General features: G+C 39.8%; 11 protein-coding genes and 3 long non-coding RNA genes across 20 annotated transcripts; 7 read left to right on the forward strand and 7 right to left on the reverse strand.

Moving 5' to 3' along the window:
- The first annotated feature begins 705 nt into the window (after positions 1–705).
- Positions 706–7627, forward strand: spry4 (sprouty homolog 4 (Drosophila)). Its single transcript, XM_031725944.2, has 2 exons — positions 706–939; positions 3105–7627. The coding sequence occupies exon 2, from the start codon at positions 3152–3154 to the stop codon at positions 4298–4300; it is 1149 nt and encodes a 382-aa protein (XP_031581804.2). The 5' UTR covers positions 706–939; positions 3105–3151; the 3' UTR covers positions 4301–7627.
- A 39419-nt stretch (positions 7628–47046) lies between these two features.
- Positions 47047–49830, forward strand: LOC120442389. The gene is made up of 3 exons (XR_005614704.1): positions 47047–47269; positions 48770–49169; positions 49311–49830. It is a non-coding gene; the product is annotated as an uncharacterized LOC120442389 (long non-coding RNA).
- A 6944-nt stretch (positions 49831–56774) lies between these two features.
- Positions 56775–65384, reverse strand: LOC116309357 (NEDD4 family-interacting protein 1-like). The gene is made up of 7 exons (XM_039618564.1): positions 65201–65384; positions 63206–63293; positions 62624–62754; positions 60038–60125; positions 59795–59919; positions 59450–59516; positions 56775–57924 (listed from the first exon to the last, which is right to left on the reverse strand). Exons 1-7 carry the CDS (start codon positions 65228–65230, stop codon positions 57821–57823), a joined length of 633 nt encoding a protein of 210 aa, XP_039474498.1. The 5' UTR covers positions 65231–65384; the 3' UTR covers positions 56775–57820.
- Positions 65385–66979: 1595 nt separating this feature from the next.
- endou2 (endonuclease, polyU-specific 2) lies at positions 66980–70142 on the reverse strand. The gene is made up of 6 exons (XM_031725922.2): positions 70019–70142; positions 69483–69588; positions 68722–68843; positions 68273–68385; positions 67516–67669; positions 66980–67279 (listed from the first exon to the last, which is right to left on the reverse strand). Exons 1-6 carry the CDS (start codon positions 70118–70120, stop codon positions 67025–67027), a joined length of 852 nt encoding a protein of 283 aa, XP_031581782.1. The 5' UTR covers positions 70121–70142; the 3' UTR covers positions 66980–67024.
- Positions 70143–74520: 4378 nt separating this feature from the next.
- On the reverse strand, positions 74521–80544 carry rnf14 (ring finger protein 14). 3 transcript variants are annotated; one of them, XM_031725936.2, is made up of 9 exons: positions 80330–80544; positions 79547–79705; positions 78684–78745; positions 78403–78556; positions 77484–77869; positions 77170–77398; positions 76780–76952; positions 76099–76229; positions 74521–75988 (listed from the first exon to the last, which is right to left on the reverse strand). In XM_031725936.2, the coding sequence occupies exons 2-9, from the start codon at positions 79695–79697 to the stop codon at positions 75925–75927; spliced, it is 1350 nt and encodes a 449-aa protein (XP_031581796.2). In that variant the 5' UTR covers positions 79698–79705; positions 80330–80544; the 3' UTR covers positions 74521–75924. The 3 variants fall into 3 exon arrangements, with proteins under 3 accessions (XP_031581796.2, XP_031581794.2, XP_031581795.2); XM_031725934.2 differs by having other exon boundaries at positions 78684–78814; positions 80330–80541; XM_031725935.2 differs by lacking the exon at positions 80330–80544 and adding an exon at positions 79821–79952 and having other exon boundaries at positions 78684–78814.
- On the forward strand, positions 80280–93049 carry LOC120442336. The gene is made up of 3 exons (XR_005614672.1): positions 80280–80411; positions 81252–81327; positions 92402–93049. It is a non-coding gene; the product is annotated as an uncharacterized LOC120442336 (long non-coding RNA).
- On the reverse strand, positions 81579–94574 carry hspa4a (heat shock protein 4a). Its single transcript, XM_039618744.1, has 20 exons — positions 94352–94574; positions 94086–94241; positions 92066–92123; positions 91809–91949; positions 90845–90967; positions 89484–89583; positions 89012–89145; positions 88473–88717; positions 88234–88310; positions 87842–87993; positions 87427–87533; positions 86714–86847; positions 86429–86610; positions 85901–85984; positions 84548–84706; positions 83951–84076; positions 83692–83799; positions 83450–83569; positions 83162–83323; positions 81579–82650 (listed from the first exon to the last, which is right to left on the reverse strand). The coding sequence occupies exons 2-20, from the start codon at positions 94190–94192 to the stop codon at positions 82438–82440; spliced, it is 2532 nt and encodes an 843-aa protein (XP_039474678.1). The 5' UTR covers positions 94193–94241; positions 94352–94574; the 3' UTR covers positions 81579–82437.
- zcchc10 (zinc finger, CCHC domain containing 10) lies at positions 93883–102460 on the forward strand. Of its 2 annotated transcripts, none has more exons than XM_039618745.1 (4): positions 93883–94004; positions 99453–99614; positions 99759–99800; positions 102191–102460. In XM_039618745.1, exons 2-4 carry the CDS (start codon positions 99496–99498, stop codon positions 102438–102440), a joined length of 411 nt encoding a protein of 136 aa, XP_039474679.1. In that variant the 5' UTR covers positions 93883–94004; positions 99453–99495; the 3' UTR covers positions 102441–102460. The 2 variants fall into 2 exon arrangements, with proteins under 2 accessions (XP_039474679.1, XP_031581778.1); XM_031725918.2 differs by lacking the exon at positions 93883–94004 and adding an exon at positions 96328–96475.
- A 2859-nt stretch (positions 102461–105319) lies between these two features.
- On the forward strand, positions 105320–135036 carry aff4 (AF4/FMR2 family, member 4). 2 transcript variants are annotated; one of them, XM_031725928.2, is made up of 21 exons: positions 105320–105618; positions 117935–118064; positions 121091–121876; positions 122383–122421; positions 122574–122660; positions 122915–122942; positions 123042–123105; positions 123267–123359; positions 123960–124104; positions 124305–125061; positions 125176–125327; positions 125810–125895; positions 126240–126474; positions 126836–126933; positions 127351–127414; positions 128048–128184; positions 128569–128640; positions 128801–128894; positions 129041–129084; positions 129231–129448; positions 131256–135036. In XM_031725928.2, exons 2-21 carry the CDS (start codon positions 117939–117941, stop codon positions 131381–131383), a joined length of 3453 nt encoding a protein of 1150 aa, XP_031581788.1. In that variant the 5' UTR covers positions 105320–105618; positions 117935–117938; the 3' UTR covers positions 131384–135036. The 2 variants fall into 2 exon arrangements, with proteins under 2 accessions (XP_031581788.1, XP_031581787.1); XM_031725927.2 differs by lacking the exon at positions 105320–105618 and adding an exon at positions 112712–112982.
- Positions 135037–137724: 2688 nt separating this feature from the next.
- shroom1 (shroom family member 1) lies at positions 137725–169698 on the forward strand. 3 transcript variants are annotated; one of them, XM_039618368.1, is made up of 10 exons: positions 137725–137930; positions 155833–155873; positions 158554–161455; positions 161545–161731; positions 161993–162045; positions 162750–163394; positions 163582–164172; positions 164731–164833; positions 165464–165736; positions 167144–169698. In XM_039618368.1, exons 3-10 carry the CDS (start codon positions 158766–158768, stop codon positions 167396–167398), a joined length of 4797 nt encoding a protein of 1598 aa, XP_039474302.1. In that variant the 5' UTR covers positions 137725–137930; positions 155833–155873; positions 158554–158765; the 3' UTR covers positions 167399–169698. The 3 variants fall into 3 exon arrangements, with proteins under 3 accessions (XP_039474302.1, XP_039474304.1, XP_039474303.1); XM_039618370.1 differs by having other exon boundaries at positions 163585–164172; XM_039618369.1 differs by lacking the exon at positions 155833–155873.
- A 4733-nt stretch (positions 169699–174431) lies between these two features.
- LOC116309376 (ankyrin repeat domain-containing protein SOWAHB-like) lies at positions 174432–177405 on the reverse strand. The gene has a single exon (XM_031725964.2). The coding sequence runs from the start codon at positions 177249–177251 to the stop codon at positions 175632–175634; it is 1620 nt and encodes a 539-aa protein (XP_031581824.2). The 5' UTR covers positions 177252–177405; the 3' UTR covers positions 174432–175631.
- Positions 177406–179884: 2479 nt separating this feature from the next.
- On the forward strand, positions 179885–209609 carry sept8a (septin 8a). The gene is made up of 10 exons (XM_031725924.2): positions 179885–180172; positions 188584–188698; positions 188977–189172; positions 191398–191584; positions 196742–196903; positions 198765–198861; positions 205037–205205; positions 205369–205501; positions 206516–206685; positions 208453–209609. The coding sequence occupies exons 1-10, from the start codon at positions 180143–180145 to the stop codon at positions 208454–208456; spliced, it is 1263 nt and encodes a 420-aa protein (XP_031581784.1). The 5' UTR covers positions 179885–180142; the 3' UTR covers positions 208457–209609.
- Positions 209610–212227: 2618 nt separating this feature from the next.
- On the reverse strand, positions 212228–221706 carry ccni2 (cyclin I family, member 2). The gene is made up of 7 exons (XM_039618291.1): positions 221200–221706; positions 219914–220070; positions 219302–219436; positions 218904–218978; positions 217957–218097; positions 214817–215116; positions 212228–213858 (listed from the first exon to the last, which is right to left on the reverse strand). The coding sequence occupies exons 2-7, from the start codon at positions 220025–220027 to the stop codon at positions 213529–213531; spliced, it is 1095 nt and encodes a 364-aa protein (XP_039474225.1). The 5' UTR covers positions 220028–220070; positions 221200–221706; the 3' UTR covers positions 212228–213528.
- Positions 221707–235351: 13645 nt separating this feature from the next.
- On the reverse strand, positions 235352–238832 carry LOC120442214. The gene is made up of 3 exons (XR_005614576.1): positions 238747–238832; positions 235597–235678; positions 235352–235479 (listed from the first exon to the last, which is right to left on the reverse strand). It is a non-coding gene; the product is annotated as an uncharacterized LOC120442214 (long non-coding RNA).
- Between the last annotated feature and the right edge of the window lie 49526 nt (positions 238833–288358).

A 288358-nucleotide genomic window follows, 5' to 3' on the forward strand; every position in this document is an offset into this window, starting at 1 on the left:
CGGTATCTTGATATCCTCGTTGAGAATCCGCTGAATGAGGCAAAAAATAAACCTCAGACGTCCACAATATTTATTAAACGTTTTATATTCTCGCAGATTCTGGTATGTATTATTTTTCTGCATCTGCATGTTTTCCATTAGACACAGGTCGCCATCCATTCGTCAGAATCAATACCAGAGATCATATCTGCCAGCAATGAAAAAATAAATTAATTCATTGCAGATTTGGCCCACTCACATTCCGCTCTATCGCCTTTCTGTTACCATATTATAATCATAATAATATGTAGCATCGCTGGCTTCGTATATAAATAAATTAGGGGGATAAAAGGGCGGGAGGGGGGGGGGGGGATCAGAGCCCACTCTTTATGTAAATCAGGCCTGACATTGCCCTTGTGACCAAAAAAAAAACAAAAAAAAAACACCTCCTTCTCATTTCCTCGCCCCCTCCTTTTTCTTACACACACGCCTCATTCGCTATTTCTTCCCATTCATAAAAACGTAGGTATGGCGCCTGCGCAATGCTATTCGGAGTCCTCCCCATTCATAAAAATGTAACATCCGCATTTCAGCCCTCCCCAGTCGCTCGGCCCTGCCATTCACAAAAAAACGGAGAAAAAAAGACGAGGCATCTGCGCAGTGCCGTCCCTTTCCTTTCCTCTACCCTCCCATTCATAAAAACTCACTTCCCTCCCCCTCGATGGTTGCAACATCATATCCAAAGCTCTGAGTCCACAACCGCAGTCGTCTTTTATGCACCAGCGAGTGGAGAATAGTGCGGGGTACCAGTTCGCCGTCCGCATACCTTGTTCTTATTACCCTGTAAAGTTTGGACTTATCTTTATCCATTATTCCTGGAGCTACTCGCTGCCTTGGACTAAAGCCTGTGCGTAAACGTCGCGCGCAACGGAGAGATGAAAATTGTATCCTGAAACAACAGTAAGTGATCACATCTCGTGTTTTTCCCTTCTTTCCTCTCTAGATGTTTGTAACTAGTAAGTGTGTCACTGTAAAGATAAACTGTTCGGTACTGTTCAGTGTTGCCTTCACTTGACTGGTCCTCTCAGTCTACTCAATCGCGTGCACTAAAACGTTCCTGCAAACTCTATTTTGCAACAAGCTGTTTCCGAGGATTTGCAGTTTAGGTCAATATTTAACCACCGACTTCGGACCAAAAGCAAGGTGAAGGTATCAGAGATGGAGAACGACGCGTAGTCCGAACCGCGGCTTTTTTTTTTCTTTCTTTTTTTCTTTTCTTTCTTTTTTTTTTTATAGCAAATACGCATTTCAGCAGCTGTCGCATCGCTATGTACATTTCCCCCTTTTTTCTTGTCTTTTTTTTTTTTTTTCAAAGACACAATAAAAAGCAGCGGGGCAGACCCACACTTCAATCTCTGCGTGATTCGCCCTTCTCTCCAAAGCCTGTAGGTACGTTTAGCTCTCGGGCGGTTCGGTTGCGTGTGTCCTTCTCACTCTGCAGCGACTGCCTGGCTGGCACGCCATCGATGGTGTCAGGTGTTTATGCTATTAGTTTTTTCGTTTTAGCCCACTGGCTGCCGACAAATCTTGTATTAATTTTCTACAATGCATTTTTTTGTTGTTGCTTTTTGCTTTTTGTTTTTTTGAGTGCCGTGGATGTATAATGTCCAGCTTTACACATACAGCTACGCACCGAATAGCCGCCTATCAAAACGACTCTACATTCCCGTGTCTGGTGGCACGCAATGTACCATTTCCTTTATTAAGCTTGTGTGTTTTTTGACATTTTACAAAAACTGTTTGAATACCTGCTTATAACGCCTATATAAACATGCTATTTGTGTAAGTCGAGCTGCCGCCTCCGGTTTTTATGACTCAGTCATTGACATGTAGGGAGGGACGCGCACACACATAGACACACACACGCACACATTCGCGCTTGCACACGCATAGTTCCGGCTTGGAGCTTATAATAGTCTAGATTTGACGATCACAAGCGCTTGTGTCGGTGCCAGCTATGTCGCAACAGGTTTCTCAACCGGGCTTCTGAAAATATGAGGAATGGGAGAATAACACTGACAGCTGACGGTCAAGCAAAGCTGTGTCTACCACTGATACATTTGCGAAAAAATAATACAGATGTATATATTTGCAGGGTGATGTGCGCAAGCCCAATAAATCACAAGACGAGCATAATCAAACGAAAATGATCTTATGGTCTGAACAACCTGATTTTTTTCGTCGGTATATTTTGTTATAAGGTAACCCAAATGAATACTGTAGACAGTAGGTCGGTGAGCTGCTTTTCACCAATATATATGTAAATAAAATGGATAAAATAAATCTGCCGAGCGCTCATTGATGAAACGGATGAAACCGATTTCTTTCAGCCTCACCATGACTGGAGCGTCTTGATTCATGCTTGCAACACCGAGTGCAGCCAGCAGCCCATTCACAAAAAAACTGCAGTTCATAAAATCAGCCCCATTCACAAATCCCAGGGTCTGATCTCTGATTCAGATTCGTGTTTATGCAGTTTGCACACTGACGGATCAAATATAAAAATACAACATTAGGTCAACTTGTATTACATGAAATAGCTGTGATTCTATACAAAGACCTAATTTCCTTTGCCTCTTGCATTCATTTAGTTACCGTTGAAGTCTCTTTTCTGGCAACCTTCTTGTTACTTTGCCTTGTTTTGCATCGTTGAGTCTTTTGCATGCAAACCCTGCTCTCTGGTGCTCCCTGCTCTTTGGAGGGGAGGCAGTGAGAGCCCAACTTCTATTGTTCTAATGTCAAAGTTAGAATGGAGGAGGCTTAGACTGAATACCCTGTCGGTATTCAGTCTAAAAATCACCATGGTTTGGAAACTCTACATTCAAATAATTGCAAAGATCCGGTCTGGAGAAGAAAAAAAAAAAGATTTCTGTGGAGAGACTTGTTTTAAAGATTCAGTAATTGTTTTCAGTGAAGTGAACTACTTATATCAAATGTCATGTTCGCATGCTGTTAGAGGTGTTGATCTGACATCAAACCATCTTTAATTCTCTAGTTTATTACCATTTTTTAATATTTTAAGATGAGATTAGTCTTAAATGTCTCTTTTGTATCTGTTTCTGCAGTATTGCTAAATGCTGCTTTAGAGTGAAGTCGAGGCACCAGCCTACATATGGAGTCCAGGGTTCCCCACCACATCCCCGGAGTGTCCTCCTCCCTCATATCCCAACCCCTGCTGGACAGTCGTGTGCCCTACGGTCGTCTTCAGCACCCTGTCACTATTTACCCCATCGACCAGATAAAGTCATCACACGTGGAGAACGACTACATTGACAGCCCCGCTGTTGTTTCTCAGCAGCCTCCCAGCCAGAAATCTTTGAACCCAAGAATCACCTGGCTAGGTCAGAATCAAGAAGCCTTTCTTGGTGCAAACCACAACCATCATCACAATCACCAACACCAACCTCCCCAGCATAGCAGGTGTGAGCCCCACCTTCATCAGGACACCACCACCCACCCTTGGATTTCCTTCAGTGGAAGGCCCAGCTCTATCAGCAGCAGCAGCAGTACCTCATCTGACCAGAGGCTGCTGGAACACGCTGCGCCCACTCCAACAGTGGACCACCACCCTAAATTGCACCCTCACCCCGGCCCCATCAATACAATCACTACCCGAGCTCCAGGCTGCTTCAGTTCCTCAGAATCTAAGGTCCTCACTTCTTCCTCCTCTGCTTCGTCCTGCTCCTCCTCCTCTAAATCCCTTGACCTCAAGTCCGCAAAGATGCCTGTGGGAGGTGTATGCTCCGTTGGAGGTCAGCAAGGGTTGGCGGCTATTCCTTCCTCTCCGACCGAGAAGAAGCACCTCCTTCTTTGCGAGCACTGCGGCAAGTGCAGGTGCACAGAATGCACACTTCCCCGAACCCTTCCTTCTTGCTGGGTCTGCAACCAGGAGTGCCTGTGCTCTGCTCAGAGCATGGTAGATACCGCCACCTGCATGTGCCTGGTCAAAGGGATCTTCTACCACTGCACCGAAGACGAGGATGATGAGGGCTCCTGTGCCGACAAGCCCTGCTCGTGCTCGCAGGCCAACTGTTGCGCACGCTGGTCCTTCATGGCTGCCCTTTCTTTCGTCCTGCCTTGCCTGGTCTGCTATCTACCAGCGATGGGCCTAGCCAAACTGGGACAGAAATGTTATGACAATATTAGCAGGCCTGGCTGCCGCTGCAAAAACTCACAGAGCGGCGTGAGTGTCCCCGTGTGTAAAAGTGGAGCCACAGAAGCAAAATCTGGCACTGTAGAGAAGCAGCAGCAGGGATCATGATAGTGGACCAAACTGTGTGGTGGTGACCTTGCAAAAAAAAAAAAAGTGGACTGGACTATACCATACTTGTTTGCTCTCTATGGATAGGACAATCCAACACCAACCCATTAAACTATCCCGTTAAACTGCTGGAAGATGACTTATGTAAAACAAAGGTACAAAGATGTTTAATAGGGTGTATGATCAAAAATGGGCCTTATATGAGGGAGATGGCAAGTAGGAATAGCTAACAGGCCCTCTGAGATGTTTTTGTTCTTCTTTGTAAGAGTGACAAAAGAACAAGAGACAAGCTTGTGGGACTGGTGTTTGTGTTTTGCGAAGATGGCCGTAGGCACAAAGTCATTGTACCTCTCTGCTGCTCAATATTTCTCAGCTAATTTTGTAATGCTTACTAAACAGAAGCTGGTTGCTGATCCACAGAATACATAGAAATTATTGATGGATGGTTAATATCTATATTTAGCCCCCACCCCCGACTCCCCACCCCAACCCAAAAGCACAGCCCAGCGTTAAACATGAAAACAAGTGATTATCTATAGCGTGGTTTAAATGACAGGCCATTGCAGGAGTGAAACTAACACTTTTAACTACTCACTCGCTCCAAGGTTACCGTGGCCACCAATCTTTTAGCGTTTCCCCTTGTTCTCTTACACCTGAAAGATGCTACCTTGGTATTGCTGACATTTGATCTCCATTGAGTTTTTATGTCCAGAGTGGAGCTGTAAAAACAAACCTTTCTAGACTTTAAAATAATAGCAATTCCCCTTAACTCTCACCATGTATTGTGCATAAGCAGTTGAGATGATCACCTTACAGTGTGTTTTCCACTACGAGGTGGTGAAGCCTAGACATTCTCAAATATTTTGAATGCTGTTCACCAGTCACCTTTGACATAATGCATGTCATGACTTGCATGCTTTAGTCTAATGGTTACCCACTGTACTAGAAGTCGATTTGTAGTAGAGAAATGTGTTTAAAGAAAAAAAAAGTAAAGTACACTCAACCTTCTCAGGGACAGTTACAGTAATCCTCTCTAGAACTTGGCCTACACCGCATGTTGATTACTAAACTGCCTAAGAGCCTGGTCTACTTCCTCTTTGCACAAAAAAAACAAAAAGGCAAAGAAATATTTAGGGGCAAAAAGGCAAGAGTGAATAATTTAAAACGAGTAAGCTAAGCTAGAGACAAACTGGCCAGGAAAAAAGTGTTTCCAGACGAGAGGGGGTGCAAGTGATAGAGAGCAAAGAGGGGGGAAGAGAAGGCATAGCAAAGTCGCTGTTGTGTATGTCTGCAGTCAGCCTTTGTAGAGTAAACCTGCCACTTGCACAACCTTTTTAGGAAGACGCAAACCCCTTAAAGGATGTACTAAAGCACAGTATTAACCACCTCAGCTATCTCACATTACTTTGGTGTGCACTACATTTAGTCCCCTCCCCTCTGCCCCCACACACAGAGCGTCTTCATCACATTCAAATCATTATGCCGCGTAGCTGCATACGTTGAATAGCCTCTTTTTTTAATTCTTAAAGTCTATTTTTGTGGCTTGCATGACATTTTTAGGACTTTGCCAAAGGAAGCTGTTATACAGTAGCATGCTTTTCCCGTCAGAATGATCACAGTCACGCCAGTCTCGCCACGTGGTGTTGACGGCAGCTGGTCATTATTAAAGGTGGGCTGCCCTTTAATACAGATGGCCGTTTCCGTTTGGCATAAAGGCGTACTGTCTTTGCGACTCCATAACACACACCTCTGCTTCACGTCGGACCTGTGACTTTCATTAGGGTGCCTAACTTTGCTTTTACTTGTACTTGTCTCGTTGCACAAAGCTATCAGACGGGGGGAAAGGGAGGGAAAAAACACACATGGTCCTTAGTCTTGAATGTATGAGGCAATATTTTCAAAACCTAGCAATTCAGCCTGAGAGAAAAGGTGCCAAAATGGGATTGGTCGCGGGACCGGGCAAAGGCCTGGTCATCTCTAGGTGGGCAGCAAAAATCACAAATGTTTTGACAATATATTTAGTACTAGAGCTATGCAGGTGAAATGTTATTTGCTGTAAATAGTTTCACAACATTTGTGTTCTTTAGAAGACACTTTTAAATGTCCTTGAAAGATTGCATGGTACATTATAACTACGATTCAGTACAAAATATATAGAGAATATATTAGATATATATTTTGAGGGTAAGAATACGATGTTTTTGTGGTTGTGAGGAAAAGGAAAAAGGAGAGTTTCAAGAAGAAGGTTGGGGAAAGGGGTAACAGAAATAGCAGACGTTTCTATTACTAGCACTTGATTTAGAAAAGTGTGCCCGGCAATAAATTAAAGAAGAAGAAAAAAAGGAGAAGAAGCAGAAAAAAAACTCCTGCTGTTTATGCTATCCATGGCTCATTAGCAGTCGAGAGGCTAAGCTAATTCCCTGGTTCCTCTCCGAGTCCTAAAGACTGTGGACTCATTGAATCCACACAGGGAGCACAATCTACCCCCATCAGCCCATTTCCTGCCGTTACTCCTCGGTGTTTCAGCTCCCTCTTTTTCTCTTCTTGCTTTTCTTCCTTCCTCGCGTCCCTCTTTCCTGCCCCGAGAAATCGCCCAACAAACATCCCTGACCTTCCATGATTGACAAACACAGCTGCTGTGCATAAACTTGTCATACCACAGAGACATGGAAAGACATGTCTGTCTCTCTTTCCCTCTCAACTTTGTTTTTCCTCTCCAGTTGTGTTCTGCGCCATCTCTTCTCACCAGAGGACATCTATTTTCAACAGTTGCTGCCTTTTTTTCTTTTTCTTTTTTTTTTGCTGTTACTCAGCTCCGTCACTGCAAAAGCAATGCTCCTAACTTCATGTTAGCTTTATACAATCATGCGCTCCCTATCCTGTTTAAGGTGTGGAATAATCATCCAGCAGCTCAAACATTAAAACCTTTTCTTTACGCTGTGACTTTTACACACCAATCCCCCTGTGTGTCATTCATTTGTGAACACGGTTTTATTTTTTTTATTATTATTTTTTTTTATTATTTTTTTTTATTTAAACCCAAACAAGAGGAAAGGTCTCAAACAGTTGGGTGATGCTACTCCATTCCTTTATACCTTTGCAATGTCATTGTTGGGTATTGAGAAACAAGATCTGTGCTTTTGTTTTGTGTAGATATAACAAAAAGACAAAAATCTCATATAAAAGGTTCCCTTTATAGATATATTTATTTTGAAGTTCTATTTTATATAGTATTTATTTAGATGCCAACTTTTTGTTTGTGAAGAAAGCTTATGTCGAAATGGAATGTACATTGACAATGGAAATATATATTGTTAAATATACCGAGCTGTTTGTGTCGTTACTGTTTCAACTACATAACACAGACAAACACTTATACACCGTGCCATCATAACGATCATAAACCCAGAGGATTTATACTAATATGAATTATTACCACTAAAAAAGTTGACTTATAATGACATAAAGATAGCAGCACCAGCAAACTATTATTTCATCACCCCCTTGCAGTGGCTCTATGCACCTCTAGTGGGGTCTGCCCCACAGTTTGAGCCACTACTTCAATGTAAAAAATATATACTGCTTCATTTCTGACCCAAAGTTTCTGCTACTCAAAGTTAATCATCTTCTTCTTTTTGGCTGCTCCCTTTAGGGGTCGCCACAGCGGATCATCCGCCTCATTCTGACCCTATCCCTAGCATCCTCCTCTTGGACACCAACTCCATTACTCACAGTAGCGCTGCATATGTACATCCCAAAAGGTTGATATGCTTCTGTAGGTCAAGATTTCCATCCACTAGTCACTGTTTACAAATCTAAGGTGAATTTTAAAAGTTAATGAAAACCTCAATCTGGAGATCGATGATTTTCAACAAATATAGTTTGTTTTTTGGGTTTCTTTTGCTCTTTACATACATACATGAGTTCAATAGAACTCAAGCTACAAGTGGACTACAAACGAAACCAGAAAGCATCTGCTACCAAACAGTTTGTGCTTGAATACAGACACCTGCATAATCACATGCAAATATCTAAACAGGAGATATGTTTGTATGTGGGGGGGTTTAACTCCTTACAATAGCGACCGCTCACTTATAAGCTGAATTTTAAGATTTTTTTTAACCTTATGCAGTCTGTAACAGACCAGCTAGGCACTTTAGTCTCTTTATTTCAACAGTTCAAATTCCCAAGGTCTCCCTTCCTGTGTCTGACTAGGTCGCTCTCTATAAAACACTGGTAGAGCAGCAAAGGCCAAATAAATCTGTATGACCTTAAGCAGAAAGAAAACATTACATAAGGAACAGGAAATAATCCGCAGACCCCTCAGGACGACGTAACATGAGACAGGAACTAGTCAGGATGCTTAATTCATATCAGAGCTTGATGACTGCAGTGTGTGTGTGTCTGTGTGTGTAGGTTTAAGTGTGTGTTTGACTTGTAGGTTAAACTCACTTCCTTTTAGTTTGAAGGGGTGGTCTGTTATAATCTGGATGTGTAACATTCCTTTCTCTCAAAAGCGCCACGTTATAAAGCCAGAGCACATACAGCTTCTTCCTGTCACACACACCTACACACACATTGTTGTCATCCCCCAACCCCCTCCCCCAGCACACCTGTGCTGCTCTTACCTTTGGTGTTCTTCCTCCCTTTATGCAACCCCCCAGCTCCACCTCCCGCGCGTGTACTCATGTACTGGGTGTTCACCTGGATGCACCTGGGAGAGGAAAGTGAATGAATTACAACAGAGTTTGTTAGGAAGAGAAGAGAAGAGAAGAGAAGAGAAGAGAAGAGAAGAGAAGAGAAGAGAAGAGAAGAGAAGAGAAGAGAAGAGAAGAGAAGAGAAGAGGAGGGCCTGGCCTTCCAGCATCACATAAAGAAGATGTTTCCGCTGTGAAAGCCCTGCAGGCGCTGCTGTGTCTGCTCCAACAGGTGAGATCAGAGACCAACCTGCCTGTTTACCTGCCGGTCTGTCAGCACCCACCTGGGACAGCACACACACACACACACACACACACACACACACACACACACGCACGCACGCACATGCAAACACCTGCATTTGACTTCCTCCACACCTACATTGTCATCTCCACCCTATCAGGCCACATACATATCATCAACACAGGAAGCTTCAGCACAGGCAAGTGGAAAAGAAAGCATTTATTATCAGCTAGTACTATGACACAGCCTAGATTCAGTGAAGAACCCGTCCCGGGTCGGAAACTGTGCATGCAAATAATTATTTGTGCTGTGGTTTGGCTTGCTGTGCTACAAAAAGGTTGGGTTTACCGCAGAAGACAATGCAAGGACAGCAGCCAGAAACTGGTTGAAACTAATATTTCAAAGTTTTTGAATGTTTACAGTGCTTTTTTTTTTTTTTTTTAAAGTTGCTAAGCTGTGCAAGTCAGAGAAACTAGTACAAGATTCAGGTCCTCTTGTTCTGCTTCATTCGCAATGTAATTGTTCAGTCGCAAGAATAAGGTCGTCACACCCAGCACACACAAACACATCATCATGTTGTAGTAGTTCTGTTGTGTGGGTCGTTTCTCACACAAGTAGGCTAATCAAAATAATGTAATAACACATAGAAAAGATTTCATAACCAAGTGCAATCCTTGTTATTATATAAAAGGAGAATACAGGGAAACAGAGGGATTTTTATCTATGTATACTATAAAAATGTGCTAGCGGCCCTCAGGCTGCCAGGGACTTTGTTCCAGCTAGTCACGTGATCAAGTGTGTGCGCTGGTTTACAGCGTCACTGAAAGCAGAAGTTGCGCTGCAATAACACAGGACAAAGGGATCATCAGGTGTGACATCCAGGCGGTATAATCTGACTTGAACCATCCCACATTTGTCTTCTTATCTGCTGCATTTCACAACCGGCAGAACTTGCTAAGTCATTGTATCAGCATACACTGATGTGACCTGAGATACCACTTAAAGGGATAAACCAACTTTTTTTTTTGTTTTCTTTCTAGTGTGAATCTGCATTTAGGTAACATATGTTAGACTAATTATTTAAGGCCGTGGGGAAAACCACATGCCAGTTTCCTGCTATGAATGATGGTTCCCCTCAGCTGGTCTCCGAATCTGTTTGAGATTTTCAAGAAGCTAGCTGTAATTTCGACTCTCCCGCACTTATGTGCTTCAAGTTACCTCAAGTAAATCCCCTGCAGTTTGCTGTTTAGATGACATATTGCAAAAGCCATTTTCACATCTGGTGTAGCGCTCAAGCAGACCCCCGCGCACCACTGACAACCCCTAGATACACACACACAGTTACACACTTCCCTCTCTTCCTCCTCTGTGCAGCCCATTTCTTCACTCCTCTCATTCTCTGTTTTATACATACAAAAATACAAAAAAGGGAAAACGTGAAAAATGTGTGTGACATGTATGTATATTTAATTAATTAGGATTAAATTAAGGTAGACTCTCTTTACCCGTGCACACAGAGGCCATAGTCTTCTCCTTACCTCAATCATTTATTTACCAGGTTTATTTACATTATAAATCAACATTATCTTAATGCTATGGATGAATTAAGACAGTGGCTACATATGCATGTTCATGTGTAACTTGCATACATGGCAAGTGCATTTTTATTCCCTATCAAACATGCACAGTATCTCTTCCTCTGTCCCCTCCGGTCCTTCTCTCTTCTTTCCTTTGTGGAATTTGACAGTAAAATTAGCTTAAGTGCGGCTTGAGAAAAACACACATTTCAGCACTTGGTAAGTAGCAGGGATAGCATAGAAGAGAGGACTGGGAGCTGGTGGGAGAGACGGAGGAGAACAGGGACAAAAGGTTGTTTAGGATTCTGGGAAGCTTGACCAAAACAGTCAATAAAAGCCGTGATAAATATATTATACACATTGCAATAAATAAAAGCTATATTTTTGTTGAGAGCTTCCAACTTGACAAGTATTGTCAAAACTCTAAATAGTTTTCACTTTCACTAGCATGCCAAAAAAATAAAATAAAATAATCTAAAATTTCCAAATTTGTGACTTAAGTGTTCTTATGGGCCTAAAATAGGCCAATGACAGAAAAGAAAGGCGGAAAGAAGAAGAGAAAAGAGAGATTAGCCACAATTTTTAATGCCACAGTTGCCTGCCTACCAGCAAGTCAACCAGGCAGTCAGCCTGTCCACCATGAAGCCAGTTACCCAGCCAGCAAACAAGCCAACCGGTCCGTTTCATTCAGTGGGACCACTGGCACGGGACCAAGTAATGTCACTAAACAAAGAGCTACTGTCTTGCATCACTTCCCCTCAGAGAGGCCAACCAGGCTGCAGCCTCTTATCACCAGGCACTGCCACTCTAAAGCACACCAAGGCCTCCGCCACACCGACCTCTTTACTGCTTTCTGGTACAGCCTTCTCCCATTATACTAACCCTGAACCCAAGGGGAGGGTTTTATTTCGGCTTTCACGAGCGTCAACGAAAGGGGCAGCACATAAAAAGAAAAACAAATTAAACCCACCGAGCAAACGGTTTTAACCGAATTTCACGTGGCCTGCGCTTCACTTGGTCACATGCATTTTTTTTTTTTTTTGCACTTGTGAGGCTATACCACGTGATGTTGCATGGCGTTTGAGAAGTTTAGTCCCATCACTGGACTCTGACTTTAACACAGTGTACTGATTATATGATTTACTACAGAGAAGGACAAGTTAATGTTTTCTGTTCGACCCTATCTTTATTTTTCTATTCGATTCCTTTCTATTCTATTCTAGACTGTGATCCTATTATTTTCTTATTGCAGAAGTTAAGGAGTGAAAGTCTGGAATCTTAATGGGCAGCTTTGCTCCTCTGTCTTGATAAGTATTCTGCCGGTGTAGTTTGATACTTCCTTCCACTCCTCAACCTCCGTGTGTGTGTGTGTGTCTGTGTGTGTTTGTCATGGGTGCGTGCCTGTTTTCAACAGGCCCTGTGGCTGCCTGAGGGGGGTGGACATGTGTAAAGGAACAGTTGCATTCCTTTCAGATCCTCCTCTCAAAGGGAAAACACATACACACACATTCAGATTTATACAAACTAAGCTTACAGGAACACACAAACCCTCTCCTTCTCTCCCCTCTTTCGCTCTCTTTTCCCTCTTTCTGAACAACAGCAGAGCGAGACGGTCCCCCGAGGTGTCGGAGGGGCCAAAACTGAACCGACCAAACTTGGCTTCCAACCCCGGAGCAGCGACACGCCCACTTGGCGGACGCCTGCAGTGCATTCCTGGTGAGAGCATTGTCAAAGACAAGCACTTCCTCTGGAGAAGGGCCAGCCCCACCACAATAACATTTTATACATTTATTTGCTGGCTTGAGTCACAAACAAACAACATGCGCGCGCACACAAACCCACATGCGCACACACACGTGCACAAGAAAGGATGTGTGCGTACTTGCATGCATGATGTACAACAGTGTTGCAAAACACTGTTTTGATTCTTATCTTTGCTCCCATATCACTCCCTCTCCTCCTCTCAGTCCAAGTGTTCCTATCGATGTTCCTTTTCTAATCTTGTTTTTGTTTTTTCTCTCCTCTTAAGTGAAGCTGTTGCACTGACTTTTCTCCTGTATGATATTCAACAGATTACAAACAAAACCGTCCTCATCCTGACCTCTGCTTGTTCTGAGATAGAGCTGACATTCTATCCTCTATAGACTCATGGGTCTCAAAACTTTTGCAACAGTAAAAAAAAAAAAAAAAAGAGGATTGTTGCCTCTTTCGATTTTTTTTTTTAAGTTTAAAAGAAACAGATTCAGTGACTATTTCCAGGGAAATGTTTGACATTTGGCTTATTGCAAAACCAGAAGGAGTCATTTAGCTTCCTCAGCTATTTTGCTCATTAATTTCCTTGTCAGTGAATAAATCAAATCAAAAATCAAAAACGTGATTCACCTGCGTATACGTCCGTGCATCTGTGGCTTTTCGTTACCTATTGTGCTACACACGGTTCAGTCTGCTTTATTCATGTGTCTGCTTGTCCTTTTGTGTTTGCAGTATCTGCTATGTCAGGACAAACACAAAAGGAGCCAAACACACTCTTATGTAACAAGCATGACTTCACAGGAAGTCAATCACAATGTCTGTGTGTGCGTACCTCTGTGTGCATTTTTTTTCTGTGGTGTTTATACCATTTGACCATGTTTTTCAGTGCATGTTGTGCACATATGGGCATTAATTAGTTATGAATTATGTATATAAGTGTGTGCGAGTGCTTGCTTGCTTCATGGTGAAGTTAGTCGACGCAGGAGAAGAGGACACAGGAAGACACCTCAGTGTCCGCACTGGCCCTTGGATGTCAGGGCCCTGAACTGTACTGGTACTCTGATCAGAAGTGGTATGTTTGATTGTTTGATTTTTAGGTTTGCACTAACATATATTAAATATGTGTACTAGTGTGCTTCTTTATTTCTTTAGTCTGTAATAATTTTTGTTAGTTAAGAAAATCTGTTTTGATTTGTATATGAAAACAAAGGAATATATTTCTAAAGTGTCCATGCTCAGCTTTTAAATTTCTGTATCCAGGTCCAGTTTGCACATCAGACAGAGCCACAAGCATACACCGATTCCTCCAGCTATTAGAGAAATGTCTGCACTTACACACAGGCCAGCAGACTTGTCGAGTTAAGTTGTGAATGCTGGATATCTGATGGGAAACTTACAGCAGCTTTATATTACAAAACTAATGGCGGTTATGCCAGTTACTGGAGTAACACATCTGTGTTCTCTGGCAGAAGAAAGGAGAGGACCCTGATTTGTGAAACTATCCCACTGTAAATCTAACACAGTCAAGTCTTCTCCTGCAGTCAACCGTGAACACTGTTTTTACCTGACATGCACTCCCACCTTCCTGTTACCATACATCTGTTTCACTAATTTCATTAACAACAAGGAAAATCACCAGGGCAACCCCTCAGACACAAGCAGACTCACTACCGCTCACACTGGCACGCTTGTAGATAAAGAGGTCAAGTCATGTCTTCTCAGATATGTGAGAGTTTTGTGCATTCGTGCAAGGCAGAGTGCATGTGCATGTTTATGTGCGTGTGTGTGTGTTTGCGTGTGCATGTTTTCGACCTCAGGGTGGAGTATCTTGGCATGTCTCACCACAGTTTAATGTTTCCTTTTAGCTCAGCTGGCACTCTTGAGCTCCTGTTGGCTGACCTTTTCGCTTCCTGTGAAGTTCCTGTCATGCATTCTCAGTCGAAGGTCACAGATCTTTAAAGCCAGGCCAATTGTTCCATACGAAATACTTTAGAAGAAAGATATACTAGCTAGATTAGCCCAAGAACGGAGACTGCTTTTGAATATTTAGCACGCATGGTGGGTATACACTGCTGCATTTAGTTAACTAATAGCAAGCTAAAAAAAACCCCAAATAATTCATTGTAATGAAAACTTGAAAGGCAAAGTGTGCATTTTACAACATGCAATTTTGCAGATTTATTTTTGTAGGAAACACAAATGTAAGAATACAAGCCTCCTCTGCCGCACGCTTATCTGTCTTTTGACCAAAATCAGCTACCTGGATCGACTCTTGTAGTGAGATCTGCACAGAGTACCTTGCCAACTATAAATACCAGCTGTGAAAGAAAAAAACTACTACATACAGTGGATTTACATAGGTTTTAGCACACATTGCTATCTTTTGTATTTGATTAAAGATTATAATAGGTTTAATGACTTTATAAAAGAAGTAACCAGTAACCAGCCACCTCACGTGAGGAGGGGTTTTCATCAAAATCTCCTTTGATCAGTCTTCAGCCCGAGACAGGAACAACGTACCAGAAGCTCATTTAAGTGTACATTTTTCCTAAAGTTCATTCAAGAAATGGGTTTTGAAAATCTAATAATAAGCCAAAGGCACAGAGGTATGAGCTAAATGAGACACATAATCAATTAAGTTAAGAAACAGCTTCTCAAATTAGCAATGTTGGGTCTGGGATACACACTATAGACACACACACTATGCATTAAAACTCTAGAATTCTCACAGCAAAATAGCAACAAGGCCCACAGACTTCCCTACAAATTTCCAGTGCAGTTCCACCACAGACAGCAGAGGAGAGCGCCCCTAGTTAAATGCAACTAGTGTACATATAATGCCTATACTTAGTCAAGCCTGTTTAAAGTCCACCTCACATGGTTCCTCTAACAGTAAATACGTTCACATGAGCTCATTGTTGCAACTTATTGCATATGTTTGAAAAATCAGTAACAAAAAAACCCCCAAAAATATAAAATATGAGCCTACTTATGAGTAGTGCACAGTCCTGTCACACAGCAATGTAGGAAGGAAAGGGAGAATCCCAGCGGTACCACAATGTTTCCACATCTCTATAGACACGGCAGCTGGTTCTCACTTGTAAACTGCAACATGCAGAGAAAGCCTCCTCTGCTAACATTTCAGATATCACACAGGCTTAAGCCAAATATGATATTAACATAGCACAAACATGTGACCACTGTATACAAACAGCAGTCAATGAGAATGCACAAACAGAAGGCTAAAGCTGGATACAGTTATTCAGCTTAACCTGCTGTTAGTCCTGCCATCAGTTTTTCTTAACAGCTGGTTTTCACAGTGAATGGGAGGGAGTGTCCATCACGGGGTGCCGGGAACAAGGTCGACAGTTTCACTACTGAAACTGGAGAGAAAAAAAATGGGCATTTCTTGATAATTTAACTGTTTCAAAAGTTTTCTTTGTGCTTGAGCCATTTAGGAAGTGTATGAGTAGATTTGTTTTAAAAGAAATGGGTACAAATTAATATGCAGTGGGCCACAGTGCTGAAAAATGCAGTCTTGAAAGAAAAACAAAGTACACTCGTGTGGTTCAGTAGCATCTGGGGCCATCTTTAGCAGAAATTATTTGAATTCATCTATTTCTGTATGATCAGTCTCATTGTTGTTGTTTACAGTGTTCTTTGGGCTCATTGAGGGTTTTTTTGGCATTGTGTGCACAGCTCTGTTAAGAGTTGAGGTCTGGACATTTGGCTCTAGAATGGTATACAGAGGTCGACTCAATGATTACAAAGTGCCCATTTCCTTAGGCTGCAAAACAAATCCAAATCCTGAGCCCTTCACCACCTTGCTAGAGAGTTGGTAGGAGGTTTTTGTGCTGTCCTCAAACACGGTGCTGTCCATTGTGAGTAAACATCTCCTTTTTGCTCTTTCCAAAGATCCTCCTTCCTGATGTTTTATGGTTTGTTCAGATGCAACTTTGTAAACCGAAACCGTGCTGCCATATTCTTTTTCAAGAGAACAGGCTTTCTCCTAGCAAGCCTTCCAAACAAGCCAAACTTGGTCAATCTTTCTTCTAATCATACTGTTATGAACTTTAATGTTTAACATGCTAATGGAGGCCTGTGGAGTCAGAGATGTAGTCCTTGGGTTTTCTTTGGTTTTCAAAGCATTGCACAGTTTGATCTTGTGGCCAGTTTGCTGGGATGTCATTGTGGCATTGTTAACACAAATGTGAATGCTCCAGACCAAAAAACTGCATTAAGCGCCTAAAGTAAAGAAGTAGTTTGGTATGAATTTCTTTTTCAACCTACTCTATACAACATCGAATACAGCAGCCAATTGATGGGTCGCAGAGGACAGAACCTCTGAAAGCATGATGATGGGGAAATTAATTAAAAATCCTTTGGATACGCTTCCTGCCAGCCATTGTGAAAAGTGATGTGAGTAATGGTTTCCAAGAAAGGGAATCTCTAAGAACTACAGGAACAAGCTTAGCTGAGCCATACACTCACACACGTGCACATGTTCATGCGCAGTCATAGAAATGAATATCAGAAGCAAACCCTGTAAATTTTGTGTGTCTGAGAGGTGGTCTGGCCTGTGAAGGCCTCTGGCCATGAATACTATTCTTGTGGCTGTGTATTTGAGTCCGTGGCTTAGCCAAGGATGTGGTTGAGCTCAGTGAAAAGCTTACAAGACGAATCATTTAAATCCCCATCTATAGTATGCTGCATGTGTGTCTTGTTGCACGCGTGAGTGTGCGCTTGTCAAAAAAGAGGAAAAGGGGCATCATTCAACAGCTGCTCCTCCTTCCAGGAGCATAGGATATTGGATTTGTGTGTTAATCTCGCTCTCTTGTTCTTTTCTCAGTGTTCCTCTTTCCTACATTTGGGTTTTTCTATGGTTGCATACATCTTCTGTCCTACTTGTTCTCAGTTCTGCTCCATTTTTTCTTTTACTGCTGATGGCCTGTACACAACAGGTCCATATACCCATATATCTCCTAACTGATGTAAGACATAATGCTGTTCAGTAAGCACATGACTATAAAAAAAAGGATCAGAAAATAGAAGCATGTTTTAAGTGAGGTTACACGTTTTTAGTAATAGATTAGCCATTGTTGCTCTGATATAAAGCTTTTATCAAAAGATAAGGACTAGACAATATTAGTGATGTTATTCAAATGTATGCCCTAAAAGCTACCATTAGTGACACTTCTTGTTTGGAAAAGTGACGGGATAAAAGGTCTGTTTTTCCCCAAAAACAGAAGCCAGTGCATGTATTTCTGTGAGTGCATCTTTTGGTCTTATAAATGCTTTTTTTTGTAAGCTAGCCACTACACTATCTGCTCGTTCAATGTAATTTATTTATTCAAGAGAGTATTAGAGACAAATCGCCCTAGCAACTAGACTGGACAAGACTGGATATGGACCACCACCCACAAAATCAAAGATGAGCTATCAATCTTTCTGTCTGGACCAAGGGATGGTTCTCATGGATTGAGTGTTGAGTCAATATAAGCTGCAGACATGACTAAGCAGCAAGGAGGTCCTGGGCAAGAGGGTCCTGGGTTTGAATCTACTGGTTAGCTGGGTCTCTTTCTGTGGGGAGTTTCCATGATTTCATTTTTTCCCAGTACTCTGGCTTCCTCCCACAACTCAAAGACATACATGTGAAGTTAGCTGGCAAGTCTAAGTTGGGTGTAGGTGTGAATGAGAGTGAGAATGGTTGTCTCTCTCTCTGTGTGTTAGCCCTGCTATAGTCTACCTTGCCTCTCACTCCATTAAAAGTTTTAATAGGCTCCGGCCTACAATTCAGGACATCCTAAATTGGACAGTGTATAAAAAATAGCGATATTTAACATCCAATACAAAAATCCTTTATTAAAATATGTTTTAATTTATAGATTAAAAATGTCACTAGATTATCAGAACTGGTATATGGGGTAAAAGCCAGAATTAGGCATTCAGATTTTCTTCAGTTTAAGTTTATAATAACTTGATAAAATACCTTGTATAAAAACTGTGGGTAAACTGGAACTTTTAGCTTTGGCTCTGGGGTGTAAAATAATATATTAATAATAACATCACTAAAACTGTAACCAGAAGCCAATCAGTCCAAATATTCACACAAGAAAAAACTTCTAATGTTATAATGTTATTTGCACATTATGCATCTGAATTATCAACATTGGCCTGCATGGATGGAACAGTCCAATCTGTTAGTATTATTCTCCCTTTATACTGGGCTCTTTTGACGAAGGAGTACTCTCAGAAGTAGGAATGTTGTATGGATGTCAGTTGTCCGAAAAATGTAAAAACTTGTCCGTTTAGTTAGGCCTGGATCAGTTGACTCTGAATTCTCCCTTAGTTGTGCCATAATAGGCTTCTTCACTCACCTTGCATTTAATCATTAGTTCTGGCTCTCTACCACAGTGTGTCTTTTGTCCTGTCTCCCTCTCATCACCCCCAACCGGTCGCGGCAGATTGCTGCCCCTCCCTGAACCTGATTGTGCTGAAGGTTTCTTCCTGTTAAAACGGTGTTTTTTTTCATCCCACTGTCACCAAGTGCTTGCCCGTAGGGGGTCATCTGATCGGGTCTTTACCTATCATTCACGAGTGCAAGATGAAACAAACTCAAAGCATAACAGGTCCACTTTAAATATATTTTTATTACATATCTAATCCAAAGATTGAACCTAACATGACATTAAAGCAAATACTTCAATTTAAGTTCTTTACAACAACTTAAATTTGCACTTTATGATCTTCATATGTGCATAACCTCCAAAGGGGATACAGCTAGAGATTTTTGGAAAGTGAGAGGAAGCCAGATACAAAAACAAAGAACAGACAGAGTGACCGAGAGACACTGAGGGAACAGAGAGGGAGCACCTGCTCTGCGACCTCGGCCCAGACAAAGACACCTCTGTCCCACAATACAATGACGTCCAGGACACTGCAACTTCCTGTGTCTGGTGGGACGACCAAACAGCACAGCAAGATAGCTGTTAGTACAGAGTGAGTCTATTCACACATGCACACACACACACACAAACACTTGTAGGCAGTAATCACACACAAAAGTTATATTCAGTGGAAAAAAATGGTTCTCCACAGATTTTACTCTGTAGTGAATTTAAACAGGAACTTAGATTAAATGATAATGTCAGTCCAACTTCATCTAAGTAATGTCAGAGCAAGGAAAAAGGCTTAATACAGAAAAATCACTGGCATCTGCTTGCAAAAGAAACAGTGTTTCCTGGCTGATAGCGATGAAAAAGGTGATTAGTTTACTGGTTCTGTTTTCATTTCTAGTAGACTGAACTTATAAAAGATTTTTTTTTGGGGGGGGGAGGGGGTCACTGCAAAAAAATGAAACACATTAGATATATTATGTGCCAGAAAAGCTGCCCTGTCCTCCCCCCTGTTTCAGGGTGGGCTGAACTTTGGATGCTAAACTTGAAACTGCCATCCCCATGGAAACAGCTCAACAGTCAGTGAAAAAATCTAAGTAGTATATCTGAAATTCAGCTCGTCACCAGTAGGAGGTCAAAACAAGAGAGAAGGAAAAGCTGCAAAATTGGGGCATTGCATTAGAGTTTAGATCGCTGGATTTATTTTCCTTTCATTTCATTCTTTTTTTTTGGCCACAGATTTCAGCTCAGCAACAGGTCCATGATATGCAGTGTTACATAATTGTCCTCTACCTCCATTTATCACAAAGCCAGTAGCAATTCTGATTTTTTTTAAAAAGAAGACGACTCACATTCCTGAATTGTTGCACAGTTCAAGGAAATCAAGCCATAAACCTGTTCTTTAGACACTAAAATATAAATATAACAGTCTTTGTAACACCTTCAGATTTAGATTCACTCAGTTTTCTGTGAGTAAACTAGTGGGTTTATTCCTACAGACAGTAATCTTTGTTTAAATACATGTAACTGATACACTATACTGTGAAAAGTGTTCAGTCACCCATCCAAATCATTAAATTCAGGTGCTCTAATCACTTCCATGGGCACAAACATCTAGACAAGGGATGGGGGAACTCCAGGCCTAGAGGGCCGGTGTCCTGCAGGTTTCAGATGTGTCCTTGATCCAACGCAGATGATTTAAAATAGCTAAACCTCCTCAACATGCCTTGAAGTTTTCCAGAGGCCTGGTAAGGAACTAATCATTTGATTTAGATGTGCTGACCCAGGGTGATATCTAAAACCTGCAGGACACCGGCCCTCAAGGCCTGGAGACAAGTCTAAGTTTGGCGGTTGCCAGGAGAACAGCACTTGTCTGACTGCACTGTGCCAAGTGTAAATTTTGGTGGTTAATGCTTCATCCCCAAACTGTTCCCAACTTTGTGGGAACAGCTTGGGGATGGCCCCTTCTTACTCCAACATGACTGTACACCAGTGCACTAAGCAAGGTCCATAAAGACATTGATGAGCGAGTTTGGTATGGAAAAACTCGACTGGCCTGCGCAGAGTCCTGACCTCAACCCAACACAACACTTTTGGGATGAATTACAGCGGAGACTGTGAGCCAGGCCTTCTCATCCAACATGAGTGTCTGACCTCACAAACGCACTTCTGGAACAACGGTCAAAAATTCCCATAAACTCTCTTAAACATTGTGGAAAGTCTTCGAAAGGATGGGCCCACATCATATGAATCTATGGATTAAGAATGGGATGTCACTCATGGGATGATCATATGCATGTCAAAGCAGACGAGCAAATACTTTTGTCAAGGGTAATGTAGTTGCCATGCACAAATGATGCCCCAGTTTATTTGTGCTCTTCATATCAACCCTAATCCAACCCTCACCCCTCGTTACAAGATAAATAGTAAAACTTTTGTAAGCAAAAGAAAGATACAGTAGAATAGGTGCATCAAATATTTTGCAGAAAGCAAGACAATTTCTCTAAACTTAAAATCCTTCTGTATGCTGTAACTACAACTAAGCTCATTTCAGGCTTGGCATTACGTGCTCCATCAGCCCCTTAAAGTGAGAGCATCATGTCATACAGACAAGTTTTAAGTGGCTTCATAATTTTGTGTCTTTACCCCATCCTGTTCTATCCCTTGATGCATTTGAATATATTTTGAAGTTTTAAACTATTAAAAGTAAGATTGCATCACGATTTTTCCATAAAAGTGACAATGGCATTCATTCAGCCAACTCTTCAGATGTTGCCAGATCAGTGGAGTGTGTGTGATTTAGTGAACAGTGAATGCAAATGATGCCAAAACAAATATGCCACCTTAAATGGCAGGTAAAAAACATTTTTCAAAGCATGTGTGCAATTCCATTTACTACCCTGCAGATGTTTTTAATGCAGTTGTTGTAAACCGATTACATACATTCCAACCAAACCAAACCCTGTAGTAGCAGAGCTGTGTCACTGTCATTATGGCTCAAGATATATGGGAAAAGAACAGGGTACAAAACCTCACCGATGGGACATTGTGATTGAAGTTTGATACTGGCCAACAATTATGTGGTTGCTATGTTTCCTCTGTTGCTACCCTGGTATCTTCCTTTCACACGCTCAAGAGGAGAAGAACGAGGATATCATGAAACACGTGTCATACGTGCACATCGAGTCAAAAATACATGTGTGACGGGACTAAAAATTAGTCGTCCTTTATGAGTTTGCAAAGCAGGAGGAAATATTTTGTTTCGTGGAATTATGAAGGAAGTATGAAGATTTGTTATTTGATCACAGCTGAGAGAAAGGTAATAGAAAAATAAAGCATTAAGAAAGAGCTAACAGAACATATAAAATATGATAGTTCTTAGTTGGGTTAATATTTAATAAATTTGTTTATGTTTTGTAGATCAGTTTAAAAGCCAAGAAAAACTTTTGTTGGTTCCCAGGTGGAAAAAGTATTCACTCTATTTAATAAAGATTATAAATGCTGTCATTAAATTAGGATTTTTTAATTTTATCAAGTTAAATGTGCACAAATGACATTAAAATAAACACACGGGCACACGCATACACACACAGATTGTATTATTTTGTTGTTGTTTTTCTTTGTTTAGTGTTGGGACGTTATCAGTCATACAAAGTCTTTTTCCATCCTTGACAAATCCTGATTTGGTTGACATTAAAAAACCTCACATTTGCACAACGAATAGTTGACATTTTCTCGGCTTGCAGGCTGGGTCGGTCAGGGGCCTGCACGCGTGATGGTTAGCCCGAAAACCACTTCTGACTATCTAAACTCTGAAATAATCGCATCTATCTGTGCAATTTCACTTTAAAGCCAACACAGACCCATTAAATCTTAGCCTTAGTATGGTGGTGAATTAGGCAGAATTGCTTTTAAGCCCTTAATAGATACAGCCCAACCAATAAGTAGTTAGACAGTGACATGTATTTTGTTTTACCCTGGGCTTCTATGCATGAATTGTATTAAACTACAGCAGTGATGATTTTTTTTATTCATGCAAAAAGAACTGCACAGTAATTTTGATTATTTTTAAAATAATGTTTCATTTTATTGCAGCAAAACAGAAGAATTTTACAAGTTAAAAAAGTTGTTTGGAATAACTGTAAATTCACTTTTGTAAGATCCAAGTGGTGCCGCTGCCGGAGCTGGTGAAAAACAACTAGCTTAGCTTAGCATAAAGATAATGAAAAAAGAGAAAAGATGGGTTTTAAACAAAAATAAAATAAAATAAGTGCATATTTAATAGGTTTTATTTCAGGTGTTTAATGAGGTGAAAAAGTGTATTAATTTACCAAAATATCTAGTTTAATTAATTAATCCTCCTTAAAATTACAGTTTGCAATCACTGTCTTAAAATTGTGATGTTTTCGTTCGGGGTTTTTTGCTGGTCTTTCCCACCTTACTGCAGCTCACTGAAATTTTTAGCTTCACTGCCACTACTGACTCACCCAAGCTTGAATATTCCAGCTGCTTTTATGTCACTAAACAATAAATAATATGAACTGTAATTAAATGTCCAGCTACGAGTCTATGACTCTTGTAATGTCCATATAGGTGGACGGGGAGAGAAATACAAACTTATAAATAAACGTCAGCTTATTTAAATGAGAAATGCTGTCTTGGTAAGTTCATTATGATAGAAAATGTTTCTACTTTTAACCGAAACACAGGAAAACTTGCAGAGGATGGAAACTTTGTCCAAAGAGGAAGTCGTCGACTTCTCCGAGACCCTAATTGTTGAGTGGACAATTTCCTTGACTTAACCTCTAAAATATGGGCATTAAATCTTTGTGGAATTGCTGGTTATCGCCTCCGATTCCTCTCTTCCCTCATCCTGTAACGGAAGGAGACGTTCACCCCTCAACAGTGGAAACCTCGGGACACTGAGTCCAAGCCCACAGGCCTCTCAGAGTGTCAGCTCGTAATATTGCTGCTTAATGAGGGAAGAAATAGCAGTGGTTACCCATTCGGTCTAAGTCCTCTTTCGGGCTTTCGGTTTGTGTGTCTGCACATGCCTGAATGCTTATGTGGGTCCTCGGGTATTTTTGCAGCACGGTTGTGCACGAATGAATGCCTTTGTGTGGTTGTGTGTGTGTGCGTGTTTGTGTATAGGGGTAAATGAATGTGATTGTGTTTACTTGCTGGCTGCGTGTAGGATACAGGAAGCCTTGGGGGCCCAGGCTCTTGCTGTTTGTTATGGAGCGAGGAGGAGGTAGAGAGTGTGTACGTGTGACAGGGAGAAAAAGAGAGAGAGACGCAGTGGAAGTTATAGCCGTCTCTGCTGTCTGTAACTGCTGGGCACGGAGTCTCAGTGGAGCCAGAGCACGGTGCAAGTGCACACACACACAGACTCGCACAGTCACAAATGGTAACACTTTATTTGAAACATATACCAGTGATTTATAGCAGCCTAATGATCCACTCAGGCCTTGAGCTGATTCATCCCTTATGTCAACTCTTGCAGCGTTTTCATGTTGCATCTTCCTCATAAATGACATGAAAGTGGAATCCTGCATCAGTTTAACAGGCAGTAATGTCAAAATAAAAGCCTTCTTTTTGTCAGCAACTGTGTAAAAAGGTAAATATGCCGAGTGCTCCACCTCAGGTTATACAAATGAGATCTTAAGACCTTTTTCTTTTTTTCTATTTTTTTAGTACAGTTTCCAGAAGTGAACATTAAAAACAAACAAGCTGCAGCACTATGAGAGTAAGAAGAGTATGTTGTGAAGGGACCTAACAAGCAGCAGGAAGCCGGAGGAAGATGATGCCACTGACAGCTGTAAGTGAAAGAAACACCACTTCACATTTTACCTAACATTAGGAGATGTTGTACTGCAGTGTGGAGCAGTAAGGGGAATTGATTTTTGTGAGCCTGTGAACAAATGATCAGTGATCGGTATTGTGAAATTATTAAGAATCCACAGTTTCACAACCCTGTTTTTTAAATGAAATGTTTTAGGATGATTTCATAGGAACCGAGGTTTAGGTAAACGCTGACCTGGATAAACACTAAGAAGTCTAGAGCACATGGCATAAAAGTTATTTTTAATGAGTAGTGGAAACCCTCATCGTCGCTAACTTTAACCAAAGTACATCTGAAAGGTCTTTGTACGCTCTCCATCTAGGCTAGGCAACTCCCTGCGACTACTATGCGGTGTAAAAACATAGCATTAGAGTGCATTCAGAGAAATGCTGCCAATAAACAGACTCATTAATTATGTTTCTTTCAAAATCAAATCTGCATTATATAATTATAATCTGAAAACCGGGACTGCAAATGGATGTGGTCTTGTGTTTCCTCCTCAAAAGATTTACAAGGTTTACTCTTTCAATAAGACAGTTTTCATTGGTTTCACAGTAAAATCTAGACAACTTTATTGTTTTCGTCCCACTAATGTGGACGAATGGTTGTAGAAGTCACGTATTCCGTTTTTACATTACTTAAGAGCTCACGGTGGCTGGATTTGGATCTTAGAATAGAATTCAAGGAAAATGCACAGAAAGCCCCTTCGATTCAAATCTCTCATCTTCAGGAAGCATCTTTTTTGCTTTGTTTTGTTTTCTGTGGTCAAAAATGCTGTGGTCAATTATTTTTAAAGTATTTTGGGGAATTGTATTTAGGAGCTTACAGGAAATGAGGCAACAGAGATATAAGGAATGCATCCAACAAAGAACCCCTGCTGGCTTTGACTTAAACGTTGTGGTTCATGGTCATCAGCAAAGGCCTGTAGGCAAAAAAAAAATTACATGTAACTATCGAGTAGCAGTATCGTGAAGAAGATAATTATTTTTTGGATCAGTTCGCACTCATTAAAAAGACTTAAAAACTAAATCATGTAACAGAACTCTGCAAGATACTGGAAAACAATGCAAACCCTACCTGCATCTCTGCTGTCAGACCAACCAGTGGCAGGGCGCTTGAAAAGCAGCTGTGCAACAACCAGGTATCCTCTTTGACAGCTTTTAACTAATAACTTAAAATTATTTTCGAAATAAAATTTGCTTTGCTTGTTTCACAACACACTGAAGAACTCCTCTCCCTCTCTGTTTTTTGCCTCTTGAGGTTTTGCTGCAGTTTCCTTAAGTAATTTGACAGTTTCACCACATCCAGTTTGGTTTCTGGCCGGTGTCTTGGCCAGGAGCACTGGCATAGCTTTTTCTGGAGCCGCCTTCTTCTTCTTTTTCTACCCCCTGCTACAGCTTCACTGTGTGGTTTCGTCCGTGAGGGCCTCCAAAGCACATGGCTGTCATCCCAGTGGGAAAGAAGGAACAAGAGAGCGAGGGGTGAAGGGGTGAAGGGCTGGGGGTAAAAAGAAAGTAAAACAAAAGTACAAGGATAAAGAAAGGGACTAAAGGAGAATACTGAAAACGTAAAATGACCACATTGACACAGAACATTAGTTTCTCCAAGCAGACACGCTGGAGAAAGAAAAGGCTGTCACCCTTTAACTGTCTTTTCTTAAGCCCAGGACATAAACATCAGACAGGCAAAGAGTCAGACCTAAAGACGAAGAAACATTTCATTTAGCAATTTGTCCTTGTGTTCCCTGACCTCCGCTAACCTAACCTAACCCTGTGCTTTACAATTCACGGCTGGAACAGAGACAGAAAAAAACTCCCTGCAGCTCCCAAATGGAGGGTTTCGCTGTGAAGTGTGCTGTTTCATTGTTTAAAGGCAAAAACAAAACAGGCTTCTGATGACTGCGACTTGGTCTTGATATGGTTTTGTAAACCCAACTGGTCTGAAAGCAAAAGGCCAGCTGGCTAATATGGGCACATTCGCAGAAACATTGGATAAAATGCAATGTCCTTGTAAAAAAAAAAAGGTTTAAGAATCAAAAAACACTTAAAGAAATACTTTAAGTCTTCAGTTTTTCCTGGTTCAAAGTTGTGTCTCTCAATAAATCTCATATTCATGAGGATTTATTATTGAAGGATTAACGCTGTAAGTTGCATTACACAAAATAAACTTTGTTGTATCTTACTAACTACAATCATTCCTATATTTATCTGCTGTCAAACAAGAAAAATACAACTGTATCAACTACTACTGAATTAGTAATCTGTTTACCGAGTGCATATTTTTTCCTTTAAAACGTCTCGTGTTGCAGCATCTTTAGTTACAGCAGTATAACCGCAACTTTTTGAGGGGTTTGTGTTCAGACACTCACAGCATGTGCTCTGGTTTAATAAGGGAAAAGTCCACCGTTGCTGCAGATACACTGTATTTATTTACGTAAATATTAATTACATCATTGTGGCTCTTTAACTAAATTAAGAACTTTTAGCTGGGTCAAATGTTAATAAAGTAACCACTTCAATTACTACGCTTCAAGACACTGTGAACTATTTGATAACTTAACATAGACCACAGTGTTTTCCTGCACTTATAGAGGACCTACTGCAGAAGCTTTCCAGGATTTAACATTTAAAATCACCCTTATTTAATGGGCCTTGGTACAGATCCTCAGTTCTGGACCACCCGAGTGAGGGTGGGCATCTTTTGCCTGGTCTGATTGGGTCTCAGTTTCTACTTTGATATTCATATAGTACCATCAGAATTTGGTATAAACAACACAAAAGCCTGAATCTATCCTCCCTTCTATCAAACGGCTGCTGGTGGTGTGTAAGGATGTGAAAAGGTATTTTCTTGCCACGCTTTGAGCCCCTTAATAGCACCTGAGCATCATTTAAATGCCCCAACCTGCCTGTATTTTTACTAACCAAAGCTTAAATCACTTGAGACTGGTGGTGTGGTGGAACTTCAGTTCTGAAGCCAAAAGAAGCCCAATCCTGTACTAGTAAGGTTCACCTAATGAAGTCATTGGCTAGTGTATAATACAATGATGTCAACAACTTGATCTCTATCAGACTGATGTGGACAGTTAAGAATTTTACTGGACTAATAATGATGGCATGAAGTTATAGAAAGTCTATTTTTTTCTTATAATCGGTTGTTTGTTTGTCTGTCTGTTTATTAGCAGTAACTTTTTCAGTTTTCAATACATCATTTTTAAATTTGGTGTAACGGCAGATACCATTAACAACTTAATCTGACATATTTTGGTGAAAATCGTCATATTACCCCCACATTTTTAAGGCTCATCTTCAAACTTCACAACGATCTACGAGGCCTTGGGAGACAAAAACACGGAGGTTGGCTAAGCGTTTCACCTTGACCTTCATCATTCGTCTTAGTTGATCCTGAGAGAAAAAAGGGGATGGAGAGAGCTGCACAACACACCTTTTATTTTTTTAATACCAAGCCCCACGACATCACAATGACGCCATAACAGGCTGACATCATCATATTGTAATAAAAACATCATAAAACACAAGTTTTAGTGTAGCCCTTCCTCTTTGGGGGTGTTGCGCCCTCTGTTATCGTAACAACGTCAAGTTACTTTAAATCAGTTGTGAAAGGTTTCTTTCCTGTTGCTAATCCACTGTTACAATTAGCCATAACCCAGGGAGCGAGAAGCCATTTTCACAAGGCAGCCCAGGACGACTCGTCTTTATGATGCCCTTACTTACTCGTTTAAAACCTGAACCTTGAATAGGCTGTGTGAATGGGGCTTGGGAGAAGAACAGAGGCAAAGCGAGAGAGGAAGCGGGTACGCAATTTGCACCAGGAAGTAATTATGTAAATTTTGAGCCGGGGCCTTCTAGTTTACAGTCCAGCCATAAACCCACTGTGATGTCTGGCTCGCAATAAACATTATTTATTTCTTTGTTTATTAATGCTCGCACTGCTGGTCCTCCCCCACATTCTTATGTTATGCTTTTAAAAGAAAGAAAGTACAATATAGAGGAAAAAAAACAAAACCCACTGACGAGGACTTGAGTTTAATGTTGAAATACTGGGTTCAAGCTTAAAAGCAAAAAAAAAAAAAGAGAGAGAGAGCGAGAGAGAGAGAAAGGGGCTATGTTAATGTAATTATTTTTTATGGAACAAACATGAGCCATTGATGTGGCTGCGTCACATGTGGTTCGAGATAGTTTGTGAAATGAAAGGCTGTAGTTTCAGTCTTAGTCTTTTAATGGATTTAAAGGCCTCGGGACAAAGAAAGTGAAAAGTTAAGCTCGGATGAGGTCATCCTCAGCCGACGAACATTTTGTAATCAGTGAGGATGTCCAAGAATTTTTATATGAAAAAGTGGGGAGAGAAAAAAAGAGCAATAAGATGTTTATTAATGTTAACCCAATTGCTGTGGATGCATGTTTTATTTAATGCATTTTCCATGCTTCGGAACGGCGTTTGGTGAATCAGAAAAAAATCTTGCATAGCTTGAAAACACAATAACTTAGACCTTTTTTTTGTCTTTTCCTTATTAACCAGTTATAGCCATGTTTACTCGGGGATATAACAAAATATTAAAACTCTTCATTAAAGAGTTATTTTTATTTCAGCAAAATCAGATCAATAAACAAGAATTATGACTAGAACAAGTCTACATGGCTGTCACATTTTTGACCTGGGGAAGTTCTTCATGTCTTTTTTTTTTTTTTTTTTGGTAACATATTGGTTGCCTTGTCACAACATCCGCAAACCTCTGTTGGGTGCCAATAAAGCCCCTGCTGAAAAACACCAAGCAGAGGTTAAAGTCTGAAAAGACCCAGCAGCTTGTTTTCAACTGTCAGGGAGGCAGGATTCCTCAATGACATGTTGTATCCCATCCTAACAGTAACATCCTCCCCACAGGGTAAATAAAAGCTCAAAGTTAGTCCGTGTGTGTGTGTCCGTGTGTCTGTGATCAGTAAGAGAAATATGATCTGCCATCCTCAAAGACAAGAGCCTCCAGTGATGTACATGCGTAGATTATGTGCTCATAAGAAAGAAAGACCATATGCACAAATGCAAGTGTGAGCATGGATATTTATGTCTGTGTTTGTGTGTGTGTGTGTGTGTGTGTGTGTCTGTGCATGTGTGTGTGTGCATGCACAGCAGATAGCCTCTGTTTATTTAGTTTGAGGTGACAGCAGGAAGGAAGGCAGGTTAACGAGCTGCCGGCTCCAGGCACCCAGGCACATGGTGATTACGCAACCTCAGTCAACTCCTCTTTCACAAACACACACACACACAAACACATATACACATAAATACACACTTAAACACGCAGATAATGGGCTCACCTGGGTGAGGAAACAGATGCACTTACAAGTATGCAGGCACATTCAATGGCTCTTACACTAGCTCACTGGGATTTGGTCTTTGCACAATACTTGCATAACAAAGCAGAATAGGTGATGGTTCATTTGGTGTGTATTTCTCTTGTTGTCTGCAACCAGGACACATTAACTGCAAACGGAGACAACTATGGTGCACAAAGAGCACTAAAGTGTGCCCATCCTATGACCCATCATACAACTAAATATAGTTGTATGATGCGTGTAAAAGACTCCCGGTTAAAGCATTGTGGCCAAAACCATCTAGATTTTTTAACACCAGATGTGGCTATATTTGTTCCTTCCAGATAGTATATCTGAGAAGTTTCAGCTGATGCAATGCGCATCAATATTTCTATGCGATATCAAATGATGGGATAACTTTTGCAAACAGAACACAGACAACAACAAAACGAGCTGTATCCACACACAAACAAAAGCTCGACATGGAGCTAATCCTGTGTTTCTTAGACTGTACGGTAGATCCCAATGTTGGGGTTTAAAGGCCACTGCAGGTGGGCTGCAGACAAACGGGTGTTCCTCGCCTCTCAACCTATAGCAGTTGGGATCCAATTCCTCCTGATCCAGCACCCTGTGAGTCCCATGAGGCCTGGACTCCAAGAAACAATTTATAAATACATAACTTCCAGCAGTCTTGAAGTGTATGACCACCAGACAGCTGAAACCAGACCCTTCCGAATACATCGCTTGAAACAGAAATGTAAATTTTTTCAGATTCTTTTGATCGTGCTTTATGGGACCTGAGTCCAAGTATTGCTGACGTAGCACAAATGCAGCATCGGCTCCTGCTGGGAGCTCAGTCATACATTCTCACATGTACGCTCGCAGCATTGCACACGTGCACAAGCTCGGTAACACGTCTACCAGGTGCAGCGTCTGCAATTGTATTCTGTGCTGTGCTGAAACATCCAACCTGTGATTTACAGAGCCCAAGGCGCAACACAGAGAAGGGACAGGGAAAAGACAGAGGTGACAGTGGAAAGGAAAGACAGACGAAGTCATTTTTTAATAAACATAGATGGTTGATTTTTGTTTTTTTTTCTCTGTGTGTGTGTGCCTGTGTGTGTGTGTGTGGTAGTGATGGTCATTCAAGCAGAAAAGACCCCCCATGTCACCCATTAACACATTCTCGCCTTTGACCCCAAACTCCACTGAATGGCTCACAAATGGAAGCCAGACTTTTGGGAGTGTGTCCATGTTTGTGTGCATTTTCATGTGGTCACAATCAGTTGCGTCCTTCTGCATGAGATGGTGAAGGGCAGAGTGACGGAGTGAGTTTGTGAGCACAAAGAAAAAGCGAGTGCAGAAAGTGGAGGAAGTTTACACAGCCGACTCCGCAGAGCTCCAGGAGCCGCTCTATTTATAAAGGCGGCAAATCCCCACTTACATATGTGTGCATACTCTGTGTTTTAATTTAAGTACTTTTCAGCAACTCTGCATGTGTGTGTGTGTGTGTCTATGTCAGTGCGTGCTTTAAAATTAATAAATACACACAATTGAAGGCTTCCTGTTATTTAGCGGTGAGGCCAGAGGAAGTTATTTTGTGGTACACTGATAATTTTGGTCAGAACACTGGGCTATAAATACTGTCAGCGCTACGCACTCTATCCTGCCTTCCTCTCCTCGCTCCATCTCTCCATCACTTCCCAAAATGAAAAACTGGTGTGCTGCAGGAAAACAAGAGCAAAATAAGCATGCAGGGAGTTTGTTTTTAGATCTTTTACAGCATCTCTCCTTCCAGTCTGTTCTGATGTTAGGTTCATTGTAAGGAGAAGGCTTTGTGTGGCAACAAGCATGCCCTAAAGAAGTCCTGCTTTGATGTAAAATGTAAACCTATATTAGCTGGGATAAGCTGAGTGATGCGAAATTTGCCTTTAAATTTTGAGTTTAAGACATAGTACTAATAATGCACACAAGCACAGCTTCTGGGGAAAATAATTACATTAAATCAAAAAGGTTTTACATTAAGGACAAGGCTTTATTTTTGTCTTATTCTCAACAAACCCAAGAAAATATCAATACCTGCAATTAATTGATCCTCTTGAGTTTTTATCAGCCAAAAGCCAGCTTTTCCCTGTATGCCCCAGACCTCCATTGTTGTCCAGAAAACTATAAAAAAAACACATCAATGAGCCACACAGTTGCACCAGGTCTTTGGTTTTATTCATTGTGAGCACTGTAAATTGTTGTGACTCAAACCCACATGCATCATTTTGGTGGCGTAAATGCTCACGAGTGCAGAAAATGTTTATTGATCAGCACCTATAAATAGTTCCCCACAAATGATGTGACGTTTATAGCAATCTAGTGTGCGGAGCTGTTTGCTAAACATTTTTTTTAAATCAGAATTGTGTATGTGTTACCTTTCCTCCTCTTTTTTCCTCTTTTTTGAGATTTTGTTTGTTGCTATAGTAGAGATGTAGTAGAAATGCCCTTCAGGTCATAGACATGGCAGAGAAATGAAGGACAGAACAGTGCAACGTTGGCTGGTTTTAGTCAGTTCTGACAAAAAGAAAGATGTTAACTTTGTCCTTGAAGGGAAAACTTGAAACAAATGTACAACTCAAAAGAACAAGTAGTGGCAAAAATACAAATTTAAATAGGTAGTAATCAAGTATACATACTCGCATTGACATGGCACTAAAATGTGCATGTGGTCACTGCATGAAGCGTGTCAGGAAATTCCTTCAAGGTCATGTTAATATTCCAGATGCTTTTGGACATAAACAAGAGTCCAAACCGTGGAGCGGAAATTCAATTTGAACGCAGCTCTGCATGGCGATGCAGAGATGTTTATCTCTCTGTGCCTATCTCCGTAGCTGGACGGCTGAGTGGCCGCTTAGTGTTTACCTATGATAAGGCTTCTCTGTTTGACTACCAGTTAAGCTGTAGTCAACAAGGGGGCCACAATGGGTAACATAGTTTCTAGAACAACCTAATTGTTAGTGAGCTGTGTTGGGCTGCTATACCTAACTAGGAAAGACTCCAGTCTTCACCTTCTCCTTTAAACCTGATTCGAATAATTGGGAAAAAATGGATGGATGAGTAGAATGACAGTCAAATGCCCCGTCCTATTTATGAGTGAACGCTAGAGGTGGGCTCGATTCAACCGTCGATACTATTGATATCAAAATTGGTATTGGTATCAGATCGATACTAGCATACAGAATACTTTGTTTTAATCCTCTATTTTCAGTATTTTACCCACTGAACTGTGTTTTTTTTGGAAATGAGAAAATATGCTTCAAACATGCACTTTGAAAAAGTCTGAAGTTTTTTGGGTCTATTTTTTTTAATATATTCTATATTTTTATATATCCCAACCTTTTTTACGACACGGACCGGTTTAATGTCAGACAATATTTTCACGAACCGGCCATTAAGGTGTCGCGGATAAATACAACAAAATAAAATCATACAACCAAGACAAAAACTGTGTTATTTTGTAAATATAATAATAAAAGTGAATTCACTCTGTAATTGTGTAACTTTATTAGCAGCGTCTTCCTGAAATACGCCAACAACATTGAGAGTAACGTCCTCCTCTCTGCCTCTTAATGCTCTCTGGTTGCTATGGTAACGCATAAATATTTCTTTCAAAATAAGACACACAACTACAACACGGGAAAAGACCCAGGGAAACCCAGTTTACGATTAAAAAACCCTGAAAACCATAAATTTCAGACTCGAGCCTCAACTTTCGCGGCCCGGCACCAAACGACTTACCGACCGGTACCGGTCCATGGCCCAGAGGTTGGGGACCCCTGTTCTAAAGTACATTTATACAACAGAAGTTTACCCAAAAAGCTTTAGAGATTTACCAAAATAAATGAAAGGCTAAAAGGTGTGTTTTGTTGCGTTAGCTAATTATTGTGGAAAGTAAAAATCGCAATGACTTGTTGGTCATTAAAATGTGTTCAGAAATAGCAAATTGATAACGATTTATCTCACAAATCATGTCACACTGCTCTCCACTGCAGAAGCTGCTTTCATAAGTTCTGGTATTGATATTGGCACTACTGTTGCTGTAGTTTGCTTTACCGAAATACCGAAATTTGCAGTGAACAAGCAGAAAATGTAAAAAAAAAAAAGAAAATTGAATTGTCTTTACTGTTTGGTTAGCCATACAATCATGGTTTATGGTCACCATATTGTATCACATGGCCTCTGTGACATCACCACAGCCACATCACTGTTGATAGTGGTGCTTGAGGGCGTGCAGTCTTCTCCTAAAAGATAGGTGTCGCCACTAGGGAAAAACCTCTGCATCAGCGCTAGTGTAGAAATTGGATCAATCAAAAAATTTGAAACAGGCTGCAAAGAAATCATTTTGAGGGTTTTCTTATCCTGAAAATCTTATCCTTTAATTTGTGTCCATGAACAAGAATGTATAGATAAATTGTTTTGACTGTCTCACTAATACCCTTTAATGAAATACTCACTGAAAAGGTCAAACACACTTAAGAACATTTAAGACAACGTAGGAAAACGCAGCAAAAATACATGAAACCCAACGGAAATTGAATGAAGCTGACAAACAGACAAACAAAGCTCACAAAACACAACGGAAGTGATTTTGGGGAGACGATAATGTGACAGCACAGCTGCAGAAGTGACAGAAACTAAAACACGACGACTGCACTCAGACTTTGGTATTGTTTCGTATTAGTTTACCGCAGCTGTTCTGTCGTGTTTCTGTCTACCGTAAACCACTTCCATTGGGTTTTATGTGCTTTTTTCTACTTGCTGGTGTTTTCTTAAGTTGCAGTGCATTTGACCTCTCAGGGCCACCGTACTTTAGTATTGACACAATCTGTTTTCCATTTTAGTTAACAGGTAAAACTCTTGGAAAAGTTCTATTACTAGTATCTGAAGCAGTAATTACAACACAGCAGACACTATATGAGGTCATGTCATGTTACCGTTGGGGAAAACTGCTTTGCTGACAACAGCCTGACTCACAGCCTGAACCTTTACTTGTTTTCTGACATAGGCCATTTTGTCTGCAGAAGACATTTTGGAAATCGACTCCTGTAGATGCTGAGAATTTGACATATGCAACCAGGAATCCAGTCCGCGGTTCACACTCAGCAGGGTCGACAGGCAGCTTTTTACTGCCAACCTTTATGTACAGGTTAGTCTGAATGGCCTCCCGTCATTAAAGACAAAACAAGCACAGTCTAGAGTTTATAGCAGGGCCACTCAAATCAGCAATCAACAGGAAGCTGTAGCCCTCCACAAACTGCTCTAGAAATCCCAAGGATAATTCAAGAGAATAACAACACACTCCCAGAGCTGTGTTTGAAGCCATATAATGCAATGATTTGACCACATCCAGCTGAAGATGAAACCATCAAAACCACTTATTATCACATGAATACATTGATGCTTCTGAAGTCCTGAAAAGGTCTTCTTCTCCTCCTTAAACATCAACAGACGTTAGTTGCAACTGACAAGTGTTCACTGTGCGTTGTCAGTATCATTGCTCTCAATCAACTCTGGTTTATCCGGGGACTTTATCCCCCAGCAGCATCGGATCTCTCTGTTTACCCATCCCATAATAAGGCTCATTCAGCTGAGGACATCTTGATTAGGTCTGCTGAACGTCTGGTTCTCATTTAGCATGGAGGATGGGACGGAGAAAGAGAAGGAGGGTTAGCGAGCGAGAGGACACACAAAGTGAGGTGAATAAAAAAGGAGAGGGCACTGTCTGGTTTAACAAACAGAAAGGAGACTGTCTTGTGTTAAGATTGTTAAAGTTTGATTTAAGCTTGATTTTATGCAACTGACATGTGGCCAGAAATACACAGTGAATTCTTGTCTTCCAAATTACTGGTGAGTCTGGGAGATACGGTACAGAATATGTAGGCTATCGATTGCATTTATTAGATTACAAAAAAACGAAGCCTGACCCAGTTTGTTATCCTATAATCTAGCAAACCCTTGCTGATAATCTGTCCTAGGAAAGGTTGACACAGTACTTTCAGCAAACATCTGATAAATTCTGGTGTATTTGGGTTCACTTTGGGATATCCTTGAAAGACCTGCATGTCATCACTTCCTGGTATATCACTAAGCAAACTGCGCAGCTAGTGCACAGTACATGGCTACGTATCAGATATTAGACTTACGGTTATTTTGCAGGATACCAGGGTGTGATTTTTTGGAAAATAACAGGAAGTATACTTCACCTACACTGAAATCTGTCAGGTAGTTTTAAAGGAAATTTAAAGCTTGTTTCATGATTTTATCACAACACGTGTCTAGTAAATTCGACACTACAGCCAAGACACGACTTACCTCAGCATTACAACAGCATTACATTACTGTTTTTTCTTCATATTTAAATGTGAAAAGTGATGTCGCTGATGTTGAGAGTTAATTTTCTTTCAGTTCACAATATTTTTCATTTTGTCAGCCACTATAACAAAAAAGGGAATGCGCTATTTTTAAAGGTGAAATTATGACTGAAACTAAATTTAAAAAATAAAGGAAGAGCAAAATTTTTGTTAGCAAAAACTAAATCATACAGGTAGATGGGTAAACAAATGAACAAATTACTGTTTTATACAGGACCTGTTATTGTACTACCCCTAGTTAGCATCTACGTCCGAATAACCCCAGGTCGCTAGCTAAAAAAGTGTAATCTCTGACTGGTTGGTATGTGGTTCCTGACGTTGTTAGCTGAAATTGGTTGCAAAGATGTGCTAGCTTTAGCCACTAGCAGATTGTCTGTGGTTTTGCGGTGAGGACAGAATTGTCTGCAAACACTTGCCAACTACTCACCAAGCAGTAGTGAAACTGTAAAAAGTGCAAAGCAAAACAGAAAAGGATACTATTCATCTTCAAATTAAAATCTATTATTTGCAGTGGTAAGGCCTAACTTTTACTTTAAAAGTAGGCATTCTTTGTTTCTGGTTTGCATCTCAATTTCACATTCAGGAGGTATTTGGCGTATATCGCCATCCTAGTATTATTAAACAAGGGCAGGTTTGCTCTGGGTGAGAAGCTAAGAACATTGCATGCAACATGTCTGTGAATCCTAAGGTACCTGTTGACTCAAGAATACCCAGGTTTGTAGCCGAAGTGTGACCATAAATCACCCCCAAAAATTTTTTATTAGAAGGACTAGAAACCAACATTTGTACCGCATAAACCATAGACATGTAAGCAGTGTTGGGGAGTAACGGAATACATGTACCGGCGTTACGTATTTAAAATACAAAATATGAGTAACTGTATACAGTTACCGTTTAAAAAGGTGGTATTCAGAATACAGTTACTGTGTTGAAATAAAGGGATCACGCGGCGGTCTTTTCCTGTTTCACATGTTAGGCTGTCCCCTCTCTATTTTTGGTAATTCCACGCTAGTGGAAACCCAAACAAAACACGCATTAAGAGACTCTAATGCCTGTGTCCTAATCTTGCGGCCGATGTCACCCCTACTTGCGCCGCATAATGACGTGAAGAAATATTTTTTAAAAGTATTATTCAAAAAATGATTTAATATGAAGGCAATAGGCAGAGTGTTACAGGCATAGCATTTATGAAGCATGTAAATATAATAATAACCACTGCAGCCAAAAAGAGCGCCTGACGAGGCACTCGACTGTACACTGTGTTCGTGTTTTCCTCCCAAACAATAAGTTCTGTTGAAGCAGCCTTTCAAGCTAGTTTTCAGCTACCAGCCCGACACGGAGCCCGACGTATTAGCCAGAGGTCCCTTTACGGTTCGGAGCCGTGGACCTGTTTTATATACACGCGGAATAGTTTTCTATATGAGATCGCTGCAAAAAGTGCCGCCTTACCACCCTACTGTTACTCATTTTACATTAAGATTTAAAAATCTAGTCGGTATTGGTATGGCGAGTAGCCTTCAGTAATAGTAATAAATGACACAGCAATAGCACATTCATGTAGTTGTAAAAAGCATGATAATATATTAAGTAATCCAAAGTATTCAGAATACGTTACTCTCATTGAGTAACGTAATGGAATACGTTACAAAATACATTTTGGGGCATGTATTCTGTAATCTGTAGTGGAATACATTTTAAAAGTAATCTTCCCAACACTGCATGTAAGAAAGTATTTACTGAGGTAATAAATTAAGTGAGAAGTAATTTTCTCATACACATCACATGAGGTTTCTCATGACGTTATGCGCACATCGGTCAAGAGTTGTCCGCTATATTGGAAGTGATACTAGCATCTGTGGTAATGACTTCAGCAATCATTTTCCCTAAATCTGCCATCAACCTCCAGCAACCCCTTGCAACCAGTTGGATAATACTCATTATAATAATACTCACCAGTGGTTAATAGACCGTGACTGGTAGGGGCGACTCATTTGATACATTGTCACCACGATTGTCACACATCCAAACAGATAGGGTAAGCTCATGTGGTTAGTAACCACTTGTCTGCATAATCTCAGTGCAATCTTAGTTGGACTTCTTTTTGCAACCAGAGGAGTCGCCCCCCGCAGGTCATTAAAAATAACGCAAGTTTCGGGTAGTGCTTTCTTTTTAAACTCACTAGTTATATCCAGCTTTTATATGATCCAACTAGGATGGGTTGCTTGTCTTTATGGGAAAGAATAGCTGTCTGTGCAAACACTAATCCTGTCTGAACAGGACTGAGAGAGAGTGAAAGGTTCTGTATCACTCCAGAGCATATCAACATTAATCAAGAAAATACTTTAAATATATCTAGTGCTTAACCATATAAGTGCAATTCAGCTTCATAGGCAAAGTAATAGATATGAAAATGTGTTACACAAACACAGCGAATCCAGCCATGGTGTTGCATCAGAAAATGCTGGTGTCACATTCACTTGTCCTGCTGTTTCCTCTCGACCTCAGCAAAACACACACGCTCACAAACCCTCCCACTCTGAAAACCATACACATACAAATACATACTGTCGCGCACATATTCAACTGTTAAACCAGATGGAAACACACGGGGTAACATATATACACTCTTATAGCATGTGAGTGTTTATCCAAATGTGGAACGCACACATACCTGGAGCATGCTTATGTGAAAGTATAGAGTTCATGTAATAGATAAGGGATAGTAGAGTCAACAGTACTGTAGATAACCTGCTGATAGAGTGTTCCCTAGCTTCCGCTGCCCTTTGTTTACCTAATGATCAAGTGGCTCTATATGTGTGTGTGTGTGTGTGTGTGTGTGTGTGTGTGTGTGTGTGTGTGTGTGCGTGTCTGCATGAATACTTGTTATGTGGGTGGATTCCAGCTTTCATTGTACCACAAACAGACCATATTTTTTTTAAGTTAATGTTTTTCCATTAATATACTATAGGAGAAAACACTCTCTTTTGTAAATTACATTAACATATGACTGATTTATTTTGCCAAATGCATTCTGAGATTAATATCTTAGCTGACTATTAAGCAGCAGTAAGAAGTGCAGCAAAGTTTTCCATTGCATGTTAGTGTTACGGACGTGGTGGACGAGCAGGAGCTCATGCCTCACCTAATCTGACTGTGTGAAAACAGGAACAGCTTCAGCAGAGAGAGACCGAGAGTTGGAAAGACAGGCAGTTGTCATTCCTTCCCCTTTACAGTCTCCCATTGAACAAACAGCAGAGGAGGCATGCATCAGCAGAGGAAATTGGGAATGTGAAACATGCCAGATTAGAGAAGAAATCTGAGGGCCTGCAGACAAGCTCAATGGTTTCAACCATGGGAAAAAAACACGCACTCAGGCACAAACCCATACACACAAAACTCACACATGTGCACACGCACACACACACACATAACCGCAAAACCCATTCAGATTTTGAGCCACCTGCTGCATTCCTGAGCCAATAAGTCAGCTACTTAAGGAGCCAGCTTATAACCATCCCAGTCAGTCAAAGAGCCAGGCATTAAACCAACTATCCATTCCCTCAGTTAACCAGCAAGACAACAGCTGATATTTACTCATTTAATAATCTGCAAACAACTACAGAGCAACACAAACAACTTGGTTGCTGCCTGATTGTTTTGTAATATTAATAGAGGCTGATTTTTTAACAAACTGATTTATACACATTGATATACAGGATACACAGAACTTCATTAGGTTTGATCAGACCCTCTCTCTGTTCGGTTAGTGTAGTTAAGTTATAATACTGCAGATGTGAACTGAGCATTGGTCAGTTTGTCAGGTGGCCAGCCAGCCACCCACACATCCAGCAAGTCAGCCAGCGAGCCAGCCTGCCAGGCCAAGAGCAGAGGAAGCAGTCATTATCGAGGAAGCTAGGACGTCTTAAAGCCATTATATGCCCCTCAGAGAGAGCCAGTCAGAGGCAACACGGCTGACTGGAGTGCTTCAAAGCAGGAAGGAGCCCAGCCACCATCACTACCACCACCTCCAGCTGCCTGCATGTTCAATGGGAAATGAGGAATTTATAGGGTGAGATGGGGTTATAGGGCAGGGAGGATGACAAAAGATACAAAAAACTTAGTAGCAACTAAATCTGCTTAAAAACAGAGTTTTGGGAATAAGCATTTCAGATGTGCAGGTGGTGTGAACTGAGTTAAACATTCAATGGTGTGGTAAAGAAAAAGGAAAACTGCAAAACAAGAACTCAGGCGGATATAAAATGAGGTGAGGTTCAATTTTCAGTCTCAACAGATTGCTTCCTTTTAATTTTGTTCATGTTAGTTAAGTTTCAGTGGTTTTGGTTTGTGCATGCTTAGCTGCTGTTGCTTTTGCTGCAGTGAGTCCCCCTGAGAAACACTTAGCATTTCGAACAGCAAGTAAAATATTGGGGTCAGGTTTACACCGATGATTGTAACAAAGTGGTTTCAGACCAAATTATTCTACAGAAACTGTGTTGTTTGTTTGCTTTGTGGAAACAGTGTTCTTTGATCGGAAACAGACACTGTCAGCCATGACATACTTATACCTAAATAATCTAAAAGTACTCTCCACTTAAAAACATTTAATTCCTGAAGAATCAGTTCTTATCCCTCTATTTTTTAATCAGTTTATACCCAGAGGATAGCTACCAGCTTTATGCACTCATATATGTACAGCTAAGCCCTCAGGCACACAAGCCTAGAAACCAGTTGGCAACCCATTGGCAACTGCCACTCGCAAGGGGAAAATGCGTGTTCTCCAACCAGCTGGTGAAAGGTTGCTGCCTGTTGCTGGTTGAAATCAGTCGCACATACAGTTCTGAATCAAAAACCTCCTTGTGATCACCCATAGTTTGTATAAAAGATGCCAAGCTTTTCTGAAAACACGCTAACTACCAACAAGAAATAGTCAAACTTGAAAAAAATACATACTGGAAATGGAGACCTTCTGCCTCCAAAGCTGTACCTTACCGCTGACACCAACTGATTTAAAAAATGCAACTTTTAATTTGAAAGCACGTGATCTCCGTTTCTGGTTTCCACTGCGCTCTTCACAGTTTCTCTAACGCTTAACAAATACTTAGCGAGTGTGCAGAGGATTCAGTGTTATCCATACAAACTACAGGCAACTACAGCAATAGCAAGGAGTTTTTCCAGTGCACCACCACATACTACTCTGCAACCATTTCAACCAGCAACAGCAAGCAGCTTCCCATGAGTACTTGCCAACTGGTTGTAGAATACCTATTTTTCCCTAGTGACTGGTGGTTACCAGGGGCTTGCTGACTTTGTCTCTAGCCTTGCTCTCTAGCCAGTTGACTTCACAGCCACTGCCAGTAGCCACTCATAACATTCCATCCACTCGTTTTTCTCTGGCCTATTGCTTTTTTGTTTGTTCGTTTGTTTGGTAATGGGATCCTGTAAACCCTTATCTGTGCACTGTAGAAGTAAAAGCTCAACTAGGGGCAAGCCATAGCTAATTAAATAGCTAATCGCTAAATTAGCAAAAGCTGATACTAACAGCACATCAGTTTCCTGCTCTGCACGGGAACTATGTTAAAATGCATCATCTCTATTAAATAAAAAGGGTTGATGTTGTGGGATAAGCAGAAGGAGAAGATGTGAGGGGGATGAGTTAGAATTTTAGAAAGTTGGCAGTTACAGATGGAGAAACTTAGTAATTGTTTTCTGTCTTCACCACAATACCTTCTACAAGATTTGAAAGGTACTTCAGTCGTGTTATAAAATATATGAAAATTTCAAAATACCTTTGGGTATTTTTTTTAAAGAAATGAAAGAGAGGCTTACATTAAACCTCTTAAGTGCCCTTAACTTTCCTGTTGTCTTTTTTTCCTTCCAAATAATCTAATAAGAATCTATTTCCTCTGTCTTTGTTTTGTTGCTTGTCTGATTAATCCATCTGTCCTTCTCACCCTCCTCCCTTCTCCCCCTTACGTTTCCTGCATCACCCCTTCCTTTCCACTTTACCAGCCGCCTCTCACCACCTCCTCTTCTCTCCAGCACCTGTACCCCTGCGGAGGGGAAGTTCCGGAGAAGAGGAAACCCCCAGGGCAACCAGGCACCTCACAGATGGTTAGCAAATTACACCTTCATTACCTCTATTCTCCTCTTCCTCGCTTCCTCTGGTCATTGCTTCACAATGACTTGCTGTTCCTGTGACCCCTCACATCTGTCAGCAGCTGACCTGTCAGCTCATAAAAGTAGCACCTACTTAGGAAAAGTAAGAAAATAAACGTTACTATTTTTCATATAAACTAAAGCAAAATGAGAGGTAGGTGAAGCATGCTCTTCTCTACTGTTATTACTACAAAATGTCAATGGAGTACACCTTTTTTCCCCACGGGACAACATATTTTTTTGGTTTTAGTAGCTAAATTGTGGTACAATTACGTACACAGGTGCAAAGCTGTAATACCACCAGCATAAGTTGCTGCTTGGGGTCAGTCACAATGAGATCTCGGCAGTTTAGGTTATTAAAAACAGAAATGCATCTTTAAAACCATATCAGACACGTGCAATTCAATTTTTTGGACCATCTTTGATGTAGTTTCCTTTTAATCATTAAATGCAAAACATTTAATGAAAGCAGAATAATCTTTCCATCCATCTAATACAAAGGATTAAAGCTGAAATTGCTTTCATGTTGAAACTTATTTAGTTTTGTTTTTTAGTCAGTAATAAATACCACACTCAGGTTTTGGCCTGATGGGAAGAAAGCTAATTCTGCTGAGTATTCTTACAGAAGTTTTAAGTAATAAATCACAGTCGTTAATAAGTCAGGTTTGGTGACTATTTCAACAACAGTCTACAAATACAGAGATGAGCTCATAAAAAACAAAGATTATCTTTAAGTGCTTTGTTTTGGTTCACTCTTAGTCACACCAGCTCCATTCCCAGCAAGATCTTCACACGTTGTGTCTCTTGGACTGGAAAGTGAATTTGTCAAAACTTCTCGGGAGGTAAAATAATAAAAACAGTGATAGAAAGCTGCTCAAGGGAACTATAAAGTGGAGCACTAATCATGAATGAATTACTTCCTCGTGATTTATCACACGAGATCATCCTGAGACGTGTGTTTTTTATTTAGATGTTGCATTTCAAATGAGTTTCTAAATCGTTGCACAAGTTATGAAGACAGACCCGGTGTGATGTAATTTTCTGCATAGCTGGGGGATTTTTAAAATGACAGCAAACGTATTGGTAAATCGCTGTGTTGAGGTTTGCTTCCTGGATTTGTGTACTTTAGCAGCTGACTAAAATATCAGGTTAGCAAAACGTGTGTATGTATGTGTGTTCACTGATCAGATTTACGTAGTTTGCGTCATCTTTGCCATGAGCACACTTGAAATAAATACAGGTCTGAGCTGTTCCTAACAGGTGTCTTAAAAAGAGTTAAATCAAACTGGGGCTGCATGTTGTTGTTACCCAGTATTGTGCAGGCAATATGATCACTTTTGAGGAACCTTTCATAATTTAAACCACTTTCCAGGTGTTTTATTTTGAAAAATGTATGTCCTGTTCTTTTTCACGGAGCTCTTCCTCTGACAGTAAATTAAGCTTTCGGCTGCAAAATCATCTCAAAGGGGTTATTTGACTTTTATCTGTCTGCTTCTTTATCCATACTTATCATTATGAGGTCATGTCACTGTTTCTCACTGTAGTCCAGCATTTGGGTTTCTCATCTCTTTGTGTTCTGCTGATTTTAAGGAAGAAGGTTTAAATTTTTCACTTTTCTATTTTATTCCATTACTCTATGACTGAATGGCTACACTACATGCTGTTTATGTTCTGCAAACAAACTAATGAGATCCGCATTTCTCAGAGATTTTGGTCCATATTGACACAATAGCGTCATGCAGTTCTTGCAGATTTGTCAGCTGCACACTCATGAGCATGTCGGTTTTGACCAATCTGGTTAAACCGAGACCACTGCACAGCTCAATAGCTGAGCTTGATGGCACAAAATGACAATGAGTAACCCACCAAACGTCATTATGAAGGCGATGTTGTGTCCCTGTTCTGACAGCAAAAACCATTTCACGATTAAGAGGTGGATGACTTTTTCCACCCCAACAGCAGTCCAGGGAAACTCTTTCTTTCAAGCTGGATGTTATTGGACGAGAGGCATACAACATCTATAGAATTATCGGATACGTGTGTTTTTGTGGTGGTGGTGGTGGCGATGATGTTTTTTTAGATATAAAAATCAAGGTTATCTGTTAGATTCATAGGATAAGACGTAGGGTTAAAAAGAATAAGGTGAGTTTTCGTGAAGGACATTCATCATATGGCAGATTATCTTTAACAGCCGTACCACATCAAACTGCAGAGATTGCTGGAAAGTATGTGGTATTCCGTAAAGTCTTGTGTATATTTTATGTAGTGAGTAAACAAGGGGGGGATTTGGGGCACAGCCAAAGCCAGTTAAACAGCAAACTGCGCCAGCAGTGGTTGCTACTAGCAACAAATCATTGAACTGAAACTAACTGCTGGTGGTAAAACGGTGGCTGAAAACTAACCACGCCTACCACCTGAACAAAAAAACTGCAGCATCTCCTGGACAGTTTGCTGCTGCAGCGACATTTTCAGGTATGGGAAACTTATGTGATTAACACAGTTTGAGCATGCTGTGTTTTCCACATCAGCTCATTCCCATTCTTTATTAAAGCTGAATGTGGTTCACACTGAGAAAAATATTTATATATCACTGCAGACGTGGTTTTATGTTTGCACAGGTGAGCAAATGTATTCATTCTAGAAGCCTTATGCACCACAAATGTATTTAAGCATGAATTAATACAAAATTAATGTTTAGTTTCCTGACTGGAAAAAGTTCAGTGGGTTGTGACAAGTTTTGGCTGCACAGTATGCAATTGTGAAACACTGACCCACCATCAGAGCCAATGCATTTGTGAGGTACGGATCGCCTTCGTTACCTGCGTCAAAGCAGGAAGAGATGTGCAGTTCTTATAAAAATGTGGAAATTGACAAAAGTGAAAATGCAGTAGTGAAGAAGCTGTGGATCCAGCTGAGAGGCAGAGGGAGAGCCCACAGCAGGCCAGAAGTTCTCCAATCCTACTGCAGCGGAGTGACAATGAGAAAAGTGAGAGTATGAGTCATACACAAACCCCTCCCTCTCTCCTTCACCCCCCCTCCCGGCCCATCCTACCCCCACCCCTGCCCATGTAGCCGGGTTACGTCGATCCTGACTCATTCATTCACAGCCGAGTCTCAAGCCTGCCTTTGTTATACAGATGAAATTGTGCTACTTAAGAGACCATCCCAGCTCTCATTATAGTGCTGTGACATACTTTATCGCACTGGCTGCTGGAGCCCCATTCATAAAAATGCTCCAGTCTGAGTATGTGCCGAGGAAGACTCATGCACACACACGCGCGCGCCCATGCACACATCTTCAGTCCCACATTTGGATGCCTTGTACATCTGAATGAGTTGAGAATGATTGTTAGGGTTTGGCGTTTAATCCCTGCTGGGGCCACCCACACTCAGAGTGTGCAGCCATAGTTCTGTAACAGATTTGGGATGATGTCCTTTGAGGGTGCTCCATCTATCTGCTATCATAGGTGGCTCTCACTTTATGAAGTTTCACCTCTGACTGGTTACATTCCCTTTTTTATTTTTTATTTTTTGTCTATCCTCTTCCTCCTCACCCAGTGAAACAGCATCTACCTACATGTGGTTAGCTCATCTCCTTTTCTTCCTCTCCTTCTCTCTCTGGTTAGCTCATCTCATCTCTAGGCAGTCAGCGTTGCAGGCAGCTAATTATAGGCCACACTGTGGAGCGCAGGGCCGGATGTGACAGCATGCTGTGTATGTGTCTATATGTGTGCGCACTGTATGTCTCCTTATCTGTGTTAAATGCAGACATATATGTCGCTGCTGCTCTCTGTATGTCTTTCTGCATACGTGTGGAAGTTTTTCATGTGTTGTGTTGTTCTTGAACGTCTGTCTTTATGAGGAACTGCTGGCGTTTTTGACACTCAAAGTGGATATTTTGCTGGTCCTCACTTCTGAAGGTTTGGGAATGTATTGTTGGCGGTACTCACATGAATAATAATACAAAAGTGTGTGTCTGTGTGTGTGCAAGTGTGTGGACGAGCCACCAGCAGGATATCCAATCCCCGCCTCTCCCACACTGTACTGCAGCTCTGACTCATACAAGGTGGAGGCTGAGACAGCCAGGGTCTGATGGCTGGCAATGAGCATGTGCACACACACAGGCACACATACATGCGTACAAACCCCTACATATGTAGCCTATATGGCAGAGTAAGCAGGTATGGACTTAGAATCCCTACTTTTGGGGTAAGGCTTTGGTCATGTGCAGGGGAACAGTCTGTCCTTTACTGAAATGTAGTCTCAAAATTTTTAGCATTCGTGTGTAGCTGATTTACCTTATTAAAAGATTTTTCTGTTTGTCTGCATTTGTAGGAAATGAGAGAAGACAAAGACCTGCTGTTTACGATGTTGCCCCCAGAGGCTACAGCTGGTTTTACACTTTACACGTACACGTCCACGACAAACATGCATGGACCCGGGCAGTCGGGTCTCCAGCTGTCTGCAACCAAGTAATCCAAATTTAAGTGAGCAGACCTAGCTGCTGAGTTTTGCTGAGATACAATAAGGTGCAGCCCAGTTTGAGCTTCAAGTCCATTAAAAGTAAGTATTTTTTCAGATAAACTGTTTCATCTGGGAAAATTGGTGCAGCTACTTTTATCCAACATTAAACTGATTTTTTGGGATCTGTTTATGGTAGCAGTGTAAGTGGATTTCAAAATAAGGGTAATGCTGAAGACAGTAAGCAACATTAGCCTTTTAGTACTATTTTTCATGTTTTGAGCATGTTGAGTTAGAAAACTGAAATTCCGAGACACAAAATTTCAACTGAAAATTTGTAAAAAAATAAAAAAAAAATAAAAAAAATTAGACACATATATATATATATATATATATATATATATATATATATATAAAAATAACATTTCAGTGGCAGGTTTTCTATACCCGCCACAAATATGGGACAAATATATTTGCACCTGAAAAAAATCTGACCATGACAAAGAGTTGAGGACCCAGGAGCGGAAAAAGTCCCAGCATTTTTTTTTCTGTCGCCTGGCACTGTCTGTAAAACCCCGGGACACAGCAACTCGGTAATTAACTTGTGATGCACCAGCATAAATACCGTCTACGTTACATTGTAGGCACTGTAAAGATTTGGCGATTATTATATATCTACTGCAAAGATTTCCCACTGAAGCTTAAATTCCCAGTAAGAGAAAAACCTGCTTTACCTGTTAGAGCTATTTGTAAGATATTGTATTATTTAATACTGTTACCGTAGTACTTGTTCACTACTGTCCTTTATGTCTTGGAGCAACTGTGACTACATAATTTCCTCTGGGATTATTGAAGTAATCTGATTCTGGTGATTTAGCTCACTGTGTTCCTCACCTCTGAGCTGTCAGCAGATAACCATGTAGTAAGTCACTTTTTTTTTTTTTTTAACCTTTTCCTCTCGATAGGGCTAGGTGACATGTGGAAGTTGTCACAGTGTAAAGTTTGATAACAAATACAGGTTTTTAGCCTTCAGCTGTGAAAGGGTGATGGGGTACTGTGGACACCCAAGTTTGTGAATACGATAACTCGAGAATGAGGCATTGTAGGATTTTCAAAATAATACCCTATGCGCATGTACAAAAAACCTTGGACGACGATCTCAGTGGCCTCGGCCTCAAGGTCAAGGTCAGAGGTCAAGTTTTCGATAATCTTGTGAATGCATAACTCAAGAATGAGGTGACATAGGATTTTGAAACTGATACCATAGGTGCATCTACTTAAAATCTTGGACAAGCTCTAATTCCAGCGACCTCAAAGGTCAAGGTTATAGGTCAAGCTTTCTGAAAATCTTATGAATGCGATAACTCAAGAAGGAAGTCACCTAAGAGTTTCACATTTACAGGGGTAGCAGTGTTTTTAATCTTTATCTAGAACTGCTACATACACTTTAAATTGTGTGATGCATTGCTGTGTGTACAAATTGTGATAGTTTCTATAAAAGCCGGCAGATATAAGAAGTTTTCAAGTCAGACAGAGTTACAGAAAATATACATGTATTTCTCAGTGAATTGAACTGCATCCATTTGTGTCTTACGCACATAGGGTACGGCTAGACAGACAGACAATAGTGACGCCTTCACACGTAAAGGATGAGATCAGCAGTCGATATGTATCCATTCAGATGCCATGGGAACTCTCTCTCCTCCCTCTCTTCCTTATCACTCTTTCTTTCCTCTTCTCCTGCTCTGGTCTGCCTCACAGCTTCCTGTGTCACCCCTCCCCCCACCTCGTTAAAAGGAGAGCGAGAGAGAGAGAGACCTGTTCATTCATGCATTCAGTCAGTCAGCTGAGCAAAGAGTGAGGGAGGAGAGGAAGAGAGAGAGAGAAAATGAGAGCGGGATAGAGGAGGAGAGGCGAGGAAGGCTTCCTCCCTGCGATGAATAGGTCACCTGTATTACATCACTGATGGGGGATGGAGCAGTGGAAAAGAAAAAAGCTAAAGGTAGGACAAAAAAAGACCAGACCCCTCCTTTCCCGCTCTCTTTTCCTCATCCTCTTCATCTCTGTCTCCTCCTCCCTCTGCCCTTCTCTCTCTCTCTCTCCCTCGCCATCCCCAACCCCCTTCCCCCCCCCATCCTGACAGTATGAGTCACAGACAGACTAGTTCCCTTGATGCACTGCGGAAACGTAATGTGACGTAGCCTCCACCTCTCCCTATCTCGCCACACACATCCCTCCATCGCTCTCATTCATTCGTCCGCCGCTCCCTCCCATTCATCCATCCTACTGTCTGAGCACAGCAAGCCTCCATTCACAAAAAGCCCTGCAAGCCGAGGAAGAGACGGCAGGTGGACTTACGACGCCAGGACACACAAACCGTCACGCAGTACGATGACATACATTTCATTAAAACACTGTAACAGTAACAGATTAAAAAAGATTTGTTGAATAGTATAGATTCATATCACGTGATTCAGGGCATCTGTTTGAAATTCATCGCCACAAAGAGCAGGCGAGAAAAAAAAAAGTCTTGCCAGATGTAATGACTGTTTTTACCTCAGATGTGAGCTCGTTTCACAATTACTTTTTAGTGCATGTTGTGGAAGATTTACTGTTGCCATGGTTACAGCATGTGCTGTCAAATATGAGTGAGACTGCCAAGAGCAGTGATTTGTTACAGCAATTAGGCTGTTGTCAGAAAGTGTGTTAGAGGTGTCCCATTGTGAAGGAAAAAAATTGACTTGCAGCGTAAAACTGTGGCTGAGGAGAGAAATTAGATGCAGTGTTAAGCACATTCTCCAGTTCAGCAACTACAATTTTAAAAAATGGGAATAAAATATAACAGAAACTATATGGCACCTCACATCTTAAGGATAGATGTAGTAATCTACCGCCTTGTCGAGCATCCATATGTAGTTTGAGACGACAGGCGGAGCAGATACATACAGTAGTTTGAAGACAAAGAAGTCAGGTGACTTCACGCTCTCGTCCCTGACGTCACTGAATCGCTTCGTCTCTGCGGGTCTGATTTGGCCGCGTGTTATTAACCCACGGCATTCACAGGCACGACACAACGCAGACAACACGGCGAGTTCGCCCTTTGTGACGGAAAATTCAGAAACATCTGGAGAACGTAAGCTGTCAGCAGTCTGTGGAAGAAACCAGGGTCGGTTATTCCACCAGAGGAGGAGATGTGATGACAATACATTACTGTTAACGACTGAAAGAAATCTGAATATGATATTTTTATGGTAAATGGCTGAGATCGGGTGGGCTAGACACATAGACAGCACTTTTTTAGTGTACTGGCCTTTTTTATATACAGCACATTGTATTCATTATTGATTGAGTGACAGAAGAACAATGGTGCATTTCCTGTAAAACGTATAACCAATCAATATATAAGAGTCACAGTCACAGCAGCCATGAAAAATGCCTAGGTAGTGTTGAAACATGAACTTCATTTTACCACTGCACTCATATCAACATGGAAAAGAGGCAACATATTCTGGCTCCCACCTAAGATACCTTAAATGATATAGAATTCTCAGTTAAGAGACTACTCTTAATCTTAATGTGTACTTTTAACCCAGAGAGACATTTCTCCAAAACTGAACAAGCTTTCAAACAAGCCGATGATTATTTGAGGGGGAAAAAAAAGTGGCATTTCGAGCACATTCGCATGGGCGTCCGAAGCAGAGCATATTTCCCCGAACATAATCAGAGGGTCATTTTATTCCATTACAGTATAAATGTTAAAATGGATGATGTCACTCAAGCAACAAACATGAGAAGAAGCCATCAAAAGACGAGCGCTTCAGCGACTTTAGGAGGATTTCATGAATGAACGGGTAACATTTGGGTCTATCCTGCTGGCTGGCTGAGGAGCCGAGCGGAGAAAATCTCAACGTACAGTATGATTCACCACAACAAAGTGTTTGGGAGGGGGTGATGATGTCATCGGTGGCGGTGGTGGGGAGTCATCTGTGAGTCAGAGAGGAAAAAGAAGAGGAGGAGATGGAGGAGGAAGAGGATAAGGAAGAGAGGTGAGTAAAAAAAAAAAAAAGCACATGGAGAGGTGGGGTACCTGCTGTGCATGACCCATGGTAACAAGCGATGCTGGCCTGTGGATGACTCACCTCAGCTTTATCAACCTTGCACGCTCACATCACGCGGGGATGCTCACGCCATCCGCCATGATACACATGGACGGAATAATACATCATACACACTCTCATAGCCTCCTTTGATGCATTCAAAGCATCCCCGTTTAACATAAATGCACCTCCCTCCCTCACACACACACACGCAACATAATGTGCAGGGAGAGGAGGGGAGGGTCAGGATGACTCACACTTCAATGATAACACTCCTCCCCCCATGGCCTAGTCGCTCTCTCTCTCTCACACACACACACACACACACACACATGAGGAAGAGGAAGAAGAAGGACATATCATTTGGATGCAACCCACATCCTCCCCACATCCTGGGAACCTCCCATCTGAAACTCAGACTGACAGCAGGAGGCTCCGGCTGACTGCAGTTTGTCTAAGGTGATGGGGAATCTCTGGCAGGATATTGTGGCTTTAAATAAATGAAGATGTTAAAAGTTTGTAGCAGCGTGTCAGTTTGTTGTGATCAAATCAATGCAAGAGCCAACAACTTATCTTAATCATGTTTTCTCCTGGTGTCTCGTCTGCTAAAGATAACATATCAAATTTACCCGTTCCAGTTAACAGAGGAGAGCATATTTGTCCAGGTAGTGTAAAGCTGTTGGGCCTCTAAGTGAGCTTTTCGTTGGGCTTCCAACCTGTAAGTGCACATCAGTGTTTGTATTTTTGTCTGCACTAAGTTAAATCTGCCTACTGTTTACCTGCATTATATCATGCCGTTTTGCTGTGGACTGTTTGTGTGATTTATTGGTTTTGGTTTTATTTGTTTGCAGTTTTTTTTTTTTTCATTCTGTGCCCACACTGCAAATGAATTAGCATTTGCGACAATGAAATGAATCAGTCGGTTAATTAATTTATCCAATTTGTGTGGAAAAGCAATTCCATATGACCCAGGGGTACAATTTCCTCCCATGTTTTTGACAGTAACACAAATGTTCTCATTATTCATTGATTTTATCATTTAAACTAGTGCTTCCGATTTTAGTGGGGGAATTTATTATTTTATCTTTATGTGGTAGTAATAGATTCGCACTTTGGCAACAGCTATTGCAGTTTTAGTAGAGTGGTTGAAAGTGCCCTGCTCTAGGGCCCAAAGGTAGGATGAGAGTACAGAAAAAGCCTAAAACTTTAATGTCTGTAACTTTACTTTTGTATAAGGAAGGAAAACTGTAGGAAACATTGGGCTGGCTTTGTCCAAAAATTTTAAAAAGCCTCTTTTCTCTTTTTTTGCTTAAACCACACAAATGTCAACATATCGCCATTTTACAAGGTGCTATACACTCACTAGCCACTTTTTTAAGTACGCCTGTTCAACTTCTTTTTTAATGCAAACGCCTAATCGGCCAATCACATGACTAGAACTCAGTGCATTTGTAGATCATGTCGACCTGGTCAAGACAACTGAAGGCTTCACAGAGAATGGTCCAAAAAAAAGAGAAAGTATCCAGTGAGCACCAGGTCCATAAATAAAAATGGCTTGTTGATGCCACAGGTTAGGGTAAAATGACCAATCTTTGCAACCAGTGTGGACCAAAATCTCTGAGGAATGCTTCCGGCACTTTGTTGAATCTATAGGACGAAGAATTAAGGCCATTTAGAAAGAAAAACACGGTTCTACCTACTATTAGTAAAGTGTCCAGTTAGTGTAAATTGATCTGTTTCTGCTGAAGTACTTGGTTCACTGTTTCTAGTCTTGCTGAGATCATCGAAACAGCTGTGTAGAGGTAATCAAAATTCAGCTGGTAGACAAAGCTTCTGAAAACTCCCTGTTTCAGGCTCCTCATCATGTAAATGAAAACTTTTTTTAAAAAAGAAGAAAAAAAAATCAACCTTACAGAAACCAGAAAAGTAAAGCATGTCCTTTTGGAAAGATGGCTCACTCCCACACACTCTCTGTAAATCATAAAGACTCCTCTTATCTTTTGATAGCTAAAACATGCAAGCTGCACAGCCGCTTGGCTAGCACACATAATTCCCATCCATTACTCCAAGAAATACTTCCGTCTCTGTAAATCGACGGCAGCTGACAAGACACGGACAGGTCTTGGCACAATAGAGTTATTTTATGAATGACATCTGGATAACAAGAACACCTGCACTGGGTGACCCTGCTGGAGCACAGGAAGAATGACATTACAGGGTGTTTCGAGTGGACTGAGGCACAAAGTGGACGACAGGGAAGTTTTGCTGTTTGTGTGCTTTGTGGGGATTTGCAGCTAAAACACTGTCAACAGTTAAACTATCTGCACCTGGCAAAGGGAAGTTTGTTTATCCAAGGTCATTTGGTGACGTGGGGATTCAGCGGACCAGTGCTGAAGGTCTGGTTTATGACCTTTGCCCTTTTGTCCACCCCCCCTCCCTTCCTTTTTTCCTCCTTCTTAGAAAGAAACACAATATCTTGAATTACTTAAGTACTATGTTTTGTAAAGCTGATACAGTTTAAAGTCCTCATTTTCAGCACAGAGCCACAGAACGTCTGTATTTTCGGAGCGCCAGCTGTTTTTATTTAACAATGTGTACACTGCAAAAGAAAAAAAAATTACTTCAGGAAATAAGATTTCCAAAAAGAACCAGTGGTGCGTCAAGACAGAGGTAAACAGCAGGGTAAATCAGTTTTCAGAGGGAAGATAAACTTTTGCTGAAAAATGTCGACAACATTTAGCAGTAGGTGGTACACTTGTGTCAAATTCAAAACTTGGTGTCATTAAATCTGAAATTGTTTAACAATTACTCCTCAAAAATGGCATGGGCTACCTGCCATGAGGCAAAGCACACCCCGAAGGCTGTTAACTAAACTTCCGTGTTCTACTCCTGGTGGCATAGATTATTTGCATGCTGTAAAAAAAATAATAATAAAAGATTAAGTGATATTTTCCTTTTGAGAGCTGTGAAAAGGATCTGAATGGAGCCAGTGTCGAGTCAGCTGAGACCCACTGGAGGCCAGTCAATATCCAGCCGTTGGGTGGGGTCGGGTTGGGGGGCGGCCTGAGAGATAATGTGACACTGTGCGACATTTACGGTTTCCAGTAAAAGCCAACGTCTGTTTCAGTTGATGTGACATGTCTTCCAGGTGGGGTGACCTTCACTTCCTGTTCAGCTGCAAGGGAAAACACTGCTGACATGTATAATTAGCCACCGCCAGTAAATCATCTTGTTTCTTGTGCACACATGTCTCGTATGCTAAATTTAGCACAGCTAAATGTACACCTCGTGTCAGTAACTAAACTTTGTGGCAAGCACGGTTTCCTCTCTATGTGGCTGGATAAAAAGGTGTGAACTCCACAATAATGACTGGATAAAAAAAAAGGATCCAATGTAATTTAGTTTCAATATTTGTATCCACTAACAGCGCATCGACTGTAAAAAAGACTCTGTACAGTCCTGTGAAAACTAATTCCACCCATGACTCAGCAACTTGTAGAAACACTTTTAGCAGCAACAACTTGAAATAACTGTTCTGTCTGACTTTATCAGTTTCTCACATTGTCTGTCAGTGTTATTAGCAGTGTTGGTTCAGTTCATTGAGGTTCTCTCTTAAGGTTAAGGTCTGGACTTTGACTGGGCTATTGCAATGCCTTGATTTTTTTTCTTTTTCAGTCCTTCTGTTGTAGATTTGCTACTGTGCTTGGGACATTTGTCCTGTTGCATGATCCAGTTTAGCTGACAGACGGATGGCGTCACATTTGACTAGAATACTTTGGTATACAAAGGAGCTCATGGTGGACTCTGTGACTGCAAGATGACCAGGCCATGTAGCTCCAAAACAAGCCAAAATCATCACCGCTCCTCCACCGTGCTGACATGCTGTGTTTGGCTTTCACAAAATGCGGCACTCATGACCAAACGTCCACACGTTGGTCTTATCAGTCCAAAGCACATTGTTCCAGAGGTTTTGTGGTTCACTCGGATACAACTTTGCACCTAAGCTGTGCTGCCATGTTATTTTTTGAGAGAAGAGGTTTTCATTGCCAGCCGTTCCAAACAGACCATGCTTGTTCGGATGTTTTTTAATTGTACTGTAATGAACTTTTTCATCTCTAACTAAATTACCAGTGTGCACCCAGTGTCACAGCACTAGTAAAACAATGTATTTCTGTCATCCACACACAGGTAAAGTTTCCAATAAGGAGTGTGATCACATGTGCAGCACATATAGGTAAAACTATTAGAAAATTGAACATAAAAGTGCGATTCGCCAGCTTGATAGCGACTATCCAGTAGCAGCCCACTTTAATTATATGAAATATGATATAGCATCTTTATGACTTTGTGGTATTAAAGACGTTTCAGCACCACCTAGAGGAGACCATGATTTATTATTGAAGAGAAGAGAGGCTTTCTAGATGTTTACTTTGCAGACTTTGTCACCCACAGGATCAAACGATGAACTTCTGCTTAGTTTGTTGCAGTTTCTCATATGATCCTATTTTGTAGGGATTATTGTACTAGACTAATAGATTTTGATGTCGTTTGCATTCTCATAGTATTGCACATCATTGACTGGAAGAAAGAAAGCATTTCGCAATAGAAATAACTAATTTTTAAATGATGTTTTAGAATGTTTAATGGATCTGGATGTTACTGATAAATGTTACAAATAGGTGTTTGCTTTTCTTTCCTTTTGGCTTTTAGAGAATCAATCACAAAAACTACTGTTGTTTTTGAGTCCAGTTTGTGTCTGATAGTCAGTATTTCCTAAGTGGTGGATTACATTCTGCCTTGGTGAATGGTAATATATATTACTGTGTGATTGTGTTTTACTGTACCTAACAAAGGTAGCTTGGACTGAAACATATTTCATTAAAAATAATGGCGAGAGTGTGAGGTCATAATCTATATACATGTACATTTTTTTTGTAATATTTCTTTCCTCCTAGCCACATGTCATTGATTCAGGTGTGCAGAGCTTTCTAAATGGATTAACTGGAGTTTTTCCTTCCCACTGTCGCCAAGTGCTTGCTTAAAGGGGGTTGTTTGATCAAGCCCTCTCTGTATTACTGTAGGGACTTTAACTTACAGTATAAAGCACCTTGAAGTGACTGTTGTTGTGATTTGTTTTTATATTAAAAAAAAAATTAATTATATAAGCATTGCATAGTTTGACCCTAATGTGCATTTGCTGGATGTGCACACTGAATGCACCAGACAAGCAAACAGTTCAAACTTCTGCTTTCTACATTGGTGCTCAGACTTGCTGATGATCACGTAATCAAGTGCATTTTATTACCAACACCTGGCTGCTACTTTCCCTCTTAATTCCTACAGAAGCTTTAAGTGTGAGTGAGGTTTTTCACAGAACTGTACTGTCTTGTAAAAAATGTATCTAATTCCACACTGAAAACACAAAATTATGTCCTAAAATTTTTAAGTAGCTGTCTCAATACAGTGAAAACAAAGTGCAGCAGTGAACCAAAAAAAAAATCACTTCCACATTAATGAAAAAAAAAATTTATTTCATTGTTACATCAAAGAAAAACTCTTTTTAATGAATATATTTCTCATTCCTAAGAGTAGAATTTGAAAATCACATCTGGCAATACATTTTCTCTCTCTCTCTCTCTTACTGGACACCAACTGGGTGCCAGTGACTAAGACAGGGCGTTGGCGTCATTTATTTGAACCGAAGTGTCCAATTGCACATCTAAATCCAGTGACAGACTAGCAACATGTCCTTAAGCGAGGCAGTGATCCCTCAAGCTTGGTCATCCCTGCACATAGGGGTGATCGGGCCGATATACATATAAAGCAAATGGGGAAACAACATTCCTAATTACAGTGAGGACATGGAGTGTTTATAAATACATGAGGAAAAATGCTCTGGAGTAAACCTGGCACCTGATCTTCTATGGATATACACAAATGTTCTTCCATATTTTCAGCCTCGAACCCACAGAAAGCTAATAATTGTCCCTTTACAGCCCTATATTACCTGAACTCTGTACCATTTGACAAAGAGCAAAACACATTGGTCAAAAAGGTTAAAAGCATTAAATTGGTACTTGAAATATATTATTTTACATTACACAAATCAACCCATAACCCCAGAATTATCCACTGACCCCTGGGATAAGAAACACCTTTATCTATACAAATGACTTCATTAGAAGTCAATTGTGCCCCACTCCCCCACCAAAAAGAGAAGAAAAAAAACAAGACTGCCCCCTGGTGGTTAAAGAGGGACCCATGCATGCCGCTGATACCAATAGATGGTAAAATTGTAAATAAGGCATCATTTATACATTTACTACACACCTTATATTTGTAAAATAGCACTTGACAGTTCACCACTAACAGCTGAAGGGTTTTACAGATTTCTCAGCAGTCAAAGATTTACACCAAGAGGGAACAACAGACGTGGTATTGTCCAAATCATGTCAGGCCGAGGGAGGAAAAACATATATATTTTCTCCCTATCTGATTGAATAACGCGAAACAGTGTGTCTCACTGTAGAAACAAGAAAAAAAAGAATGAAGGGGTTTAGTAGATGAAGAGGACCCGGGTGCGGGGCAGGGTGGCGAAAGTGTCCGCCATCTTGCGGATTCTGGCATAGTTGATGAATCCTCGGAGAAAGAGCAAGAGGCCTGAAGAGGGGAAGAAAGAGGCATGAGACTAGTCCAATAAACAATGCTACATCTCCATGTGACGACTTTCACTGCCCCTAGGTGCAGCTGCTCTTACAGGCAAAACAAAGACAAAGGGGTTTTCTTTGTATTACTGTAGGATCTTTATCTTACAACATAAAGCGCCTTTAGTGACTGTTGTTGTGGTTTGGCGCTATATAAATAAAAGCGAATTGAAGTAAAGTGATAGCAAACCAATTCCAATGAAGCTGGTGATGATTTGCAAATCTCACAAACCTACATTTTATTCCCAAGAGAATAAAGAAAACTTATCAAACACAACAAAAGGCTGGAAAAGTAAGTGGTACAAAAAAAGAAACAACAGGTGGAAGATTTTACAGCTAATTAGGTTAGCTGTTGACAGATCAGTAAAATACTGGCAACCGCCATTGACACCCCTCAGCCTCCTAGCGCATGCACACACACACACACACACACACACACACCCCCCCTATGGTATCAATTTCAAAATCCTAGATCGCCTTATTCTCAACTTTTCACATTGACAAACAATATACCATCAGCCTTTTATAAAAAAAAAAATTAATTAATTAAAAATGATTGCATATTTAAAGAGCATTTGAGCGAGGCAGAGTTCCTCACATGTGAAGATGGGCAGAACAGTACATAATATCATCAAACGACTTGCAGAGAAATCTGTGTGTGTAAGGGATGAGGTTGAAAATCACTACTGGATGTATGAGATCATTCTGCTCTGCATTAAAAACAGGAATGACGGAAATCACTACATGTACTCATAAACAATCACCGAGAAATCGCCGTCTGTGAAAACAGTTCACAGAGCCGTCCATAAATGCAGGATAAGGATCTATCATGCAAAGAAGGAACCACATGTGAATGTGATCCACAAACATCTTCATCGAGCCAAAGCTCATTTATAATGGACTGAGGAAAAGTGGAAAACTGCTCTGCGGTCAGAGGAAATGAAATTTGAAATTCCTTTAGGAAATGTCTTCTGGACTAAAGAGGACAAAGATGATCCAGCTGCCATCAAATTCAAAATTTCCATTTATTTATTTATTTATTTTTTTTAAATGGCCCACTTATTTAAATTCTATGTTCAGAATCCCAACTTTTTGGGGGAAAGTGATGTATAGATATCAGAGTAATAAATAAAACAGAATAATAAAAATTAAGGAAAAATAAAACACTTTTAAACTTTTGTGCCAACCTGCTTCTATATTTGCTTTACACATGAAAGATATCACATCATTCATATTCATAGTTTCCCTCTCTCTCATCTTGTGAACAACTTGTGAAGTGAAAGAGACTTTTAAATGTAAATTGTTTGACTCTAACATGTTAATAAAATTGAACTATTTCCTAACTAAATATAAGCTGATAAAGATAGATAAAGTATTATTTTTTTAATTTGATATCTAAATTTCTACCATTTATAGTTAATGGTAGCTATCCTGTTGAAGACAGCGTGTAATTCATTTAAATTCAGAGGTTCACTACTTACCCAACACCAGGAACACCCACCACAGCCAGTACTGTCCATCGAAATAATTTGAGAAGTATGCGGAGAACTAAAAACCCAATGAAACAACACAAATGACGGGTTAGAATAAATTTGGCCCGGCACTGCTTTCACTCAAATGAGTCCTTCATTTTAAAAGCAAATTAATGAAGCAGTACAGTTCTCAAACGGATCTTTGAGGAAACAGTTTGGTGCCAACAAGCCAGCCACTACAGAGACGGCATTAAAATACCACAGTGGTGTTTGGGGCTTTTGATTCGCTTGTGCGTACATCAAACCGCAGTTTATGTGTTTGTATGTGTGCTGCGTAATGTCTGCGTCTCGTACTCTGACTATGAGGATCCATTTGACGAGGGACAGGCCAAAGCCTGAGATGGCCCCGTAGCGTCCGGCAGCAGAGGTGGTCAGACAGAAAGACAAGAAGAACCCAATCCAGTTGAACAGGAATGCCACTGAAAAGAAAGGGCGAGAGAGAAGGTGGAGAAAGTCAGTGCGCATGTCATCTCTGCACAAATCCAAGGAAGAGAGGAGCTGATGAACACAGAACAAATGTAAGATTGGGAAACTAACTGAAAAAAGTGAGCATGAAGATGCCGTCGTTTCCTATTCTCAGCTGATCCGCATCTTCAAAGTCATCTCTGGTAACAAAGTCTTCATCCTGTGATGGAGTGAGTAACAGAGGAGCACAAAAACAGTGAGGCGTTTAATCAGCGAGAAAATTTCATCACAGCAACACACGACAGTAGCAGAGCTTCCCAGGCTTTCATTTAATCATTTCAAATTTTGACAATTTAAATTCAAACACATCACACTGCTATGTTTTAATTTCTACAGTTAGAATGTAGACAAAGCCAATTGTGATTGAGCCTGGGTGAGCATCTCTTGGTAGAAACCAAGTCGTCCTAACAAACAGAATGAACAAAACATGAACAACCAACACACAAATGGAAACTTTCACAAGACAGCAAGCCGACTCAATTACTATCAGCGTGACTTTACCTAAAAGTCTGGCATGTGTCCGATTCAATGCAGGCCACCAGCAGAACTAGGTCTTGCATAACTTTCAGCTAACACTCTACAGTCTACATACACAAACACACAGGAAGGTCTGGGGTTTGGGGTCTGAATACAAACACACTAACTACACAACCAGGACCAAACGCACTCCTCATCGTACACTCTTCTTCGAGTTACCTCCAGTGAACTGCGAATTACATCGTCAAAAGTCTCCAGGCGGTCCCTGTGCTGAGGCTGCTGCTGAGCGCAAGGCAATGTGTGGCAGAGAAACACAACAGCAGCAATCAAACAGGGCAGCCCCACATGCAGTAAGATGCAATGCATCACGGTGACCACTAGAGGTCATACATGAGCCACCATTTCACAGTTAAAAACATGCTCTTAGTTTCCACATGTCTGTGTGCGTGTGTGACACAGAGAGGTGTGATATGAATTCCTTGTAATAAACCAGCACCTGACTGTTTAAACTACTGAATCTTTTTAAAACTGTGGAGGATGATGAGTGATCTCCCCTTTTTTAAAACTATATAAGACATCCCATAAATAATGTTAACGATAAAATCCTCTGAGCAACCTGTTGCAATTACACTAACATTCATTCTCTGGCCACTTTATTAGGTGCATCTGTTCAACTCCTTATTCATTTAAATATTAGCCGATAACATCAACTTTATGCACTGAGGCATGTAGACATGGTCACGACCTGCTGCCGTGCAAACATCAGCACCAGAATGATAAAGAAAGGTGATTTAAGTGACTCTGCATGACTGTTGGTGTCAGGGCTAATTTAAGTACTTCAGAAAATGCTAATCTGAGAATGACCAGACTGCTTCGAGTTCATAGTAAGGCAAGAGTGACTCCACTGTTACTGTCACATAGTGTGTCACTGCTGTCAGATAAGAACAGGAAACCAAGGCTAGAGTTAACACAGGCTCACCAAAATTACACAACAGAAGACTGCTTGCCTGGTCTGATGAGTCTTGATCTCTGCTGCAGTATTCAGATGGTAGGGTCAGAATTTGGTGTAAAAGGCATGAAAGCACTAATCCATCCTGCCTTGTATCAACATTTTGTTTAAATGCCACAAAGTACTGTTGCTGACCGTTTCAATCCCTGTATATACTGCATTTCCATCCCTTTAAAACCTGACAGCTGCTTCTAGCTGAAGAATGTGCTGTGTCATAAACCCCAAATCATCTTAAGCAAGTTTATTGAACATCATGATGAGTTCACTGTACTCAAAGGACATCCACAGTCACCAGATCACAATCCAATAGAGAACCTTTTGAATGTGGTGAAACAAGCAAGAGATTCGTCTTGTGGATGTAGAGCTGACAAATCTATATGGACTAAATAAGGACCGAAGACTCTGATGAATGATTCCATGAGCTTGTTAAATCTATGACACGAATTACTAAGACAGTTCTGGAGGCCAGCGGGGGCCCAAGCCAGTAGTAAAAAAAGTGCACCTAATAAAGTGGCCAGTGAGTATATTATCACATCTTTTAGTCTGTCTTCCTATCATTTTTAAAGTTTACACTGCTAATACACATCTCCATCACTAAGTAAAAAGTGATGTAAGGCACTGGGACTGATATAACAGCAGTACAAACACAAACCAGAAACATCGATTTATGTGGCTAGCTTTAGCTATGTCACATGTTAGTTACTGCTCCGAAAATATAATCCAAACTTTGCATCATTACAGACTGTCCTAAGCTTGTCACACAGTAGAAAGGCTGCACCTATATTTACTCTGATTTTGAGTAAACAATCCAAGCCACCAAGTGCACAAAGAGTAGATCAGAAAAGGCTGTGAGCACTACACTGCGGCTAGCTGTGGGCACTGAGTGCAAAAATGTCAGCAAATGTCCCTTGATATGAACAATAAGAAATGTTTTTCTTCATTTTTGAATCTTCATTTGTTCAAGCCGGTAACAAAGACGAGCAGAAAAGATACAGTCGCATATATGAAGAAGATTTTTTTTAAAATTCCACAGCAGAGCGATAAGACTTCGTGCCTTGCAGACGACACAGGAAGTGTTCGAGCACAAGCATCGGTGTACAAGTGTATGTGTGCGAGAGGGTGTATGTAGTGAATGTGACCGCAGGCAGAAAAAAAAAAAGTGAGACACTCACTCTTCCAGGTACCAGGGGAACATTAGTCTCTGCCTTGGTTCTTTCTGCTTCATCATAGGAAGGCAGCGTAGTCGCTACATTGTATGATGGAGGCTTGGGGAAAACCCCATCTTCCTTGTAGTCAAAGAACGCTAGCAAAGAAATAAAGCACAGTTTCAAACACACGCACACACAGAACTGAAAAAAATGTATTGTTTAATTCTAAACAGGTCCAATCCTTTTGTTGACAAAGACAAAACTAAAGCTAACACTGAACACGTGTTCTCAAACATTCACATAAACCTTTAAGGGGGTCAGTCTGCAAGTGGTGACTAAATGGAAACAGTGAAAGAGAAAATTTCCTGTATTTTCTCCCATGTGTCTTCTGGAGGATTCTAATATATCCACAGTTTGCCCAATAACACATCAATTCTTTCTCAGCTACATTTTGCATTTACCTCACTACTTTTCCAACAAAATGTACACTGCAGTTATTAATACATGACTTTTACTCAGACACTTCTGTGCGGACCAAAATGAATGTGATTCCCTAACATGTCACCACTACAGACGATCTCAGCTCCAAGGAAACATCATTTTTACCAGAATTGTCGGCTGTGACGCTGCTGTACGGTGGAGGAGCATCAGCCGCTACCTGTGGACTCTCTTCTGAGTCCTCCTCATTGGACAGCTGTGAGAGGGAGATAAAGAAAGTTCACAGTTAAAGCTGTGAGGCATATATGCGTAAACCCTCCATATGCATATTTCCCTATCAAGTGGCCAAAAATAACTCCACGCTCACCAAAGGCAGATTATGAGCCAGGAAAAAGCCTGCTTGTTTTAATGTTGAAACCTTTCTAAAGAAGTGAAACAAGACAGTTTAAGACAACTAAAGGTGTGAAGTCTGCTGTCAAGCTGCACAGACATGCACAGACAGACTGATCAGTTCTGCTCTTCAAGTCAAATAGCTTTTTAACAGCAGATTAAATATTGCATATTAAAAAAAAATCCCACAACTAGTCAACTAAATTAAATAAAATCTAAACATGTCATAAGAAACTATACAGATGTCACTTCTTCGTTGGTTAGGATTTTACAATATCAATTATTAAGCAGACTTTTGATATTATTGAGAAATTCAGCCCAAATTAACTTTTAAACGCTCTGAAAATACAGATTTTTTTTTTAACTTCCATATTTGTCAAAGTTACAAGAAAAGACAGATTTCTGTTAAGTCCCATAACACAGATGTTTGGATATAAAATTGAAGACCAATCAAGTGCACAGGCATTCCCCAATGGCCTATTCTGAGCCAGGGAAGAAGCCTGCATGTTTGAAAGTTGTGGCGCAACACTGGACATCCTGATCTACTTAAAAGGAACTTAAAACTCAGCATTGATGTAATCATCAGAAAAAACAGAACTGGGAAAAAGAAAGAAAAAAAAGATGTTCAGTGATGTGTTTCTTATTTCTCCTTTTTTGTTATTAGCAAGGAAACTGTTAGCAGGTAAGTCTGTGAAACCAGGCCAACACAGTTATGACTTAGAAACAGTGAGACTTTATTTGCTCCTACTTCCCCAAAATAAGAGTTTAAAACTAAGATTGATTGTTCAATTGTCATAACTCAGTTTCCAGGGAACACTAGGACTGCAGGAGTATTAATCATACATTATGTAGCTTAGACATTAAAGTGTACCTGTTAATTTATTAATGTCATGTGTACATTTGCTAAAATTCTCTTTGGCACAATCCCAGTCTTATTTTTGTTTTCTTTAACTTCACTACAGGCCTGTGGTACTTTTAACAGTTTTATTTTTACTGTAGATTACAATATTTATATTTTTATTCTTTACACTGGCTGCTGTAACGCAGTAATTTCCTTTTTTGAGATGCTTAAAGTATCTATCTATATAAATATGAATATTACTATAAATATAGTTCCCTTCACTGTCAATAGATCTTGAGTATTTTTTCCCACATAGTGAGAAATTCATAGACTCAAATTAGCCTCTATGCACCTGATCATTAGTTATTATATCAAACACTAACATGAACATACATCTAATATGGCCTGTGTGCTCTAATAACAACAGTAAACACACCCATTGGTGCAGCTCAGGTGATAGCCACGGTTTAAATGCTCTGACGTTTTTCAAAAGGTGATCGAGATATTGCTCAACCTTTTATTATTTATTTACCTAACAATACTCAGTACCTGGCAAGCTTTCGCGGTAGACTGTAATTCAATATGAAAAAGACGCCCACATATTATCACAGACCAAAAGAAAAACCCGGTTCAAAATTCACGTAACGCGTAATTAAAACCCTTAGCGTCTCGTTAGCGCGCTAGCTTCCCGTTAACACACCTAACCCTTCAAACGATTAAAATAAGAACCCCCACAATTTAATCGGCTTAAATCCATCGACGACATCCATCTTTATTCGACAGGGAATTGTCGTCTTTTTTTCAAACACGAAGCGACACGCCTGGGCGACTTTATCTTCGAAGTTAACAGTTCGATGCTAATAGCATTTAGACGACGGTACCTACGACTGAAGCTTTAACGTCTTTTAGCTTGACTTTATGCCTTCTCTTACCTGCTGATATCTGGGGCTCGATTCGGCCATTCCCGCTTGAACGGCTATCAATCAACGACAGAAAGGTATGCCAGCAAGACACCCAACGAGTAAGAAATTATATAACAGTACAAACGGTAAACTCTCTCCTCGCCACAATGGAAAGACTCCTCGTTCGGCTGTGCCTGTATGCTGTCAAGTTACACTAGCGACCGACAAAATACAAAGAGCTTTCTGTTAGTATTTCAAAATAAAATCCATTGTGACGCCTAATTCACAATACTTTGGATTTTTCATGGTAATTAAAAATATGTTGTCACTGCAGTTTTACAATTTTGTATTTGTTCGCGTATTTCCAATTAAGAAACATGCTCCATTTTAATGCTAGATTGCAATTATTTTATTATGTAATTAATCAGTTTCCGCTACGTTCTCGCTTACTTGACGAAGTTCTTGTACGTCAACTGATTGACGTCATTGGCCACAACAAACCCTGTACTGCCACCTTTCGGTAGTGAAAGTGAAACAAGATCATTTAAGATCATTTAAAGTATAAAGTCCTCTGTCAAGGTGTACTGACGTGTCCTGGGACTAGTTCTGTTCTTCAAGTCAAATAACCTAACCATTTTTTAAAGCAGAAAAATCCCACGATTATGTCTCATAAACTACATATTTCTATAGTATGTCACACTTACATGTTTCAGATCACCAAACAAATTTTAATATTAGGCAAAGATAACACAATTAAATAAAAATGCATTTTTTAAAAGATGATTTAATTTATGAAATCATGATTTAGCAGTGATTAACCATATTTTCTGGAAAGTTGAGATCAATTTCACTAGCCACACCCAGGCCTGATTACTGCCAGACCTGTTGAATCAAGAAAACACTTCATTTGAACCTGTTTGACAAAGTAAAGTCTAAAAGATCTCTAAAAGCAAACATCATGCCACCATCAAAATAAACTCAAGAACAGATGAGAAACAAAGTCACTGATATCTATCAGTCTGGAAAGGACTCAGAACAACATCTAAAGAACTGCAGACCTCACTTTCCTCATTTAAGGTCAGAGTTCATAATTCAACAATAAGAACTGGACAAAAATGGCCTCCATGGGAGAGTTCCAAGAAACAAACTTGTGACCACAAAGAACAAAAAGTCTTATCTCCCTTTTGCAAAAAAAAAAAAAAAAAAAAAAATGACGATCTTCAAGACTTATGACTGATGTGATCTGAAACACATCAGCCAGTCCACCTCTGAATGACTCAAAATAATCCCCCACACACATAAAAATCAATAAAAGAAAAAACAAAAGAACATTTTGCAGAGTCCTACTCAAAGTCCAGCCTTAAATCAGACTGAGATGCTTTGGCATGACCTCAAACAGGCCGTTCGTGCTGAAAAACGGCCTGTTTGAGGTGGCACCACCAGTTATTAGGTCTAGGGAGCAATTCAGTTTTTACATAGGGTCAAGTATGTTTATGTTTTTTTCACTTAATAAATTAAATCATCACTTAAAAATTACATGTCTTTATTTACTCTGGTTATCTTTGTCTTGTATTAAAATTTATTTAATGACCTAAAACGTTAAGAAAGATTAAGAAAAAATGTAAAATAGAGATAGATCAGTATCAGCTTCAGACTTCAGAGACTCATCAGTTATTTCCCATCACGTAATCCGCAACACACTCTCAAAACAGAAACAAAGGCAATGCAGTTAGCTTTTGGAAGGTTTTATTGTATCTTTATGTAAAATAAAAAGACAACAACATTACCTATGACACTTTGTACCCAAGCTTAAGTGATGGGGAAGTTGTATGTCAAATGTATTCTCTAGTCAAGTTACCGAGGGTTCAGGTACCTGAGGAGCACAGGATAGGTGGTACCTATATGCTTCTGGTTGTAGTGGTGGCAAACAATCTCCACGTCGTAGAAACTGAACTGGACTTTGACGCGTTCATTAGGCGAGGTGAGGAAACAGAGAGTGTAGAGGGCGAACTCGAACTCGGGACTGACTCCGATGAAGATGCTGCCCTTGGGCTTTATACCATTCTTCCAGCTAAACTGTAGCGCCAGGATGTGTTTGTTCTCATCAGGCTGCGATAGGGGCAAAATGAAAAAGCTGGTTAGGCAGGGAGAAATGAGTCAGATTGTTTGACAGATATTTGCTGACAGTGGAGAAAAGGCAGGAAAGAAACTACTGATAAATATATGGGGAAAAAGTAACCTGAATACATTTTTGAATATCTATCTAAATAGTTAAAAGTAAAGTACCAGAGAAAATAACTTCTTTGCCTGAGTTTTAATTAAAGAAAGTCTTAAGAATAGTACACCTGGGGTGAATTTGCATTGACACTGTAGCCTTTGTAATCAATATGGCCCAGCTTCTCTTGTAAGTATAGCTGGATCCAGTTGTGAAAACCAATAACAGTCCTCCCCCCTCTCGTCTCTCCAACAAACACGTGTTCAAAGCCCGAAGAGTCTGGCCTGAAGAGAGACAAAAAGGGCAACGTCAGAAGTTTACACCCACTCATCATGGGCATGAATGCCACAGTAGTTTTCCTTGACAACTGCAGATTCCAAGATTGCGAGTTTAAACGATCATACGTATGTACAAGTTACTTGGATGTGTCTTTGCTTTGCTTTGCCAGGATCTGGAAGAAGACCCATTCAGATGAGATGAAATTGGTTATAATGTTCAGGAACAACCCAGGAACCACCAAGGCTCCAGACTGCCATGAACTGGAAACTGCTGGACCAGCAGTGTCACTGTCCACAGTGAAGCCAGTTTTACATCAACATGGACTGAGAGGGTACCGACCAAAAAAGAAGTTGCTCCAAAATCGATGCCTTAAATTTGCAGCTGCCCACATGGACAAGCCAAATGCCTCCTAGAGATAAGTTTTATTCCAGTCATCCATTTTGCTCAGCTTATCCAATTTAGTTTCTGTTTTAATCCTGAACATTTGCACACCGTTTTTTTTTCCATTTGACAGCTGTGACGCTGAATGTATCTGCCACACAGAGCCAGTTTGTCAGCCTGTATTTACCATCGCAGTGCTGAATTCCACTGACGCAGATTCCACCCACCTGCTGGATCCTCTCCTCGCATAAAGTTCAAACCAGATCCTGTACAGCTGCTTCTTGAATTCTGTCTCATCCTCAGGCGAAAGGTGCTTCTTGACCAGGTATTTATGGGCTATCTAAAAAAATAGAAGAACTTATTACAAAATGCTTATAGCTCAGCTACCAGGGTGGCTCAACATGAAAGCGCTAGTTGGTCCGATCAGGACTTAAATATCTCAAATACCTTTAACCCACAGAGGATAAATCCTAATTATTTAGTGATCCCATGAGTTTATCTCTTCCACCATTAGTAGGTGAAACTGGAACAAACCTCCACAGACAAATAAGAGCTACTAACATCCTTTTTTTTGTTCCTGTCATAGAAAGCCATTGATAATATTTCTTCATCCTCTGTATTTAATAATGACACTAACCTACGACGGCGAACATAGTCAAATGCCCCTCATAGGTACCTTCATGGTGGGAGTCTGAACGATGGAGTCCAGGAACTTGTGGTTCTCTGCCACTTCCTCAGGAGTTACAATTTCTGGCTCACCGGTGTCACTCTCATAGTTGTCCAGCAGGGAGATAAAGGCTGCAAAGATCAACAGAGGCACATTTCAGTGGCACATTACATTATTAAACAATGTTTAGGGCTGCTCAGTCCCATAAACATGGATGATAACAATACAGTGAAAACAGTGGTATGCTATTTATAGCTCCTACATAGAAAGGATCATGACTCTTTTTTTTTTTAATGGGAACGCAGCCTGAGAGTGAACTCTGAGTGGATACCATCTGTTACATAACTCAGTTCCCTCTAAAGGTAAATAGTGCGAGGGCACTGCTCTCTTATGTGCGACAGAACATAAATCTGTGTGGGGGGGGGAAAGCGTGCTTTCAGAGTTATCATGCAGAGAATCGAAGTTGAACTGAAGAAGAAGCAAGCGGCTGGCACATCCAGTACACAGACTTCAGCATGCTCTGAGATTATGCAACATGCCACTGTTCGTCATAAGGAGATTATGAGTCGATGGAAAAGCTTTACTTTAAAGGACTGAGACAAGAAAGGTGATATAAAACTGGCAAACTGCCGTGGAGCATGGCAATCACAGCATTTCATACATTATTTACGATGCAGCTATACAGACTAGTGCAACATGCAGTCAGTAAATTGGCTTTAAAGGTGAAGTTAAGTGACTTTAAAACTCTACCCCTCGCCTGGTGCACTTACCTAAAAAAGTCTCCTTTTTGAAAATGTTCTCATCGACAAAGGTAAACAGTGGATATCCCGCCCCGTCATTGTTGTCATTGATGTTCATGCTGTCTCCAGCTTTTCCCTGAAACAGGAAGAACAGTGCTTTTCATACAATGCCCCTCATGTATGCTTCCAGTGATATCTTTTCCTTTACTCTTACTTATGCCTGCAAAATGTATGTATTACTACTACTTGGTAAAAAATACAAACAAGTAGAAAATATTTTGTCCAAATTAGGAAGATAGTCTACAATAAAATCCCTTTTCCATAAATATCAATGGTTTCTATCACAAAGATCTAACCTTTATCTTTACTGTAGGTCTCTAAGTTTCCGGGTTTTGACTTTTTTACTGAGTAAAGCTCATTCAGAGCTAAAAACTTAAGCTCTATTTGCAGGAGAAGAACACTGCCTGTTTTGAGGTGTAATGCAGACTGTCAGATATCGTCATAAGTTTGCAATATATACTATTATCTACAACAGGTGTCTGTGTGTGTCTGAGTGCGTGATGCACCTGAAGGGAGATCCTGTAGTCTTTTCCAGGCTTAAGTCTGTTGATATCATTGTCCCATAGCTCCTGCACCATGGCTGACAGCTCTCTATCACTCTCAATCATGATATGACCGCTTGCAGATGTGCTGTGGATGCTGTCTCTTTGCAGTATGTGCTTCTGACAGGAGAGGAAAGGTTACTGAAGCCTCTGCTTAACTCAAGATTTAAGCTTCAGAGGTGGACAACACCATAAAACTATTGTTCATATATAAAAATGTAAAGCACAGGTACGCTAATGCATGTAGACATACAATAATGTATTTCTGCTCTTTTTGAATTTGTTTAGGTGAAGCATGAGATTAAATATAATACTCACTTATGTGTAAAAAGCTTTTCAGAAATATTTAACTTTGAGGTGATCTGTGTGCAAACAGAGGTTATAAGTCAGTTTATGCAAATGGTTTTGGCTATTTGAGTACAGCATTTTAGCCCAACCATTTACATGTTTTTTTTTTTAAAATAAAGAATGTATTTATTATATAAATAATTAGATATAATAAATACCCATTTCCCACTGAGGAAAATTTCGGTTTCATCATAAATAACTGGATATTTCAAGCTACTTAAATAAGCATTGTTAATCATTTCTGTGTCACTATAAGGTCCTTTTTTTGGTAAGTGGTTTGTCATCTTTTGTAACTGATATGACGTTCTTAACTTTAGTATTTTATTTTATTTATTTGTATATTTCAACGTTTTAGTTAGATACATGAAAGCGATTCACAAGGCTGTCCTAAGTGAGTCAGCACTGTAAAAACATAATAGCTTCAACTGCTTAATCTAGCTTAAACACTACTGCATTCAACAAACGTGGCTGACATAGATTAACGCATTGTATCCCATCAGCCACCACATCAAAATCCACTGACCTTCTCCTCTGTCTGTCCTCCTGCTTTAATAAATCAAATCAATGATTTGAGGGTTAGTGAAGTATCTCAGTGCTGGTCAGGTGCTGCTCGTGCTGGTTTCCTGTGTTAAATGCAGGTGTGTTTAGAGGCATAGTAATAGTCCAGCCATGTAGTCAATCAGTGTGTATGGAGAAAGGCAGGCATGGGCTGGGGGAGCGAACAGAGACCACGAGGCAGGGGATGGGACAGGACAGGAGAGAGGGGCCATTTTAAAGGGTTATCCCCTGTCAGCAACTCTGACCAAAGGGATCACACTATGTTGTCGTCTCTTTTCAATCTCACACTAAAACGTGGGGTCTTTGTTTCTTTAGAATTTCATTGTTTCTCTGTCTGTCACAGCATAACCTCTGAATTACAGGGTAAATATGGGTCATATTTCAGGTAATAAGATTTTGTTAATGGTTAAAGTTCACTTAAACATCTACATAGAACCAAGATCTTGTACGAAACACGATTGAGGTTTATTTGTTGGGTTTTTTTACAAGTCAGTGACCTCACCATTTCAGATTAAAAGCTTGATTAAAGCATTTTAAAACAAGATTTTAAAGTCTTGAACAAATTAAATTTAAGGAGGATTTAATACAACTTTTTACATTTATAATAATTTTATTTACTGAAAACAAATCCTGAAAATATTTATATATAAGCATATAATGTGGCCTTCATGGAATTAGAATAGAAGAGTTTTATTTTGTGTTATCTTTTTGTAATATACAATTTCTTGTAGCTGTCCGAGTGTTTTAATTTTCAGAAAAAACAATCCCAGGCTTCTTTCTTTTTTTTAACCTTATTTTTACTACTGAAAAAATGTCTGGCAGAATTAAGTCTGAGAGATGAGCAAAATTAGCTTATGTCTAAATTTCAAAATTGCCATTTTGAAATTTTAAGTTGCTTCTAAAGAAGCTAAAATTTTAAGATCCCTAATTCAAATTTTTAAGTCATTAAGTTTAAACTATCTAACCAGATTCTTACTCTGGATGGCATTACCTTGGCCCCCAGTAACACTGTGAGGAACCTCGGAGTGATTTTTGACCAGGATATTTCCTTCAATGCACATATATAGGTATCATCTATCTTAATTGCCCCTTGAGGATAAATAAAGAGTGTCAGAGTGACACTGAAAAACTGGTTCATGCATTTATTACTTCTAGGCTGGACTATTGTAGTTCATTATTATCATGATGTCCTAAAAACTCCCTGAAAATCCTTCAGTTAATCCAAAATGCTGCAGCAAGAGTACTGACAGGGACTAGAAAGAGAGAGCATATTTCTCCTGTTTTGGCTTCCCTTCATTGGCTTCCTGTTAAATCCAGAATTGAATTCAAAATCCTGCTCCTCACATAGAAGGTCTTAAACAATCAGTCTCCATCTTATCTTAATGATCTTATAGTACCATATCACCCCATTAGTGCACTTCACTCTCACAATGCAGGCTTACTTGTTGTTCCCAGAGTATTTAACAGTAGAATGGGAGGCAGAGCCTTCAGTTTTCAGGCTCCTCTTCTATGGAACCAGCTTCCAGTTTGGATTCAGGAGACAGACACTATCTCTACTTTTAAGATTAAGCTTAAAACTTTCTTTTTTGCTAAAGCATATAGTTAGGGCTGGATCAGGTGACCCTGAATCCTCCCTTAGTTACACTGCAATAGGTGTAAGCTGTAAGAGTATTTCTTCTTCAGTCACCTTTCTTACTCACTATGTGTTAGTACACCTCTCTACATTGAATTATACTTGTTATTAATCTCTGGCTTTCTTCCACAGCATGTCTTTTATCCTGTCTTCCTTCTCTCACCCCAACCGGTCACAGCAGATGGCCGCCCCTCCCTGAGCCTGGTTCTGCCAGAGGTTTCTTCCTGTTAAAAGGGAGTTTTTCCTTCCCACTGTTGCCAAAGTGCTTGCTCATAGGGGGTCATATGATTGTTGGGTTTTTCTCTGTACGTACAGGTCTACCTTACAATTTTGAGGGGACTGTTTGTTGTGATTTGGCGCTGTATAAATAAAATTGAATTGAAAGTTTAGTTTTAACCATTACTGAGCATTATTAGCAGCATAACCAACATTATTTTGTGTCTCCCATTTTTAGGTGTCTTTTATATGATAAGAGCATAGATGTGTTTTCATAGCATCTGTTTTGTAGAAACTACAAATAGAAGATTTAGTTTAGCCAAATTTGATTTCACTTTGCTAATCATCTCCTAACCAAGCTAGCTTAACCCTTTTACAAGCCTAGCAACCAACCAAAGCTTATGTTTAAATTGCTTATGTAACATTAGTAGCGAGATTTTTATTAATTTCATTCATATCCATGAATATGACAATTTATTAACTACTATCAGTGAATATTTATACTGTAACATTTTATGTCCTCTGACATTAAACATGACATCATCTGATCATTTTAAAACACCTATATAAAATGATTATTTATTGTTAGTTTCTTTGGAGCCTTGACACAAGTGTAAGAAAGTAAACTTTTTTTCTTTCAAGGAAAGTTACTTAATCAGTTCTTCACTTTTTTTTTTTTTTTAACACAGTTCAGTACCAGTGTGACATGTTTCCATTCAGGTGTTCAATCTGTGGGCCTTTGCCTACGTGACCTAAGTCAGTCTAGAGCAAGTGTGGGCAATATTTTCTTTCCAAAGAGCTGCTTTAACCTAACCACTTTATGGTAAGAGTGTAGACTGTCATCACTCATCTGTACCAGAAACCTGAATTGTGTAATGCACGTGCAAAAAAAGTTTTTTCGGACCTCTCTGCAGAAACAAGAAAAATATATACCCCACATTTAAATATGACACTGCTGTTCATGTGAAATCTCACAATCATTTTGTTCTAACACTGTAAGAGAAAAAGATTCAGTTGAAATAATTAAAAAAAAAAAAACTGAAGCCAACGCAGTCACAAGAGGGGTCACACCAAGACTTTCGATAAAACTTACCACTGTGGAAACAACCCTCAGCCCTGACCTCAGTAAGCAGTGGACGGATGAGCTTGTGCGCTCAGTATCTTATTTCAGGTCATACTGAATAAAACATCAAGTTCATTTTGTAAATTGTGTTCAGGAACCTACAAAAGTCCAGTGGCTTTCAAGCACAAGGCTGTCAGAAAGGAGGACTAAGTCATTAGCCAACAAACATGCAGTTTCATGGTTACATCAGGTTTCAAAAGACAGAGACCGTGTCAAACACTTATCCTGAGGCTTCAGTATAGGACCTCACAAACCTGAGTAATGTCACAGTACTTTCGTCCATCTGTTATACTGTATATGCACTTTGCCCACAATAATGATGGCTCATAACATGTGGGCAAAGTGATACGCCGCAAGACAGTCATGACATTTGCATTATGAATGTTTAGTGCATCGGGAAGTTTTCACTAAATTACTGACAACAGAGGCAAGCATTTCAAATATTAATAACCCGTTAAACTGTTTACACTGTGCTGTTTTCAGTATTACTCGTAAGGTCAGCGTTCAGACCTCAACCTACAGTTGTGTCTATTCATGTGCAGTGAGGCAAGAATTATGCTGGCACCAAGACATGAAATGAAACAGACAAAATGTTAAATAAGAATTTTTACTTTGAGGAACAGTTAATTGCAATGCAAATCCACATGCTTTTGCAGGTAGGACACATGCTTTGCAGGACAGACCAAATCATTCAGTGCTGAAAAGGAACAGATTTGCTGCAGGGTTCAATTCAGAACAGAACTGCTTGCATTAGAAATTTGCCCTTTCACTCTAATGTAAATGAAGTAATACAATACAAAATTTAGTTTGTATCTGTGGATATAATTAAACTATTTGGCCTCACTTTGACACTAATTAGTGGCAACATTAAGGAGTAGATCTATTCGATTATATTATATTCTCACACCATAATCCCTGAATGAAATTAAAGCAACACATACCCTAATGAGCAATCATTAAACCATTGATTCTCAAAAGCATCTAAGCCACTTTCTTCCATTATTTAGTTCTGTACAGAAATATAATAAAACCAATACCAACCAATCCAGTGAAATAAATTTTAACCTGCTTTGACTTTATGCAATGACTCAGCTAAACTTGTGTTTATGAAAGACTACGGAGAAGGCTCTGTAAATAGCACCCTGCATCTTTGGGAGGCAAGGGGGTTTCCCCATAATGCCTAGAACTAGAACTAGAACTAAAACAAAGCACAACTTCCAGTTTTGAAATTATGTGTGAGTAACACATCTCTGGGTTTGTCGCCATTTCTTTAAAGCTTGATCTTTATTGTATTTGTTATCTCACGAAATTCGAAAAAAGGTTTTCATGCCATACCTTTGATAAATGAAAAATCAGATTAGATCGTTAATATGACGTGAATAATGACAAAGTGGGACAAAGACGGTCCCAGTTTTCCTCTTAACACTGGAAAGGCAGAAAAAGCACCTGAAATTTAGCAAACTGAGCTTAACTAGTGGTTCCATGATCAATTCCTAACCTGTAAAAACCTGCAGGACAGGAGGTGCATGTCTACTTGAAAAGAGACAATCTAGACATGTACAACCAATATAATGTTGACCTGTATAAATCTGAAATTCAACCAGCATTTCCAATGATTTAGCCCAGTGACCCAGTCATGTGCAGAAAACTGTGCTGCCAATCTAAGTACCCATCATTGATGTACAAACCAAAACAGCAATTTTAATGTTACCATTAGCCAAAGTTATGACAGCTGTTTCTTTCCCTAATTCTTTATATCGCAATACATGACATGTCAGGTTTACTGAAAAAATGTTGTCATCCAAGATCCCTGACCCGCTTGGAAAAACAAAACCAAAAAACAGACATAATAGTGACATGGTAGGGTTATGGTGGCTGTAGTTGCACTGTTTGGCCAATGCAGGCATAGTGAGAGTCACAGATGAAGTGATGGCTAGGTGAGAGATAAAGTGCGTTCAAATTGAGCATACAGCAGTGAAGCACTGCACAGTGTCAGTCCTCCTCATCACTCCAGAAGGCATCATCATCTTCATCAGGATCCACACCGAGAAAAAGCCTGCAACAAGAAAGAAAAGATGCATTCACAAACAATACGTAATGTAAATATAATATCAATGAGTCTAACGTGGGGGAGGGGTTAAAAAAAGAAGAAAAACAATCTCTTACTGGTTGTAACAAGGTGAATGTGGGTTGTTAAAGTGACTGTATGGGTTGACTTTGCTGAGGACGCCCAGGCATAGCCAACAGAAGTACTGCTTACAAGAGGTGCAGGTCATCTTGTTACAGCCATCAACTTTCTAAAGAGGCACAGAAACGATACATTAGCTACAACTGGGATAATCTGGAACCAAACGAAAGATTTTTCACAGACAGAACAGAAAAAAATAATGACATATGACGTCTCAGTCACTGGCCTAAAGATCACTAGGCAACCCCTTGGCAACCTGGTTAGACAGTGGTTTCCAGGTAATAAAAAAAGTTGCTCTGCGATTGCCTTGGCTGCCAAGATTGCCAGTCTCTCATCAAGGATTTCATAGAAGACTTCGATGAAAGCTCTTAACAACTACTCACCGAGCATTAACATAAATAAACACGTGACACAAACGCAGACAATGATTCCAGGAGTAAACATTTCCCCCTAGGAAACATGAGTTGCTAGGATATCTCTGGGCCAGTGTGAGCGAGGATTAGGAAAGTACGTTTTAAGGAGCAATTTTTGACTGGTGGCTGCAGTTCATTTTGGAGACCATCTGATGACAATAAACATTCAATTTTACAAAAATCTGAACCACGATGCTCAAGTCAAAGCCAGTTCTACTTCACTGTTAACAACAGGGAAAGCCCAACCTGTATATTGGTTCCACAGCGCGGGCAGCATTTGCAGTTCTCACTGAGCCAGTCTCTGCTAAAGGACTCCTCAACTGCTTTCTGGATCACCCTTTTCCCATAGCGTTGCTCCATGAACTTTTGCCCCGAAGCAGTAGCCGACAGGTACTCGTCTCTCAGGTTACGCAGTTCCTCTGTAGGAAAAAAAAAAAAAAAAAAAAAAAAACACTGGTTTGAACATGAAGATGTGTTGATGGCATGTCTTTAAATAAATCTTCACACCAATGTACAGAATGGACAAGGACAACATTTTGATATAGGAGACTTTCTAGTTTCTACTACAAAATTTGTAGGCCGAGTTAACTGACCAGATTTGCTTCTAAAGAAAACTTAAAGTTTCAGTGGCATTACCTGCACGAATTTTACAGTGGGAGACACCGTGATACCCGAGCTTGCACAGTGTGCAAAAAGCATACTGGCATGCTGAGCAAATGCCCATGGTTGTGTCTGGCTCCATCATTACAGCGGTGCCACAGGACTGACGGGGACAGTAAACCACATCAGCCATAAGGTCCAAACTGGACTGAAGGAGCAAACGGTCATATCTGGCAAACAGCTCCGCATCCACGAGCTGTTTCACCTGAAACATAAAGGCAGACAGGAAAGGAAAGCAGGGTAGGTGCTAACGGTAGGATAAGTTGGACTTTAATTGAACTGACTCATACCTGTGACGGTGTGGCTAAAGAGGTACATTTGGGCTCCGGGCAGTTAAGGCACTGAACATTGCCATCCCGTATTTGGATCTGGAAGTATTCAGTCATGCAGGCCTTGCAGTATACATGTTGGCACTCCTTAAAGCAGAGACAGTTTGAGCCCAGCTTCTCTACAAAGCAGATTCCACAGCAGAACACTCTGCTGTCGAACACCCTCTGCCGCTGCGCCTCGTCAAAGTCTAGGAGCTGAGGTAGAAGGTCGGCACGCGGGTCCATCAAAAGGACAGTCCTCGGGTCCAGCTGAGAAGACGATGAAAACTTCTGTTCAGACTTGGAATTCATCAATTCTTTTTTCTTTTCTTCTGCTTTTTCAGGATGGCCCCCAAACTGCACCATAGCTAAGACAAAAAAGCAAAATTTACACCATTTATAAACATAAAATGCAATCTGTATATATGAATTTACACACACAAAAAAAATGCCTGAGATGTGAACAATGTGTACAAGTGTGTGTACCAATGCACATGACAGGGAAACAATTAATAGCTTTCAACCTTCCATCTTTCCAGTTCAACTTTCAGGGGAAAAAAGTGGATACCACCAATCAGATGTTAGGGAGCCATCAGCAAAACAACGAGAAAACTGAGATCCTCACACCCAGGATGACTATGTGTGCACCAAGTATTCTGCTACTGAGAAGCACCCAAAATGTTCATTTTAGGCTTAGTGCAGCTAAAGCACTGACAGTGTGCATGTTATGCTATAGTGGAATGTGGATCATTTCAGCTAACGACTAAGAAGACATGGCGAGGTTAAATAACATTAACAAATCTAATGTTTTGAGTCAGTTTTTCCCAATGTGCATAGTGTGTGGTGTGCGGTATCTATGCTCTAACTTTCACTGCACGGTCGGGTTTTCTTCACTCATTACCTGCTTTACTTCCTCCCCTTATGATTTCAAGAGGCGACTGGATACCCAGAAAGCCCAGAGCCTCTTCTTTGAGGAACTGGATCCATGTGAAAAGAATCACACAGCCCTGATTCTCCTCCCACAGCTCATCCAGTCGTCGGCATAGAGAGCTCATCTGAGGTGACATTGAGAAAGGTTTTGATATTTACGATGTACTGTTGACTCACAACATGAATATCCCAACATGTCCAGTATTTCTTGTGGCATAATAAAGGATTATCTGAGTTGTTATGAGTCCGTACCTGTGCTCTGGTCATCCATTTACAGCTGAGAGTGAAGAGTGGTGGGGATGTAGAGGGATAGTCTGCAGGAATCTCAAAGTTGACCACCAAAGGAGGTAGGAAGGAGACATTATATTCAGTTTTATTCTCTCCTGTGATAGACAGAAGAGACTTCATTACATTTTTTATTACTGCATGATTAGGAGAGAATAACTGAATTAACCCTCTGCACCCCATATTAGCTGTGGATGGCCAAACTCGCATACGATATGAAAAGGTTATCAAATATTTATATAGGGAAAATTGGATTTTTAGGACACTTGAGTCCAACATGTTGTTGTTTAGCGAGCTTGTTGTCAGCTGCATGGAGACCGGGGAGGATTGCATGTCTAACTTGCTGACGCTAACTGTGATAATATCAGTAATAAATAAGTATGTTTATGCAAGTTTTCTTATGTTAAAGTCCAGACTTCAGTACAGATGAGGCTTGAGGTGAGGAGGGGGGGGATGAGATGGATGGAGGGAGGAGAGAGTAATGCTGTGGGACGCAAATGAAAAGATGAAAATATCAATGTAGAAATCTTAAATGGCCACATGCAGTTTGAAAAAGCCATCTCTCATCTTTGAATAAAACAAACTAATAATTTAAACTTTTAAGTAACTTTTTTAAACCTAACTTAAGCTTTCATCATGTTTATCACCATTGCCATTTCTTTCAGGAATCTGGACCATCTTAATAAAATTATATTAAGGTACAGAGGGTTAGGGTTAGCCCATCTCCACCAACGCATCCTGAAAAGTGCTTTATTATTATGAAACCTGTCAGATTTTTTCCCCCCACAGCTTACTTTTCTTTCTGTGCAAAGCCTACCGGACAGCTGTACCTTTGACTACCACTTTGAAATCTGGTGGGAGCTCCAGACAGAGCTGGATCTCTCCCCCCTGTGCAGACTCTGCCCGGTGAAACTCCTCTTCATCGTAGATACTTGCTAAAGCAAGCAGCTCATCCTCCTGGGCTTCCTTGTCCTCAGACATTTACATTCCTGCATTAACAGTGTGTGACAAACATTTATTATTAGAAATATCATGACAAAGCCTAACAAACCGCTAGCCCACGTTCATACTGACAGAAAGCTAAAAACGAAAGTAGCAACTTGCATTTTGTCCTTAGAAACATGACGTTTTCCTGCATTCACAGTTTGCAGCTTGGTTAACCGTGGTTTTCCCGGGACTCTTTTTATATAACAATGACTAATCACCTGAGAGCAAAGTACACAGTTTCCTGTGACATAACGTCAGCTTACCGTAGCTAACGTCATGCTACAATGTGGCCCAAAAGTTAGCAAGCTAGCTAGAAAAAGTTTACTTATCTATGTCAGACGTATTCCTAACTCCATTCTAATTTAACAGCAGCTAAATCTGAACCGTGAGTCAGCTTCAAAGCAGAAGACAGCTCCGTAACTATCAAAGTAACTAGGGGAAACCCATCCAGGCTAGCTTGCTGTGCTAGCTCAAACGGTGGTTTCTTGGGGATCTCGGCCGTCCTCTAACTTTTCTTCTGTAGCAGCAACACAGCGCTTTAGCTCGTCTACGCAACTAAGAATCCCTGCATAAGATCCCTAAGCCTCTAAGTACTAATTAACTATGGAAAAGGCAATGTTTCTTACCTTATGCGGCCAAAGCACTAATGACTCCTGCCCTGACTTCTTTCTGTCATGGCTACGGTGAAGGCGCGTCACCTCCAGGCTTGTGAGTGTATGACATCTTTACTTGCAATTTTGTTATGCTAACAAGCAGCGACCTCATGGTATTTAAATAAATATTGCACTTCTGTAAGACTGTACAAATCTTAGTAAACATACACCACTTCATTAGGTACACCTGTTCATTTACTTGCGTATACTAATATCTAATCAACCAATCACATGGAAATGCAGTGCTTTTAGTGACCTGCTGAAATTCAAACTGGGCATCAAAATGGGGAAGACAGGTGATTTAAAATATTCCGAGTGCGAGTATTTCTGAAACTGTTGATCTGCTGGGATTTTCCTACAAAGTCATGTCTTGGGTTTACAGAGAAAGGTCTGAACAAATAAAAAATATCCTATGAACAGCAGTTCTCTGTAAGAAAATACCTTGTTAAAAATGCCTTTAAAAAAAAAAGGCTTTACAACAAAGAAATGCAGAAGAGCATGTCAGAAAGCACAATGCATTGAATCTTGAAGTAGATGCACTACAGCAGCAGGAGACCACACCAGGTGCCACTCCATTTCTGAGTCACATTTCAATTTTTGCTGTGCATGGCAGCATCCAAATTTGGTGTAAAAAAATATGAAAGCATGGATCCATCCTGCCTCGTATTAATGTTTTAGGCTGCTGGTGGTGTAATGGTGTAGTAAGCGCATGGCCCACTAGAGGACGCCAGGCCCTCCTCACAAAGCATGTTTTTGATTGTTTGGTCACATATTCATATCAGTGGCCTGCTGGAGGTCACTTTGTAGGGCTCTGGCAGTGCTCATCCTGTTCTTCCTTGCTCAACGGAGCGGATACCGGTCCTATTGATGGGTTAAGAATGGCCTTCTGTTCTAGGATATACAGCAGACCTGGCAGTGACAACTGATGTGCCATCCTGGTGGAGTTGGACTACTTCCGCCACTTCTACAGGGTAGGTCAAATGTAAAACTAGCAGCCCTGTCCTACTTAACTGACCACATCAATATTCAAGAAGTTTAAATGGCTTGAGGTTATATTCTGCTTAAAAAGTGTTTAATTTTTTGGAGCAGTGTATTGTGCAAGGTTGCAGGATGTTTGTAGAGTGTTTGCAAACCACATTAAAATAAGCCTTATTTTCTTTCTGAAAACTGGATGTAGGATATGCAATAACTACTGTGTTCAAGAAAAAAAAAAATCACTTTAGTCAGCTATAAGTCATTTTATTTCTTTAAATTTTTGCTTCTTTTTGGTGACGTGGCAACAACAGCAGCACCCAAAAAGGTGATTTGTTGCACCAGCATTCACACTTTTAAGTACAAAAAAACAAAACAACAAAACCCCTCCCAAAACAAAAAATTCAAGGCTACCAGAGAACAATAAACATACCAGTGCTTTTGAATGAGAAAAGCTCAACAAAGAAATACTGCATGACAGTAACTTGTATATAGTTCAAACATACAGTACAAGTAAACTCAACAGAAACTCCGTGCTTCCTCTTAAACGAAATAACGTTATAATCCAAAGTTACAATTGTTTGTGGTGGGGGGAAAAAAAAAGCACTATTTTTTCATGTACAACTCTGAACAATCCGTGTTAACTACCAGTGCCTCCGTATGTATACTTCCACTCAGACATACTGCAATAGTTTACATTTTCAATAATCTTGTATGTATAATTAGTTTTCTCCTGAACAGCTATTTTGCTTACAAATTTTTCATATCTGACATTCATAGTTTACATTTGCTCTGGAAATGCTGAATTAAGTCGTCTTTAACAATACAGCCCACCAAAGCAGCACAGAGAGAAAGCAGTTTCCATCCTACACTCACAACCTTTATGTCATTAAGTAGTCTGTTCAGTATTACTATTATGCAATATTTTTTGTATTCAAACAAAATGAGAAATGGTATGCCGAGGAGGCTGGTTGATGCGTAGTGTTGATTAGAGATGCTGCCGTCTGTGTCTTGGAGAGAGGCTACTCGGTCATTAAGAACAATCTCAGAGGAAGGACAGAACTCGGTTTCAGGAGGAAGGTAAAACTCAGGGGCTGCAGTGAAAACAGTTAGTCAATGTCCATTTCAGGGAGATTTTTCTCTGGTGTTTTTGTCTGCTGTTCCGTGCCCGCGGGCGTCGTTTTGTCCGGGTTGCACGGTTGGCTCTCTGTTCCCTCCTGTCCGTTAACCGGCCCATTCTCCGTCTTCTCCTCATTAGGAGGCTCCACCTTGGGTTTGGGCTTGGGTTTAGACAACACTGGGTTGCAGGATGCATAAAGCTCCTGAAGAGTAGAAAGAGACACATGCTTAGAACATGACATCACAGTTTTTAAACTGAATTACTTCAGCTCATGATGACAAATTACTTCAAACTGCTTGGCAGCTACTACAAGACTGTTGAGTGTTGTTCTTGGCGTTGGGTTTTTGTAAAATCTTCAGATGCTCTTAGGCCGTCAGTATAAGGAAAACAAAAGATGATGAATAATGATCTTAATGACTATTAAGGTAAAAATAATAACAATAACAATAACAATAATAATAATAATAATAATAATAATAATAATAATGATTCATGTTTATTCTGTTAAGATTTTTTTAAGTTGATGTTACTTTCCTTTCCAAATAAAGAGGTTGTGATTTGCAGAAGCATACTGGATAATCTTTGCTAATATGTTCATATTTATATTACTGTCTACTAATTGTAGACAATGAGCCCTTAAAACCTTAAGGAAGCCCATAATGAAGCTCTCTTAAAGAGCATGCAAGTGGTGTGTGTGTGCTTTTAATGTCTACCTTAGTCTTGGCCTTGATTTCTGTAACTTTGACCACTGGGTCCATGGTGAGGTCCTGATTGTTCTGCTGGTTCATCTTGCTGTTCATCCAGACCATGGCATCATTTACCTGCTTGTCCACCCTGGTCACCTCCAGCTCATCCAGATGATCATAGAGCTCATCCTGTTGGGGCACACAAAAGTAAATTTGACAACCGTCTGGGGATTCTTCAGCTTAGTCTGTGATACGTCTGAACTACAGCTGTTCTTAAAACTTTGTATAAAGAGTTCAACAACAAACCCTGGTTACCTTTGCCTTGTAAGCTTCAATTATCTTCATGTACATCTGGATTTGTCTCCCAAGCTCCTCAAACGCTTTCGGCCTCTCCTCAGCTTCCACGTATCTCTCGTGGATAGGCTGGCCAATTTTCTGTTAAAGCAACATCGTCAGTAAAGCCGCAAAGTTATTCCAAATATCTGTATAGTGAACCATTTAATGTCTTTTTTTTCCTCCGATAAAACTGTCCAATCATACAATGAGTGCGTGGTTACCTTCAGTTCAGCCAGTTTGTCGATATAAACTTGCTTCTGTTGGTCTTCTCCATCTTCATACAGCCAGTTCTCTGTGTCCTCCAGTTTTAATGAGAACAAATCGCGATCCTGCATGTGAAGCAGTGAGGAAGATTCATGTTTTAAACATTAAACGCATGCATTACATCTGAACTGAAGGTTTACACTTAATTTAAATTGAACAGAATCCAAATGTTACAGAGACGATCAGTGTATGATGACGTGTCCGGTGTGTACTCACTGCTTCATTCACAAACTTCTCCAGGATGCCGTGGAGTTTGTCCCTCATGTCGTACACGTACTCCTCCACGTTGTTCTTTGCATCATTCCTCTCCTTCTCCAGCTTATCCTGCATGATCATCTTACCCTGGAGGAGTCACAGTAAAGTCTACATTAGTTTAACTACTTAGTTAAGTGTGCACAAAAAACAAACAAACAAACAAACACCTGAGGATGAAGCAAGACAAAATTTACAATTTCAGGTATATTCCTGATGTTACACATGTCAAAAGAAAAAGAAAAAAAGGTGATACTATGGTTTGATTAATTATCAAATGATCAAGAGTTGTCAATTTTTAGGGGCTGTTAATATAAAAGCTAAATCAGCTCCTCCCTTTTTCACAAGGGGTCTCCACTGTTGGCTGCTTAATATGTCCGCTTCTATCTTTTGCTGCTTAGACAAATACATGTAAACAGCTACACTATGGAGCCACTTCTTTAAATGTTAATGATAACAAGGACAGCTTAACCCAGGGCCAGTGGGCATCACTAGGCATTACTGCTTGAAACAACACTGTGCATGCACACCACACATTCCCTGTGTTTTTTACAGCATTACCTCATTTTCCACAAATAAATTTAGTTCTTCTCTGGAAAGCTGCCAGTCCAAGCTGCTCTCTATGGGCAGCTCCAGTGTCTTTGTTTTTACTTTGGGCTTCTTGGCCTGAGGAGGCTGGTCGTTCTTCTTCTCCTGCTGCTTGGCATCCTCTGTCGTTGTCTGTAATAGCAGAGATGAAACACCAGACAAAAGCAGCAGTATTTGACTTCAGCCTTTTTGAGTACTTGAACAGCTCCTCCTTCAAATGTGCTTTTGTATTTCCCCAGTTTCACAATTTTACCATCTGTATAATTTTATTGTGCTTTTTTTGATAGGTAAATTCTGCCCTGAATTGACTGAAAGTTTCTATATTGTTAGTTTATAATTTCTTCATGAGCCTGTGGCTTTTATTTGTTATGTCAAAAGCTTAATTCCACATGATAAAGTATGGGTGTATTTCTCTTGTATGTGTATTCTTGAGAGGAACAATTATAGTTTTAGGCTCTGGGAATGACGACACTTTTGGAAAGTGATGACACCTTCTCAGACCTTCAGAGGGCCATTTGAGGTTTGCTTAAGACATGGTTTTAGGAGTTAGTCTTTACAAATAGAGAAATTTATGTGTGTTTTTATGTTAAACAGCATGCTTAAAAAAAATAAAAAATAAACGAATGTTTTAAATTTAAAAAAAAAGGTCAGGGGCAAATCATGTTTCTTAAAATACTAAAGAAAATAAAATGTATTGGATGTATTGGTTACCTGGTGCTGGGCGATATGGTTAAAAATTACAATAATGGCCATATCTTTTTTTTTTTTCTTCTTTTTCCGCCTGTCCCGTTTGGTTCTTTTGCCATCAGAATTATTGTCTAAAGGCAAAGAAAGATGGCCAACGGATTTACTTTACCAAATGGACCATCCCGGCCTTGCCGTATTGGTCTATTTGATTCACCTTTGCTTTTATTGTTTATTTTATTTTATTTTCACTTGCTACACACGGTTAGATCTTGCCAGACATATATTTCACAATAGACATTGCTGGAGTAATACACATCAAATTTTACATTAGCTCTGCCAAATACTTTTTTCCCCAGTGGCAGAAATAAGCTTCCATAAGTTTGCATGTACATATGTGTCAGTTTATTTTGTGTTATTTTTGTGTTAAACACTGTAAATTGTGTCTTTAGGAGAACAAGGTTTGTTGAAGAAAGTGAACTTCTTTTACATTTTCAAGTCTTCGGGTTGCTGTATGCGTTGTACTTATACAGAGCAATTTAATTTTGTTCTATATGAACGCATGTACCCATGTATGTACACATGTATGTATATATGCATGTATAGGCATTAGGGTTGCCTTATCGCCCAGCACAAGGTTACCTCCATTTCTTCAGCCTCTGTTTTCTTGTCTCCGTTGTCTCCAGCCTGGAGTTTCTGATCCTCCTGGTCCACTTGCATTTTGTTCTGACACACGGCAACGAAAGAAGGAATATACATACAATTAAATTAAAACAATATGTGCTGCTCTGTTGCTGGTGTCATCTATTAAATCTGGGTTCAGGCCATTTTAAAATGGCAGTCCCCAGCAATTGTTCAGATGTTCACGTCAAGGTTTTGGAAATGTTTGTGTCATGTGCACTCCTGTTCAAGAGTTGCAATCAGTCTGTATGCAATAGTGTAGTCAGAAACCTTCATTGCTAAAGCTCTTAAAGCCATCTAAAGCTTGTCAAGACAAGATGCCTAAATAATACAGTAATTGGGTGGGGCTGGAACTGGATTACTGATTGAAAGGCTTTCTCAGGCACAACACAAAGCAAACATTTCTCCCGTCTCTTCCTTACTCATATACACATACCCTCTCTATGTCATTAGTGTCTAACAATCAGTGCAAAAGCACATAATACACACCTCCTCTTCCTTCACGATCTGGTCTGTCTCCATTGGCTCCTCTCCTTCAGCTGTTTTTACGACTTCAACCAACGAGGCGCTTGATACACTGAACACACCGTGAACGTTCACCCGAACTTTTACCTTGACCTTTGCGCTCTCCCCTGATGCCTGAGGAACCACATTCTGGATCAGAAACTGGCCTGCAGAGTTAAAAGTTAGCACTGATGAGAATACCTGCGCATATATGAACGAATAAATAGAAACTCACAGAACTGCATCTAAATCTGAATGAAGTTGCTGTACCTATAGTGGCTTTAGGGTAAGGCAGCTCCTTGGGATTGTTGTAGTAGGCTTCAAGGCTGAATGGCTCTTTCCGATAGAAGGTCAGTACTTTAGAGAAAGGAGCTGCGTGGTTCTTTGGGAAAACCTCACAATCACTGCAAAAAACACAGAAAGAGCAGGTGATTGAGACAAATATACAGGGACAGGACTTCAGAATGTAAACTCAGTTTTCTGTTCATATAATCGATGGTTTGAAACAAGCTGTTCTAGCTTACAGTTTTTATTCCAACAACGCAAGTGGTGAGAGAACTGACACGAAGCCTACCATTTGTCCTCTGAAGGTTTCCACCTACTCAACCACCCACCCACCTACCCACCAGCACGCACCAATCTGTTATTTGGCAACAGTTTATAAAACACATCTGAAGTCTTTATCAAACTCAAAGATCATTTATGAGAGGGTTTTAGGGCTTGAAACAGGATTTGGATGTTATTTAGCAAAACATGAATGAATCCAGAAAAGATTTTTGATACTGGATCTGCGTGGTACATGGGTGTGGGCAAGGTGTGGCAGAAAATCGTGAAGGGAGTCAACAGTACGAGTTGTGGCTAAGCTTCACACTTCAAAATAATAAGAGCAATGTAAACAGGAGGACTATACATTCAAGTATTAAACCAGCTGCATTAAAGGGATCTTTGTGCTACTTTCTGTTAGATTCAAGCGTAAAGAGTACCTGAGTCCTTCCTCTGCAGCTGAATTCCACTTTAGGGAGATAGAGTAAGGGACAACATCTGTAATTGAGAACTCTCTCACTTTGAAAGCTGGTGACAAGATGGCACACTGAGGGGAAAAAAAACAACAACAAAAAAAAACAAACAGAATTTTAAGGTTAAACTTTTGTGTTCTTCATTTTCAGGCCCAAAATAAAACTGTTTCCACCCAGAATTCCACACATTTCATTTGTATTTGTGAAACTGTTTTTTTTGTTTGTTTTGTTTTAAACTGTCACCAAATGTTTCGCAGATCACAGCCTTCAGCGATCCTCTCATACGTCTCCCTCCTGGTATAACACAGCTGTCACTGTATGAGTCTGCTGCCTGAGTCACTGTGGGGATCAAAGTGTTTGTCATGTGACAGGCAAGCTGTACCTGCAGAGCACAGCCCCTGGCCACGGCCTCGTCTGCATTTAGGGTGGTGCTCAGCTCTTTGCCGAAGAATTTGCTGATCCGCTCTTTGATGGCAGGGATTCTGGTGGCGCCACCCACAATCTCGACTGCATATATATCCTCCTTTTTCAGCTCTGGATACAAAAAACAAGAGACAAGCGCGAAACAAAGCAGGTTATTTAGGTTTACAAAGTAATAAGTTTCATATTTGTTTCATTTTATTTTTAAAGTTGAAAAGTAATGATTAAAGGAAGGCTGACATGCTGCTATTGTCCAGGTGGAAGGGCTACCACAGCAAAGCACATGACTGAATGTGTGAGCGTGCACGTGCCTACAGGGATAGTCCAGCTGCTATTACAGTCTCATGTACTCACTGGCTTGTTCCATGACGCTGCGCAGGGGACCCTCGACTTTGGCCAGCAGCCCCGAACACATCTCCTCAAACTGGCCTCTGGGGACACATGATCATAAATTATTAATAGGTGCAGCCAACATGTACACTATGTAAAACTCCATTAATTTAAAAAACAACACTATTCCCTTTTTAAAATACTTGTGGTTACACGCTACATGCTGATCTTATTCTCTTATTTAATTTAACTTTACTTCTTACCTGTTTAGTTTACTGGAAACATCAATATCATTCATGAAGCACTCAATGTTGAGAGGGAGGTCAGAGGAGTTGGCACTCATCAACTTCTTGAGCTTTTCACACTCCTGGTACAGCCGCACAAGTGCACGGGGCTTGGACCTCACATCTAGCTTGTACTTTGTTCCAAACTCCTCGCAGAAGTGGTTGACAAGGATATCGTCAAAGTCCTTGCCACCAAGGTCTGAGTCAAACGCAGTGGCCAGGATCTAACAGTAGAGAAGGTAAATATATTAGTAGTAGGTAGAAGCAAGTTTAGGTTTTCCCTCTGACGATTTTAGATCCCTCCTTATTTCTCAACAGCATAACCCAGAACACCAACATCACTGATAGTCAGCAGTGTTCACCACTGACCATAAATGCTGTATTTTTTTTTTACATTTATTTAATAGTCAGGCCTGTTTATTGACATCAGAATATCATAAATATAAGATTTAAACAGAATCCACTTTAGTAAACTTGCTAACCCACATGAGCACTTTCAGTATTTATCCATCACTCACCTTGAGCTTTCCCTTATTGAAGGCACAAACTGACACCTGGTAACCAGAGTGGCCCAGGTCCACAAACACCACTATTCTGGGCTTCTCTTCTGGAGCTGGCAGGTCTTGCTTGTAGATTCCATATGCCAGAGTCACTGCAGCAATCAGAGAGAAGCTTCAGGTTATTTTCTGCTCACCGCTGCATCCAGGAACTAATTAGTACTCCAAATTCCAGCTGCACTAAGCTAAACCAAATCTGCTCGAACTAATAAAATTGTTACTGCAATGCTGCAAATGTATATAAATAAAATGTAGGGCAGGCTTAATGCTGTGCATCTATTTCACTGTATCTCATGATTAAGTTATAAACTAATGCAATAACCATTTTCAACATGTTTCTGAGTAGTATGAGATTACAGGCTCAACAACAACACAGCAGACTTAATGATTATCTAGATGTTACTTTACAACAATTTACTGTGTTTCCATGTACCTGCAGTAGTCTCATTCATCAGTCGTAAACAGTTGAGGCCAGCGATCTGAGCTGCGTCCATGACTGACCGTCTCTCTGCATCAGTAAAATAGCTTGGTACCTAAGAGGAAAACAAAACAAAACATTACATTACACTATTCCATGTTTAGGATCAATCTGGGCCCCTCAAAGGAATAAATCACCTATCTCACAAGATTCATAACCTCCCTGGATAAAATTACCAAGTTAGTTACTCAGGGTGCCAAAACAAAACAGCTCCTTGTGGAAAAGATCACAGGCTAAATTTAGCTATTGGCAACAGTACTAATAACATGTCATCCATCTCCAGAGCTGATGTAAACCTTAAGTTTAGGCCCAGTCAAAGTAAGGGCCTCGAAGTGTGAGCTCTGTAACATTACGTAACAGATCCTTATTCTGTGCTAAAGAAACACACGCTTCCCACTCTTCAGCTTCGAGGTACAAGAGACGAAATAAAGCTTTCAGACAAGACATGTGCTGAAGTGCTCAGGGCTCAAAATGTGACAAGAACAGGTGGCAAAGCATTTCTACACCTTGCAGGCAGCTGTCAGCCTGCATATTTTTACCTGAACTGGTAGAAAATTCAACAGGATGACATTAATCGCTGGCTGTCAAATGACAGGATGTAAATCTAATGCAGTGTTCTATTGAGGTACAGTACACAAAGTCACTTTATGGTAACTTAAAGCTTCATCATGCAACGTCACTTTCACCAAATAAACAAACAACTCCTAAGACATTTAAAGCTACCTCCATAAGATCTGTTGTTACAAACTTAAACTTGAAAAACCATCTATTGAGACCAGGATAACCAGGTGGATTAATAAAAGACCTATCCAAACCTATTTAACACGTCTCATAGAGCTTAAGTAGGGCTGTGCCACATTATATCATCCGAAGTCTGGAAGTTTTAACATGATACAAAACTATTATATGGGAAATCATTGCTTTAGCAACGCCATGTGTTTAGGTCCTCTAGTGCAGACAACAATGAGACAAGCCCAGGAAAGTCTGACAGTAAAAGCCCTGTGTCAGCCTCTAATGATGATTTAGTACCTAAAAAGGAGGCGACTTCAACATCCTCTGACACACCACAATACTTTGCAAAATATGCAAGAAACTGCTCCTGCAAAAGGTACTTGAGGGAGAAATCATCATCATCACCAAAGCTACGAAGGAGCTGGTAATGTGCGACCCAAATGTAAACACGTGAATCAACCAGGCGCGCTGGCTGCACTCAGTGTGACAGGACGAGCAATCAGTGAATACAGTTTACATGATGGAAAAGGAGGGCTATAAGCAGCTGGTTAAAAACCCTGAGCCAGGATGCAACTAATGCTTACCGAGATGACACAATCTACAACTGGTTTCTTGAGTGCACTTTCAGCAGTCTCCTTCAGTTTGGTCAGCAGCATGCCAGTTACTTGCTCAGTGCTGAATATCCTCTCTTCTTCCATGTACAGCACCTAGAAATTGGTAATGAGGTAAAAGATTACTGTCAGGACAAATCATACAGCTATCCAGTAGAGTGAGATGTTTGCTGCAGTGTACACAAGACATTTTATGTTAATATTTCCATTAATAAGAAAGCTCATTAATTATTTAAATGGCTATCTCAGTTTCATTTAGGGTTTTTAAGCTGAGAAAAATATGCATATGTGATAAAATATGGAAAAGATGCAGATTGCAAAGCCTTGTGGTTTAACAGGCAAAACCAGGTTTATGTATTTTGATTTGATTTGATATTTCTTCTGCTCTTATTTATCCTGAGGACTGACATTAATCATCTCCACGGGGACTCTACAACATGCCGCTCTGTGCCTTTGCAGTGTGCCAAGCGAGGCATTGTCATTTATGCACTTGCAATAACTTTGGTTATTTCTGGAGTCTCACAGTCATCATCTGTTAGTGCCAGAAATGTGTACGTTTTTCACATTTAGGCAGTCAGCAAAGCGTACAGTTCATATCACCAACACAATTATCATTTTGCCCATAGGATAATATTCCAAGAGACAAAATCCCTGCAGAAATAAATACAACATACTGAAAGTGAAGTGGACTGTTTTTAGGATTAAATGGGAAGATGAAGTAGGAACGCTATGAATCAGAGCAAAAAGTATTACATGACGCACTTCTTAGAGCACAGCATGTAGTGAGTGGAGGATGCAACATAGTCAGAAATAAGCTGTTGTATCTTCTGTGCTGTCTCTCAGTTAATTGTCTTTTAATGGTCTTTTTTTCTTTTGATTAATTATTTCCCATCAGCTAAGCTGAGGGCAGAAACCTGGTTAGAAAATACAGTCTTACTTTTATACCGGTGGCCCCAGAGGGCATCGGGGCCAGCTCGTACACCAAGTTAGAATTGGCCGACTGGATGTAGGGATCTGTGAACGCTCTGCCATGTAATCGCTTGAAGCTCTGCACTGTGTTCTTATAGTTGGTCACCACCTGCATAAAAAATGAGAGACAAAACGGGAGGAATCAAAGCCAAGTATTAACCACTTTTTACATTTAATTGTCAATAATTTTCCCAAATATGACAGTATTGGTGACTAAATTTTTACCTGGCTCTTTGCAGCAGCTCCTATCGAACGATTTCGGGGTCCAAACGATACAAAAGACCTGGACACACACAAGTCAAAATGTTAAGCTACATTAATGACACAACTAGCAGAGCTTCACATGATAGTTCAGTGGCCAATCTACACTGGTCACAATTTTTAACTAGTTGATCTCAGCACTTTTCTAAATAATCCTTGTTGAAACCTGGACTGAGGCTCCAGACTGGCTTGTTTAAGTTTTGCGTTGTCTGTACTATGTAAACACAGGCTGAAGTGGTGTGGTAAGTCCACTTAAATCACACAGGGCTTGCCTCTCATCACCATCTCTATCAAACACAGATGCTGATGACACACAGCAAGCGTTGCTATGAACACACAAGTGGAGTGTGGTGATGTCTAAGATTTGTCAACAATACACGTCTCTGAGGAGAGTCACTCAGCGGATGCTGATCTTCAATCAAGAGCAGGACAGGAAGTTGTATGGTAAATGGACTGGTTGTTATAAAGTGCTTTTCTATTCTATTTGAGCACTCAAAGGACTTTATACAGTGATGCTTGTGATGTTTATGATGTAGTAGAGAGCAAGTTCACAAAAACAGTTCAATATTTGTCAAAAAATGTCCAATATTCATAATTTTTCAAAATTTAATGCAACATATTTATGTGGGCAACAGACAAAACATTGTGCAAGTTACCAGGAAAGTATTTGTTTTCTTTTTACTCAGTAAGTATAAGCCTTTACAGACCAAGTGTGTTACGAATATTCAACATGAGATTCTGTGTTTAAATTCTGAATGTGAATTTGTCGTGTAATATATAAACACACACCAAGAAACTGATGTATAATCTTTCTATTCACCAAATTATCTTATACATGATCTACTTCTCTGACACACGTTTGCCTTGTAAAATTGAATAAAACTAAATAATTTTTAAAAAGTCCAGGTTGATTCACAATAAAGACAGCAACTTAATGATGTATACATATTTCATATAACCATGACGTAAAACCCATTTTATATATATGAAATTTTTCTGACTTAGTAGTAGGTGCACAACTAAGCATAAACTGGGCATTAATGTTATCTTTTTCTTTCCCTGTTTAATACAAACGTTATAAATAAATTACAATATAATAACTGGTCTTATTTCATTTGATTATTACTCTTTGGGAGGAAATTCTAAATTTTAATGATACATCTATAAATATACCAGTTAATCATTCAAAACCAGTGACTGTACTTATGCAGTGTATAACATTCAGTAACTGTTGTCTGCTTTATATTAACGTTAAACTCTTACAAAAGAGGAAATACTGTAAAGACTAAAAATCAGTCAGGATGACTGAAATCTAACTGATGGAATTACAAAATGCGCCATGAACCCAAATAAGCAGAACTCAAACAATATTAAACAACCTCTCTGATAACAATATGTTTTTCATATAATAAGTAGTATATAACCTTACACCGTTTAAAAAGGCAAAAAGACATAAAAATTTGCTAGAATATTCCAACAAGAGATTGGCCGCTGTCGTCATCGTACAGAGCATAACGCAAGGCGTACAATTTGCCACACGGGGCACACCGGTTGGTCGGAGCTTACGCCTTGAAGACAAGTACCACTACTTAAAAACGACAGGTGGCAAACACCGCCCGGTCGTGTTTTAACCGGCGAAGCCACACCAATTCTCGAGACTGTCATTACCGTTAATAAAACTATGAGCTCAGCTAACTTGCTTAGCTCGCCGGAGCTTCATAATCGGTCTTTGAAGGTGGTGTGCGCCTTATGAGTTAATTTCTAGATGGTTCCATGTTCACCATAGACAGGCTGAGAAATGTGTCACTAACTTACACGGAAAAGCAGTTCAATTTCCCAGCAATGAGCACAAATGATCGCTGAAAGCAGAGAAGCTGCGTTCACGTGTATTACAGCGATGCCGGTGAGACAACACTTATAAATGAAAACCTGTCCTCTGTAGCTATCCTTCACAAACTATAATAAGATTTTACTTGGTACTTACGGTGTACATCTGTCGCTGTACTCATTGGCGATTGTCTCGATTCCTCCAGCTCGGGCTACAGCTACATAGCAGCTTTGGAAGCCCAAGTCAAATCCCACCACTGACATCTTCAGCGATATGTGTCTCCTAGGTTTAGCTTTGTATACAGTATGATTTCTGTAAAGAAAATAAACCTGTAACTAGATTTTAAAACATAAAAAAGATGCTCCAGTCAAGTGAAGTTGTTAAGCTGCTCTGTCTTAAATACTTCTACTCATAATCCACACCGCTGATTGTTGCCGGTGTCTCTGATGTGTGCTGGCAGGCTGCAGCGGCAAGGTCTGCTTTACTAACGTCTCGCCCGCAGACATCGCGAGATTTACATGGTTCTAGAGCTCTCTGGACTTTTCCATATCCACGTGAAAGACTGTTCTCCAACAGTCGAGGTGTAGGGAGAAAACTCCATAAATTTCTTCTTATTTAATAAAAAAAATAACCTCTAAGTTTAAGGTTTACCGTGACAGTAACTGAAATCAACAAATGACTAGCTTGATGATTTCTGGGATCGAATCAGGGTGGGGAAACAAAAATAGACTGTGATGCAAAAAGTGATGAAGTCATTTTTTGTCCCCTTTTGTTTTTTTGTTTTTATTTCATTAGAAATAAAAAATGTAAATGGCCCAGCTCAGAACGAAGTCGTCGGGAAAATAAGAAAATATAATAACATTAAACAAATTAATTATAAATAACTAAAGCATAGCCATTTTAAAAGTTGTTGTTACTGAAAAAGATTCGTTTTTAAATACGTTCTCCTTTAATACTTAGTAAATTTCATGATATAAAATTACCAATCATTATAAATAATTAGTATAAAATAGTAGCTGACATAACACTTTTTTTGGTTTGGTTTGCAAAAACAAAATGTCATTTATTTAAGAATCTATGAAACAGAAAAGAGAGCTGATGACATGTAAACGCAGCTCTGACAAATCGTAAATGTGGGTGGGTGTGATGACACTTGACTGCTGAAAGTGTGCACTGTGTTGGTGACAGATAACTGAATGCTTAACCTCAGTAACTGTTTCCACAGAAAGTGGAAATAAGAAGCTGGGGAGAACTATGATAAACAGAATGTTTATATCCCATTATATGCTGATTGTAAACGTAACATTATTATGTGAGGCACATTTTTTCCTTTAATGTAGTATAAATGAATCACATGTATCACAGTACTGCACTAAAGTCTCATTTATTTATATTTTGTTTGAAACATAGGAAATCGATGCACCAAGATATTGAAAGATGTTCAAACCAAATGAAAATACAAGAAAAAACTGAGTTTGTGAGTTTGTACACATATTTGGATAATGCTTTTGCTGTATTGGCAGTGCGTTTGGTATCACTGTCATGCTTTCCAGACTATATTGCGTGGAGGATCAAACTCTGACTGTGCTTTTCTGCAGTCATAATTTATCAGTTTTAACAAGATCTCCAACACCATGAGATTTACATGATGGTGGAGATTCATGTCTGCGTTTTGTTTTACAGATTCTGCAGACACTCACAGTTGTACCTCTCTCCTGACCTCTTCTGCACAAACTGATGACGATTCAACTCATAAATTTCAAATTACTCTGATTTTCAGACCACTTTTTTTTTTCTAATTTAGCATACCTCAGGCTGTTTCCCATTCTTAAGAATGGCTTCTTGACACTCACTGAGACCATTTCGTCAAACAGTAGATGGATTACGAGAAGGGCCAGTGTCAGGTCTTTACTGGATTTTGTCCTGTTTCTTAAGGATGACTTTGAGATACTTCTCATCTGCAGAAGAGAGCTTTTTTTGTAATTGTCGATTACAATTTAACAATATACAATTTGAAATTGTGTGTTTAATTGTCTGATCTGTGTGGGCACCATACTCATTTATCCCTTAGATGGCTTTTTTATGCTTGAATAGGTCAGAGTTAAGTGTATTAAACAAAAACAAAACATTCCTCAGGAAATGGTTACATACAAAGACTGGACTGAAACAGGGAAAATAACAGTGAATGTCCAAAGGAAAACTTTGACAGAATTCAGGAAGCATGCAGAACTATTGCTCAAGACCACTTACAATAATGTCCTGTTTCTTAGAAGCAAAATATCAAGAATGATGAGGAGTTGCTCAAGAGTTTTGCACAGTATTATTAAAAAAAAAAAAAAAAAAAAAACCACTAGCCAAAACGTCAGGGCTGCTGTTAATTAAATTTTAATGATTATAAATACATGCAGTAGACCATCCTTACCCATAGGAGGCGATAACGGAGTTGATTGGACCGGAAATACGCGCTGATTTAACGCCAACAAAGAAGAAAAAGTAACCTGCAACATGGCGACTCCCATGCATAGATTAATAGCCAGGAGGCAAGCGTGAGTATGATACTATTAATCGACTGTATCGCTGTGGGTTTTGTATATTCGTGAGTACTACAGGCTGTTGAACAGCAGTGAGGTTCAGCTGCTCGAGCTCTGTGTCAGACTCAGGGGCCGGTGAACAGTGAGCGCAGCTCCAGTGCGCCAGTCTGTGCTCTACATCATTATTAGCTTGTTTATTCTTGTAGAGGGTGCCTGTTCAAGGCTGGTTGAGGCCGTGAATGCCACTGTTGTCACACTATCTGTTTCAGGAACGACAAATGAAATGTCGGGTGTCTGTCACGTTTCTGCGCTCACTTGTTTATAAAAGTCAGGCGGATTTTTGAGTCTGCCGCATTTTAGTGTCTGTGAGGAAATATTGAAAATATTTTTGCATTGAATTGCAACACAGGAATCTCCCGCTGATGCTCGTTTTTTCTCCTTTTCCCAGCCATTTATCACTGGTCTCGAGTTTGCACCTGAACTTATTCTGATACGTGAAAATGATTTCATCTCTTCTTGAGCAAGTAGAACTGCAGGGTGGTGCTTCTTTTCATTACCGTTTTTCTTTAATGAGCATTTAAATTCATAAGAATAGGAGGTCAGCCCATCTTCATATACTCTGCATATTTACTCACTGTAGAACAAGCACCTTTAAAGCACTGCTGAAGTTAAAACTTCCAACTTCTTCAGCAACTACAAAGCTGTACTTTTGTAAAGTTCATGAACATTTACAGTTGTGGTCATGGAAATTTGGGGCTTTTAATGATTTCTTTGATCTGTTCTTTCTCTAGGGTGGGATTACTGTACAGCGTACATCTTTAATGACGTTAAAAGAAAGCAAGAACAGGTTTAAATTTATTTTGGATTTTCTCTAATCCACATGGCATCAAAAGTGTATATATACAGGCTTAAATATCGCATACACCTCCACTAATATTTGGTTAAATGTTCTTTAGCAAGTTGCACCTCAACCAGATTCATTTGGTAGCCATCAACAAGCTACTGTCAGATTTTTGGCTGGATATTTGAGGACTCTACTTTGCAGAATTGTAAGAGTATATTTAAATTGGTTGGTTTCCTAGCACTGACCTGGTTTTTAATTTTCAATAGGGTTGTGGTCAGGGCCTTGGGAAGGCCATTCCAGAAGCTTGGACCCCCCCATTTAAAAAAACAAAGTTTTAATGTTTGCTCAGGATCATTATCCATTTGGAACATCTAATTGTGTCCAACTTCCAAATGTTTAGCTGTTGATTTGAGGGGAAGTTGAAGAATTTGGAAGTAGTCCTCCACTTTCATTATTCCATCAACTTTGTGCAATGTACAGGTAGCGCTTGCACGAAAACAGCCAGAGAGCAGGATGCTACCACCACCATGCTTGTTCTTAGGTTTAACAACCTCACCTTTACTCCTCCAAACATACATCTTGTGGTTGTGGCCAAATAGCACCAATTTTTTGTCTCGTTAGACCATAAAACCTTTCTCCAGAAGCCATTTGACTTGTCCATGTGGGAAGCAGCATATTTCAGTTGAGCTTGAAAGTGTTGATTTTGGAGCAGAGGCTTGATCAGCACCCTCTCAGTCTATGGCAATGTAAAACTAGCTTCACTGTGGACCGTGATGCTGATGTTCCAGCAGTTTCCAGTTCATCATCGGGATCGAGCGTTGGTGGTTCCTCAGTTGTTCCTGGGTGACACATTTGAATAAAATTTCTCCAATACAACTTCCCAGTTTGTGTAAAACTGGAATTCTCCTTCTTACTGTGGATCTTCAGTAAGTTCCTTGGGCTTTCCCAGTTCAATCCAGTAGGGCTGCACGATTTTGCATAAAATGAGAATCACGATTTTTTTTTGCCTAGAATTGAGATCACGATTCTCTCACGATTTTCTTTTCCAATATAAATATTTATTGCACTTATTAACTGCACATCAACTTCGTAACAGTTGAAACTGAACATAAAAACAATAAATAAAAATAAAAACAATAAATGCCTCACATTTTGTGGTTGCCGCAAAATGTTGTACTGCTTGAAATTCTGTCTCCACCGTTGCTCGACACCGCGTGTATAGAGCAGGTAGTGCAACAATAGAAAAATAGTTGTGGGACGGCACTGTGTAGCGTTTGTCTAGGGTGTTGATCATTTTCCTAAATCCCTCGTTTTGCACAGTGTTGATATATCTTTGGTCAGGTGATAAGTAATAGCCTCCGTAATTTCTTTGAGCCTGCGGGAGTTCGACGATGTATAGGGAAGCGCTGTATAAGGTTCCGTTATTGATGTTTGGGTGGTTGACCGGCACAAATTTTCTCCTGTTACTTTCTCGTCATCCCTGACGTGTTCTCCGTTGTTTTTTCCCTGCCAATTTGAGCATCACTGCACAGCTTCTGTATCACGTGGTATAAGGCTCCGCCCATGTCATTTGTTGAGCAGGAAGGGTGAGCGCTTGTTTTCATGCAGATTACGTCCTGGATCAAAATGCGGTACAATCGTCGTTTTTTTTTTTTTTTTTTTTTTTTTTTTTTTTTAAATCGTTGTCATTTGGAAATGAGATCGCACATAAGTATGAATCGAGATCGCGATTTTCTAACGATTAATCGTGCAGCCCTACAATCCAGTGAGTGCTGTAAGCCAAATCCTTTTTATGCTGGCAAAGAGAAACTACCACTTGCAGTCAGTCATGATCACTAATGATAAGTTAATAGGCTTTGACCTTTCATGTTAAAAGACATTGTGAAACCTTCAATGCCACTTATTAAAATATTTAAGGGAGTGTATGTATATTATTTAAGCATGTATGCATACATTTGACACTTTGTGGGGATAGAGGGGAGAAAAAAAAGGAATCCAAGAAAGTCATTAAAAGTCCAAACTTACCATGACATTAACACCCATGATGAGTGGATGTAAACTTCTTACCACAACTGTATGTGACAGCAACGAGATGAACCTGCAGCCATGTTTATTTACATTCATATTAGCCTTTGTTGTTACTTACAGGGAAGCAAACAAACAACATGTGCGCTGCCAGAAGTGTTTGGAGATGGGACACTGGACCTACGAATGCACCGGGAAGAGGAAATATGTGCACAGGCCATCAAGAACGACTGAGATGAAAAAGAAACTCAAGGAAAATGAAAACAAACCCCTCAGCATAGCTGGGTAAGGAATCTTGATCAGATTAAGCAATTTTATGTACAACAATAAAGATATTTGTGCATGAGATTTATTTTTTCTTAATCACAAATTTCACTAAAAATCTTTTTTTTTTTTTTTTTTTTTTTTTTAAAATATTGGTCTCTACAGACCAGGCACAGAAGGCTCCAGTGAGAAGAAAGTGAAAAAGAAGTAAGTAAGGTGGACCTACTGTCACAGCTGATATGATGTAGTTACCAGGCCTGCTATAAAGTAGGGTTGCACAGTTATTATTTGTTTATTTTTATTTTGTTATCAGTACTGAGATCACAATTGATCACACTGTTATTTTAATGAGGAAATTGGCTTTTATTGCACTCTCACATAGACAGACCACTGGCTTTTACATCCATGTATTGTGACTCCTGCTAATATACACAAACTTTGGAAATCAGTGCATCTCTTAGAAGATAAATAAGCATCAAAACTTATTACAAAAAATAAGAAGGGCATTGCTTTCACCTTTACATTATGCAGTATTCCGGTTAATAAGCAGAGAAATAGTGTTTGTTCATCTGTCGTAGGTGCATCGTTTAGAAGAAAACTTGAAGTTTTCCCCTCCGTTTTTTGTACCTCCATGATGGCTGTGAATAAATTTTGTAGCAAAGTAGTGGAACATAATTGGTTGGTGATTTCAGTGTGTCTTTGCCAGCTTTACGAATATGCCGATGGGCCTTGCAGGCTCTCATTCATGGACATCGGAGTTGAGGTTGGACTTAAGTTACAAGAATCAGTCCTGCTTTCCAATACTGGCCTGTGGAGTTACACAGTTCATGTATTACATTCCTAAAAAAATTAACTTATTATACAAAATGATACTGGGTAACATTTACAGCAGACAAGAATGGTTAGATCACTGTTTTGCAATTCCACAATTTTTAGATTGATTAATTTCTGGGGGAAAAAATCCTATAAACCAAGCGATACGACTAAGTTTGTTTTCGGTGCTCACACTTGGTCCCCTGGGAGTTGATGAGGTCACATGGGAGCCATAGTTGTGTAACTTGGTGTTAAATTTGCTCAGCGAGGGACTCCAGGAAGGTGCTGGCAACCCTGAGTATCTGTGTCGGAGCTGCTTCCCTGTTTTGAAGCTTTAATTAAAACCAGTCTGTCTTAAGTGAGTGAAACGTCCCTAAACAGCTCCCTCTTGTGGAAGCTCTTGATGACTGCACATCACTATATTTGCAACCTTTTCAAATCTCTTAAAGATTGCAGTGTATTGTCTCATAGCCATAGTGTCTAATCCATCAACCTGACTGTTCTAAATGTCATCTGTGGTAATCTTAAACACTTTGATTATCCATTGAAAATGCATTAACACTTTTATTTTGTTTATGTTTTTAAGGGTAGATTCTGGTCGCATCACAGTGATGTGTTAGAAACACCACTGTTGCGGTCCGAGCTGTCTTGTGATCACAGCAAAAGCACAGTTGTTACTAATAACAAGGCACAATGTCTCTGTTTTGTTCTTCCAGCATGTGCAAAAACAGGACTGTGAAACTGTAGCAGCTATACCAAACCTGTTATTTTTGGGGGGTTTTGTTTGTTTTTATCTTTTCCTCCTTGACACCTTTGCTTTTCTTACAGTGACAGCCATAAAACAGCCACAGCACTCCTTTCAGATGATCACTCTTTATCTTTCCCAAATGAATTAACCTTTCTTCGTCTTTTGAAAGCAGGAAGAACACCCGTTTGGGTCTATTTAACTGAAGATTGACTCAGAAGTTTGCCCCCTGCTGGTAACGAGTGCCTGACACAGCAATTATTCAGTGGGTGTAAAAGCATTATAAGAATGTGTGTGGTTTAGAAAAAAATCTGTCACTTGAATGCATTTTAAGCCAGAGTCGACTTGAAAAATCTCTCAAAGTTCTGCTGTTCCAAGCGTTGTGGCTTTCTTAGTTTTGCTTGTTTGTTTGAGGGTCGGGGGGGAGAATGCCATCAAATCCCATTGGTTAAGTGATCCCAAGTGGTGATACCAGACATAACAGGGGTATATGAAAGTAGCTGTTGAGAATTATAACACTGTCACTCCCTGCTCGTAAAAGAGGCAGATAAAGGCCTGATTATCAGAGAGCTCATCGTGCAGCTTTCCCTGCGGTGCAACTGTTCTGGTCTGTTCAGCATCCAAAAGGAAAACCGTAAAATCGTTGTCACGTGTGCATCCACGAAGTCTGCGTGACACCCAGCTGCACCAATTTGCAAAAACAGGATTTTTATTTCCTCATCGTGAAAAAATGCAGCTAACACGTATTACCTCATGCCGTGTGTTACACGTGTGAAAGGGCAACTCTGGATAATGTCCCAACCCACATTTTCCTAGAATTCGTGTGAGAAAACAAATTGGTGTGCAGGTAATGTTCCAGGTATGCAAAATCAGCACTTGTAGTTGACCTTGTGTTCTCTGAGTTCCAGTGTTTGTAAACAGAGTATTACAGTAAGTGAGATGCACCTTAGGGACTGTAACAGGTACAGCCTGAGACTTTAATAACCAAACCTCTGGTGTTCAGCGTTGTATATTCAGATTTTCCTCCACTTGTTCTCAGGGCTAAAGACTCGAGCGACAGCAGCAGCGGCTCAGGTGGCTCCTCCAGTGACTCATCGTCAGACAGCAGCGATTCCTCCAGCTCCTCCTCAGATGACAGCGACAGCAGCAGTGACAGCGACGATGACAGCTCTTCCTCCTCCTCATCCTCTTCTTCGTCCTCCTCATCTTCGTCCTCGGACAGCTCAGACTCAGGAAGTAGCAGCGATTCGGATCAAGGACCTCCTAAGAAGAAGAAAAAGAAGAAATAAACATTGTGGAATCAGCAGGATTTCTTGTTGTTATTTTTATTTTCCTGAATTGTTTGGGTTTTTTTCCTTATAAAAAAAAAAAAAAAACTGAGTGGATGTGGACTAAGGAGAGGAGACACGAAATAGAGAAATAAGGCAATTCCAGTGTTACTTCTACTAGTGGGATATTTTCTTCAATTTTTAGTTCTACTAAGGATACAAACTTTAAATATCCAAAGCAACGAATGTGATTAATCATGTGAAATCTTGTGATTTTGTACTTTAGTATATTTTTAGTGAAACAGCTCTGTACAGCTCAAAATCTTTATAAAACAGCAGCATATCTAGAACTGAAAAGACATGATACAACCTCAGTATAAAAGATTATATAACAGTTGTGTTTTAGTCTGAATAAAATTAGTTACGCACACAAAAAAAGTCTTGTTGCTCGGAAATTGGATTTGCTTGTTTCACTGTAAAACTTGTTTTTTTTAAACCTTTTTGAATTTGCTATTGTAAAATGTTTTATTTTGCTAAAAAAAGGGAACGCATTATATGATTGTAGATATATGGATTTAGGAAAAAAATGTCAAATAAACTGTCTTTTTGTTTATTAGTTTACAAATAAAATATTTTTAAAACCAGCATAGAGTCATGTGAAATACACGTTCTTGTAGTTTTGCATTTTCTAATTCATTTCATTTTCACTTTGTTTTTAAGTCGGCTTAGTTGCTGTTAGTTTCCAGTGAGGATTTTCTTTCTTCAGTTTAGTTTTTATCAGTTTCGGAGTTCATTTTAGTCTTTTTATTATCAATATAGGGAGGGTATATGTCAGATTTAGGAAAACCAAGTATTGCAATTAAAAACAAAACTTTTTCAAAGCAGCTGACTCAGTCTTGACGACATCCAGTCTTAACAAACACATCCAATAATGCCTCATCAGGCAAGTTGTAACAATTGTTTTTAAACTAAGGATATTTCCTAAATATGTTTTATTTTAGTTTTTAATAAAAGTGTTTAGTTTTAATTTTTAGTTAGCTATAATAACCTTAATCAGGACAACAAAGAAAAAAACATCTTGTGTCAGCAGGTCTTAAAATTATTCAACACAACCGCATATGAACGACACATGACATATTAAATCATTTCGTTATATATTTAACACAACCTTAGCAAACTACAGAAGCGGTGTGTGGGAAAACCAAGTATACCCCATGATTCAGTAGCTTGTAAAACCACCTTTAACAGGAATAAGCTGAAGTAATCATTTTCTGTATGACTGACAGTTGCTTACGTTGTGGAGGAATTATGGCCCACTCTTTTTCTTTTCTTTTTCTTTTTTTTTTTTACAGTGTTGTTTAATTTCATTGAGGTTTGCCGTTGGGTTTATTTATGCTCAACTCTCCCGCCACAGCATTTCATCATGATGAGGTCTGCACTTCGACTCGGCCATTGCAACACCTCGATTCTTTTTTTTTTTTCAGTCACTGTAGATTTGATGCTTTGCTGTCAATGTCCTTTTGCACAACTCATTTCAGCCAAGCTTTAGCTGACAGTCACATGGCTTCACCTTTCACTCAATGACTGCAAAGTTTCCAAGTCTGTTGGTTGCAAAAATACCTCAAATCATCAAACCTCCACCACCGTGCTTCACAGTTGGTGTGAGGTGTTTGTGCTGATATGCTAGGTTCAGTTTTTACCTAAGTTTACAGTGCGTGTTATGGCCAAACATCTTCACCTGATATGTCCAAAGGAGTTTGGTCTTGTGGTTTGTTTAGATGCAACTTTGCAAACCTAAGCTGTGCTGCCATGTTCTTTGTAAGAGAGAAGAAGCTTTCTCCGGCAACCCTTCCAAACAAGACATACTTGTTCAATCTTTTTGTAACTGTACTCTCATGAGCTTTAACATTTAACATGCTAACTGAGGCCTTTAGAGTCTGAGATGAAGCAGGAAGGGTGTATTTAGTTTCTCACACGTTTTCGTTTTTTGACGCAATTTTTGATAAATAAATAATAACAGTGTAATATGTCATGTTTTCAAGTTTAACTGAGGTTGCATTTACCTTATTTTAAGACCTACTAAGGACCAGATGATGTTTTACATTATGTCCTGATGCCTAAAACCTTAGAACTGAAAGCGGATCCACTTCTTTTCATTCTATGTCAGTTTCAGGCAGTATCAGGCTGTTGTCCTCAAAAATAATATAAAATCTTGTAAAACTGTAGTAATTAAAATATAAACATGTAGTTTAGCATCCAACACAGACGGTCAATAAGCTTACAGGACATTTAAAAGCTGGTTTGAGCCTTTTAACCAATGTATTGTCAGTTTTTGCTGAGTATAGGCACGTGTAAAGTCAGACATGTTATTGCACACCCACTAAAGGTGTGAAGTTGGTGGCAAAGTAAGCCATCACAAAGTAAGTCATTGTTTGAAAGATTAAAAATGAATCATATTATTATTTAAAACGTATTTACTTATTAATCATAGACACGCGGGTAGCTAAATCTAGATAACTAGGGTGTGTGTTGAAGATTAGATGAGCTATGAATTAAAAGCTGGGTACGGTTTGTCATAACCTGCTGTCCATGGTACAATCAGGGAACAATGAAACGTGATTTCCTAAACGTCAAAGTCTGGTCAACCTTGCGCGTCACTGAAATGCTGCATTCACCCCGAATGGGAATTACTTATAGCTATCCGAGGCGTACGGTAAAAAAAAAAAAAAAAATTAAACTCGCAACTGCTAAGAAGGCTCAATGGTGTTTTCAAACACATCGTCAGCGGTGCTGACGTGTTAATTAATATTTACTTTATGACAGTGTTTACTGTGTCGGATTGTGGGATTGACAGATTTCCGATAGCGCGAATGCACCACCGCTTTGCTGCCATCCATGCATTCAGTCCTGTCTGTGGTGGTACCTGCTGGCTGCTTAACTTAGCTAGCAGTCTTACCTATCAGTTCAGGAGTAACAAAAAATGAACGCGAGAGAAAATGATTTTTATTTTGTTTCCCTCTCGATGTATCGTCGCGTTTTAAGGAAAAGATGAAGACCATCCACTTGGTTTTAGTGTTTTAGCCGTTAGAGCATTTTTTTTTTCTGAATCCGTTTTGCGTGTAACTGGAAGTGGAAAAGACAAAGAGAAAAAGAGCTTTCCAATAGCTAGAATGGTTTGGGCCTAAAAAGAAGACAAGAGGTAAGGATGCCAACTTTGATGGAAGACGTTAATTGGTGTTTGACTGCAGTAGAGGGTATCTGATATTTGAAGTGAACGCTAATTAGAATTTCGCCAAAAAAAAATCAGTAGCTTCAGGGCTAGCTAGCCTAGCCTTAATACGCTACTAGCAGGGTCCGGCTAGCTAACGTTATGCTAAAGCAAATATGCAGGTAGTCGTGTAGGTAGCGTGCTAGCCAGTTGCTAATAATTTGATTAGACATTGTACTTGCTTTGGAGTTCTGGTGGAATGAGAGTTTAATTTTTCGATGGATGGGAAGGGTAGATATTACTTACGTTTCTATGCAAGGAAGTAGGGGCAAATATCGCGGTGATAGGAGTAATGTTTTTGTTCCTGTCATGGCAGCTAACAGGTCATGACGACTGATGTTTGTGTTTAGCCGTGGCTGACATAACTTGTACACCTAAGTCTGCTCTTACAGACGGTGGCATAACTATATGATACTACACGTGCAAAGGATAAACCTACTATGTTTCCATTTCATTTGAAATAGACTATTCGCTCTCCATAAAAAAGCATCTGGGGAATCAAACAATGGGAGATAAGTGCTACTTGTTTGTAGTTTCTGTGCTAGTTTGTGGTCTTTTTAGGTAATCATTGGCCCTTGATACTCGTTAGTTTTCGCACAATGACGAGCATAAAGTTTTGGTTCGTATCCTCCTCCTTTATTGTATTACTAACTCCTAGTGCCACTCCTTGCTGTGTCCAGTCACAGTCTTTATTTGCATGGAAAATCAACACTGCGCAGAAGGGCAGCACAGTTAATCTGAATGTATGCTTTGGTTGAGCGAAGGATCAGCTGATGTGCTTTTCTAGGAAGCCATTTTACGTGCCATAGTTAGGGGGGAAGGGCCAGAAAATGCGTGATAAGTCCAGAGTTCCTCTTAACACTTGTCACGGGTAGTTCATGCACGCATGTGGAGGGATAGACTTGACGCATGGAGACAAGGAAAGTGCAACCAACTGACTTGTTATGGTTGGCTGCACTTAGTCGGGAGGGGGGACGAGTTCATGCCCTAAGGTCATGAACTCGTTCACGGCAGGTAGCTGTGAACCGGCTAAGCAACTTTAGTCAGATGGTGGATGGAGCAAAAGCTGTACTTGAACTGTGGTTGCAGTTGTTGTTGTTTTGTTGTTATGTAGACGTAACAGGAGTGTTAATATTGCCATCGGATTCAATTAGGTCAGACAAAAAACTTCCCTCATCATGCAGTGGACTGAGCTGCAGTACTTGGCTGGTTTAAGACAACTGCTGTTTTATATTAAATAATTTTCTGAAAATGCCAGGCAGTAGTGCTGTCTGAAACTCCAGCTTCCACTCTAGAAGATAAACAAATAGTAAATGAAGTTTGGATTTTTTTTTTTTTTTTGAGAGGTGATTATACACTATGACTAGACTACATTACAGACAGCTTTTAACAAATAATGAGTTTATTGCATTAGTAAATTACAGCCCATGTCTCACTGGCGTGGTGATTGTCCTCTGGTACAAGGCCAAAACCTCTTTTGTGTGCGCTGTAAAGTAGTTTAACTACAGTGTAGCCCTTGGTTGGAGCTCTTACTGTATTTTAATGCACAGAAGGTCACCCACTTGTTTGACTATACAATTGAAATACTCTTAGTAGCAGCTTGAAACATAATGCCATCACCATACTTGCTTGAAGAGCTGTGTTGATGGCAGTAAGTTAGAAAGCTGAACTGAAGTGTTGGAGCTACTTCAAAGGTTGTAAACGGAAAATTAATTCGGGTACAACATGCTATTTTAAACTGTTAAAAATAGCTCATATATGTGTCATGCCTTTGTTTTTAAATGAAAATGTTGAGCAGAGAGATAAGGTTGATGCATGTGACTGTACAATGTCTGTATGTGATAGTCTTTGTTTTGGGTTTCCACACACTGAAGCACCAAAGAAAACCTTAAGCATACTTGACATTCAACTGAGGCTAGATGACTTCTAGATACCAGCTTTGTTAGTTTAAAAGAATCTTTAAAAAGGGGGGGGAAAGGGTTCCTGGAGCAGCGATGTAAACACCTTGTTTGCAGTAATGTGTAAATGTGCTACCTGTGACGCGGCTTACTGTGAAATCCTCTTCACTTCCTGTTTGGGTTTTGCTGTGAGGCTTCAGTTTAACAGTTTCCCCTGTGGCCAAGGCGAAGGGCACACATTCAGTCGAGATGTTATGTGACTTGTTTGTCCGTTCCAGACAGAGCAGTGCATGCATGTTTTCTTTGGCTTTGGCACACCTATTGTACATTCCTGATGTACTCCACTGTTGTTTTGCTGGCTGGATATTTGGGAAGTGAGCAATGTCTAGTTTCAGACTGTTCAACTGCAGCCCATTGTACACAATTTCAAATCTGAGCACCTACATTTGGGGACAATAAATCCAAAGCTCAAAATTGCCTCTTTAGCCACAATTTTAAAGACAAAAGCTATTCTTATGTTGATGATAGAAATGGTTTTAAGGTGTTGCATTTGTCTGGTTTATGCATTGTGCAGATGTTACTGCTTTTTAGCATTTACCTTTTCCTCTTTAACCTGACCCTAAGTACAAGTTAATTGTGTGTTCAGCTAAGGTTTGTAAGTTTCATAATCAAATCTTATTTCCTGTACAAAGAGAAGCTTGTTGAGAGTAACTTGTTTGAAGGCTCTTTCTGAGTCTGCCAGCTTAATTAGCCCGAATCTAATCAGACATCAGCAGCTCTCTTTTTATCCCCCAGTACTGTTGCTCACGCAGCAGAGAAATATGCTGCTCACTGTGTCCTGACCTCATGCATCTGTTCTTCAGCTTTTGTTCTCAGCGATGCGAGTTAAACTCTCATGTGGCTTTACAGTCCTGTGAAGGTGAAGCTCATTAAGGCCATTTCATTTCACAGATCTGGCATAGATTGGTGCTGTGAGATACTGCTTTATAATACTATTTTTAAAGTGGAACGATAATAGCCTCAGTCTTTTTCAGAGGCAGCAGTAATATGTCTCAAATAGTAGTGAAATTCTTCTTCTTGTTTTGTTTTGTTTTGTTTTGTTTTAAGCAGGATAAGTGCTTTGCAGGAAATAACAAATGGATTAGGAACGTAAACAGGAAAAAAATCCCAGAGTCAGAGGAATGAATTTATGCAATACGCAGATAAAATGTGGATTTTGTGGATTTTTATTGTTAACTTAAGCATGTTATGCATGAATTTTGCATAAATAATTGTCTACATTTTAGGGCTCAGCTGCCAGTTATTTTCATTATTGATTAATCTCATGGATTTATGTTCTTTTTTTTATAAAATGTTGAAAAGTGCTTTGTATATATTTACACCCATTTCCTTGGTGATGCTTCAAATGTTCACATCAACAAGTGTGAAACCCAAAAAAGCTGAAAACAGCAAGTTTTTGATTAGAAATGACGAAAATTTCCGCTCAGTGCCCTTATCAGAATATTCGCTGATTCATTTTTCAACAGCACTTCAGTTAATTGGCTTATCATTGCAGGTTTTCATTCCTCCATTTAACCACAACTGAACCTTTATTCCAGCTACAGCAGAGAGTTTATTTGGATGTTTGGAGGTTAGTGACAGACATTTCAGCTTTAGATGTAGTGCAGACTTTTCTCTGAGTAATACAGCTGAGATTGATGGATGGGAAATTATTACACAGTAGAGAAAACTGCAGCGTTTCAGTCTTGTTTGACCTTTTATTAATTCAGGAAACCTTTGCATGTTGTTAGGGTTTTAGTTTGCAAAGTGCTTGCTGTTTTGAAGGTTAAGATTTAGTTTGACTTGATAATTGTACTTTAAGGTAAAAAAATGACTGACTAAGGAACGGTTTATTCTTCAGTAGATTGTTTCATCACACTAAAGGAAGGACTGATAGACTCAAGATTAGTAGCTAAAAGCTTATGAAATGCATATTTATGAAATGGCTTCTTTTTTTCTCTCTCTCTCTCTGCGGTATAATCCATGTTACTTAAATATCATTCGTATACTGCTGCTCAGTCTGCTGAGTTAAAAATCATACAATAGATCAGAAGCAGGTTAAAAATGAAAAACCTCTTGACAGGCTTGTTGTGCCTTCTGAAGAGCTTGAATGACGCAGATCCTTTGGAAACGTTGCCAAGATAACTGAGGCTTGGGTGTCATGTTCCACTAACAATGTGGCCTAAAAAGTACACTGAACATTATGTTATCTGTGTCAAACCTGAAAGTGAGAGCATTTCTTTTGTTTCTGAGTTTATGTGACAATGTTTACCTAGGTAAAATCCAAATGAGCTTTCGAGCCTGGTACTTTTTAGCTCTGTTTGTAAGAGTTACTCTAGATTTTAGAGTGTATATTTTACCCACTACTTTACTTTGCCTACTAGATACCTAAGTTCCCTAGAGCTTGAGAAAATGACTACTTTAAGTGTTTTTATCTGTTTCACAGTGCTATGAAGAGACTGATTTACCGTTTTGCTCTTGGTAAACAGCTTTACTGAATGTTAAACATAAAAAGCTCCTAAATTAATATGAGTTAATTAGCTGTGTAAATGCACAACAGTCTCAGCACTGAGCCTGTGATTGGTAAATGCTGCCAGTTCCCTCTTATTCAGATAATGCACGCCTGCTGAGTGGAGGCTTTCCAGGCAGCGAGTCAGTTCAAATGCTTCAATCCTGCTTTAATGAAAGGACATAAGCAGTTGTTTAGAGAACATGCCAATCAAGACCCGAGACTTGTTTTGATATGCTAATTGGAGCTAATGTGCAGCCACATAGAAATATTGAATTCTTTTAATTGAAGCGGGAATTTAAGACACTGCCCTCTTCAAAAAGTCTTCATCTGCACTTTGATATAAAAGTCTCAAGGAAAATCAAGCCTGTTTCTTTCCTCTTGAAATGCTGATACAGAAATATGGCTTGCAGGGTTTTCTTAATGAAAAGTACTGCATGTTTTAGTGATTGAAAGTCACTCCAGTTTTTCCCAACAGTTCTTCTTAGTCTTCTTGCCCCAGCTGCATGTGATTTTTGCCTGTAGTCCTCACCAAACAGCTGGTATAGAGGGCAGGTTTGCTGCATTTGAATGGACGCTCCCTCTGGAATTCCTGCAGTCAGCAGGTTTGCTTCAAAAGCACTGGGGGTGGTAGTGGTGGTGGCACTGGCTGTCCATCTGCACCTGCTACAGAATACTTTCTGTAGAGCAATCTAAGGTGCTGTTAAGTCCTGGAAACCAGTTATGATCGATGACACTTGTAGTTTTACTTAACCATGACTCACTGAACATGCAGTATTTATTTTTTAATATCCAAAATGAATTGATGTGCACACAGCTCATAGCTTTTAATACAAAATTAGAGCCATTTGTAATGTGCATAGTAAACCTTTTGTTAACTGTGCACCAACCTATCACATAGGTTGATGCACATTTTCTACTTCATGAGCCTGGTCATTGATTAAATCCTCCCAGGGTAGTACTTTGCTTCTATTTATAAAAGTAGAGGGCATATGTAATTGCCGGAAGTGCTGAGAAATGACAGACTAACACACTGTGCTTTCAGATTCAGCATGAATGGGAAATAATTCCAGTTGTAAAGTATTTCTAAGAACGTAAGCCTGATGATACGGACATGCAGCTGTTGGCAGTACTGTACAGCCTTCGTGTCCATTGATGACTATTTATATCAGTTGTGTCTATTATAAAGTCCATCAAATGGAGTTTCCCAAAGTTTGGAGGCCGGCCTTCGTTTTAATACTTTAAATAACGCCACAAGCAAACAGCACAGCCAACATTGTATATGGGGAAGATTTGGCACAGTCAGCATAGAATTCATGTAAAACTGTCATAATTTATGAGATTATTGAAGTTGAACTTCTTTGCAATTAAATCAAAGCACCCTCAGATAATGAGGGCAAAACCTTGTAAAGATGTGGTCAAATTCAGATATATTTTTCTTGAAAGCAATAAATTTGAATGTTTAACACTTGTACCTAAAAGCCAGCCCTTTAATGTTCTTGATTAATGATAAACATCTGCTGAAAGTCAAAAACAGAAGTGGCATCATTTTGTCAGCTTGTGTACCAGATAAAAATCCTCACAGCTTGCGGTGATGCCACACTTGTCAGCATGTTTCGTCATCATTTGAAAAAGCCTGTTTGTTACACCCAGCATGCTGGAAGCCTGAGCGCTGTGACTTTAACAGGCTGCATGGGTGCTTTGCCCTGTGCTCCAGGGCATAGTGGGGGGTGGGGGGAGGTTGTTGATGGAAAGAGCAGCTCTGATTGGCTGGGTTGTGCTGAGGGCCGTGACATCACTTGGAGGAGAGGCTTTGTGGTGTAAAATAACATCTCCTTTTATGGGAGGCGGTGGACTGTGCCATTCTCGGAGAGAGGTGAGATTTATTCCCTTTCTCGCTGTTTCTTCAGTGCCGTTTTCCTGTAGATGCTCTAATTGGCCAGCATGGCGGTTGTGGAAATCATTTCCTTAAGGCCAAGCTCATTCATTTCCTTAGCAATAATCCCCTTTTTATTTTTTCACTCCATCTTAATTTTGTGTGTAAGAATAAGGTGTAAAAAGGTTCAGTAAGACTAGGGGATCTTTTTAGATTCCTTTAAGGTTTAATTAGTCACCCCCCCCACCCCAACCCCCGTTTTAAAAAAAACAAACAAAACTGTATTTCTATTACAGTGTTTCAGCAGGCTTTCAAATTCATGGATTGTGCTCCTTGCTTTATCTCAGATTAAATTATTCCTCTGCTACTTTCTGAGGGGTTTAACGATTAAAATCAGCCTAAAGTGCTCTCAGTCAAACATCAGGCACTCTTCTATAAAAATAGACATGAGAAATTAGGTCTCTTATCCCTAATTTATCTATTGCATTCACACCAAACATTTAAATAGCACATATACTCTCACATTTTTTCAATATTAACCTCTTTCTTTCACCTCACTTTTCTCATTTTTCATGCATGCTTTATCTTGAAAACAGAAACAAAAGCTGCTGCTGCTTTCTGTAGCCTTCACCTCGCATGTGTCCAACCCCCGCTGCTTGCCGACATGGTATTTCCCGAGAACAAGCAGTCGCCTCCCCTCCCTAAGTCAGAATTGTCTCCACTCCAAGGAAATACACAGTACCTTCCAGTCGAGTAAAGAAACTTTAGTCACATTCTTTCAGCTGGACGCCCACAGATATATCTAGATTTGAAAAAAAGGGGTCAGGTTTTCTTGACTGGAGGAGGTTTGTGTGGAAATTCAGGCTGACAAGTCATGACGAGAATACTTCTGAATTCCTGGGAGATCCTGTGAAACCTCCTCCCCTCCTTTTTCCAATGTTTCAGTGGTTGGGGCCATGGCCTCTCAGTCAGGGTAAGAAATGCAGAGCTATTTGACTGCTTCACTCATTTCTCTTGGTGTCTGGTAGGACTAAAGCACATAACTTTATCCTATTGTGAATACTTGTATATGACAGATGAGACATGTTTGGTTTGCCTTACATAATGGCTGTGTCCCAGAAGCCAGATCTTGTACTCAGTGATAATCAGAAAACCATGGGGGGTTTTTTCCCCTGTTTTTTGTTTGTTTTTAAAGATGAGATCTGACTGTTATGTGGTACGTTAGAAAGAGACATACGAGCTGATTAATTTAGGTACAGAGTGATCTGCCTTCAGACTTTGACCTTTTCAGTTTGGCACAGTGTTGAATGGCTACAGTAAACCTAGCTGGCCATCACACCTTGATATTAATAAATGTTCTTTAAACTTAAACCTTTTTCTTTTTCTTATTGTTAATCCATCTTATTTTATTGGAATAGGGAGGGGAGTGGCTCAAGCTTTGGATTTAGGCTTGGTAGATCAGAAAATGCCAATCAAAGCTCACCTATATGTGCATCTTGACTTTAAAGAAAGGTTTGCTTGTTTTGAGCACAACACGAGTAAATGGTGGCTGAATTTATTCTCCATTAGTCACATTTTATTTGTATAGCTTGCACTTTCAGCTACTGTTATCTGAGAAGAATATACAGTACGCTCTTTTTGGCCTAGGTCAAATTGGAAAGGAAAACCCTTTATTTTGTAAGTCATAAAATTAATCATTAAGTTTGAAAGTGAATAACAATACCTTTGTGATGTGAGGGATGGGTTGATTTAGGGGAATTATGATTAACACCATCCACAGTGTTGGTTTAGTTGCTTGGACATGTTGAACACAAAACTGTTTGTGGAAAACCAGCTGTGTGTGCGGTAACAGTTTAACTTCTACAGAAATAAATCCATGCCTTTATTTTTGTGGATTTACTCTTCATTCACAATTAAAAATCTTGATGTGTACAGAAAGGCATGCGGTCTTGCTGGAACTTTTTATTAATCATATTTCTTAATTAAGGATCAGGGTCTTGGTTTGGTACTCCCTGAGGCCTAGTTTGCGTTTAGAGGCAGGTCTAAGACTAAACTATAAACAGATTGAGTGCAGAGGCTTACCACATACGTGCCACATGGTCATATCATGTCACCAACACTTGTTTTTCATTCTTTTTTTTTTCTGTTTGGGTACAGTGAGTACTTTCTCAGTTATTCTGAAGCCAAACTTAAAAGTTTTCGTGATTAGGACCATGGTAATTTCTCTGAAAGTGTCTTTTTTTTTTTTTAAGTCAATGAGATTTTTTTGGGGGGAAGAGTCTAAAATTAAAGCGGACTGCAATTATTACTAACAATTATTTTAAATGTTAGAAGATCATCAACTAGGAGGCACAAACAAGACAGTTGAGCCTCCTTGGCTGTTGAGTTTCTCTCGAGTAATACTAAAGCGTCACACCCTTTTCAAATAATAACAACTAACAGCTCAGGTAAGTTAGTTGGCAGAATGGAAATGAGCTGTGTTTACAAAGGATCCTGCCTGGAGCCTTTGATCATTTAGCACTGTGTCTTAATCACACATGCAGGCCCGCACCCACATTACATCAACAAACTCATTTACATATATATATGTGTAGCACTAATACTGCTGGAGCAGATTAAAATCACCCTTTATCTAAGCAATCAAATGTACATGGGTGTAAATAAAGTTATGGACAGCATTTATAGCAGGAGGCCATGTTATCTGTAGATGATAATCATAGCTACTTCAGTTTTAGAAAGTTTGTTATGCAATGTGTGTTGTTAGGATTTGGGTTTTGTACTTCCAGCCTTGGTTCTTGGCTGTGCTTTAAGTCAAGAGGTGATCATGATGTTAATGGTATGTTTCATGAAATAAAGATGGACTTAGTCGCTTCTTTGTAAGTGTGGCTTAATGAACCCTAGCCGTAGTGGGTTAATCCCTATACCTCCTATGAGTAATGCGTCAGAGTTGTCATTACTCATAGATGTCAGGGTTGATGATATAAAACGGTTAAAGGTTGTGTTAAGAAAAAAAAAAAGATTGGTTGGGAAATTACTGTTTAGACTAACTGATGAGCTTTTCTAATAGTTCATTCAAAGTTTGGGCAGCAAATGGTGACAAGGTTTAGTCTGTAACACAGTTTATTTATCTATTTATTTTTTATGATTAATCAGTTCCTCGTAACTGTCAGGTTCCACTGTACTCTCTCGCCATTTGACTTCCCTGTGTGTAAAGAATTTCCTCATCGTTGAGTCAGTTTCTCATCCACTTATGTTTTTTAGTCATGCTTGGGAAAGATTAGAAAGACCCTGTGTGTAGTTTTGAGAATCTACAAGGAGGCCGGATGGTTGCTGCATAATCGCACTGTGTCAACAGCCTTACAATCATTGTTGTCACTGGCAGAGCTTGAAGCTGTCGACTTAAACCGGGAGGCGACACGCCTGGATGACAGCGTGCTTGTTTCTATTTTCAAACCTCTGTAGTTGCTTTCTGTTAAACAAAGTGCACAGGAGAGGGAAGTCACATTTGGTTTTTTGGCTTGCTGCACCTATGAGGTGCCTGATTTCTCCTCTACCAGAGCATTTTTGTTAATGTTTTCAAATGGCTCTGAGTTGTTATTGTAATAATGTGTACATGGATATATTACATGTCGCAATGATGTTTGTCTCACTTGTGTGAATCCATACATCCAATCAGAGGGGTATTGCCCTTATATGACTTTCTCCTCATCTGTTTAAATAACACACATTATGTTCAGAAGGAAAACACAGACTACGGGGTGTGTTTATTTATCTGTAGGGGACCCAGTGAGTTCCAGCTAATTTCATAGCAGATAATTACAGTCTATTTTAACTTTGTCATTCATTGCAAGCAAACATCCAGCACACAGTCCACCCGAAATTACCAATATTTTAAAAGCAATCAGGTTATTGCAGGTTATAAGAAAAAATTTGTGATTTGATTGCTCTTAAATGTGGCCCGATCTTTCATTTTAGTCACACAGTCTGCAATAAACACATTTACTTTCCGTGACTTTATCTAGCACATTTAGTCATAACACTGGAAAAGCCTGACAGTTTTTTTTGTTTGTTTGTTTTATTTTTTCAAATTAAGTTAGCTTTTGAGTTTGGTAAGTTTAGTAAGATTAGTAGAAACTCATTTTGTAGCTGGAAAAAAGTGTTCTGAGACTGTTATAGGTGTTATGAGACACAACAATGAGGAAGAATATTGGACCACTCCTCCCAACAAAGCTGTTTTAGTTGAATAATAATTTTGGGATGGCATCTCGTTTGGGTTAAGGTCAGGACAACATGTTCATCTTTGTTTTCTTGTGCTTTTGGGTTGTCGCCTTTTTGCATTCATTATCCTTTCCTAAGCTTTAGGTCATGGACACAGTGTACTTTCTAAACCATCCATCAGCAGTTGCAAAGCATCTAGGCTCTGAGGTAGCAACTCGGCCAAAACCATGATGCTCTGTCCACCGTGCCTCACTGTAGTTGTGCATTTTCCCCAGAAAATTACATTTTTGTCTCATTTACCAGGGTGTATTATCCCATAAGGATTATTTTATTGAAGAGATTATTTTTATCAATGGTATACCTTTCTTATTCAGTGGTGCTTTTTTAATCTTAATATATATTTATCATCAAGGCATTGCTCACAACACCAAGTCTTTTAAGAGGGAAACCTGCAAATTAGTTTTGGGTGATTTCCCTCCCCCTTGATTAGCAAGAACCGATAGCAGGTGGAGGAAGGGGTTAAACTGTACTACTTGATCTACTATACTGTGCACCCCAACCAAAAGAAACGCAGCTTTCGTTCAGAGAGAAATGCTTTCAAGTTTATTTTCAGCTTCCAGCATGAAGAGAAAGCAAACTAGTGCTAACTGAAACCCTTGATCGCATACAACAATGAATGGTTTAACGTATTGTAATTAGTGACTGCAAGTAGGCACTGAACCACTAACCTTTTGTGTTTGTTTTGTATATGTTGGGGTGGTTTTTTTTGTTGTTGGTTATTTTAAATTAACAGGGATGTGTACTTAAAACAGTAATGAGGCAGGTTGAGTTGAATTTGAAGGTAATACCGGTAGTATTTTTATTGAATACAGTAATGGGAAAATAAGCTAAACCGTTGACGTAATTGTCAAATGCTTGGTGATCAAGCTGACCATCTTCGACACCTGAGATCCATCAGTGCAACATTTGCTTTTTGAGATGCTGTTAGAACATAAGTTAAATTGTTTTTGATAACCTTCTCAAAGTTTTTTTTGTGTGTGTTTGTTTTGTTTTTTTTAAACATGTTAGTGGTTCAGTCAGATTGATTTGTAACCTTTGGATTTACCCAGATCTCAATTATAAATAACAAAGTGCTCACAAACGTTTCCTGCAACTGTTGATGTTTTGAGATAAAAAGTATGTAAACTGCAGACTTCTCACTGTGTGAAAACATCGAATTGGTAGTTTCAGCTGGGGGCAAATTGTGCTGACCATCTGTACAAGGAGATTATTTGCAGATGAAGTAGGGTACTGCACAGTGTCTAGACTAGGCTAAGCTTATTAGAACCTACTTTCTCCACAGGTTACAACTTCCCCTGTTTATGATACGTGTGGGATTTCACTAATGACAGTTATGTTTGTGCTAACAATGAGTCAAAGCAGAGCACAGCAGTAGTGTGATCTTTCACCATACTTGTTGTGACTTTATTTTTATTTTTTTTTAAAGGTAAAGGGTAAAAACAGAAGGGAAGAAAACTGACCATTTCTATTTTTCCAAGCTGACTTTTTAACAAGAGTATATGTTTGCTTAATTCTTCCGCACTTGTCTCCGAGATCTCATTTTCATAATATACTGCCCCTGCAGGCATCCGTGTTCAGCAAAGACATAAGCTGTTTGTTTATTGTTTCTTCTCATTATGTTACCTTGTTATTCTTCTGTGTTGATAGCAACATGAACCGTGAGGACCGGAATGTGCTCCGAATGAAAGAACGAGAAAGGCGAAATCAAGAAATCCAACAGGGAGGAGGAGAGGCCTTCCCAGCAAATTCCCCTCTCTTCCCCGAACCCTACAAAGTGGTAAGTTCGTTCAACTCACGTTCACTTTACCTGGCACCTAAGTGGTTAGTAATATTAAGGGAGTCTGTAACAGTGACTGGAAATGCAAGGTGTCAGACTGTGGATAATAATAATCAGTTCCTGCAAATTTAGCAATTACAATGTGGGAAATTCCTGCACACAATTACAGCAATCTAGTATTCAGCACAACACTGCTGTTTCGGAAAGTCTTGCTAGCTTAAACAAGCACGTTCCAAGAGCTAAACTTGAAGGTGCTCTGACATGAAAAGCTATTTAAAATGTAGATTTACATCAGCTGAAAAAAAACCCACTCAGAGAAAGACAACCATTCCATTAAAGCACCAGTGCAAATGGCTTTCCCTTTTAAAGTGACTGTCAACAATTAATGTTAATTAATTAATGTTAATCGTCTGGATCGTCAGGCAGGTAACACTGTTACTAAGGTGAACTATAGCCCAAAAGCAAGTTTAAGGCTCTTCTTCTCAGTATGTATCGGTGAAACTGAGCTGAAATTACAAGTTGGAGGAGAAACACATTGAGGTCTGAAGTCTATAGTTTTTCTCAGAAGTGTTGTTGTCCCCCCCCAAAACGGTATAAATCCCCCCTGTGGCAAGCATTTAAAGGGAATGAATTCTGACATGTGAATGTCAAGCTTTGTGGTGAGAATAGAACATAATATCAGAAGCTTTTGTGGCAATGCAAATTAGTCATGACTTTTTTTCTTTCTTTTTTTTTAAACCTGTGTCTTTGGTTATGTGGAGATGAGTGTTTAGCTTCAGGCTCCTTTCTTATGGTAGTTCCCGCCAAGTGTATTTATACTGAAGAAAATAACAATAATAATAACAATAATAATAATAATAATTAATTTTGTTTACTTCACGTGTGATTAAAAAAAACAAGATATACTCAGAAAGTAAAGAGCCAGCTTCACTGAAAGTAGATGCCAGCGACATCGATTTCAAGAGGAAATTGGTAGCTTTGTGTGCAGTGTTTGTTCTAATCATAATTATGGCTTAAAAGCACAAATGTTTCTACAAAGATTTGAGGTATGAGTTACATACTTGTCAGATAGCTGTGAGCAGTTCACCAACTCTGCACTAAATACAGCACAGCCTGAAAACACCTGGCCTTGGGTAGCTTTTTCGCATTACAGCTGTTGAAAGCAAACTAAAGACCAGAAAACATGCCTCCTCTTTGCAGCGCTTCCTCTTGTGCTTGCAGACACACATAGATGTAGGCCAGCCAGCTCCAGGCTCCTGCCCGGCCAATATAATTGTAAAGAGGATTTGAGTTCTCTGTACTGGTCTAATCTTTGCCACTAACCAGATTTGAGCAGATGTAAGTGGCTCCTCTCTTTAGCTCGAGCTGGCCATCAAAGAGGCAGTGAGGAATGTGTCCTGACAGGTTGGGAATTGAAAAGCCACCAGAGGTAAGTGAGGAGTGTTTTGGGCCACAACAAAGATATAAAAGCTGACATTAAAGATGGAAAACTCCTTGACCTTTACAAAGGAAGAAGCTTTTCACCCGTGCACATTGTGATCTGCTGTTTTTACACACTTGATACTATGTTTAAGAACAAGATGGTGTTCAGTCTTTGCAGTATCGGAGCAGAATTTTGGAACAGGCAAACTGCTTAAGTCTGTCCAATAGAGTTTTCTCTACTTGTGCGAGTCTTATGTAAGCTTTAGTTTGACTTTTCTCTCCTCTGTCATGCTCCACTAAGTGGAAGTTTAGTGTTCTGTATTAAAGGCCATGTGTGCGTGCAGCTGCAGCTGTGCCCTCCCAGATGTAGACCAGCACAGCAGTAACATTTTTATGGCGTAGAGTTCACGCACTCTCTCAGCGGCACAGAATAAAAGCTTATCTATGAAGCCGCATATTGTTTTTCATTTTCTTTTCACTTAGAAGGGTTCCTTAAAAAAAATTTAAAAAATCAGGGATCCCTCAAATTATATGACGGGGTAGGTGCTTTCAGCCTAACTGTGCCAGGATCTGACTAGACCCAAAAAAGCCAAAGTGACTCCGCAAATTAAAAATCTATTAAGAACTTTCATGTTTGCATTGAACCACAAAAAATAGGCAAATTAAATGTGTCAGATTAAAAAAACAAACTTGTGGCTGTTATTATCGGATATCATAAAATGGCAGAAGAAATGTTGAAGAGATGGCAATCAGTGGCTTGTTCTTTGTAGCTTGTTATTGTTGAAGTGTGAATGATTGAAGTTATTTTTTTCAGCTTTAAAGACCGTACTGCTGCAGGACTAAGCGTTTTTGTCACACAGGAACCAAAAGGTGAAAAGTGTTCCTGTGGTCATCTTGGAGGTTTCCTCTGAAGGTTTCAGCAGTTGAACAACCTCTATACACCATTGTTTATCAAGAAAAAAAGCTTTGACAGAGTTATAATCTGAAGGTTTTCCTCACAGAAGTTTCCTAAGAAAAACATAATGCAACAACAGTGTGTTATGTGAAAGCTACAGTGCAGTTGCTCAAAACAAAACAGCCTAAAACAAAACTGAAACCAACAGCCATTAAGAAAAATAGGTGATACTTAGCTGCGCATATGTGAGCCAGGCAGCACAGACAGGAGGTAGTGGAGTGTGCGTTATGACCAAGCTAAGTTACATTTCCTGCTGCAGATAACGGCTAGTATTTCTTCACCCTCGGTGTGAATCTGTCAAACAAAACTGAAGCGTGAGGCTGCGTGTGAAACTGGATACTCTACACAGACTTTTGTCACGGGCTGATTGCAAACAGGTCGGCTGGAACTCGTGGCCTCAGAGTGATTGATTATCTTCTGTGGTGGGAGTGTGGGCAGAGCGTAACTGTGTTCGCAGATGGGTTTGGACTGATCTGGGCTCAGTCTGAACTTTGAGTTTACGCCTCTCACTGTGCCTCTTTTTTTTGGTTGAGCGCCTTTACCTCAAATGTTGAACAACTTCTCTTTTCTCTGCTTTCCCTCTTTTCACTCATGTTCTCCACAATAATTATTCTTTTTTGTTTGTTTGTCTCTCTGCTTCACTCTGCAGGTGAGCAAGGAAGATAAACTGTCCAGCCGTATTCAGAGCATGCTGGGCAACTACGACGAAATGAAAGAGCCAATTGGTGACACCCTTCCGAAACTTAATAGTAAACCATCCAACAGCTCGTCTTCCTCTGAGGAGAAGTCGGGTCCACCTTTGTTTGGTGGGGACCAGCGGTGTGGCGGCAGCAGCCAGAGCAGTAAGTGGACCCCTGTTGGCCCCGCAGCGGGCGGATCTTCATCCCAGTCTCAGAAACGCTCAGGACTCCAGGGCGGGCACAGCACCCAGAGGAGCAACGGAGGCGGTAGCGGCAGCAGCAACAGTAGCCAGAGAGGAGAGGTGCGGGAAAAGAAGTCAAGTAAACACAGCGGAGGGTCCGATCACTCGAAGTCACACACGTCAAGTCCGGCAAAGGGCTCTCTAAGTTCCTCCAGCAGTCACTCGCGGAGCTCTTTGTCTGCCGAGCAGCATCACAACAAGGACCGCTACCGCTCAAAGTCACCGCGAGACAGAGAGGCCAACTGGGACTCACCTTCACGGGTTCACACGTCCTTCCCCAGTGGACAGCACTCAAGTCAGGCCTTTCCCCCATCTCTCATGTCCAAGCCCAGCACAATGCTGCAAAAACCAACAGCCTACGTGCGGCCTATGGATGGCCAGGAAACAGCAGAACCTAAGAGTTCGCAAGCGGAAAGCTACACTGGACAGTCGCACAGCAGCACCGTGGGAGAGATGAAGTCCAACGGCAAAGCCTCACTTACCAAACTTAAGATCCCTTCCCAACCTGTAGAGGTAAGACCCGAGTCTCAATCTCATGCTGTGTTGAACCTGGTATGTTGACTATTCAAAGAATGCGCTCTTTGTTTGTATATCACCTCAAGAGCAGCTTTTTGAAGTCTCCCTTAAGGCAGATCCCTTTTTGAACATTGCATGCTGTAATCACTCCTTCGTTTTCTCTTAGACCCACAGAAATACATTGTAAGAATATTTCTGCCTTGACTCAAAACAAGAGGTGTCCCTCTGGCGTAACCCTGATTGGACATTAGAAACGACCTACCAACGGCTTGTGTAGAATTTATAGCTTACTATGTCAGAGCAGTGGCATGTGTTTGATTTAATGATGTAATGATTACATTAAATGACCTCTCAGCTTGTTACACATGGTCTGAATGAACTCCTAGTTCTCACAAAATGCCTATAGGATGACTAATAGCGCTCAAAATGGAAGCCACCTCACACATGCTGTACTGAGATCATGTTGTTTATACGTCTCATAAGCATGCTGTTTCTGTCTTTAGGGATCCGGTGATGCCAACTGTGTCGACGAAATTCTTAAGGTACAGACACAACTCTCATTTTCATAGAAAAGCCATCTGCTTTAAATAATTGAATGAACCATCAAGATTACTCACACCTTAAAGCTAATTTTAATGTTTTTTTTCTTCTTCTGTGTTTTCTCTCTTTTCTCTCTCTCTTTTTTTAAATTCAGGAAATGACTCAGTCGTGGCCCCCTCCTTTGACAGCCATCCACACTCCCTGTAAAACAGAGCCCTCCAAGTTTCCATTCCCCACCAAGGTCAGCAGCAGTGACTGTTTGATTAATGTGATTGCGTTGTGATGAACTATTTCCATTTGTATGAATCAAACCTTGCATAAGACATGCAAAGGAGGGTTTTTTGGAAAGTTACTTAATGTGATAAGTCAACTTATTACTTACTGCTTGCATTGTATGTATCATGGCATCTCTCTCATGAATGCAAAGTCATATCATAACACAGAGATTCATGAAAATAAGTTAACACCTCCTTTAATTTTTTTTTTTAATTTCAGGATACTCACCCTTTTCCAAGTGGGCACAGTGAGTATCACACACACATAAAATAATGAAGTAAAGTTAAATGCATATGTTTTAGGCTTTCAGTCAATACATATAAATCTTTTTGTGTGTGTGCTTTAGAGCGAGGCAGTTCATCAAAGAGCTCCAGTAGCCACCAAGCCAAAGCTTGTGATGACCAGCCCACGTAAGTGCTTCATCTTTGAACCTTCTTTTTCTCTTTTCTTGTCAGTAGTGAGTGGAATAGTTGAACAGTAAATATTTGAGTTAAGAAGCTAAAAGTAATCACAGTAACTCCAAATGACTGTGGTGACATATGAAGAATAACAAATGATTCCCGTATCTCAGTAGGTTGGAGGAAGACCTAAGGCTAAGCAGCAGTGAGGACAGTGATGGAGAACAGGACTCTGCCAAGAATGCCTCAAGGAACACATCAGCAAGGTAAACTGTAGAAAACAAATTTTTTAATCTGAGTGCTATGTTGAGACTGTTTTAACCTTGAATTTTTCCCGATCTTGAAAGAGAAACTTTACAGCTCGAGTAGCTTTCTTTTTCTGCCATTTTGTGTCTTGTCTTTATGTGTTAACTACACCTTGATGGCATACTCATGCCTGAAATTTAAAACCATATTTTTGCTGTACTGCTGGATGCAAAGTATATATACATTTTTAAAACTGGATATAAAACAAAGCTGCTTTCTTTAGTGTGTGGGGAAAGACAGAGAATGCAAATCTTGGGGTTTTTATGCACACCTTGTGGCTTGACAGTTAAAGCATTGAAACCCATGAACAACCCAAGGACTCTTGAGCAGCTACTACACAGGTTGCATTAATCTCCTTATGCTGACTGTTTCTAAACCCTGAAAAATACATACATAAGTATTCAGATTTTTGCTGCGGTAACGAACAATCTCAACATACACAGGTTTTTAGTGACTCGACCGTAAAATACCATTATTGATCACTTACAATCTTTATGTGGAGGTTTAGATGTTTGCTCATATACCACAATGACAATGTTTAATGCTCTCCTCTTGAACAGCAATAACAGCGAAGCAGCTGACCAATCAAGGGACGACTCCAGCAGCCACAGCGGCTCAGAGAGCAGCTCGGGCTCTGACAGCGAGAGCGAAAGCAGCACGACAGACAGCGAAGCCAACGAGCAACCACGGCCCGCCTCCCCTGAAGTAATAATTTTTCAGTAACTTTATACAGAGCTGTAATACCGCTTGGTTGAGCAGATTGTCTGAACTAGTTTTCACACTGTCCACTTCTATTTTTGGATTAAATATTTATATGGTACTTTCTTCTAGACTCTTAGATTTTGTTAGGAGTTCATTCAATGTGCCTGTTTCCTAATTCTGTGCTCCCCTCTGTGCCCCTTCAGCCTGAAAAACCCATGGCAAACAAGTGGCAGTTGGACAACTGGTTCAAGAAAGCCAAGCAGTTCTCACCCTCATCTCCAGTGGACAACAATAGCGTCCCACCCAAATTCAAGAAAGATGGCCGAGATAACAGCTCAGGGCGCAGCTATAGTAGCCAAGGAGGGGGGTCAAAAGATTCAGCAGCACCCACCCCAAGCAGGGACCTGCGGGCAGCCCAGAAAGGTGCAGAAGGTGGTCGTGGCCGGCAAAAGTCACCCGCACAGAGCGAGGGTGGCACAAATCCACGTATTCGAGTGGGTAAAAAGCAGCCTAAAAAATCAGAGAAGCCTCCTGTGGTAGAGGAACCGAAGGGAGGTCTGAGAGTGGAGAGTGAGCCGGCTCCAGAGATACCTCCTCATCAGCCCAAAGCTGCTACGAAGGGTTCACGCAAACCAAGCATTAAAAAAGAACCCAAATCCTCGCCGAGGCCCACTCTAACTACTCCCTCCAGCACTGCAGCCCAGCGCAAGCCCAAGGCAGCAACCAAGACTTCTCAGAAATCTCGTGAATTTGTTGACACAGACTTTTCATCATCAGACTCTGAAGGAAACGACAGCATCCCGTCCTCATCCCAGACACCCAAGTACACAGAGAGTATCAGGACACCCGTGTGCGTTTTTTCGCCTGGGGAAGAGAGGGGGCTGTTGTCTCCTCTCAGTGACCCCGAGGACCGCTACCCTGCGAGACAGCCTCAGCAGCAAGTTTTATTAGTCAAGATAGGTTAGTCGAAACTGCTTGCAAGTCTTGTAAAAAGTCCAGAGAATATGTCAAGGTGTAGTGGGCACTGAACCAAATTAAGCCATACCCTACCCTTTTCCTTCCTGTTTCCCATAGATCTCAGCTTGCTGTCCAGAATCCCAGGGCGGCCCTACAAGGAACCTGCAGAGATAAAAGTGGAGAGGGAAGACTCTCTCGACAGGGACAGCAAAGACTTCAGCAAACAGAGCTCTGAGAAAAGCTCGAGCAAGGCCAAGAGGAAACACAAGGTAGAGCAAATTTCAGTGCTTTTTGTAAGAAATACATTCCATTTCTACTTGAAAGCAGAGTAAAATAGAAAAGCTTGTTATTGAGTATCCCTTTCACTTATTAAGGTCCCCCCCCCAGTATAGCATCTCTTGGAATAGCACACAGCCAGATTTCCATTAAAGCAAGAAAGTGCATTTGAGCCAAAGAACAATTGACTACATTCTGGTTGAGATCCAGACCTGGATTTAGCGCTGTTAGATGACTGTGCATTTTACTTTAATCATAGCCACAAAACTACCAAAGATGGAGAATTAAAATCTGTGCGACTGGATATTTTGGGATGTAACAGTCATTTAGGATAACAGTGAGCTGGCATAGTTGAGCTATACCTGCAATGAGTTGGCGTCTTCCGATAATAATTGGAGGTGTGTAACCGATTATTAAATCTGACTTTTTCTTTAATGCACCCTGCTTTTTATTTTTCTCTCTCATCTTTCTTTAGAATGATGAGGAAGGCACAAAGCCAGAGACCAAGCGGATCAAGCTAGAGGATAAATCTACATCCCATCATAAAAGCAGCAGTAAAGAGTGAGTAATCTTAGCTTTTGTCCTGAATAGCATTACCAGTAAACCCTCTGTAAGCCAGGAGCCTAATGTGACAGTAGTAGTTAATTTTGCCTTTTCTGATAATCACACAAAAAACAAAATAAACCCAGTGAATTCTAATGAGCATCATAAAAGCTTAATTACATCTGAGTCCCTTCAAGCTGTATCTGTTAACCATTATGCTCAATATCTGTATTGTTCTTTGTTCATAATTACATGAAGTGTTAATATTTAACTTTTTAGTGTTAATGTTTTATGTTGAGTAGACAGCCTCATTTGATACAAGCATGCGTGCATAATGAAATACTGATTTGAATCCCACTTAGTTCTAAAAGGTCTTCGGAAAAGAAAGAGGAGCCAGTCCCCTCTCCTTCCATGTCCGGTCTTCAGCGGACAATTAAGGCAGAGCATCCCAGTCGAAAGAGGACGGTCAGCCAGTCCTCCACGTCATTGTCCAGCGGGACAGGAAGTGGAAAAGAAGGGAGTCACAGCACCAAGGGCAGCTCCACCTCCAAACATAGAAAAGGAGAGGAAAAAGGGCGCAGCACACGTGACGGCAAGGTAGGAAATGAGTAGCCTTTGTTATCTCTGATACCTATCAAATGTTGCAGATAGTGCAAAGTTTCAGGGCAGACTTTCATCTTGCCAGTTGTGCAGTGTTTTTCCCTGAGCAATTTAAATACCAGAGCATGCATGGAGTGGGGAGGAAGTTGTTGTTGAGGGTAGAAAGGGAGTAGCCAAGGTCATAGCTTGTAGTGTGTATCTACAACTATCACATAATCACAGATTTTTGGTGGGATTGTTTTACATTTGTATAAAACCAACCTCTAACTTGTTGTGAGTCTCTCCTGTTCTGCAAGTCTGTTTAAAAAAACCAGCTTCTTTTCCCCTAAAATGTTATTTTCCCCATACTTCTCTGCAGGAGAAATCCTCAAAGGGTTGCGATAACCAGCTGGCTGTGCCCCCGCTCTCCACAGACGGCTCCAAGTCTCAGAGATCCAAGCTGGTGTTTGAGGACAGGTAAGAGGAGCTCTTTCCACTGTGGATAACCCCTCAGCGGGGCACAGAGAAAGAACTGCTGTGGGGATCTAGAGTTGCCTTTGATGCATAAAGCTGCAGGAGGTTGGGGAGGTCATGAATAGATGTGCCTGCATGCCAGAAAAGTTATGTTAATTTCCATTTTAAAAGGCTCTCTGCTGGGAATCGCTGCCTTTTTAATGCCGTGGTAACGCAACAACATAGTCTTGCTTCTTATTTTCATACCTTTTCACTTCACATTTTGATTTAATGAGATAAGAGCTGTTTCAGGAGTTAAGAGAATGTTTTTATGACATTCCTTCAAAGTTTCTATGTTTAGTGGATATAAAAAAGCACGCCACAGTGTCAAGAACACTTAAATGATTAGATTTGCTAAACCTGCTCATTATTCTTTTTCAGGGTCCATTCAGCAGATCACTACTTACAGGAGGCCAAGAAACTTAAACACAATGCAGATGCCCTGGTAAGAGCAAGACCCCAATGACTGGTGTAATTGAGAGGACTTTGAAACATCAAATGACATTTTCTATGGAGCTTTATGTTACATATAATAACACAGTTTACACTTTTAAGATGTTTCCTTTTATGCTGAAAGTGATTTCACAGTGACTGTGAAATTTTACTCAGTTTTCAAAGCTGCTTTTAGTTTGAGCTCTGCGTGATTTCCTTAAAAATAATAATAAAAATGCTTTTATTACGCAGTTACTGTAGATGAGCAGGTGGATCTGTTTAGCTTCACGTTTGGTATCTGTTATGTACACTTGCGTTATAAAATAGCCATCTCTGTTGGATTATCTTATTCTTACTCAAAATTTAATTATTTAGTTGCTGTTTTCTTCTTTTCTCTCTAAACACAAAATCAGGATCATAAGCTACATCAGCATAATATTACTTCAGTGATATGATCAGTTTGTGCAATCCCAACCAGGTCACATTCTAACCGTGTCACTTATCTAATGTTACTGGCTAAAACCATGTCAAATTATCATCATGTGAATGTAGTTTGTCCTCCCAGTCTCAAAAGAGCGTGTAGTATTTGATCACTATGTGTCCTCTTTATTTATTTATTTATTTATTTATTTAACTTCCTTTACAGTTTGACCGTTTTGACAAGGCGGTTTTCTATCTGGATGCCGTGGTGTCTTTCATTGAATGTGGTAACGCGCTGGAGAAGAGCGCTCAAGAGGCCAAGTCTCCTTTCCCCATGTATGCTGAAACGGTGGAGCTTATCAAGTAAGGGCAGCCATAGCTGTGTTTATCACTGTCAGCAGAATTACACTTTAAAGGAGACCTCCACTGGTGAGAACCACTACATATGAGGACGTAGTTGTTTAAAAAAACAAAACAAAAAAAACAACTCGTTGTGGCAAAAACCTGTAGCTCTGTTTCAAAGGCCAAGCACCTCAGGGCTGCAGAAGGCACACGTTGCATAACACACCACACTAATGGTTGATTTGCATTGTGGGTAATGTGAGCACCAGGCTTTTGACAAACAAGTGGATTTTGATACTTGTGGATGGAGTGCTCCTTTAAAAAGTACAATATTTAAGGAAGTGCTTAATTTGCTTCAATCCTTTTCTCCTAAAAACTTGAGCTCTTGATTATCTCTGCATCCAGATACACTATGAAGTTAAAAAGCTACATGGCCCCAGATGCTACTCCAGCAGATAAGAGGCTAGCCGTGCTGTGGTGAGTACACTGAACAACATCAGGTGGTGGACTCTTGTCTTCAGCTGTCAACTCCAAGTACTCGTTACCTGGCCGTGTAACTTAAACTTTCCACAAATTTCAAATGATTGTTGCTTCTTTCTTTAGTATAGATCAATATTTATCCTTTTTTTGCTTCCAGCCTGCGATGCCAGTCTCTTCTCTACCTGCGGTTGTTCAAGTTGAGGAAAGACAGCGCTCTAAAATACTCTAAAACACTCACCGAACACCTAAAGGTACTTTTTATTATTAACTTTATTTCCTTGGCAGACCTTCAAAACCAAAGACGTGCAGTAAAATTCCATGAAAGAAGTTTTTCTCTGTGAATATGTAACATGCTTTCTCTGTGTGTACATAATGTTCTTCTTATTTCATTTGCCAGAACTCTTTGAGCAACACCCAAGCTCCCTCTCCTGGAATGGGAAAGTAAGTCACATCCTCGGTTACATCCTTTGATGCATAAAGTAAAGGAGAGGTTCTTGTTTGCTGTTCTGTCAACTGACTCCCAGGTTCTCCCTCACAGTGCCAGGAAACTCATTGCCATATCTGCTTATTTCTGTTTCCTGATGCAGTAAGACGGCAGGTATGCCCTCTCCAGTATCTCCCAAACTTTCACCGGGCACAGCGGGTGGCTACTCAGCAGTCAGCAGTGCCAGCAGCACTAGCTCGTCTGTGACCATACCTCAGCGGATCCACCAGATGGCTGCCAGTTATGTCCAGGTCACCTCCAACTTCCTGTACGCCACCGAGGTCTGGGACCAGGCTGAGCAACTATCTAAAGAGCAAAAAGGTATACGACACAAGGATTTACTTATTAATTAAAAGGAAGAGACATATGATCTTTGTTCTGGACTTGCTTGTCATTGGTTATTGAAAATGTATGTTTAAAAGCAAACACAGATGGGATTTAGAGCTATATATCCTGAGCTGCTATTTTCTACATCTTTAATAGTTCAGCAGCAGCGTAAGGTTTTTCATAGATGTTTGCCAGCAGTATTTGAACATACTATGTAAAGAGATTTGAGTATGGATCTTTACAAATCGGCAGCAGGTTGGCTGATCGAGTATGCAGACCATTTTTTGTTGACCTTTTTTTTTTTCCCCAGCTGCATTTTATGACTCATTTGAAGGTTTTATTTGCCTTGGTTGCAGAAATGTTTTGGTAATGAAATGTTTTTCCCGTCACAGAGTAGGCCTTGAGATCTGTTTACCATAAAGGCAATGAGTTTGTTCTGTCTGTTTTCCTGTTATTTATTTATTTAAAGTAAAAAAGCAGATAGTTTTGTGTTTTTTAAATGGTTAATGTACTGTTAGTTTGTTTTTTGTTTTTGTTTTTTTGGCTCTTTCCAAGTTTAAAAACAGCTTCAAATAGGACTAATTTGCTATCAGACGATCTTAGCATGCCTCTTTTTCAACGTTTCTTTCCTCTCATCTCTATTTTAGAGCTTTTATATATTTTATAAATATACAGGAGTCTGGGCAACGAGCTACCAGAACTCTTATGTTGTGCCAACAGATGTGTCATTTACTAGAGCAACATTTCTTCAGATTGCACTTCTTTTTCTTATATTACTTTATAGTACATATTTTAATATAATATGGGTGATTGTTGTGAATTGGTGCTATCTAAGCAACTTAGAAATGAATGAACTAAATATTAAGATAACAGAGTAAATGTGTAGTTAAAGTTCTTTACAATGATGGAAAGGGGAGTTTCCCTGTTCTGACCCACTTAAGATCAAAGTGGGCTGTATCTGGCCCAAATCTAACATCTGTGTTCTAGATTAATGTGCAAAAACGGATTTTATTTATCTACCTATAAATAAAATCTGTTATTTTCATTTTTTTACTTACAGATGTCAAACTGTTTTTTGAATTTGAATCATTGCAATTTAGTAATAATGCAAATTTCATAGCTCGAAGCATGTTTGTGATTGACTGAACTTCTGATTGAAAACTCTACTGCGTTTACAAGAAACCCTCGATCGACCGCAGCCCACACAGCATTATCGCCACAATCTAAAGATGGAAAAGTCAGCAGCATCACAAAGTGCACAATTTTCCCTGGCTGTCTGGCCAGTTTTCACCCCCAGGCATGTGTGTGTCTTTGTGTATTTGCGCTGAGTTTGGGGTTTTCCCCTCATAGTTGAGAAGTTTGCTGGACGAGGATTTGAGGTCAAATAGTGTTTTGTCTTTTTTCTTGCAGTTTATGCCTGAGATTAAATCTTCAATAAATGAGTTTTTTTTTTCTTTTTTCTTTTTTTTTTTTGGACTTAGCATTGAGACATTTGCGGAGAGTGAAGATAACAAACACTGGAAACATTGAAACGTCGGGCTGTTCTCATTGCCTCATTGCTTGGCTGTTTTTGTGTGCAGCTGGGACTCTGTCTGTGTCCTTTGGCTGGTTTTTCCTGTCACACATGTTGAGAAATGTGACAAATTGTGAAAATGTTTTTTGTCTCTACAACCAGTGTACATTGAAACCCTTGAATGCACTTAACTCTGTGTGGGCTGGTTGGTAATAGGACCTAATTTAACCGTCTTCTGTCATTTTATTAACCAGTCTTTCACTTGCTTTCTTTCTCCTTCTTTTCCAGACTTCTTCACAGAGTTGGACAAAGTTATGGGACCTCTGATTTTCAACACCAGCAGCATGACAGAACTGGTGCGTTACACTCGGCAGGGCCTCCACTGGCTGCGCTTGGACGCAAAAGTTAGTCCCTAGCGAGGACTCACTCCCTGCAAGCTGCTTTTCCACACACCCACACCTCAGCCTTTTTGTGTTCAGTAACATCTGCTCAGAGACAGACACACACACACACACACACACACACACACACACAAACGCAGGCACGCATGCCCTCAAAGAAGACAGACACACAAACACAACCCTCCTCTGGTCCTCCATTTACACACGTGTGATGAACTTCTCAGACATATCTCCAACACTGTGTCCATTTCCTACACCAGCTTGCCAAAAAAAAAAGACAAAAAAAAAAAAGACAAAAAACCAACACTGAGCAATTTAGAGCATCTCTCACCTTCGACGGCACCACACAGGGAGAAGCATCCAAACTGCAGCAGGAGTCAGAAGAGCTTATCGCCTGGCTTCACACATATATCGGCATTCTTAGGAAATCTTCGAAGGCCATGTTTTTAATCTCTCCAGCATGGAAGCACTGGGTGAATTATTTATTATGAATACACTAAAACTCTGCTTTGGTTTTTAGGCTACTTTGGCTTTGAACTTTTTATTTGTCTTTGTTTCACCAAAGTACCTCCCATGAACACCAAAGGTGCTTTAAAAATGAAGGTTTCTCTTTATCATTTCTGTGCCTTGTATGTCAGCTACAGGAAAATAGTCACCGGTCATATCTGATTCAATTATTTTTCTTTTCTTTTCACAGTTTTTACTTCTTTTTTTTTTTTAACACTTAACAGTTGTTTCAGCAGTTATTCTTGCAGCATTTACTGTTTTTGCTTTTGGGTTTGTTTGTTTTTATATTTGCAAAGATGGTGTTGGCCACCACAAATTAAACCTTGAAGAATCCCACTGAAGATTTAAGGACTGAAGGAAGGGCTACTGTGCACAGCAGATTTCATGGGGCACACACATATTTATTAATGATCCCTTAGGACATCTGTTGATCGGTGTACTTGGCTCAAAAAAGTGCCATTTCATTTTTCAGAATCATGAAATGTGATTGCCCTTTCTAACAAATTAAATGCTTCACATGGCCTCCAGGGGTCGCTAGCGGGAGACCTCAACAAGATTGATGATGGCAAACGTTAAGATTTTCCGCCTCTTTGAAGCTTCACAATTTCCCACTCGTAGCAGCATTGTTCATTCAAAAATTTCCTAGAGGAAGAGCCGTTTCCAATCAGTGTTATTCTTTTTTTCTTCCCCGTGTTTGAGTGTATTTTTCTAGGGAACAGCAGGGAGTGTTTAGAGTATTGAAGATCATGTCCACATCCAATGCAGTCACAGTACATTTTATAAAAACTGGGCCTGAGTTGCCGCTAATTTGGCTGAACAGAAGCTAATTTATTTGAAGGGAAATATGTCGTCTGGGGAATGGAACTCATTAGCGATGCAGATGATCAGTGTTGTATTTATACAGCAGAGTTTTAAATCTATGATTATATATTTCAAGAAAAAGTATAACAACCAATATAGATTTTATTTATATACCAACCAGTTTCTTTTACTTCCTTCTAGCCAAGCAAAAGTATAACATGTCAGACGCATAAAGCAGGGTTACAACAGAGGTTATAAGAACAAGTATTTGTATATGTTCCTATTTAAAGTTGTCAAACTGTAATCGCACTTGTATTACAAGATAGTAGCTGGCTCAGTATGTTAACATTGCGTTGATTTTTAAGTTGGCATTTGGATTTTACAGTAATTCACTTACATGAACTGTCCATTTTGGTTGTTTCAAGCTCACCTTCTACCAAAATATGCTGGAAATACTAAAGCCTGGACCAGATGGCATTCGTTTTGTTTTGGCTGGACAAGAATGTGCCAGAAAGATCTATAATGCCTTGTTTAATTTATTTTTCCCCCTGCATGTCAAGACTAAACAAAATGCTGTTTGGCCCAGGTTTGACCCTTTCTTTTTTTTCTTGTCATTTTCTTTCTTTTACTGGCTCCCTGGCCTTTATTGTAGGAAGGGATACTGTTATTTTCTCTTACACTTGAAAAAAAAAAAAAAAAAAGCAAGTCATAGGAGGTATTATTTTAATCTATGCAGGATTTTTACAAAAAAAGAAAAAACTGTTTCTGTGGAAAAAAATAATTATATTTTTAGGTTTGGGATTCCTCTGTCCCCCACTTTCTTTTTCCCACCTCAGTGAGAAACCTGTTGAACTCAAATCCAATGCCTTTAGCTATTGCAATTTTGTGTACTGGTTTAGTATGCGAGCTTGGCTGTGTGTGTGTGTGTGTGTGTGTGTGTGTGTGTGTGTGTGTGTGTGTGTGCGTGTGCGCGTGTGCGCGCGGATGTGTGTATAGATCTGATTTTATAACCAAACACAGATGGCTTTAGCCATTTTCTACTTAAAGCTGGAGGCCACTTTTCTCATAGGAATTCCTCTGTGGGTTTTGCCAGCCCAGTCAATGTCTTCATACACTGGTACACTTTGTAAGTAGAGGTCAGCGCCTTGTGTTCCCTACACTATCTTGTAGTCAAATGTAAAAAAGAAATGAATTAAAAAATAAATAAATCCTAAAATGAAAAAAAAATAAAAAATTTAGCATTAGAGAAAATTTTTAACGATTTGCTACTCATACTTATTTATTTTTCTGCCCCTTTTGCTTAATGTTTCTTTCCTATTTTGCCTTTTTAATGAGCACCGTTTTATGAAATAGGAAGGTGTAAATGTAACGGGGTTGTTCATGATGAGATTTCATTGTAATTAGTAATTAATATTAATTCTAACTTGAAAGAATCCAGGGTAAGATGAGTTTTTTTTTGGTTTTTTGCATTCAGTAGGAAAATGTTAACACTTGCATGTTTCTATTTAAATACAAATGTATAAATTGTAAATATAACATTTCTTTAAGGGTGAATTTCTACTACAGGTTGACATTTTTATTAAATTTAAAAATGCTGTAAATATACTTGTGAGATACTTTATGCACATTTTTTTTTCCCTTTTGGGATTTTTTTTTTTTTTTTTTTCCTTCTTCCAAGTGGTTACAGATTACACCCCTAGTCTGATAACTCTGTATATCAAATGCTTTCTCAGTCCTTTTTCTAACTGTGCTGGTATTCTTTGTCTTCTGCTTCACTGTCTCAGTATCACGGTCGCCACATAATCATTAACGTCTCTAGATCCAAGTGCGAATATTTTGTCTTCTCTGTATTTGATATGGAGCTGTGTACTTTTTCATGAAGTGTATATTGTTGATCTCATGGGATGGATGAATGGCATGTACAGTCTGTTCTGTAAAACCATGTCTGTTTCTTCCTCAGAGAGAGGTATATTTACTATGTGTCCCTTTTGAACAATTGGTCCAACATGTCTTTTGAAACAGAGGTATTTCTCTACACATCAAAACCAGTTGTAGCAGTTTATACAGTAAGTTGTATAACACCTTTTTTTTTCTAGAAGTTGTCTCAGAGCCGAGACCAGCAGCATACACTATGTACAATAATCTAAATTGGATTAGTTTTAAGAGAACTGATGATAGAGATACTATATATGATGGATGCAATATGATTAAAGGTACTCATTGAAGTTTGATCTTCAAACTTAGGTAATGTAATTTAAAAGCATTCTTGTGAAGTGAGTATTAATTGTGACTAATAAAAGTCTGTCCTGAATATTCTTTGTATTTTGCCGTATTGAGAATAAAATATATATGGATATGTTTAATAGAGTGCTGTTTCTTTTCTTTCTTTTTCCATCAGCTTTAGATTTTCTACTTGATGTAGTTTGTAGCAACTGACGTGTTTTGTGTCTTAACAATTTATAAATTCTTCTTTAATTTTTGCCTTCGGAACTCTTAATTCATCTGGCATCAACAACCATGCTCTGTTCAAAGTCCCTAAAATAAATCAACTTTCTTTCCTTTTCTGATGCTCCATTTGAACCTTGGCAGGTCCTCCTGGACCACACGCTGTTGCCAGGTCAGCAAGCAGTTGAACAGGTGTACTTAATGAAGTGAGCATATCGGTTAAAACAGTCACAAAACAGAACTGCCTTCTCTAAAGGGTCCATTTTTGCAGGGAATGAGGGCTTATTTTAGTGGACTTTTTGACGTTTTCACCAGGAACCCATCATGTTGCAAAAAATCAAGCACATCATAAAGGTGGTGATCAGAGCTGTCAATTTAGTCGAAGCCAAATGTCTGAGTTACTGTCAATTTAACAGCCTTCTTGCTGATGTCCATGATACCCATGGCCTTGCTATCCCGCACTGAAGTAATATTTATAAGCCGAGGGGCCCTGCAGACGCATTTCTCTGTGATGACACGCTGACTGAATGTGGAAAAACTGAGACCATTGTTGAAATTGCTTCTATTTTTTCCAGACATCTCAGTCTGTTTGTGAAAAGTCTGGATGATTCACTAAATGCAATGTTTTTAGAATATCCGTGTGCTTCTTTACACAGGAAAGGAACATTTTGGAAACGTAATTATGCAGTGGTTTTTAGTGGCATGAGCTACATGAGATCAAATGATACTGTATGTGGCCCTTCAAACTAAAATGGGACTGACACCCATCTAGACTGAAGTATTTTCCCCCTTAAAACACTTCATTTTGCATATTTAGAAATGAAGTAATCTTCCTCGTGCAATCTCAAGAAACACAGTCTACAAAATTTGTGTGTGGTAATAAAGGATAATGAACTCTTGCAATTATTGTTTGTTGTTGTTTCCAAACTCAATGTCAGAATGGCAAATCTTTTGCTAGAATGAAAAAGATAAAACACCCTAAATAAATACAAATACACAAGTTAGGTCCTGGAGTCAAAATATACATTAAAAAGTAAAAGTACTCATCTCTCTTGATAGGAGGAAACCTTTCTGCAAACACTTGCAGTTTGAAGTAACTCCTGTGTAATTTACAAATGCAGGCAGATTGGCAACATGTTGCCATCAGTCTGGATAAGTCTTTGTCAATTAGCACAACTCAAGGAGATTCGACTCAGTGCTGGTATGCTTGACAATCTCACTCTGCCGGAAAACAAACATACCCGACCTGAGATAACTTGAGCTTATTGGATAAAACAGATATAGTTTAACTTTGAGGACATAACTTGCAGTTGAAAAAAGTTATAAATAGCAGTATATGTTATTGCAACACTCAGCATATTGGAAAATGTAAAAAAATCACAGTAATATCATATTGTGAGTGAAGTATTCTGGTCATATTTTGTGGGGTGTCTGGTGACTCCCACATCTAGTGAAAATACTTTGCATTAAGCAGTGATAATGAACCGTCGTGGTGTGTAATCAGAGTGTGGTGAACCACATATGAAGCTGTATTTGAATTATCCAGCTCAAGTCTCTTTTTGCACAGTGTGACATTATTTTATCAACCCCATGTAGTGATGTGTACACCATAGATGGCTGCTGACCCAGGACAAAGCCTAGGCTTCATTCCACAGTGAATGAATTGCCACCAAGTGGCCATTAGTTGCTATTGTCATTGCTGTTATCCTGTCCTTTCCCCCCCATGTTATCAGTGGATTGCCACTTCAGTTGATTGTTAGTCAGACCATGTGACATGCACAGAGGTGATGGATAACTAAAAAGAGACACCCTAAGTGCTTCATTTAATCTTGGATCAGAGAGTTTAAAGGTACAGACAGAACAAAGTAGAGTTTAAGGAAGAAATATTGACTATTGAGTGAGCTTGAAGATAGTTTATAGAATGAAATTATACTGCATGTGGTCCATGAACTAAATATACGTTTACATGTCCATGAATATGCCTTTATGGAGCTTATAGTAACTTATGCGATCTGAGATCACACAGTGTTTGTGAGTTAGTAACAAACGACATCAGAGTAACCTGACTTTCCCTGAATATTTTCACAGTGAGCTCATGACATCCCAAACCACCCAAATTGTTTGGCCTCAGTTATTCATGTCTTTCAGTAAGATTAAAAAAAGATGTCTAGTTAATCTTTCTGTGCATGAAACAAAAGTAGTTTATATAGCTTTGCATGGCAGAGCCTCTTAGAAATGATTAGCTCCTTTCAATCCACATTGCTCTGGCCTGAGAACATTAACTCTTTGTAAAGGCTACTTGCCACATTTTATTATTATTATGTAGGCAACTTTTTAAACATTTGCCGCTTTTTACAGATAATTTTATTGAGTTTTTATTGCGTTTTAGCTTCAGTTTGCTTCCAGCTTGTGCCTCTTTTTCTTTCTTTCTTTTTTTTAAAAATGAAAACAATACAGGGAAATTCACTTTTCCACTGTTCCGCCATTAATGTGTTCTGACCAATAAGATATCGTGCATTCCCACCTCGCCCGCCTCCCACCACGTCTAATTGGCCACCTTGGTCCTCCGTTACCTTTCATCCGCTTCTCTCTCCAGGGAACAAGGTAAGCTGAGTGCGGACGGAGGAAAAGGAAAGCTCATTACCAGAGGTTGCGAGACATGCCAGCTAACCGTGTGCAAGTGAGCCGTCCTTGTTAGTTAGTTAGTTTGTGTAGCTATCACTGATAAACGAAGAGGAAACTCACTGAAGACAACAAACCAGGAGTAAAGCTACAGTTTGAGAACCGCGAAGGAAGCGGGAATCGGCAGGTACGTTGAGGGTAGTTTAGGGTGGCAGCAGGTGCATCCAGTATCGCCGTGCCTGCTCAGTTTCGTTTGTCAGCTGTCAACCTGTTGGTTTATTAGTGGAAATGTTCGCAGAATACCTGTATGACAGTGACACCTTTCAGTCAGACCTCTTGTTTATGTTGTATAAGTTGTTTTTCGTGTCTGTGGGAAGTTAAAGTGTCCACGAATAAGCAACTGGTCTCAGTTCAGTTTTATTACTGGGAGGTGAGGTTAATAGTAGGATCTGGTGGTATTTAGCAAAGCCCATCTAGGCTGCTTATATCGCTACTTATTTATTTTGTAATACTTAATAAATGTATTATATATGTATGTGTGTGTGTAAATTAGATGTAATCCTTAATCTATACCCTTAACCTTTAAAATGCCATAGTTTTCCTTAGTTTGTAATATGACGAGGTTTTATATGCGTTAATGTTAGCAGCTTCTTATTAATAGACATTATTATTACTGTTCATGAATGTTAGGTAACAGTGGGAGATAATAAGCAATATCTGAGTTGACAGCTGACTGATAAGCGTGTAATAGATACTGAGGACTGGAAAGAAACAAACCCAAACCCTAACTACTGTTATCACCACATTTAATTGCTGTGTTGTACCTTACTTACTCATGCTTTGGTTGTTGTTTGAAACAAATCAAAACAACAAAAAAAAAAACATAATACTGTCCTGCTCTAACCTCACCTCATTGCCTTAAATTGATACCTAGCGCTCAATTATGCACAAGGAGGGAGGGGTGGGGGTGGGGGTGGGGGTTTTAGCTAATGAGTGGACTATGTTTTATTTAAAGGGAAACTAGACACTGGTGTTTTGTGTTGGAGCTGAAACTGAAGCACTTAGGCTGTGAGGTTGGTCAGATGGTGGGAGCACACTGGCCTCTCTGTGTGCTGCTGTTGCCACTGCTGGAGGATGCCATGCTCGGGGCTGCTGACCTGGCTCAACCCCAGCTACATCTACAGAGCCTGACCTGACAGCAGCACGCACTCAGATATTTGGGTATAATTATGTAGGCGTAATGCATGCAGAGAGATGAGGGACTTAGCCCAGAGGTGCTTGGATAAACACCTGTTGATCCCAATCTGCAGCCACGGCATGCTAGCATGTGGCAATACAAATATTTGGTAATGGTTGCGTACAGGTGGCGGCTTGGACTGTAGCCTGAGTAAGTGTTGTTTGCAGGAAGTATAAAGAAGAAAGAAAGCCGGAAACCAAAGATGGAAGCAAATAGCAGAAGGGCAGCTTTATAAATGAGAGTAGGGTCACAAAGCCATGGGGTGTAAATGTAAACTTAGATTGGGTGTTGAAACCTGATCTCAGTCTCCCCCCCCCCCTCTCTCTCCCTCTCTCTCTCTGTCTTTTTCTTTAGGGGAAACAAAAAGACAAGAAAAAAAACAAACCTGTAGTAAAGTATGTAATGTTGTAGGAATTCAATCCTGCATGTGGTGTGTTTTTGTTCGACCTGTAGGGGATGGTCGTTTTTATGTTTCTTTTTTTTCCTCGAGCGGTGGAAAATTACTCACACTGCAGCTGAACGTATGTAGTTTTGGATGTTTAAATTCTTTTTGTGACCTTTTATACAACCAACCACTGCGAGGTTGAAGCGACTGGCCTGGCTGTGGGCGTGAAGCTATAGTTCACATAGGTTTCAGATTATTTCTGTAGAAACGGAGGTTTTTGTGGTTGATCCAGATGAAATGGGATTACACAGAAAATCTCATTAAATTTCAGAGACAAAGCAGCTGAAAGCAACAGAAATCTTTAACACATTACTTAACAGTGTGGTAATTAAACCATTATCAGCCTCACTTTGAACTTTGCACGAGGCATCATAGTGAAATAATGGCATAAGATGTAACAGGAAGGTGTCTAAGTTGTAAATCAGTGAGAAGCCTGTTAGTTTCTGTTAGCCTTAAGTCGATTGTTTACATATATTACATCAAGTGCAGGCTTGATGTAATATACCTTTTGCTTTGAACCTGAACGCTGTGAGACTGATGTGTGAATGGCATTGTTGGTTCCGGGAAGATAAATGTATACCGTTGTGAAAGAAAAAAGTGATATCATGAATGAGTCATAGAATTAGGTGTTAGGTTCACTGGTGTCTTTTGATGCAAGGATTGACGCAGGCATGCTGTAATCAGCTATAAGAAAGAAGTTTGAGAGCATAGTAAGCAGTGATTTTTTTGGTCAGGAGGAACTTAAATATCACCATATTTTTTGCGAGAAATAAAGTAACCTGAGATTTTATTGGAAGTATGTCACAGGTAATACTGCAGATAAAATGTGTGTTTGATTTGTCAAAATAGATAAATGTGCCATATCGAACGAATTCACGTTTTCTCTCAGGGAGAATTTGATCCTTAACAAGTGTGTTTCATGACATGTTTTGGTAAGCTGAGGTGGCCCGGTGGTTTCTTTAGTTTCCATTTCAACATCCATGTCTTTGTGATCACAATAACGCAAACTGGTACCAATTATTTGACAATTCCAGGGTGGCTGCTTTCACCCCGTATAGAAGGATTTGTTTATCACAGAAGGAAAGATTTGGGAAAAGTGTAATCTGTGCAGTATCTCAAATTGTAGCCGTCCACGTCTGGCACGTAGTGACCAAGTATAAAAGTAGTGCGTCATTCATTTTAGAAATAAAATGAATGAGAATGTGTTTGTTTGAGGTAAAAGCAAAAATATGTTTTGTGACCAAAGTCCTCAGACACAATGTTATCAAGATTTTAGGGGTAATAAAGTCAGACTTTATAACCGTACAAACTGGACCACTAAAGTCTGACTTTATTACCCAGACTTTATATCTGACCTTATATCATCCAGAAAGAGGTTAGTCTTTCTTAAAGCGTGGGCACATTGTCGTGTTGATACTGTAACATATTAATTAAACCCTAGTTAGAGCTGATGTTAGGCGTTATAATGTTTAGTGGTCCAGTTTGTAAGGCTGTTGAAAGTCGTGCCCTTGGGAAGGTCGGTGTGATGATTGAGGAGAATTTTAGCGTGCCTCCGTGTTTTGTATACGTATTCAGATATGCTCACTTGCACTGCAGTGACTTTCAGTGAGGTCCTGATGAGGAAATCATGGCAGATCATTTGATTTTTCTTTTATAGTTACCTAAAGTAAGAGCACACGGGAGGAAGAGAAAAACCTGCTTGAGGGCGTACTCAAGCCCAAATTGCCCTACATGAGTAATGAGTAATAAACTAAACAAGGGAAGTCTGAAGGTGTTGTTATTAAGTTGCACCAGACGAGCTGAAAATGGAACATTCAGATACCAAGGTTAATGCATAACTGATGTTGACTTTTTTTTTTTTAAAGCATGTAATTATATGATAGACGCTTAGGTGAAAGTGTCCTTTTGCCTTCAGATGGTTTCTGTGATGTTGGGCAATATGAGGAAACTTAAGGACTCTTCATCATCATATACGTCATAGTTTTGGATACCCTTTCTCCTTGTTTTGTATTGAATAATTTTTTTTGTATAAAGGATATAACAATGGCAAAAATGATGGCTGATCACATGTAAGTCTTTATTTTAAATCATCACTGTCTATATGCATTCATACATAAAGATGAAGATCCTCTGAGCGCCCTTCACTTTGAACGTCATCTTCTCTCTCCTCATGCATGAATGGCGTTCCAGACATTTGAGGGGGTCCTTCATGCTCTGTGTTTGAGAAACAGGCAACGCTGTCCCGAACACCATCCACCAGACTTAAACAGATGGAACCTTTTCAGCTCTTTTTGCTTGCTTTTTTCCCCCTCCTTGTTTCCTGTCTGTTACTACAGGGCTCTATTCTGCAGGCAGTGACGGGCTTATTTACAATGGCTTTGACAACTCACTTGTCTGTAGTTGTGAGCTATGGTCAGATCCTCCTTCTTTTGTCAGAGGAGCAGAAAACCCCTTAAAGTCCTACATAATGGACAGACATGAAGAAGAAAAATGGCTGCCAGGGGTTATTACTGGCTAGGGCGAGACCCCCCTTTGGGGAAGCTGAAAAGTGTGTACGGTTATGTGTGTGCCTTCCTACTCTGGTGCTCTTACAGGACCACTCCTGCTCTATTGTTTGGACTTATAAGCCCCTCATTGTTATGTGGTAGTGTCATATGTCATGAGTGCATTGTGCATGTGTGTGGTAAAACATGTGAGTAACCTACTTGTATGGGCAGCCTTTAAAAATACATCCTGAATCTTTTTTTTCTGCTTTTTTTAGGAGCTGTGTAGATAGAATTGCAGCAGCACATTAGATAAAGGTCTTTTACACTCACAAAGTATTTACAGGTGCCCTGTGGGGTTGTCTTTTACAAAAACAAAATAAAGGGGCATTTTTTGTTGTTTCAAAGTTGTGTTGCAGATTTCTTCCTCTCTGTCTCTGGATCATTGCTGCATTTTTTTTAAAATGAAAACAATGAACCTGGTGATATATTGGACACTGGATGAATGTGCATCATTGTTAGTATACATGAGACAAATAAACACTAAAAAAGTGCTGACATGATGACACACAAGGGCAAAAACATCACTGGGTACTTTTAATTATAAGACATCGTGTTATTGCCTTTTCGAAAGTATATCCCCGGAGAACCTGGACTGTAAAAATATATCTTTTCTATACCATATCTTTTTCTTATCTTATTGATTTCTTGTTGCTTATCAAACAACAAATTCAGTGCCCTACACATTCCACTCTTTTTGAAATAACTTAAGATTTACATGTGATTAAATATGCAATTTTTGTTTCTTTCTGCATCATATGAAAGCAGATTGTTCTGTAAATATTTGAGCTCACCAGTTTAAATTCTGCAGAAATAGAGAAAATAATGCATTGCGTTATTTGTCAAGAACAACACATGCAGGAAATCCATCAGGACAAATCCAAATCCAGCACAGCGCTGGACTTAAATGCTGCACACTGATCACGGATTATTACTTTAAAGTTGTAAAATCTCTAATGAATCACACTGGGGATTATGCTATTGCTTTTTTCACTGTGGTTTTCACAGCGGTGAATTCAGTAAAAGGCAGGAAGGCGCACAGTCTGTGGGGTGTGTGCTTGGGTCTGTGCCGTGCCTGCAGGTCTGCTTTAGGGTCCTCTCAGGTTTCATAGCCCCTGATGAAAAGGTGTGGGTGAGGGGTTGTCAGTGAGACCTGAGCTGGCCAGGGACACATTAATGTGGCTGTGATATTGACTAATAAAAGAGGCCTTTACAGCTGTCCAACATGGCTGGAACTAACCGCTTGATGTCTTTTTTTTGTGTGTGGTTGTCCAGTCAGTGCTGACATAGCTTCAGCACGTTGCACACATCAAAATGATAAATTAGTGTGGGCTAAAGTGATTGTACAGTGGATTGTTTAGTTGACATTCTGCAATAGAATTATGATTTCAGTCATTTGTCATGCAAAAATAAGCCTCTCTGATGACAAAATTTATTGCTGTTCTCTGTTTCATACCAGTGTGAAATGAATATCTTTTTTTTTATGTTTAAAATACTCACGATTAAAGGAAAAATGAATATAATCGTGAGCTGCCCTTCTGAGGTAATTTAAGACAGATTTCTTTTTGATTTTTCTCTGCCAGAAATGGTCCTGTTTAACATTACATGCAATCTGTCTTATTCCTTTGGACCTTTCAGATTATTAATCTGCCATCCGACTAGAACAGGCCAAGCCACAAGACAAATATTAAAAAAACGCAACCAAGACATATAGTCAGTATGTAATAGTATATATAACAGCATTGTGAAAAAATACTGTTTTAAGTATTTTTCCATCTTGAATAGCTTTTTTTTTTTAGAGAAGACATTAATGTTCACCCCTGTAGTCACTTCAGTGTTTCTACATCACTCTATTTTTCTGTACCAGGTTACAAAGTCCAAATTGAGTCGCACTGTTTTCTAGTGAAGTTTAATCTCTGTGTGATTTGTTTTAAAGTCTTAAAACACCGTCCTCCTCCTTCTCTTTACCCCCTTTTTCATCCCCCACTTTGAGGTAGGAAACCTGCACTGCCACTAGCAACATGAGCCCATTGTAATCAGTACCCCTAAAATTAACCACGGTGGTAAACTTGGTGCTGAGAAACACTATAGAGATTAGGAATCGCTTGACTCCTGAGCATGATAATCAGCACTATTAGGTTACTGTATGTGTTTCAAAAGCAGGATAATTAGAAGTTAATACCAAGTATTTCACCTTGGCAGAGGCGTTGGTATAATGGGAGGCGTATGCAGAGGTGTGGGTGGCACTCTGTAATTATCAGGACATTAGACACACATTTGTTCTTTTGATACACCTTTGTCATGTGCTCTGTCAGTGAAACTACTTAGGCAAAGGTGGGACGAATGCAGAAAACTCAGTTCATGTCGCAACAAAGAACTACTGTACTCCAGATAAAATAATAACTCTGCTTTTAGTTGTTTCTTTTTCATTATATAGTTCTCTGCAGCATAAAGAAAACTTCTCAGAGCAAAAGCGCTTAGCCAAGATTACTTAGTTTGAGAGACTTATCAGCCTGTTGAGGGAAAAAATTCTTTGCTTGTGATTGCATTATGATGGGAAAGTGGGCTTTATACCAGCTGTCTATCTGGGGCTAGTAAGCAAAGTGCTGTGACTATAACTTCAGATGGATACTGTGGTACCATGTGGTTTTAAATTTTAGCCGAGACGCTTGGATTATTGTATAGACTTATCAGCTACATTTGTATTGATATAATTTGCTAACTGTAGATGTGTTTCTCTATATTTTTATTTGTTATTTGAAATGCCCAGGGACTGCAGATGGAAATTAGCTAGCAGCTAAATCTAGCACAATGCACCTCCTCTCTTAGGAGATTAATGTTTTGTTTGTTTGGACATGGTCTCTGACAAGTAAAGTGGAAAATGAAATGGTTCCTGGAAGGAGAGGAACAAGGTTCACAGATGTTTTATCGAACATGCGGTCAACCCAGCTAGTTGCGGGAACATCAAGCAGGCACTCCTTGCCTTTTGACTCACACAAAACTGGTAGACTCGGAGGTCAGGCTATGCGGCAGCCATCTTTCTCCACAAACATCACCTGTCTTTCAGGTTTCAGAGTTGAGTGCCATAGTTGGCGACAAAACACACAGGCTTCAGGGTCAGTCAACGTTCTCCTGGTGTGGAGAGTCCCCAGGCAGAAGGAGGAAATGCCTCGTGCTGGGCCTTGTTACACAAAGAGAACTCACAGCCTCCTGAGGACAGGGGTCTACAGGAGATTTCGTCTTCTTCTTCTTCAGCCTACACACCAACTGAGTGGTGGCGTGATATTCTATACTGTATGTGTTGTACTGAGGGAAACTGTCACTGCAGTCATTTCAAAAAGATAAATGATCTACTTCAGTTATGCATCAAAACTGAGGAAGTAGGTATCACTGGAAGTGTTTGGTACTGGTTTGTTCACTATGTGGTCATGAAAAAATATGTGGAGCATGCTTAAAGCTGGGAATTAAGAATTAAAACAAAAATCTGTCATTAAGCTGCCCACTAGATTAGATGTACTTTGTGTGCGTGTAGAGTGGAAAGAGTGATTAGCAGGGGTGAGGAGGTCAACTTACGGCTTGCTAGATCTGTTGCAATAAAGTGTAGTACCATCTGATCATGGGTCAGCTTGAGCATTTTAGTTTCTGTTCTTTCTGTTACAGATTGAGTAAATCTTTAGTTAGTCCACGTTATTTCTCCAGTGAGGATGTTTTATGAGTTTTGGGAATCAGCTTATAAGTTCAGCAATGACTGGTTTTGCAAAATCAACTACCTTGAGAGATGTGATCAAACCACTTGTTTGTTTTGTGTGCTTTTAGGCATTTTCAGTTAGCAAGTTAGTATTTTAGGAAGCAGAAAGTTTATTTAGTGTGGTGGCTAAATTGCTCTAATCTTGGTTTCTCTATACCTGCAATGTTTATGCACAAAAGTACTTCTTTAGATAAACAGGAATTTAAAGTCAGACACCAGATGGTTTCTGACAAGTAACTGTCAAACAGTGAGGTGGTTTCCAGTCATGTTTATGTTCCAGGCACTTTATTCACTCAATTACTAGAGCAGATGAAATGCATCCTTCTCAAAAGGAAATCTGCTGGAAACCCTCACTTGTTTTACATTTTAAGAGGAATGAGTAGGAGACATGAGTGTAAATAAAGAAGAAAGAGACTGAGTGACATTAGAGCCTGGGATGCCAAGGCTAACAAATTATAGAAATTAAAGGAATAGTAGATTAAAGGGATTAAAACAAGTGATTATGAAAAGAATAAGTTATCAATTTTTCTGTTTAACTACCTGATTAATTGACTGAGTTACTGCTTGCAGCTCTACCCGTTAGTCAGGCTCTGGTAAGGGGCCTTCACCTCTCCTTGGCTTAATCCGGTTGGTCTATCAGGGTGGGTAATCCTGATAATTTGCACTCATTGAGCGAAAACAAAAATGCGGAGAATGCTGGCCAATTTAATTTGCTCGATTTCATCTGCCATTTGGAGGGTGTTAAACTGAGCGGGGAGGTCACAGTGGCCAAGTGGACTCTAGATTAAACATCCGAATCTCCTTACTCAAAAATATGCTTTGGATCAGATCTGTTGTTGATTTCAGTGTCAAGTTGGAGGCAGAGGGAGAAGTGCATATTTACTGTTTGCCCTCACAGACTGCCTCTATCTGCCTTCCCGGTTGTTTTGCAATTCAAATCTCCTAATGCAACACTGAGCAAATTTTCCCTTGTTGTCCTTGATGAAGCTGCTGCTCTGTATCTGGACTGTCCTTTTCATGCTTCTAAAAGCATAGTGCCAGGTAAAAAGAGGGAGATTAGAGGCATGTCTGCTACTTTCATCATGCCACTTTAGATAGTGATCAAACAGTTTCTTATACATTTTCCTTTTTTATCCTCATGTTTGTTTTCTGCTTTGTCTCCTTCCTTTCCAGACTTAATGTCACTGACATGCCCAGCAGCAAAAGCTCCATGCGTGAATGACTCCTGTTGTCAGTAAGCTTTTGCCACTGACTGCAGTGACTCTGCATTTATGTGCTCTTTGTTTAAAGGAATTCAACAAAAGCAGGACAAAAACATGTTATTCTACTGGCAGAGTTTATTGGTTAAATATTATTATTTTTTGTGCCTGTGACTGGATGCAGGTCTAATGGACCGACAGGTTGGGTGGAGCCTGTTAGGTAACCACACTAGGGCTGTAGCTGAATATTTGAATATTGAGGTTCGTTCTTTGCATCAGTGCATGGATGGAAGTTTCGGGATTTGCGGGTATCTTCTTCTTTTTTTCCTTGTTTTTTTATACATGTGGAGATACATGCAGTCTTAACTCTTATGCCTTGCTCTCATCACTGTGGCATGAAGCCACGATCGTTCTTCTTTACTTCATATCATAGTTACCAACTTAGTGACTTTTCATAGCGCTTTAGAAAAAAAAGCTATCAAAGGCCTTTCTCACCCCAGGCACGCCTCTCTCTTTTCCTTTGTACAATTTTGAAAGCTGCAACACCCAAAATAAGTGTGTGAAAGAAGAAAATTACAAGCATCCTGTTTTTTTTTTTACTTTCTCCCTGAGCGATCATTTCACTTGTCCATTTAGCCAAAATCACAGCACAGCCATTATCTTTATATAACATGTGTACAGCGATTTTTTTCTTTCCTTTTTTTTTGTGAGATCGCGGCGTAGTAAAAAAAATGTGACCCGAGCAGGAAACCCACATTTATATTTGTCAGCTGGACAAGCTTCAATAGAAGTGAATGGGGAAACGTGGTAAATATTTATTACTTGAGAAACTGCTGTTACAACAACTCGTGGGAACAGTTCTTGTTTTGGTGTGTTTGATTGACAATTGACAATCTTCCAAACTCGAGTTAGTGAGTGAGCAAAAACCTTTGTAGGTGTGCAGTAGTGTGCAGTGCCCTTCCTTGATGCCTGGATCTGAGCAATGAGGGAGTGTATTTACTGTTAGAGTCTGGAATGCAGGTTTTCCCTCAAAACCGGTCTCTGAAATGCTTCTGTTACTTTCTGTGTTCTACGACTGTCCATTCACTGCTGACAATTGCCTCACATTATATGGGTACAAGGGAGCACTAAGGCCAGACCAGGAATGCTGTTGTCTTGGAGTGGTCATTTAGTACTGTAACCTGACTTTAGCCACTCCAGGAGGTTGAACAATTATGAGAGGGGAAAACGCCCATTTCTACTTATGTCCTTGGAGTGTCTCAAAGGTAATAGGATAGTGTGTTGATGTGAAAATTTACGATCTGTGTGGCAGAAGATGGATGGGGATGAGATTTGGGATTTTCCATGACTGCAGTAACAAACCTTATAAACCTGAGGCTAGACCCATAGTACGTCCCTGTGTTGCTACTAAATGGCTGACGTGGTTCTTAGAAGAAGGGTTGGTAAATTCTGATTAATCAAATAACTAAATCTAAAGTGTGCTTGGTCTCAGCGCTAACACTCATAATTGGTGCTTAGGCATCTTTGCAAATATTCGCCATTGGCACATTGTTAACCTGGCACTTCTGCCCATGCATATTCCCTCAGTAGAGGATTAAATATTTAACGTCATTATGTAATCGGTATTGAAACTAAAACTTTGTCCTTATGATATAACAAAGCTTCACGATAGGCCTGTTTTTCCTGTCTGGAGGTGTCATGAGAACCTTTGGATTGCAAATTGAAATTAAGCCGCGCTGAGCACAGTGGATAGGAAAAAAGGGCAGTCCCTTCTCAACGTGTTTGTCTCAGAGTATGCCAGACATAGATGGTCTAAACTTACCTTTTAAATCAAATAGTGACCTCATTGCTTTGCTGAGGGCTCACAGTTCTGTGATCTTCCCTTATTCACTTTTGTATTCGACCAGGAAGTGTCCCGCAGGCTGTCTCTTATCAGATGTTCACATACTATCTACACAGGCCAACAGGTGACAGGTGAGCTCACTGCCAGTTTAATAGTATGAGTAATATTTAGATACAGCAGTTTAATTAACAACTTTTGTAAGAACCGTGTAGAAATTGAGAATTTCATCCAGTGGACACTAGAGCACAGGAGACGCCATTGCGAACTAACCATTAACATCACTGATAACTGAATTCTCAGAGTGGCCTGAGGTCGGGATGTGATCTAAAAGAAACGACAAGTAAAATTTGACAAGACCAGTGGGGTTTTGTGTAATGATTATAGCAGCCTGTTTGCTTTTACCTGCAGTACATGTTCTCGCTGCTTATCAAGCACATTCTTTTCCTTGTGCTTCTGCCAAGCTCCCAATCCAGCCAATCAGCCTGCGATAACGCACTAAGTGCCATGTCACCATAAAGGGTCAGGTGTTTGCCCCGCTGATCAATACTGTCATGAGTGTAAAGTCAGCTATAAGAAAAGAATCTACTTACGTTTGCTAATTGGCACTACACACACATAGTAAAGCTGAGACTCATGGGAATGACCAGTATTTCGTTGTAAACCATAGCACTGGATTTAACTTTAAGGTAATCATGGTAGTTCACTTGAAGTCATTTAAAGGTAGCCCAGCTGGTAGCTGATGAGACATTTTGCTGACATCATGATGACTTGAGCACAACGTGTTAGAGATTAGATTTCATAATCAGGGTTTTTGCCCGAGTCCATTCTACAGAAGAACATCTGCACTTACCCTTATTAATAACTATATGAAATAAGTAGTATTTCTAATGCTCAATCTTTTAAAGTTTAATTATAGAAGCAGATATGCGAGTTAGGCTGAGGCTGCTGCTACATCTGACATGTTCTGCAGTAAGGATTACTACAGGAATACAAACCTAAATTAACTGTAAGCTCCATGCTTTAAAATCAGAGTTAATTAGCTTCTTAATAAAGACCAGGAAACTGGGGTTACACTGATTTCCATTGTAAACCCTCAGAGAGAGGCAGACTGCAGCTGCTTTTGAAAAACCTGAGAACCAGGTCATATCATGTAGCCTTTGTGCTATAGAGAAGCCCATTAACAGCTTTACCCTGGGTTTACCAGCATCAATGCATTTTATGAGTAGTGTATTATATACTGTCTAGGTGCAGATGCATAGCATCTTGCATAAGGATTTCCAAGTCCTCTGCACTCTCTCTGTGATTACTTTTAGTTCTTGTTTTCTTGTTTACTTCTTTTATGTTGTTCATTAGTAACACATGTCCTCACGTGGTCTTTCCTGAAGATAGTATTTACTCTTATATTGGCATATATTCTTATTTGCTCTTTTTGGTTTGAAGTCGGCGTTCATACCTTGTCCATGACATTGATAGTGTAAGAATAGGGATTGGTCTTACAAGAACAATACATGCTCTGTAAAGTCACTTTCTCTCCAGGAAGTCTCCACCTCTGTGAATTCACGTCCTCATGGTGAAGTCACGTGGTGTTGTAGCCCCAGCAGCAATGCCACCATGTGTGATTTCCAGTGTTTGTTATGTGTCTATAGTCAGACCACAGCTCATTATGTAACACGGCAGAGATGGTCACTGCCACCAGGCGACACTGAGCTCACTGGTAGAGAATGTCAGCTGAAGATGTGAAAGTGGTCAGTAAAACATGGCTACAGCGTTTCTGGGTTTTCGATACTCAATTTAAAGCTGTTTAGTATATATATCAGTATATGTGATCGTGTCAATATATGTGTGCATATCGTATACCGAAGATAGAAGCATGCATGTCTTAATAATAACTGTGGTGTATGTATTAGCACTGTGACTCTCGAATGTCAGATGTGAGTGTTTGTGTTTGATTTTGGGATGGAGAAAACAAAGCTGAAGGGAAACTGTGAGTCTTTTTTTCCCTGTTTTTCTACACTTTATAGATAGAACTTAATAAATAATGCATAATTAATAATAGTAAAAATAAACTAAATGGTACCCTGCTTGATGAGTTGAGCAACACGTAGTGCTTAAAGAAAAGACAGAGCTGAGCTGGATGAAGATCAAATGGAGCACATTATCCTCCCTGTTTAGACTGCTAACAGTGTCTTCAGTGACAGCTGAGAGATCAGGGCTGAGCTGTGAGGGCCGACACTCAGGACCCAAGAAGAATAGACAACTTTTTTCTTTAAAGATAACATTTTTCTGTAATGAAGGAGTCATTGAGACTTTCCCCACCTCTAACCAGGAAGTGGGTCATTTGTTATTGTGCTTTTTTGTGGTGTTTGTCTCAGCTTCCTGTAGGGACCAGTCTCCTCTTTCTCACTTGCTGTCGCCATGGCTCCCTTGTTGTTGATGGAATCACGCATTTACAATCGCTTTTTATCTGCTGCCCTGCAGTAGTGTCTTCTGAATATTCTGAATATCTTCTGAATATTGTAGAAATTAATTCCAACATATTCAAAGTGGCATGCCCAAACAAAGATTGTCGTCTGCTTAACTGTGATGAAGGTAGGGTCATAATTTTTAAATTGGCCTCATGGATGTGCAGTCGACACATCTGGAGTGTGATGCTGTCATGTCAATATGGAGCAAAATCTCTGCAGAATGTTTCTGCCACCTTTTTGAATCTGTGCCATGAAGACTTAAGGCGATTCTGAAGAAAAAAGGTGGTCCGACCTGGTAGTAGTATAGCACACCTAATAAAGTCTTTATGTAAATGATCAGATTATCTTATCAGGCCACTCGCCAACATTCAGTATATTGAGATATATTTGTAATAGGCTGTTTACTATCTTTTTACATCTGGATTTTGACCTAGGTCAGTATGTTCTCAGATTTTATTACACATACCAAAGACTGAAAAGGATATGGAGCCGAAATTATGAATTTGCGCGGGCCATTTTTAGACTGAGGCCCCATGCAGACTCGCCTTCACACAAGTAAAACCCAATGGCCTGTAGGCTCGTACTATTCTAGTGCAGTGGAATTCCTACAGTATCCAGTTAAACTGACCATGACTAGATCACATTGCAAAGCCCTGGGGGGTCTTTAATACAAAAGTAATTGTCTTCTCAGAGGCCAGTTGAGAATAGTTTATCATTCTTAGAGGCCTGTACTCATTTTTAAGCCAAGTGCTGTGAGGCACGATGCAGTTCCTGGTTAATCATTGACCAGGAAGGATACAAAATAACTTTGGTGCATGTTATTAATATACACATATTACCCTTGTTGGGTTTTCTGTGTGTCTCATCTTTGGCATTTATGTAAGCACAGTTTAACTAAAGGGATGTTAGTAATTTGCATCTATGCAAACACAAAAGGAGTGTCATAGTTGCACAAACATGCATTCAGTGTTTGGCGTTGCAAACATATTGCTTTCTTTTTTCTATACTTTTTTTTTGTTAAAACAATAACAACAACATGAAGTGGACTCAGTGTTGATATTGTCAAGTATTTAGGCCAGATCAGGGCAGGAATGCAGAGCTTATTAGAGTGTGACAGCTTGTCTTGGTCAGCTAGAGATTTTAGCCACTGATGTGAGCACTGCCCAGCAACAGTTTCACAGTTTCTCTCCCCAGCTCTCACTGTTTAATCATTGTGGTTCATACATATGTGTGTCTGACACACGCATACACAAAGAAGTACACTGCTGGTGCTAATGATAACGCTGCATGGCAAGCCCCTTTCCTTTTCCCGCAAACAGCCGCTTTGCTCTGTCAGAGCTCAACACACATCCACTTCCAGCTTTTCAAAAACGGCTTCCTCCCTGCTTCTGTTTGATTGAGGACAATAGAATGATGCCCTGTTGGTCCTCTGGGAGGCTCTTGTCCAGAAGTGAAGTCATGTTTCTAACTTTTATTTTAATTTGAGCTTGTGTTGACTCTCTTTTGCCTCCCTGGTAGTTAGGTTTTGTGGATTTCAGTGAAAGGGAATGTAGGTTAAAGCACTATGTGCATAGTCCACTGAGAGTAAGTGAAGAATATCATGGCTTGTAGTCTTGATGAAGGCCTTCATGAGCCAAAGAGTTCTTTGGTTTTCTAATTTTGCACACTGAGTCAAAGCTTTGCTCTGTGAGTCTTGGTCTGCTTCTCATCAACTTAAATATCTGTCATTTCTATTTGCTGTGGTTGAACTTTTCTCAGATGGAGTGAATGTTCTGCTCTGCAGGAAGGCTCCGCTCAGTGCTGCAGCTGATATATATCCAAACACAGTGGGAGTTGTGGGCAGTAGTGTCCACATACAGCCCCAGATTGGTTTTCAAACTGCCAATCTGGTGTGCCTTTCTTTTTGTTTTTGTCAAAAGGATCACAAATGTGTAATTAGTATAATCACCGAAGTCAGAAGAAAAAAAAATAATGATAATAATAAGATGTAATGATTTACTGTTTGTGATGGAAAAATCTTTTTCACCAACAGCAAGACAGCAGAGCATGGAAATCGCTTTCTGCAGTCCTTTATCACCCAAGTATCATACAAGTCACCTGGACTTAATTTTGTAATTTTGTAATTTGCAAAATAATTTTAATTTTCTTGCTAGCCTGAAATTGTTGATCAACTATGGTAATGTCAAGCTGATGGTAAAATCTTGGTGTAACTTCTTCCCTTGGTATATTAGTGCTGATGTGTTGATGCTCATCGTTCAGGAGAATACTGCAGCGACTTCCTGCGCCTTAACGGCAGGCATATATAAAAGTGACTGTGTGATGTTTTAGAGGTGGTGAGAGAAACAGCCAATGTGGCGGGCATACTGGCGCTTTTACAGTCATTTAAAGAGCGCTTGTAAAGTGGGGCCCACCACCGGGAGGGTCAACAGAAATCTTGACGTGTCTACAAAGGTTCAGAGGTTTTGTTGACTTTACAAAGATAAACTTTTTGAATATGGCTTAGCTATGAGCCATATCTGTTGTAGAAAGCTGTTAAGTTCATGACCGTGTTAAATAGGACTAATTTGCTGTGGATTCTGGGTAAACTAAGTCCTTTTTCAAAGTTAAAAACTATGCAGACACATGTCATTACTCTGCTTTGAGCACTGTAGCAGAAAATGCTTGACTCCTGGAAAAATGAGACAACTGCAGTGACATGGTGCTGGAAAAACACTTATTCAATATTCTAATTAAGAGCCACAGTACCAACAGTAGTTTGTGGGCTCATAACAGAAGCATTTTTTGCGGTCTGTCTGGGGGGGTGTTCATCAACCAACCTGTTGTCATTTTTCTCAGAAGATGTAGCAGGATTAACCGTTTTAATAGTTTCTCCCTGCATATTTGTCTTTTTTTCTTTTGATCTTCTTGGCATCCTCTCTTTTTCTATTTCTGCCTTCTGAGAGTCATCTCTGTTTCTCAGAGACTTGGTGGTCCAGTCTCGTGGCTTCATGGTGAAGGTCACGCTGGAACACATAATCACCAATAAAAGACATTAAAAAAAAGAAAGAATTTAACACCCCCCTCCCATACTTCATTCCTCCCTCTCTAGATCAGCCTAACCTCTCTTCCTACCATTTGTTGGTTTTATGAATCCCGTCTTCCTAACAAAATAAAAAAGTACTCCTCCTGTGACCATTTCTTTTAAACAAAAAAAAAAAATCTGCTTTTTGAATTCCTGCAGTTCTTAAATTTTTTTACTCTCCCCTCCATCTGCCATGATATAGTCCTTAGCTCAGTTGCCAGGCAGAAAGTGGTCATGAGCTTATCCTTGTTTACGCGTAACCTCAATATTTAAGGTCAACCCCTCTCATGGATTTCTTTTGTAATCACGTGTGGAAATTGCTTTAAGCTCAAATCTAGCTCAACAATTGACCATTCAACATACTTGAAGCCAACTTTGCTTGCCTGTTTGCTTTTTTAAGTGTTATTATAGTCAATTTTCTCAGTGATAATGCTACAGTTTTACATACTAATGTTTCTTTCCTTCTCTAAGCATGATCATAAACAAAAGTTAGAGTAAATTTACAACAGGTGGAGTCAGCCAGCAGTGAAATCACTAGCACATCGTGGATGTGGCTGACAGTAACAAAGATCCCACATAGCGGAGCACTAGTGGTGCCAGCCTCAATAGAAAACAACAGTGAAAGCAACAAGGCTCTTTGTACAACACTACACAATCACACAGGAGTTTTGAAAGATGAGGTTATTGTTCACTCGTGTGACTGACTGATCAGTGTCATGTTGCAATGCTAAGGTTTAAGTCTTCTCTTAATATTGTGCCTTTTGTGCCCATTTAGGGTTTAATAAAACTAACCTGTTAATTCAAAGTTTATTATTGACATGGTGAACATGCTTTACATTTGTAGGTTTAAAAAGAGGCCACTTATCTCAAACCAACACAAATACTGCAGTACTGCTGTGTGATATTTTTGTTTGTGTGATGTCCAGTCATTAGTAGTTTATTAAGAAATACAGAGGAGACTTGTAGAAATTGTGGAAAGAGGAAAATTAGGGTGAAAGTGGGGGATAGCTGTTCTTTGTGACTGTTTTTTTTTTTTTTTTCCCTCTGGGGTGGAGGCTGGGAGGTCACCCATACACCCACCCGACCCACCACCATTATCCCCTCCCTCCTGCCTTGGCTAGTCTCCATGTGCCGGGCTCAGGGCCTTGGGAATGAATGGCGCCCGGGCTGTGCTCCGTCTTTGAAGCCAGCCAGGAATGCGAGGCCTCTTTTTTTTTTTCCTCCCCTCTCTCGCTCTCTGTTGTTTAGGCGGCCGGCAGCACTAGCAGCTATCTGCAGCAGTGAAATATTCCCTCCGCTGCGCTCATTGTGCATCGGAGAGCCGGACGTCATCGGCTAGCCAATCAGTGGCCCCCGCTAGGCAGTCTCGGGTCTCAGTGGGGGGAGAAGGAACCCGCTAGAAGTCTTCTCTCTAATATCTGGCTCTCCTGGTTACTTGGTCTGGTCCCTCTTTAGAAGACGAACAATGTTCTGAATGAGAAACAAGCATGGAAATCAATTGGCAAATCTTTATTTCAGATTAAACTTAGGAAACACTCTTTTTTTCAGATGGAAATCAGGAAGGGCAGTGACTTTGACTCAGAGTTCTGGTGAGTTTTTCTTTTTCCTTTCTTTCTGATGGTGCTCCCTAAAGTTTATACATTTTCAATCCAATCTGAACACAGTAGAGCTCCAGATTAGTTCCCTCTCCGTTTTGCTGCTGTGACACTTGGTCTGGTTTTCTAACTTGTGTTCAGCTTTCCTGTTGTCATTGTTCACTTCTCTTGTCTCTTGTTGTTGTGGTTTGCGTGTGAGAGTATTTGTCTGGGCCGGTCACCCTCTGCCTTACCCTCCCTCCTTCTCTCCCCTCTGTACATTTTGTCACTGCCTGTCCCCTCCATCACTTCCACTTCAGCGCTCCCCTGTTTGCGAGCCTCTCTCTGTTCACAGTGGAAAGAGGATGGCTAGAAAACACACACACACACAAAGGCACACATAGAGTAACACACTACAGATCAGAAGGCCCTTCATAAACACATGGGATCCCCCCCTTAATACTGTAGTTTAGCTGTGAATGGCTCCTGGGAGGTGGGTTTTGTGTATATGCAAAACGGCCACCTAGGATTATCTTTAATTATTATCTTTTTTTTTTGTAAATACCAGGCAAAAAACCTGGAAACACTGGGGAAAAAAATCCTGAAAGTGATTGTAACGAATCTCAAAATCATCATTGTGGTTTGTAAACGAAACAATTCCCGATTGCACAGGAAACAAAATCAGTTGAGCAAAATCCGGTCACTCATGAGCCCTAATGCTCAAACTGAAGTGTCATTGTGTGTTATGTTCGGCTTGGCTCTGTTATATTAGCAGCATTTGCTTTTGTGTATGCATGACAGGTGTGTAACTTTAAACTTCAATGACATAGTGAAAGAAATGCATGCAGGTCATGGGAGAGTCCACTGTAAAGCTCAAACACCGCAGTCACTTGCCAGAGCTGGTTTTTGTATGAGATGGCTGGAGTTTTGTGGTTTTTTGGATAAATGATGATAATAGAAATTTACTAGAAAATTGATAGATATATAGATATACATCACTTGCAAGTTATTATAGTCAGTGCATATTTCCTGTGAATAATGAAATCTTCTTCTTCCAAAGATGGGTCCCAGTCCTAATAAACATATATCCACCACAGCACTCAAAATACAGTAAATAAGTATATAAAATCTGAATTTTATTGTTTCTTTTTGCTGGCCAGTTCATGATCATACAGGAAACTGGCGGAATTTGTTTGAAAGCAGCACATCACTCACATAGGCATGTAGCCTCAACATTAAATAGTATATTGTATATACTTGTCAGAACAGTTACCTTTAGAGTGGAGCAATTATATGTGCAATGATTTAGGGAGCTGGTAGTCCATAATGTTGCAGATAAAAAGTGTCATTTGAAATGGTGTGACACTAGCGGTGCACAGCATCTTCCAGTCACGGGGTCAGGTGGTGAACTTGATAAAATCTGAAAGTTTTACATAGCATTTGCAGATATTGCTTCTTAAAAATTTAGATCTACATTGAAGGAGAGGATGGTGATTTTTTTTATTATTAAATAGTGCATTGATCATTGATTATTATGTTGCTCTTGATATATCATATTCTAGATAGTCATTTGAAAAAACAAATACATAAATCAAATACTGTGGTGTACAGTGAATAAGAGAAAAACAAATGTTTTTATGAGCCACTTGTGTATAACAATGTATTATACACCTGTCACGTGACTAATCCTCAGGTGCTTCTGTTCTTCTATATGAAATTCCTGACATTTTTTCATGTGTGTGCTGCAACGTGGTCTGCTAGTCTCAGGGAACTTAATTAGAGGTCTTATTGATGCAAAACGGCAGACCCCTTCAACAGGTGGTTAACTGCACTGACCCACAAAACCAAGCTGGCGTGAACTGTAAGAACCCTAAAACAAAAAACAAAATGGCACAAAACTTGTCTTACTCACATAACAGTGTTAATTTTGAGTACATGTTGAGGCAGACAACGGTGTAATTGTGTTAAAGGGAGTGCACTTTAACAATCTAAACCTGTTTGATTGATACTGTTTCAGTTTGCTTTTGATTACAAAATACAGTCTCACATGCAGTAATAATAAAAAAAATATTAATGTTATTTGCCTGTAAGCCTAATGGGAACAACATGAATACTTTAAACCTGATGCTCTTAGCTCTCTGCTAGAAGAAAACGAATACTAAATCAGTGAAACGGTGTATAATTTGTCTTTACATCTTATAAGGGATCACGCAGAATTTCCCAACAGAGGAATTTGACCTAGAAATGCTAAAGCAAAGCAAATATTTTTCACTGTTGACTTACTGTTTTCTGACACCCTCCCTGCTCCCCTGGCATAGCTAAGCAGAAGGCACCTTGCAAAAACATACATTTTCACAAACGTGCTCTACAGTCTGCGTGAAGGTGGTTTTCTTTCATTTTCCAGTGTTGTTGTTTGTTTAGTTTTCAGCCACAGGACATGCCATGTTGATAATTTACAACAAACTTGCGTGCCATGCCTTGCAAAGCAGTTTAACAGCTATGAGATGGGGTGTTTGTGAAAACTACCCAAAGCTAATAAATAGTCATATCAGCCTTTTACTGCTTGTAGCTGTCTGAGCACATATTTTCTCAAACCACTTCACTCTTGAGCAGTCATTTGTACCACGTTTGTACTGAAACGTTAAGCCTAAGTTGAGTTTTCAGGCCTGTGCTGTGTTTGTGTTTTCTTCCCCAGGAGCAGACTGTTTCATGGGGCTCTGACTACGGAAAAAGAAGGCAGGAAAATGACCTAAATAGTAACCAACGTGACGGACAACCTGGTGCAGATGTGTTTGTGGTAATTTTCCCGGTTTCAACCACAAGGAAGACACATGCATCAGCGCTCTTACACGTACACCATATCTACAGACTCTGCCCTTCCCTTCCTGCCATTCGCCCTAGTCCTCCATGGATTCCTACAACTTCCAGTTTGAGAGAATGAGCAACGTGGATCTGCATCCTCTGAGCATGCCTGTCAGCCGGCTTTCCCCAGCCAAGTCCAACAGTAGCATCGTCGACCAACTTGCACACCACCAACACGGCAAAGGAGACTCTGCCTATAGCTCCTTCTCTGGTGGTTCCACTGCCCCAGACTATCCACCTCCCTTTCTTCCAGAGGACCTGCAGTCAAACTCCTTCAGCCACTATGCTGATCTTAAGTATGTAAAGTCTATTTACCATCCGACCCAGGTTCTGCAGTCTGACTCGAAGACCATGGACCAGCTCTATCGCTCAGTTGAATCTATCACCCAGGAATACCGCAACAAAACTAACACTAATGTAAACCACCTTAACCACAATGGCAGTAACAGTTTCCAAACCAACAACAAAGCACTCTCAAAAAGAGAGAGGCATTTGGGGAATCCAGCCCAAAGTGCTGTCCCTCCTGTCCGTCCTCCTCCAGTTCCAGCACGCCTGGATAGTTTTATAGCCACTAAAAACTTTGAAAACATCCATCATAATAATGCTGAATTTCAGCTCCAGCAGCCTTATCAGAAGGCCAGACCCCAAGTTCGGCAGCACCATGATCTAAATGCCACAAAACCTGAGACAGCTAATGCTGATACAAGCAACTCGGACTTCACTTCTGACCCAGTATACCCAGTTTGGAGAGGCTCTCAACAGCAGCAGCCACAGGCGCAGGTGCCACCAAGCTACCGACCCCACCTCCAGCCTAATGATCAGGCCAGGCTGCCACTGAACCCAGAATACCTATCCATCAAAGAGAACAAAGCTGCCTCTGAGCAGCAGAAGTCAGCAAACAATCTAAGCCGATCAATTCCTCGAGGCACAAGTCAGCCTGACCACCTGCCAGCCAAAAAGTCCCCGAGCACTGATGGATGTAATGGAGACCATTATAGCAAGGCTAGTAAGCGCCATCTTGAAAGTCAGCGCAAAAGGGCACATTCTGCTTACGACTGGCTTGGTTCAGAGCCAGCCCGAGCTGCCAGCCCCTGGGGAAGTACTGGTCAGAGTCTTATCAGCGGCAGCAGCATTCAGCACAAGGGTCAATACTACTTTGTCACTGGAGTGTGTAAGCTGTCTGAGTCTGGTTTGAAGACACACTCTCTTTCTGTTTGCGGTTCTGAGGCTGGAAGTGAAGTCTCTACTGTGTTGGAGACACATAGGCTAAGAGAAAGATGCCACAGCACAATGGACAATTTGTTCAGACCTCTCCAAGAGACTTCTCGCTCTTCCAGTGGTACAATTCCAGATGAAAGTGATGTTTTCACAACAGATATGATCTCTGAGAGTCTGGAGCAAGTTAGACCGTCCTTTAAACTGACGCAGTCCTCGCGAAGCTTCGACGCCTTAGAAGAAATCAACATAGCGCAGAATCGTGAAATTGGCCGGCACACTGCCAGCAACCCTATATTTTATTGTGGTCCCGAAAGAAGCTGCTCACAGTCAGCCTCACCAACAAAGGAGGATACATCACTGATTAGCAATGAACAGTCCAACCACCCCAAGAGAGACGATCATGCAAAGAGAGGGAAATGGCAGCCCTTAGGGGATGTTGCAAGCGAGAGGATAAACAAGGAAACAACCCCGCTTCTGTACCACCTCACTGGTGCCAACAGGGTGTCATTACAGCCCAAGAATGAGCCTGGTATCAATGTAAAAGGCAAGGAAACAGTCTTAAACAAAACAGGCCAAGGTGATGTGCCAGTAAATGACAGTGAGACACCTCCACAAGGCGACATTAGCAAGAATAATAGAGGTGATGATATTTCAGTTGCCTGTAACACCTTGGATGACTCATTTAAAAAGTACTACAAAGAGAAGCTGAAGGATGCTCAGTCGAAAGTCCTGAGGGAGACGTCATTTAAAAGGAGGGACCTGCAGCTGTCATGGCCACACCGGATCAGGGAAAAGCCAGAGCTGAGGCCTGGAGTGATTCATCGTTTCTCCTCATCACAGGACTCAGAGACATCTAGTGACACGCTCACTCCTTCTGTCACTTCAGAAGGGATGGAGAAGGGGAGCATAAAAGAAGAAGACATCAGCGATCACATGGAGATTGGCAAAAAGCATGAAAATGAAAGTGGGAGGCCAACAAATGTTGCCCAGCCACAGGTGGCACGAATTGGAAGCAGAAAGAGACTGACTCCTGAGCAGAAGAAGATGTCTTACTCGGAGCCAGAGAAACTCAACCACCTCGGCGGTGGCCCAAACCACTCAGCCTGCCGCTCATTTGGCAATGAAAGCGACGACCTGTTTGTGGATCAAAATGAGGGAGAGGAGCAGGTGCTGCAAGAAGAGCAGGGATTGGTTGAAGCACGGAGGAAGATGTTTGAGACAAGAGGTCGAGCTCTTTCAACCTCGAGCGCCTCGAAGACAAACCTAAAACATCTGCGACATCAGGCTCTGGTGGATTACATGGAGCGTAAGACGGGCCATAAAGCGGCCGAACCCCAGCAACCAACGTCTCAGATACCACCTTCACCCAGACAGAGGCACTCCCTTGGGGAGAAACCATTTGACTGGCCAGGTCCCAGGTCTCTATCTGGGAATTATGAAGCTAAAAATACAAAGAAGAAGATTAACAGACCCCACTCTGCAGGCCGAATTCTCGATTCCTCCACCAGTTCAATCAGGTACAGCTGAGAGGCTTGTTTTGGTTCTGCCTTTGTAGTGTGGATTAAATCAAGCATTTAAAGTATTCTGTTTAATTTACACAAAACAGGTATGCACAGTTCTTCTCAGCACAGTCCTGTTCAGGCCAATATGGTGGCAAGCAAAATCAGTCCAGATGGAGGGAGAGCCAAGGTCCTTCTCAGGGAAAGTCTGCGTCAGCGGAGAGTCTCTTGGACCAGCCAGAACCACCCAGTTTCTTTAGGAACCGTTCCACATCCACACCGCACGCACTTGAGGTAAAGTAGGCCAAATTAGTTGCAATATCATTAAAAAGTCCTTAGATTTATCCTTAATATGGCAATCCGTACTAAAGTCACCTGTAGATTTCCTTTCACAGATATAGTTAATTAATTAAGAGTCTGTATTGCAGGAACGTAAATAATAAAAAATTAAAATTAAAGCAAAATATTTCAGCTCATGTTCACTTGGCAGTGTAGTAATTTCTGACACCAGTACAAATTAAATTCAGTTTTTTTGTTCTTTTTTTGGGTCTGCAGGCAAATGAATATGAGGGGGATCTACTACCAGCTAATACTATGGAGACCAGCAGGTATGTACCAGTGCTGCAGACAAATTGGGACACTTTTATTGGGTTTTAGGTCAGAGGAGTATTAGGTCAGTGATGTGTGCGCTGTGGCACAGACTATTAAGTTCAACTTGTTTCATTGTGGTGCTGGAAAGTCAACACCAACCTCCTCCAGCTAACCGACATTTCTTTCAAAAGATTTACGGATGGACCGTAAAAGAAGAGTAATGGACTGGACCAGTTTCAATGAGTTAGCCTACTTGTTGAAATTATGTTGATTTCGAGTTTGTGTCTCCTGTTTTGAACATTGATATTTTTATTTTCTTGAAATGATTCATGTTCAGGTAGAATAGTGGCACAGTGGCTAGCACTGTTGCGAGAGGTTCGAATCCACCATCCCCATGTCTGTATGGGTTCTCTTTGGCTACTGCAGCTGGTAGGGTTAGGTTAATTGGTGATTCTAAATTGCTTTAGGTGTGTATGGTTTTCTTCTCTCTTTGTGTTGACCCCTGCGGGTTACACGTCACACAGAGTGTACCTCCAGCTCTTGTCCTATGGCAGCTGGAATGGGCTTCAGACCCCTCCCCGTGACCCTGAATTGGATGAGTGGCAGATGGATGGATTACATTTGTGCTCAGACAAGTTGTGCTTTTCTTTGCAAGGCTTTCTGCTCCAAAGTAAATTACAGTTGCCATGAATCTTTATGTCTGATTCTGTTCTTGTTTTAGTTCTGAGAAGATTGCCATTAAGGAATCCTCTAGAAAGTCAGCTCCTGTGGACCATCACCAGGTCCGTGTACCTTCACAGAGGGGAAAATCCATGGAAGAGCTTGGGGCATCCCAGGTGACAAAAGTGTCAGCCCTGAGTAAAAGTTCTGAACAGCTGGATCATCTGTGGAGGTATTCGAGTGAGACGGGAGGACCAGACAGGGAGAAGAGGAGTGTTTCAAGCTTTTCTGATGAAAGAGAAGCCCAGGGGCAGGAAAGAAGGAGGAAGAAACAAAGTGTTTCGGAGAAAACAGGAAAAGAGCCAGAGATTGTTGGTCAGAAGCACACTCAGGGACAGTCACAAAACCAAACCCAGAGGAAAGCCCTGTTGAAGGAGAACTCAAAGGAGGATGCTACAGTCAGATCAAGGAACTCAAGTGGATCAATCTCCCCTATCTCTTCCTCTTCCCCTTCTCAAGCCAAGGTTCATCTTGCGAGTCCTGGATCTCATGGCCCTGTCACAGATGAATGCAGGTCCAGCAGACTGCCTAGTGAGACTTCCTCAAACCCACCGTCCCCTGGAGGTGAAGAGATCACTGAGAGGGAGATCAAATCCACTGCGACCACCCCCACTCAGACAAAGCTTCCTTTTGAAAACAGGTCCAGGTAAGATTAGACCCCATGTTAAAATAGGTAATGTTTCCATTTTGGGGAGAAAAAAAGTGCTAATTAAATGTGCCATACCAGTTTCTTCCTCATTTGAATTAATCAGTAACAGGAAACATTACATCACAAAAAGATTTTGCAAATTTCATCAGGTGTAAATCTTTATCATGATTTTTTTGACTTCCAGCAGAGGCAGCACATCTTCTGTGACTGAATCAGAGAGGAAGCAGTCGGTGGATGAACCAAGCAGTAATGGCCAGCCACCTGATTCAAACCAAGAGGTGTCTCTGAGCTGTGGCGTCACCACAGATCCTTCGCTCTGGATTCTGTCACCAGAAGAAGAGGTCAAAGAAGAAGTCAAGACTACACCTCTGACTGACAGTGTTTTCGACTCCACCAGTGCAGTCCCTCTAAAGCAGATGAGTGAAACCCCTGTGTCTCCCTGCACGTCGGTCTCTGACGAAGACATCAGTCATCAGGTGGATGAGGAGAAAGATCCAGTAATGGAAGATGAGAATGTGGGAGAAAACCAGGAGATGGAGGAAAGAGGAACACCAGAGGGAGAGACCGAGGGCCAAGAGACACCTGCTGAGAGACCTAAGTGGGAGGAGCTTGTAGAAGCAGTCGTCGGAGCCGACCAGACGTTAGCTAGAGTGCTCTACCCACTGACCAATCGTAAGACAGCGCTCATGCTGATGGAGCAGCTGCTGTCAGAGGACACACTACTCATGGAGGAGCACTACAAGAAGAAACAAGAGCAGAATGGAGCAGCAGAAAGGTAAATGTTCATGTGCCAGAAGAAAACACGTCAGGTAAACTCAGCAGTGGTAAACAAAGCAGATGGAATGACTATTTTTCAGGTTAGATTCATGGAAAATAGAAATTGTGCTGGTGGTCTTCTTCACTCCTGATAAGAAGAAGTAGATAAAGTAAAGAATGGATAATAATAGCCAAGCTAGAGTTTCCAATGGTGTGCAGCACTCAAGTAATTAGGATTTCTAGTTTAATGGGTTTCCATGAAATTTGACACTAGTTTAAATTGGCTCACCAACTGAGCTCCACTGGTGCCTCTGTTATCTTATGTAACATCTCATGCACGGACACACCTGTATATTTGCTTACTGCTGTGGATGCACTTCTATTTCTGCTAATGTAAGCACACTTCAGATACAAAGAGAATGTACAGATGCATTTCAGAGTATTTAAATATGCAGAAAACATTTGGACTTTGCTCAGTTAACTCTGTGTTGCTGTTAAAATGTGGCCTGGCTGAAACAAGCATTATATTGTGACAACAGGAATCAAGTTGTTTTAACATAACCAAATTTCATTGCAGTGCTGAAACAGGGGAAGGGTCTGAAGCCTCTCCCTGTCCCCCTGCTCCTGACAGTGAGAAATCAGCAGACCTGCAAAGCAAAACTGACATCACAGAGAAGAAGGTAGTCATCATTTTATGCAAATATTGAGTAGTTTAGTTCATCGTGCATTACAGAGCAAGTATAGCTTAATCGTTTTCAACATTACAATTCCTCACGACAAGTAAGAAGAAATAATCCATTAGTTGAAAAACATTCAAGACATCCCTATGATACCAAAGGTCTGTCTGCTTTATGGGTAAAAATACTCTGTATGTCTCAAATCACTGCTTTGTTAAATGAGTGAAAGCCAGACAGAACGAGCACTGCTTTTATGTGAACAGTTTGAACTGTGGCCTCATTCAGTTTTAATTTTTAAACCAGAGCCTCTGGTGATTTCATATTGATACCATCTGTAAGCTATTTGGCCTTAAGTGGACTATTCAAGCAGCGATAGTTCTGTCTCTTATCACATGATATACTGTCTGCCTCTTATCAGTGTCTCCCACTTGTCTAATGTTTGGCTTAGCAAGTAACTCCCCCCTGTTCCTTGCTGCCATGCACATTCACTGCTAGTACAGTATACGTTCATGGCATGGTTCCATGGCAGCAAATGTCAAAAACCATATTTTTAACTGGATTATATCCAGTCTTTTTTCACCACATCTCATTTAGTGTCTCAGTGTCTCAAACTCTTCTCTTTGTTCCTTTCAGCGGTTGTTGGCTTCGTATATCGAGGACCGTCTGCGCTCTTATGAAGAGACACGTGGAGCCCTCCAGGTAGAAGTTCAGGAGAACACAGCCCGCGGGGAAGCGCTACAGGTGCTGGTCCGTGAGCGCTGTCTCCCCGTGGAACTGGAGAGGTACAACCTGTTCATAGGCGACCTGGAGCGGGTGGTCAGTCTGCTGCTGTGCCTGTCTGCTCGGCTGGCCAGGGTACAGAACGCCCTGAGCACCGTGGATGAGAACACTGATGCTGAGGAGAAGGTGGGGAACCAGAAACATTGACTTTGACATGCTGTTTCTGCGTGCCAACTATTGTGAAAATAACGCTGGATAATTAATTTAGTATTTTTAATTAGCGTTACATAATTGTTTACCAGGGATTGTTTTGAAAACTCTCCAAAATTCTCTAAGTTTCTGCAAAGAAAACCCACAATCACTCAATCCTTACGGCATCTGTTTTTGCCTATTTTTTTTGACTCAGATTTGGATTTTCATGAACACATAGCAATCATTCACATTACATAACACATATAATTAAAAACATTAAAAATATTTTAGATCAAATGATCTGATAATGATTTTTTAATGCACTCTCTCAAATACTCCAGCATGTGATCAATGTATTTTGATGCCATTCACGCGCTGATGCTGTTTATGCATAAACACTAATGCATGTGAGTAAAAGCATACTGTCAGCGAGTGCTCCTGGGGGAAATGCTATGTCATGTAAGCTTAAGGATCTCAATATACACTGTGGCTCATTAGGAGCTCCTGGAAAAAAAAGACCATGGCGAGCGAGTGTTAGAAGTGTGCAGCTGCTCCCATGCCCTCAGCTATACTCTTGTTCTGTTTACTTTAGAACAGCAAACACGCCACTTGGGGAAAAGTTGAAGGGCAGCTGTAATGGAGTCAAGGTTTCTCACTTTGTGGAATTTAAAAAATGCTGCTGGGTTTATCTGGGCTTAATTGCCACTTTTCAGCTTATCAAATGTTTGAAGATTAATTTGATGGATCACACTTTGATAGGGGCTTCACTTAAAAGAGTTTTCATGTTGCTAATTTCTTCTCTTAAATAATTTTTTGCGCTCTCTTAATTAATCATTAATCCAGTGGCCACGTCACAGGCGTAACACGAGTTCTGGCTGTGCTTTCTTGCCCTCTGCGAATAACCTGTTTCAGTGTTTCCAGCATAATTTTTTGCATGTTTGCATGGATGCATTAGACCTCCAGATTTTCCCCTGAAAAGGCTCTTTGTTAGCCCTATGCTCTGTAATAGCAGCGCTGAGCATGCTGCATACTGAGGGCTTGTTAGAGGGCTCATTTGTTTTCTCGCTGTTATCAGCAACACTGGTATTTACACTGACTCATCGAAACTCCGGCCCAGTTTCGATGACATTTGTAACTACCCTGCCCTCTGTTGACACAAGGAAACACTGCACCCTCTGTCCTGTAACTGTTTGAAACATAATCGTGCAACTTTCACTCCTCTTTATCTCCTGTCACTTAAAAAAAAAAAAAAAACCCAAAATATGAGACAAAATGTCACATGTTTGTTTTAGGGATTTTTTTTGGTTATCAACATCTGTCTAATAGAGAGAAAATGTAGCCTTTTAACTCTATCACTTAGAATTGATCATTTTTTGCCTGTCTCTCTGCGTTTCCACGCAGCAATCTCTGGACAGTCGCCATCGTCTGCTATGCAAACAGAGGGAGGATGCCAAAGATCTGAAGGATAACTTGGATCGCAGAGAAAACCTCGTCTCCACCTTCCTGTCACGCCAGCTGTCTGCCGAACAGCTACAGGACTACCGGCGCTTCGTCCAGACCAAGGCGTCGCTGCTCATCCGGCAGAAGGACCTGGAGGAAAAGCAGAGGCTGGGAGAGGAGCAGCTGGAGGCCCTTACCAGCAGCCTGGATCTGTGAGGGGGAAGTTTTGGATTTGCTTCGCTTACCTAAAATGAGGATGGCTTCTTCAAAATGAGACATGTAGAGACATGTTGCCTTTGTAGAGGTCCAGCTGGTCTCTGCAACCCTTTGCACTCTGTCATGACTGTTTTGGTCATTGAAAAGAGTTTAGCAGAGCTACAGCAAGACCCACGATGCCCCTCTTCTATCTATTTGTTTATATAGGCAGTGCATGAGGTGAGCTAATGACTGAAGTTCCTTACCTTCCTGCCATCTGCTGAGACTCATAAATGCTCACTGACTCCGCCCACCACTGTTTCCAGGCTTATCCCACTACGGTACATCTTTTACTTTGAACAGGAGTGAACTGTTTTTGTTTGGGGTTTTTCTGTGTGCCTTGATGATAGCTGAAGCTGTGGAGCATTTTCCATTAGAGCTGCTGTGGGGACACTTTTTAGCAATGCAGAAACCCTCCCTTCACTTTTCATTAGTGCTTCAGCCCTGTATCTGCACCTGTGGAAACCTACTATAAGCTTTAAGATTGTATTTGAGCAGCGAGAGGACGCCAGCGAAAGAAAGCAGTCTGAAAGAGAGCGATGTACTGTATCATATCAGTAAAAATGTACAATAGATGTAGAAGATTTAATCTTTTTTAATGTTCTTATTTTTAAATGTGTTTCAAATGAAGGCACTAAAAACCAAAAAAAATAGGTGAATGGAAAAAAGCACTTTGTAAAAAAAAAACCTAAATGCACATTTCTTCAAATCAGATTCAAGATAATTTCAAGTGGAAGCCTTACTCCATCCATTTAAACAATATTTCTTCCTGTTTCAGGTTTGTTTTAAATAGGAATGTTGAAGTGATCTTTTTTAAAAGGTACACGAGCGCATCAATCAGCATGAAAAATTGTGTACAAATGCTTTTCCAGTTAATTTCGTTAAAGCCTTGATGATTTATACTGGAATAGCTCCTCATACGGAGGTGCTAAACCTCTTAAAAGCAGATTACACATAAGCAACAATTATATCACTGAGTACTTTGCTCCCCAATGTCCTTTTGTTGCAGAGCCGATTCTTGATACTTGAAATGCCTTTTGTTTTAAGTTTTTTAATGAGAAAAAATCGCAATCTTCACTTCAGGCGTCTTAGACTGCTTTCCTGTACTCTACCTCCACAAAGTAGCCCCCTCTAGAAACACGTGATGCTTGTTTCATTTTACACACTTCTCTTAAGTTAAAGGCTGTTTCTGAAAGTACAAACACACTTTACCCGCACATCCACTCACCTTTAACTGCACCACTGTTTCCCCATTAAAATCTGTCAGCTAGTTTTCATAGTTTTATTCATTTCTGTTCTCAGAGAACCTTCAGTCCAACACTTTTGAAAGCTGTTTAATGTTGCTGTTCGTCACTGTATATGCTGTGTGTGTGCACATGTGCTTGTGTGTGTGTGTGTGTTGAACAGAAAGACAGAACTCCTTTTGGTATTTGCTGTGTTAACTTTCAGCAAAACTCCTGTGAAGATGATCGAAATGTCATCGTCTCTCAGGAATCTACACCTGCTGGCTAAAAATATATATATATATATCCACACTGTATTGCTTGTGGGTTATGTATGTTATATTTATGTAATAATGACCACAAAGACGCAGTAGCAGTTTCAAAAATTTAAAAAAGTAAATAAAAAGTGATTAACAATAAATCAGTTTCTTAGTAACTGCGTGTCCTTTTACCTTGGATAAATATTTCCATGTTTTTGTGGTAAACAGTTTTTCCACCTTGGCCACCACCCCTGAAACATTTCTCTGGAGATTTATGACTCTGACCGCTTCAGTTTGCTAAACAAACGTATGCTTGTTTTGGCCTTTGTGCTGACGCAAGGCTGGAGTGTTAGAGAGGCTGCATGCCGTTCCGTTCAGCCTGCTGGAATTCCTAAAGAATCCGGCATTTTTGGAGAAACAGAAGACCCTTGGCTGCACGGGGATAAATGTTGGTTTTTGCTACTGTACGTGTGCGCGGTTTCCTGAGTCACTGCTTGTTTCTCTCTTTCAATCACAGCTGTGTTTAGCTGAAGGAAAAGGCGGGTTTAATCCAAAAACTGCAGATTTGTGACACTGATACGAGCAGAATTTGTGTTAAAGCCAAGAGAAGCAAAGACATTTCAGTGAGTCCCGACTGGCAGCAGCAGACATTTGTAAACCCACCTCTTCTGGCATGTCTCGCACCTGTTTTCTGTCAAGAGTTGTTATTTTGTGCCTGTTTGGAGTTCCAAATTCCATCATGTTTGTAATATTGTGAATAAATTAAGCTCACACTCATTCCTCCTTTGTTTGTGTTCCCCTCAATGCAAATAATGGCATATTTGTCTAGGAATACAAAAAGATAGGATTTAAGGTTGGTGCTACCATTGAAGGATTCACTTTGGGAGACCAGTACAGACAGAACATTTGATCTCATTATTTCACAAATGTGAGATCCTGTTTGGGCTTTCAAATCAGAGCTCGCCTCTGCCCTCTACAGGCAGATCAACACATTGTTTCTGAAAGTCCAAATTTTCCTGGCAGAGAACTTCCTGTGAGCTTGTTTTGTTCTTAATCTGCATTTTTTAAATTAAAAAATAATATTGTGGAGATAATACATACATCATCTATGTATGTAAACTAAATATTTTTTAAAAGAAATTTATTATTCTTTTAATGTGGACTACACTCACTTGACACTTTATTTGTTGCTAGTAGCAGGTTGGCCCCCTGTTGCCTTTCAGAACTGCTTTCATTCTTCATGGAATAATTTCAGCATGGTCAGCTATAATACTGTGCCAGAATGTCCCCCACACCTTTAAACCACCACTAGCAGCCTGAACCTTTGATACAAGGCAGGATTTATTCATGCTTTTATGGCCTTTACACCAGCTTCTGATTACACTATCTGAATGAAATTGATGCTCATCGGACCACGTGGCATTTTTCCAGTGAGGCTGTGGGATTTGAAGCCTCAGTGTTTGTTTTTAGCTGATAACAGTGGCAACTGGTGTGACCTTCTGCTATAATGCAGTTGCTTCAAGGCTGGACATACTGTGCATTCAGAGATGCTCTTCTGCATAACTGCCTTCCTATCAGCTCGAAGGCCATTCTCTAAACTATGGCATCAACAAGATATTTTCACCCAGGGAACGAAAATATCCAGTGCTGCTTGCTGGGTATTTTCTGTCAAATCACCTAAATCACTTATATCACCTTTCTTCGTCATTCTGATGCTCAGTTTGAACTTCAGCAGGTCTGCTTGATCATGTCTAAATGCACCGAGGTCGTGTCGTGTATCATACTTTGATTCGTGTTAATAAACAGATATAAGGTAAACCAAATGACATGAAAGTCTGGACCAAAATCAATAGGACGATTAACACGAATAAAATCCTATTTAACTGATGGAAAAAAGACTGTGTGGTCTCAAAGTAACACTAACTGATGCTGTCTTCCGCCTCTCGTGTCTTTCAGGCCTCGCTGCTCCCATTTGTTTAGTCAGTGGGATGCCTTCGAGGATGTCAGCACATGCTTATTAAGAGACACAAAATGAAATGAGCAAAGAAATGGTTGGTTTTGTTTTGGAAAGTGGCAGAGAAATCCCCAGGTGGACGAGAAGAGACGCCACGCAGCACTCGGAGTACTTTGCAAATTAAAAAAAACTAAACAAAACAGATTCCCAGAGAAGCAGCGGTGTCATACAACACAACTCTGAGCATCCTAAACAAGCGAGATCTTGTTTCCAAGACACTGATTGCATGGCAATTTGGTTTAGCATCATTACAAAGACAGTATAAAGATATACTCCAGACAGCAAACGGGAGGATATAGCATGGTGAAACACAGCAGCAGCAGCAGTTCTGTCACAGCGCCAGATAATGAAGAGCTTTGTTGCTGATAATCACCAACTGTATCCACAGCAATGTGGGGAAACAGAAAACTCAAGCATATATTCCACAACCCCCCCTTTATGTAACCAAATAACTGTGTTAAAATGACCAGAAGACACAGTGCCTGCAGGAGGTCAGGAGGATTGTTTATCAAAGTGGGTGACTCAGTGATGTCTCTGCCAGGAGCTCAGATTAGTGGTTTTAAAGCTCACTTTTCAACCTGAACTCTGAACCCTCTGCCCTCAGGAATGTCAGCACACCTTGTGTTGGCCTCCACCTCCTGGCAGTCATTACTCACCTCGGTTATGAAAACTAACAAAGGCTTGGTCTCAGTCTAACTAGGTGGCGGTAAAATGGTATATGGCTATAATTTATTGCCAATATATATTCCTGCTGAACAATGTACAACATGAATGCCAGGCCTTTCTCAATATACTCAGTATCCACTTTATTAGGTACACCTGGTCTGCCATAAATGCTTTAATGATATCTATAAATACATTTCGTTGACACAGTCACAGAGCTGTTCATTCATTTATATGTTTTAGCATTGAGGTCAGTATTACTGAACTGCTGTCTACAGAGCACCTTACAGACAGCTCTCATCATAATGTTACATAACTATGATTTTACCCAGATTTACACATTTCCAACAATGCAATGAAAAAAAGTCAAACATTATGGGCCATAATAAATATGGCAAGACTGCCATGGTGCACTGCCTTACATTGTTAGGAGTCATTACATAATGTAGAGAAATAAATGTGGACTTCATGAGACTAAGGGGGGTGTTGGCAGGTGTAATTTGTGTTGTTTTATTAAATTTACTGCTAAAATTACAGACATTAGAAATATGGTGTGCAATAACCTTTGCAATACACCTACTAGAACCAGGCTGGACCCCTATTTGCCTCCAGAGCTGCCTTAGTCTCCATGGCACAGATTCAACAAGGTGCTGGAAACATTGCTCACAGATTTTGGTCTATGTTGACACAATAGCATCACACACTTACTGCAGATTTAACAGCTGCACATCTATGATGTTAATTTCCTGTTCTGCCACACCTCACAGGTGCTCTGTTGGATTGAAATCTAGTGACTGAACACCAGTACAGTCAACTCATTGTCATGTTCAACAAACCACTTTGAGATAATTTGAATTTTTTGAGATGGTGCACTCTCCTGCTGGAAGCGCCTACCAGAAGGTGGGTCCCCAACCGGTCACAGCTGATGGCCAGCCCTCCCTGAGCCTGGTTCTACTGGAGGTTTCTTCCTGTTAAAAGTTTGTTTTTCCTTCCCACTGTGCAATAAGCAGGAAACTGAGAACTGCAAAATGCAAAACTGCCTGTTTCTATTTAATAACACATTAATAACATATTTAAGGTAACTTAGAGAAATGCGGTAGTTTCTAAGAGGCCCAAAGTGTGCCAAGAAAATATCTCCTACACCATTACATCACCACAGGCAGGATGGATCCATGCTTTCATGCTGTTTATACCAATCTTATTATCCAGTTTTGGCGAGCCCAGACACTGTAGCTTCAGTTTCCTGTTCTTATCTGAGAGGAGTGTCACACAGCGTGGCCTTCTGCTTTGATGTTTGACATGTCGTGCTTTCAGAGACGCTCTCCTGCATTCTTTGGTTCTAAAGAGTGATCATTGCAGTTACCGTTTCCTTCTCATCAGCTCCTTCTCATCAGCCATTCTTCTCTGACCTCTGGCATCAGCGAGAACGTGTTGGATATTTTCACCCAGAGAACTGCTGCTCACTGGATGTGTTCTCTTTTGCAGACCATTCCCATTCTCTCTAGAGATGGTAGTGTGGCAAAAATACCTGAAGATCAGGAGCTTTTGAAATACTTGAAATAGCCATGCATCAACAATCATGCTCTGTTCAAAGTCACTCACATAAATCACCTTTCTTCTCCATTCTGATGCTCCGTTTGAACCTTGGCAGGTCCTCTTGAACCGTGTCTACATGCCTAAAAACACTGAGTTGCAGCCAAATGATTGGCTAATTAGACATTTGTGTTAATGTTTGTTTACTTTTCAAAACATGTAAAAAGTTAACAAGCATTTGAACAGTACCTAATGAAGTGGCCAGTGATTGTGAGTACCAAACTATTCCTTTATGAATTTGCTGTCAGATAGTGTTTTTTTCCTTTATGGTTTGGTACAGTAGTGCACTTTTAGGCTTGTAGCAGTATAACTAGGACAAAATTTAATTATGCATTGCTCTGATTGCTCTCTATGGTACAGTTTAATCCTTAAACACTCATATGTTTATGTGCATTAACAGTTTGACATCAGCTCTATGTGCTGACTCCCCTAGCTCTCTGAACCCGTGTTGGCTTTCCTCCCCACAGCAGCCACAGAAAAGAACATTTGCTTAATAAAGCCCAGAGGCTCTGAGATGAAACATCATCTTGACGTACAAACAATGTACGCTTCTGGGAAAGTGACATAACGAGACACGCAAGAAGCAGAGGGAGACGAGTCAAGGGCAGGCGAACAGCGGGATAGTGAGCTGGCCTACTATTTCTAAATGTTGCTATTTCTTCCCACTCTCTCCTGCCTCTCGTTTACCTCCAGTTAGCAGCACACACAGAGTTAAGTGTATGTAAAGCTCGTTCTGATCTTTCAGCCACGCACATTCAATGCCAGATGCTTACTTGGCTTAATCACAGCTGTCTCAACAAGTCAGGAGATGTAGCCAAGCCTGGAGAATTACTTGGCAAATACAGGGACATTAATGATTTATGGAGCACCTGTGCAGCCTTAATGAATGATACAGGTTGTACCCCCCCTCCCCATTATATTGTAGTAAATTTGATTATGTTACAGTGAAATCCAGAGTCCGCTTCCTTCAGGGGCCTTTCTTAATGCTTCACAGCCTTTAATAATTAATCTATTATAAAGTGAAGCAGTGAATAGGTTAGTCTTCTAAACCTGCCCTCAGATGCACAAATATTTAAGTCCCTTCTTTCCAAAACAATTATATTTTCTCTACTGGAAGTTTAATTCCCCTATAAATTAACACCTCCTCTTTTTTTCTGTTTGTGCATGCCTGCTTTGTGAGATCACTGCACTGCATTCATTTCTTACTCACAAATGAAAACACAGAGCAAGTCAAGTCTTGATCTCAGTAAATGAGTAACAGAATGTCTTTATTCTGCATTCACTTCCTGTCAGTATGTACGCTTTAGTTTGAAATCAAAACCAGAATAAGAACGGGTACTTTGACAAAAACAAAAAAAGATCAACCAGATTGAAGTCTGTGGTTAAAAGAAAAACAGCCCGTTCAACATCACAGTGGAAGAGAATTCATGGCACGACTTACCGGCCATGGAAGCTTGATTACATACACGGACACCTTAATTTTTTTAATGGCATGAACTGGGATACTGGACTGAACCCCTACATTTATTTTTGTTTAGTTTAGTTAATTCTGGCTATAGTATTCATATAAAAAACATAAACAGAAGAAAAAACAGGAAAAGTGTAGGTACCATCCTAACACTCCATGTGTGATATATAAACACAATATGAAATAATCTTAAATTTTACATACTATATACATAATATACCTGAACAGTTGTATGTATTAGTTAAACACTTATTGAGACCTACTCCTTTTTTACAAAAAAAAGAGGGTTATTCTCACCTTAAACAACAAAAATGAAGACAAAGCTTCATAAGAACACATTGAAAGAACTCAATCACTGAGAGGAACATTTCCTATATTCATTCAGTTTGTTTTTTGTCAGCTGGTCTGTGAAGTTATGTACTGATGTAATATTTTTTTCCACTTTGTCTGTACAATTGTTCCACACGCTAACTCCTGTGACTGTAATGCTGTGATATTATACATTAGTCCTCATTAGCGGTTTGCTGAACACGCGGATTCCTCTCAGGTGATGATGCTTTGGTCTTAATTGAAATGACTCAGTAGAAAATTCTCTGTACATCTTTAAAGCTCAGTTCAAGTGAAAACAGACAGGCTAAAGGGGCCACACCCACAAAAGCCCACACATGTGTGAGTAATACGGCGACTCACAGGAGCCACCATTGTCTGACATTCACCTCATGCAGGTAACGTCACACACAGTGTCTGCTGACTCAGTTGTGAACAAACCTCGAGGTTTTTTAAATCTTTTCTCTTTGATCTTAACCACTTAAATTGTGTTTCTATAGAATCCCTCCACATGTTTTTTGTATCATTATCTCCAGTAATAACTGCAGAAAGTAGGCTAAAAATAAAAAATCCGTTATTAAAGAGAGCATTAAACAAATCCTTTGAAGGTCATTGGTGTGTTTTCAGTCAGGGAAGAGCTTTGCCTTCACATAAAAACATCTGACATGAGCCTGTGCCTGAAGCCGGCGCCGCTGTCTTCTCCTTCTTCGCTGGGGTCGCCGTTCAGGGAGTACAGCCCCGGCCGCTGCTTGTGCTTCTTCTTGTGGCCTGTCACGTTTGGTTGAAAGAGGCGGCTTATTGAATGCAGGCCCTTGGAGCGATCCGGGAACAAATCCAGCTCCTCTTTCTCATACAGGGCCCTATCCTGTGCCGGCTGGGGTTTGGGCTTACAAAGCATCTCTCTCACAGACTCAGAAATGTCTTTGCTGAGATAGTGGTAGGCCTTCTTGCCATAGTTGTCCCTGATGCTTATGTTGGCTTCGTACTCCTTCACCAGTATGCCAATGATATAGTGGTTGTCATGCAATGCAGCAATGTGCAAAGGAGTGTATCCCCCATGTGTTTTTGCATTGATGTCAATGTGAACCCCTCCTTGCCTGGCTGTTTCGATAATCTTCACAAGCATGTCGCTTTCCCCGGTTTTGGCTGCCCAGTGCAGAGCAGTGAACCCTGACATGAAGTCCTTCTTCTCGGCCAGCTGGTTGTCTCTGAGCAGCAGGCCGTAAACCTGGGTCCAGTGGCCGGCGGCGCAATTGACAAGCCACTGATGCTCTGAGTGCTCCAGGGGAACCACAGAGGGAATCCTGGTGTCTTTGTGCTCCTCTGATGCCTTGGTGCTCTTCGCTGCCCTCCTTAGCTGGGGTGAGCTGGTGCTGCCGCCCCTCTCCGCCGAAGGCATCCTTCTTTTGTCCCTGAAAGCATTCGTTTTTGGGTGTTCTTCGGGTTCATCTGGGTCAGGCGTAAGTTTGTTTCTCTTGTCCCTGAAAGCATCCGTTTTTGGGTGTTTTTCGGGTTCATCTGGGTCAGGCGTAAGTTTGTTTCTCTTGTCCCTGAAAGCATCCGTTTTTGGGTATTCTTCGGGTTCATCTGGGTCAGGCGTAAGTTTGTTTCTCTTGTCCCTGAAAGCATCCGTTTTTGGGTGTTCTTTGGGTTCATCTGGGTCAGGCTTAAGTTTGTGGATCTCCACTTTAGTTGCGCTGGGGGGCATCCTCAGAGGCAAGGCATATGGCTTGCTCTTTACAGGCGCATTTGAGCAGTTAATTCCCTTTCTATCCTGCTGCTGGACATCAACATTCAGTGACCTTTTAAGTCGTACACTTGCAAATTTACTCCTTTGCAGTGCCATCTGTATGGGAGAAAGCAGTTCTGTGGGATGGTCACTACTTTCACTTGCCTCTTCCTGATCAGGTTCAGTAACAGCTGATTGTACACCTCCCTGATCCTCAGAGCTTCCAGCCTGCGCAGGTGGGCGCTGCTGCTCACCTGTCAGCGGGATCTTTTCATTTTCAGGCTTTTCCACATGGATCTTTGGACTTTCCAACAAATGCTGATAGGTTTTCCGCAAGACAACATAGCGTTCGCCGTCGATTTCTTTCACAAACGCTACATTGTTGACAAAAGTCTTGAAAATCTCCCTATTACGTTCTCTTTCTTCGGAATCCGCGGTGTCCACCGACCCTCTGAACTTATCAACCAGGTCGGATTTCTTCACTCTTCCACCCTCCGCTACCAGCAAAGACAGGATGGATTCTTGTGTCAAAATCATTATTAAAGCTGTGAAAGAAAAAAGCGAAAGCTCCAAAAGCTCCTTACAGCTGCGCGGTGTGTTACACCTTTATCCGTGTGACGGCACAGACCGCTTTACCTGGACGCTCGCTCTCCTCCCCACACCTGGAGGAGGCTCTTTCCGGGGAAAGTGAGGACGTGGACAATTTGAATAATGTATGTACATATTTTACTATGAACAAAGTAGTTCAACATTCTTATTGTTGATTTAACATTCGGTAAATCAACAATATAGACCTCAGTAAAATAAAACAAAAAGCATACTTAAAGCACACATACATAAATGATAAGGAGAAAATATTTGGCAATTAGGCTAAAAAATATTGGATTAGGCTCACATGAGGTGTTGAAATGTAGGTACTGTACTCAAAAACACGAAATGTTTGTAATAAGGATTATACTTTATATTCAAGGGTTATACTTCAACACTGAGACATTGAAAATATTACACTTTAAATAATATTAATCATAATAATGATAATAAAGTAAAAAAAATAATAATAATAATAATAATAATAATAATAATAATAATAATATACAAACTAATGCAGCCACATTAAAAAAAGTAATTTTCCCCTTTTCAAGAAAAGCAAACAAACAAAATAAGTTGTTGTAAACAATGGTGACAATGGAATTTAAAGATTAAAATAATAAATAAATAAATTAATAAATCATTGTGGTTACAATCTAATTACATATATTTTATAATGAAATGTGGGCTCATTATTTCTTTTTTGTATTTTGAAAATGTCATACAGGTTATATAATCTGTTACCATCACTGACTGTAAATAAAAGATGGACATAGCAACCGTGACCTCACCCATCTGATTGGAATCATCATTGTTGTGGCTGTGGCTGTTGTGGCCATCCTATCCTATCTTGTTGACTGCATCGGGCTAATAAATTGCTGCAATTTTACACCACAAAACTGAACCAAAGACTTCTTTGATTGTCTGTACCTTGCAGCGAGCCGTAGTATTTGTCAGATAATTTCATTAAAATTTGTAAAAGGCACCACCACATACGATTTGATATCGCCAGGTTAGTTTTGTTCCTATATATCTTATATCTTCATCATAATGTTGTTCTAGAATAAACATTACAACTGGTCAGTCATGTTGTGTGAACATTCAGTTAGCACTAACCAAGAAGTTAACTAAATCTATGAAAAACTATCCCAAGCAAACCAGGATGAGGAACCTAAATTTGGCTAACAGCAAACCTAACTTTATTATTTAATTGCATTAATTATTAAGGAAAACACTTGAAATGCTTAACATTTGTTTCAGAAGGGATTTTTATATAAACAAAGGGATTTTTTTTGTCGTTTCTCATCACAGTCGTCAAGCTATGACATCACATCAGCATTGTGGACCAACATTATTATAATGATCCAGGAACACCACCAACATGGTCATACAACACATCACTATCACGGCAGACTGTCCCTGTCAATCAGACAGCCACACACCTAACTCCAGTATCCACGTGGATGAGTTATGCATCTCCCCAATGAAGGGGGGCACTATCCATAGAGGCCAAAAGCATTTTTGTACCAGCCTTTTAAAATGCTGCTTAGTCACTTTAACTTCTTTTAATTCTTCCAGTATGCGCTCTTGAGATCCCCAAAGACACCGTGCAACTCTTTCTATTTCTCCTGATAAAGTTGGGCACTTTAACATGAACATTGTAATTAATACAGACTTACTCATCGAGCGAGCTACAAGTGGCCACTGGAAGAACTGCAGTTTGTGGCATGTGTGAGCTTGACTTTTGCGTACTGGAGGTTTGCCACTTAGTTCTTTGGAAATCCTAATTATTGCAACGGTATTTTACAACTTAACCACTGCTCTTACTCGTGATAGTAATACCATTCATTTATCTGGAACAAAGCCAATTTGATATACACACATGAGCACACATACAAGATACATATTCTATTTTTTGCGTGACAGACAACACAGAAAAATATTGAAAATTGAGACATCACATCACGTGACGGATTGCTCCAACTCTCTGATTGGCTGATCTGCATTCTAGTAAACTCAATCTCTGATCTAATTAGCTTAATTTAAATATGAATGCCATGTTTTGACTGGCATCCAAATGATTAGGTATTTTTTTTAATGATATCCACCTCTGACTGACACATATTTCTGCTGCTCGCTCCTGTCCTGGCTTGCAGAATGTGCAACATGACATTCCTGCAGCGATTGAGAAAGCTGGCCATATTGAAAACGTATATGTCACAACCAAAGATGTCAACTATGCTTGGGATAGTTCACGCTCGACTTTAACTTAGGTATAAATATTTATTCTTACATCGCCTGGAAACTCTTTAGTGCTTAATACAAACTACATAGCAACCATCTTTTGTAGTTCACTTTGATAATCAATATAATGAAAAGCTACTTAAAATAGCTTTCTTTATCTGAAAATAGCCAAAATGTATAAAAATGTGGAATGTGCGTACGCATGCGCAAAGAGTGCTCCATCAAACAGCCGTTAAGTACTGTAATAACCGACTCTCTCACCCTTTCGCTTATATATAAATTAGTTTATAAAAAATAAAAATAACTGTTGTTCTTTTACACTAGTACCGTTTTCTGTCTGAAGCTTAAAAGCGAATGAAAAACTGTAGCGTGTCTGAGCGAAGCAGAACCGAAGTAGCAGGGAGTCCTCTCGTCGCCTAGCTTAGCGCCCTCCCTGCCCAGTTCAGCTGCTCCTCTCCGCCTTGTGTCCCTCTCTTCCTATCACTGTCAGCTCGGCTCAGTCAGTAGTTTAGCAGGCTAGTACGGAGACACAAGGGCTGCTCCCTTTCGCCTCTGCTCGGTCTGCTTCAGCACACCAACACCATACATTCCGCACCATGGCTGCCACGGACGTTGACGTGTTTTCGGTAAGCAAATGCTATCCGGAGCTCCTTGTTTTTTTTCCTCTCTGTTTTCTAGGAGCAGTAAACATTGCAAGTGCAGCTACGGGCACACTTGGCTGTGATTAGTAAAAGTGTGTGTTAGCTGCTGTGTATGTGTGGGTATGTATGTAGCTAAGCCTCCCCCGCTTTTGGAGCCTGGATTGTGGGCTCAGGCGAGATGGTGGGAGTGATTTCGGTGATGGTGACTGTGTTTTTCCCAGTTAGGGCAAATTAAGTACGCTACAGTAGCTGACTATTTTTTAATGTCGTGCCGTGTAATGCATTTTTTTCTCTTCGGTTGCGTTTACACGCGTGGACGCGTTGCTGAATATATGGGTGTAGCGTATGGCATCATTAAACTATTTACTGTTGAGATTATTAGAAAATTAAGGAAACACTGCATGGCGGTTGCAATGTTTATCACAGTAAGGCATGTACACTGGCTAGCCAGTGGATAAAATTACTACTTGAAGACTCCTTTAGGTGTATTAATCGCAGTGATGAGTAATAAATACACTTGTGTTTTTCTTCCTTAGACTCAAAATGTTATGTTTAAAGCCATGGGTATGTCAGTTCATGACACTGCTTTGTACAGTGGCACAGTAGCAGGCTGGGCAGAGTAGTATCAGTTGAGGGTGGAATGCATCCTGGATTACATCCATAGTAACATGCCATGTTGTCATTCAGGTGTGACTCTGTAGGTACAGTGAAGTGGCGCAAAACATATCTGTAAATTCACACAAAGTCACACGACAAAGAATGGGTGAGTGTATGAATGATGTTAGTAATAATGGTGATGATGATGTTGTAGTAAAGTGGCAAATGAATGGGAGAAGGTGATTAACTTTTTTGGCAGATGCCTGAAAAGATCTCTGTGTTAGGCTGTAAGCAGAGCTGACTTGCAGGGATAAAGAGATTAAGGACACACTCCCGGCCACTCCTACCACTTATTGATGCAACACATGTCTGCGAAGAAAAGGAGAGGATCCAGAAATAAAGAGAGGATATTGCACTCCTCGCATTTCTTAAATTAGGAAGGTATCCAGGAATGGGGGCTCAGAGCCCAGTGGAAGTTTCCAAAATGTCTCTTTTGGAATACGAAATTTAGAGGATTGATTAATGAGAAAAATGCTGAGAATGCAGCGAAACAGGCCGGTGTTGGCAGCAACGCAGCTGTCTAACATCCTGAACTAAGTGAGACCACATTGAACAAACTGACCTGCTGGCCTGGCAGTTTGTGTAAAGAGAGTACTGTTTAATTACACACAGCTATTGATAGAGATGTGTGCTTTGTTGGATTGTTTTTCCACGTCAGCCCCATCCAGTGGAGCCTGTAGCGCTGGGATAACTTTCTAGGCCGGATCCACATGAAGTGATCAATACAAGCCAACTGCCTAACAATGTGTGTTGTTCTCGATTATTGATTGCATTAGAGTGTGTAGCATAAAAATAATGATGTTCATTTTAATTTGGATCCAATAAAAAAAAAAAAAGGCCTGAGCGTATGCGGCAAGTACAGTGTTTACTGACCCTGAAGAGTATTGTCTCTCCCGTGAGGACTGCATGCGTGAAATGAAATTAGCTCCATAAAGTGCTTAAAGCCAAGAGATGTGGAGTAAGGACTCAAGCAGGCAAGCAGGCAGGCCCTTGCTCTTTTAAAAGCTTATTTAACTTGTGCTTACAATGTCTCTATACAGCTGGTGCTCTAGTTGCACATGCATTTGTTAATGAAACACATCCTGGAACAAGAAGGAACACGCCTGTATCACGTTGTTTAGGTCAAAGTGTGGATCAAGTTTACCGCCATCAGCGTTGTAAGCTGTATATAGAACTTGTGGGGCTTAAACGGCCTTCAGGCAAGCTTGTCAAACCTGGTAAATTGGATGAATCATGACATCCAAGCTGCAGCCTCAGCTGTGATGAGTCAATATCTGTCTCCCAATTCTTTATATACTGAGGTTAAAATTGCAAAATAATGTCAGCACAGGCTGAATGAGGATTGCCATGTATGTAGCTCAGTTATTTTCTTGGTTATCAGTGAAATGTAACAAAGTGTGGTCCACAATGACCAGTTGAACTGGATAGACTGGCGGCTAGACATGCTCCCATACCTACAGCTCATCTGATATACGAGACTGTACGCTGATATGTCTGGATGTAGAAAAAGATTCTCCGGCTGAGTTGTGCACCCTGCAGCACATGCAGCAGGGTACACACCGCAGCTGAGCAGACAGCATGGATATGAGCAGTGTGTTCATGTTGAGATGCTAATGGGTTAGTAAACCACAATGCTGCAAAGTTATTTTCCCTTTCTAGTGTAACTCGCATATTGTATTTGAGTAGCAGTTTAAACATTTGCAGAACAAGCGAAAGATCCCAAGTTCCATCCCAGGAGGAAACGCAAATGCCTTTGGGCTTGTGTCAGTAAGGATGTCCGGTGTAAAAACTCTGCCAAATTAAACGTGCGGAGCTACCCGCTGTGGTGATCCCTTGTGAATAGAGGAGCAGCCAAAAGTAGCTGTTGCATTTATACGTTATGATGTCCAGTACATCAATATTGTGATATTTATTCCTTAAAAGTTCGAATTGGCATCAGCTCCAAGCATCAGAGAGCCCTGATTTAGAGGTCTTATTTCCTTCACATGCAGTATCAGTTTTTTCCTCTTGTGAGAAATGTTTGTAGATCATGTTTTCTAAATCAAATTTTTGTTCTTCTCTATGGAATTTGGTCCAGATTTATATTTGTGTTCTTTAAAATTAAGTCAACCATCAGCTCATTAACCTAGAACTAATTTGGCCAGTGTTGGCAGAGTGGACGGTAAAACAGAAGGTAGGGTCTCTCCAGTTTCATCAGTAAATACCAATAAGAAAGGCAGGAAAAGAGAAAACTGCGTTAAGGTAGATTCTTAAGTCAAAATCATATTTACGCATGGACTGTGCAGTCAGTTGCTCCTTTTCCTTTTAGATGACTAGCCAAAACAAGCTCTTACTTCATTCAAAATTAGCACACAAAGCAAATTACATATTTTACGTCCTGGAGTTTTTCTTCCCTGGGATCCACATTTTTGAATTAAATCAACTTTGAAGTATCAACCAGAAGTATTCAACAATGTGTTTGCTAGTTAGTATAAGATCTTAAAACAAGAAGGCATATATTGTACTTAGCATGCATGGGTGAGAGTAAAGCTAATCCAATCTATGCCATTTTTACCTCTGACCTACAAAACTTTGCCTTTGTGGCTGATAGGATAAGTTAAAAAAAACATACTTTCTTCTTTTCTAATGGTAACGAACCCCCATAAAGATAAGTATGCTGTGCATCTGTCTCGTAAAATGGTTCCTGTCTCAACTTCCCATCTGTCACTCCTTTTTTTTTTTTTCCCTTTTGTCTTTCCTGTTGGGCATGGATGAGTGGTGAGGCTCAGTAGTAATGTAGGCATGTTCATGAGCGTGGGGCAGGTTATAATAACATAAAAGACATAAGGAGGCACACGTCATTCAAATCTCAACCGTCAACATTTTTACCATTACAACATCGCTGCCAGCACGGGCAGCTGTTGAGAACCGGTGGAGCAGTACACGGGAGCAAAAATCTGTAGGTGTGGTTGGACCTGACAGTAACGCAAAAACACCTCACTCAGCATTTCATGCTTGTTGACGTGGAATAAGATGCAAAAATATTTGTAACGTAATTTATAAAGTGCGTTATTGATTTCAAAAGTGTGACATGTTAGTACTGTGTACTGGAGAGGCAGTTTGAAAGAAGTAGAGTTACACTTTCATGAACTTACACGGCTCTCATTGGACAGGAAACGCCAGTCAGCAGCCACTTCAGCTAAAGAGTGATAAATGTATGCGTGTGTGGGTTTGTCACTGAGGCTGTCCTGTGGTCTCCTCCCTTCACAGATGCTAAGTCAAATCGAGCCCAAAGTGTGACAAGAAGCCCCCAAAATGTCATTTGCGCTTTCATTACCTGCAAAAGCTTAATACAGTATATACAGTTTGAATCACAGTAAAAGTCATTTCATTTCATGCCACATTCAAGTGGATGAATTCCATCTTTGCTAACAGACAAACTATATCTAAACAAATTTTACACCAAGGTGTTAAAGTAGTAGTAGTAACACACAAACATGAGCTGCAGCTGTGTGTTTGTGTGTGTCTCAGTCTGTGTGGTTGCTGCTGTCTGTCAGGTGGAGGTTCACTGAGGCAGACACCAGTCAGCCGGGGATGTAGACCAGAAGGCTGGAAGACAGCTGAAAAGAGGGGAAAAGAAGATGGCTAGAGAGGGAGGGGCCAACTGATGGCCGGTGACCGAGTGTTTCTGTGGACTGATGGGCACATGAAACCGAGCTTGGTTTTTGCCTGAGTTTATATCAGGTCAGATCCGAATCACATATTTATTAGAATGTTTGAAAAAATGATCTCACGGCTTGCTTGGTTAGAGCCCAGAAATTCACTGAATATCTACAGCTTTGTAGCACTGAGTTGCATTTTTAAAGACTGATGGTGTCAGGGGAAAGGACTAGCTTGGATAAGAGCGGCAGACGAGCAGTATTTTGGTCCCTGATTAAGTGATCCCGTGCAGAGGTTCATTATTTTATAGCTTAAACAATCATAACTAAACATGTGGCAGAATATACAATGAAAATGGTTACACAGAATTTAGGGTTGCAGTGCAGGATACACATACTACAGAACAAACTGAGATTAGAGCTTTTCTTTTAGTTTTTGCACAGGTTTTATTTAAAAAAACATATCACAACTCTTTTTGGGTGACCCAGTAGACCATGCAGATGTGACGGTGAGGACCTTGAAACTGATTACCTTTAATTACCTTTACTTGTGCCAGTCTTTTTGTTTCACATCGGATTTTCATCTGCAACGATAATAAAAGGCTTTAGTAACTCGGCTAGCTTCAAGCGAGCAGCATTGTGACCTAGCCCATATTGTTTGTGGCTCATTTCACTTGGAGCCACCTGGGGCCTCTTCTGTGCAACCATTTCCTGGTGGCCTGGGAACTGTGTTGTCTCTTCACCCTGAGACAGTTAACCAGAAGCTTTTCATTCCTGACATACTTTGTGCCGCTGCTTTTCTCTTCTTCCGAGCTAGCTCGGGTGGGTGGGTGGACAGTCAGATACCTCATAGTTTCCCTAACTGTTCTTGTCTTTTGGTTATACATCCTGTATTTGCTGATGGGTGTTATTATATTCTCGACATCAAATCTAAATGGACCAGAAAGCAAAAAAAAGAGGCAGGTTTATTTTTAGATATGTCATGTTGTTAAAGAAATCCAGTTGGCTTGAATTACATAGGGTGAAAAGAATGTATAGTGAACTAGGCAATCCTTTAACGCCTCCCTGAAAAATACCAAAGATGGAGAAATGTTTAACATACTTTGCATAAGTGAAATCTATCATAAATCTATATTAAATCCATAATCTTTAATATAAATCTATATTAACAATAAAATGTGCAGTGTTTTGGCAGCTGAAATTTTGAGGTATTCACAAATTAAAGTGCTTTATTTAACACATTATTATTTAGTTCTGCAACATCTTGCACTCACTGCAATAAATGAGTTTCTTATCAAGTCATCTAACTCTCTATTTGAGCTATTTCTGCGCTGTTTTTCTTTTTGAGAAATTTAATGTTATTGGAGCCCATTTTTATTTTTCAAACTTCTTTGATTCGTTGAGTTTTTACTTACAGTGGAGTACTTGCACATGGCTGGATAGTCGTTTTACTGCACTAAGGAAACTGAGTGCTTCCTCCTGCAGTCAGTCCAGTGCATACACTTACACATTCAGCCAGTCGAGTGACAGCTTGGGGAGTTTGTGTCCACGTCTGCAGTTCTGTGCTGTCTTCTCCTAAAAGATAACACTCTTGGTCAGGCCTGGGCGCTCATTTTGCAGCAGCCATTCACGGGCTCCATCTGCTTCTTCTGTGTCGCTCACTTACACACAAAAATCATGTGCTACTGACAGCATGATTAGGTTCAGTGTAGGAGGTCAACCCAAAATGATCCAGAGTGAGTCAGAATTCTTGTTGTTTTTCTGAATTTTAGTTTCACCATTGTGGTTTAGTAAGTTTGGAGGAATATCCACAGAAGCAGGTTTACAAGTTTAAAAAAAACAAACAAACCCTCCTTAAGTTTAGCTGTGCTCTAAAGGTCTAGAAAAGTATTAAATAGGAACAGTGGGCTTGAAGAAGTACGCTTACAAACTAAAGTACACATTTTCAGAATTTAAAGTACAAAAAAACATTCAGTGTTTATGGAAAAGCAGCACGCAAGCCTTTATTTATAATTTCCTGGATAAATAGAGGCTTATGTAAATTTTTAACTGTTTCGGTTACAGGCACAGTATCATAGTCTGCTCCCTTCCCCTCTATCTGAACATCTCTACCTGGCTTCATTCATTCAGCAGGCTGACTACCACAGAGAAGCATTAATGTTGTTTGACAAGGTCTGAGTTTACAGCGAAGAACAAAGAAAGAATGGCCACAGCCTCTTCCTCTCATTCATCTCTGTGAACCTGAAACCGACTCCTGCAAATGTTGCAGTTATTCATTGCTTTTTTTCTTTCAAAGCGACTTACAATATACGTATTCAGACTTAAGAACAAGAGCTGGATAAACTGTATAAACTGCTCAAACTGGAAATCGAAGATGATTAGGGAGCTACAGTGCACACGTCTGAAACCGGCTTTATCCCTTATTTTAGCATACTAATATATTCAGTCTGTCATGCACCTATTACAATGCACAATTATTGTGCTATTGCTTCTTTCACATTTATAAATACAATGTTTAATTAATAAATTCAGAACGACATGTAATGAGGGGCGTTTCTGTCTGTTGCTGTGGGGATTGCAGTGAAATTGATGTCTTTGTTTAGCAGGTTTTTTTCAATAAACATCAGTGCATTTTAAAACATCTAAATAATATTCATATTATCAATGCATACAGGATATTTATTACTTTTAACACATGCTAGTGTAGTATAGTAATCTCCCCAATGTGCTGCAGCTCAGCTCAGTATTGCCTATCTCAGCTCATGTTGGATTACTCCAGCTGTGTTGCCTGACACATTAAGCCCTGTTTCTCGTTCAACCCCCCCCGAAACCTCTGAACACACACAAACACACACACACACACTTCCCAGCTTGTATTATGCAGTTCAGTTAGGTTTAAAATTCATCTTCTGTGTATTCGGAGCCTGCCTCCACCTCTCAGTTCAGTATTGTTGGCTGTGCTCTGCTCTCAGCTGCCTGTGCTTGGTGACTTCAGCCTTCAAGTATGCAGTCCTTCGTGGCTCAGCCAGATGAGATCGGGTGGCCCTATTCATCTCAAGGTGCTGGCCCTCTTCTACAGCTTTAACTCTCTTCTTCGGCTGAGATTGGTTAAATGAGCTAGATCAAATGTGGGAAAAAAGGTTACAACCCTCCTTTTTTTTTCTGGTGGTTTTTAGTTTGTCGTGCATTGCTAACTTTTGTGTTTTAGGTTATATACTTCCGTGGCCATTTCTTTGGGCATCTGTGGGCATCTTACTTTACCTCTGCAATGGGGAGAGAATTTAATCAGAAGTCAAAGCACTTGATTTACTGTTCGATCTATGTCACCAATGGTCATGAGCTTTGAGAAATGACTGAAAGAGCAAGATCACTGATACAAGCTGCTGAAATATCCCCGTGATCCTAAACGGTGAGATGAGTCAGTTGAGCTGATTTAGCCTTCTCATAAGGATGCCCTGTGGGTACTTCTTTGTAGAGGCGCACAATGCACCTCCAGCAGGGCGGAGGTTCGAAGTACAGGGATTAAATCTCCCAGCTGCTCTTGAAGTGGCAGGGGATCCCACAGATCAAACCTGACGAAGGTGTTGCAGATAAGGCAGCCCGGGTGCCTCTTCTGTACCTGCTGTTATTGTCCCACTATTACCGATATATTTCTATTAGTGTGTTATAGCTGATATATTGATCATGAGCTTGTTTGGAGAACAGATGGACTGGTGGAGTTCTGAAATGTTCACATTGGGGTTTTCTATAAAACAAGCTGCTAACTTGCATCTTGCATGTTTTCAAGTGCCTCATTCCATTTTCCATACAAATATAATCACTTCCTTCCTCTGTCTGTTAAAGCATGTCTGTCCTCTTTGTGCTTCTGAGTGATTATTCTTGAAGCTCATCCTCACTGCAGGCACCGATTACCTAACTCATAATGTGCGGGGTGATGGATTTTACATGTGCAGATTGAGCAGAAGGTCTTTGATGTTTCCTCGCATTGGAATGTGAGCGCTTCAGTATCTGTGCCATCCTGTTCTGAATAATGACTCGGCCATGTGTTTTCCTGACATCCGCCAGACTTCTGATGGATTTTTTTTTTTGTGTGTCCCGTAGAATGAAGAGAAGCGTAACCTCAGTTTGGGTGGCCATGTTGGGTTTGACAGCCTCCCTGAGCAGCTGGTCAGCAAATCGGTCACACAGGGTTTTTGTTTCAACATCCTATGTGTAGGTGAGTATCGGACAGAGAATGTGTAACTACTGTACATTTCTCCAGAGTCCCTCTGGCCCTCACGTAGATTTACTTTGGACTGAGTGACATGTTTAGCTACAAAGATAAATAACAAACAGCAGCACTGTGTTGTATTTCTTGACATGAACGTAATACACTGGCTTACACTTCTGTTACAGCAATAAAAATCGATGTCTGAAAGCTGATGAAGTACTCCCAAGTGACGCTAACGCACTCTCTCTTTCTCCGTCTCCCTCTCTGCTTCCGACCGTTCACAGGGGAGACTGGTATCGGAAAGTCGACATTAATGAACACGCTCTTTAACACCATGTTTGAGAATGAAGAGGCGAGCCATTACCAGAACGGCGTGTATCTGCGGCCTCGAACATATGACCTGCAAGAAAGCAACGTCCGCCTCAAACTGACCATCGTTGACACGGTTGGCTTCGGCGATCAGATCAACAAAGAGGATAGGTTAGCTAAGTGCACACACATTCAGCCCAGAGTGCCTCACAAAGTATCCAGACCTGCTTGTTACCCAATGGTGCGCATGGAGTCTAAACTGACCCACAGCCCAGGGTACCATGGGTAACCAGCAACAAGAACTAACAATGGTGATCACAAATATATCTCTGCGTTATCCCATAAGCCAAAAGCAGAAGTAAAAAAAAAAGCTAATCCATTGTGATTTCCTTTGGTCTGTTGTAAAAGCAGATTTCCCTGTAAGTATTTCCCCAAAAATCTGCCCGCTGCAAAATGACATTGACACATTTTTAATGAAAAGATGCTTACGTAGGCAAACGAGTGACCCAGACACACAAACCACTGTCAGTCCAGACTTCTGCACATTTTATCGTGTCTCCGAAGGGCGAAATTGAAGGAAGTTGGAGAAATAAAGAGGAAATTGTTGATTTGTTTATTTTAACATTCAGCTGTGGAATGAAGTGTACTTGTTGTGGCCTAGCCAGCAAGCAGCACTCTCACGCTCTTTGATAGCAGCTTTCTCTGCTATCTCTGCTATCAAAGAGCGTGATACGTTTATACCAAAATGGCGAAGGACAGAGCCTGCAGAGCTTCAAAAGGTCACAGTTTGTGCATTCCTCAGAGAAGATTGAAGATGGATGTGAAGTGAGAGGACAGATGACTGTAAATATGTTGCTGGCTGAGGGAATGGAATACATTTTTTTTTTCTTTTTTACTTATGTGTCACTTTTGAGTTGTAAAACATCAGTTAAGTGGGACATCCGGAGTTGAACAGTCAACAAGATGGTGTAATTTTTTCAGGTATTTGTCATGTTTAGCAAAGATGAACTTGGAAAAACTTGGAATTGCTGGCTTTAGGGCAGAGAGTTTGTAGAAATCACATTCAAGCCCTTAGATTAAACGTAACAGAACTGTGTCACGATTTTCCATCTTTAGTGTTAGACTGCATCTTTCCAGAGCACACAAGGGAACTGCTTCCTATTAATTCTAAAAGAAACAAAACAGCTATGTCCTTATAGCCCTGTTTTTTGGGCTTGTTTCTCAGAGTTTGTTGTTTTCTAAAGACAAAATTTCATCGTTATCACTTTTACTTTTGCAGACACATGTTAAACATGAGCATCTGGGTTGCATTTTGGTCACTCTGAGGCACTGTGAAGTCTGTGTGACTGAATATGGATTCAGGAGGTGTTAAAGATGTTTGACACTGCTTGCAGTTGTTTTCAAGCATGTCTACTATTCAGAGCAAGAAAAACATACAGTGTCTGAGTTGGTTGTGCAGTGTCCAAATATAACAGCATGAGATAAACAAAGGAATTCGTCTGGAGACATCTGTTCAATACAAACAAATTTACTGAACATCTCATATATAGATGATCATAATTGTAGAGCTATATAGCCAGAAAATGACAAGTGTTGATGTGAGAACCAGACTACGACTGTGTGATTTTTATCTACTATGATTAACGAACCAACAGTTCACTTAGTTTTTTTATTTAAGCATGTGGCTTCCTTCTAATGGTTTTCTTCTCATCTTCCCAAATGAAACGAGTTAAAGCTGCAGACTCAAATAAACAAGTCTGGTGTGAATGTGATTCAAAGCATCACAGTGAGGCTGGTCACCGGCCTTTGTGGTTAAAAGATTGAAAACAGCTTATAGAAACCAACTGTATTGGAGCAATAACCAACAAAAATGTGTTATTTTGATGAAATGCAAGTAACATTTTCTGACATTTAGCTGTATAGTCAAGTAGCTGTGAGCGGGTGGTGTAGCATTAAAGGCACTCCCCATTTCTCCTGTCCTTTCTCGCAAATGCTCGAGGAGAAAAGGCTGTAAAGATGACGATGTGTTACTTTGTGTTCGTGCCCTTCACTGATTTACTGGTGACACTTACAAGCTCCGAAAGCGGTCACAGCTCTGTGAGAGAGAGGACGCGATGTTTTCTGCAGCCTCTTTGATTAGTTTCAACTGGACCTTCCATAAGCTGAACACAAATTTCATGCAGCACTAAGCTGTGCAACTCTAAGCTGAGATCTTGGCATTGAATCAGATCACACAGTTAGTGAAAACATATCTGTGTCTTTTCCTTTCCCTGTGAAAAGTCCCCTTTCCCTTTTCATATTCATTACCAGCGCATGAATAAGAAGACAAATATTTAGCTTTGACCCACAGACATAAATCCTAACGGTTTCTCTTTTCTCCCCTCCTCTCTCCACAGTTACAAACCCATTGTTGACTACATTGACACTCAGTTTGAAAACTATCTCCAGGAAGAGCTGAAGATCAAACGCTCGCTGTTTAACTACCACGACACCAGGATCCACATCTGCCTTTATTTCATTGCCCCGACAGGACACTCCCTCAAGTCCCTGGACCTCGTTACTATGAAAAAACTGGACAGCAAGGTACGCACATGTGACACACAAGCATGCATCTGTGTTTTCCCTCTGGAAAAATGCAAGTGTGTTTGAATAATATTAGTCTGAAATCAGACTTCCCTTTCCGTGTGACTGGTTTGAATTTCACTGAAACGAGGACATCCCTGATCTGCCTACCAGGGTGTGGACTCTGTGCCCCACAAGAGAAGAGTAAAGTTAAAACAAAAATGTTCCAGTGACTATGCAAGTTTCCATTTCATCTTTTAGGATTTCAAGAAGAGTTCACATGGCTGTCTTTAGGCTGAACTTATTTGGCCATTTCTGTGGAAAAGGATTAATGGTTTGAACTGTAATAGTCCTGATTTGGGGAAAGAGAAGCTCTCCATGAATAGTTTTACACCTAAAAAGCCAGCATAGTGAAAACATTTGATTTGGTGTTTTAAGGGACAGATTCGTAGTTATAAAAAAGAGATTTATGTCAGTTTAAACTACTCTGCTTCCAATACATCAGCATCACAACCCTCTAATTCACTCTGACATTGAGTTTGGTATATGTTTGCAGGTCAGCACACAGCTGTACACCAGTCAATAGTCAGATTCAGGAACACATTGATTTGTGGCTATTTTCATTGTTATTGTGAGTATTACTGCACAGATTATTGCTCCATGGATCTATGATTTGCTGTATGTGATGAGTGTATCTCACTGGAGATGCAGTCGTTGGGATTGCCTTCATTAAATAACAAATGGAAAAAAAATCTCATCAAAACAGCACTTGGGGCAAAGAAGGGGAAAGGGGCGGAGTCACTGTGGTGTACATAGACAAGCCAGATAAGTCAGTTTATGGTCAAAGTAGGAGCCATTTGTATTTATTATTTTGTTATTTATATTTTCATTGTATTAAGTGGGTATTGTCTGTTTATTATCTGTTTATTTTGTCATTTTATTCCTGTTTTCATAGTTTATTAAAAACAATTATTAAAAGCCAGGGAGGTTAGCTTTACGACATTATGAAGCAGACAAAACCCAGAGGAGAGTGAATGACAGTGAAAGAGGAGATTTGTATTTTCAGCTCTGCAGGAGCTCGTTTAACTTTAAAGCTGTGAGGCAGTAAACTCACACACGAGTTGTCACATTTCACTTACAAAGCTTTATGTGGAAGCCATAAGCCATTTGTTGTTTTCTGTTGTGAATTTGTATGAGATTGCACCAAAACAATACACTGTAAGGTTCAGCAATCAAATTTTATTTGATCATTCAGATTGATCTGCAGTGGTTGCGATTAGTTTTTCAGTCTATATAACTTCTAATGGCACTGCTGTAGAGTAGATGAAGTGGTAGCTTTGTCTCTGTTTGTTTCTGTTGGTGCAGTGATAATAAATCCAGAATAAAGCAGATGGTCAGCTTGTGACCAACCCTGCTGGCTTTCCCCTGCCAACAATCAAGCCATCTCTGCCAGAAGTCTCTCGATACTCTTCAAAATAAAAACTAGATACCTCAGCCAAATGCCGCTCTACAGGGACACTTAATAGTTTTATGGCATCAGAAAAAGTGTATAAATAATTTATGCAACGGCTCTTAACTCAGTCCTCAGCTTTCAGGAACAAATTTGATTCAGTATATTAAACCCTTTCTTAAAAACCCAAGGGTTTATTCTTTTCTTTTCGAAGTACTTTGTTATTACAAAATTAAGCCAGTGCTTCTGGTATTTTTACTAAAACTATCCTTTAGGGATACAAGAGTACTAACCTAACCTGTGAAGGAAGCTACGAGAACTTTAGAAAAGGACAGAAATCCAAATTTAGGACTCTCCTTGCTGTGAAACAATGGCGTTGACCACCGAGCCCGTGTGCTGTCTTAATGTGCCAACAGAACGATCAAAACCTGGCACACTATGTTTGCCAACTGTCTCCTTATACCACCCAAATGAGTACAGTGAACACAGCCAAGCCATGGCCTCTGCTTTGAATTATCCAACTTACCTGAGCTAAATATACTGTAGCAGAGCAGCTACCACAGCCTAAACTTTATGTAGATCCATATGATTAACATTTTCTTTCTTTTGATTCTCCAGTGTAACAATCAGAGACATTTTATATATACACTTTTTTGCACAGGTTCACAAAGTGTTTCCGGTTTAAACCGGAAGAAATGTAGGCTTTATTTTTTTATCCTTAATGAATTACACAATTCAGAACCCACCAGTGAGACTGCGGGTGTTCACGATGAGTACCACTCTGACCTCAGTGGCTCTGTCCCAGCAATTTTTCCACAATGTGCAGTGTGTTTGCTGTTGTATCTGAAAACAAGCCAATGTTGAGTAACTGCAATGTGGAAGTGACACTACTGTGTTTTACAGGGCAGATGGACTTTATGTGTGCAAGGTTCTCTTTCTAGATAGATTTGGAGGCAACCTTTAAGACCCCTGCAAACCAAACAATATTCAGCCTTTGCACATTTATGAGATTTCTGTCTTATTTCATGTTTATGGGCTCTGGATATCTGGAGGGTGACCACAGAAAGTGCATACTTTGTTTTGCACAAACCAAGACAAAAAAACAAATAGCTTTAACAGAATGCTTCAACAAAATTATTTTATGTTTATGCATTCAGTTTATTATACCAGTTAGTTTTCAACAGATTACAGTCGCGTTTACAGCCTAAAATCTACTTCTTAAACATGCAGAACCAAGAAAATGGCTTTTTTTTTAAAAAACATCCCAGTAGCTGGAAATTGTTATGTTTTTTTTATGGCTCGATAAACCAGGGCTATGTGTTTTTAATATCAAATTTAATGCAGAGACATATCCTTGTCAAAGAAAGCATCATTACAGTGTGTGTAAATCTTAAGTTGTATCTGGAAATGAAAAAGATAAATGAACTGTCCCCTCTGACAGATAGCGTTGTCACAGGAAAAACCAGGGTAGGAGACCAGAAACAGCTTTTTGCCCTTAGTCTGTGTATTTTTTTCTGTCTAACCCAGACAATGGTGTTTTTCTTGTTGACAGATCAGCCCTCCCCACACAAGGCACAGTAAAGTAAAATGTGGTTTTTGGTAAATGAAGGCAGGAAGAGAGATAGGAGTCTGAAAGGAGTGTCGTTTGTTTTAAATTAAGGTTTTTACTCTTTTTGTTAACGGATGGGAAACTTTGCTACTTTAACTTTTTAAATTTAAGAGTGTAAAGGAGTGAGTTTATTGAGGTTATTCGGTGAAAGGATTCATGCCTCCCAATTAACTTTAAGAATACCTTTTTAATTTGCGATGTAATCCACTGTCACATGGCTAGGTTAGGTTCCATTTTGCTGTTTTTGGTTATACCGTTTTTCCTGTTTGTGGCAGATGAGATGTTTTCCAAGGTAAAAATGGAGGGAGAGACTTGATGGAGCGTTACTGAAAGGACACATACATGCTGGGGTTCTAAAAGTAATAAGCAGTTGGCTTCCTGACTCCTGTAGTGCCGTTTTCCCACATGAGCTTTGCACAGTGTCGGCACAATCAGGTCAGGGCATTGTCCGCTCCTTACATATAGCACACAGTGGTACTGAAAATACTCGGTTTGGTTCAGGAGAAGCCGCTGCCTGAGTAGGTTGTGCATGGGACAGGACACGTCATGCTGCCCACTTACCGTGAGTCCTGCAGACCATGCCTACGCTGTTCTCACATCAGTGCTGTGTGACATTATCCACAGTTTGTAGTGGCAGCTTGCAGGTTTGAGATCTTTTAAACCCGTATCTGAGTCTGTGAGACATTTGTTGTGTTCCTGCTTTTCATGCCATCAGGTATTGTTTAGGCTTGCACAGCATGCTTGAAAACATCTTGCTAAACATCTATTTTTATATTTGTAGATTCATTGCGACTTTCCCAGAATCTTCTTATCCAGCAGTGTCCATAAATCAGATAAAAAAAATCAGGAAATACTCCAGAGCGTCCCCAGAGTCATCATGTATTTATTTTTTCTTTAAAAAAATAAACACATGATGATTGAAACTAATCTATTATGAGAGGCATGCAATAAGTAATTTATCATAGCAGTGTTATAGCTCTAAACAAATCCAGCCTTTAAAAAAGGTGACTAATTGACTCCACAGCAGCATTGTACATCAATTTCTTGTTCACCAAAGCTCACAAATTACAGGAACTTCATTATGAAAACTGAGTTAAGCAGCCCATTATCCCCACAATTATGTAACACAAATGATAATAATGGGATCCATTCATATTAGGTGTTTTCATATTGTTTTGTAAGCGTTTTCATTACTAAGGCTCAGACTGTATCAGCATGGTTTCACCTGCACACTCAGAGATATTTCCCTGTATAACATTAAATGACAAAATGCCAAAAATATTGGGCTGTTTTTTCAGGGATTCTCTTTCCTGTGAACTGCTTTAATGTGATCACAGCTGGCGCTCCTCGTCCCTCAGAACAAACATTAACTGTTTGGGAATGATCTTTGGTCAGCTGGGAAAACTCAGTTGTGGGAAGCGAGCAAATATAACACCGAGATTAGTTAAATTAGTTTGTTAAATAAGGGTTAAAACCTGATACTGGCCACCCCGCTGCAAATTAATGAGCCAACAAAGTATGATGAGATTCAAATTTGAATTTTAACAAGCTCTGACTCATGCTCTAAGGCGCGCTGTGGAATTGCTGAGTGGATCTGTGGGAGTCCTGCCCATCTTCCCAGTTGGTGATCTGGGAAATGCAGCCGTACAGAGGAATGCAGACAAACTGTGTGTTTATTTCTTCACATCTGCTGCTGATTGTAGATGGAGCCGAGTTTGTTTTCATAATCACTGTTTGTTTTATTTATCAGTCGGGGTTCTGATTGGGCTTATTTGCTATTCAGTTAACTGTGCGTGGTCTTATAGATGCGCTACACAGCTGTTTAAAACCGCAATATATTTAATGTAGCTTTAATTTTTTTTTAAACAGTGTTTGCTCATGATGGTTAGATGGCAATTGCTGTAATCTGTCATGATCTGAAAACATTTGGGTGTTTCCTGTGCATCCTTTTGTTTTGTCATGTCAACAATTAAACCAGGTAAACCAGATGCTTCCATAATGTAACACTAAACGTCTTTACATTATCATTTTTGGAAGACTCCACCACATTAGCAACAACAGTGCAGTGCACCACATATTTAATAACTATGTCACTTTTTTTTTGTCGTTATTTCTGCAGGTCAACATAATTCCCATCATTGCCAAAGCGGACACAATCTCCAAGAGCGAGCTTCATAAATTCAAAATAAAGATAATGAGCGAGCTGGTGAGCAACGGCGTCCAGATATATCAGTTCCCAACAGATGACGAAACTGTCAGTGAGATCAATGCCTCCATGAATGTAAGTAACATTTTTGGCAAAAAACAAAACAAAACAAAAAGTTAAAATACTTTGTTTTGATGACGGTAACATATGCTTTGACTAAAACACCAGAAATAAAGAGTCAATGTTTCAATGCAGATGAATTACAGTCTTACATTTTTCACTGTATACTTTGTAAAATATTTATAATATTTGCAAACACTAGCCAACCGTGGGTATGTAGCTATATACAAGGATCATATGTTGTTGGACCCACTGATTGCACTGATTTGCACTTTTCTATTCTTCTTTTTAGTTCTTGTTACGAACTAAAAAGAAGTTCTGCACTAGTCTGCCTATGCAAGCATAACCATAACAAGCACTCTGAGTGCACAAACCTGTGCCAAGGGAGCTCACTCTCTGGGCCTTATTTACTTTTAAGGGAACAGTATTGTATTTTGTATATAAACTTAATGGAGGAGTAGGTAATGGATAAAATGTATTGATTTATAAATAACTGGGTATGAATAACTTGAGCGTATTGTATAATATTTTACTAAAGTGTACTTCTATCCAACTAATCAGCTCATTTTCTTTCTCTTCGTAATGCTTTCTTTAAAGATATAACACATTTTGGGGTCAGTGTGAAAGAAAGGCGGATGTGAAATTCGTGAGGTCAGAGGTCAAATGTTACATGATATTTGGATGCAAACTATTATGTGATTTTTGGAATCCCCATATATCAGTATCACTTGTCAATACAGACAAACACAGTATATTTTAAGCGTAGTTTAAAAGATAAAAAGCATTTTATGAAAGTTTGACCTTACTTGACCTTGAAGAAGAGGTCAGAGGTCCAAAGTAACGTGATATTTAGATTCACCATATATCAGTACCTATATGCCCATATGTTGCTAATACAAACAGTAGCAGTAAGAAACATAATTTTAAATAGCTCTGTATTATCACTTTGACCTTCACGACTCCACTCTACAGTCCTACAAAGTTTGATCAGAATTCATGCAAGACTTTTAGAGTTGGTGTGTTTGCAGACAGAATGAGAAAACTGAATGCACACACATGCAAGCGCTACCAAAAATGTAACCTCCTTGGTGTAGGTAAAAATTTTAAAAAGTGTGTAAACTTTATGATATTACTCCAACTTACGTTTCATCTTACAAGTAGGATTATAATTAAACGTATGCTGCAGACTTTTGCTGAAGCATCAGACACAAGTGCATTTTCATGAGAATATCTGTCTATTTTTAGATCAGATTTCATTATGCCTCTCATGTATAATCATAATGTTTAAACACACACCCACGCATGTACAAAAATGGTGAACAAGACAGCATTTGGTTCTCCGAGGCACTGTCCTTGTACAGTATCCCAGTCTATTCATAGTTGGTTACATCAGCACCCACACTCGCCAGCTTGCTGGTTCCTCTGAGCTGTAACCAGCCAGCTGGTTTCAACTCGCCATCTAATTTTTGAGGTAGCGTGTCAGGCATGTTTCCCCTGCGATGCCTCCTCACTGTTGGTCTTAATGAAGCATAGTAGCTCCGAGAGCAATAATAAAGCGTGTGTGTTTAATCACTTCAACAAAATGGGTCTCCCATCTGAGCCGCAGTTGGGAGACCCATTTTGTTTTAAAACGTGAAACCGATCACTGGTGCAGCTCATATGTAAACATGGTTACGCTTTGCACTGATGTGGTTTGGTTGTGAAGGATAAGAGAGCGTTGTAGTACAATTTACACCACAGCCGACTGAAAATCGACTTGTTCTGTGAAGAATAAAAAAAATCTCTTTAGGGAGTGTACCCTGGTCCCCTGCTTATTGCACCCGTAAGAACTTTTTTTGTAAAAAGCTTTTTGACACTGACCTGTTTTTCTGTGCAGGCCCATCTGCCATTTGCTGTAGTCGGGAGTGTGGAAGAGGTCAAAGTGGGGAACAAAGCAGTGAGGGCCAGACAGTACCCTTGGGGTGTCGTTCAAGGTGAGAAATGCTGACAAGAAATGTAACCACAATATGTTGTGTTTGTATTTTACAATCAAATAGCTGGTTTATTAAAGGATCATTTCTTGTTTGACAAAAATAAAGTGTTTTTTTTTTTCTTGTAATATACCACATATTATATATCCTCAGTCAGAGAAAATGGTTATATTCCATAAAGTACTTTTTAATCACAACTAGTCACAACAGGCAATGTTTTTTTCCGGTCCTTTGTCCAGTGTTGGTGAGCCTATGCAAATTAATAGCTGACAGGAGTGGCACCCTGTGTGCTCTTCTGCTGCTGTAGTCCATCTGCTTCAAGGTTGCAGGGTGTTCAAAGATGCTCTTCTGCATTGTAGTAAATGATTATTAGTTTTGCCTTGCTATCAGTTCAGAGAAGTCTGGTCACTCCCCTCTGACCTCTGACATCAGCAAGGCCTTTTCTTCTAGAGCACTGCTAGTCATCAGATATTTCCTCTTTTTTGAACCATTCTCTGTAAACTCTAGAGATGCCTCTGTGGGGAAAAATCCCTGTAGATCAGCAGTTTCTGAATTACTCAGCCAGCCACTCTGGGATCAAAAACCATGCCACATTCAAAGTTGCCTAAGTGACCTTTCTTCCCCTTTCTGATGCTCTTGTCTGAATTTCAGCAGGTCATCTTGACCTTGTCTCTTTGCCTAAAATTTCTAAGTTGTAATTGGCTAATTAGGCATTTGCATTATTGAGCGGTTGAATAGGTGTACCTAATGTGTGACAGGTGACTGTTTGGGATATTGGCACTTAAAAAATCTTGGAAACGCTGAACTGTTGTACAGTTGCTGTTATGCTGTTTTATAAGTTTGCTTGATTTTCTTGTTTTTGCTGGGCTGTGAATGTGGCTGAAAGTGGTCATGTGGGATTTTTACCTTTTGTTTATTTTTATATATCTGAGGAAGTAGGTGACTCAGTGTCCTTGTGCCTGTGTTTGGGTGTTCGTGTGGATGTTTTGCCATCTTAAAAGTCATACCAGGCAGTAACAGGCAGTAACTCTGTATTTGAGAAAGTAGAATGAGAAAAACAATAAAGCCATTGGAAAGAAAAGTAACCTGCAGGAATCACTGAATTATTATGTGCAGTAAAAAATAATATATGACTGACAAAGCTCTGAATCATATGATTAATTTTTAATTAAAAAAACAAAACAAAAACTAGTAGCTGGACTTACTACTTTTTTGTTGTTCTTGTTTTTTATTTGTTTGTTTGTTTTTTGTTTGTTGAGGACATTTTACTCAGCTAAGTATCCTTGGTGAAGGATGTTTCCTGCACGTGGCACAGTGGCGAGTGCATCCCACAGTTTTCCTGTTTATTTTTACCCGCTCTGTTAATGCAGAGTGCCCTCCACAGCTGACGGTGTCACTTTATGCGGAGTGACACTAAAATGAAGTATGGACATCGTTTTGTCAGTGTCTCTGTGCGCACGCAGACAGTTTATCGTTAACGATGTCTCGTCTTTAGCTTCATGCATTGTGTTTGTAGGCGTGCAGAGCCTGGATGTATGCCTGGATATTGGCATGAATGCGTTGCCCGTGGAGACGTCACTTCTCGAGTCTGGTTTCTTGGGATTTTTTGTTTCCCACAGCTCATTCCTCTGTGTTTGTCAATGATGGTAAACAGTTTAATTTAATAATCACACACACACACACACACACACACACACACACACACACACACACACACACACACACACACACACACACACACACAGATTTGCTGTGAGAATATTGCTGCTCATGTGGGAGTCATCCTCTCATAGAACCTCGCTCACTCCCTTCCACTCTCCCTCCATCTCTCACTTCCTTCCTTCCTTTTTCGTTTACTGCTCCCTCCCTCACCCGTCCTCTCTTCCTCTCCTCTCTCCATTATCTACTGACCACTCTCATTCTCCAACCCTCAGAGGACACTGTGGTTATTTCTAAAGCCTGCTGCGTGTCTCCTGTGGGATGGATTCCTCTGGACTTATCGGTCACTGTGCTGCTCTAGTCCAGTCAACCATCCGACAGACTGGTGCTTACTGCAAAAACAATTTGTCAGCCCTGCTGTAAGCTCATTTCTTTACTGCTTGCTTACATATATATATATATATATATATATATATATATATATATATATATATATATATATATATATATATATATATATATATATATATATATATATATATATATATATATATATATATATATATATATATATATATATATATATATATATATATATATATATATATATATATATATATATATATATATATATAGATATTACACAACACACAATAATGTACTATAGTTGCAAGCAGGTATGTAGTATTTGTTTATTTTTGTATTTAGAAACAACTATAATTTGTGCAGTAGGCTCTTGAAGCTTGTTGTTGTCTGCATGGTATTGTCTCATCAGTGAGGTCCATCAATGTCTGGCATCAAAAGTCTAAATTGATGGGATATAATACAGCAAAGCTGCTTCCATTTTGACTCAGCCCTGCTTTCACACTGATTGCTCATCATTCATACAATACACTTGTCACAGTATCTGAGCACAGAGGTCTCTGTGTTTTACAACATGCAGCTGACTGAAGGGAGGCTTACTATCTGTGGAAACAGTTTGTAGATGCCAGATGTCATATAGATGGGTTATGGTAACCTCTTGAAGAGTCATGAGAAATTTCCATGGGCTTGAAGAAAGACAGACGAGGGCTGTCTGCTGACTAAAAGAGTTATTCAAGGGGTCTTAGTGTGTGTGTGTGTGTGTGTGTGTGTGTGTGTGTGTGTGTGTTTTATCTTCCCCAAGATCTCATTGTGCTGTTATCTCTGAACTCCAGACATCTGTGACACGTAGCAGACCTTCTCTGCAGCTTTCTATGTGTTTTACTATTTACACATGAGTGTGGTTGGATAGAAAACAACACAAAATTAAGAATATTTTTCTGGTATCAAATTACACATCCGTAATCACGTAAACGGTAAATACTGAGAATGTATAGACTTATGCAAGTTCAGAAATGTACATTTGTTTTTGATTAAAAAAAATGTATTATTTAGCATTAATTTACTCAGTAAAAGTATCACTAAAAGCAACTAAATAATCACTGACCTGTCCGTCATATGCTTGGTTTTAAATTTTTTCCACAGTAGCTTATTTAACCATTAAAAGTCAACAGCAGAAAGCAGAAATAAACAGTGACCCTGGATTTTTAAATTCAGAACTCCTCACCAAACACGCCTGAAGACTCGGCACCAGCCAAACAGCCTCACTGTAAAAGGGAATTATTTGACCACAATTTATTAACGTTCTCTTATACAAACGAGTAAAAAAAAAAAAAAAAAAAAGACCCGGCCCAAGAGGAAATGATCATGCACTAAAGTAATATGAGGTGAGATCACGTCTTCATACTGTAAAAGACAGCACTGCTGCTTCCCATTTCCCTGCATGAAGTACGGCATGTACTTTACAACATCACTCGCTTTTATTACCATTTAAATATCGTAATAGTATATACATATAGTATGTATGTATATAAGCCCACAGCAAGACAGTGAGAGATTAGCAAATTGTGAATATTTCCATCTGTCCATCTTAAAATTCTTAAAGAAATCATAAATGATCCAGAACATTGTACATGTGCCCAAATTGTTTTGTATTTAAATGGTTATAACCCATTACTGTACTGTAATAAAATTAAAGGGTTAGGGTTAATGTTCCATGCCAATATTTTCTTGTCAGTGTGAAAACCTGTTGTAATTTTAAACAACTCTATATAGCCCACGCTTGGCTAAGGCTTTTTGTCAGCATTTGCCCAATAAGTCAGTGAGTTGACCTTGAAGACCTTGGTGGATGTAAGCCAGATTTTAATGGATAGTTAACATGACCCCACTCTACACCTCTACTAAATTTTATCGGAATTGTTTCAACACCGTTTGAGCTATGGTGTTTACAGATAGAATGACACGCAAACACTATCAAAAACCTACCTACCTCCTTGGCGCAGGGAATAAATATTTGGAAAGCAGTAAGGAATTCAAGGATTCAGCAGAGACCGAAGGATGTATATGATGAGGCAAAGCTTTCCCTAATCTGTAATATTTATCTTTGAAACTCCAAACATCTGGAAGCCTTTCCAAAGACTCATGGAGCAGTTAATCAACCCAGTACAAACCGATCATTCTAGATTTTTAATTGCATGAATGCTTACTTTTGCTAACTTTATTTGGAGCCACATCTCTCTTCCTTGCTTCTATATTTCTATGCATGTGTCTGTGTACCAGCAGAGCCATGTGCTTCTGTATCTTGAGGGCTCAGTGCTGCAGTCAGTTGGAGAGTTGGCCTTCATTCAGCCCTCACGGGGGGTGTGGTGGTGGTGGTGGTGGTAGTGTGCAGAAGAGAGGCTATTAGATGCCAAATGAACAATAATTTTCTGTAGCCTGGATGCAGCCCCAGTAAACGGCTAGTTTCTATTTTAACCCATGTTTTTTCCACTAATGATGTGCGGTTAGCCAGCAAATTTGAGCAAAAAATACACGAGTGACTGAGTCATGCAGCTGAATGACTGCTGCTTTTTTAAATTAATTTTGGTTTCAAAAGAATTTGTTAGTTTATTTTGTGTTTTGTCCAAGTCTAATAATGGAATGCCTTATTTTTTTTAAAGTTACCCTTTGTTGTTTTGCTGAAATATTTATGTTGCATTGTTGTATTTTAACGTCATCCTCTGCAGACTTTCACATCTGTGTCCACCTGGAAAAGCTAATTGCATTGCTAATTGTGCTTTTTGAATGCCACCACTGTTGTTTATTCATCCTTAGAGCTTCTGGTGGTATTTAAACACAATGCCTTTGTATTTTCTCACCATGGTGACCTTTCTTCACAAACCGGGTCTGAAGCAACCAAAGTAATCTTAAGGGGTTGCTGAGTTTTGCCAGTAGGTTGATGACCTTGACTTTCAACAAATTTTTTAATGAGTTATGCTTTTATTTTTTTTAGTTTAGTCAAACAGTCTATTAAGATATCCTTGGGGTCTACTAATACTCCATTCATTGTTCTCCAAATTGTTTCTTGTTATTTAAAAACAAAACAAAAGAAGCCTACTGAAGATGTTTTTCAAGTTAGTTTCCAATATAGACAAAAAGAGATTGAATGAACTCAGAAGGTATCAAAAGTTTTTATTTAATGTGCTAAAGTCTTGCCTTGCATGTTTGATCTGAACAAATGATGTTGAGATGTTGCACACAAGTTAAACACTTTTTATTTTTATTTTATTTTAATAAGATTTCTCTCAGCAACAGCAGATCTGTAGCAAGCATTGGGATTCTCGCTAGCTATAGTTGAATGGAAGATCATCGTTTTATGGTGGGAAACTGTCAGTATTAGCTAAAATACAAAACTGGCGTCAGAACTTCAGTAAATAATGGCAAATGGACTGCATTTATATAGCTGGTTTATAGTACTTCCTGATCTACAGTCCCCCAAAGTGCTTGTTTGACTTTTCTTTCTGCCTGTATTAGCTCTTTATTACTCACTTGTTTGTTTTTCTGTACAAAATGATTCAGTCCATCTTAGGTTTTCCTGCTATTACAGATCTTAGCTTTGGCCTCAAAATGAAACCCATTTTATTATCAGAACAGTCCTTATTGTTTTGATGGGGTGAGGTGACCTGTGACTGAGTGGATGCCCAGGGCACCCATCATCCCCTTTCCCCTCCTCTGCTGTCAGTCTGTGAGGCAGGAAACACTTCCTGCCCTTTCGTCACCATGAAGGCATTTAAGTGTGAGACTCACTCAAACGTGAAACTAAAGTGAAAGTTCTCTCCAGTTGAACAAGTGAGCATGAAAAGTGCAGAATATGAAAAAATAGCTTTGGTTTAATTTAATCACTCAGGATGGCGTATATGTACATGCCGAATTATCTGTTCCCTGTGGAGGGTTCACATTCCTGCTTTTAAGAGGAAGAGAGGCTGAGGGAGTGACAGATGGCATGTTAAAGTCATTTGAAAATGATGGCCAGGCACTGAATGAAGGCGTGAAGCAAGGACTGAAAACACAACATTATTTGGACACCAGAGGAGTCTAATGTGGAGGGAATAACTAAAATGGCCTCCTGAGTCTGAGTCTCTGCTGCTGTACTAATGGCGTTCTTTATTTGTCCTTTTAGTTGAGAACGAGAGCCACTGCGACTTTGTAAAACTCAGAGAGATGCTGATCAGAGTCAACATGGAGGATCTGAGGGAGCAGACACATGCCCGCCATTATGAGCTGTACCGGCGCTGCAAGCTCGAAGAGATGGGTTTTAAAGATACAGATCCTGACAGCGAGCCATTCAGGTAGATGGTGGACACACCCAGTGCAACACAGACAATGTGTTTATAGAAAGGCTCACACAGTCAACCAACTGTCAACAGCAATGAAAGCAAACGATTATCTTTTAAAGACTGTGCCTAATCTTTCTTTGTTTCTGTTCTCTGTCCTGGCTTTACTGCTCTGCAGCCTTCAGGAGACGTATGAGGCTAAGAGGAAAGAGTTCTTGGGGGATCTGCAGCGCAAAGAGGAAGAAATGCGGCAAATGTTTGTCAACAAAGTAAAAGAGACGGAAGCAGAACTTAAAGACAAGGAGAGAGAGGTCAGTCTGGAAAAGCCGAGCTGTCGTTTATTTGATAGTCAATTGCACCTGACATGTCCACAAATCAACTTCAGGTGCATTTGGTCACAAGATCAGAAATAATGTGCTCACAGTTTTGCATGACATCTGTAAAACCTGGTGAGTTCAGTACATTTTAACATATGACAAAGTGTCTGCACATGTGAATGACCGGACTCTGTTTGTATTGGTTTATCCTAATCACTCATGTCTGGCGCCACTGTGAGAAAGTACCAAGACCCTCATCACACTATTTCCCTACAGTGAGGCTCAAAGTTATGACTCAGTGTCAGTTTAGGAAGCTGTGACTACACAGAAAGAAATGCACAGATCAAACACTTTAAGTTATTGCTTGTAACTTAACTGTATGTCTGATCTAAGATTTGTCTTGGCATTTTTAAATGTTGTGCAGTTTCTACAGTTTACCACCAACTTTCTCAGTGTTGGAAAGAGATGGCGTCTTCGCCTCCCATCATAGTATTACGATTAAAATCTGCAATAGTGCATTCTTGTGCATAAAATGTTGCTAAGGGCTCCCTGTAACCATAAAAAACACACTTTAGGTCTATAACACCTGCATTTAATAGTTTCTGTTTTGTTTGAGTGTCTACTTGTCAACTATACAGGGTCCTCAAAAACACTTTGAGCAGCCGTGCAGTGCATCCAATGTTATACATACCAAAGTGTTGCATACTGCAATACCAGATGAAGGTGTGTTGTCGACCATAAGGGAAGCAGTGCATGACTAAACAGGGGGATGCCCTGTTTTTCACCGCACTTTATAATATGGTTATTTAACCTGCTCTTAGTATTATAACCATGCATGACAAAATTATATACACTGAAGAAAATATAAGAAAAGCCGATGTTCAGTTCAGTTTGAGTATAAAAGTATTAGTCAGACAAACTCTTCCTAAACTGCCCTTTCTTCTAAAGTTTCGTCTCTCTTGTCTTCATCCCGTTTGTCCGTCACCACACTCGTCTTCTCCCCCTCAGTTGCACGAAAAGTTTGAGCAGCTGAAACGGATGCACCAGGAGGAGAAGAAGAAGGTGGAGGATAAGCGGGGATACCTGGAGGAGGAGATGAACGCCTTTAACAAGAGGAAGGCGGCAGCCGAGACGCTGTCCTTATCTCAGCCTGTCAAGAAAGACAAGGACAAGAAAAAGTAAGGCAGTCCCTCCTTTAAGTCACTCACTCGTGTCATTCTTCTCTCAGTAACAGGAAGCTGCTTCTTTTTTAAACCCTACTCCTTTCTTTAAGTAATCCTCTTGCCTTTCACTGTGTGCCTTCAGAACCTGAAATGATTTCCCCGCTGCTCTTGTCCCTTCTTGATTTGCTGAGTAACACTGATACACGAGGTTAGCATTCTGCTAATTCCCGTGGCTTTATGGAGCCTTGAATAGAGCGTGTTTTGCTGCTTTAGACCTGTTGTCGACCTGTCTCCAATACACAAGCATTTCAGCTGTTATAAAGGCCTGGCATGCGTTAAGGAAACTTCCTCTCCTTTTTGTCCTGCCCAAGCTTAACATTTCCTGTGCTTTCACTCTTTCCTTTCGCCTCGCTCTAATTATTCAGGATACTCAGTGAGGAGGTAGTGAAAACCTCAGAAAGGGCAAAACTGATGTTTCAATAGGGGTGTGCTCATCGTGTACACTGTTGTTAAATCTTCCACTTTATACTTTATGCTTTCTTTTTAAGTACAATATTGCACTGAGATGCATAGTGATCTATAGCTCACCCATCACAGCAGGGATCCAGGTGCTGCGGTTGTTTCAAAGCTCAGTTGGCATTGTTTTGAAATTCCTTCGTTTAAAGCTGCATTCTAAGAACCTTCAGCTTGTTTTGTCTTTAGACCGACTTGTTCACATACTTTTGATAAGATACTTTTTTCTGGTTTAGTCTTGGCCTTCTGATGGGATAAAATGATAAAGTGACAATCCTTTATATGCAAAAGGTCAAGTCTAGTAAAGCAAAGACACAAAGTACAACTTGACTGTTGAAGCTATAAAATGAGTTCGATCTTAGACCAACATTTTTGCTCAGCCTCCATAAAACTCATGTAGTAAAACACAAGTTTTGCTTGAAGTTTCTTGAAGCTGATAACCTTTTGAAATCCTTATGAGGAGCTACCAAATGCAAGTTCAGTACTTGCAAGTTCAGAACCAACTTTTATCTGCTCAGTTTATCATGAAATGACCTGGCCACGAAGCTTCTACCTGCCTGTCCTGTGAATATGGGGCACATATATCAAAAAATAGCAGTAATTCCTGCACATTCCTTCAGGATTTTGAGTTAAAGCTGAAAGTCTGCACTTTAATCTCATATTGATGATTTCAGTCAATATCCACTGTGGAGACCGTTTCAGACAGTCAAACGTGTACAATGTTCAGGTTTCACTTTACTTCGTCTGTCGTGTAGCTCCTTTTCAGTTCTTTATCTGTGTTAGTTTTGTTTTGTTTTGTTTGCTGGCGGTCCCTGACACACTGTATCACAATCAGAGCTGGCTTTGGGTGAAGCTTGTGGCCGTCTGAGTGGTTAAAAAGCATCTCGGTGTGTATGCCAAGCTTTGGTCATAGGTGAAATCTTCATGGTCATTCCCACCAAGTTCACCCGACATATGGCTCCATCTTGTGGCCGCTCACGTGCATTACTCTTGTTCATGTTGCAGAACTTCCATTTTGTGCTTTTCCGAACATCATTTTTGGCCGTTTCACTCAGGACTGATGTTTGAAGTAATCATCATACAGAGTGTAGTTTAAAAGGTTCACACCTCTTTCACCAGCACACGCGCTACGATTTTATCTGAGCTTCCTAACTTCTTTGCTTCAGTGCTCCTTTTCTGATCCCTCTCTTTTATTTCATTTATTATTTCAGTAAAGTCGCTGTTTGTTCATTCGATTTATTTTGTTTATTGTTTGTGGTTGTTTTTCAGTTAATTTATGGGCGCTGTATACCCTTCCACACACGGCCATGGATTTGTCCTCCATCACCATAGCAGCGACAACATCTGTTTTTTGTTGGTTTGTTTGTTTGTTTTCGTTTGTTTGTTATGACATTCCATCTTGATATTGTGCACACGGACCAAAGACACTGAGGATGATGATGATGGTGAAGCCACAGGGAAGAAAAGAGTGAAAGATGGTGAGAGATGATGAGCATAAAATATTCACAGTCCATCAGAGGCCATCTCATTTATTCAGGATCTTTGTTTGTTTGTTTTTTTTTTTTTTTTTTTCTTCCTTTGGACACTTTTTTAAAAATATATATGTATGTATATGCGTTTTGTTTTGCTTAATTGTGATTTAAATATATTGTTGTTTTCTTTTTGTTTCTTCATTAACTATCCACACAAGAAATAAGAGCTTAAAACCATTCAAACCTTTGACTGTTTGGTACTACAACGTAACACCTGGGCAACATTTTTGAAACTCTTCAGCAAGTATTAAAAAAATAATAAGATGTGCTTAACTCTTTTTTTAATAGAAGTGACACTTCCAAAGAAGATATCAGTAAAGATTTTTGTTTTTAAATACATGATCTTTCTGAAATATTGCCCAGATAAAATGTGTCGGTTAAAGTCGGTTAAAGTTGTTTTTTTTTTATCAATTAAGCCCAAATAATATACTTAAATAGCAATAACTGAGCACCTGTGTACTGCATATTGCATACACATAGGTGCTGACAGCCTAAACCTAATAATCCTAAGTCTTTTAAAAAAATGTATGCAATATTCTGGTGCTGTTTCAGTTTAACTCATTAAATGTATGTGAATATTTTCTAGAGCTTACCAAGCTTAATATGCAAAATGTACTAGTTTTTAAATCTGATATTGTTATAAGAAGCACATATGATTGTGTACATTGTCCGTAAGTGATTTAACTTTATTGTAAACGGTGAGTTGATCGTCTCGATGTGACTGTTATGACAGTGGACGCAAACACAAAGCCAGTATATTGACGTAAACCCAGGATTCAGGAAACTATTCAGCTTGATGTAGACGCGTTTACACTCAGATGTAGAAGAGAGCAGCTGTATTTACTGTGTGTCTTTTGGAAATAAATGCAACCCCCCCCACCCTTCCACTCCTGACTTTGATGCGTCTCTGCCATGATTTGTTTGTCTATATTTACCCAGCGGGGAGCTGAAAGTGAAGCACAGGCAGGTGAAGACTCTCATTCCCTCAGATGCGCATTAAGACAGCACACAGAGGCTGACGGCCCCTCGCTGTAACCCAAACAGCTGCCAGCTTGAGGCAGTGTTTCCTGTGTAGCGATCTCTAACTGAAGAACAAAGTGCTGTTTGCTTAGCACACAATCCTCCCTGCTTTCACCATCGCTGCTCACCTCTGTTGGGTGTGGCTGTGTGTTTGTCAAAGGAGCGAGAGCTTGGAAAAGGTTTATGTGAAATGCATTGACCTTTTATGCAATTTGTGTCCTCCCTTCAGTTTGCATTTCAGCTTTTTCATCATTCCAGTATGAAAATATAAACTATGGTAATTGGGAACAGAGTGGTTTGTATAAGTTGACCTAATTGCTGTCCAGGAGTATCTTAATGAAAGATAGTAAATATCAAAAAAATGACAAACTATTAAAGTAAACTCGTACGAGCTGACGCTGGCCACATCCTATCCAGTTCCTTCCCCACTTCAGTTAAGTTCTTTCATTATTTAGAATTCTACAGATTTCTTTTCTGGACACTCCATCTGTAACTTCTTCGCCAAAGGGATCCCTGACCACCCGATCGAGGTCATGGGTCATAAAAGGTGGATCTTCATCAACCTCAGTCATCACTGCTGCTTTCTGTGAGCATCTGCCTGGGCCACCAACTGGGCAGATGCTCATAAGTGACCGGGATCTTTGTTCACTCCGTCCACCATTCTCTTTCAATAAGTAACCTTTTCTAATTGAATGCAACTTAATATACAGACCTGCTTGCTCGTATTGAATATGAACAAAATATCAGATAGGTGAGGTATATTGTATTTTTACTGCACAAAACACTTAGTTTGTGTGTTTTGTGTCCTAATATGGTCATGTCATGAATACAGATCTGGGTATGAGCCCAGGGGCATCCCCCTTTTTCATGCAGCTAGTGTTAACTAACTGCTGTATGATATAACAGGTACTCTTTGAGACAAGTGCATTTCTTTTCTACATTTATATAACATGTATATAAATTCTATATTTCTTATCGATGAAAAACTACACAAACTATAATAATCTGTGATATATTTTATTGGGTAATTGATTCCTCTTTAAAGCATTAGGGAACCATCAAAAATAACCACCAGAACCCCCCCCTCCCCCCAAACTACTGTTATATATTCTTATTTTTTAATATTAGAATTATCCATGGTAATGATGATGATGATGATGATAATGATGATGATAATAATAATAATAATAATAATAATAATAATAATAATAAGTATTAGTATTTATTTTATTATTTTTATTATTATTTATTTTATTATTTTTTCACATAGACCATGTGCTCGACTCAATTAAACAGTTTAACTGTTTGAGATGGTTTTCCGTTTATTGTGAAGGATCTGCCAGCATTGGTATTATTCTGTCTACCACCTGCAGAGTTCACTGGACCTCATTCAGCCCTACAATATGTTCAGAGATCTCTCCTCTCTGTGCTTTAGTACACTAACACTCTGCCAACAAAGCTGCCTGCTAATCACCCTGACAGCCTCAATGTACATACTTGGACTGAGCCACAACATCAAAGCCAGTGACAGATATGTGATAGCTGCTGAGATGCATGACGTATTTCAGGGCTTTGACTAGATAAAAGGTTTTTACCTAATTACGACTGATTGTGAGCTCAAATTTTGTGGCTGAACGAACTACAAGCACAACAGACCACTGACAAAAGAAACTGCTTTACATAATTATGTATAGAGGCTCCAGTAAGTTCAGAACATTCATGGGAAATCATAATTTAACTTAAATAATATGCGCTGAAAATACTGGGCATCCAATATTGATTTTTGGCCTTGTCCCTTGCGCACAGAGATTTCTCCAGATTCTCTAAATCCTTTGATAATATGTACTGTAGGTGATGAAATATTTGCAAGTTTATGTTGAGGAACATTATTCCACAGTTTGTAGATGCAGTTTCCAGTCATGTTATTGACCTGCTGCCAAGTAATCAATTAGCTGTAAAATGTTCCACCACCCGTTTTTTTTTTTAGTGTCACCGACTTTTCCAGCCTTTAGTTGACCCCCCCATCCCAACTTTGTTTGGAATTGAGGTTGTATATTAAACTACTTGATCTTTCTCAAATAGAGTAATTGACAAAATCTCTAAATCTCAAGCAAAAATTGAGTAAAAAACTAAAAACCAAAAAATATCCAGCTAATAGGTCTTTTAACATTTGTATAGGAGACATCTTTAGGAATGAAAGCGGTTCAAGTTTTCCTTAATAGCAAATTAGCATTTTCCGCATCGCTGGTATTGAGCTAATCTGTTGACTTTCTTATTTTTTAATATATTCAAACAGATTTATTCAATAGCATTTTTTTTTTGCAGTTGCACTCTGCAGTACACACTGGTTACAATGAAGTCTAACTGTATACATGCAACAGACCAAACAGTGTTGTTTGGTAGATCCTGGCAACCTTCCAGTCTCATGAAGTTTTCTCCAACCAGCTGCAGACCTTTGGTATTGAAAAAAAAAAAATAAATCAGGAAATGACTTTATTTTTTGAAATCATAGCTTTATTTCTATGGTAGACAAAACAATAAGATATAGCTGCCTCAGTATCTGAAGGAATATGTGTGGCTTGGTCCAGATCGACTTGATGAGTCAAAGCAGACTTTACAAATGAGAAAATAACTAGTTCACATTAGAGATCATGTTACTGAGACTGAACACAATTTGAGCCACCTAAACAAAAAAAATAAAATCAAAGATCAGTCTCTCCAGCATTGGTAGAGCGGTGGAGGTAAAGTTCCTCAAGAGACACTGCGTTTCCATCCATCAGCCTTCATCAGTTTACAAATCAGAGGAAAGAATAATCCCATAGGTCAACCTCAGATTATCATACAGTACATAATTAAAAAAAATATTGCTAATTTATCACTGATGCTGCATCATCAACCAGATAATCTCATGCTGTCAAAAAAATCACCATTGTTTTTATTATTCTGCTCTAGTGTTGAATCAATCTCCCAAAGGTGCTCGGCTATGATATGTAACAGCTGCATAATTTAAACCAACTCAGGCTGAAACTTAATTTAATAAAAACCATTTGCATAATTAAGTCATGAAATAAAGCTTTTAAGTAAAAATGTAACTTTTCTAAATAAAAGGGTAAATAAACATTTAACAAAACTGGAAAACTTTAGTAGAGTTAAGATTAAAATAATAAAAAGAGGTTAAAAATATATAATTATTTGTATAAAAAAAGGAAAAGTTTTTTTTTTTCTTCTTTTTTTTTTTTAAATATCAAAGTGCTGTGTGGCTCGGGGAAGGGGGGGGCATGAGCACCGGGTTACCTCCAACTACATGTGGGCACACTGTCAAACTTGGAAAAGAAGCAAATAAACAGGCCTTCAAAAAAAAAAAAAAAAAAAAAAAAAAAAAAAAAAAAAAAATCTGGGGTTGATGTGAACCAAAGGTAGGTTGTAAAGTAAGGGGAAGGAGGCCTTTACAGGTAGAACAGCAACTTTGCACTAAAGAGAAACATTCAAATCTAATTTTGGTAACGTAAGTGATTCCCCACAGCTTCAGCTCAGCTGCCAAGAACAAGCCACAAAATCAGAATAAGACAAAAAAAAAAAAAAAAAATCCTGACACCTTCAGAGTCAGTAAGGACAAGTGCAAAGACGAGACTAAAGTAATACTAAATTTTACATTAGCCAACTCTTTTTGGAAAAAACATAATAATAAAAAAAAAAAAAAAATTTATCTTGAAATGTTATGGTTAGCGAGGAGCATCTGGGTCCCACGATGTCCTTATGGACGAAAGGTGGACGGTGTGAATAAAATGTCCTCCTAGTTGACGGCAGGGTGCAGTGGCGGGCACGACGAGATGTCCTCCTGCTCAAACGAACCGTCGCGATCGCTCCCCTCTGCCCCGGGAGTCGCTTCCTCGTTATACAGATTTCCGAATCCGTCGTAATACTCGTCCGAGTCCCCCTGCTCTCCATCGCCCCGGCCCCTCCTGGACTCTTGTAAGTGCCGCGTGGGGCTTTGGGCTCGCTCTTCTTCCTGGATCTGAGTGCTGTCGAAAATGTAGACGGCGTTGGTCGTCAGGGAGAACTCCAGGCTGTGCAGGTACTCGTCCACCACCTCTTTGCAGTGGATGAACTCCGCACTGTCAACCTGGGAGATGGGAACAAGAAGAAACATGATAATGTGTGTGAGATGAACAAGAAAAAGAAGAGACAAGCATGATGTAAACGTTGGCCTACAGACTATATTGTCGATTCTACTTTAGTCTATTATACTTCAGATGGTCCCACAGAGTAGGAAAGTCTTTCTTGTGACTGGTGTGTTCATATGCTTTTAAATGGAAATTGCAACATAATACAAACAATGAAGACAGTGTTTAAACAACATTTTGTTAGTTACTTCCTGTACAGGCTTGTTGCCAGGGTTACTGATAATAAGTTACTTTTCTAATTAAAAATTGGACATGGCAGCAAATAAGAGTTCAGTCCAATACTCTAGGATTTAAAGCATCTTGAGGCTTTTTGTGAATTGGTGGTATACAAATAGAAATACCTGATGTGCAACAGTTCCTACGATCAAATGTTTGTCGTTATGTCTCTGTCCTATGGCCTCAGCTTTATTTCTTATGCACAGATGAAAAGCTGAGAGCACAGTGGACATCAGTGACCGCCATGACACTAATTCGATCAGGAAAAAACAAAACAAAAAAAACAAACAAAAAAAAAACCCAACAACAAGGTTGCAAAGCAACTTGCAGATTTACAGCTATGGGCAAGGTTTTGGGATTTTTCCAGTTGGATTTTGAGATAGACTGCTTTGCTATGACTCATGGAGTGGACTGAAAGCGCTAGATTTTCAACATATTACATTTCTCTGCATGAGGTCAACAAACCGCCCAATACTGTCCAGGTTTTTGCCTGTGTTTTCCATTATCTCCCCCATTATCGCATACATGGTAAAATCTACTTGAGCTAAAAATCAACCACTGATTGCAGAATACATGAAACTGTTGGTTGGGCTGTAGTATGTGTTAATCCCTGAATATCTTGAAGATCTTGCGTTAAGATGTTTAACGTGACCAGAGAAAGCAGCAGGTGCTTTTTCTTACTTGTGCTTTCTTCAGCAGATCCGTTAACACGGAGAACCAGTCGGGTGTGAGTGCCTCCAGCTCCAAAGTGATGATGGCCAAAGCCAATGTGGAGCCCTTGAACTGCCAAAGCTGGTGGCAAGCCATACAGTGTTGCACCTGCCTGGTCCACAACGCCACCTGGAGGCCGGGAGGTCTCTTCTGATTCCCCAGCCCAACGGGGAGGACACCGGGGTCTGTTGCAGGGTACCAGCCGACACCGGATCCGAGACCGATGGACGGAATGAGGTGGGGGTGGCCGGAGACGAGGATGGCGTGGAACTAGGATGGACCAACGGGGGGAAAGAACATAATCGAGACCAAAATGTTAGCATAACGATGTCATTGTTATCTCATCGTCTGTCCACCCATCGCCCACTCCTAACCTGCTAGATTTATATCAAAGTATACCAGTGCATTTAACTGCACATCATTCATCCCTTTTACTCAAATTTCTCACCAACAAAGACATGATCAATCTGCAGATTGATCATCCACTCTTCATCAAAGGTGAGTGTAGAGGTCCAAACCTGAAGCTCTAGCAGTGCAGGTTTTGCTAATGAAGCCCGCCAAACCCCCCTCCTCTTTGTCCGACTGCTTATTGTAATCTCATTGTATCGTATCGTACGTGCAGTGCTTTTCTGTGTTACCGTTTGTGGGAGGTAACTGACAAACCTGAGTTGGGGCTCAGTGGAAAAAGAAGGTGGTTTTTCCAAATAGCAACATAAATTAATCTGCTTCACTAAAACCAGTGAGTACAGGCTGAATAAGCTGGCTCAGTCTTTTGGTTTAGATGAACATCCCGAGAATCAAAAAAAAAAAAAAAAAAAAAAAAAAAAAAAAAAAAGGAATGCATTCATCCAGCTTTTGTTTCAAACCCCGTCATTCATTTATTCACATAGCGTTTGGTTCATCTGCTTTATTTAGTCTTTTACGCTGTAGCAAATATAAGCCATGGGATTCAAAGAAAGTGCGATGTTCTTGGAGCTGCAGATTCAGCGGTGTGGCGCTAAAGTCACAACATAATTTCTTGAGTCCCCCCCCACCACTACACTTCTTTCTGGAGTCCTTTTCAGGGTAATGTAGCAGTAAACATGGTTTTTAGCGTCACACAGCTGATTGTGCTTCTCCAAGAGTTTCACTTGGATGTTGAAGAACGACGAGAGGTAACACGAAGAAAACTCTGTAAATCCTCTTATTTATTCATATCAAAGTGTCATGGTGGAGCGTCTGTGACAAATTAATCGATAGAGTCTATTGTTAGCCGTTTTGTAGACAACGGTAGAATACAGTTTTATTTAGTGAAGGGAAACTTCTTCAGGGCTGGGGGAATGTAATTGACATACTTAAAAGTATAGTTAAAGTATTTATTTGAATAGTACAAAGAGAGAAAATGTCTTTATTTTATTATAGTTTTTATTAATACATCATGTCTTTATTTTAAAAGTCTTGGATTTTGTAATACCTGAAAAGTCGAGCGCTAGGACAATAATAGATCCACAATAAGAACCGCACTCGGTAAACCTGTGACATAAATATCAGCCTGGAGGGGGAGTGCCATTTTTTTTCTTACAAGTTTAGTGGGGATTCAGCCTGAATGTGCCAAGCTGCTTTTTGGGGGGGACAGTTTATGGTTGGTGGCTTTAACAAGAAGTCAGAGACTGCTCTCAGAATCACGCTGTTATTTATACATTTGTTGGGAATGTTGGTGGTCGTTGAAGTGTGGGTTGAGACAGAGTCAGAATCCATGAGAAGACAAACAAAAAAAAAAACAAAAAAAAAACAAAAAAAACAACAATATTTAACTTTTCTAAAGAGTCAGATGCATTTGAAAGGGAGCATCACGAGTCGTAGGTAAAACTCGTAAAGCATGTGGCTGAGTTCAGTTTAACCATTTGTCAAGGCTGTATTCATAAAGCTTCCAGCTTCTGGCCTACAACCAGCCTTATTTCTATCACATGGATAAAGATTTTGCTTTAGAGCACCTTCACAGGCGAGACGTTTACCTCAGTCCCGTGAATTTTTGCTCTTTGACTTTCACTTAAAAGCATTATGAATACAGCCCGAGGCCCAACTGCACGAGGGGGGGGGGGGATCTAAATAGTGTGTGTGTTGACAGTTCAGAGAGCGGTTACCTCCTCAGGCAATGACTTGGGAAGATTTAACAAGTAGTGCCACAGATCCAAGCCGTAAACATGAAGCTTTTGAGCGGTTACCCTTGATATAATTTTAAGAGATCCTTGATCTTTTACCCTCCTGGCCGCTCAACTTTTAGGTCTCCACAGCGAGGCTGCAGGGTTCGTCAGAAGTGCCTTGGCCTGATATGCAATGTATTTTACTTTGCTTGCAGCTTGCACATGCAGCCTTCTGTGTTAGAGAAGCCTCATAACGCTTGATGTATTGCTTAAAAAACACAAAAACTTGATTTTGTCCACTCTGGAGACTGCAAGTCAAATCTTTAGATCACAAAGTGGCACTAAAGCTTTATTTTAATGTCAAGTTTAATTCCAAGTTGAATTCTTTCATCTGTTTACTCTGCAATGGACAAATTTAATAGTCTATGAATCACTAAATGTCATCTTTGCCAATGAATTAGAAAAAAAAAAAAAAAAAAAAAAAGAAAAAAAAATGTCTGGATTAAATCTTTGGAGGATTTATTTAAAATCTGGATTTCAGAACCTGAAAAACAAATTTGGAATTTTTGCTCATTAAAAATAAAGAAATAAAATCTGATGTCTTAAACAGTGGCATGAAGAAAAACACAATCCAGCTTTCCAGATATGCTTTGAGTGAAATGCAGGATTTGTTTATCAACTGAATGGAGTTTGTTATATTAATATGTATAACTGTAGGCACATTGAGTCATATCAAATAAATGCACAATCACTACGAGGACCAATTCTTTACTTTAGGGGGAGGTGAAGGTGTGAGGGTTTGTGAACGCCATCTTGAAGCAAACATGATGCAAGCATGACAGTTTTATGTGCGCTTTTGTACCACCTGTGTTTTTATGCAAGACCAGGACCTGAATTCATGAAGCATTTAGAGTTCAGGTCCAGATTAAAAAAAAAAAAAAAAAAAAAAAAATTGTCTGCTTGTCAATCTGCTGAATTCTCTCTTACTATGTGAATGAAGTCGATGGGTGTTGCGGTGTACAAGTCCCAGTGCAGCTTGTCTAGAATGATCCTCTCCATGCGAAGAATCTCCGCTGTTGAAAAGTTGCATCCACTCTGCACAACCAGGTCTTTAACAGAGCCTATAACCTGTTAAACACACACAGACAAAAAGGGAAATGAATAAATAATGTTTTGAAAATGCACTGAAGTCAGAGGTGTTTATTTTTTATTTCTATTTTTAAAATCATCATTGGCGATCATGTGCAACAAACTTGTGATTTTGTCGCCTTTGCCTTGAAACGGCAATAAGACGGAGTTAGTCTGCCATCAGTTTGCAACTGGTTGGCAACTACATGCAGTTTGTAATAACATTGCAATTTACTGTGATAAATCGGTGAAAATCCAATTCTGTTGCCATCTACATGCTAAATTAAGTGTCCAGTCAGAACCTCAGTTTAGAAAATTCTATAAATAGTGACATAGTTGCTGCAAGAATATTACCAGAATACATACAGTTGGCTAGTCTCCTGCTGAAAAGAGATGTGTTGCAGAGGAGTTTCAGTAATTTGCATAGACTGAATAAGATTGATTGCAAGGTTTTGGAAATCTGCACGTTTATAAATCAGACAGCAAATATATGCAAACCTTTACCAGTCAGTCTGAGAGTGATTGCAGTGAGTCTGAGTCACTGGCAACCTGTGCAATCACCTTGCAATCCAATGTGGAGGGTGAGGATATCACACGCTCAAGTAGTTGTGTGAAAAAACAAAAACAAAAAAAACCCCAACCCAATAACCAAAGTACATAAATTCAGTGCAGTCACCCGGCAACCACTGATTTTTTTTTTTTTTTTCTCCCCCCCACAGTCGCAAGGAGGCTGCCCTCCAATTTTACTCTGTGACTGAGCCTTAAACTCTTGGTTTCATTTTTGCATTGTAGCTTATTTCTCTTACCTCATCTTCCTCGTTGATTTTGGCAGCCAGAAGCAGTGAGGTAAAAGCAATGCATTTCAGGTACTTTGTTTGAGCCTATAAAACACAAAAGGATTTGTTTAGTTTGCCTCCATAAAGAAAGACCCGCGGGAATTAAATCAAACATCACAATTGATAACTTAAGTACATGATATGTTGCAACAGTACAGATCTGCCTCGTTCTCACCTCTTTGTTCCTGCAGCACTGGATAAACTAACAGCCCCTCAGGGTGTGCATACACAATATCAGCTGTGAAATGTGCGCAATGCAACTTTGAATTTTTGGTTGCATATGCAGCTTAATTTAAAACTACATAATCCATTATTCTAAAGTGTAAACCAAAAGCCAGACACCACCACCATCACGTGTTGTTGTCTACCTTCACAGTAGACAGCAGACGGTTGAGGACACACACTCCCAGTGCAAAGGTCTCTGGACAGAAATGAAACAGCCTGTTCATTTCTCCAAGCCAAAGGATCATTTCTTGGTGTTGGGATGAAGAGATGTCAGCACCCTGAGCGGGCAAAGGATAAAACCACCGATTAATGATTTACATGTGCAAAGAACTACATTTTAGATGAAAGAATAAAATGCAACCTGGCGCAAACCAGAACCTGTAAGGTTTCTGCTGTGGGTACCGCTTTAAGAGGCACAATGACAGCAACATAAAAACCAGATGACAGGCTGCCTTTCTATTATACCAGCTGAACTACTTTGAGATGAAGAGATTTATTGGTTCCTGTCATAAGAACGGCTCCTTTTACTGACCGAATCAAAATTGATTTTCTGTTGGCATCATTCCATTTTTTTATACCATTGAAAAAAAAAAAAAAAAAAAAAAAAAAAAAAAAAAAAGGTTTGAGCTGCCTGTAAAATGTCTGTGCTTTATAAACATTAAAAAAAAAAAAACAAAAAAAAAAAACACCTTTACTCTTGAAAATGCAAAAATGACATCCTATATTTATGCATCCCCTAACAACTATTGGCTCACCTGGATGCATCCATTTTTGAAGACTGGTACCTTCCAGAGGCGAGCCTCTCGGACCAGAGCGGCCTCCAGCAGGCCGTCCAGCCGACGGCTCTCCGCAGCTCCTGGGTTCTTCATCACATCCACAGCACAGGCCAGGCTGCACCCAGGGCACACACACCTGATGGTAGGGGGAGGGTTGGGTGAGACAAGAAGCAAGAGATTTTAAAAAGCTATCACATTCTTTTTCCTCTATTAATTAATAGAAGAAAAATGATAGCAGCTTAGTAAAGTTCAGGAAGCTGAAACGTTTCACAGAAACAGCAACTTGAGCAGCTTCTTTAAATATAAACCAGTTTTGTGCAAAAAAAGTGATTTCCACGATCCACAGTAGAGATGAGTCAATCGATCCAAATATCGACAGTATCAACAGTAATATTAGTATTGGATTGATACTAATGGATAGGATTGATAATTGACCTTGTTTCTACCCCCCCAAGTTCAATATATTTCTCCTATTAATCAGAAAGGAGACACATTTGTCTAAATGCTGCCATTTAATGCAGTATTTTCAAAGGATATATAGGATTTCCTAATAATAAAGACCTCAGCAGTGGGGTCACATTACATGTTTAATTACAACTATTAAATAACAAAATTTCCTGTTTTTCCTGCATCTACTTTAGAATTTTTGTTTGTTTTTTAAAAATAGTTTCATAGTAAGAAAAAGAAAGTTTTATAATTAGAGGGAAGTCTGGGCAACAAGCTACCAAAGTTTAATCTGTAATTTTACACATGTAACCCAGAGAGTCGTGCTTACAGATGGATTTCATTTACTACAGCGGCATTTCTTCATCACGTAGAAAAACTGAAATGTTCTTTTGAGATTGCCTACAGAAGGTTAAAGCACCAGTATCGGTTCTGGTATCGGTAACACTGGGCCTGCGCTCACTTGGTATTGGCTCGAAACCGAAATTTGCAGCGGCGGTTTTTAGTCTGCTTTGGTAAACAATCTGCTCTACTCAGAAAAAGAAGCGAAGCAGGAAATGAACTGCGCGCTCAAGTCTGCTCGACAACAATAACGCCATTTTCCCAGACTTCGACACTGTTGACAAAATGCAAATTCGAAGTCATTTGAAAGTATGGACTTTGTTCTGCTGTGCAGTACGTGCAGCACAATGCAGACGGGCTCCAGGCGGGATAATGCGCCGCAGCTGCTCCTGCAGCCTTTTGCACAGTTGTTGCTGCTGCAAACAAAAACATTTGTTCCCGTTGAATTCGTTCCCTTTAACCCTCCACTTCAGCCTTACCTCTGCGATTTTAAAAGCCGAGTGTCTCTCCGACGGCAGGTGCATTTATACGGCTTTTAAATCAATCCATATCCATCGAAAGCATCCAGAAAACAAACAACAGAGGATGATGCTGTTCGTGAAGTCAATCTCGGAAGAAAAAGCAGGTCGGAAAGGTCGGAGATCCACCGCATTATATACGAAGAGCAGATACAATTTTTAAAAAGTAAAAAAAGGCGCCGAGTACCGAAAAAGCTGCGGGTGGTTGCAAAATGAGAGCAAAATAAATTAAAAAAAAAAAAAAGGTGGGAAGCGTAAAAAAAATCTGGGAGGATTTGAAGACAGGCTGTGTTTTGAACGACTAGACTCCGCCCACTGGCGTGACGTAACGCCGCCTGATAAACAGAAATGTGTTAGTGGGTCAGACATACGGGACCCGTCACACAAAATGGGCGAGCTCGCTCTGGAAATGGAAGATTTGTGCTGTGTGCAGCAGGAAAGTGATGGTGTTTGCTCAGGTGCTGAAATATAAGGAGCTGCTCTCGGTTTATCCTGTGTGGGAATCATTCCTGCTCAGAGGCAGAAGGATGAACAGCAGCTGGTCTTTCTACCTGAAAAATATTTCCATTTGAATCCCATCCATTCCTCTTCTCACTGCTGGGATGCTACTGGTCCTGTCCCTTTTCTTTCCCCTCCCCCCCAAAGTCCTTTGCTACAGCTCATTCCCCACAGGGCTGTGAGATCTTGCAGCCTCACAACTCTGTGGCTTTGTCTGATTTTACAATTAGGACTTTTTTATTTTAATGAGGTGGTTCAGGCACCTGATTAGGATGCCTCCTAGGTGAGGTGTTTCAGGCATGTCCTACTAGGGAAAGGCCTCAGGGAAGACCTAGGACATGCTGGAAAAATTATCTCTCTTGGCAGGCTGTGGAACACCTTGGTGCCCCCCCCCCCCCCATGAGGTGGAGGAGGTGGCCAGGAAGATAAAGACAGGGAGGTCTCAGTGTCTGAAAATGGATGGATGGACCTTTTCAGGTAGATCTTTTGTATAGCTGTGGGATAGAAAGCACATGTGTAATATGTATGCCTGCAAGTAAGAGGAAATCTTTAGTTTGACAGTGGTGTAGCTGGAGATGATTTGTAAGAGAGGGATAGCAGTAAGAGTAAAAGGGATGGTTTACATTATGGTGGTGAGACCTGCTACGATGTATTGTTCGCCCACAACTGGTGCAAAACACTGCAGCTAGATTTTAATCTGATGCAACCAACCAGAGCGTGTCATCCCAATTTTAGCTTCCCTTAACTGGCTTCCGGTTCATTTACTAATCTATTAAAAATTTTTTAATATGTCTTTAAGTCTCTTAGTGGTTGTGCCCCCTTTTATCTGTCTTAGCTGGTGCACCCATATGTCCTGCCTTGTTCTCTCAGGTCAGAGATGCTGAATATGGAGCTGCCAGGCAGGAGGAAAAGAGGAAGACCATAGAGAGATGGCAAGAAGGAGAAGGACTTACAGAAGGTTGGTGTGATAGAGGACACTAGGGATCGGGTGAGATGGTTGACTCCTAAAGAGAGCAGCCAGATGAAGAAGAAGAGTTTTGTTAATCTTTCTCTCACTGACATCAAAGTTCACCTTTCTTTCTTTGTGTTAAGTTTTGTTTGGTAATACTGTGGGTAATGTACTGCTAAGACACTGTTTACCTTTAGGACTACTCCTGAATTCTTAATCTGTAAACCTGAAATCTAATCTGACTGAAATTCTTTCCATAAGCCCGAAACTTGCAGTTCTCTGTAGCATTAAACATTTTGTGATGGCTGAAATGAATGTTAGTTCATGCACCACGGAGAGAAATGTGCATCTAACATTTTAATTTCCCTCAATCACATTACTCTTGCAAACTTGCTACAGGTTTTATCTCAGCTCAAGTCTGTAGACTTGTGTAGTCTTACTGTTTGCTTTGAAGTTGTGTGCATAGAGGCGACGCGTTGGGGGTGGTCAACAGGGGCCATTAGCTTAGTTTAACACTGTTTAATCTGGTGCTGTCTGAGCTTATAGCTTAGCTGCTTTAGCCTAATGAAGGAGAGTCTGAAATTGGGATCTTAAACAAACCAATTCTACGTACAGCATCGGCATTCCTTTGGTCAGGCGCGAAGTGCTGTGTCAGCAGTATTAGCTTGCCTATCAAGTATTAGCTTGATAGGCAGTGGACCACCATATAGTAGAACTGAATTTGATCTCTCTGTATCAAAAAACACAGAGCCCAACTATCACTGGATTGTTTTTAAAGCCTATGCAACTTTTAATATACAAAAATACTATATATGTAAGACGGAAGCCTTATTTGGTATGCATCCAAATGAAAAGATGGCTTAGCCAATGATATTACAAATATATACATGCTTTAGTGTATACTGACTGCTATGCGCCATTATGAACCCTTTCAACATAAATACACTGCTCAAAAAATTAAAGGAACATTAATTCAAAGTACAGCATCAAGTCAGTTAAACTTCTGGCATATTGATCTGGGCAGTTAGTAGCAGAGGGGGTTGTTAATCAGTTTCAGCTGCTTTAGTGTTAACGAAATTAACAACAGGTGCACTAAAGGGGCAACAAAGAGACAGCCACCCAAAACAGAAATGCTTTTATACTTGGAGGCTGCTGACATTTTTGTTGTTGTTTTTCACTACTTTTGCATTTGACTAGGGTCAGTATCATTACTGGTAGCATGATGTGATATTTGGATTCTACAGAGGTTGCACAGATAGTCCAGCTCCTCCAGGATTCCACATCATTACGTGCCATTGCCAGAATGTTTGCTGTGTCTCCCAGCATGGTCTCAAGAGCATGGAGGAGATTCCAGGAGACAGGCAGTTACTCTATGAGAAGACCATAGAAGGCATTCCTTAACCCAGAGGTTCCCAAAGTGTGGGGCCAGGGGGGGCGCGGTATGAAAAGAAAAAAAAAAAAAAAAAGAGCGCTTGGACACTGTGGACAGGTTTTTGATGGGGCTCCCACACAAACGCGAAGCAGGAGATGAAGCATCGCCAAATATGTTTCCAAACCAACTTCCTTCCAAGCCAAAGACAGGAAAATATGGTGAAGCATATCTTCCCTTTGCTTCACCTGCACAAGTGCCGAGGTAGGTCTCCCCTGCAAAATTAGTTTCCCTGTGTCGGGAGCAGCGCTGGGCTCTCCAAATCACGGACAAACAGTATCCCACATTCTTGATTTTTAGTTCACAAACACTTCTTGTAATGACTAACTATTCCTGACATTTTGGACATGTTAGCTCTTTATGCAGTAAAGTTACAGTGGGATACAAATAATATCAGGCTGATCCTGCCGTAATTTGTTCCCCCGGTTCAAATCACGGACAAACAGTATCCCACAGCTGTTTGTGTTTAAACCCATTTTGCACAGAGAGGCATTTTTTGAAAAATGTATTGATAGCAATGTTGAATATTATTACACAGGAAAAAAAACAACTACATGTAAAACAATTACACCGTGACGCCTCTGCCTTTCTAAATGCAGGGACAGTAACTGCGTGTATATGTAAGCGTGTAAAACCTGAAGATAGTCAGATTAACAGTATTTTGTCTCTATCTGCCATTCTGCAATTCATCTCATGTAAACAATAACGTGGCGCACAGCGTGACGTGAAAAGAGGCACATAGCTTTGACGTTGCGTGACGAACTCAGTAATCCTCGTCCACACGTAAACGCAAAAAAGGAGTTTTAAATCTCCGTTTTCGGTGAATCGCAACGCCGTTTACGTGTTGACGAAAGGCCCAAAGGCATAGAAACAGCTGCGTTTTCAAAAATACCGCTGTAGGTGTGGACGCAGCGTAAAAGAGTTATTTTATTACTACCTGTAATTTATTGCCGTTTACTTGTATTTGCTTAATCATTTACTAAATGTTTGAGGTGTGAAACTGGCAAAAAAAGTTTGGGAACCACTGCCTTAACCCATCAGCAGGCCTGATATCTGCTCTTTTGTGTAAGGAGGAACAAGATGACCCCTGCCCTCTACAGAATGATAATTTTCATTTCTGTCAAATGACGTGGCATCCTTTCTTTCCCGACCCAGTTCATATCCAGCATGGTAATTTTTTTCCCATTGTTTTTTGAAAATGTTGCTTTAATTTTTTGAGCAGTCTATTTAGGAATGCACTAGTATTTAAAACAAATTCAAGAGTTTGATTTAGATGCATAAAGGTGCTCAAGAATGTATATACACACACGCACACACACACATAGAATAACACATTATACCATATCAAGCACCATAGCAGGAAAACATAAAAAAACCCCAACTTGACTTTCTGTGCAACTAGCGCGGATCTGCTGCACGCGATAGCCTGAATGCGGGTATCAAAATGCCACAGTCAAATGAAATTTCCTGTTACATAAATTTTTACCAACCTCAGAAAAACAAATGAAACCCCATCGTTGGTATTGCACCACCGCAGGATGTTGCAATCCATACTAAGTATTGCTCAATAAAGCATTTTTATTTTTACAGCAGGTTGTTTACCTCAGTCGCCCTCAGAATCCGTAGAAAACTTGGTTATAAGAATTCATGAAAGCTCATAAAAGCTCACCTCTAGTTTTATCCGGTTATCATGAATCACACCTATGTGAGGCTTTTTACAGTAAAACAAGCACTTAGAAAGAAACAAAAAATGTTTGAATAGATCAATACAAGGTTCTCAGATTCTCTAGAAGTGTAAAGACTTGTTTTGTTTGAGTGACAGTAAGAAATCACACAGAAATTTGCTTCTTTTGTTTCCACCTTTGTCTTTAACCAGTAAAAACATGGGAGCATTCATCAATGTGTCACCACTGGCAGCAGAATTTGATTAATTGCACCCAAGATGCATTTCATACAGTCTCCCAACCATGGACGGATGATAAGACTATTATTTGGAGTGACTGTTTTCTGACCCTTTTGCTCCCATTTAGTCAGATCTGGGAGTGATGTCTCTGAACAGGAAGATTACCTTGTGTGGCCTTTAGAGAAGTCAAATTAAGATGCTGCGCAACAAAAAACACGACACCAAACACTGAAAACCAGTAAAAGGTGTTTTTGTTGCTTGGTTCTTTAATCCAGCAGCCTGCTTTTGATATGAAACCCAGACAACCGGTTTGAAGTAGTGCTTGCTCTCACATGAAGAAATAAAATACTTGCTATGTGCTTTAAGTTATTGTTTAAACGCACTTCAGCCCATAAACCAGCCACACATCATTCTTTTTATTTGCTACTCTGTTGCTACGTTCAGCTGCCATAAAATCGAGTCCATAGAGGAATTATACATAAAGGCAAACACCTGTGTTTAATGACAGGTTAAATTTAAAATCTGTTTTTTGCCAATAACTAATGGTACTGTGAGAGGCTGTGCTGCAGTTATCTTTGTTTAACACTTGTATCAGCAGCCTTTTTGCCTTCAGCCTGATCTTCAGTGAGCAAATGAAATTATCACATAGTGTCTCCCTCACTTCAAATGTAACTTTAGTACATTTTTAACAGCTAACTGTTTAAATAATTTAGATATAACTACAATACAATTTGATGGAAAACACAAAATCCCATATTTCACAAATTCTTGTATTTCAGCAGTTGAATAATGATACAATACCAACAACCAACAGCAGCAGCTGGCAATAATCACCACCAATAAATGACAATTACAACCAACGAACAGCAGAAACCAACAATAATAAACTACAACAACTAACAATAAACAACCAGCAGCAACCAACTACAACAACCAACCACTACAACTACCAATGACAGCTACCAAAAATCACTACAAACACCAACCATCAACACCAACCAACAGACAATTACAGAGTCAGCCTTCCTGTTCAGTTTATTTAGTCTGTTGGTGTCTCCAGCTAGTTAAAGTAAAGTTTTAGTAAACTCAAACTAAACTAAAACTAAACCCTAAAATCATGCTATTCTTATATACTTATATCTGTGTTGGTCTTCCAGTTTTCTCCTCCACCACATAAACACACTCTCCCACGATAGACTCATTAAAGGAATATTTCAAACATGAGGTAAAATTAGGCTCACATTTAGAGAAAATCAAACAACACAACGGCTCTAGGAGAGAACACATTTGTGTCTCACAGTTTCCTGACTGCTTCTGTGCTTGTGGTTCCTGTCAGGAAAACCTCAGAAATGAAGCGTTAGACCTTGTCTGTCTATTTATACACCAGGCAAACCTTACCTTACACCAGCCAACAAACCATGGGCAGAAAGTGTTTGTTTTCTCCTCTCAGTCGTCTCAAAGTTGACCAGTGTGTCTGAACCAAGGTCAAGACAGGAATGTTGATAAGAAACAACAGTCACAGCAAGCAGCATATCTGCATGTTGACAGAGTGTAACTAGCAGAGTGAACACAGTATGTAGTGTATCAAGTCAGGCTGTGTTTGTCTTATATATATCTTTCTTGTCCTCCAGGCTCTGAGTGTTTAAACTGAGACTGGCGAGTTTGTGCAAAGATCTAGAGGTTATGCACACATATATTCTGGGGATGCACATATCAGTACTTTTTTTATATCTCCCTCATATGGTGTAATTCTCTTTATTTACCCAATTATCTTCACTTCCTAGAATCTGAACGCTACCATTCTTTTTCAGTGCTTCTCTTGATTGGACACTTTGTGTTTTATCATAGTTTTGCATCTAAAGCTGGTCAAGGCAGCAAAATAAACCTCTGCACTATGTAGACAATGATATTTAAAATCAGTTTTTCTTTTTATATGCAGTAATTTATGTTTGGCAGCATATCTCCTTTCTTGGACCTCCAGCATTCTTTCACATTTATTCATAGAGGACATAAGACTGGAAAAAGGTAAAAGAGCTTGCATCAGCAAGAACAGATAGGACAGATTATGCCAGATACAGCATGGAAAGGAGAAGCTAGCATGGAGGAGGGTTGCAAAGAGGCTTGCAAATGCATACTAACTATAGACTGGCTACAGCGGCTTAAATAGCAAAGGCTCTATATGAATCAGCTAAACTATCAGCTGATATGGGCTTGAACTGTATTCCTTTTTAACACTTGTTTAGTTACTAAAACATGATGCCTGACTGATTTTTTTTGCAAGGTTTGTTTCAAAGGGGTTGTTTCTTTGTATTAGCCAAGTTAATATGAAAATTCAGGAATCGAGATCGAACTAATCAAGTTTAATTTCTTTTGTGCAAAATTCCTTTCTTTTACCCTTCATTGGTCATAGCTCAGCAAGCAAACAATGGAGCTTTAATCACTTCACATAACTTGTGATACTCACTTGATTTCACAGTTTCAGATTGCTTGAACTTTTGCACTTTATTACTTAAAAAAAAAAAAAAGTAATAAAGACCTGTCTGGAAGGAGGTGTCTTTTTTTTTTTAACAGCCTGCGTACAAAAAAGCCAATTTCTTTCAGGCATGTGAAAATCATTTCTAGATGGACTTTAAAAAATATATGTGCTTATTTATTTTCCTGTTTCTTGCAACCGACTATAGATTCACTTCATAAATAAATAAATAAAATAGATTAGACTTAACCAATAATCCTAAATTGTCAAGTGAAGCAATAACAATTTCCCTAGACAACATCAGTATTTACCTTAGGCTATCTGGGTAACCCAGTAAAAATATTTTTTTTGCCTTTAACACAGTTTTAATTTAAAGGAACGTATGTAATTATGCAGTGCTATAGTAAAATCACAAGGGAGTTAAGCCGGAGTGCTTGTACAAGAGTTGAAAACACTTACAGAGCCTCAGGGGTACGCTGGCTTCGGCTTCTTGGATCTTAAGTGGGAAGCAGAAGGAGACTCTACATGTTTAGCTTGATGTTTCGGTGATGTTTGAGTGCTGTCTGCTCTGATCAGTTTAACAAGAATTTACAGTGCGTCTGCAGACCTCCTATGTCTCCTGTCTACCCTCGTAGGCGAAGAATGCTCCACACCACACCGTAAATCATTGTCAACGCCGAGCCATCTCTGTCCTGTCAGGAAGGTTTTGTGCACTTGGCTGAGCACATTATATGCCCAAAGTCACATCTGATCTCTGACTTTGATCACTGCTGGGGCCAAACTGAGATGGCTGATCTTTTTGAGGCCCCTCTAGAGCAACGTCGCCTCCACATTACAGCTCACATAGGCATGCCCAGATTTTTGGGAATTCCCTTTTTGGACATAATGTACAAAAAAAAGGTCCTCATAGATGACCGCTGTTAACAGACAGTGGCTGATAATGAGAAAATAATTGATCACTGATTATCAGAGCTCATCCTGCAGTAGTTTCATACTATGAGTTTTAAGTATATAACCAGACTGTTGTTACTAGGGCCAATATTTTGTTCCAAAGTAAAATCTCTTAAAAACTGATGAATGCATGACCCAGACATAGCCTCCAGAGGCTGAATTATACTGACCTTGGTGGTACTCTGACTTTCTTTTTTGCCTTTAAGTGAAGACATAAATGTCCTCTTGAGAATGAATTGCAAAAACATTTTATAATCCCTTAACATTTAAAGTTCAGTACCTACAAAACTAATTACCTTCACACTGGCCTCAACTGTTCTTTGGGATTAGTGATAATCAGCGAATGTTAGCTTTCTAGCATGGTACACAGTACCCCCTTCTAGCGCTGTCATTCTGGGCTTGTTGGTTTGTGACATTATGTCTTCCACGTCATGTTTTATTTTATTCATTGCACTCATAAATGCTGAAGGAATAGGATTTTTCATGCTTTATCGATCCCACAAGGGAAATTATTGTCTTACAGCAGCAGGATAAAAAATAAAAACAGTGTATTCTAAAATAAGTGCCACAGATGCATAGTGAGGGCTTCATACTATGAGATAGTGGAAACATAGTCTTTTATATATACCACAGTGATAAAGTGTGAAGAAAATAAAAAATAAATATGAAGTAAAGTAAAAAAAAAAAAAGAGGGAAAGTAATACTGAGATTGTGTAAGATAGGAATGGAAATTATATTAATAACAACAAATTTTTATTGACCAAGTAGGTGATCATTTGGTCCATATGAAGCCCATCTCAATGCCAAGAACTCAAGGTGTTATTGTTAGACCAACAAAGTTCAAGCATATTAAATTTACAGAGACATAAAGGTGATAAAAGTATAAAATCTTCACATTTGAGAGGCTTAAACAAGGAAATATTTGATTTGTTTGTTATAATTCGTCCACTTTTTTCCACCTGGGGTTGGGTATACCAGGGTGAGAGGCAGGGTATACTCTGGACAGGTCCCCAGTCTATTAGAGGACTAAGACAGACAACCATTCATGCCTATGTCCAATTTGTCTTTGGACAAATCACAAATATAGACAGACACAGAGAGGCCTCAGTCAGTCAGTGGATTCAAACCCTGTTTTTGGTGAGGTGACGGTGCTGACTAGCTTTATAACCAACGTTAGTCTCATGTTTAATGGTTTGCTCATAAATGGACCCGGTTAATGCTTTGATGACATATTTTATGACTTATTATGAATATTGATGTCATATAAGTCCATAATCTCAACATCATTATATGTTCATTTCAGTTTAATTGAAGTTATATGACACAACAAAAACAAGGGTTGTTAGTTAAATAAGATCTTCAAGAGGAAAAATGTGCATTAATGATGTTTAAACCCAAACATCTGACATTTTGCTCTGCTGCAGAATAATGTTTTCAAAGTCTGACTGTACTATTAATCTATAGAACACTTCCCATAGTGCACATGCGTACACTAAAGCAGTTCAAGCCAAATATTTAATGCTTCCAGTAAAATAGACCAGACTGTGTATTCTGCACTTATTCATCGACGTTTCATAGTGCAGATACGAGAAGGGTAAATGGAAGCTGGCCATCGAAATGCTGCTGGAATCACTAAAGGCAAATAGGCTTACTTCCTGCCAGCTGACATAAAATTAACATGAGCCATCAAACATCGCTGCATTTTCCCTCCACCACTGGGGGGAGACAGAGGCCAGCTCATAGGTGTTCCAAGCAGTCTCACCATTCAGCTGATTTTCATTAACCTCAGTCATGTTTTCTTTCATTTTCTTCATCATCTCTGTGATACGAAGATCAAATGCTGAACTGAACACCCATTCCCTGGACCTTTTTTAATAAAAGTACATTTCTTTCTTTGGTCCTCCTCCGGAGCACCCTACTGTCATTGGCTCTCTGATCTAAGGTTTCACCCCAGCTTTAGTGCATAACTTCAAGAGGGCAAGACTTCATATAGTAAGAGAAGAATTAGAGAAGAGGGAAAGGGTTGAAGACAGCCTGACCATCATGTCCATCTGAATAATAAAAAAAACCCACTGTGTTACTTTCTCCCCTGCCTTTACGCTTTTATTAAAGGTTGTACGCTGAAGGTGGAAAACATCGAGGTAATAACATTGAGGCCAGCTCAATCAATTTCATGGGCTGTTTAATGGAGAGGTGGCAGGTTGTCCTATTACTTTGTACAGTCAGTGTGTCTGATGAGACATAATGGACGGAAATAAAACAGTGGAAGGTTACATCACCTGTCCGTGTCTTCTTAAATCCAAAGACAGCAAATAGAATCTCTTTTCTTTGAGTGATGATCGTTAATTTTGTTGTTCAAAAAGAAAAAAAAAAAGCAGGAGGTAATCACCAGAGACTGAGTCACCGTCTTTTCTATTATTGCTGCATAAATATATGCAGGAACTCAGCATATGCAAATGAGTCAAGCATCTTGACTGATAAATAAATTGTGCGGAGCTGTTTCCGTGCACTCCCACTGCAGTATAACCAGAGTGCAGTTTTATGCAGAATACTTTTGCAGAGTGCATACAAGTTTTCTGTTTGAACTTGCATATTATCTAGTCTTTACTATTATGTCCTCCGGTGGGCTCTCACTTTGTCCTTTTACAGAGGTAAGCGTGAGTCACATTTTCTTTTGTGGAAGTAAAACACTGGAGAGGAGAAAGTTGCTTCACAGAAAGCAGTTTTGTTATTCATCACAGAGCACCAAGTGTTGATGCCGGGGCTGGTTTTGATCAATAGGGGGCAGTGTGGGTTCACAGAGGCTGCGCTGCTTTAAGTGAAAAGGGATAGTGAACAAAAGCTCTCTTGAGTACAAAGAGAGGAAAATATTATATAATAAAATCATCTTGGAAGCAGAGCAGCAGTCGCCTAGGAATTTCTGGAAACTCAATATCTTTCATTGTTCAAGTTTGAGTTTTCTATCCCCAATTCTTCTGGTGCCTTTCACCTTTTAGGCTTATATTAAAACGACCTTGATCCAGCGCAAACCTTTTCATTTTAGCATGTGTGCTCAGTTTAGTTTGTGTTTGCTCTGTGTCTCTCTCTTGGCATTAGATTCTGTGACTGGAGTGTCAGCCGTGGATTTTATTTTACCTTTTATATTTTGATTGCGGTCTCACGTCCTTAACTCTCAAGTGCATCTCGCTGGTAAATCTGAAAGCAAAGAGTCAATGATTTACTCAGCGAGAGCAGTTTATTTAGGTTTAGCTAATCAGACAAATCAAGCATCACGCTCACTCATTTGAATAATTTCAGTGTGAGTGACTTGGTTCCAGTCTCATTCTGATTGGCTGAGGCGCTTGTGGAACCCTTTGTTGAATACCAGTTAACTTTAAAATTAAATTCTAATCACTAGTCTCATGCAAGTTAAAGTGGAATAAGCAAATTTCCATTTAAATCGTTTTTTTTCTGTTGCATAGCACCTCGGGTGAAGAGTTAAATGTTGGTCTGATCTGTATTGAGTGCGGGTTTACTTCAGGCATTAAACAAATTAAAATTTATGGCTCAAGATTGCTTGGCTGAAACCACCCACTGTATAATAATCATTATTGCACAGCTAATTGTCCACCACTGTACATATCATTATGTAGTAGTACCTGCAAGGGCATTCTTTACAGTTATCTAGAATTCAGTGGAGATTAGGCAGAAAAATTGTGTTCATTATGGGAATTATTAGCAATTTTATAAAGTACCCTAAACAATAAAACCATGCGATCAGAATGATCCGTTAATATATGATATCTGTATTGTTGCACCCCCACGCAACTTCTATGCATAATGTAGTTTGGGTTTATGAAAGCAGCTGTACATCCATTTCGAAATATCAAAATGCCTTCTGATCTAATTTCGCTGAAGTGAAGGAGGAGTTGCAGCTGCTGAGTTTTCATGCTGCACCACAAACCCCTCCAACTGTTTCTCATCTGCTTGCTTCGCCTCATCATCTTATATAAGGAGTCGACTGCACTCATTCACAACCCCGAAAATGTGAGGCACAGCTCTTTCGAAGTAGAATCTCATGACTTTCTAGCCATGTAAGCAGCAAAGCTCCTGGGAAAGTAGCACTTGTCTTGTCAGTCAGTTCACCAATTTGGATTGTCATAAAATTTACAGGCCAGTGGCAATTCTAGAGTCTGTTGGGGCCCTGGGCAAAAAATTCACAGGGGGCTCCTCTAACCAGAGTTCATTGCCATTATTGTTATAAATAATGTGACACCAACTGGAAAAGCAGTACAATAAAATGACTGTTAAATTATTACCCTGGATTGGTTAGGTTGGTTGGTAACTATGCTCTGCTAAACATGTCGACTCACCTGGACATGCTAGGCTGCCCTCCTAGCTAGGTTATGTTATTCAAGTGTCTCTCCTCTACAGTTGGGGTGGCGACCCCTTAGGACAAGAAGCAGTTGAAAGTAGCTTCTACTTTTATCTGCTCCACTTGTCTTGTGAATGTTTCTCCTCTTACTTCCTCTTTCAGAAGCCTGACTCCACTTCATATTCGTTTAGTGGTTTTCCTTGTTGTCATTGAGTTTATTTAAACAGAAACCTGCATGACGTTTGCAACCATAGTGAGGGTCAGGCGGGCTGCGTACCCACTGGAAGTGATTCGCTCATCTCACACTGTTTTGCAGTTGACGGCCAGTCACTTAAGGACATTCCAGGCTACATAGCTGGTTAGGTGTTTGTTGGTGATTACAATGGATGAAATGATAACTAGTATAGGGAAACAAAGTTTGCTAACTTGCACTACTATGGGAATAATTACCCAGTAATAATGGGCATTTAATGGGGAATATAAAACCTGGAAAAATTTGTACATCCACACCAAAAAAGAAATAAGCTGTGTGTTAAAAAAAAAAAATAAGGAAAAGAAAACAGAGGGGCTCTGAATTTGATGATGTTGCTCCATTTTACATCAGAATGTGAACATGTCAGGAGGCTGATTTTTTTAATTTATCCCAAAATTCGTTCCATATAAAATCAGTCAAATCAGTGACCAGTCTCCACCTGATCCCACAAAGTCAAGTGATTTTTCTTGTACATTCACTTTAGCACATCCAGTGAAGCCATCCAACCTTACCTTCGTACTAGGAAAATCGTCTATGCTGCAGGGCCAGATAGGATCGAAATTTGCTGCTTTTTTAAATCATAATAATTTTATATCTTATTTTTGAGCCTTCACAATTTCTGAAGTACATTTGATACCCAGGTGAAATATTCAGGGCTGGGAAAAAAACCAAAACACTCACATTTAAGCTCAGTTAAGAACCAACCAAATAATTTTTATATAAGCTCGAGGGGCCACAATCTAAAGCTAAAATCTTTCTATTTCTTTAGCCAACTTTGAGTATCAGTTTCAATAGTGAAACTCTACCAACTCTGGGTATTTTATCAATTTTCTGATAGTTCGGTGAAGAAAACTTACAAAAGAAAGTTTTTACTGAACTTTGTGCAGTCCTGTGAAAACCTACGATATCCGTACTGCTGGACTAGGAATAAAAAATTAAGTAGCAGCCAGGTTCTGCTAACCATATGGTCTTAATCATCTGCAAGTGTGACCATCTCTGTAAAGAGGGGTGTGGGCCTGCATGGGCATGTTTCCTGGGTCAGAGACTTAAGTATCAAGGCATTTTAGTTTCAGTCACACTGAGTTGTCAGCACAGAAAGACTAAACTGTATTCTAATTATTTTTGTTCTTTCCTATGATTAAACTATGTTTAGAAAGTCTTTTTGACCCCTAGGGAACTACAGTGTTTTACTCTTGATGAATGTCTGAAGGCATTCTCACTACTCAGAATACACAATGCACAAACATCCTCCCACGTGTATTTTAAAGAATAGATTAAACACCATTTCCACAAGTCTTGTTGGTGGAGTTTGAAAACCATGACAACTGTTTATTGATGTCATTTCTTCTCGGGAAGTGACTGAGGGAGCTGCATCAAAGACAGCGGCTACTGTGTAGGTGGAGGACGGAGGCACGCGGCATTCCGACATTTCTGAGGGAGCAAAACACACAGAAGACAAAGAATGAAAATTACAGGAAAAATCTGTCTTGCCTCCTCTGAGGTATTAAGCTGTGAGAGACATATGAACGGCTGGTTTGTTAGACCCACTTTATAATTAGACTTTGGGCTGCCACCATCATTTCTCATCTCTGTGGAAAGGAGAGCACCGGTCCTCATCACAGCAACCTGCCTGGAAGGTGCTCATTAATGTAGTGATGGACACACACACACACACACACACACACACACACACACACACACACACACACACACACACACACACACACTTGGAAAATACTGACATCTACAGTAAGCAGACATTTCTTCTTTATTTACTTCAACATATCAAATAATTGTTATTCAACCAATTTTTAAATGAAGACAAGTTGTTTTGTTAACAGCTGTGCAATAATGCCTGCCCCAACAATCAGGATCTTAATTATCACACTAAAGTCAGTTTATGCTAACATCTGTTTCGCCGGCCTCTTTTTATCATCTTGGAGTCTCCCAAAGATAAAGTCCGTATTAAGAAAACAAACAGCAGTCATGTTTTATTATTGTAATGTTTTATTGTCAGCCATTGAAACACAGCAATGGAAATTCTGTGTTCCAGACCAGAAGCTTCTTTCAGCAGCCGTTGGGTTAGTGTATTGTTCTCCACCTCTTTGTAAAATAAACTTACATATAACATCAGCATAACTTTGTTTCAGAAATCCTCTGTTCTCCACCATGAGCTTAAACCGATTAGATAACGGTGTCGTCCTTTTTGTTTGAATGACTCATGTTAGCTTGACTTAATTTTAAGGTTGTTTTGTTTAAGTGCACGCCAAAGACAAAGCTTCAGAGTACTAAATACTTTGTGAGCTTAATTCACTTGTTGCTGCTGGTGCAAGAAGTAAAAAAATGAAAAATACTCTAAATATAAAGCATTTTATAAAACTTATAGCAGTACTGTAAAGGGCTTTACATTGCATGTGCGAATGGCAATATTGGGTGTAACATGTTAAAAAGTTCAACCCCAATTGGTCACAGTAGATGGGTGCCCCTCCCTGCGCCTGGTTAAAAGGGAGTTTTTCCTTCCCACTGTCGCCAACTGATATATGGGGTTTTCTCTCTGTTATTGTAGGATCTTCACCTTACAATATAAAAGCGTCTTGAGTCAACTGTCGTTTTGATTTGCCACTATATAAATAAAATTGCATTGAATTGAATTGAAAACGTATCTCTCAACGATGGTCTGCAATTTGAGTGCAAACAGCATTCAGGACAGAAACAACTCCATTATAATACTATTTCTACTGTCACACTAGGAAAAACGGTGGCTGGAGACTGTAGCATGACCCAAATTATTGCAAATGTCTGCAATCTTGTTGCCCTTGAAATGGCCTAAAACATGGGGACCAGATTTGTGACGTTCAAAACCACTCTGGTGTGTCCAGATGGTGATAAAATGGAAATATGGTTGACTCGGTCTTCAACTGAATGAGTTCTGACTGTGACGATGCTGGTAAGGAATGATACTAAAGCTGAGTATATGTTGACCCCAGCCTAACAGCCAGAGCCTGATTTTCAACAGGTGATGAGCTCTCAGGCTTGTAGCATTGTAGCCTCCATTTCTACCTATACATGCCTCTATAGTAGAAACACAATAGTCATTGGACTGAAGTCTGCTTAGGCCAGTTTTCAACTTTAATTTGTGTTGTTGGCTTTGTCTTCAACGTTAAAGGCTAAAAGAAAACCCATATGTCTATCCTCATTATTATAGGTATTTGTGTCAATATACAGGAGTGTAGCCTGAGGTTTATGTTGTAACGACTTACTTTCTCCAGAGAGTAATTAAATTACACTTTAAAACGAGTAATGAGCATTATATAATTCATAACTTTTGATGAGTTTTGTTGAGTAACACTGGCCAATGGGTGAATGAAAAACTGCAATTCAGAGTTTGGAATTCAAGGACGATTAGAGTAAAACACTCGGAGAAACTGGTCACCCTGAAACTCCACCACCAAAGCCACCACCAGGTGTTTGGTCTAGCTGCAGCCAACTACGCAATGAACCACAACAAAGGCACCAAAGTGTATAAACTACAATCGAAGGCACCCACCACCGTGACTACACACCTCATCACTATACAGAAACTGTTTCAAGTTTGACTTTCATCCCGTGTCAATAGAAAGCTTTTTGAAGAAGAAACAGAAACAGTACTGTAGGAGCTTCAGTCACAATGCGTTTTTCAACTATTTATATATGCTGGATAAATAGATGGGAAGTATGAAATTATGCTTGAGGTCATGCTAAGACCTGTATAGCCCTAGAAAAATGCATCTTATTGTGCTGCGTGTACAAACAGCTGTACTGATACATACAGAAGCATATCTGTCTAAACCTCGGTATTTAAGTCAAACACTATCTGCACTAACAGCTTTGAATATGAAAGTTTTCCATCAGACAGATACACAACTGTATCGTCTGCACGCACACCTGAATACCTGCTCTGTGACAAAATCACGCTGAATGATCATGAACTGAAAAGACATGAAGCAACGAGCCACAGCTGTGAGATATAACCATATTTTTCACCTGCCAAAAAAACAACAAAATAAACATTTTCCACTCAAAATAACACAGCTACTGTTTTCTGCTTGCATATATTATATAAAACCTTAGAATATTTAAAAAAAACTGTTGAATCTGGCAGTAAAAATATAATTTGAGTTGCTAGACTGTGTGTGGTTAGTTGTAATATCAGGATTATGTTGTTTTCTGCAAGAAAATTCATTGACAGATGTAACAAAATGCATTTTGTCTGATCCAGCTGTGTAGCTTACTCCAGTAATTACACCGTAGTGCACTTTATCTGTGATACATTGTGTCTACATGAAAATTATATTTTTATTTGTTTTTGTGACTTAATGAGATGGGATTTTACGCCCATTCTTCTGAATTATTTTATAGCCGACTTTATTAGATCTTTATACAACGTCTTTTTATTGTGGGAACAGCTTATGTGTACAGTTTGAAGCAGACAACTGCTTTATTAGATTTACTAACCACTTTGCCTACAGGATATTTCTCTGTTTTATTGCTTAATGTTAAAATTACTGTTTCATATTCCGAGGTTAATCCAGCATTAATATTGTACGTTTTCTCGGAGTTGTCGGTTTAAGAGCTAATAGAATTTTGTAACTTGGCATTTTAAATCTTGCTTGTTGTACAGTTACTGAGCAAAGTATGCTTTACATTGTGTGTACTTACCCTCAGCTTAAAACACAGCCTGCACATACTGTCAAGTGATATACGGGTGGCCAGCGTTGTGGCCTCTAACAGCACTTTAACAGCCCTCGTCCACGCTAAATTGATTCCTGCCTCAGCTTTTTTTCAGCTTGCTTCTGTTATCACTCATTCACTCACGGGGCTGGTAAATGAGAATGAAGGAAGAAAACACCATCTACTGTATTTAATAGATTTTAAAATTCATTCAAAGTGAATTTTGAATGACTTAAAAAAGTCTTTTGGGGAATAATGTGTTTTTGGATGAAGGATTGGATATCAGTTTTAATTGATGTGTATTTAGCGTATATGTTGAGCCTATAAGTAAACATAATACTATAAGATCTTCAAACTCAACTTTAAATTGTGAATAAAAAGTGAATGGGTTTGTACCTGACTTATATCTGCGTTACCTGTTACTGGGCAACATTTTAATGTAATCTCTACATTTTTATTTAGCTTTCCTGGGTTAGTTGAGGGGAAGAAAAAAAAGGTTGTGAAACCATGTGCATGCTGTCCCTTTAAAATGAAACATTCAATAAGCAGGGTACCATAAATCCTCACACGAACTGCAAACATGTAGATTTATTTAGGCCTGCCTGAATGAAAATCAATCAGATGATTTGTAAGTTTATTTCACACAGTGAAATGATTGGAAGTAATTACACAAATCATTCGAATCTTATAGATATAATTTTCTAACAGATGTGTTGTTTCATTCAAACTCCAGCTCATTAAAGACTTTAATGATTTTGCTGTAACTGTGTCATCTTTTTGCAGTCCCACCAGATCACCTCCTGCATCCAGTTACTGGATACAGATTTCATTCGCACAGGCCAGCTGAGGCTTTCAGCGGGTCATAAAACACACGTGGTCCAACAGTAGTGTAAGTGATGGTTATGGTTTTTCAAAGCTAAATCATTCCTTTCCAAAACATTGATCACCTGTAAAATATAAATAAATACATAAAGGTTTCCTGCTGCAGAGAGAAGTCAAAGAGAATCCATAACATGTTTTCACCGCTTGCCCTGCAAGTAGAGCTCTTTGAAAAGTCTCTAAAGTTTATGAATAAACACAGCAGCCTTTTAAAGCGAGTACTCCAGTGGTGCAGTAACTTGCAGAGACATGTTTAAAAAGGACAGTCAAAACTTTTGAAGCTCAAGCTCCAAAAAATTGGGTCTTAAACTTTCCATAATGTAACATGATGACATCTTTTGTCAGGCGCCATGACTCCTACATCTTACAACATTATTTAAATGACTTTTCAAAGCTCCTCCAAAGCAACCAGACACATTATACAACACATTTCACAGGTTGTGTAACACTCTGTGTGACTACTTGATTGTGGTTCTTTATGTGTGTTATATATAAACCTCCTATGAGAGGCTCCTTTCTTGCTTTCCCTCTGAGCAGTATTTTACTTAATGCAATTTCTTTAAAGGTGGTGGACCTCTATTGATGTCGGTGTCATGTGTTGGACTACAAAGTAAAAAGAGATGGGGATGCATTAGTAGGAAAGAACTGAGCCCAACAGTTAGAGAGACATGGAAATGAGTGTGAGTGGGGATAACAGAGAGCTGGGACATGTGTTTGATGTGGTCTAACAAGACCTCCATTTCAGTATAAAGGCAGACAAGTGAGGAGAGTAATGCAGCACAAACCAAACTTCGAAGCCTTATATGTCTTCAACTTTATGTTATGGGGAATTTTGCTCACTGATAGTGTTCCATTGTGTGTATTTCTATCCAGGTGCACGTTTAATGCATTGGCAGTGTATCTGGTATCATTGTCATGCTGACAAATGAAGCCGTTGCCAATCCGATGTTTTCCAGGTGGTTTTGCATAGTGGATCAAAATCTGATGGTTCTTTTATGCATTCATAATTCCATCAGTTTTGACGATCCCTAACACAACTGGTTGAAATGCTGTTTCAGACAGCCTCCCCCAAGCTGTTGATGCTCTCTCCTGACCTTCTGGATACATATTGAGGAGAATTTGAAGCAAAAATTTCACATTTGGATTGATCACTCCATAAGACATGTGGCCACTAATTTTCAGTCCAGTTCTTGTGTAATTTGGCATACCTCTGCCTTTTCTCCCCTGCCTCTTGACAGCACATCTTTCCTCTAAAACCGTTTTGGATGAGGCTTCTTTGACAGTAGATGGATCAACTACAGAGACAGTTGCAGGTCCCAGGTTCAGTTTCAGATCTTGGTGAGATTTCTTTCCTCCTATGTCTTAAAGACATGATTTTCAGATACTGTTCACCTGCTGTAGTTTTTGGCCATCTACTTATCTGGTTTCCTCACATTTGTAGGAACACACTGTACACTATCCTCAGATGTGCCAAGTTTTTGGCTGATTGTTACTAGCAAAAAAAGAACTAAGTGCCTAAAGACAAAATTTGAATCGATTCTTTGCTAAGTTGTAGACACAATGTTGGTTCATCCCTTGAATTGGATGACTTTTCATGCTTGTGAATGTTAAATGGCTTATCAAACAAACATGCCTCTGAAAGTGCTCAGGTACAAGGACTGGAATGAAAATGATTGAAAAAGCAGCCAATGTGTCAGAAGCCTTGGAGGACTATTGCACCTTGGAGGCAAAATATGAAGAGTTGAGGTATGTTGGGTGGCATAATCACATGACTTACAACCAGAAGACTCGAATCCAGACTAGACTGTTTTTTTCACACTTGATTTCATTTTATATTAAGTTTTAAATTTCTCATTAGTCTTAGCTTTTCGCTAACACTTTTATTTAATATACTCCTCTTCACACTATTAAGCACCTTTTACAAGGTTACTTGCTCTCATTTGCAAATGGTCTTAAAGAACTATCCAGTATATTCAAATGTGCTTCCTACTGGTTCTGACCAACATCAATATATAATGGACTTGAGGCAAAACAGTTGGCCACAATGATGCAGACTGTAGAGGCCATGTCCACACAGCTTGTATTCAGTCTGTGGCATAATGTGTACATTAGAATTAAAAGACTCCAGCATTACTGTTTAATGGCCCTGAACCAAATTAAACATTTAAAAGGCTCCACCATCAAAGTGATGTAAAGGGAAATAAATATTAATGAATGAACCAACGTTTGGTTCAAAGGGTTGGAAGCAGGGAAAATTAAAAGGGAGCAGAGGTCTGCGTAAGGAAGGATGCTCAGTGGGGGAAGAGCTTAATACGAAAGGAGTGTTATTCCCTGGAGACCACGCATATAACCAAATATATGACAGTCACTGCAAGAAATCTAAGTTCATAGCACATCTATTACTGCACCAAACTTCAGTTACTGTATATATATGTATAGCAGTGATTTGACACAAGCCTTTCTTTTGCACAAATAGTGAAAATCACTGTGATATGTACAGGCTTGCTCCAGCCAAGTGCAGTCTGATTGATTAGATCATTTGTATGCAATAGTACATTTCTACCAGATATGTTTTCACCCTCAGGTCCTCAAGAGAACAATTTAGCTTGTTTTTGATAATTTATAGATAATGTTGAAGTTTTTACTCTACAAATTAACAACATCGAGGGATTTTTATTAATCATACAAATGTGATTTTCATGTTCAAGGAGGGTTAAATGCAGATAAAACAGAAGCTGTTATGATCAGTCATAACAGCTGTATATGCAAACAAGCTTAATTGGGAGGATTTTGAGAATTTTGCTGTCCAGACTGACTTTGTATGAAAAGCAACATTTACACTCACTGGTTACATCATCAGGTACACCTAATCAACTCCTATTTAATGCAAATCTCTAATCAGGCAATCATATGACAGCAACCCAGTGAATTTAGGCAAGTAGACACAATAAAGGCAACCTGGATCAAAACTAGGAAGAAAGGTGATTTATGTGACTTTGAACGTGGCATGGTTGTTGGTACCAGGCGGGCAGGTCTGAGTATTTCAGAAACTACTGATCTACTGGGATTTCTCACGCAACCATTTCAAGGGTTTACAGAGAATGGTCTGAAAAAGACAAGATACCCAGTGAGCTGCAGTTCTCTGCAGTTTAGAGACTAGCCAGACTGCTTTGAACTGACAGGAAGAAGACAAAACAACTCAAAAAACAACTAAGGTATGCAGAAGAGCATCTCAGAATGCACAGCACCTTTGAAGTGATCCTTGAAGCAGATGGTTTACAGCAGCAGAAGATCACACTGGGTGCCACTCCTCTCACCTAAAAACAGGAAATTGAGGATACAATTTGCACAGGCTCATCAAAATTGGAGAACAAAATATTCGAGAAACTTGCTGTCATGAGTCTTGATTTCTGCTGTGACATTAGGATGGTGGGGTCAGAATTTGGAATAAACGACATTAAAGCATGGCTCTGCCCTGCCTTGTATTGGTGGTTTAGGCATCTGCTGGTGGTGCAATGATGAGGGGGACATTTTCTTGGCATATTTTGGGCTTGTTAGTACTACCTAAGCATCATTTAAACACAACAGCCTATCTTACTATGTTGTTACTGACCATGTCCATCCAGTTATGACCATCCTCTGATGGTTTTCTGCTGGAAGCAGCCATGTCACAAAACTCAAAACATCTCAAACTGGTTTGTTGAACATGACAGTGAGTCCACTGTACTCAAAAGTCTCCACGGTCAACAGATTTAAATCTAGCAGAGCACCTATTGGATGAGGTGAAACCAGAGCTTCATCATATCATCATGGATGCGAGGCCAACAAATTCATGCACAAAGTGCATGATGCTAATGTGGTAATGTGAACCACAATATAATATGATTATTGCCTGAGGAGAACTCTGGAAGCTGAAAGCTACTTGATCAATAATATGTTGTTTTTTGTATGTTGTTGCGCAAGTATGTCTCATAAAACCCTTCCTGTTTAGTTAAGGGCTCAAGAAAAATAAATCTGAAGCTAAAAAGACATGTGATATGCTGCACAATGCCTTACCACTGTGTATTTGCCAGTGGGCCAGCTTGTACAGCTCACTGAATATGTGTCAAAAATAGCAAGGTCAAGAAAATGGTGAAATATCAGCACTTCTTTTCTTCTTGAAGATTCTCCAACACTTGCGGCAGAATGCTGTAGGCAAGCTAGACAGCTCATCACAATATGATGACAAGTGCGTGGGTGTGAATGTGACCAAAAGAGGGGAAGAGGTGAAGAGTAATGATTCATTTTTCCTGACTCGAGGTGGAAAGTTTGAGGCGGAAAGTTACAGTTTTGTGTGCGAGGCTTCCGTGTTTCATGCAGGCAAAAATAGTGATCTTTTCTGAGTCAGAACAGAGCAAAATGCTTTCACTGACAGGATGTCAAATTGTCTCGGTTCGGCATTGTTTTAAACTGTCAGGGTTATAATTGAAACCATAATTCTTATCTATTAATTCTATCAGTTCTGCTCAGCGCAAAAGTTAAAATTTACAAAGACAACAATGATTCATCTGAATGCTTTTATCCTGTCCACTCATCGGGAAGTTGACATTGCTTTATTATCCCTGCCACACAGATATGTGTTTGTTCATTTCACTCACAGCACACCCATTTACAAACAGTGGAGGAAGCATGAGCGGGCATGCCTTTCATGTGTGACAAACATGATAAGAACTGAAGCATCAACACAGGTGGAGTGAAAATGTACCACACCGTTTCTTATATTTTGGCACCAAGAGTAATGGCCACATCTAAAATGGAATGCGGCGAGGGACACGTGTTTCTCATGTTCCTCGCTGCAGTAAACAACAGATGCTCTTGATGGGGTTGTGTTTGATGGTAAAAGGCTGTAGCGAAGTAAGCAGTGCATGCTGAAAATAGAGTTCATCACAGTGCATCAGGACAAATTAAGACTTGTCTGTGGACATTCATCTACGCTCCACATCAAAACAGCTTCCCAGTACATCTCTTAAGTGTTTTTTTTTTTTTTAAACTTTCAAATCCATTTTGCTTTAGCTTTAATTCATCCATCCAATGTTTCTGGCCCACTTGAACAGATAAGGGACTTCTCTGCCCATTAACTTAATATGGCCTTATGCTGGATTTGTCCTCATGCTAACCCCAGTAGGATTGTGGGAAAATAACAGTTTCAAGATATATTCTCCAATGAACCTTTCGTTTTGCTTCCATCTTAGCTTGAGCAAAAAGTTTGTCTACACTGGCGTCTTCCTGTACCCTTCCTAAAGCACACTTTCCTATACAGTTTTCTGTCAGTTATAGGGGATCCTTTATTTCCCAACATTTTATCAATCACCCGATGTATAAATCTCATAGCCATATTTAACAAACAGGCCCTTTATGAGCAGCATTTCAGTATTTTCTTCCCCTTTTCTCTGAGGCATTTTATACCATCCTTTTAATGCTCAAAATTGACCTTGAAGCATGAATCTATTCAGCACAAGAAAAGCTGGATGTACGTGACTCGGTAGGGTTTGAGCTTCATCTTTGACAAATGAAGCGGAGATGTGAATTTTAAATGGAGAAAATGTCGGCAGCTAAGACCGCAAGAAAATACAGTCTGCACATTTGTTTCCCCACGCAACATTTAAAGGAAACAAAACTGCTGTCTGGATAACAGCCAATTGCTATGCATCATTTTTGCAGTCAAAAGTGTTGCGATTTGGAGTGGTTGTAGGAGTGGAAGGAGGGCTAAATAGTGGCTATTGTGTTTATTATGATATTAGTATTTTAAGCATTGTTAAGAAAATGCATGTTTAAACAGCCATGTGTTTGTGCTCCTAGCCACTGTTGGCCGTCTTTAAACCAACGGTTAACCAAGTGAATTTATTGCCTTTATATAACTGAGTGCATTGCGCTGTAGTTACAGCAAAAGAAGACAGCATGAGGAAAACAAATGAAATACATGGTCGGCTAACATGTAGCCGATAATTTGACTGTGAACTCTTTGTAACTTTGCGGAAATGTTAATTAAAATCACGTCCTTATTATTCACGAGTCAGTGAATATTTGGGTGACACGTTTATCTGTTGTTGCAATGATAATTATAGAGCCTGTTTCTCTTCTGATTGGGAAGGATGTTTTGTTTCGTTTTAGGAAAGCACACGCAAGGTCAAAGTTCACGCTGACATGAAAAAAACATGACCAATTCAGTTTCACGAGGCAGAATCCATTATTCAACAAAGCTGACTGAACATGTCAGTGGAACCGCGTTTGTCCTTTGCACACTTGTTTGAGAATTTACTCACTTGCTACTGGCCTGTTAGTTGGACACATCTGCAGCCCGTCCATGCATAGAAATCCAGCTTGTACAGAGGGTGGGGGAGGTGGGAGTTGCGTGTGGTGGTTTCGACCCGAGAACCGATTAAACAGATGTGCTTTTGCTGATGTTGTCAGGTTGAGGTGAGAAGGCATTTCATGTGTAAAATCTAAATATTTATTGACTTCAGCAACTGGATTTTTTTTAATGCTCAAACTGTTCTGTTCATTTCTTATGATGGGATCATTTTCTTCAAAACACTCAAATAAGACTTTTTCCAGACAAGATGTCGTTTAAGACACAAATTGTAGATCACAATAATGAGATAATATGGAGTGTGAGGAATATGAGACTCTAAAGCGAGTTATTACACTGCAGACCTCCAACATTACATTTTGCTGTGATAAAATAAATTAGATTTCTTAATTATGGGCACATTTCCCATGTTTGGCTGGTTGGCGGATCCCTATTTTGTGCGCATCTCATTTTTATTCTCTTTCATTCCTTCTGTCTTCCTCCCCAAGCTCACTGTTGTCGTTGCTTAGGATTTAGAAAATATTTGCCAACTATCCAGCAAGCGAGCTCCAGCCAGCCTCCTATGTGCCTGTGTTTTAAATAGACCATGATTTAAACGACTCCCTCCCTTGGTGTCCACGGCCCCAGGGAGGTGGCTGCAGGGATGCTGTGGTACTCTAAAAAAGCAACCAGGGAGTATTTGTGTTGATGTAATGCTTTGCTGCCAGTTAATGAAAGTTTAGATCATGACAGAGTTTCAAAAAGAATCCACATTTCATCCTAATTTGCGAATGAAATCACAAGCAAGAGCTGTGTAACAGGCTTTTTAGATGGAACATTCATGTTTTTGTATTGTCTGAATTGGAATTTAATAGCATTTACAGGCTTTCAGTCAGTATTTGACTGGCAAGTTGCTGTTTATCCACTGATGGGAGCGCATTTGTTATTGTATTCAAAAGTGTTTGCCATCACAGCAATCTTTTTTCCAATTACTAGCTAGAACAATTGAAAACCGATAAATATGAATAAGAAATGAATGAATGGCCTGGGCTGCGATAATAATGTTTGTTTGTTTGAAATCATTCAATTCCAGCACCAGCACTGTCATTAAAGTAACGCAGGGAGAGAATAAAAAGCTATGGGAAGATCTTAGAATATTAAAACAGATGAGCACATTTGAATGAATAATGCAAAAAGGACAAATGTGTGACGCACGAGCAAACTGCTCTTGTGGATGGATATGTGTTGTGGAGGACCGAAGCTGTTACTGCTGTGAGAGTGGATGGGCCGCACTGCTTCATTCACCTTCGTCTGATGTGTGAATGTGTGTGCGCGTCTCCTAGTTTGACTCTAAACCTTGTGAATAAGTGAACACTCTCTCCACTCTCTTATTATTAAGTTGCCTTGTCACAGCAGACCTGTTCAGCAGGGAAAACAATTGCCCTGTGGCTGACAGTCCAAAATTAATGAGGCTTAAGAAACAACTGTCCTTGAAACATTAAGCGTATGATTAAAAAAAGAAAACAGGTGACAGAAACGTCTTTACTGCTGCACCCTCATGAAGCTGTAAGCTGGCAGAGAAACAATGAAGCCATAATTTCACTTGAGATGTACTTGCAACAGTGCTCTACTAATTAAGCTAACTATCATTGGTATCATAGTTGTGGACAGTTATTGATCAATTATACAGATCATTATACTAATGTTAATATCCATAGCTACTTTTTAAAATTGTTCTTATACAAGCCAGGCTTTAATAACGGCTAGCCTAATTTCTATCAAAGGGAAATTATGACTTAAATTATGACTTGGCCTCTTGGTATATATGATAATGTTCGTCTGCTTAGGACACTGATGGCAAAGATGTAAACTTCCTGATACTTAAATTCTAATTTGGTTGCTTTCTTGCTCAGATATACTAGAGTAAAAATAGGACAACAGCCTCCGACAACAACTAGGAAAAAAACGTGGTTTGAAAGTGATTGCTTTCAATCTTTTTGCTGTTGGAGACCAATTGCAAGTAGTTGCAGTGATCGACTGGGCGCCCAGAGGTTGAAGGTTGTGCATGCTCAACCTCTGTGGAACCACTTTTGATCAGAAGTTGATTACACAGATTTCCTGGTGGTAGAAGGCCTGTCTCAAAATGATCGCAATCCAACTCAGACTGACCGCAATTAATCTCAGAGAGAGTGGCAAAGGTTTTCAAATAATTGCTAATTTATAAAAGCATACAGCCAACATTTTACAGTTATTCTGAGCACAAATCATCTGCAATGTCTCTCTTTGTAATAGGAAACTTGATTAAACTGGTTGCCGACTGGTTGTACTCTGGTTATATTCCTATATAAAACCAAGGTTGCTTAGTGCCTTTGTCATTTTGAACTGCTGTCCTACAAAAACTATGCCATTATTTGTGGAAGAATTTAAACCAGAGCCTTCTAAGGTTGTTTTTTAGAGATTGGGCTTGGCCTCTTAGTTCCAGTACAATGAACTTAATGCTTCAGCTTCTTCTGTACCAAGACATTTTCAACAATTTCATGCTCCCAACTTTGTGGAAACAGTTTGGGGATGACAAGGTCCATAAAGGCATGGATGAGCAGGTTTAGTGTGGAAAAACTTGACTGGCCTCACCTGGCCTCAACTCTATCGAGTTGAGTCCTGACCTCAACTCGATAGAACACCTTTGGGATGAAATAGAGCTGAGACTGCGATCTGGGCCTTCTCTTCCATCATCATTGTCTGACCACAAATGTGCTTCTGGAAGAATGGTCAGAAATTCCCATAAACACGCTCTTAAACCTTGTGGAAAGCCTTCTCAGAAGAGTTGTAACTGTTATAGCTGAAAGGGTGGGATGACATCATATTAAACTCTATGGATTAAGATTGGGATGTACGTCAAGTTCATATGCATGCGAAGGCAGATGAGCAAATACTTTCGGAAAAATAGTGTAAAATTGTGTGCAATCAAAAACAACATGACGTGCAATCCAAGTGTGCTGTCTAGTTCAGTCTGAGGCCCCCCAATCTGCCCTACAATCTCTTACAATCCCTTCTTCTACATGAAAAAAGGGATTTTAGTATTATTGAACCTGGAAGAGGATTGTGTGAGCGACAGTGCAATGTACAGATTACTATAGTCCGATATAAATCACAGACAGTGAGCAAAAACTCACGTTGCAATGTTACAAATGTATTAATAATTTAGCTGCAGCATGCAGAAACCATGCAACAAGCACTTTCTGCCAACATAAATGTGTGTGGTAAATTCTGCGCACCATTTCTTTCTTCTTTCTCTTTTTGCATAACAGGGTGTGGGGATCTGCTGACTTCAGAAGCCATGATAGAAGCCCCTCCCTCCTTGCAGCCATCATTCACCAGCATTTCCCTTCCTCATCGTTTACATATGTTCCTTATTCACTTAACAAGTGTGAGCCATGCTGTGAAGTATTAACAATTAAAAGCAGAATTATTAAGTTATGAGCTGCTTCATGACAATAGATGCACTACACAGCAAGTAGATTTGATACCCTCCCCCGCCAAAAAATTAAATAAATAAATCTGAGAGATGAAAGTGTTAACAGCTCTGGATTGAGTTTGAAGCATGCAATTGCTGTGCAAGATAATAATCCTTGTCAGAGTCCAGCAGTGAGAGTGGAGCTGTGCAGACTGATGACCACTGGGAGGAAGGATCTCCTGTAGTGTTCAGTGTTGCCCTTTAATGGTAACAGTCTGACGCCAAAGTTACTCCTGTGTTCATCCAGAGAGGCTTAAAAGAGATGAGAGGCATTGGTCTCTCAGGTGATTTTCCAGGTATCTGTAGTCCTCAAGCACCTCTGCATCCGTTCCTTTCATGAAGTCAGGTGACAAGGGGGTCTCCTTTCTCCTAAACTCCACTCCAGCTTTTTTTCCCTTTTTTCTCAGAGACGCTGAGCTGTAGGTGGTTCAGCCGACATCACTCGACAAAGCCAGGTCCCCGCTGATACAGCCCATGATAGCAGTCAGCCATAAACTGTCTGAAGTCTAAGGTGTGGAGGGAAACAGGAAAGAAAACAGGACTGTCCCCGAGGGGCTATTGTGCTTCTTCCTGCATGTCTGACATACATGCATGACACTCTGAGGCTGACCAGTCAAGAAGTCTGAGAGCTAGTGCTCTACTGAAAAATGGACCTGCATCCTTAAAACAAAAAGAAGAAAAACAAACATTTTGGATATACATTTAAGCTTTTTTCTGACTGGAATTCACATCTATTTAATTTCAATATCATGAAGTCTTTAGACCTACAGTATTGCAGTGAAATAAAAACAGATTATCACTTTGTGGTTTACCTACTGAGAGCCCCTCTGCATGTGTTTGACTATGAACGGTGACAATCCAAAAGCACTGGAAAAAAGTTTTAGATGATAAACTTATATGCCAGTTAATTCAGCTTTCTGGGGTGTGCATGCTGATAATATTGCATGGGATTTCCATTTATTTCCTTTTTGAAAGTGTTCCTAAGTCTTGTATAACATGGTGGATTCAGTCTCCATAAATAAAATCCTCGGGCTTTAGGGTTGCTACTGTGCATTTGTTTTCATCTTCATAATGAGAGATTTTAAAGCAACACTAAAAATAGATTAATTATAGCTTCACTGACACAGTTAATGCTCACGCATCCCACCTGCATCATCGCCGTTCACGTTTCTGTTACATCACACGCTCCCCCTCTGCAGTTTTGTGTTTTCTAAAACTGAACATTTTCCCTAAATCATTGTGATATACTCCCATGTGTGAAATATAGGGGAGCTTGGTGCCTCAATAGTACAGTACTTTGCAAAGGAAAGATATGCTAATTGACAGTGCATAAATGTGGTTTTACACTAAATGAAACACACACAAATACGTGCATGAACTCACACACACACAGAAATCGGTCATTCACACACAGTGTAAATGTACACAGAACAGTTTTTGTCATGCTGACAATTCAGGATTAATCGAATAAGGCCCCCCCAAGCTAAGAGTGGTCTGTGATATCTGGCAACCACCAATCATGAAGGAAAAATGAATATTCCCCATCTAGTTACAGATGGTTGCTGTAAGTTGATGGCACCTCCCAGGAAAATGATTGCTAGTCCAAATCTCACAGGGCTACAGAATGGTCCCATTGACCCACTTGTTCCTAGGGAAAATGTGTATTCCCTAACCAGCTGGCAAAAACCTCCTTGTGGTTACTCTGGTCACTAGTAAATGTCTGCAGTCACCTGTAGTTTGCATGGAAGTGACAGATTTATCTAAAAAACACCAACCAGCTACTTACCAAGGTATAATGAATAGAAAAGAAAAGGCAAAAGCCAGTTTGTTTAGTAAATAATATGAACATATGAGAAAAATTAGAAATCGGTTCAAACATTTACTATTGGAGTAAACAGGAAATTCTTACAAGTTATTTCTTTTCATTTCCTTGTGGGTATTTAAACATCCTTACAGAGTGGGAAGTCAATTGTTTAGCAGCAGGTCTAGGGATCAAGCTATCTTTCCACCCTGTGAATATGCTTAAGGGAATGAATCTAGTGTGGTTATAAATAAATTCTCCTAAGTTGCAGGGGGGCACCATTTTCTAAGTCAATGTATGTGCTTTCCCTATGAAGCCAACGAGTGGTGGAAAAAAATACAGAAAATAGGCAATCAATAGAAAAGCACACAGGCTCTTCACCCCTTAAATGATTGAACAGTAACTCTGTGAAGGGAAGATTTTTCTTCACTGTTCCAAAAAAGGCATCGTTTCACCTGTTTTTCTACGGGTGCAGCAAAGACAACAGTGGTACCAGTGGTATTTATCTCTATCTAGGATGCTTAAATAAATCAGTTGATATGGGAGAAAGCAAAGTTTCCACATGAAGCACTTGGAAGAAAAACTCTTACAATTATCTAATGCTCTGCAAAACGAGGTAAGCTGCCAAATGTCTTCCACCATTCATTTCAATGAACCATTTTGTCTACTAATGGTGGGTTTTATTCAATTTGATTCAAATAAAACGCCAACGTAAAGATTTCCTATAAGCTTTTTGTGTAATGTAAGAGCTTCTTTGAGCTATTTCATTAATTACATAATTTATCTGATTTATTTATTAAACTTTCTTGGCTTTCAAATACATTTAAAATCAAACAATCGGACACACTTGTCTGGCTTCAGAAATTCTAAAAAACCAAAGGATGTTAAAAATAGAGATGTATGATCCTATTTAGACCTTTCATTTTTTGTGCAACAATAAAAACACAAAATTATAAAGATGAGAAATGAAAAGAGACCCACAAGTACTTGGATCAGTGTAGTGGCTGCTAATAAAAGTGTTGCTGGCAGTGAAACAATGCAGCCACTGCCACAATTTTACTTGAGTTGTACTTGCGACAGTGCTCACCTAATTACTCTAAGTATCATTAGTTATGTAGTAGTGCACATTTATTTAGCAGTTATATGACTATTATCATTATACTAATGTTGATATCCATATCTACTGTAGCATCTAATTGTCCTTATACTAACCCAGCTTTAATAGTGACTAACCCAATTTCTGTAAAGCCAAATTATAACTTCTTGTAAAAGTTGGATTGTTGGTATTTATTACTGGCCACTTAATATATAAGATAAGGTATGTATGTATGACTAGGTAGGTATTATATGACAAGGTTCTTCTGTCTAAGGTATTGATGATTAAGATTTAAAGCTCTTAATGCTCAAATTCTAATTTGATTGCTTTAGGGCTCAGTCATACTTGAATAATGCGAAATGATTGAACTGATTAATTTTGCTGTTGGAGATTCATTGCAAGTAGAAGTGGCACACAACTATCCATCACTCTCAGAGAGATGGGGCAATGCTTGCAAATAACTGGCATTTTATTTATAATTGCAGACAGATTGTCAGAACATTGCAATCAATCTGAGCTCGCCTGTCTTGATGAATGCAACTGGTCTGTGATGTGTCTCTTTGCACTAGGGGACTCCGTGTGACTGGTCTCCAACTGGTTGTATTCTGGTTATACAGCAGTGTAGTTACTGCTAGTGAGCAGTGATCTTTCTTGGTAAAGCTCTAAAATAGGACTGCAGTGAACTTTTAGAGACTGAAAACTTTCAGTTGAGGATTTTTGTCAACATCTATTGTTTAAAAACAATTCCAAAATTAAAGTTAAAGCCAGGGCAGCACGGTGGCATGGTGGTTAGCACTGTTGCCTCACAGCAATTCAATTCCACCAATAGGCCGGGGTCTTTCTGTGTGGAGTTTACATGTTCTTCCTGTGTTTGCTTGGGTTCTCTCCGGATACACCGGCTTCCTCCCACAGTCCAAAGACATGTGAGGTTAGGTTAAGTGGTAACTCTAAATTGCCCATAGTTCAAATGGTTGTCTGTCTCTATATGTAAGACTGGTGTCCTGTCCAGGGTGTAGCTGCCTCTCGCCCTAAGACACCTGGGACAGGCTCCAGCCCCCCTGCGACCCTGACAAGGAGAAGCGGAAGAGAATGGGTGGATGGAAAGTTAATACCACGGTCCTCCAGCCCTCCTGTGCTGGCTCATCCTTTCTATCCGTCTCTCTCTCCTCTCCTCTGTCTGTGTATTAAGGTGTGTATATGTGTGTGTGTTTGGATTAACCACACCTTCTGTTGCAGGGGCGGGTCCTTTTGCCTCCTGCCCTTCAGTCCAGCACACCTCTGACAATTAACACAGCTGGCCGTTACCTAAGGAGAGGGATCATATTCAATTTATGCTGTATCGTTAAGCAGGAAACAGTCAGTGTTGTTGCCGCCCCACTCTTCATAGTGTTTGCTTATACTTTCTCACCCATTTGTTCTCATCTGTGCATCTGATGAAGGTGACCCCAGAAAAGTTATTGAGAGGGGGAGAGAATATTTTTCTGTGGAACTGCCTGATCTGGAGCCCAATGACCTGCTGACAAACACTTCCGTCATTTGCATTCATTGTTGCACATTCAGTGTAAGTAAACACACTGAACTTGATCCCCTGAGTCTGCATCTTGAGTCCACCTGCCTTATCTATGACAGTTAAACAACGTTGCTATTGGTTTGAGGTACTTGTTGATTTTATAAAAAAATCAAGTCAAATAAAAATGAAATAAACAAAATATTTGTGATCTCAGGTTTTTGAGCCAGTTTCTTATCCTACTGAGATACTTGACTTTACATCAATATTAACATTTTAGTTGTGTCCCTGGCAGGGCTGGACAAAGAAATCAGCCATGGCATTTTTGATCCAGGCGGCTCACCATAAATGCTCAAATAAATAAATAAATAAATAAAGCTACCCAGTATGCCTGATTACTAGTTCAGTCCTGGTCCCTGGGTGTAAGCTACATTATGCTGATGTTGGGGACAGCAGAGAATTGGTTCATCATGCAACAAATGAGACAGAAATCCTGTGTACATAACTGCAAATGGCTTAATTTAAATGTAAATGTAAAACATTGTCTGACTAGACCTCATTGGAAAACAATGTCAACATCGCTCAGATATGTTTCAGCAGTTGCACCCTGGGAGATGATATTGGGGTTTCAGCCATGTTTGCTGGGATATCCAACAAAGCCCATCAAACCACAATATGATTTATTACATGAATGAAAAACGCAATAATTATGCATTGAGCTCACTAATTATTTGATACCAGCAGTGATCATTTTACACCCATGCCTACGCTGAACTTATAGTGTTCATACAAACTGCTTGAAACAATGTTGTTTACCACCAATAAATAAATAATAAAAATGAGCATGTAAATACAGAGGTTTTAAAAAAGTCGCCCTTGGGTTGTTTGCTTCATCCATTGGCCAGCCACTGAAAAAAAAAAAAAGGCTATCAAACGTTAGAGTAAAATGAACTTCCGACCTTGTCAGCACTCTGTCCAGACTTTTCCTCTCATAGTTTGTTGCCTTCCACGTAATTAGCTAGGTAAAGTAGGGGTGAACATCTTATTAGCTGTCATCCTCAAACAAGTGCTTCAGCGTTTCCTTTATATTTCTGGGCAGGATCTCTTTCCAAAGAAGGATTTATTATTGGTTGAGACGACAGTAATCATCCCATCACTACCTACTGCTTGGCGTTAGCTGCCTCTTGTGCTAACAGGTTCACGAGCTGCCTTCTAATTAATGTATTTTGTGACGTGTATATTTATAATGCCAGCAAATTGTCTTTCTCACTTCAGGCATGTTGACTTATAGCAGGAAAAGAGCAGGTGTAATTAATAACCACAATGATGTTTATTATTCTGTGTGTGCCAGTGTAGAAGTACAGCCACTGCGGCCCTATTAATTACACCGCTGCTTTTCCTGCTACAACATGTCAGCGTGTCTGATGCGAGCCTGGCCAATTAAGTCCTTGTAGCGGCTTAGTTAACTTTTCTTTTAGCGATGGTTTGACAGCTGTATTATGATGCTTTCATAGTTTTAAAACTGAACTGACAGCTAAACACTTCTAAAAATAATATTAGCTCCATGGCTGTTGTGCTTTTTTTATTGGATGGTTTCCTGTTTGACAATGCATCTGATGATTCACACGGGCTTTAGGTTGATCATGTGACACACGTGATCTTTTCTTCATGGGAAGTCTCTGGAAAAATCAGCTCCCTCTAGTAAGTGGCCATTTTATTAGTCATACATTGAAAATATGGCACACTGGCACATCCACAATACGATATGAAATGAATGTTGCGCATTCATAGATGCTCTTTTGCATACCTTGATTGTAAAGAATATTTATTTGAAGTTGCCTTTGGCAGATCAGCCTTTTCTAAAATGCTCAGACTGGGCCGTCTAGCACCAACAACCACACGCCATGTTCAAAATCACTTAAATCACTTTTCTTCCCCTTTCTGATGCTCGGTTTGCACATGTCTGCTTGCCAGCACTGAACACTACACATTACTAAATGTTTCCGCAGCACAATGTCTCTATTTACACTATACAGATGAATCAATCTAAGAGAGATTTGACCAAAATTTTTACTTGAATGCTTTCATAGAATACCTTGAAAAAGATTGATTTTCAGAACCTTGTTGAACAAATTAAAACATTTTGAGGGTTATATGGTTATTATTTTGTAAATTTAAACGACCAAAACAGATTTTACCAAGAAATTTAAGGCAAAAAAGTGCAAGTAAAAAGGGTATGCCCTGCTGTTGCTGACTGTGAGGCATTGGGAGTAGACTGCCATTTCTTTTGAAAGTTAGGAAACTGTTTATAGTTCAAACTCTAAATGTATTCAGCGTTTGTTTTTGGACAACATGTCTGACACTGGCACTAGAACCAGATTGTTCCGACAGGTAATCATGCATTATGACCTCCTCAGTTGTGGTCCAACATGCAATCCTGCATGAAATTGGGCTAAAACGAGATCCGGAACGGGGAATAGTTTGGGTTTGAAATTGGGTTTAATTTATACATAGTCATCCCGGTGCAGGCCTCCTGCTGCATATCTCTGTTCACTAGATACTACATTATCATTGGAGGCTGTTTGGCTCTGACAATATTCTGTGCTGTTAGTCATGGATTTATATATGTCCCTCGGTTTATCTCCGTCGCTGTGTCACAGAGACTGGATGCCAAATGTGAACCTGCTGCATTTTGGTATTCACCTAATAAAAGATTCAATTTCAGTCATTTGGATGAATTGAATAGTAATGGATGGGTAGAGTGACATACTAATTGATGCTTGTAATTTAACTATTATAGACCACCTTTTGTGGGTGATTTATGTTTGGGAAGTTTTGAAAATTCTTGAGAATGCTGTGATTTGTTCAAAATGAATGAAGCTCAGTTATGACTGTTGCATTAATGAGGGAGGAACTGGTTGTGACTAGAGAGGCTATCATGATAAGAAGAAATGGAGTGAATACTGTATGATTATGTGCCATTCTTTAGCACACCTGAACTTATTTTAGAGAGGTACAGCCTCAGTGGGAGAGAATAATTCACACATAAATTTTATTAGTGCCTCATAATAGGTGACAGATGTGACATTTCCTGTCACTGCCCATAAACAATGATGAACGCAATAAAGACAGCACAGGGCCTGTGATATGACACTAACAACAAGAAAAAATAATTAATTGCTCGGGGGCTTATTAAATAATAGGTTAGAAGGAGAATTCAGCATGTCCCTTTAACATATTCATCATACATTTCTAGCTCCATGGTTTGATGAAACTGTATAAATAAGATTATTATAGGAGAAGAAACCGATTGGTTGTAAGAGTAAACAACTAAAAAATGACTTAAATCTGCCACTTATCTTCTTTTTTCATTCATAGGAATTTTATTGTCTTGTGATCAAATATACTCAGTTTTCTTTATTCTGCATTACAGTTTCCTGACTTTCGTGCTGTATCAGACTATACTATCTTGGATGTGGTTTGTTTCTTTATGACTGTTGAGCTGTAACAGCAAAACTGCATGAAAAATACATTATTTCAGTATTAGAGGACTACTCCGTTTTTGTTTTGCCTACTTTAGTGTGAATCATTTCGGTAAATTTCTCATAGCCCCACAACAGAAGCTGTGGCTTACATTTGTTAAAAATTTTGCATCCCCTGTTGCTGTTCTCTTGTGCACCTTAACTTCTGACAGAAAGGCTACCAATTACAGGAAAATGTGCACTTTTTGGCTGCTGTTCAACTGCTTGTTAGCACAAATAGACCTGGTCAAGATGACCTGCTGAAGTTCAAATCAAGCATTAGATTGGGGAAGAAAGGTGATTTGAGTGACTCTGAACAAGACATGATTGCATCTCTGAGCAACACTTCAAACCTTGATGCAGATGGGAGCAGAAGACCACACTTAATGAAGAAGAGAAGTTTGGAAAAACATTGCCTGGTCTGACAACTCCGTATTTCTGAGCATTTGGATGGTAGGGTCAGAATTTGGTGTGAACAACCAGAAAGCGTGGATTTGTCCTGCCTTGTGCCGATGGTTCAGGTTGGTCGTGTTGTTGGTGTAATGGTGCAGGTGATATTTCTTTGTGTAAGCCCCTCAGTACCAACTGAGCATCGATTAAATCAGGGGTCTCAAACTCCAGTCCTTGAGGGCCGGTGTCCTGAAACTTTTCCATGTGTCCCTGTTGCAACACACCTGAATAAAATTAGTAGGTCATTAGCAACTTGACTGCATGCTGAAGTGGCAACCACTAACCCTACTCAAGTAAATTTAAGTAAATGTAAGTATTTGGAAAAATGTACTTCTAAAAGTACTTTTATTGCATCATGTTCATTGACTCATTAGCTGCTGTAACATGAATCAAATGGCTGAACTGCCACCTCAGCATGCATTCAAGTTCTATAGAGTCTTGCTAATCACCTACTAATTGTATTCAGGTGTGTTGCAACAGGGACACATGGGAAAGTTTCAGGACACTGGCCCTGGAGGACTGGAGTTTGAGACCCCCAGATTAAATACTACGACCTGGCTGAGTATTGTTCATCTTCATTCAGTAGAGCACCTTTGGATGTGGTGAGATTCACAAATCTGCAGTAACTGTGTGATGCTATTACATCAATATGGATTCAAATCTATGAGGAATATTTCCAGCATGTCGTTGAACCTATGCCATAAAAAATTAAGAGAGTATTCACAGCAAAAGAGGCTCCAACAGTTTTTAGTAAGTGCAGACCCCCCAGCCTATCCATTTAATACTAGCCTAGTCTACCTCACAGCAGTTAGAAACATAAATGCTCTACTTTGCTTTTATTGGATAAATCTGTTGATTTGCTGTATTTCAAATTTGTCAGTTAATGCTCACTCCAAACTTACTGTTAAATTATTTTGCAAATATCAAGTCTTTAGTCACTGTCAGCCTTTGTAAAGTAAGACGTATGAAAGGTTAATAAATAAACGCTGTAGCAAAACTGAACGCAGGCTGTACCAGTGTCACCACTGGAAAGGTTATTGTGGCGCAATGTCACAAAATCTCTGAATACCTACATTTACAAGCCCATATGAGACAAATAATCTCAGCCTTTTGAATTCAGCTGGTCCAGATCACAAAATTTAAATGTTTCTGTAGTTTTTGTAGACAATTAAATAAAAAGGTTTCCACTCCCAAGGCCATTTAACCAAATTACACGACTAATGAAAAGTAATTGAGCATCCTGTAATTAATCCCAAGACAAACGGGCTTGTCATCTCCACTTTTATTCAGCATTTGGCCATATTTAAGTTTTAATTCCTCCATTTGTCAAACCTTCGAGGCCAGCGTAGAATTTGGAATATGTAGAAGCTGTAAAGAAGTTACGGATCTCAATTATTGTCATCGATTAAATGGATGTCTGGAGGGCTGATTTAGGAAATCACTGTCTACTTGATTAACATAATTGATTTCCGCGTGTCTCTGTTTATATTTTTGTTACTTAACTCATTATTCACTTTTTGCATTGGTTTGTTTTGTGGCACTGCTCAGTCTTGTGTGCCGGCTTGGCACTTTACTGACCTGATTTTTTATTTTTTGGGGGCTGGCTTCCCGGCAGTTTATCCTTCTAAATGACTGACTGCCTGATTGACTGATTGGCATGATCAATTCAATTTAAGTGTGTGTGTGCCAGATGTGGCAGTTAGCAGTGACAAAATACGGCTTAATTTTGACAGCTACACTCACATATGCTAATACATCCTGCTGTGACCTGCATATCATTGAGCAACTCAGTAACAATTGCTTATAATATTCTAACAGCTTAAATGTGATTGATTGCCAGCTGTTGGAGTGTGACAGTTGTATATTTATGATTGTCTGAATATAATGGACTGAAAGCTGACAATTTACTGTCCTATCACTGTCTCTGTGGAGCTGGTTAGCGGAGCGGTGTGTGTTTTTGCCTCTTGGACAGTCTGAGAGAAAAACAAACACCTCTCTCCACTTAAGATTGAGATGAATTCCCTGCGCTCTGATTAGGCTGAGATGGTTTGACTGGCCATTGCACACGAAAGACAATGGGCCCTAATAGGCTTTCCTAAATGGCCAGAACTTGGTCAATGGGGGAGAAACTCATGGTAGGGGAAAAACCTGTCATAAACAAGAGTGGTAGAGAGAGCAAGAGACAGAGTGAGTCAGTGACGGAGTGCGGTACACCAGAGATGGAGAGAAAGTGAGGGAGCTGTTTCCTGCACTAAGTGGCTCTAAATGGCTGTGGAATACAGTTAACGAGTCTGACCTGGCGGGGAACCACAGGGTAGGCGGCTGTCAGGTCAGGCCCGGCAGTCTGGGCATGTGTGAGTGTGCGTGCTTGCCTGTGTGCGCCTTGTGTATTTATTTGTTCGACTCCAGTAGCCAGCAGTCAAAATAATAAAGAATTCACCTGTCGATTCAGCCTCCAAACACAAGCACCACCGTGCCACTCGCAACTGGGCCATAATAACCTTCATAATTGCTTCGGGCAGCACTGCTGATGGTAAAACCGTGGGTTTATGTTTTTGTGTGCGTGTGTACTTGCAGGAGAAGAACATACACTCAGATGTCAGGTTTACTTCCAACTGGATATTAATTGTGATGGTGATTTAGTGTGACACTCATATACACCCAAAAACACACGCACACAAAATGCAACCTGCAAGACCTCGCTGTTACAAAACCACTTGTGCCTTCCCTGGATTGCAATTAACCTTCAGCAGTACAAATGCAATGTGGATGTGTAGCGACACACATGGAATACAGAGCTGGTTTACACTCAGTTATTACCTTTTGCTCTGTAGTTCAACAAATTCTGCTTTTTCCATCATAGAAATAATCTTGTTCTTGTTCACAGCGAATCAAAAGGCAGCATTGCAAATGTGAAAACTTTTGTTCCACTTAGTGGCAGAATGAGGCAAGGGTGGGGTTTGGTTCTCCCTTTTTTCCTCCTCTTTCTCTCCTCCTTTAATCTTCCTCTTTAAGTCTCAGGTGGAGTCGTTTGCAGGCTCACCTTTTGGTGGAGTCTTCCAGCTCGGGCTGTCCTTTCCACAGCTGTTCCGAGTTGACTAATCAAGCTCTGGGTATTTAAAGGCTGGATGTTGCAGCTGTTCTCTGCCACATCATCTTCACTATTATGGTGGTAATCAGGCCCTCCTTGTTATCTGCTAGTGTTACTACATAACCCAGTTTGTCCATCACCTTCCTATTTATGTGCTTGGAGTCCTGTAAACATGGTTGCCTAGATCCCAACTTGCAAACACATTCAGTCACTCTCACGTACGTCAGTCAGTCAGTCACTCTGGCTCCCTGCAAAGAAAATGACTTGTCTGCGCTTCACCGAAGCCTCTGTTCATGAGACAAATATGCAAGACAGTTAAAACAACTGCTGATGGTTTGTTGAGTTTGCTCCTTGACTTTGATTTAAGCAAAAATATAACATGCAGAGGTTTAAAAACAGCCGTAAAATGTCTGTTTTCTAAAAGCGAATCTTGCACAACTTCTGTGTCTGTGTCAGACTCACCTGGGTTTCCCATGGCAGCGATCATTGTCATGACAACCTGCTCTGCAGCTATGACTCGCCATCCAAACAGCTGTTTTCAGCTGTCTACAGAGTCCAAGATGAAAGTTGGTGCTCGGTCAGGAGTACAATCAGAAATATGCTTGTTTTTTTTTTTTCTTTTTTCCAGATTCACGGGGTTTTGCACAGTGAGGTGACCTCCAAAGTCAGATTAACAATGCAGATGTCTACTGGAAGGATATTGTTCAGTTGAGATCAAGGGCACTACATATGCACGACTGCAATTGGTCAGAACAAGACTTTATCGAGTGCAAAGATAGCAGCTGTTTATCCACGGAGACTCATGAACAGAGGAGTTCTGCAAAATTCAGATCTGCTGTTATGCCTCATACACATCTTGTTATCAGTATTTTTTAGCTTTAGCCAAATTCAAAACTCCTTACATTCTCTTGTGTCATTTTAAAACAATAAAAGAATAAAATATAAATGTTTTTTTGCACAATTCTTACTAACCCCCCCCCCACCCCCCCACTATACACATTCATTATTCACTGCTCAGTAATTCCAGGGACTGTTTGAACCCAGAATGCATAGACAGATGTTTGTTAGTTAAGACTTTATATGTTTCATAAAAATAATTTAATGTGCCAGGTAGGCTGTTAGGTCACTGAGTGGGCAAACTGCCACCTCATAATTTGGACCTTAACCTTGAAATTCTCATCACTGGTTTCACATAATCCCTGCTGATTTGTGCTTCTTGTTCTTTTTTTCTTCTTGTTTGTGCAGATATGTGCGCCTCCATTTGACTGGCTGATGTGGATGATTGTTTATTCACGTGAAAACACAGCTGGGCATCAACTTAGGTTTTTTTTTTTTTTTTTTTTTTTTGCCACATATTATATATATTCATAAGAGATGGGTAAACATATGCATGTCTGTTTATTCACAATTGCTTGTTAATTGTGATGCTAAATCATTCTGACACTGGTGCACACGCAAATGCGCATCACACAAACCCAAACATGTACCAACAGCTGCATGAACATGCTACTTACAAGTCATTTGTGTTTCGCCTAGAAAACAATTAACCTTGAGCACAATGAATGAAATTTGGTAGCTAAGCACTGCACGGTGCATACAGAGTAGGGGGGTCCTGCTGTTGCTCGTTAGTGACGTGTATATAATGTATAGATATGAAGCTGTGCCGCATGTTTGCATAAATATGAAGGCTTTCACTGTTCCAGAAAATATTCATATGCTTCTATTCTCAGCCAGGATTTATGTATGAGTCATATGCTGATGGCTGACCTTGATCACTGTGTTTTGTAACAGATGAATATGCTGTACATCACACTAGCTATATTTATGTTTTGTTAATTATATTTTGAACTTAAATAATTGATTGTGATCTGTGCTTCTAGTCAAATGATCAAATGAGGATTACAAAATTATATTAGGTGGAAATCGGGGAGTTATGGAGTTAGATTAATAACATCAAACTCCATTGTCAGATTAAAGTGAGTTTTTGTGGCCTGGGTAGAGGAACAGAAGGTGAACTCTGAGGGATGAGACAGGGCGGTGTCAATGTCACTTTCTTTAAACTTCATCAGCTCCCCATGAGATGCTTAAAGAAAAAACAAAGAGACAGAGGTGAAACAGGAGACAAGTGTGAAGATATGGGGAACAAAGGGGTGGAGGAAGAACTGTCAGCTTGACGCAAGAAAAATAGAGTTGGGTTCGTCTAAACTGGATGGTTTTAAAATTGTATCATTTTTTTATCTTCAGCAAAAAAGTCGGCTCCTGTAAGCCATCCATGTAATATGGACCATGTTGCATCCCAACAAGCTAATACCCCAAAGATTAACTTGTTAGCAGTGTAAACAAGACCACAACTCCACCTGAAGGGCAAGGGTTATACTAAAACTTTGATGTTTTCATTGCAACATGCTGATGTCAGCCTGTTATGGTGTCACTGTAACCCTGTAAAAAAAAAAAAAAAAGAAAAAAAAAAGAAAAAAGTGTGTTGCACAGCTCTCTCCATGCTCTTTCATATGATATATTACTCAATATGATTTTTTTCAAGGTAAACTTTGACCTTGGACTAACAAGGTCAAAGGTCAAGGTCAAATGGTTAGCCAACCTAGGTACTCGTGTCCCCTGAGGTCTAGTAGTCTTCTTTTTAAATTGTTATTGTTCAGTTATTGTTCATGGAAAACTTCAAATTGAAATTAATATATATTGCAAATATCAAGTTTTAAGTCACTTTGTAAAGTAAGACAATATGGAAGGCTGATAAATGCTTTAGGAAAACTGAAAGGTGGTTGCACAGTGGTACTAGTGGAAAAGCTGAAGAGTTGCATTACAAAATGTCTAAATGCCTTGACCTATCAGTCATTATAAGACTAACTTCAGCTTAACGTTTACATCAGTTGATCCAAATCATCCAACTGATGTAAACGTTATTGTAGTTTTTGTAAATAAGTTAAAACAAACAAACAAACAAACAAGAAAAGAAAAATGCAAAGAGACGAAGATGAGACAGGAGACAAGTGGGGAGCTGTGGGGAAAAAGGGGGGGGGAGAAACTGTCAGCCTGACACAAGAAAAATAGAGTTAGGTTGGTCTAAACAGGATGGTGTGATGGTGTGAAAATTGTCTTTTTTTTATATCTTCCCAAGGAAGCTGGAAACCATCACTTTAATACGGAACGGTGTTTTATACCAGCAAGTTATTGTGCGTCATACCCCAATGACTCACATTAGCTTGTTGATAGTGTGAAAGCTTGCATTGAAAATGTTTTGTGTAATAATGTGCTGCGTCAATTCGTTGATTTGACGGGGCATCCTGCCCCGCGAATGGAACCCACTCATATTTTCGTAACGTCGAATGACGACGGTGTGTTCGTCTACTGTGAAGTGCATCCAAGCGATTTGAATAAGTGTGAATTGGTCTTAAACTAAACATGGACATTAAAACTGTCCTGAAGTTACTGGAAGCAACTTACATTATGTGAAATGTGCCAGAAAAGTGAAAACATTCTCTGCCCACATGGTTATTTGTGCTTACGTCGCTTAACATACCCTCTTTGAGATACAATTTTTCAATAAAGATACTTTTTAATTATTTGTTTATAAATCATGAGCTTTTCTGTGGTTTATATAGCATGTGTGCTAATATAGGGTGAAGAATACCAGTTAAGGACTAAGTTGGCTGAACGATACTTAGCCAAAATATAAGTAATAAGTATTGTCAGCTGTGAATTAAATTATGTAGCATTTTTTTAATGCCAGATGCCCTTCATTATGGAACCGCATGATGGGTTTGTCTCCTAAAGCAAAACAACTTAAGAAACCCAAACAAACAAAAAACAAAACCGACTGAATCAAACCGTAGATTTGGGGAACCATTACATCCCCGGTAGGTGATAATATAAACTGAGACTTATTAAGTGTTATTAAGGGATTTGCTGGTAATTTGCTCTATCTTACATCTGCGTGACCATGCATGTTTGGGTGAGTGTGTTTTGCTGTTGTGCTTGGGACTCGGGAGCATCATTAAAAATGTGGTTTAGATTTGGCTTTTACCGAAGGAGCAACAGGAGGCATTTAATTGCAGTTTTAACTCTCAACTTTGTCACGGTGATTTCTTCACTGAAGTGTTCGTCCCACAGACTTAATTGCTCACAGGTGTGAATGGGGTTTCTAAATGTGTTGCCCCTGCTGCCTGCCCACAGTGGGAACCTGATTTTCTCTCAGTTTATGCAGAAATATACCTGCGCTTGAAAAGAATGAAGAGAATTAAATTGTTAAAAAATAGAAATCTTATATAATAACTTATATAAACACATATAATGAATAGGAATGGGGAAAAAAAATATATCTGCAGTTGCGCAACTGCTTTTAGCAAAGAATATTTTGGTCTGAACAGCCAAACTCGTTTTATATTGGTCGGTGCAATCTGGCCAAAATTGCTCCAAAATCGCAGCAGTATGTTCAATGTCAGCATTGTTTGTACATCTATTTATTTAGAGGCAATTCAAGCTGTGCTTTCCTGGCCCTGCTGTAACAAGCTTAGTCACTTTCAAAGAGCCGATAAAAGCTCCATGCAGCTGCCTACTCTTGTTCCTCTTCTGCAAACATGGAGATTAGGCATGAGTGAATGTGTAGGTGAAGTTAAGCGCCTGGATCAGATTAACATTCAGCAGCAGTTGTGACTTGATTTCTCATTATTCGTTATGCATTATCGTTTGTTCACTGCTCTTGTAATTATCTCTAAATGCAAAGAAAAATTTCATGCCTCACAATCGTGAATGACACAGTGCCATATAATTATCTCAGTATTATAGACATAAACATCATATTAAATCACCAGAGCTGCTGAATTGTTGATAGCTGTTTGAAAAGGATTTCCTGTATTTTGCTGGCCTGAGTCAATTGTGTAAGCACGTGTTGAGCCAAACCCTGACACTTTGTAGGACTGCTTTCAGTTTTCAATAATCAGCAGTAACACCAGTGTTATCTCAGTGAATGTCTCATATAAAGGTAGTTATCAAATTCAAGTGATTCGAATGCCTGACAATAGCGTGCGGGGGGGGCTTGTGTGAATATTATTCTTGCTGCGTTTTCTTGGTCTTCTACAGGGGTCCAGGTATTGGTGTGCAACCTGAGGATCTTGTGATTGATATTAATTTGGCATATAATCTACTTTCCTGTCTCATCATTTCCTGTCTCACATTTCTGTTTAACTGCTGCCAATCCAGTGCGCTGTTATAAAATCTCGTCAACGTCATTTAGATGCCTCTTCAGTGAGTTGTCCTGTGGGCTGACTCTACTCTAACATTTTGTTTTACAGCTTCCAGTTTTTCAGCTGTCCGAGGAATCCACTGTGTGCTTAAGGGCCAATTCAACCAGAACCTGTAGCAGATTTCATGTGCTGCATACCTGAAAAGTAGATTTTTGAGGTGGAAATTTAACCTGTAGCAAAAACGTGTGGCTTTCCATCCAGGCAATAATATGTATAACTAACAATTTGAGTTTAAAACTATATGACTTTTGACTAAATCATGATGAGTTACACCATTACCCATACGTATGTCTTTACTTTTAAATAATTTTAAATATGTATATATATGATTAAAGTTGCTTTAAGCGGTGACCAATAAATGTTGGTATGCTCCAAAGCAAAAGCTATGGAAGCCCGTTTCCGCCACTAAAAAAACCAAAAAAACCCCCCAAGTATCCATAACTCGAAATTTCGACTTATTAACTCGAAATTTGGAGAAACATAACTTGAAATTTCGAGTTAGCTCTGCCAATCAGTAATCTACGTGAATGAGGTCACTTTCTTGTTACCCGGAAGGATATGGCGCAGAGTAACGCGCACTCAAAACCGAATCGCAACAAATTGGCGCTTTCGCGAGTACGTTTGCTGATAGTAACGCCATGTGATTCAGCTAATAACACGAGGATCTCATCATTTTTGAAGCCACGCCGAAAATACTCAGCAATCTGTGGATTCATGACTGGATGTAATACCGGTAGCTTAGCTGTAGCATTTGTACCTGAGGGCTTCAGCTTCCGGGTAACAAGGAAATGACATCATTCACGTAGATTACTGATTGGCAGTGCTAAGTTGAAATTTTGAGTTACTTTTCTCAAAATTTCGAGTAGTTTTCTAAGTGGCGGAAACGGGCTTCCATAAAAAGCTGTTCTTTTGAGAATAAACTAAAATTCGTTCAAGTTTTAGCAGGTTTTACAGTGTCTATTAGAGCAGCGGTCCCCAACCCCCGGGCCTCGGACCGGTATCGGTCCGTGAGTCGTTTGGTACCGAGCTGCGAGAGTTGAGGCTCAGATGTGAAATGTATGGTTTTTATCGGTTTTCAGCGTTATTTTGTTATCCTTTTTATCGTTAACTCGGTTTTCCTGGGTCTTTTCATGTGTGTTATGAATAAATCTTCTTTTTTTCGGTACCGGTACTAGTTTTATTTTGTTGTATTTATCCGCGACACCTTAAAGGCCGGTCCGTGAAAATATTGTCGGGCATAAACCGGTCCGTGAGGCAAAAAAGGTTGGGGACCGCTGTATTAGAGTCTAACTGATATAGGACTGATGGAGATATATGTGTTTGTGTAAATGCCAATACAAGTATACAAATACACAAATAAGTTATTTTTACTGAATATACTCCTATATACTGCAACTACTGTTATTTTATGTTGATCAGCTTGTACTGTTTTTTCACAATAAAACACTCACAAATGGTTTCATGTTTTTCCGCTCATTAGTGCCGCTTGTGATCATTCATCCAAATCTCATCAAAACGTGTCTCTGTAAACGTGTCTCTCAAAATTATCCGACAGCACATCACTTTCTTCAGCATGGAGAATTGCACTTGAGAGAAAATTATACTTCAGCAAGACAACCACTTCAGAGGACTGTGCATGACGGGTGCATGGAAAAGCATTATGGTGTTGTGGTGGCAATGATTTCCTATCATTACCAGCAATTGTTGAGCTTTACTAAAACAATGTCAACAGAGAGACCATATATATATGCTCCTCAGATGACAGAAGAAAGGTGACAGAAGACAGGTTTGCATTATAATAACATTTTCTTGGTTGTACCATTTGTAACGACTGGTGTACTGAAATGTATTGTGGCAATTTGAGCCGTTTCCTCACAGTAAAGCATGGGCTTGACTGCAGTACCGTGGAGGCAGACTGGAACAGCTTAAAACAACTTGCTCAATCTGCACATTTAGAACACACTGAGAGCAAGATTTTTCAGTGTAAAACATGAACCAGAGGAGAGGCAAAATTATAATGTATGCCAAAACCAACCTGCCAGTACAGACACAGGTGGGAGACAGTAACAGCACTCACTACCCATCCTTACAACCCATCCTCTGCCAGTGCTGTGATGCAACAGCTGTGCCAGGGGACAAAGACAACACAGCGTAACCAGCACTTGAGTAGAGCAGACACGAGTCTCAAGGCTCTTCTGTCTGCTGACCAACTTTCCTGCACAAAAATGTGAAGACATTTATAGACTCAGTGTCATGGAAGTGTGTGTATGACATTACATTAATAGTGAGAGGATGTGATGTGTTGCTGCTTTGCCAAACTGAGCTGTTGTATGCCACATCCATCATTCAGTTATTTAATAATTGACTTTTCCATCCATCCTGCACTCCCAAAACTAATTTTCTAAAGAAATAGCCTGAGACCATACTATAAGAGCTGGCATTGCTATAATATGGTCTCAGGAGTGGATTTGACATTGTTTTTGTGGTTCCTTTACAGGTTAAGTGTGTCCAAAATAGTTTAATATGCATATCTTTTGGCTCATGAGTGTGCAGAGGGAAATTAAGTTTTTTTTTTTCCCCAGTAGATTCAGTCTTATCACCCTGCCTTGCTTGCTGAGAGTTGCCAGGTTACCAGACAGACGTTGCTTTTTGCACTGCATGAATATGCTTTGGGGTTATGAAAGGTTGTTTTCGTATTGCAGGTTCACAGTCTTTTGGGGAAAGTGTAGTTCAGACATAAATTAAAAAGAGCACTCTGTGTGCATTCTCTTTGTGTGCTTGTATGAATAAAAATATTCTGCCTTGCTGTCTGTATCATATTTTCTGTTGGTGAACACATGCAAAGACTGAAAAACACTGAAATTGATTTTGTGCTGCACTACCTTTGTTAGACCCATTTCTTTGCTACAAGCTGACTGATTGCATATTGTCATTAGTCACTGTGATGTGGCACCAAAAGAAGTTTGTATTTAACATTCAGAAAATACTGGCTTCACACATAGCTCCATAGATAGATAGTCAATATCTTCACCATGTTTTAGACCCCATTCCTGCAAGGCTACTCAAAAAAGTTTCTCCACTAGTTAATGCTTCAGTTTTAAATGGGATTAATCTACCTTTCTCAAGGCACCATTACTTAAAAGCATTTAATTTATCCAGAGGTCTCAGCTGATTCTATACTGATTTCTAACTTTTGATTTATATTAAAAATGGGTGAAAGAGTAGCTGTCAAACAGTTAACAGATCATTTGCAAAGGAATAGGTTATTTGAAGAGTTTCGGTCAGGATTTCGATTGAAGGTTATGAACAGCATTTCATACCTTTCACCATAATATTTTACTATGGAGGTTAAAATACACCGTCAGTATTGCAGCAGTGGTTTGAACCATATCTGCATCCAGTTTGTGCATGTTTGCACACAAGGGTTAGAGTTCCACAGGGTTCTGTGCAAGGACCAATACTTTTTACATTATACAAACATCCCTTAGACGATATTGTTAGAAGACACTGCATATATTGTCATTGCTATGCAGATGATACCCAGCTTTATTCATCTATGAAGCCAGAGGATACTGATCAATGAGGTTATCTACATGCATGACTTAAAGACATATTACTGGAAGCCATTACCTTGCCCTACAGTAACAATGTGATGAATCTTGGAGTCATTTTTAACCAGAATTTTAGTGTGCATATTAAACAAATATCTACGACTGGTTTCATTCATTTTGCACCCAATGTGTCAGCTGCACTGATAAAATGTAAGGAAATCTTTAATGAAGTGAAGAAAATTGGCCACACTTTCCATCCTGGATGTCCATATTGTTCGGGCATACTGTCCCTTACTGTGATGATGGCATGGACTGGGCTCTTTCTTAAAAGGCGTTTTGGATACTTTTATTGCAGAAAGAAAAGGTCTATTTAAGTTGGGAAAGTATACTCAGTTATATTTTCAGTGTTGTATGGCATGTCATTTTTATTGTCATCACACCACCAGGCATGCAGGTGGCATGGACACCCAAGTTTATGAATGTGATAACTTGAGAACAAAGCAACATAGGAGTTTCAAATTTACACCATATGTGCATCTACTAGGATGCTGAGGGGTAGCAGCTGATGGCTTTTTGTTCTCTTTAATTGTTTTTTGTTCCCACTTAACTTGGTTAATATCATGTGAATAAATCAGGTGTCCTCTGAACTTCAGCTCACCTCATGAAATATAAGAAGTTTAATCAAACTTGTCAGGCTAAAGCAATTCATGAGTAGAATAAGCCAACTAAATATTAAAATAATCTATCTCCAAGATACCCATCAGTAGAATGACGAAGTGATGGTCAGACCAAGTATTCCCAGCTTCTTTTAGGTTACACTCATGTGGGATAATTACTCTCATACATAACTCGCTACCGTTTCACCTTATCAGCATTAAGGAGAATTGATTTGGTAGATATCTGATTATTCAGTGTGAAATTCTCTCAGGTTGAATCTGGTCAATATGTATAGACCTAATAAGACAACCCCTCCTTTTTCAAGCAACTGTTCTTTTATCTCGCTACCTTGCCCCAAAATTTAATAAAGGGGACAATTTTAATTTAAGATTTCACCCTGATATAAAGCTACAGGAAAAGCAATTTTTTATCAGCAGACTTGAAACTAGTTAGTAAACTATATTAAGGAGTTAACTGATGCTTGGTGAGAAGAAAACCTTTTGTTATTACCCTCATTAATTACTATACATTTTCCAGAATTGACTAGTGCCTGGTCACTTCTACCTTAATGCCTACAATTATACACTGCTGGTATGATAGTACAATGATTTAAGATGATTCCCTGGTTTCCCTCATTGTGAACATACCTATACCCAAGGGCGTAGATTTGGCATGGACGGAAGGGACGTGTCCCCACCAATATCCAGCGATTATTGAATAGTCCCCACCAATAATTTGATCTCTTCGAGTAAAGAAAAACAAAACCGATAGAAAGAAAAAAACCCCGATCTGTCAATGTCTCATTCACCCAGCGGTGCAGAAAGAGTTAAATTACGTTATCTACTGGACTCCTATCTCATGTGACAAATATGGCCAATGTGATTGGCTGTGCCTTTCAGGGAGCTCTGTTTAGTTTTAGCAGCGGCAAGCCTGCGCTGCGAGAACCCGCAAGGAGGAGAGGAGGATGGCAGCAAAAAGGAAGAACCTGGATATAAGAAAGTATTTTTCAAAGTTCACTTATAAAATGTGTCCGTCATAATAACGTTACAGGCTATGCTAGGCTTTGGCCCACATCAGTCTAAAATTGTATGTAACCATGAATAACGTGTTGCCATGTCCACCAGGAGAGACTGGACAGTATAGATGTAAAACCAATATGCCAGCAGTTTATCTCAGTTAACGAGAACAGAAGGCATGTGTTTGGCTCCTTCACATAGTGGACATTGAGTTGTGGTGTAGGACACCGGTAGTCCATGTCTGTTGCTGTAACAGTAGTTCATGTTTAGAATAAAAAATCCCAGCTCACTGATCTGATCGGGGCAATAGTGCCTAAAATGTTGCATAATTTTGCTGAGAGATCTTTTACTTTGTGGTAATCTTAGATGAGTAGTTTTATGGACAAAATCCACCAGGTCATTCAGTGTTCCCTTAGTGCTAATGTATCAGAGATGTTGGTGTACTATAACTTAAGTAATGTTGTTAAGTCCTTAAAGTCATATTCTTTTATTGTCATGACTGTATTTGAAGCTATTTTTATTTTTGTATGATACCGGATTTATATGGAATATGGCTGAAGTAAACTAAAGCCTAAAATACTTAGTCAGTCATTTGTTTAATAGTAATTTAACATTATATAATTCACATATAAAATTGTAATTTTAAATGGTCTAAAAGCATGTAGAATAGCATATGTAGGCAAGTATATTTCTCCTTTTATCAAGAAGCAAAGACAAAAAGGAAAAAAAGAAACGGGGCAGGATTCGGTGGTTGAATCATCCGACCCCACCAATGCCAAAACCAAATCTACGCCCTTGCCTGTACCCTTGCATTATCCTCCAAGATGCCATCACCTATCACTCTGGCTTAAAAATCCAGAATTTTTTTAATTAATTGGGGGCACGAATTGATTGTTATTTTGAAAATAACACAGACCAGATATTTGCTGCTTTGCACTGGGAAGCTTTTAAGTTATTCTTTAAAATAGGTCAGATGACAGCCTTGTAAGTTTTAAGCACAAATGTTCCAGACTGGAGGTGGAACAGCAAAAAAAAACAAAAAAACAACAACAAAAAACAGAACAAGGTAGACTGAGATAGATTTCTTTGAAAATCCCTATCAACAGTTGTTCTTTGAAAGAGAATGCAACAGAAAATCTGATGAAGCTAAGACAATTTTACTAGGAGCTGGGTGAAAACGCAAGGTTTGGCATATTAAACAGCAAGAAACACAAAAGATAATAAACTCTGTACAAACAGATAAAGGGGCCACTGAGCCCAAAAAAATGATTGAGAATTGAAAATTTCCTGTCATAACTTATGTAGCTCAGAGTAATCAGCCTCAATTTTGCAACAACAAAAATGATTTCTTGACCTTTTAGACTTTGTACTCCTAAATGAAGACTTCTTGTCTTCCTAAAAGCTGGATCTACAAAAATATCTCAAGCTATTTGGAGTTAAAAACTCATGGGCTGGAAGCTGATACCGCCCTTTCTTCATAAGTATCAAAACTGCCTGGCATCCACCAATCGCTTTTTTTATTCAATGACTGGTTGTGGCCGTTGGAGGTTGCTGGTAGTTGCCGTTAAATCGATTTATAAAACCCCAATCATGCAGGCCTAAAGGTGGGCCATCAACTGGTAACAGCCAATTGATGCGAAAAATGTTTACTCTCTGACTGTTTGGTGATTGATTGAGGAAGGTCTCTAGCTGTCACTGGGTAGGTGAAATTGATCACAATGAAATACACAATTTATGCTAGGGGGTCACTGACCAGTCTCTAGCCCTGTGCAGCAGGCCTAAGGTGATGCTTTAGCTGTCTGTGCTAGCACCCAAAATGCTATGCCCTTGATTATGCATAAATTATAGCTATCATTGAACTTAAAAAGGGTATGAAAGGTAAACTCGTATATAGAGGCCAATTTTTGTACCAGGCTAGAAACATCTTTATTCTGCTTTAAGGTTTACTCTGTTTGGGAGCTGACCTCAAGTGGTTATTAGAGTTGTTACCACTTCCATGTTGTCTTGTTTTTTCAGAGATTGTGGCTTGGCTAAAGCACAATCTCCATTTTCAGTCTTGTAGTCTCTCAGGTTTGAAGCACCTGTTGCTGAGAAATCAGTCTTGTTGGTAAAAAAATATATGTTGGATTTTTTCTTGCAAGTAACTGCTAAAAGAAAAGATAACTACCTCCAATAACTACCTTTCTTCTTCTTTTTTTGTTCTTCCTCATGACACATACTGACCTTATCTTGTAACTTTCTGCAGCTGCTCCTCACTGTCTTGTAACTAAGCCTGAGACATGAGCTCTGCACACTCTGCCTCTCATCTTTCTCTTAACACCAGTCTCTACTGCATGAGGGTACCGAGTCATGCTCCCTGCTATGTGCCATGCCTGTGGGGAGTCTCGTCAGTCACCCAGACCTAGGACACCTCCTGACAAGGTCACAGAGGTCTACCACTCTGAGATTAAAACAGCTCCATCCATCCAGCCAGTTCCCCCTCCGGGCAGCCATTATCATAGCAGATCGCCATGCCAAAAAGCTCAAATGGATATGTAGTGCACAGACTGTGACCTTCCAACCGACTGCTGTCATTTTCGGGTCTCTCTTTCTTGTGAGATGGCGATTGTTGGTTGCTGTAGTGGTCCCCTTTTTCTATTATGGGGGAATAATGGCATTTTAAGAAGAAGAAAATGTCCTAATTTTTGACTCTGTCCAAAATTTCGATGTTGTTTGAGTTGTTTTTCGTGTTCATTTTCTTTTTTGGATGCATGCGTGGCATCAGTTTGAACCAGACCAACAGCAGGGATGGGCAGGCAGCCTGGTTAAGGTCCCAGTGCCCAAAGGTTTCACACAAACACAGCTGTCAAAACTGGCACACAATCTTTATTAGTGCACACACACATTTGCTTGTGTGAGTTTTGTCCAACTGATGGTTCGCCTTGGGATTAAGAGTGTATTCTGGCAAGCCGACTCAGGAGCACTCAAGCTTTTATCCATCCATTATTTCTTTTTTGGGGTTAAAAGTCAAGTGTATTGGGCACCAAATACTTTTTGTCCATAGACAGAAAAAGTGCAGAAACGACTGGTTTTTCGCTGCAATTCATGATTTCCTTTTTAACAATGCCGAACATTTATTGTTGCTACAAATGACCCCTAGCATTAATGGCACTGCTACTTTGTATGCATGTAAGACAACAATGTCCTCTCTCTGTGGGTTTCCTGTTGGTGCTATAACTCCAAAGACATCCAGTTGAGATTAATTGGCTACTCTAAATTGCCTGTAGGTGTGAATGTGAGTGTGAAAGGTTGTCTCTCTCAGCGTGTCAGACCTGTGATTGTCTGGCAACCTGTCAAGGCTGTACCCTGCCCAGTGTCAGGTTGGTTAAATGATAAGCATTTACAGTTGATGGATTGATGAATGTTTACCTACAATTCTTTGTTTTTTGTTTTATAGTCATATAAAATGGACTAAAACCATTATTGAGTACTCTTGCACAGAGTGTATGTGATAAGAGTCTGTAAATAGCTTTTAGCGCTTCACTGTCTTCAAATTTGAAACTAATTTTCTTTCCATTTAAAGGTGAGGTAAACAAAGCTTTTTTCCCCCCTCCAGCAGCAGGTAAAATAACACTGCCGTCATATCCGACTATTTTACAAAAAGCTTTTAGACATAATAAGACCCCTGAATTAGACTTCATGTGCTCTGGAAAGTTTATATTTAAAACCTAATTAATTTATGTCCTATAGCACTGTCCATACGTTTGTGGTTACATTATGTTTGTTGAAGACCATTTAATAGTGAAGAAAGTCAGTTCAAGCCGAGAACTGAATTTCGCCATGTCCACAGCAATGAAGGTCAACAAGACTATTATAATGTATCACTTTCCACAGTTAGGCCCCATTCACATGGCCACAGAGACCGGTTGGCAACCACATGGCAACCACCAGCTTCTAGGGAAAAATAACTAATGAGTGATCCCATGGTTACCACTGGTTGCTAAGGAAAAAAGTGTATTCCTCAATTAGCGAATGGTTGGTGAAAGTTCCTTCCTGTTGCTAGGTGAAATTGGTTTCAGTGAAGGTGCTGAAACCGATAACCCCGTTGCACTTGCTTTGGTATAGTAGTTAGCAGATTTCCACATTTGCCCGTAGTTTATATGGAAGCTATCTTGTAGATGACTTGTCTACAAGCACTCAGCAGTTTTTAAACTTAAGAGCACTATGCAAACAGGAAGCAGACTGTTCATGCTCAAAATAAAAGTTGCACCTTTTAAAATGTGTTAGTCTTAATGGTAAAGTACACTTTTTTTTAAGGCAAATTGTCTATGTGTCCAGTTTGTGTCACACTTTTCAAGTGTCACAACTGCTTGCAGACAAGTTGGTATCTTCCATGCAAACTATAGGTAAAATTCGGCAGTCTGTTAGGAACCAATGGAATTACAAGAAGGTTTTTGGTTCAGCACCCACTTTGAGAATGATCCCAACCAGAACCTTGTGAGCATCAGTGGAACTTCAAATTTAAGAGGATTTTCTTTAGGTTTCTTTTCAACCAATATGGAAAAATGGTGTCTTTGTATTTCTTTGCAATATAACAAATGGTATGCCTATGGTCACATTCCTAAAAAAATGCCAATACAAACTGAGCATTTCCTACAGCTGCAGCTTCACATTAAAAGCATTTAACTGGTGATTTTTATTAAGAAGGGAAATATCATGTTATATGTCTGTGAACTTAGCTTATCTGCCTGCTTCACCAAAAATAAATATATAAAATAAGACATCAGTTACTGTACTTTCGCCATTTTTTGACAGTGGATCGGTTTGAAATGTTGCAGTGTGTAGCAGATCAAGGAGGTGCAACCATAGTGAACTGTTAAATGAAGAGCGCTGGGTGGCCGGCTGCACACCTCCAAAATCTCAGCAAGGTAACCAATTCCTTCTCCTGTGCCCTGCTGTTTGCATGCTCATGCTGTGTGCAGCATAAAATCAGATAATAGTAGCTTGCAGAATGAGAGAAAAAGGAAAATTATTTCCTGACTTCGCTTACGAAAAGCCAACAGTTTGTTTGGTGTCATGTGTCGCCAAGTGACTCACAATTAAAATCTTTGAACATTAACCCATATAACCAAGAATAACACTTGAAAACTGATGTCAAACCACGAATGATGTCTGACAACGTAATATTGAGATCATATCTGTTGTAATTCAACACGGGCATGCTGTTATACTGATATGAAATCCTTTCCTGCTGTGTTTTCTTTCATTTTCAATAACATCTTAGCCTTCCCGTGCTCTGCTCTTTCTCCCTTTCGTCCTCACCCAGTTTTGTTCCATATTTAGACAGTATTAGATCTGGATTGACGAGAGAGAGTGCGTGTTTGTTTGTCTACCTCACAGAAACCCAGGGTGTAGTGGGGGCAGGGTATGGGGAAACTGCGGGATCTAATGGTTAGTGTGTGTTTGTGTATGAACACCGTCAGGGTTGCCAGGGCTCAGGCAGCATGTGCCTGTGGGGCAAAGGGAACTGGGGTGTGTTTGGGGATGAATCTAAGCATGCATACACACAAACATAGACACATACACACACACACACAGACAAAGTGTCTAATTGGCAGAAGACAGCTGCTGCCAACCAGAAGACGCATGTGAATATACCCATCATGATTTGGCCCACAGGCAACCACGGCACACTTAACAATTTAGCCCCCTCGTAATGAGCGCAAATGTGCAGCAAATTCATATCCTGTCCAAACCGTTTTATTTGCAAGTCATGTAGCACCGTAAGAGCTAACGACCTTTGATTATCGTAATCTTCTCATCACGGTTACGGTCTTAGCTGTAACTCAAAGATTCATTAGACTGCTATCAAGTTGACAGACCTGAGAAGAGAAGAGAGACTTTATAGTGTTGTTTATTTCCATTAAATTGTCAAGTGGTTTATCAGCCATGCACACCATTACAATAATCAGTGAAGGTCACTTCCCTCGTGTTCGTAAAGGACTCCAGTAGTGAGGAAATAAGCTCAACAGTTAAGACTGAATGTTGATTTAATAGACAGTGTGCCAGAGGAATGCTTCTATCATTTCAGTAGAAAGTAATATTACCCAACTCGACTAATCCCAGTCTTTCAACCTCCACTCCTTAATTTTAAGGACAACAGTTTTGACACCCGTACCCACAGGGAATGTATAAGACATCTCTCAGATAGCATTCGCTAATGCATTAGGAGAGCCATGTTGGGCTTGTGTGGAAGGCTTGCAGAGCAGAGAGCGAGAGTGCCAAAGACTGTGAGGAGAGGAGACAGATGGCTTGGCTGTTTACAGAACTCAGCAATAAGTGTCACAAGTTACTAACTCATTACAATGATCCTTTCACTGATTTGAAATAAACGCTCAATGACTCAAGAAACCCCTGCTCGTTCCCTCAATCTTCACCCCGCAGTTTCCCCTGCTGCCAGTAGATGGAACCAAAGTCCCACAGACCACTAGAAGAAACTAGCTAGGCGTGAGCTTTTCCAGATGGTGAACAGCAAACAGAATCTTCTCTGCTGGCAGACAGGTCCTTTCAAGTCTCTTCAATCAAATTTTCCATAAAGGCAGAGAGAGACCTAGTGCTCCTTACAGCGGAGGCTTTACGAGAGCTTCACTCCAAAGTGACACGTACCATGGCTTCAGATCCATGAGACCCACGCCTGGGCAGGGAGAGAGAGGGGGAGTGGGAAGAAAATAGCTTTGGAGAGCACGAAGTGAGAAGGAGGGCAGCGGCATTGAGATGCTATGGATTTGATTACCAAATGCAGTTTACAGGAAACCCTGAGGTCTGAAACCCACAAATGAAATAAAAGCAGTTGGCTGACTCGGCGATTCTGTTACCCCCCAGTCCTTGTTCCAGCTGTGAACTTGTAGTACTGAAGCCTTAGGTGTGTGTAGTACTGGCTTTTTCTTGTTGTCTCTCTTGCTCCAGCCCCCTCTTTAATTAATGTGAACTCAGGATTAGGTCAGGGCAGGGGAATTGATGACTGATGGGACAGAGAAGAAGAAGAAGAAAAAAAGGCGAGCAGCGAGCAAGCTGACACTTTTTAATCAGGGTGGGCGAAGATCTGAGCTAGTAGTAATTGTTGAGTGCATCTGTGTATACTGTGTGTGTATGTGTATTACATGTAAGAATGCATTAAGGACGATATCTGTGGGAGAGTTTGGACCCTGAAGTTCCCACAGAACGACCGACTGATCCTCGGAAGTCTTTGAGGCATGCAAGAGTGCAACCTCAGCGGCGGCAGTCGTGGGAATGGAATATCCTGCAGCATGCTTTTCCTCAAAGTGAAAACCTCATTCTTGACTATAATTACATGATTTCACCAGGGTGCTGAATCTGAATCCTGTGCAATGTGTGAAAAGAGAATCCGGGGCAGCAGTTTGCTTTAAACATTTTGCCCTCACCAAAAACCCCGCTCTTGAACTTTAATGAGAAAAACATTAAAATGGTCTGAGATTTGTATCCGTGTTCATCTTAGGGGCACGAGTTTGTGTTCCAGCGCATTCCAATATACAGTAGAAATGAGTTACATTAGAGCCCTCTGATACCTCGGCAATAGACTAAAAAGTGGGATGCTAAATTAAGTTCTCCAAGATGTTTTGCAGTATATTGAGGTGCTGAGTTTATGTCTCTGGCTCGTACATGTTCAGTCATAAGCACAAATCAATCTCTAATCAAACCCAATCTCTGTCCCAACATGGAAATGACCATTTTACTACTGTATCTACAATGTTGTTGTCGCTGTCAGTGAGAGCTTGTAGCCTGCCTGCCTTTCTCTAATTTAAATGCTATGTAGGATGACAGGCTCTGAATCTCTTACCCCTTCTGCCTTTCTGGAATTTTTTTCAGTTTCACCCACTTTGCTTCTTTTGTATATCTATTGCCACATAAAAGCTTTTTTTCTCTCCTTTAAAAAACAGTGGTTACATAAAGTATAGAGTTACAGAACTTTTGGATCATTGCTTAAAAGTGGCTCTTTGTTGATATAGTTTTTAGATGTATTTGTTCCTGCATGCGCTTGAATGTCCTCTCTTCCTCTTTGCTGCATATTCATTGCTCCGAGCCTCATTCCTAAGGGGAGGCTCCTGAGAAGAGTCACTGCTTTTACAATTAGCCCGGTAAGTGGTGTCCTTCATTTACCGTGGTTTAATGCATAGCAATACACGTAGCTGGCCCCTCAGGACTAACTACCCTGAGGCAGAACATTCTGCTGGAAAGACAACAGTGCACTTTTACATCAAAGATTTACATTGATTTTGTAAGGGTTTGCAAAGCAAAAGATAGTGTAATTAAATACTAGGAAGTTGCCTAGAGAGGTGGAGAGTTGAGGTCACATAGCTGAAATTAAAACGAAATTCCAAACATCCTGGTGTCGACTGGAGTAGCAAAAACTCCGGGAGCTTTTTATTTTTTAAAAATGTTGAAGGGTTGAATGCGTATGTTTGAACCAGCATTGCTTATGCACTGTGATGTCGTAATGGGACAACTAACGATTTCTATTTCTCAGGATGATATTTTTATGCTAAATGTGTTAAGTGGTAAACATGAGTCATAGCTGAGATTATGACGACTGCTCACGATTACAATGACTCATTTTTAGCAACATACTGTTACTGTTGATACTGTGTGGTATGATGCAAATGCATGCTTGCGTTTCCGGGCTCCTCTAGCTGTGAGCTCCATCACTACTGTATATATTCTGCCTTTTAAGCAAAGGCACACACTTGCACCCGGTTGTCTTCCACTGTTTCTGGGACAGGAAAAGAGATTGGGATGCAGTGTGCATATGTATAAATGAGATCATATGGATGAGTTGCTGTGAGAACTGTAAGTTTACGGTAAATGCTTCTGTGACATCTACAGCTTGGGAGGAAAGGAGGGGAGGGAGTGAATGTAAACAAACATAAAAGAAAGAATTAAAGATGGAAAGGTCAAATGATTGGGCCCTTGCATCTTTATACATGTCTGGATGGTTCACGGTTGCAGTGTTCAGGCTTGGACTCTTATCTGCTGCTTTTGCTCAGAGGAATAGCAAATAATTTCCCTCGTGGGTTTACAGGACATCCACTAATTACACCTGATATTGCTGTATCTCATATGTTCAACAAGCAGTGCAGATTTTGGTAACACTTTATAATAGGACCTGTGAATAAGGGTGTAATTCCTCTGTAATTAAACAGAATTTCAGTGTATTTTATTTGAAATTATAATGTAATTATATTTACATACAATGCACAATGCTATTATATATAGACACACAGAATAAGGGAGTAAGTACTGGGTAAGTAATTTTAAGAAGTTTGCAAAGTTATGGTAAAAACAACAGTAGTTTGTAGTAGTTTGTATCTTACATTCATAAATATACTGTACTTTTCAGGGCACGGGCCATAATATAGAGTGGGCTGATCTTGCTTTTGTTTGCCATTGCCATTGTTTTTTTCACATCTTTTTAAAAATATTCAATATGTTGATGTGCATGATGGTTATTCTATTATTCAAATGTTTTTATTTTACTAATATAAAAATGATAAGGATTGTTCTCATTTACTAAAGCCCATGAAAAAAAAAATAACAGTAACAAATTTACTGTTCAAACATAACTTTCAAAAGGACCGTCTCCCTTCCTGTAAAATATCTGGGAGTTGAAATGAAATTTAATTATCAAAGGGGGATTACGCCCTTAGTTATGGGCAGTATTATAGTGTATAAATGTGTATAGTGTATAGCTCTTATCAGGCATAAGAAACTTGGGGTACACTTCCTGTTTAATGGTGAAACATCAAATTTCACACAAATTTTGCAAATGCAGAGTACCATGGGAGGTCTTTCATATTTTAAAAGGCTGTGGAAATCCGACTAGGAAAATTGCATCAGAGTATTATTTTCTGTTGCCATTAAGTTGTGGTTGGACTGTACAGTAACTCAGTACTTACATGGACATGGTCACTTGTCACTGGCCATGCTGCTATGTGCACACTGTTCAAATAACTCAGATTGTCTGACACTGAATTCTGTAGGGATTTGTTATTTTAAAAAAGGCTCAACATTCACAATGTAAATTAAAAGTGTTGGACTTCTTGTTAGGAAGACACCTTTACACACCTATAAATTGCGAAAGGAAACGGAGTGGGATTAATTTAAGAACTGTTCAGTACACATGGGTCCTCTCATACGCATAATTTTTCAAGGTCTTAATTAATTAAACAGTTCGGCAGCTTATTTCAGTATCTGGCACAACTTCAACCAGAGAACAGAAAGTAATCAGCGAAATCCAAAGTTTCTGTCTGCTGAGCTTTCCATGAGTCCTCACTGTCTGCCCCAAGTTCAGGTGCAAGGCTGTAAATGGGCGAGAATGAAAGGTGGAGAGTGAGGGAATGGAAATGAGAACGGTGTGAGAGTAGATGAAGTGGAAATAAAGTTTGAAAATGCATGAAGACAAGAGACTAAAATCAGGTGAGGATACTGCATAAAATGTAATGCACTACCCTTATTATACTTGAGTAAGAATTTTGTTCTTTGATCAAGGCAGGACTCACTGATAGCTGCTTCAGCATACTGAGCTAGCTCACTGATTGTATTGCTCCACACAGAACATTTCACTCATTCCTATTGCTGATTGTACAGCGGAGAAGTAGTGCTAATCACATTTACCGAATATGTAGTATATGACAGCAAAAATATCCCAACAGTACACGCACTGACACAGCTGACACCCTCAACTAAAAAGTAATTTGTGATTCTTAGAGGACTAACAGGCATTGCTACATGCTAAATCATTCCCTAAACAAGGCGGGCTGGCCATGAATTAATGTTTACCAGGGTGTGATGGCAATTTGGCTGACAGTGAAGTCAGTGTTTTAGACACAAACAAATGGGAAGCACATTAGGGGAACTGGGAAGAAGAGCAAAAATAAATTGATTTGAATAAATCTGATTTGAAGAGCTACAGCCACAGGACAAGTTAGGCAGACATTTTAATGCCAGATTAGGAGAAACAGCAAATGGAGTTTTATGAGCCTTTCTCAAAAATCACACAAATAAATAAATCAAATAAAAGAGCGCAAGTATTTTGGAATATAGGAGCTATGAAAAGTGGAGGTAAAAGATGGTAAAAGTGAGCAGTGAGGAGGAGAGAAGAAATAGAAGAAAACAAGAGAAGAGGAGGAAAAAAAGACATATGCAAGCACTTTAAAGAGGAGTGGTGAGATAAATATGAGGTAATAACAGCAAAAGGAACATACAATGAAGAGTAGGGAAATTTAATCTACTATTCTGGGTCAAAGACTAACACAGTCTAGAGAAGTAAGTTACAGAAGCAGAGCATTTCTCAAAACTGGCCTGCATGCTCAGCCGACTGACAAATTAAAATAAAAGAAATACAACAACTTACTCATGAAAACTCATTTTCAAGTGGCAGATGCATTCTGTAGGAAGATGTTAGGCATTTTGGTTTTTTCAACTAAGAAGAAGTAGCACTGTGTCTCCATATTTTTATACATTTCCTAAGGTTCTATTGTAACAGCCTCTTGTGAATGAGCAGAGAATGTTTCATTCAAATTAAATTAATGATGCATAAATATAATGTCTATATCGCAGATATTCTGTATTGTCTCTCTGCTGTCTGCTCACTTCCAAGCACCCCATCCTCTTTATCTACTTAGCAACGGGTTTTCTATATCTCTCTGGCAGTGATTGCATTGGTCTGTAGCAATATAGTTTTGGGGTGTTTGTCCATCCATCCGTGTGTCTTTCCTCTTCATGAGAAAGTAATATCTCGAGAGTGCCTTGAGGGAATTTCTTCAAATTTGCAACTCATGTCCACTTGGCATCAGGGATTAATCCAGAAATTAGGCCACTGTGACCTCACTAAATACATTTTTAAGCAAGATTTCCACGTAGCATTAAGAACTTGCTAATTGTGACAACATTTTGTCCAACAGAATGAAACAATGGAGTGATGACATTTTAAATCCAAAAGGTCAGAGGTGATTGTGGTCTACAAAATCCCCTTTTCAGCCTCTATTCAAAGCTAGAACTTGAATCAATGGGAAGATCAATGTACGCTGTAACTTGGTGAAGGGATGCAACTTCAAGGTGGCAGCTCTTGTTTCTTTTTTTCCTCAGCCTCACCTTACATTTAGACTCGTTGGCCACTGGCCTTTCATTGTTCAAATTCACTGCAGACCGCCTTTAATTGTACAGTCATCAGATGGATTGTCAAAGAAAGACCTGGCAGTCAAACCGACTTAAGCTCTGCTGTCTGTGGAAAACAGTGTCACTGCTTTCTGTCTCCTTTTTCGAGAATGATCGATAAACTTCACACCCCGGGCTCAAGTTCACCCGGCAGAGCAAGTGGAAAAGTTCAAGTTTGAAGGACTGGCGGATGTCAACAATTTAACTTTGTGATTTTGGCAGCACACATTTTTCCTTTGGATGGTGAAAACTGGAATAATCTGTATAAACCTTGAGGTCATTAGAAATATGTGTACTGTTAGAATTTATAGTAAAGTAAAATGTGCATTCTTTGAATTCTTTTGAGGCTAACTTTTGATTAAGATGGTATAAAATATATTTTTCTGTTGAAAAATGTAGTCTATAAGTTTAGATTCAGTTACGTAATTGCAACAATTGCAGTTATTTCAATACCAATATCCGATGTCTTTGAAACCCTTACCCACTGATACTGATTTTTGCTGATTCAGATTTTCTTTCTAAGAGCTACAATTGACAGGATATACAAACAAGAATAAACTTTTCTTCAATGCTGTTTTTTTAATTTTTGCAATAAAAAAGGACAATAAAGTTTGAATAAAAACGTTAATAAACTTCACCCAATTTCAACCAAACTACAGTAAGTTACAGGATCTTCTCTCAGTGAAATAACTCAAAATTAAGTGCTCCTCTTCTGGAAAGAGGTACACATAATAAACTGAAAATTAGTTGCTGTACCGGACATTTTTACCTTACCAAGCAAAAACCAGGTCAAACAGATTTATAAATATATAAATATATATATAACAAATAGCACTTTGACCCATTTTCTCTTCTTCATTTGTTTCCATAATTTTCCTCCAAATGGATTTTATCCTTGGATTACTCATACCGAGGCTGCTGGCTTGTCGCTGATACCTTTAGCTTTCTTAGCTCCTTTAAAATCTCCCATTGTTAGGTGGCTGAGGGTGATTTAAGTGTCTGATTAGGTTTGCTGTAAACAAATGTTTTAGTGGTTTATGTTGGTGGGCTTTGTGTCTTTAGTCACAGCGAAGAGCTTCCAATAACATGTTAGCATGTGAGTGTGACCACTTGCTTCAGTACATTTTCAAGTGGGAATATGTTGATATTGGCAGGGAGAGCTTGCTACAGCATCTAATTACATGAATGTTTTCACTTATCCAGGTGATAGGAGTTCCATTTTCAGATAAAGGAGACTACAAATCACAACCAAACTCTAAATTAAAAAACAGTCAGTTACTGTTGAAGATCAGAAAACACATCAACCTTTTAACTGTCTCTTGTAACTATCTTTTAACTGCCTCGTTTGGCAGCATTAAGGGTAGAGGAGGGAACAGTCAGACATCACGTAAGCTTATTTACACTTTCTCTTGCACAGTATCTTTTTCCACATTACTATACAGCAGGGGAAAATGGAGTAAGCCATACAATCACAGGCATATGCATCAAAAATAACAAAATTGTTAGTTTGTTTCAGAAATTCTTTCATCCTATTATTCAGCTTATGTTGACTTGGTAAATCAATCAGTACAATCCAATGTGTGCACATTTAAAAGAAGTCCTTTGTGTGTTATTTGAGCAACCACTGAATTAAGCAGTTCAAACTTTATAGCTACTTTGATGATTTTCAGAGTTCTGCTTGAGTAAAATTATAGAACTGGTAAAAAAAAAACAAAAAAACATTCCTGCAGCAGTTTTACTGCATCCACAGAGTGGGGTTACTAATTTCAGAGTACTAATATGGGTCACAGTAGCCTCCAAAGCTTGTCCCTCTGGGCTGCGGAAAGTTGGTGCAATGCAAGCAGCCACTCTCAGTTTTAAAGTCTACTAGAAATAGACAGAGATAAGTGGTCTACAATAATTTGCTGTGGCTGCATGGGTATATGACATTAACTGTATTTGGCTGTACTACTGAGCAAAACCCCTCCAAGATCCATTTTGGTGCATCCATTATTTTTAATGATCTCTGAAACTAAACTAATAAAACACTCATAGGGAGTATTAGAAATGAGTCACCTTACCCTTCTAAATCTCTGCTGAATCAGCGCTGCCTTCATCATCATGGAGACACACCTCTTTTAGCATCTCCTGCCAAACTGCAATCAATTCTCTGGTCAACTGGAGCACACAGAGAAGACACCTGAGAGGAATATTGAACAAAAATGATTTTTTTTTCTTGTCTTATCTTCACCATTGTCAGCCATCAGGGAAAATTCTGTAATTTTCCTCACTCTCAGTAGTGTAGGTACTACCAGTGAAAATCAGACATTAGAAGCATTTGTTGGCATTCAAATTAATAACTGTAAAGATTTGATGTTTTTGTGTAATCAGTGAATCAATGAAATATTTATATATTCTTTTTTATTTTGGACTGTGAGACAAAAGCCAAAACACCAAACCTTGGTATGTGGAAAATTATAACAGTCATTTTACAGTTTTTCTGACATTTTAGAGGCAAACCATTAAAAAGAAGAAAACAACCGGTAGAATCAGTGTAAACTAAAATAGTCATTGCAGCTGCATCTCTTGTAGATTTTTTTAAAAACAAGTTCGTCTTTTTGTCATTTGATAAAGGTCATGAGTTGACCTCATAAATGTAATGTGTAATCCAAAAAGAGAACTGTGATTAATCAGTAGCCTAAAAAGAAAAAAAGGCAACCTTTTCCTGCCCACAACAGGAAGAAACATGTCATTCATGATGATAAATCCAAAGAAATTAGCGAATATCTGGACAAACAACTAGATGACAATCAGTAACATATGAGCTACATAGTAAACCTTGTAAATAACAGCATAACCAACCAATAATAGGCTAATTAAGAATGAAAGTAACCTCTCAAGCATCAAATAGTCAACCAACCTATCAACACTCTTCCCTTTGCTTCTGTTGCTAGCTTGAATTCAAAAGGATTTTAAGCCATTTAATTTTTTCAGGACTGTGGTGAAGTTGAGTCAGGTCCAGAAAAATGCTGCTGGATAAAATGTTTATGGCAAAAAAAGAGCCAAACATGAGGTGATTAGTTACATTTGCTAGTGACCGCTTGCTGCCAAATTGCTTGGCGAATGGGAACGTCTCTACAACACGGCCAAGAAAAAGTCACCTCTCTCTCTCCCGCTGAGTCGGCAAAATGCCCTAGTCTGAAATGTCCTCACACCTTCGGCCAACTATCAATCAATAGGTACTTCCGCGGTTTGAACAGCATTTTGTTGAATCACTCAGCTCCGGTTTCTGTTAAGATCTTTCTTTAATGGTGTATAGATCGGCACTCCCGGGCCCAGACATGATTCAGTGTTTAAAGTGAATTTTAACCAATGCCTCATCCAGTCCTATAGGAGACATTCACTTTCTCTTGACAGATGCTCTTGTGTTCCTGACTTGTGTGATGGTTCTGCAAACTTTCGAGGTGTTATTCTTACTAGCGGATTCAGGTCTGTGTGTGAATCAACTACTTTTTCCACACGCTTATTAAAGCGGCTTTAAATAAATAAGCCCAGAACAAAAGACATACAATATCTCCACCTTCTTGTTTATTTCTGCTGTACCATTTCCTCATAAGTTCTACCCTGAAGAAACATCCATCAGCGTCCCACGAAACAGACATTAGCTATGTGAGTGCAGTGTTACCGTAATTATCCTGGGTGCCAGTGTTGCTGCTTAACATAGTTTATTTTGGATTCATCCAAGTTTCAACAGTATTCAGTGGCAAAACTGGTGATTTGAACTTTTTCCGAGCGATAGCACATTTGGTGTTAGCTGATAATCAGGAACAACATGTGCAAGGAAGTCACCAAATAAACACCGTGAGCAACATTACTCTTTACTTTCCTTAAAAGTAATGCAGCACTTTACTTAATAACTAGCTGTTACAGCTGTTATGTGGTTCTTGGCTTGCATTAGCATGCTGTCTGTGCAGATGCTTGGAAAGAAATTGTGTTAGCAATATAATAAGGTTGTTGCTGTCCTGGACGCAGGACCTGTTATACTATAAAAATAAAAGTAACATCCATATCTTAACTCCAAAAAAGCTGCAGCTTTTAGCCATTTCTACCAATAACGGATCTGAATTGCCTTCATTACAAAATCAACCTTGAACAGGAGGTAAAGTTTATCCATTCTGCAACCAAACTACTGGATAAAATTCACATATTTATGGCAATTTAAGACCATTTTACATTTAATATTTAATTTGGACTCAAACTCAGAGACAGTTCAGTCTATTTCCAAATTCTTAGACATGCTGATTTATGAATATATGTTCATTGGGGCATGTTTTTTTTCCCTTTAATTTTGAATTAGCAAAGAAAGCAGTCTAGTTTACTGAAAGGGCAATGGGGCATGTAGTTAATAAGAGTAACAAAGCATTTTATGAATTCTCCCCCACATGGCACAGCTTGCTGTGCAGACTATGAATTTTAACTGATTACTTTCAGTGCCAGTTCAGGTTTCAGCTAACTATGTCAGCTTGTGTCACAAAAACCCTGTTGACCTCCATTAAGCATACACACACAAGGATGTAGACTAGTAGATTTTTTTTTTTCCAAATCACTCTGATGGGAAATAAGTGCACCTGTTCCTGCACCATAACTCTCTTTGGTAGCATGTTCCCCTGCGCAGCCTAAAAATGCCTCTCACCCAAACTCAGATTGTCTTCTTAATTAATTGGACTCATAAACACAGT

This window comes from Oreochromis aureus, linkage group 10 (genome assembly GCF_013358895.1).
Source record: "Oreochromis aureus strain Israel breed Guangdong linkage group 10, ZZ_aureus, whole genome shotgun sequence".
NCBI classification, from domain to species: domain Eukaryota; kingdom Metazoa; phylum Chordata; class Actinopteri; order Cichliformes; family Cichlidae; genus Oreochromis; species Oreochromis aureus.

What these genes read in the sequence shown, in the direction of transcription:
- spry4 (XM_031725944.2), top strand. Translation starts at nt 3,152, where the DNA reads ATGGAGTCCAGGGTTCCCCACCACATCCCCGGAGTGTCCTCCTCCCTC.
- LOC116309357 (XM_039618564.1), bottom strand. Translation starts at nt 65,230, where the DNA reads ATGGCCGAATCGAGCCCCAGATATCAGCAG. An exon ending in CGAGCCCCAGATATCAGCAG is followed by an intron (nt 63,294 to 65,200) that starts GTAAGAGAAGGC and finishes TCCCTCTCACAG; the next exon opens with CTGTCCAATGAGGAGGACTC. An exon ending in TTCCCCTGGTACCTGGAAGA is followed by an intron (nt 60,126 to 62,623) that starts GTGAGTGTCTCA and finishes ACTCCATCACAG; the next exon opens with GATGAAGACTTTGTTACCAG.
- endou2 (XM_031725922.2), bottom strand. Translation starts at nt 70,120, where the DNA reads ATGATTGAGAGTGATAGAGAGCTGTCAGCCATGGTGCAGGAGCTATGG. An exon ending in GCGAGGAGAGGATCCAGCAG is followed by an intron (nt 67,670 to 68,272) that starts GTGGGTGGAATC and finishes GTCTCTCTTCAG; the next exon opens with GCCAGACTCTTCGGGCTTTG. An exon ending in TCAATGCAAATTCACCCCAG is followed by an intron (nt 67,280 to 67,515) that starts GTGTACTATTCT and finishes CCCCTATCGCAG; the next exon opens with CCTGATGAGAACAAACACAT.
- rnf14 (XM_031725934.2), bottom strand. Translation starts at nt 79,697, where the DNA reads ATGTCTGAGGACAAGGAAGCCCAGGAGGATGAGCTGCTTGCTTTAGCA. An exon ending in TTTCAAAGTGGTAGTCAAAG is followed by an intron (nt 78,815 to 79,546) that starts GTACAGCTGTCC and finishes TGTCTATCACAG; the next exon opens with GAGAGAATAAAACTGAATAT. An exon ending in CTTTAGCCACACCGTCACAG is followed by an intron (nt 77,399 to 77,483) that starts GTATGAGTCAGT and finishes TTTATGTTTCAG; the next exon opens with GTGAAACAGCTCGTGGATGC.
- hspa4a (XM_039618744.1), bottom strand. Translation starts at nt 94,192, where the DNA reads ATGTCAGTGGTGGGATTTGACTTGGGCTTCCAAAGCTGCTATGTAGCT. An exon ending in TCAATAAGGGAAAGCTCAAG is followed by an intron (nt 88,718 to 89,011) that starts GTGAGTGATGGA and finishes CTCTACTGTTAG; the next exon opens with ATCCTGGCCACTGCGTTTGA. An exon ending in TTGAAGCTTACAAGGCAAAG is followed by an intron (nt 83,324 to 83,449) that starts GTAACCAGGGTT and finishes GTGCCCCAACAG; the next exon opens with GATGAGCTCTATGATCATCT.
- zcchc10 (XM_031725918.2), top strand. Translation starts at nt 96,435, where the DNA reads ATGGCGACTCCCATGCATAGATTAATAGCCAGGAGGCAAGC. An exon ending in AAACCCCTCAGCATAGCTGG is followed by an intron (nt 99,615 to 99,758) that starts GTAAGGAATCTT and finishes TGGTCTCTACAG; the next exon opens with ACCAGGCACAGAAGGCTCCA. An exon ending in GAGAAGAAAGTGAAAAAGAA is followed by an intron (nt 99,801 to 102,190) that starts GTAAGTAAGGTG and finishes ACTTGTTCTCAG; the next exon opens with GGCTAAAGACTCGAGCGACA.
- aff4 (XM_031725927.2), top strand. An exon ending in GCTTGTGATGACCAGCCCAC is followed by an intron (nt 123,106 to 123,266) that starts GTAAGTGCTTCA and finishes CCCGTATCTCAG; the next exon opens with TAGGTTGGAGGAAGACCTAA. An exon ending in CATAAAAGCAGCAGTAAAGA is followed by an intron (nt 125,896 to 126,239) that starts GTGAGTAATCTT and finishes AATCCCACTTAG; the next exon opens with TTCTAAAAGGTCTTCGGAAA.
- shroom1 (XM_039618368.1), top strand. Translation starts at nt 158,766, where the DNA reads ATGGATTCCTACAACTTCCAGTTTGAGAGAATGAGCAACGTGGATCTG. An exon ending in TCCTCCACCAGTTCAATCAG is followed by an intron (nt 161,456 to 161,544) that starts GTACAGCTGAGA and finishes TACACAAAACAG; the next exon opens with GTATGCACAGTTCTTCTCAG. An exon ending in CCACACCGCACGCACTTGAG is followed by an intron (nt 161,732 to 161,992) that starts GTAAAGTAGGCC and finishes TTGGGTCTGCAG; the next exon opens with GCAAATGAATATGAGGGGGA.
- LOC116309376 (XM_031725964.2), bottom strand. Translation starts at nt 177,251, where the DNA reads ATGATTTTGACACAAGAATCCATCCTGTCTTTGCTGGTAGCGGAGGGT.
- sept8a (XM_031725924.2), top strand. Translation starts at nt 180,143, where the DNA reads ATGGCTGCCACGGACGTTGACGTGTTTTCG. An exon ending in TTTCAACATCCTATGTGTAG is followed by an intron (nt 188,699 to 188,976) that starts GTGAGTATCGGA and finishes GACCGTTCACAG; the next exon opens with GGGAGACTGGTATCGGAAAG. An exon ending in AGATCAATGCCTCCATGAAT is followed by an intron (nt 196,904 to 198,764) that starts GTAAGTAACATT and finishes TTTTCTGTGCAG; the next exon opens with GCCCATCTGCCATTTGCTGT.
- ccni2 (XM_039618291.1), bottom strand. Translation starts at nt 220,027, where the DNA reads ATGAAGAACCCAGGAGCTGCGGAGAGCCGTCGGCTGGACGGCCTGCTG. An exon ending in AAATCAACGAGGAAGATGAG is followed by an intron (nt 218,098 to 218,903) that starts GTAAGAGAAATA and finishes TGTGTTTAACAG; the next exon opens with GTTATAGGCTCTGTTAAAGA. An exon ending in CCATCGACTTCATTCACATA is followed by an intron (nt 215,117 to 217,956) that starts GTAAGAGAGAAT and finishes GGTCCATCCTAG; the next exon opens with TTCCACGCCATCCTCGTCTC.